Source organism: Eubalaena glacialis, chromosome 6 (genome assembly GCF_028564815.1).
Source record: "Eubalaena glacialis isolate mEubGla1 chromosome 6, mEubGla1.1.hap2.+ XY, whole genome shotgun sequence".
In the NCBI taxonomy this organism is placed as follows: Eukaryota; Metazoa; Chordata; class Mammalia; order Artiodactyla; family Balaenidae; genus Eubalaena; species Eubalaena glacialis.
In genome coordinates this window covers 69584004-69872361 of record NC_083721.1, presented here as the reverse complement: position 1 = coordinate 69872361, position 288358 = coordinate 69584004, and the positions used below count along the sequence as shown (strand labels likewise).

At 48.6% G+C, this 288358-nt stretch overlaps 2 protein-coding genes across 5 annotated transcripts in view; one reads left to right on the top strand and one right to left on the bottom strand.

Annotated features, from left to right (window-relative positions):
• The window catches only part of PDIA5 (protein disulfide isomerase family A member 5), a 91236-nt gene extending 4420 nt beyond the window's left edge, over window positions 1-86816 (bottom strand). Inside the window, exons 1-15 of the mRNA XM_061194258.1 lie at window positions 86656-86816; window positions 65691-65817; window positions 62706-62793; window positions 53109-53192; window positions 52806-52851; window positions 48795-48887; window positions 45749-45809; window positions 40805-40872; window positions 34153-34244; window positions 33988-34059; window positions 27484-27620; window positions 11502-11572; window positions 10808-10968; window positions 6856-6986; window positions 2669-2739 (exon numbers count right to left, since the gene is read on the bottom strand). Coding sequence (XP_061050241.1) covers window positions 2669-2739; window positions 6856-6986; window positions 10808-10968; window positions 11502-11572; window positions 27484-27620; window positions 33988-34059; window positions 34153-34244; window positions 40805-40872; window positions 45749-45809; window positions 48795-48887; window positions 52806-52851; window positions 53109-53192; window positions 62706-62793; window positions 65691-65817; window positions 86656-86703 — 1350 coding nt within the window. The 5' untranslated portion in view covers window positions 86704-86816. The remainder of the gene's footprint in view (window positions 1-2668; window positions 2740-6855; window positions 6987-10807; window positions 10969-11501; window positions 11573-27483; window positions 27621-33987; window positions 34060-34152; window positions 34245-40804; window positions 40873-45748; window positions 45810-48794; window positions 48888-52805; window positions 52852-53108; window positions 53193-62705; window positions 62794-65690; window positions 65818-86655) is intronic.
• A 54956-nt stretch (window positions 86817-141772) lies between these two features.
• Window positions 141773-260684, top strand: SEMA5B (semaphorin 5B). 4 transcript variants are annotated; one of them, XM_061194257.1, is made up of 23 exons: window positions 141804-141838; window positions 142196-142256; window positions 219450-219652; window positions 224812-224911; window positions 229940-229985; window positions 241540-241602; window positions 241970-242068; window positions 242516-242729; window positions 243396-243681; window positions 246035-246170; window positions 247345-247552; window positions 247662-247869; window positions 254639-254756; window positions 254906-255087; window positions 256198-256341; window positions 256542-256689; window positions 256827-257052; window positions 257240-257458; window positions 257922-258092; window positions 258195-258344; window positions 258664-258708; window positions 259151-259356; window positions 259594-260684. In XM_061194257.1, exons 3-23 carry the CDS (start codon window positions 219499-219501, stop codon window positions 259750-259752), a joined length of 3282 nt encoding a protein of 1093 aa, XP_061050240.1. In that variant the 5' UTR covers window positions 141804-141838; window positions 142196-142256; window positions 219450-219498; the 3' UTR covers window positions 259753-260684. The 4 variants fall into 4 exon arrangements, with proteins under 4 accessions (XP_061050238.1, XP_061050240.1, XP_061050237.1 ...); XM_061194255.1 differs by lacking the exon at window positions 219450-219652 and having other exon boundaries at window positions 141773-141838; XM_061194254.1 differs by lacking the exon at window positions 141804-141838 and having other exon boundaries at window positions 142203-142256; window positions 247662-247845.
• The last annotated feature ends 27674 nt before the right edge of the window (window positions 260685-288358 follow it).

Sequence of the window (288358 nt, the reverse complement as noted above, 5' to 3'; positions counted from 1 at the left end):
TGATGGAACTCGGGGGACCATACACAGCACACGCAACACGGCCAGAGCCTCATCAGCCAATCACAGAGGGGCTCCTGCTGCCCCAGAGCCCACTCCTGGGACAACCTTGCACCTGGCTGGGAGCTGTGTTGCACTGCTGTTCCCTCAGCCCCTACCCACAGGCTGGGACACCTTGAGGTACAGGGAGAGACAGGCCCCACTTTGCCAGCCCGGTGATCCCCTGACCCCCACCTGCACCCACCAGCCTTCCACCTGAGACCCTTGTCCTCCATGGCCACGTCCAGAATGCTTCTGTTCCAACACTAACAGTGTGCAGCCCTTTCTCCCCGCCAGCATGTCAACTGCTAAAGTCCCCAGTAACCTCCTGGGAGGGGGAGGCTCCCCAGTTAAAATATGAGCTGCCTCATGCGGCTTTATTGATTCAGTAAAATAAATCTCTGCAGGAGCTAATATTGACTTTGGCTATGAAAATGGAAGTGAACAACCAACTGCATATTGATTGGGGAAGGAACAGGGACCAGCTTCTGGGTGGAAAAAAAAAATGCAGTTCTGGCTCAGAGGTGGCAGCACGGGGTGTCAGGAAGAATCAGGAGTCAGGAGACCCAGTTCTGGCTGTCAATGACCCACTGCGCATCCCTGGGCAAGAGACGCAGCTCCTCTCTGGGCCTTGATCTTCTTGAGGAGAAGGAGAGGGCTGGACAGGCCAGTGGTCCCCAAATACCAGCCTGTGGCCAGCAGAAGCGCCAGCTCTTAAAAATCACACATTCCTGGAACCATCCCCCAGAGGCTCTGAGCTGATAGCTCTAGGATAGCACCCAGCCATCATGGCACCAGTACCCCAGACCAGAGACAGGATGCTTCCCTGGTATTACTGAGAGCCACCTCTAGGAACCCCAGGCCTGCCTGCTGCCTGGGACAGAGAAGTTAAGTGTGTTCCTGAAAATGAGTGAGAGTGATGCCTGGCTTGGAATAAAGGAAGTTGGAAGGAGGGACAGAGGGAATAACAGGGGGAATGACTACAGGAAAAGGTCAGCAACATTACTGGCCCAAGTTAAGACAATTAAGCAAAGGCATATCAGTATCTCAGAGAAGGAGGGGGTCACCATGGAAACGGGACCCCTGTGCATCAGCAGAGGGGACAGGGAAGAGGAGGAATGGCCCTCAGCTGCCTACCGCGGGCACGGCCAGCCTGGCCTCGTTGGGACTGATGCAATCCCTTCACAGACCCTGGAGCGCGGAGACCTGAGCATCTGGGGGGGCAGGGAGCCCCCACACCTGTCACTCTCCTTTGTGTCCAGAGCACCAAGTGTTCTGGGTAAAGAATGACGGGAGTTGATATGGAGAGACTGCCAGTCTAGTCCTGGCCCCGGGGAGTAAAGGCCTCCCCACACCAACCAACACCCAGCCCCGCAGGGACGAGCAGCCTGGGCTGTGCCGGAGCTCCCAGACTGGGAGCAGCCACTCTGCTCAGGCCCCGGGTGGCAGAATCGGGTGGAGTGGTGAGGGAGACAGAAGACAGGAAGTCCCTTCTTGCCGTGCCCCTCTCAATGCAGGCCAAGTGGCAGGGAGAGGAGAAAAATTTTTCTGGTCCTTGTATTCCCTCCTGATGGTGAAGGGTGCCTCAAGGGCACAGGCAGGACTTGTGGGTGACAACGGGACTCCCCGAGTTCAGGGAAGGGGCTTGGAGTCTAAGTCTTCACATACGTGCCTGTGGCCCATCCTGGCTTCCTCTGACTCGCTGTCCCTGTGCAGCTCTCACCATCCCATCTCCACCACCGTAGGGCTGATGCAAGGTGATCTCAGCATCTGTATCCCACCTGCCCTGGCTGCACCTGACAATTCCACCCGGGAAAATAAGGTAGCAGGCAGAGATGCATCGGACTCTGGCCTTGGGTGTGCGTGAGCGCATTTTGGGGGCCTTTCAGGGGACAGGTTCCTATGATGGAGCCCCAGGCTGGGGAGAGCCTTTGAGACCTCTAGACCAACACCCTGACTTTAGAAGAAGGGAACTCGAGGCCTGGAGAGTCTTCCAGCTCACGTAGTTTAGCAGCAGCCCAGATGCACCAGTCTGAGTTCCGGGGTCTTCTCCCTGCCATACACTCCCTCAGCCTTGGAGTCTGCCCTGGCTGCTGGAGCTGCCTGGGGGAATGTGCCTGGGGCCCCCTCCCCGCTCTCTAATCCAATCTGCAGCTCTAGCTTGTTAATTTTATGCTTCATCAGTCAGCAGCTGCAGGAGCCTTTCACTTAGGCAGGATGAGGCTCTGCACACATGGCCGTGCTCTCCTCCACCTTGGCCGCCTCCAGTTGACTTTTGTTGGATTTTTTTTATTTGTACTTTTAATTATACAAGTAATGCATGACTACAAATCCTACTGTAAAAAGATTTGAACACTAAAGAAGAATAAACAAAATGACCCCTTTACCACCCCGTCCTCCAAGGAAGGGCTGTAACAGTTCAGTGTATCCCTTTTAGTTGATTTTGCAGCATAAATGCAGCCTCTCTATCCTCCCTTGTGAAAAGGATGTCCTGGTTGACAGGAATCCCCGGGTCTCAGCAGAACCTGTCTGGGGAGGGAGGGCACCTGAACAGAAGGGAGGAAGGTGTGGGCACTGGTGGCAGGGGGAAGCTGGAGGCGGGACGAGGGGTGAAGAGGAAGGGGGTCCTTACCTTTCGGTCATCTTTGAAGGCATCAGCAGCGGCAGTAAAGTGTGGAATGACCTTCTTACAGTGCGGGCACCCTGCGTGAGAGGGGAGGAGAGAGTTACACACGTGAGGGAGGCTGCAGAGCCAGGGGCCCTGCCGGGAACCTCCAGAGAAGCCTTTCCAGGAGTTTCTCTCCACCCAACAGACTTTGGGGTTCATCTGATTCCCACCCCCTGCACACCCCACTGTCAGGGTTCACGTATCAACCCCACCACTCAGACCCTCCACTGTGCGTCTGCCTTCGGCAAGAGGGCTCTGTAGGAGGCCTGTGCCAGCGTCAGGTCCACTCCTGCCCAGGACCTCCCACCCCACACTCTCCCATCACACACCCACCCACGAGGCTGGGGGTCGGGGAGACGGACACTGTGGTCTTTCTCTGCAAGCTCCTTCCACACAGGGCTGCCCTCAGGGTCCAGAAGAGCCTGATCCAGGGTGCAGCGGGAGCTTTGGGCTTAGAAAGGAGGACGCATGCTCGGGATTCTCTGAGCCTGTCACAAGGTCCCTTCTCTCGCCCCAGTGACAGTAGCAAATCTCTCCACTTCATGACTAAGAAAGTGGGGCTGGGGAAGTAGGGGGCTGGGAGCAGCCCCTCTGCCTGACCCCGGCAGCTCATGCTTTGCCGCTGATTCCCACATTCCCAGCAGCCCTCACCCCAGACTGAGCAGCCAAACCAGGCTCCCGGTCCTCATGCTGTCCTTCCTCCCTGCTCCACAATCCACCCGAACCCCAGATCCAGGAAAGGGAGACTCAAGGTCAGGCTAAGAGGAGGATAAGCTGCCGGGAGTCCCTGCCGCTTCTCAGGGCCTGGGTTCCCAACCCAGGGACGAGGACCCGTAGTTTTGGAGGTCCTGGATGGGACAGAGGTGTATGTGGTGCCCTGAGCCCCTCCAGCTCCAATGACAGGTCTCAGGCCCGGGGCTGGGACCTGTGTAGGGCCACTGTCTCCTCCTGTTTCAGCAAGTCCGGGGCAGCATCCACTGAGCAGAAAGCCCAGGAAGCTGCAGGCCACTCTGTCCCAGACCCGCTTTCCTGGTCCTTCCCTCAGTGTTCGCCAATTAAAACCCAAGCCCACCCCTCCCAACCACTCTCCACACACTGAATGCAACTGCCAAGAGAACAGAACTGCTTTGAGGGAAGGGGTTCCCTGACTGTGGTAATTAATTCTGATCAAAACACAGGTGGGAGAGGCCAGATGCCCCATGGGCAGACCTGACTCCAGCCAGCTTCCTGACAAACAGCTGGGCCAGGCCTCCTGGCCCTCCCACGGCCTTGGGGAAACCCAGGCGGGGAACTGAGACAGCTTGGCTCATCTGCTCTTTCCCTTTTTAAAGTAAGATAATAATGACTGGCATTTCAAAGGGCTTTGTGAATCCAAATTAAGGCTGAGCTACATCTGAATTTAGCACTTGAGCCGGTTCCTGAGATGGGTGGGACCACCCATATGGCCTGGCTGGCAGAGTGGCCAGCTGGCCCCAGAGCAGCGTGGATGGTGATGGGGAGGCGGCTTAAGGGGATTTTCCCAGCATCCATCACAGGAGCAGAGAAGAGAGCTAGGCTGGTTACGTGTTACACCAGAACTGAGATAAAGTACCTAGCAGAGCCAAACTCATGGCAGGTGCTAATGGCAATTACAAAAACACTGTACTGATTTGACCAAACAGAGGGAAGAATGGCTCAAATTCATGAAAACATCATACTACAAAGGAATGATGGTATATAGCTTTCAAAACGTGTAAAGAGCACAGCGTGCTGGTTGAGAGCGCGTCAAAGCGTGCCCTGTGGCACCCAGAGGTCCCCTGTGAGCGGCACATGGACACCCATTAAGACATCAGGCTGGCCGGAAATAAGCTACTCCCTTCCCCCAAATCTGGTGTCACTCCTCATTTCTCCTTTCTAACCTCTCTGCTTACTGAAAGTATAAAGGTCACTGTCAGCCTAGTGCAAATTCCTGCTGCCATCAATTTAAAGCATCTAGGTCTCAGATTAATGGCCTTCTGGTACATCTCATTTTCTCATTATCCAAAAGAAAGAGCATGGCAGATGAATAACTAGAGGGGAGGCTGTTTTAGAAAGGGCATGAAGATGTTTCCCAGACGTGTCAGTTAGGCCAGAAGAGGCATGATTTTTTAATTTGGGCTCTTTAGAAAGGTACCACCTCTGTGTAACTGGAAACGAAAGCAGCCTCCCAGAGTGGGGAAAGAGGAACAAAGACCAAGGACAGGACAGAAAATTCCAATTCTAGAGACTCAGCCAAGCTGGCCTAAGCAGGGCAGTCACCATGACCAGACCATTCAGAGCAATGTGGGGGGCCTGGAACAGAAGAGAACAATAAAACAGCAGGAGGAAGAGCTATGTAGAAACTGGGCAGGTAGGAAGTGGGGGGAGAGGAGAAATGGGGGTTGGTGTTTGCTTTTTAACTTTATACCCACCTTTATCTGGTGTGCGACCTTTCTGTAGTATTTAGGTTCTTTATATATAAGTATATGTTCTATACTACATAAATTATAAATAAGGATATATTATTTTTATCATTGAAAACATTTTAAAGATGTTTTTTGTCTTTAGCTAGTTCCCGCTTTCCCCGCCTCTGTCCACTGATGAACACACACGTCTCAGGAGCCTGGAGCAGAGCTCAGGACAGGAAAGTGCAGCAGGGGAGATGGGAGACTCCAGGCCCCAAGCCCTCTGCCAACAGCTGAGTTGCTCAGTGACGGGGCCCCGTGCGGACTGTGTTTAGTTATTTTTGTCAGGGCAGTCTGTGAGGCCCTTGAAGCCGGCAGGGACCAGGCCTCCTTCCCTTGTATCCTGGGTCCCTGACAACATCCAGCACACAGCGGATACTTGAGGCAGGTCGTTAGCACCCCAGCAGGGTAGGCGTCCCCTGAGGTCTGGGGGGAAGCGGGGAGCATTTCTAGGGAAAGTATTTAGTCTGGACGTTCTCAAATCCACCCAGCGGCTGGTCAAGGACTCCTACTTCTCTGGCCAGGTTCCCCTCGGCTGCCGGGAAAGCAATCACCCTCTGAATCGGGCCTGTGACTAAAAGAGAGCACCAGCCCAGGCTGCAGGAGGGGCTCTTGTCACTGACTTGCTGCCATGCCTTGGGCAAGTCAGGCATCCCCTGAGTCTCAGTCCTGCACCCCCAACTCTGCCCAGAAGGAAGACAGCTTCTTAAAATCCACTCAGTCTTCCAGGCTTACTCTAAGGACAGAGGAGGACAGCAAGAAGCTCTCTAAGGAACCAACAGAGCACAAGGCCCACTTGCGGAAGAAAAGGCAAAAACAGAGGGAAGTGTCAGCTGCCTGAGGGCGGGCTCTGAGGCTGGGCCAGGAGGCGACCCGCCCAGACAGTGAGAACTGAGGAGAGACTTTACAGATTATTGACACTGGAGAGGTAGGGGCAGGAGGTCAGGACTCGACTGAGCTGCCTGCTTCTCTGAGGAGCCCAGCTTTATTATCCCCATTCCATTACGCTAAGCTGTAACCTGGGGGAGAGAGAGGGCAACAGAAGAGTGAGAAATTCCAGAGCCTTTCCTTTATGCATCAATGAACAACTTTAAAATGGGAATACACAAAATTTGAGATCACAAACACCAACAGGAGCAGACGTGTCATTCCCTCAACTTGGGCTTTGATTAAAGTGGGGATCACGGTGAGGAGCTCTGAGTGACTATGGCTGTACTTTTACCACAGTTTCAAATCCATGGCTTCACAGTCACTTGGGAAGGTCAGGGAAAGGAGGCTGGGCTGGGAGTGCTCAGCAAGATGAGGGAAGCAGACGCCTAACCGGGCTGGCTGAATTCCCAGCTGCTAAGTTCCAGGGTTCAAAGGTGAAGTCAGTGCCTGCAGGGATGGAGGGAACAGAGAGGAGGGAGGAAGCGGCTGGGTGGGAGTTTCCAGGGAGTTGAGGAGACTTAATAATTACAAGGCAGGCCCCTGGCACAGACAGAAGCAGAGGGCTTTAGGACTGATGTGAGGACAGAACCTGACAGAGCTGGACCTGGATTTTGAAGGACCTCAGCCTGGAATGAAACCTCCTCACAGCAGACAGCCCAGAGTCAGCCTGCAGCTGCCCTGGTCCCTGGGGGGAATCTTCTCAGTTCAGTCAGGCCCACCCCTCTCCCTCGCCCCTCAGCGAGTGCCCCAGCTACTTACAAGGGGCGTAGAACATGACCAAGGTGTGCTTCTTCCTCTTCAGGGTCTCCCGGAAGTTGTCCCCAGCCAGATGCACCACGCCGGTCTGCTGCTCTTCCCAGGCGGGCTCCGGGGGTGGAGGGGACTCGGGGCTGCAAGAACCGGGGGTGGAGGGGAGACAGTCATTAGGAGAAGCTCATGTACAGGCAAGCCCTTCCACCGCCCCCAACCACTCAGGGGAGCACGTGAGAAAAAAAATCACTTTGCATCCTTTCTACAACTGAATTTAAAACCTCAGTTTAAACATGAAGAAGTGTGAACCATCCGCAAACATTCCCTCTAAGGAGCCTATTAAGAAGCCATTTTGTGAAGGTGTGGAAGACCTGAGTCGCTTTTAGGACCTCTCCAGTCGTCTCCTTGCCATGGGGAGAAGCCCCTGCACCTGGGCTCCCTTCCCCTCCCTCCTGCCTCTTCTGGGACCCTGAAGCACCCTCCATTATCTTCTGCTCCTGAGCCTTTGTTCTGGTGGAGAGAGCATGCGCCACGGAGCAATGTGGGTCTGGGTTCAAATCCAGATTACTGATCACCTGTGTGACCTTAGGTAAGTTACCAAACCCCTCTGAGCTTCCATGTTCTTTTCTGCTAAATGAGTACAATTGAGACCTACTTCCTGGGCTCCTTATGAAGAGCAGAGACAGTGTATGTAAAGCACCTAGTCGGTCAAACAACTAACAGTTGCTAAGAGCCTATTATGCTCTCATAAATGACAGGCATTCGAGAAGGGTTTATAATTTTTCAGTCTCTTTCTGTTCACTGGTTCCCTCCACTCTGCCTCACAAAAGTATAGATCTCCAGGGTCTTTTAAAGCCTTTGCTGCCCTTGTCCCCCTCCCTACAACCACACTTCTCTCTCCCTTCTCTGAGAAGTGTCTCTGGGGAGCGGTCCGGACCCCGTGCTGCCACACGCACCCCCTGCACTCCCTCCTTCATGCCGGCACCACCTGGCTTCTGACCACCAGGCCTCAGGCCTTGTACCCAGCGAGGGCAGCACGAGCGCAGCACCAGGCACCCCACGGCCACTCTCACCTTTCGGAAGCCCTCCTACCAGAGACCCCTTCCCTACCTTCCCGACAGCCTTCTCTCTTCTTCTGGTTCTATCTCCGTGCCCCTGCAATTCTCATAAGATCTCATCCATCTGCGTGGCTTCCATAATCCCCTAGGCTGAGGATGACTCGAGTCCTGGCCTCTCACCCAAGCCCCCTATTTCCAGGTGTTTTTCAGGTATTTCCACCTGGAGGTCCCACTGTCACCCCAATCCCAACAAGACTTAGAACTCTTCCCTCTCCTCCACACTTCCCAAAACAGCTTTCTTCCCCAACTTCTTCGTTTTGGTTAATGGCACCCCTGCTCTCTTGACCGAGACCGGCCCCTCCCACCCTTCCTGTCTTCCCCACTTCTTTGCCCTCCAGGTGCCCTGTCAAACACCCTGGACTCTTCGGCTGACACCAACCTTCTGCTCTGCCCTGTCCCTGCATCCTGCCTCCCCGGGCTGGCCTGCTGGCGGGCACATCTCAGTCACCCAAGCGCGGCCACCTGTGCACAAGCCTGGAAGTGCCATCAGCCTCCCCCGACACTGTCCGCTTGCCCTCCTGCTGGCGACCTCAACCCTTCATCTTAGAGCATCTGCTGTTTATGCTCTGCCTGGAGGATTCCTTCCGAGCTCCCCAAAGAACCACTATTTGTCCCTAGGCAAGGCCCTTCACCTCTCTGAACCTAAGTTTCTTCACCAAGGAAATAGGAATAAAAACTCTGGCCTCAGTAGGATCTGAGTATGAAATGGGGCAACAGCTCTCAAAGCACGCTGCAAAGGCTGGGAAGGTTCTAGCACTTAGGTGGTGGTGCTGTCAGTTACAGCGCCGCATGAGAGCTGGAATCAGTAATAAACACAGCTTCCTCTCTTTGAGTATTTCCACACACCATGCACTGTGCTAAAGCACAATAATCCAATTTAATTCTCTGGACAAGTCTATGGGAAAAGTATTGTCTCCACTTCACAGATGGGAAACCGGGGCTTAGCAGGGTCAAGTAAATGGCTTGCGGTCACGATCTGAGTGCAGGGCTCTTAGACGCCGAAGTCCATGCTCTTACCCTAGTGCTTTTCAGGTGCTCAGCAGTGGTGACTATGGACAGGACAGACAGAGACCCTCCACGCTCGCTATTTGTGCCCAGGCTTCTGGAGCGGGGATTAGCAATGATTAATGCTCTGGTTCCCCCAGCTCTCTAACCACAGTGCACGCACCAGGGACCTCACCTGAGGCCCCACCCCGCTCAGTCCTTCCCAGTAAACCAGCACTGGCACCAGAGCGAGGCCAGAGAGGTGGGTGTGAAGAGCAACCTGCCTCCTGCACCAAAGGCCCGGAGGAGAGAGCACCTCGTCCCTCTTGGAGATGAACCACTGCTCCGTTCTGGTCCCTAAGACAAGGCCTGGCTACTCTTAGAACCTACCCCCAGTGATCAGCAGGAAGCTGAGACCTGGACCTGGCCAGCCCACTCACCTCTTGCCAGGGCTTCTCCTGAACCTGGTGGTTCATCCCATTCCATAAGCTGGCGTTTCTCAAAGCCCCATGGCTGAGGGTTTCATTCACACCTCCTGAATCAAAGCTTCAGGGACAGCAGCCCTAGCATCTGCACTTTGAGAAGCACCTCAACACCTGTAACGCTTACGTCCACCCAGGTTTGAGGACCGATGTCCTAACAAAGTGACTCCTTCTGGATGCTGCTATTCTGCACAGTTCCCGCGTCACTTTGTGACCCTAAAGTCTTGGTTCTCACGTGGACATCATTAGGCCATGTACCAGGGGCCTCTGCGAAGGCTGGAGTATGTCTCTTCTTTTACTTCATGTTCCCCCCCAGTGCTGAAATAAGGCAGTATTCTCAAATATTCAAGTTATGTGTGGATGTGCGTGTGCGTCTGTGTGTGTGTGTGTGTGTGTGTGTGTGTGTGTGTGTGTGTGTCTCGGGGGAGGGGTGTGGACAGGAGAAAGCACCTGTGTGGTGGCCCAGGAGGGGGAAATGCTAAGAACTGCGGGTTCCACGGTCCTTGGATGAGCAATGGCAAGGCTCCTCGTGTTCTCTGGACTTGCAGGCTGTCGTGGGCTGAACTGTGTCCCCTGCCCCAAATTCACATGTTGAAGTCCTAATGCCAACTACCCTAGAATGTGACTGTATTTGGAGATAGGGTCTTTAGAGAGGTAATTAAGTTAAAATTAGGTCATTAGGGAAGACCCTAACCCAACCTCACTGGTGTCCTTTTAAGAAAAGGAGATTAGGACACAGACACTGAGGGAAGACCGTGTGAAAACACAGGGAGAAGATGGACATGGAGAGGCCTCAGAGAAAGCAACCCTCCTGACATCTTATCTTGGACTTCTGGTCTCCAGAATTGTGAAAAAAATAAACTTCTGCTGTTAAGCCACCGGCTCTGTGTTCCCTGTTGTGGCAGCCCTAGCAAACTAATACCCAGGCTGAGGGAGCTCTTCAAACCTTTATTTTCAACCCCAAACCACCACAGGCTGCACCGTGGACACTACTGAAGGCCCAGACTTGGGCCCCTGTGAGTCCAGCTCTGGATGTGAAGAGCTGTGTGTTTCCTTCGTTCACTCAAAGGGAATGGAATAAAACGTAGACGATGAAACCTGGGGCCAGGACACTGGGGAAGGAGGCCTAAAAACAGAAATACACGGTTTACTGGAGCTGATGAAACTGCACCCAGAAAGGCTACTCGTGACCTGCTGGATGAGTACACGTGATCAACACACCAGAGGTGGCGTCAGGATTGGGAAGTCATAGCTGTCTTGGCTCTCAGGCCCTGAGCCAAGGTCAGCGGCTCCTAAGGTTTACTTCATCTCCTCAAGGCCCTCTCCAGTGGCCGACAGCCAGGGACCAAGATGTGCTATGAAGACCATCAGACTTACTTTTGTATCCACTCAATAAAGCTCTTCTTTGTTCTGAGCGCGGGCACTGCATACTTCTCTCCATTCTTAAAATACTTGAGTGTAGGAAACTCGGAGATGTGGAATCTTTCTGCCAGGGCCTTGTTGACGGTGGCATCAACAGCTGCAAGGACACCAGAGCTCTGGGACGGGGGAGAGGCCAACCATGCACGACAGCCTCAGATGCGGTGCTGGCAGAAGAGGAGCCCAGACGCCAGCCCCCAACCCACCAAGGGCCTGCTGAAACCTCACAGGGCGGGAACTTCATACATCCTGGGAACAACTGGACACGGGCATGTCCATCATTCTCATTTGTGGGCTGAGATGAAGCCTTTTAATCTCCCCCACCAACCAGGCTGTGTAGACTGTGGCTGTTCCCAATCGGCAGGCTCCCACAGGAAAGAGGGAGAAACTTGGGGCTTCACCCCAGAGCCATGACCTGGCAGAGGTCACCTGGAAGGGGTATGGGAATGTGACCCTAATCTCTCTGCACCCCTCCATCCCTGGTAGGGGCCCCACCTGTCTAAGACACATCTACTCGGGGACACAGAAGTCCCGCAGGCCTCCAGGGACCAGGAGAGCTGCTACAGAGCTTGCAGGGGAAAGTCACTGTAATGATTCCTATCACTGACTCTTTAGGAGAGAGCGGTGGAGGAGTTAAGGAAAGGAAGCTTACGTCTGCTTCTCCGTGGAGGACTTCTGCTGCATTCTCAAACTCTGGTTTCATTTTCTTACAGTGTCCACACCCTGCAGGAAGATATCAAGAGAAACCATGTCCATGGCACAGAGGCTCCAGGGATGTCCCCTGCCTCCAGAAGAGAGCTGGGTCCTAGTCCCAGATACCAGGGGTACCCAGGAGAAAAGAAGAACAGCACCAGCTCAGAGAAAAGAAATCTTTTGCCTGATCCACTGGGGGTGGGGGGGTGGGAGGGGCACAAGAGGCAAAAATGAAATAATTACATCAACAATACTGGTGATATGCATATAGGTCCTGTGTGCCAGGCATGGCTCTAAGTGCTTTATACCCTCACGACAGCCCTACAAGGTATGAACTACATTATCTCCATTTTACAGATGAGAAAACCGAGGCACTGAGAGGGTGGATGACTGCCCAAGGCTACATACACAGCCACAGGTCACACAGCTGGGCTGAAAACCCAAGCAATCTGGTTGGAGGCCACAGCCACTGGCAGCGTGTGCTTCCCGGCACCATGCTACTGTCACCACTATAATCTTCTCCAGGGCAGAAGGGATTCGGGGCCTTGAACTGGGAATAAGAATTCGCATAAGCAAGAGTATGGGAAAACATCAAGTTCCAATTGTCCCAATAAGGGAAGAGGTATGATATGACAGGCACAGTGATCTGACTTGTCATTCCCAAATATATGGTATTTTCTTGGGATAAAGACTGCTTTGCCCTCCTCTCCTGACAACACTTGAATGCAGTAATATGTTATGAATAATGACATTTGATACATTAAAAAGGAAGCAAGCACTTTGTGTCGGTGATGACAGGACATTTGTAAATTGCTTTCATTTTAGTAGAAAGAGTACTCTCTGGCATCTACGCTGAAGGGGCTGTGAGGCGAGTAGGACCAGACTGGCTCAGGCTGGAGATGACTCTAAAGGGAAACCTGGCTGGGAGTGGGGGGTAGGGGGGCACAGACAAGGCTAAATGGATGGCGGACATGTGACTTGGCCTTCTCATGGGGTGTGCTACCGCTTGGGAGCTTAGAGCATCACAATTCTACTACTGATTATTGGGAAAAAGAAAGACAAGAAAGGAAGACACGTGGAGACCAAGCAACATGCTACTAAAAAACCAACAGTGCAATGAAGAAATCAAAGAGGATATCAGAAAATAACTCGAGACAAATGACAATGGAAACACAACTTTCCAAAATCTATGGGATACAGCTAAGAGGTAGGTTTATAGTGATACAGGTCTTCTTCAAGAAATAAGAAAAATCTCAAATAAACAACCTAATCTACCATCTAAAGGAGTTAGAAAAAGAACAAGCAAACCCCAAGATCAGCAGAATGAAGGAAATAATACAGATCAGGGAGGAAATAAATAAAACAGAGACCAAGAAAACAATACAAAAGATCAATGAAACCAAGAGCTGGTTTTTTGCAAAGATAAACAGAATTGATAAACCTTTAGCCAGGCTCATCAAGGAAAAAAGAGGACCCAAATAAATGAAAGAGGAGAAATAACAACCGATATCAGAGATACAAAAAATCATAAGAGAATACTACAGTCATATACCAACAAATTGGACAACCTAGAAGAAATGGACAAATTTCTAGAAACATACAACCTTCCAAGACTGAATCAGGAAGAAATAGGCAATCTGAACAGACTGATCACTAGTAGTGAAGTTGAATTTGTAATAGAATCATATACCATGATCAAGTGGGATTTATTCCAGGGATGCAAGGATGGTTCATTATCTGCAAATCAATCAACATGATATAACACATTAACAGAAGGAAGGATAAAAATCACATGATCATCTCAATAGATGTAGAAAAAGCATTTGACAAAATTCAACATACATTCATGACAAAAACTCTCATCAAAGTTGGTACAGAGGGAACACAGCTCAACATAATAAAGGTCAGTCACGACAAACTCACAGCTAACATCATATTCAATGGTGAAATGCTGAAAGCCTTTCTTCTATAAATTTATTTATTTATTTATTTATTTTTGGCTGTGTTGGGTCTTTGTTGCTGTGCGCGGGCTTTCTCTAGTTGCGGTGAGCAGGGGCTACACTTCATTGCGGTGCACGGGCTTCTCACTGTCGTGGCTTCTCTTGTTGCAGAGCACAGGCTCTAGGCACGCAGGCTTCAGTAGCTGTGTCACGTGGGCTCAGTAGTTGTGGCTTGAGGGCTCTAGAGCTCAGGCTCAGTAGTTGTGGCACACGGGCTTAGCTGCTCCGCGGTATGTGGCATCTTCCTGGGCCAAGGCTTGAACCCGTGTCCCCTGCCTTGGCAGGTGGATTCTTAACTACTGCACCACCAGGGAAGCCCTGAAAGCCTTTCTTCTAAAATCAGGAACAAGACAAGGATGCCCACTCTTGCCCTTTTCATTCAACATAGTATTGAAAGTCCTAGCCACAGCAATCAGACATGAAAAAGAAATAAAAGGCATTGCATCCAAATTGGAAAGGAAATAAAATTGTCACTATTTTCAGATGACATGATACTATATATAGAAAACACTAACACCTCCACCAAAAAACTATTAGAACTAATAAATGAATTCAGTAAAGTTGCAGGATAGAAGCTTAATATACAGAAATCTGTTGTTTTCTTTACACTAATAATGAACTCTTAGAAAAAGAAAGCAAGAAAACAATCCTGTTTAAAAACTGCATCAAAAAGGAAAAAATACCTAGGAATAAACTTAACAAAGGAGGTGAAAGACCTATATTCTGAAAACTATAAAACAATGATAAAGGAAACTGAAGATGATACAGAGAAATGGAAAGATAACCTGTGCTCGTGGACTGGAAGAATTAATATTGTTAAAATGTCCACACTGGGACTTCCCTGGTGGCGCAGAGGTTAAGAATCTGCCTGCCAATGCAGGGGGCACGGGTTCGAGCCCTGGTCCGGGAAGATCCCACATGCCATGGAGCAACTAAACCCGTGCGCCACAACTACTGAGCCTACACTCTAGAGCCCGTGAGCCACAACTACTGAGCCTGCGTGCCACAACTACTAAAACCTGTGCGCCTAGAGCCCATGCTCCACAACAAAAGAAGCCACCGCAATGAGAAGCCCTCCTCACCGCAATGAAGAGTAGCCCCCACTTGCCGCAACTAGAGAAGGCCTGTGCACAACAACGAAGACCCAATGCAGCCAAAGATTAAAAAAAAAAAAAAAAAGTCCACACTACCCAAAGCAATCTATACAGATTTAATACAATCCCTATTCAAAATACCCATGACACTTTTCACAGAGCTAGAATAAATAATCATAAAATTTATACGGAACCACAAAAGACCCTGAATTGCCAAAGTAATCTTGAGAAAAAGAACAAAGCAGCTGGAGGTATCACTCTCTCTGACTTCAGACTATACTACAAAGCTACAGTAATCAAAACAGTATGGTATTGGCACAAAAACAGACACAATGGATCAATGGAACAGAATAGAGATCCCAGAAATAAACCCACACACTTATGGTCAATTAATCTATGACAAAGGAGGCAAAATATACAAAGAAGGAAAGATAGTCTCTTCAAGCAGTGGTGCAGGGAAAACTGAACAGCTAAATGTAAAAGAATGAAATTAAAATTACATTTTCTCACACCATATATGAAAATAAACTCAAAACAGATTCAAGATCTAAATGTAGAACCTGAAACTGTAAAACTCCTAGACGCGAACACAAGCAGAACACTGACAAATTGTAGCAAAATTTGTTTGGATCTGTCTCCTAAGGCAAAAGTAACAAAAGCAAAAATAATCAAATGGGACCTAAGTAAACTTAAAAGCTTTTGTACGGTAAAGGAAACCACTGACAAAATGAAAAGAAATCCTACTGAATAGGAGAAACTATTTGCAAATGATATGACTGGTAAGGGGTTAATATCCAAAATACATAAACAGTTCATACAACTCAATATCAAAAAAACCCCAAAAAGGGCTTCCCTGGTGGCGCAGTGGTTGAGAATCTGCCTGCCAATGCAGGGAACACGGGTTCGAGCCCTGGTCTGGGAAGACCCCACATGCCGTGGAGCAACTGGGCCCGTGAGCCACAGCTACTGAGCCTGCGCGTCTGGAGCTTGTGCTCCACAACGAGAGGCCGCAATAGTGAGAGGCCCGCGCACCGCGATGAAGAGTGGCCCCCGCTTGCCACAACTAGAGAGAGCCCTCGCACAGAAACGAAGACCCAACACAGCCATAAATAAATAAATTAATTAATTAAAAAAAAAAAAAAAAAACCCCAAAAAAACAAAAACAAAAAACCCAAAAAAAACCCCTAACAAAAAAACAACCTGATTAAAAAATGGGCAAAAGACCTGAACAGACATTTTCCCAAAGACATCGCTAATCATCAGAGAAATGCAAATCAAAACCACAATGAGTTATCACCTCACACCTTTCAGAATGGCTCTCATCAAAGTCTACAAATAAAAAATGTTGACAAGGATGTGGAGAAAAGGGAAACCTGGTACACTGTTGGTGGGAACGTAAATTGGTGCAGCCACTATGGAAAACAGTATGGAGGTTCCTCAAAAAACTAAAATAGAATTACCATAGGACCCAGAAATTCCACTCCTGGGTATATATTTGAAAGAAACAAAAACACTAATTTGAAAGGATACATACACCCCAATGTTCATAGAAGCATTATTTACAACTGCCAAGACACAGAAACAACCTAAGTGTCCATGAACAGATGAATGGATAAAGAAGATAGATACATATATACAATGCTATATTACCCCATCATAAAAAATAATAAAATTCTGCCATTTGTAACAATGTGGATGGACCTAGAGGGTATTAAGCTTAGTGAAATAAGTCAGACAGAGACAGACAAATACTCTATGTTATCACTTACATGTGGAATCTAAAAGAATAAAACAAGCAAATGTATATAACAAAACAGTAACAGACTCACAGATATAGAGCACAAACTGGTGGTTACCAGTGGAGAGAGCGAAGCGGGAAGGAGCAAGACAGGGGTATGGGATGAAGAGATACAAACTACTATGTATATAATAAATAAGCAAAAAGGATACAGCACAGGGAAATATAGCCATTGTTTTGTAATAGCTTTAAATGGAGTACAATCTATAAAAATATTGAATCACTATGTTGTATACCTGAAACTAATATAATATTGTAAATCAACTATACTTTAATTAAAAAAAAAAGAATCTGGACCAAAAAGAGAAAGAAACAAAGGAAGGAAGACAGACACACACCCTCCAGGAGCCAGTATTATCAGAGAAGACCTCCCACACCCTCCAGGAGCCACTGAGCCATGTAAACAGTTTTCCTGCCTCCATCTGAGCACTTGGCTGGGACAAAAGTTCCTCTCTCCTCCAAGGTCATTCCTGCAGAGCTCAGCTCCACATGGCACTGAGACACAAACAGGTCCGTTCCATTCCTGCCTGTTCCAACTTCCTTAGTCCATTCTCAACTTGTTCCTCCCAGGGACAGGGGGCCCCACAGTGGCTACCCTAACTGCCCCCCTCAACACACACACACACGCTGATAACAGAAAACCCAGGCCAGTGTTGTCAAGCCCTCCTCTGGACAGAGTGCTCTGGGGGAGCCATGAGATGACTCGGTGGAGGAAACTCACTGATGGAATCCAGCCCAGGGAGTGGCTACAATTCTCAGCCATACCAACATGTTGGTCCTTCTCAAATGGGCCCAAGCAAGGGGGAGGGACACCTGTGGGCTCATGGTCTGACTAGAGCCCACTTGGGACCCCCAAGAACCATACAGGTATCAAAGACATCATGATATTAAAATGTAAGAACATTATTTTCCAGAAATGAACACTTAGTGTTATCACAACCCATTTGCACTTTCTAAACAACTGAGTTACAAAAGCATTTTTTGTTTTGTTTTGGTAAATTGTTTGTTTGGAACTGAAAATGTGATTTCCCCACAGAACCAACCTTATACACAGATTCTATGCAGAGTCTCGAGAGTGACCACAAAAGCCCATTTAACAGGATGTACCTGAAGCATGTAGAGCACGCAGTGCTATTTCTATTTCACTGAGCCGTGCCCCAGATGGAAAGCACACAGACCACGGTCCAGCTCGGGACTCCCAGCGGGCCTCTCTCCCTGCAGGCAGCAGCCGCCCACAACAGCCAAAGGGAGAGCATCCTCCTCAGCTCGGGGCAGACTCTGGGCTTTTCTGGGTCACTGACATTGTTGAGAATTTAAGCTTCTCTCCCACTTCTCCCGTATTGATGCATATATGTTCCACACTTATGAATAACTTCAGAGGGCTCCGAATGCCCTGACCGGCTCATAGACCCCTGGTTAAGAGGCCAAGGCAACGAAGGGCTGACTGCGAGGCAGTCACTTTCCCGGCGGGGGGCCGTAGAAGAACAACAAGCTGTCCCCACAGGTGTCCAGGCTCAGGTATCCTTCCACGAAGGTCCGCATGCCTGGAGTAAATCGGATATCCTAAGGAGGATTCTACTGACTTAACATGACATATATTAAGACTTAAACTTTTTTTTTTTTTTTGATTTTCACTAAAATAAAAAGAATAAATCACTCTTTGGGGCTTACAGTCAGGAGGCTCTACAACTCTCAAAGGAACCCCCCAAGGCCTGCCTCCAGGCTGACCGCTCCCTGCACCCTGCCCCGAGGTGACCTCCCCATTCTCCCGCTCCCAGGCTGACCTCCCCTGACAGGGGCAGAGGGAGCTCACCCTGCATGAAGAGACACGGAGAAAAGGAAGCTCAGAGGCTCTCCTGCTGATGGAGGGTCTGTCACCCAAGAGTTCGGTCTCCCCTGGAGAGTGGGAAGTGAGCGGCCTGAGTGAGAGCCACTCAGCCCAGCAGAGCACAAGGGAGGACGCCCGGGCAGGCCTCAGGAGACCCGGGCTTCAGGCTCCAAGTGGTCTCCATGGCAGGCAGAAGGGGCAGGAAGGGGATGCTCCCCTGACCACCCTCTCCTCTACCAGGTTATGATTGGTGCTGTCAGGCCAGTGCTAGCAGGCCCCACGGTCAAGGTGGGTGGTGGGACTGGGTGGGAGCGGGGGGAAAGAAGACAAAAAAAGACAAAGCCACTCATAGAAAACGACTGTTTCTTTCCAAAATGTCCCAGTCAATGAGGAAGGACCCCTGAAGATGAGAGAGTTCACCTTCATACCTTTGCCAGGCTCAGCCCTTTGATGCCACTGCCCGCTGGGGAAGCAAATAGACTCCACATCGCCTGCCAGCTTCTATCAGTGGCGGGCCGGAGATGGACTCTTAAGACAGAGAATTGGCTCACTGGGAAGAACAGCTGTGATCGACCCACGATGTCTGCACTGGACACAGGAGGGGTGGCTGGAGGACATGCCAGGAAGCGCCAGATTCTTTGGCTTGTACTCACAGCTCTCTTCTGAACCTCTGGCCCCATCTCCCAGGACTCTGCCAAGTAATAAAAGCACTCGCTCTCTGCACTGGCCTTCCACACACTATCTCAGCAGCCCCACGAGACCCAGGGCAGGGATCATCAGAAATGACGGCTCTGGGAGATAGTGATAAACTGGGGATCCCAGGGCCACTGTTAAACAAGATGGGATTAGAAGGTGGATCTTCTGGCTGGAGCTGTGACTTTTCCCTGAAGTTCTGTCCCCCAGCACCCAGCTCACTTCATCACAGCCCCTGCCCTGATGGATGAGACCTCTCCATGCGGAGTGTCCACCTGGGCTCTGGCCCCTACTTTGAGTCTCCAGTTCACTCCAGCCCCACCGAACCACCTATTTCTCTTCTACTCACAAAAGACATCTTATTCATATCCTCCTATGGCATTTCATTTTGTAGTGCCCTGAGACTATTATATTGCTGTCTCTTGGTATTTCGGGGCGGCCAGGGCATCTCTTCAAATCATAAATCATATCAAATTCCCTTGGTCAAAACTTTCCAATGGCTCCCATCACAAGTGGGTCGAAATCCAAACTCCTTCTCACAGCCACAAGTCCCACACCATCGGACTTTCCTACCCTCCAACCTCAACTCAGGCCATCTCCCTCCTGTCCTCTACTCTGCAGCCTGTGGCCTCTTTCTGCTTTCCTATCTCACCAAGCTCATTTCTACCCCCATGGCTCTTATTGGGCTGTTTGCCTGGAACACGATCTTCCCTCAGGTCTCTGTGTGGCTGATCACTTCACATCATGCAGGCTTTAGTTCAAATTTCACTTCTTCAGAGAAATTCCCTGACCACCTGACCACCTAACCCCAAGAAGCCTCAACCCATCACACTCACTTCCAACAGCCTGCTTTTTTTCTTGACTGTACTCAAAACAGCTGGAGTAATCTGCTTACTTGAAACTTCCAATCCCCCAAGTGGATGTAAGCTCTCTATAGGCTTGGATGTCCGTCTCACTCACCACCTCATCCCTGGTACTGAGGATGGCATCCCATACACTTTGTGAATGAATGAACCTCATGGCTGTGTTGTTCAGGTTATACCTGTGCACACAAGGTTTAACTGAACTAAATCCTTTTGGGGCAAAAGTCACACCAAATAGTTGCTAGTTTAACTAAACACCTCTACTTAGTAAAACTAGCAGCCAAGCCAGTTACTATGTGCATACCCTCCTCTCCACACCACCATTTATACACTTCCCCTGCTCCTTACTAGGTCTGGAAAACATCTTTGGAAATCTCCAACATCTCTGGATGTTGTTCTGAAGTTACCCATATATTCCCAAGAGTTCTCTTGATAGCGTTACGGTTTTCACTACTAACATCAATTCCCTCTGCTCCCTAGACAAGATACTAAGGCTAAGCAATAAACCTCTGTAAACAGAGTTTATGACGAGGAGACCAGCCAGGCCCCAAGGAGGAGAGAGGTCTGGCGGAGCAAGCGTCTCCCTCGCTGGCACCCGCCTGTCCTGGGGAACTGTGGGTCACGAGCAGTGACTGCCTTGACCCCAGCCTCCGGGCCTGGCCTTCAGGCTGTCCTGGCAGTGTGGGCTGCAGGAGAGCCAGAGGAGGACAGTCAGAAGCAGGAGCAGGACTCCAGCCCACTGCGTTTTACTGTCCTGATTGTGATTTGATGGGCCATTAAGTTTTACTGCCAAACTTCCCTGTTGGGTTTTTATCAGCTGTGTAAGTGCACTTACACTGACTTTCATGACCTGGCAAAGAGGCTGCCCGTCAGTTCCTTGACCACACTCTTTTCTGGCTGTGGGAATGTTGGCCTCCCGTCAATCCCAAACCTTCAGATTCCTCTGGATTCCGTTAACTTCAGTTACACCTATGATTTTATTGCAGGCCAGCTATGGAGACTCTCCTGGCTCCTGGAACCAGAATTTTCCAGGAGACCAGATTACTCTGGAAAGCTCCCTAGTACCTGGTCCTCAAGAGGAGCCTGGATTTTCCTACCCACATTCCTGCTGCCTTGCCTGGACCTTGGCTTGGGCGTGCCAGGGAGGTGGGGCTCCTACAGATGCTAGCAGAAACAATGATGCTGTAACATTGTGATGGGCCCCCCAGAAACCTCTGGGCTCTTTCGAGGCTTCCCGTTGTATACGCACCAAAGCGGACTTGTAGACACTCAGACACTCTGGGGCAGACACACACTGATGAATGCCTCATCTACCACGCAGCCCTCTTCTTGCACAAAGAGAAAGTTGGGATTTTTTTTCTTCCTTTACGTTAGTGTAAAATGTAGATAACAAGCTTTAAAATTTTTTCTTCCAGGCTTCTATCCTAAGGAAATAATCTGACATGTGGACAAATATTTATGCATGAAAATGCTCTCTGCGGCCTGACTTATAGTGGGGAAATACAGTAAACAACTCAAACCTTCAACATTATGGTGCTGGTTAGGTAATTTATGGTGCCATTATATAATGGAATATTATGTGACCACAAAAAGTATGTACAAATAAGCATTTTTAATAACATAAGAAAATACTTACAAGATAATGTTAAGAAAAATGTAAAGGAAAAAGCATGGAAAAAAGAACTTAACGAATAAAATGAAATCCCTTCCTCCCACGTGGCACAACAAACAAATGAAAAATCCAGATGAATTAAACAAAATGAGAAAAACAAAAATATTATCACAAAATGCAGGGCACTATTTTTATATCCCGGATGTCAGGATGGGAAAAGGCAGCCTCGCAGAGGGCTTGGTGATGAGGCTGTGGCCTCTAGAACTTGGGTTTTAATCCTGGCTCTACCTTTTTGGCTATGTGACCTTTCGCAACCTTCTCAACCTCTTGGTGCCTCCCTTTCCTAACCTGTAAAATGGGGATAATCACGATATCCACTTCACAGGATTTGCTGTGAAGATTAAACGAGTTAATATATGGAAAGTGCTTCCAACAATGCCTGATCCACAGCAAGTGCTCAATAAACATTCTAGCTTTTATTTGACTACAAAAATGTAGTGCTCTTTTTTTTTTTTAAGTTTTTTTTTTTTTTGATGTGGTCCATTTTTAAAGTCTTTATTGAATTTGTTACAATATTGTTTCGGTTTTATGTTTTTGGTTTTTTGGCCACGAGGCACACGGGATCTTAGCTCCCCGACCAGGGCTCGAACCCGCACACCCCTGCATTGGAAGGTGAAGTCTCAACCACTGGACCGCCAGGGAAGTCCCGAAAATGTAATGCTTTTGTACACTGAAAGGCAGCATAAAGAAAGTTAAAGTAAGCAACAGACTAAAGGAGAACACCTGAACACAGAAAACAGATAAAGATTAATATCCATAAGTATGGAGCTCTAGGTCAAGAAGAAAAAGACAACCCAGTAGAAAAATGGGCAAAGGGAATGAACAGTTGGTTCACAGAAGAAACATGGAAGGCTGATTACCACATGAAAAGATGCTCACCTCCCCTGGAAGCCAGGGAGCTGTGGATAACTTGCCCCTTTGCCCTTTTTAGCAAGAATGTAGACAGCTGATACAGGAATGTTGTTAATATTGTTCTTAAATTATTTGTGTAATTAAAAATTAAAAGTGGTAGCACAAAGGTGTTTTACAGCAAGATGGTTACACAAATCTACACGTGTTAGGAAAACAAATCAATTTAACTTTATGGTAATTTAAAAAAATAAAAGTTAAAAACGAGGGAAAGGGCTTCCCTGGTGGCGCAGTGGTTGAGAATCTGCCTGTCAATGTAGGTGACACGGGTTCGAGCCCTGGTCTGGGAAGATCCCACATGCCGTGGAGCAACTAGGCCCGTGAGCCACAACTACTGAGCCTGTGCGTCTGGAGCCTGTGCTCTGCAACAAGAGAGGCCGCGACAGTGAGAGGCCCGCACACCGCAATGAAGAGTGGCCCCCACTTGCCGCACCTAGAGAAAGCCCTCGCACAGAAACAAAGACCCAACACACCCAAAAATAAATAAATAAATAAATAAATTTATAAAAAAACAAACAAACAAAAAAAGGGAAAAATAAAAGAAAATGCAACTAGAAAGAATGATGACAAAAAATGGAAAGTGGTTCCTACCTATGGGATTCTAGGTAGTTTTTTTCCTTAATCATTTATATTTCTCTGTACCGTCTACATTTTCTACAGAGATCACATATTACTTGGGAATAAGACATAAATGAAGTAAGAAGCAGAAATTCTGGAGTGTGACAGGGACCTGCTGCCGAATCCAGAGAGGCAGCCCAGCCCTGGAAGGCAGGCCAGGCCCTGCGGCCTCCAGCACACACCTGCTGCTGGGAGTTATGGCAAAGGAAACATCTCATCCCAGGCGGCCCATTGCCAAGGAAAGGGGCAGAGCTGTGGACGGGCCGCCGTAGGCCTGGGGAAGGGGCAGCAGGGGTGCCCTGGTGCCCCAGCAGCTTCTTCTTAGGCCCCTGTCTGCCCCGTCAGCACCTGCATGGGAGAGACAGGCTGCTTCCTCAGGGTCCCCCTTCCTGGGAGCCCCACTTTGTCCCTTCTACCTCCCCATGTGAGTGACACTCACTCAGGGGGGGTCATTACAGCATCATGTCCTTCCCCGGCCTAACGCAGGGCTGCAGGTACACGGAGAGGGAGGAGCAGGTAGACATTACTGCAGCAAAACGGACAGTGACAAGAGAAGACGAGTAACAACGTACAGTGACTCTTCTCGTTCAGAACGCTACGGAAAGAAACAAAAGCCACCATGGGGCGGTGGCCGCTGGTGTCCTGCTGCCTCGCCCTCTTCGGACACCGCTTAGTGCTCTGTGGGATCAGGGGGCCAGGCCTGGTGCTGCGGCCTCCCCCATCCACTCAGGGCCCCGTGCCGAGGGCCAGATGGACGGCAGAGGGGCCCGGGCTCTGCCCTCGCACCGCATGGTGCTCACGCCCCTGGAGGAGGCCACTGCTCGCATCACACTGTCCTTCCCAGGAGGCCCAGGATCCCGGGCAGTGGGCTCTGGAGGGCACACCTGCTTGCGCATCTCGGCTCCCCCTGCTCGCTTGGTGTGAGCGGGGCGGGGACTGGAGCTCACGTACGTGGAGGGCCCCGCACTGTGCTGGGGGGCTGAGCTTATTGGTTCAATGACAACTCACGCGTCAGGAGTACAGGCTGCAGAAGAATCTGTGTGGGGTTTCTAAGGGACTCCAGCTGGGAGGGGAAGGGAGGAAAGGCTGAGGTGGGAATTCAAGTAGCAGGAAAGCTGGAAGAGAGGGTAAAGAAGCAGGGGGCCAATGGAGATGTTTACTAATATGCAGCAACCAGCTGCCCAGGTGCCCTTCCTGCCAAGAACCGAGGAGTGCGGCTCCTCCGAAGGCACCCAAAGACGGTTCCAGGCAAGTGGGACCCGGAAAGAAACGAACACTGAGCACTTCCTGTGTACAGAAATCACACTGCAAAGAGAGACCATGGCTCTTTCTGGGAGTATCAGGAATGATGTTAATCCTCTTCTCTGTATTTTCCCTTTATAAAACATACACCCACTCCTTTTTAATTATCAAAAAGTCATCAAGATAAATTCAGCTTTTTAGTTTGAGCTCCACTATTTCAATCTGTGGGGATCTTTTAAAATCTTAATACAATTGTTCGATATTTTAACTAGCTTCCTTTTTCCAACTCTAACCCTTGCAGATTTGAAAGTTTGCCTTGTTTTTTACAGTTTCAACAAAACTGCTTATAAAAAAACAATTACCACCCTCTAGACAGAACCAGGCCACACTCACAGTCACAGAGCACCAAGGGGAGGTCCCCTCATGGTGGCCTCATCCTGCCCGGTTCTCCCTACTGCACTTAGGAAAACAACAACTCATTTTTGATAAAAGAAAGACACACTAATTCATCAACTTAGCAATCCTATCCCAAGAAACAAACCACACACATGTGGCAATCCTTAGTAGAATCTATGGTCTTCTATGTTGATAGACCCCAACTTGTTTCCCTAGGTCTCCAAAATGGTCTGTTTCTTAACCACTCCCTATTTGGTCTGGGATCGGCACCTTTAACACTGTAATTTCTGGAATTCACATTTTATTCGCTTGGGAAACATGAGCCAGCACTGCCAGTCTCTGGCCTCCTGACATGTGTCCTTTTCTCTAGGTCCCTCAAACACCACAAAAGTGGTTTCCTGATCAGTGTGGGTTCTCGGGAGCACTCCGGCACGAGATGCCCAGCTAGGCAGCTAAGAGGGCCCTGTTGTCAGTTCACCCCTCCTGGGCTCAGATTCATCTCTAAACCATGTACAGTCCATCCCTTCTAAAGCCCACGCTCCTGGATAAAGGAGGAGGACTGTGTAGAGAGATTAGTTAATGCAGAGCCACTCCCATCGGATGGGAACTTAAACAGGCAGTTCTTCAGGGAGCTTCACCTCGGGCTTTTGCCCGGATCCCCTCTCACTCTGCCAGTCCAGCAGAAATACATACATACACACACACACACACACACACACACACACACACACACACACACAAAGCCGGGGGGCTGACAGACACCTCATCAGAGAATGCAGGGTCCCTAACAGGCAGACATCCACCAACAGAAGCCTCAGATATTTCCATTTGCTAAATTTGAATCGGAACCCTCTCAACAAGGGTAGTGTACTCATTAACAATGACTAATGGGGAAAACAAAAGCTGCCATCTGGTTTCTAGTTCTCATTCTCTAATTTAGCTCTCAACAACCTCATTTGTTCGTTTTCTCATTCATTAAGCCCTTACTCTATACCCATAGGTGACTTGGATTGGGGGAGTGATGATCATTCTGGTTCAGAGAGCGAGGAGGGTGCATTATAAGGGGAGGGGGCAGGGAAAAATTTATAGCCAGGCTCTGGGGCCCAGACCCTGCAAGCATCAGGTACTACAATGGATTGCTTACAACCTAAGAGTACAAGAAGAACACAGACAAAAATTTTTCCAGTTTGCAACCAGGGTTCTATAAAGAAAGGGCTTAATAAACAATTATTAAACAATTCCAATCTATCAGGTACATGTTGTTAGGATTCATCAAAGGGGATACGTACTCTTCATGCTGTGATGCATAAACCACAAAGCACTGCTCAAACCACTCTGCGCTCTTCCAGGAGCCAGACGGCTCTCTCGACACAGACTGGAAGTACTGACACACAGCAGGGAAGTTCCCAGGGGGGAACTGAAAACAGTGAGCTGGTATCTCCTTCTACTGCTGGGACAGGGACGCAGGCAGGGTGAGTTCAGCTCTGGATGCAGGATGACTCCCTGCAAGACTTGCTTCCATCAGCAACTCTGAGACTGGCCGGGAGAGCACACCTCAGCAGGGAGAGCACTGCAGTGCTGCCCGGCGGGCATTCATCAGGTACCTTCAACCACAGGGATGCCCTCACAGAGCCCTTGCAGGGCTGGGCGTGATGTGCTCCTAAGGCCCTCTCTGTCATTGCCCCTAATTAGGAGACCCTTTGAAACTTCGTGTTTTGGGGGTTTTTTAAGGTTTTTTGGGGGCATTTTTATAGAAATTCAGAAGAAGAAAGGCCAAAAATAATTTTCCTTTGGATTCTCTTAAGAATTTGGCACTTATAAGAAAGGAGGACTTGGGGAAATCCCCAGTAGTGGTCTGTATATGAACAATTCCTGATTAACCAAACCCATGTGATACTACAGGGGAAGCGGAAGACGGGAAGGCCAGGGCTCAGCAGTACAGGGCTCACAGAGCAGTGCCATTTCTCCGTGCAATAGTCTCCTTGTCTGTAAAGTGGGGCTAATCATATTCGCTTTGCAGCACTGTGGGTAAGATAAAAGGAGATGACCCTGCGGGCAGCCACTTTGCCACCGTAAGGCAATACACAATGAATAGCGTGAGGACCTCTATGACAAAGATGATTAATAAAGTATTCTCTCACTAAAGATGCCTCTGTAGACTGGGTAATTATGACACTGATCCATGAAGTAGTTCTTTTTGCTTTTTTTCCCTCTTACCCACCATCACTGGGCCCAAGAGCTGGCAAGAAGCTATGAGAGAGGAGCACCCCACACACATGCACTCTGTCCCAGGGTGCTGGGGACCCACCTTCTTCACCCATCAGGATGGGCCCACCTTCCCCAGGAGCTGCTCCCTGGAACTCTGTGCCCAGAGGCTGTCATCCCCTTGCTCACCTTTCCAGAAGCAGCCTTCTCCCTCTCAGAAACGAATTACAATCAATTTTTCATTCTCCAAGGGAACGGGGAGGACACTGGCCTAGAAAACTCCTGAGCTACAGGGCTTTTCAGCCAATACTGCAAACACATTTTACAGCATTCACATGTTTTCCTTCCTTGATCCACAAAGGCTGCTTCAGGCTGTGATGGACGCCAGCTGAAGCAGAAAGAAGCTGTTCTAGATGCTGCGGGGTCTGAGGCTCCAGCCCTGGCCTCACTGTGCCCTTTCAACTACTGGGCAAGATTCGGGCCCTCTTGGGGCCTCAGTTTCCCCACCTGTAAGCTGAGGGATGACTGCTGTCCTAGGTAATATCTAAAGGCTCAGAGCGGCGCCCGCCCTGCAGCGCCCAAGGGAGAGAGGCTGTGGCAGAGAGGAGCAAGGTTCCACTCACATGGGGCGTGGAACAGGACGAGCACAGAGGAGTGTTCCTTCACAAACTGGTCAAAGTCTTCATCGGTCAGGTGATAAACGGAGCCGCCCTCATCTGCCCAGGGAGTCTCGGGGACCTGGGGCTGTGGCGGCTGTGGACTGGAAGACCAAAAACAGGCAGAGCTCAGAGCACGCGCCGGGGCCCGCGCAGCCCTTACCCCCAGCGGCTCGCACGGCCTGCTTCAGGGGCGCACCGCCGCCCCCCGGAGGAGCGGAGCAGGACTCCTCGGCCCTGCCCACCTCCGCCGTACCCTCAGAGCCCAGAGGTGCTCAGCGGATAGCCTGTGGCAAACAGTGGCTTCAGCTGCAGCTCTCTGGGCAGATCAAGAAACCTCACTTCCTCCCTAGAATCGGGGGTGCTCGTTAGTATCTCAAGCTCTTTCAAACGTTCAGCCAACTGGCAAGAATAAACAGCAAGGGCAAAGAGTGACCTTTGGCAAAGTTAACTGTTGTGTTGCATGGTGCCCACAGGGCGGGGAGCGGGGAGAGGGAGTTAGAGGGGAGGGGTGGTGGTGAGGAGGAAAGGCAGAGGCCAGGTGTCTGAGAAAGACCAAATACCCGGGAAGGGCTGGGGGGCCGGGAGGCGGGTGCAGGGCGTTCACTGACCAGCGTGGGAGGAGGGTTGTAATGAGGAAGAGTGGGGCCCAGGGGAACAAGGCACCCTAACTATGACAGCATCCAGGCTACATCATGAACCCTTCCTAGAGACTGGAACAAAGTTATCTGGTTCTCCAGAGGCAGAATGCTGGAGCAGAAAGGGGCAGGCTCAGAGGTCAGTCCAAATCTGTGCTCTGCCACCACGAGCTGCAAAACCTCAGGCTGATGCTTAACCTCCCTGAAGCCTGCCTCCACCTGGGACAGCCATGTGCTGACCTCTATGTCACCAGCTGTTGTGACGCGGGAGGCTCACAGCTGGCCTCTCTTGCTCCAAAGTTGAGGATAAGGCTGCTAGTGACACAAACTCCCTGATGCTTTATGAACACCTTTGCCAGAGCACCTTAATCGCTACTTTGAAAAAACGCTTTAGGATGACAAATGTGAAAAGACAACCATTGTTTCCTGCCTTTGAGAGCTTACAGTAGAAAAAGAGTGTAAAGTTCCAGCAGCCAGGGCTGAGAATTCATGAGACCAATGTTGCCCATGCAATGGAATCTGCAGCCCTCCCATGCAGCTGACACAGTGGAACCTGCCAGCCCCACCCCACGGCAGAGCCTGGGTCTGACGGCACCTTCAGGAGCCCTCTCTGGTGCTTTGGATGAGGCCCCACTGGTGGCTTCAGCCACCCTGGTCTGAAGCGATGGGAAGTGGCAGGGAGAGGGCAAACCACTCTGAGCCTGTGCACATCCAATGTCAGGTAGCTCTGATGGCAAAATCAAGCTTTAGAATGAGTCACCAGCCAGACAACGGTCCCAGACCAACACCAAGAAACCTAGGTTCCAAAACCTGGGCTCAAAACACCAATCCCTGAAAACATCACCAATTCCACTTCAGGGAATCTATCTTTCCAATACACCTGGACACATGCAAAATTACGTACATTCCAAAGTATTCATTGTAGATGATTTGTCATAGCAAAGACTAGAAGAACCCAGTGTCCCTTGGCAGGTAAACTGCAGTCCTTCTGCACGATGGAGGGCTGAGCGTGGTAAAGGAGGACAAAGAAGCTCCCCTACACTCTGATGTGGGTAGACTGCTGGGATATACACAACAGGCCATAATGTGCTAACTTCTGCATAAAATAGAGAGAAATAAAAAATACTTATTCATGTTTGAGTGTTATCTGCATAAGGACTAATTAAAGTTGTTACCTCTAGGGGGTAGGAGGGAGAATAGGATGGAGGAACCAGATAAAAGGAAAACTTCAATGTATAATTTTTAAGTATCTTTTTAAAAATTATTTTAATTATGTGAAAGGAATCTATTCTAAAATTAAAATAATTTTTAAAAATCCAGCAAGACTATACACACAGAATGGAGAAGCCGTGCCTCAGCAGCAGTACAAGCATATGAAAGTGCTTGAGAAATTTCTAGTTAAACATGGAGGACACACTCCAAAACCACTAAAATAACAGTACAAGAGTTTAAAAAAAAAAAGTATGAACCCACAGGAGCAAAAAGAACGGGGAAGAAGACAACAGCAAAGAGAGAAAAAGAGGTCAGTGCAAATTTAGAAGCTAGAAAACCGACTTAGCAAAAAACTTCTGCCTTTCTTAGAGGGTGGAAACTTGAGGTGCTGGGTGCTCAGAGGGGGCAGGGGCCCAAGAACCACCTTAATATGCAAAGGCTCCGAAGGGCCAGGAGGACCCCCTTAAAGCAGGGCTGTGGCCTGGGGCTGAATGGGGGGCCCTCAGATCCTGTCTGTCTCCCCAGCAGCCAGGTGGATGCCCCTCTCCCACTCAGTGGAAGCAAGCAGGAAGTTTGCTTTCTGGAGAGGCCTGCAGAGCTGGGCACAGCAGTAAGAGGGCACTATGACTGAACTATGCTTTTTACTGTCTCTCTCCTTAAAGAATGGGGCTGCCTCTAGATTATCTCTCTACCTCCTACGCCTAACACAAAGCAGATACCCAATAAACTCTTTTTGAATCAACAAGGGAATGAGAGAAGAATAGTTGAAGGAGCTGGAGGTGTCTAACCAGGAGAAGAGGAGACATGGGGAACACAATAGTTGTCTTCAAACATTTCAGACTGCACTGGGAAGAGAAACTAAGATTTATTTTCTGTGGCTCCATAAAGGAGAACCAACACCAAGTGGAAGCTCCAGAGAAAGAAACTTTAGCTCAACAGAACTAAGTATGTTCTATCTACAACAGATAAGAGAGAAAGAGCCGGACTGGGAGTCAGAAGACCTGGCTTTGAGTCCTGTTTCCTCCACCTTCCAGTTCTAGGGGCTTAGGCAACCAGCCTGACTTAAAACATCTACAAGGCAGTATATCTGTAGGCCCTTCTTCATCTGCCTTGCAGGTACATCTAGACAGATAATGGACGTGAATGTATGAAATACTACCCAAATGTTCCTAGATATCATTCATAACCTCAATAAGAATCATTCAAACATGAGTGGACACCCTCAAAATGAGTCGAGGCCCTGTCCTCTGAGGTGTTTAAGCGGGATGGAGTAACTACATCTGTCCTAGAGGTAACACAACACTGAAAGGGAATTGCTGGGGGCAGATTCACTGACTTTCACACTCCCTTCCAATCCTGCAACTCTGACTTCCCAGGTTCTCCAGGACTGGGAAGTTCACACAAAGCACATCCTTGCCTGAGGCAGGTGCACATGCCATTGATAAGAAGATGCAACTCAAAACATGACAAGTCAAGAAGGCTTTGTGTTTGTTTTCAGTCCACTTCTGGTTAGTATAAAAATACACAGGCAGAAATGGGTAGCTAGGTCAAAATGGACTTCTGCACCCTCTACCTGCCAAGCCCAACTGAGTAGCAGGAAATCTGCAGAGTGGAATGAGAAACGCAGCTGCCAGAAGCACCAGAGGGCACACTGCCAGGATCATCGCATCTACCCCAGAGCCCTGGGGCACTCCGACACCAGGGATGCCCTGCCTGGCCCACTCGCCAGTCACATGTCAGAGGGCAGGATTTGGCTCTTCTCTCCTGGGCTTCTGAAAGTCATCTAGAGCAGCGGGCCCTAACCTTTCTGGCACCAGGGAGTGGTTTTGTGGAAGACAATTTTTCCACGATGGGGGTGGGGTGGGGGGGGATGGTTCAGGTGGTAATGTGAGCGAGGGTTCAGGCGGTAACACAAGCGATGGAGAGCCGCAGATGAAGCTTCGCTCGCTGGCCCGCCACTCACCTCCTGCTGTGCGGCCCGGTTCCTAACAGGCCGCGGACCACTACCGATCCACGCCCCGGGGGTTGGGGACCCCTGATCTAGAGAATTAGCAAGGCTGGATCCACCCTCATCCTTCTACATTTGGTGACCATAAGCCATGAGCAGCCAATGGAGAGGCCCAAGGAAGAAGTGCAGGGCAGCAGGAAAGGTAGGATCACTGCTACCCACCCACCAGGATTTGGTGGAAACCTGGTGAAGACTTAAAACACGTGGCACCAGGAAAACACACACACACACACACACACGCACACGCACACACAGCTGGGTATATGTTGGGGGGAATCTAGAAGGAAATTTGCCAAATATCACCACACATTATCTTTGGGTAGTGGAGTAAGGGGGCCACTTTTCCCCTTGTTTAACTAAATATTTAAGTTTTTCAATAATGATATAGCTCACTGAATAGCCTTAAAATCAGAAAAGACTTTAAAAAAAATTAAGCGAGCTGGCAGCACAGTGACATTGCTAGATCTTGCTGAGGCATGAGATGAGGCAGCTCACTGGGGGTCCTTGAGGAAGTCGCCTCCCTGTCCCCGGCTGTGCTGGGGGAGTGGGCTATGGTCATGCCTTTGGAGGAGCTGCCCCCATGTGTGCACTTCCAGCACAGGGACCACAGGTGGTTGGGCAGCTCCGGAGGTGTTGCCCAGGGGGACGCGGATGCTGTCTTCCCTTCCCCGGAGTTAACCCACCAACCTCAGCCGCCTGGAGACTGGAGACCCAGGGTGAACCAAAAGCTGCTAACAAGGTCTCTGGCCCATGGGGGTGAGGAGAGGGAGGAAGGCGGAGGTGGGAAGTGGGGAGGGCCAGCCCAGGACAGGGATCAGGAGGCAGCCCTGGGGGTAGGAGTGGGGCCTGGGACAGAGTCTGGTGGAGGAGCTGCGGTGGGGCTGGGTGGGGTGGGGGACGGAGTGGCGGAGTCCAGCGGGGAGATAATGCCCCATCTCAGAAAAGCCACTGACGTGCTCCCCTGGTCCAGGGCTAGCAAGCAATTCTGAACACTTTCTAAAAAAAATAATAAACCTTATCCTTCAAGAAGATAAGAGTGTATTTTGAAGCCAGAAAACGTTAGAGAAGGGGGAGGGAAGCAGATTTTATGCTCTGGTGACAAATGAGACTGCCATTTGTTGAAACCTTCTCCCAAAGCAAAGCGAGATATGTCTGGCTGGAGGAGAGGACATGCTTATTATCAAGTGAAAAATGAAAACAGGGGTGCGAAGGCCCAGGTTAAGACAATGAGTACAGGATAATGGGGAGCTGCCTTCCTGGGCAGGGGCTGGAAATGAGGTAATAGATGGAGACAGAGATGTGAAAATGTTTCCAAGAAATAAAGGACACCATGCAAACACGGTTCTGCCATGGTGTTTTATCTCCTGGGCCCCCGGGAACCCACGGAACAGAAGATTGAGAGTTTCAACCTTTAGAATCAAACAGTTTGTTGTGGGTTTGGGGGTATTTTTTTTTTTGGTACAAAATTTATCTTCCTTTCCCATTCTGAAAATACACACTTTCAACCTCATTGCTTTGGATAACTAATTCTTTAACCCTCTGCCTCTGCGGTAACGATGTCAATAAATATCCACCGTGCTGGCAGCTGGGGAAAGGGCAGAGGCTCCGGCCAGAACTCGGGGGAGTTGCTGCCGGGGGCCAACACTAGCCCTTCTGTTTGTCAGCTGCAGGAGCTTGGACGAGCTGCTTCATCACTCTGCTTAGTCACCTCATTCATGAAATAAGGGTAATAATAATATCTTCCTTATGGGGCTGTCCTGAGGATTCCATGAGACATAAAGTGCTAAGAACAGGGTCAGCCACAAAGTGGAGCTCCCAAAATGCTCCAAAATGCTGTTCTTATTCTAAGCGCTGTGCACAAATAACCACACACCGGCACTGACTGGCAAGTGCCAGGCTGGTGACAGGCAGAGCCCAGAGCAGGTGAGTGTTCCGGGGTGGGCTTCAGGAGAGCTCCGGCCACGGAGAAGGTGTTGGGGAGACAGATTCCCCATCCAACACACCAATCAGGGTCCAAGCGTCACGCAAAAGTCACACACCTAGCATGGGGGGCGGGGGACTCCAGGTGCACGGGTGGTTTGGGTTATAAGGATCTAATCACGTTATAAACAGGACCACAGGTTGCTATGAAGCAGCTCCGCGGGGCTGCATGGTGAAGGGCAAAGCAGTCTGCAAATCTAAGGCATGAGGACACTTCTTAGCTTCATGGCACATAATACAAAGTGTTATGTTTGAAATGAGTGTTCGACTGACAACTCTATTTTCAGAGAGACTTGCAGTGGAACCTCTCTCAAACCTGCCGTCCTGGGTGAGAAATACTTCTAGCCATCAGGTAGACTAAGGGGAAAAAACCTATCTGAAATGCAGTCATCACGGCCAGTCACACGAAATCCTCCCGACTCGCACATTCTGCACACACAGATCCCCACCCTCACCTAGATGCAGCCCACAGACAGTTGCGTGGGCAGCACAAAATCGTCGTTTCTTTCCTCATTCTCTTCCCAACCACCAGCCGGAGCCCTGTGACCAGGGAGACCCTGGGGCCCGGCAGATGCCCCTCCCCCTCTGGGCACCCTTCCCCACCCCCCCCAACCCAGGCAAACGCCAACTTACTTCTTCAGCCACTCCACGATGTCCTCAGCTGTGGACCCATAGCTGTCGTACTGGAACAGAAACCGTCCTTTCCTGTGAAACATGGGGAGACACCGTGGGCTCAGCCAGGGAGGCAAATGCCGTCATGGAGGGGAGCGAGTGTCAGCAGAGAAGCAGGGGACTTACTCGAAATAGCAGATGGTGGGGTAGCCGCGCACGCTGTATTCCTCCTTGATGTTTTCAAATTCCGAGGAGTAGACGTTCATCCCGGCCAGCACCTGGGAGCAAAGGGAGAACAGACCTGTCCACTCTCCGCCCGCAGACGCCCTCACCTTGTCCATGCCTGCCCAGCTGTCCCACCAGAAACAGATGATGGGGACGAAGCCTCACAGTCTGACGCACAGCCCAGGGCAGCGGGGGAGCAAGGCTACCCAAGCCAGCTGGGAACGATGCCCGAGTGCTCTGGAAGAAGCAGTCATCTGGGCCCAAGGGCTGCCCCCCATACCGGCATTCCCTCCTGCCTGCCCTGTGGGAAAAACCATCCCAGAGCAAAACAAAGTTCTGAGGGTTGAAGAAGAAACCTGGCCTTGTAACCAAGGTCAACCAGGTCCTAGAGTTGGTTCACTGCCACCCAAGTACGTATTATGCCTTTTCTCTGCCCATGTCAACTAAGGTTGTACTCTTCTCCCAAGTTATGGAATCACCACTCAGCCACTCTACCACTCTAAGGCATCCTTGGACACCTTCCTGGATACCTCAGTCTGTCCGCCCCGGCTTCATGTGCAACATTCTCAGATCTCACAGTTAATGTGGCCAAAGAGGTTGCATGGTTCTCATGACCATCTGCCTGCCTAACTCTCCTCCCTCCAAACCCTGTTAGGCCTCCTGTGGGAGACCATCACCTACAGCATCGTTTGACCATCATCTCTGAAGTCTGAACATGTTCTGGTTGCAGGGGTCCACATATCCAACACCCCTGAATGGGGAAGGGAAACTGTAGTAGCTGTGTTACTGATGACAAGCCTATGTACTAAGAACAACCCAGAATGAGTCCCCTAGAACTCCTTTCCCGAAGCAGGAACTTTTTTCTATATGGCAGGATCAGGTGCCCGGAAAAAGGACTTTGAATCTGTTCTCACGACAGAACACAGTGTGCCCAGATGCAAGAAGGCTGTTCCACAACGCCAGGTGGCATAGAGGGGCGGGGACAGGAAGTTCAAAAAAGCCAGCAGCAGTTACAGAAGCAGAAAGAAGAAACCAGGAAGCGGAATTTTGCTGAATAATACGTGAGGAGGCACAGGGAGAGAAAACGGGAAAGAGCAGTCTCAGTGGACAGTGAACTTGATTCAGAAGACTGTTTCCACTTGGCAGTCATGTGACCTTGGACAAGTCACTCACCCTCCCTGAGGTTCCCTGTTTGGAAGGTGTGGGTGAGGAGACTATCACAGGGCTCTTAAGAGAACTGAATGGGATGACCCAAGTCAGAGGCTTTAGCACAAAACTGGTGCTCAAGTTCTTTATTTCCTACCAAATCCTGGGTGATGGGAGCCACCTGTGCCTCTGGCACCTCCATCCCTAGAGGCGTTTAAACATATCTTATGAACCATTTTAAGTACCTAGCACAGTGCCTGGCATACAGCAGACACACAATAAATGCTTGCTAAATCTGTTTTTTTTTTCTCCCACCCCTTTGTGGGATGCTACAAGGAATACAGGGAAAATAAACCTGAGACAGAACTTACTAGAAGCCCTGGAACACTCTAAAAGCCCGTCTGCTCATCTCCCCAGACTGATTCAGCAGCCTGTTCCAGTAATAATTGTCTACTTTAGAGTTCTTTTTTAATGTCTAATTGATCTCCCCAGTGTCAGTGCACATTCACCACAAGGTTAATCTTCCACATCCTCCTCTTTCATTACACCACTTCCCGGTGCAAAACCTTTCAATTCCACTGAATGCAGGCTAAAGTCTAACTCCACACTCAAAGACCATATGGTCCCTATCTCGTTTTTTAATTCTTCTTCCCTACAAAACCCTTAATTGTGCACCTGCTAGGGTCTAGGTTTATAATTCTCCCAGGAATGAGACAGTCTGAGATTTCTACACAGGGAGGAAGTTGGACTGTTTGCCGTCTGGGGCTCCTTGCCGATGGGAATATACCACAGTGGCTAGGAGCCTGGGCTCAGGGGTTAGGATGCTGGGTCTAAATCCTAACTCCTCTCTCAGTAGATGTTTTCCTTGAGCAAGTCACAGTTGCCTCTGTGTCTCAGTCTCCTCATCTGCAGCCCCCTCCTCTGGTTGCTGTGAAGACTAAATGAGATGGTACAAGTAAAGTATCTACAACGCTCAAAATCTGTTAGCCGTCTTCACTAATACCACTAAGAAGCTCTGCAGATCTGCTCACACTCCCAGAACCCATGCTGTATTCTCCTGGCCCTGACTTCGAGTATTCTACCCCCTCTGCTCAGGTTGCCCACTCCCCCTCTCTCGGCTACCAGCAAAGACTCATCCATCTTTTAAGGCAAATCAAATCCCACTCCCCTAGGTGGCCTTTCTAAACCACCTTTGCTTGTGATGAACTCTTAATTCTCTGAGTTTCTGTAGCACTTCTGACTACTTTGGGGTCATTTATTAGTTAATGAGATAACTGTTTTTTTGAACAACTACTTACAAACACTTTTTGGAGTTTGTGAATCCAAATGAGGCAAAACTGGTCTCAACCTAAGGAGAAGTTAGGGCCACCGTGCCTGACACCGAGCCATGTGTGCTTGGGGCCAGTCGGCTGACACAACATGATCTTCCTCATGTCCAGCCCATGTTGTGACAGGAACCATCAAGGAAACTCCACAAAGCAGGAGCGTGTGAGCTAGTGGTCAAGGAGGGTAAGATTTCCACAGACATTCCAGGAAGAGAAAATGGAGACAAGACAAAACAAGATGTGGCTCAAGAACTGAGACCATGTTGGTTTAACTGTAGGACACACAGAAGGGAGTAGGGAGAGAAGGCTGGGCGAGTTCACTGAGGTCGCTGTGGACCAGGCTTTAATGTCTAAGAAACCAGGACTTTATTCAGGAGGTGCCGGAGAGCTATCGGGGGTTGTAAGGGGAAAGTCACAGGTCAGGGAGACAAGTCAGCAGTCTTTGGCAACCACCCTGTATGGGCTAACCAGGGTCTGACCTGGGCTGGTGGGCAGGGAGAGGATGGAGGATGTGAGGGGGAGAGATGGATGACAATGGCCTGGCAAAAAGGCACACCAGCAGAGGAGCCTGCGGTGCTCGGGAGGAGTCGTGAAGGAAAGCTGGCCACCTGCCAGATGGAAAGACACTGAATTTTATTTTAGACATCCTGCATCTGGGACCCAGGGAGAAGAATCCAGAACAAGATGGGAAGCAAGCAGTCTGACATGTGGTACTGGAGCTTAGAGACTCAGGCTCCATGGAGCTACATTTTGTTGAGCTATAGATGTAGATACAAATCACTGAGGGACAGTCCACAGGAGACAAGGAGAGTATAGTGCCAGGCCCTTGCTCCAATGTGTTAATAAGAAAGAAAGAAGGGTGGAAAGCAGACCCTTGGGAGCACCCCATTCGGCGAGTGGAAGGAACAGTAAGCACAGAGCAGTGGGAACCGGGTGGAGGTGTCAGTCATCTGTATCTGTGAAGTGTCTGCAGGTGGTAGAGCTGTCTCCACGCACCAGCCCATTCGCTCTTCCAACAGCCCAGTGAGGTGGGCAGGGTTGGTGTTACCATCCCCATTTTAAGGATGGGGGAAGTGGAGGCTCCAAGGCAACTTGCCCAAGATCTCGCAGTCGGTTAGTAACAGCCAGCACCACAGTCTGATCTGCACAAATCTGTCACCGAGACCGACACATTTCACCGTTTACACCCAGATGGCCCATCATGGCCAAGGTTAACAAAAGACTCAGTGTGAATGTCAATAACTGGCAAGGCTGGGAAGAGGAGACAGACGAGGATGGGCTCTGCTCTGAGACAGGGGAGCGGCTGCTGATGAGGATGTCAATTAGTAGGAGTAGATGGGACAGACGCCGATGACTCACCAGACATCAGTGACAGCAAAAAAGAGGGGCAGATCTGAGTCTGGAAAACGGCAAAGGCTGTGCATCCCTGACCCAGCCTCGTTTCCAACTTAATGACATCATTAGGTTGGACACCTCCCAAGAAATCTGTAGAGGAGGAAGGTTTCTAACCCCTGCCACAGACACGGCCAGCCAAAAAGGGCCCAAAGATGACAGAGATGAAGAGGAAACAGGAGGTGCTAACCCAGCTGGATTTCAGCAGTGCAGTGGGGGGAAAGCTTTTGATTTCAGGGGACCAGCAGCCCATCTCTGCCCCATGTGCAAGGACAAAAAGAAATCCACACCTCTGGCTGCCCCGTTCCTGGGAAGCTGTGGCTGTACCATGAGCCCTGGCCTCTAGAGGCCTCCTGAAGTAGGTGATGTCCCCGGTGGCTCGGACCCTTCCTCCTTTATGGAGCTGGGAAAGGGTGAGAACTTTTCAAAAGGTGCTTTCCTAAGAAACTAAGGGGAAGGCAGAACAAAACAAACCCCAAGTAAGAAAATGCAGAAGCAAAGTAATGGATGAGTTCACATAACACAGAGGTAACTAACACCTGGCCAAAGCTGGGCTTGATTGGCCAGCCTCACGGGGTACCTGAACAATCCCACTGACTTTTCTATAACATTGTCTAGGGAACTGGGAGGGTCACCTTTTTCTATTTCTTGACCTGGGCCCAAGCAGGAGAAGCAGGCACTGGCTTTTTTTGGGTTTTTTTCCCCCATTTTTGGAAGCAGGTACCCTTAACAAGTAATCTTCAGGGCTAACCTTGCAAGTGAGCCTAGTGTGAACCCAGGGCCAGAAAAGAACCCAGGGCCCTTGTCCCACAAACGTCCTTCCCACTTTGCCTCCGTCCTTAGGAACTGATGCTCTGAATTCCTTTCAAAAAGGAGAATATCGCTTTTAATGTAAATATAGAGCTTAAAATAAAATGTACCCAGTAAGCCACATGCTCATTCATTCATTCATCAGCATGTGTTGGGCACCTATTCTGAGCTTGGCCTGTGCTCTGTGCTGAAGAAATATTCAAGAACTCACATCTCAGTGAGAAAACCTAATTATAATTAGTATCAACTGGTGGACAAAGTGATCCAGAACAAAAGCAAAGATGAGCAGACATGACCATGCAAGGCAGGGACAGGCTCTGGGGAAGCACAGGAGGGGCCTGGAGGAATGCTGAGTTTGGCAGGTAGAGGCAGCATTGGCTGAGAATCTTCCAGAAAGTGCACGAGACTGGCACCAAGACCTCACCTGCTCTGATGGAGCTGGCCAGCTAATTTGTGATCTGATTGGGGCTGGAGTTCTTTACCCTCCACGGCACCACAGAGTTAGGAGGGTGAGCTGAACGGTTGTCTTAAGTGTATGCGGGTGCAGCAGAAAGAACTCTGTGGGTAATTAAGTCTCTTCTCCAGGCGAAATAATCTTAAAATATGGTATCTATTGAGGCCCCAAAATGTGAAGTGAAACTTCCCCAGAGTGATATATGTGTGCCCCAGGGCCAAACGTCTCCAGGCAAGTTGCTAAAAGTTTATTAGTGAGAAACAAGCAGGACGTTGGTGTCTCCCCAGAAATGAGGTCAAAAGAGAAAGCAGCTGGTTCTTTGCAACCCGATCCTGGGGCCAGCTAGCAGGGCTGTCACCGTGCTCAGGGGCTGCCATTTAAACTTTTTTTTAATTGACTCCGAACTAATCAGCAACTTAATTTGATCCATAAAGATCATGATGCAGTTTTAAGATCTCAGGACTCCCTTGGTGGGACTCTGGCCCGCCCCACTGAGATGGCACCTGATGACCTTTCATGAAAGGAATATGGATTTTGCCATGCTCTCAGAGGAGCTAGCAGTTATTTTTCTGTTGCCACCAAAACGAAAAAAAAAGAACAAACACCCAAAACTAACGGAACAAAAACCCCCAAACCTCTGTGGCTCGGGGTAAGTGCAAAAATGGACAGACCTATGGCACAGAAGAGACAAGCCTGGCAAAGCGAAGGACACACAGAGACGACCAGGCCCATCAGTGACTGATGCTCAGCCAGTCTGACCGCCCCGGCCTCCCCTCCTCCCTCACTGACCATCCTGGTTGCTCCTACTTCTCTGAAGGCCCGTTTCCTCAGTGGCTCCCCTTCCCCTCCTGTCTCCTAAAGGTGGGCATCCCTGAGACAACCCTGTCTCCTGTCCGCTCCCCGGCACACTCTCCTTCTGAGAACCCGTGGGCTCAGGTTTCCAGCTCCCCACCGCCTCTCCCCGCTGTGGTTCCAACGTTCTTTCTGCCCCACAGGAACCACAGAGCCCTGCAAGCCTGGCCAGGAGGCTGCCTCGTGGACCCTCTTGTGCTTTGGGCCCACTCTTGGTGTCACCGTGCCCCCTTTCTTTGCCACTGGGCTCCCCGGCATCGGGAGAGCCTCGGTCTGCTTTGGAGCCCAGCCCCCATCATTCTAGACCCCTGACGGTCTGCTGCTGGCCCCTGGCCTCTCGGCGACACCGAACGTGCTTTGCTGGTTTCCTGGCTATTTCATTACTGGTCTTTGACAGGCGCCAAATTCTCCTGGTCCCAGCAATTCTGGAGAGTTCTCAGCATCCACTGAGGACAGGTCTTTGAACTACACGCCTGGGGCAGCAGGGGCAGCAGTAATAGAGTAAGTCCTTCTCGTGATTTCAAAACCTGCCCTCTCCCCTCACCCTGCACCCGTCCTCCGCCATCTCCCAGGGAGAGAGGGAGAAGTAGGGAGCTGGCAGGCAGCCCCGCCTGGCCCATGGCGCCTCACTTACGAACTGGCCCCGCAGCTGGGTCGCAGCCTTCTGGAAATGCGGCATTATCCTCTTGCACACGCTGCACCCTAGTCACCGGCAGGAGAAAAACCAAACGATTACAATTGGCCCCATGCTCCGCCCTCTCTCCCCTCAGGCCAACCTCCACCAACAAGCATTTATCCCACCTCCAGAAGCCAGGACTGCCCCAGGCTCTGGGAGCACATGGGGACAGAGGCAGAGGCCCCAGCCCCCCAAGAGCTGACAAACTCGATGGCATGAACAGGACCCAGCCCAGCAGTCACTCAATAAATGTGGGACTGACAGGCAAATGTGACGCAGCTGGGGGAGGGCAAAGCACTGAATAATTTAGAGCTGAGGATGAGTTCAACGGGGATTCAGGGAGCCACAGCAGGTGCCAGGAAAGCACCCCCTTCGTGCGCAACTAAAAGCCTCCCCTCGCTGCCCAGCCAGGGGCTGCAGATGAACCTGAATCAAATGCTATTAGGAGGAAAAATGTGCAACCATACATACAATGGCTTTGGGGATTTTCTGCCTCTTTTCCTTCATTAACAGTGAATCACACCATGGCTAGAGGCAGCCGAGCGCTGGCCAGGATCAGACACTCAAGTTCTCATCTTCCCTCGACCTGCTGGATGGCCCCGACAGGTCACCTCTTTGGGCTGCTGCCCCTTCCGGCAAATGAGGGGTGTTGGACCAGATAGCCTCAGGCCCCTTCCAGCACTAACACTGGGGAACTCTGTGATGTCTTTGACTCAACCCTCTCTGGTCCACCACGGTCACACTCCTCTCCTGGGTGGTGAAACCCCCAAATTTGGGGGGCTCAGGGCCAAGACAGCCAGGCCCCAAACACCCACTACTACTTCAGAGAGACTCCGATTTAAACCCACCCCTTCCCTTCAACCAGAACAAGCCACACAAAGGCACTGACCCCACAGGACACGAGCCCCAGTTTCCTCAGACAGGAGGAATTCTGACACACAAGGCTGTTACTCTTTCTGACAGCCGCTCTGCTGCAAAACAGGCTCTGAGATGCTTCTGAAGGCCACAGATACCAAAGCTGCCTGGAACCCACGTCAGTCTGGATGCCATCTTGACAAGGCACAGTGGGGACAGGGCCACGCAGCGGCAGACTGACAAGCTCTAATCCACGTTTAGCTAATGCCTTGGCAGGCTGTGGGCAGAGTAACGCAGGTAGAGAGCTGCTCTCAGCCACTGGGCCAGATATAGATACTGTAGAACCGTGAGCAGGTCAAAACTCCCCGGAGACCACCTGAACCTCCCCAGCACCAAGTCTACTAGACAAGATGCAATGCAGGATATTTTGACATAAAACTCTAAAAATACCCACAGTCCCCTCCTTGACGTTCCTGCCTGGCAAACAGATGGACACACACACACACATCAGCGCATTACGCCTGGGCTTAAGTACATGCCGTTAGTTCAGGCTCAGACTCAAGGAGACACAGGAGCTGCTGTGAGGTCAGCCTGCAGCGCAATCCCATAGCATCTGCCCTCAGAAGACAAGAGGCACCTCTCCCCAGCAGCTGCCACCACAGCATGGTCCCCACAAGCACTGGAAGGGAGGAATGTGACACTTGTCAGGGGGCCTTGTTCCCTCTGTGGGGATTCGGAGAGGAGAATAGAAACAGAGACAGCAATGCCAACTCCCCGGGGTGCCCAAGCTCCACCAGGTGGATGCCACGCGGTAGGGATGGGAGGCCGCACGGCAGAGGCAGAGGAGGGAGCTCAGCTCTGGGGAGAATGAGACCCAGGTGTGCAACACCCCTTGACCACAGCTGCCTGTGTGACCCCGGGCTAGCAATGTAAGCGGTCTGAGCCTCAGCCTCCCCATCTGTAAGGTGGAGACAACACCTGCCCTGCAGGCTGAGGGCAGAGCCAACACCTGGGAGGGCGGGCAGAACTAAGCACCAGCAGGGGGGCCTCTACCAGCACAAGGCCTGAGAGCGTGCCTCCCCGTCCATGGTGGGGTGACACTTCCACCGGGAATGGGGATGTCACTCCACTCCCCAGGAGAGAGGATGAAGGGGGCACACATGAAGTCCTTCACCCCCCACTTTAGTCAGTGACTTGATGAGATGGAGGAAGTGGGACACTCACTGGGTCACATTCAGGAGTTCACTGCCTGTCCTCACAGGTGTGGCCTCTCTCCCCCAGCTCGGCCGGTCTACAGCCTGCAACAACATTATCCCCCGTGACTCCTAAACAAGTGTCAGTCAGCCAGCTGTCCCCATGGGTGGAGTACTGGGTGAAGAAGTTATTGAGGGGAAGAAGAGATGGAAGAGTAACAGGAAGCTCTGGGCCAAGCCAGTTGCCACTTGAGCTTTACGAAAAATAGAGCTCGTACTGTGATCCCTATTTGAGTTTATCTTTCAACTGATTCACTTGGGAGGAAGGGGAAGAGAGAAGACTAATGATCACTCTCAAACCCCAAAAGTTAGAGCACCAGCCCTTTTATTTTCTCATTAATTCAGTCAACAAACATTCACTGAATAATCAGTAGGTCCTCGGGACTCAGATTTGTCACAACTAAAGGCTTCCACTGACTTTAGGTTCCTTCATCCCAATCTTTGATCATTTAGGATCAAAGAATCCTAAAGGACTTCCCAGTTAGGGAATTGGTGTTTCCCAGGAATAAGCTGAATTATGAGGCCATGACTGCTTGGTTGGACTAGTAAAATAAAAGCACAAGCTTGTTTCATTAAAAACAACAGCAACAACACAATCTGGGGATACCTGGGACCCAGGAGGCCAGCCAATCTGATCCCTCACAAGTATAAACTTAACAGCTCCGAGTTTTCTCCCTCCCTCTCCACTACTCATTGTTCTATGACACCTACAAGGAACCTAGTTTCTTCTGTCCCAGCTTTCTATTCTACAAAGATAATAAGCCTGCTCGCAGCTCTGCCTGCTGTGATGAGGAGGATGGTCGCCCTTCCAGACAGCCTGGGGAGTCGGGGTGAGGCAGGGGGAATGGCACACACACTTCGGTGCACACTGCTAGTGAACCTCTCTCTGTGATTACCTACTGTCATTACGCTGAAACCTGCACGGTTATACCATGACCCTGCCTTGTGACACGTACTGTATACTGACATCTCTGTTTTAGTCTCATTTAACCAACGTGTTGAGACCTGAAGGGTTCTAAGATAAACGAAGGGAGGCCCGTCCTTAAGGGACTACGCAGGCAGGATAATTCCTGAAGCAATTCACAGCTGGGCAGGTAGTAAGATCCCTCCAAGGAGAAAAAAAAAAGGGGTGAAACCAACAAGTGAATATTAATAGAGAGACTGACCCAGGGTTAAAGAGCAGACCGCCTGGGCAGAGCCAGCTCTAATAGGAAGTGGGACTCCAGGGCCTCTTTCCATGGGCAGGCACACCCCTGGGGCAGGGAGGGGTGGGGGGAGGCTGGGTGGGGGTCACCCAGCAATCAACATGGGCTGGGGAGAGGCTGTTGTCATAGTGAACAAGCCACAGGCCCAAGTCAGGCAGAACCCACAGAAGGGCATCCAGCCTGGGGAGGCATGGTCAGCAGGGTTGAGATGGGAGGAACCTGTGCTGGGAGAACTTCTCAGGAAGGGGGATTGGAGGCAGGCTTTTAAGAGGAAACAGAACCCTGTGCCACAGCCTGTGGTACCCACTCGAGCCACAGACATGCCTGGGCACACCCACCTCCCATCACATACAACCCCCCTCGCTCCGGCCTTCAGTCCTTTGGCTTCCTGAAGGCACATGTAGCTCACAGAGATACAGCCCTAAGGCCACACACAGGCTCTAATCCGAGGTTTTTCAATCCATTGGGGGGGACCAGTTAGACTTCAGAGGTGGCCCAGATGGGGGAATATCTGTGGCTTTGAGGACATACTGTCAACTACTCTACTCCACAGTTGTAGCTTGAAAGCAGCCACAGACAACATGCAAATGAACAGAGGTGGCTGTGTTCCAACAAAAATTAATTTACAAAAAAGGCAGCCGGCCCACAGGCCATGATTTGCTGACCATTTATTAGAGGGTTACGAAGTAGTAGGAAAAACCAATTAATGTTTAAATAAAACAATGAAAAAGAAAATATCAACGTGCTCTACATCTGGTGGAGTGGATGGCAAGTAGTAAGGGTAAATATGGTTTAGTGAAACTTTTCAGCTTACTTATATACACTTTATATACCTATAGTACTGGGCTGCAATGTAAAATATGTTTAATACTACAAATACAGTCCAAAAGTTTGAAAGCCACTGCACTGATCCAACCCCTTCCTTCCCTTACAGAAATGGGAACTGAGGCACAGAGTGGTGAAGGACTTGACCAAGGTCACCCAGCCTGCTGGTGGCACAGCTGGAATTAGAACCCAGGTCTTCTGGCCGTCATCTCAATGATCCTTCTGCTGTTCCCACGACCTCTTGCCTCATATAGAGACTGAACCCCAAGAGTGGGCCCCTTTCTCCCTGGTCCTGATCCCTCGGCCCTCCCAGGTGGCTCTGCAGGAGCCAGAGTTGGACGTGCAGCCGCCCCGAGGCCGGCCAGGCTCCGGGTGGTCAGCAGCAGCAGCCAAGGAGAGCGAGCCAGGGCCGAGATACGGCTCCACCGGGCACACGGCTGCCAGCAAAGGGCTACAGGCCCGCAGGAGGCAGAGGGCGGGGAAGGCGGAGGGACCTGGAGCAGAGACCCATGTTGCTGCTGGGGGAAGAGGGCAGAAGGATGTGGAAGCCAGTGAGAGAAAAACTGATGTGGACCGCAGGAGAGGCGGAGCCAGACGAAAAGGCAAAGACAAAGGAAAAGAGGTGCAGGCGGAGACGGTGTGAGCACCGTGACCAGGCGTTCTAAGTGGAGGCCCGGGGCTAGTTCCCAGTCCCCCTCGCGCCCCCAGCGGCCCCACCCAGAGTCTGAATGTCTGACTTGAACCCAAAGGAGAAAGTCACTCACAGGAAGCATAAAACATCATCAAGATCGGCTTCTCTTCCTTCTTCAGGAGCCGTCGGAAGTCCTGAGGCACAGAGAACACTGCAGGTTACAGACAGCGCAGGAATGGAGACGACATTCCCGGGGAACCACGGTGGCGGGAGGAGTGCGGCGGGGGTTTGGAAATCCCATGGTCTGACTTGGGGGCTGGGGGTGCAGTGCAGAGTCCTGGCACGTCAGGGGCGGAAAGACCCTCAGAGACCATCTATTTTAGCCACCTCACATGTTACAGATGGGGAAACTGAGCGCCCGAGGGGACAAATGGCTTTCCAAAGGCCACCTGGTGGGATGAAGTAGTGGGAACCAGGTTACCAGTGTTACTTTCAGCCCCCACTGAACAATGAAGACTGCAAGGAGATAACTGGGTCCCGTGAGGCTGTCTCTTCTTATGCGATCTGTGAAGTGGCTCTGTTGTGGCGGTGCTTGTTTTCATGGAGGCCCAACTTGGCCAGGCGCGGATCTGCTCATCACATAACACGGGGTTAACCCACCACTATGAATCTCCCCCAGCCCAGCCCTACAGCCACCATCCAGGGCCCGAGGAGACCATGGTGCACACAGGAGCGTAAGGATGAGATGCGCCCCCATCCCCGGGAGGCTACAAGCTAAATGGATCATTTGTTCTAAGGGTTTTACAAATAAAAAACCCTTAGAACAGCGCCTGGCTCGTTATCAAACAATATATAACCATTTGTTAAATGAATATAATAAATGTAAAAAGACAAATGGTCACAACAGTGCTAATGGAGATACTTCAGTGTAAAGCAGGGTAGGAGACTTTTCTTCCAACCAGAGTCAATGATGTTTGGGAAAAAGCAAATCTGTCAAGGACTGCGGAGTAGCACCATGACAGAGCATATTTTGATTAAAATAAGCTCCTCTAACCAGTTTCCATGGAAGAAAATTAGAGGTTTTTCTCTCTTGAATAATAAGGGAAATAAGAGGAAATTTCAAAATGCAGCTTTCTGGCAGCAACAAGGCATTAGGTAAATAGATGATGGTACATCCCGCACAATGGAATACGACTGCATCATTAAACCTGATGAAGAGGAATATTCAATGTCACAATAAGATGTGCATGTTACATTAAGTAAGGGTGAAAAGCAAGTTACAAAACAGCATATAAAATGTGATGACACTTTTGTGAGTAACAAAATTTATGTGTGCATTAAGCAGAAAGCCTGGAAGGTTACAGAAAATACTGGCAGTGGGTATCTCTCAATGGGGAGGGATGGGATGATTTTTTTTTTTTTCTTTTATGCTTAAGCTGAATTTTCTAAATTTTCAACAATGAACATATCGTACTTATAATTTTTCAGTTAGATAAAAAAGATTACAAATATTTTGTGGGAATTTAAAACATTGCATAACAAATTCTGAAAATGTTTACTCTTATTTACATAACTAGCGGGTTAAGGCACTCATTTTAAGACAGAATTTGTAACGAAGAACTTTGACCCTGACTAGGGGTGGAGGATGCTTTGAAAATGATCTTCTGGAATCCCTGGAGCTAAAACCGGTAAAAGATCTGAGAAGAAAAGGTTTTTCTGAGCCTGTAGCAATTTGGTTTCATACCCTGAACAGTTACAATATCACATTACATTCATAGATGCTTAATTACCTTCAAATTAAGTGTGGAACTCTAAGCTTACAAATAGAAATCGGCAATTCAAACTTGAATTTGGAACTTGTTATTTTACGTGGGGATTCTATTAGCAGAAAAGCAGCAGCACACAGTATATCAAGAGGATTGCCTACAGGTGTGGAAAAATATTTCTGCTTAATATTTCTAGTTACAGAAGAGCAATTTCAGGAGTTTCAGGACATGAACATTTTGGGGGAGGCAGCAGGCAATCACTTTCCAGAGAGGCTGAAAACACGTATTATCACAAAAGCTACCCGGGAGAAACCATCAGTTTAGGCTGTTTGTCTTTTCTTGGCTATAGGCACAGGTGCCACCACCTCCTGACACCTGCCCCTCCTCCTTTCCCCCAACATGCCTATTAAAAAGGTTTCATCTTCAAGCTGAGGACACTGGCACTTTCTATCCCAGAAACGTTGATGCCCATCCCCTAAATTGAATCACCCCTCAATTGAAAGGCCCACTTGGTTAGCCCACGATGATCACACATGATCTCTCCTGCAGAAAGTATAAATGGCATCATTTTCTTCTGAGCTAACAAGCATCAGGAGTCAATAATTTTAAATGAAAAGGGGAGGCAGAGGAAGATAAAAGGCACATTTTATGTTATCAAGAGAAAAACGAACATTCTCCTTCCATCTACAAAAAAGCACTGCTTGTCTCACAGGCCATTTGAAATATGACAAAGAAGTTCTTGCCCATCCTAATGTAAAGGCACAGCCAAGCAAGCAAGGCACACATATGTGCACGATACAAACCCAGGTACACATGGATAAAGAGGCACATGCAGGTCAGGCGGGGCAGGCTTTGAAAGGAGGAGGGTCAGGGTTGTATGGAGACTGTACATCAGAACCACCTTTCTGACCCCAGCCCCTGACACCAGCCAAATCCAGAAACTGAAGTAAATAACTTGTTCAAAGTTAACACAGAATTGTGAAGACCTGACCCAAGTCTCTGGCAATCCAACCCAAACCTCACAGATTATTCTCAAAACAAAAACCAAAAACAAACAAAAAAACAAAACCCACTTTAAAATAAAACCCAAAAAACACAAAGGCAGTCCCAACAACCGAATAACCTAATGAGGAGAAAACATTTAAACAATATTCCTATAAGGAAAATCTAAACATGTTAAAATACATTATATAAGGCAGCGAAGAACAGGGGAAGGGCTCAGGCAGTCAGCCTGTAATCTCCTGTTGGTTCCGTCACAGAGCTGGGAAGGGGAACCAAATGTTAGGGCCCTGGTCCAGCTCCCTTGGAGGTCCCAAAATACTCCACTTCTCAGTTCCTTGGGCATCTCTCCTGGGAGACCCTGGTTAGTGGGGAAGCTTCCAGAGCCCATCAGAACTGATACGGAAAAATTACCTTTTCATTGTCAATGTGGACAACATCTTTGGCTCCAGGATCTTCTTCCCACAGTGGGGGCCCTTTTGGATCCTTCAGAAATGCCACTACGGACTGACGAAAAGAGAGAAGGGAAAACTCGTTTTAGCCAGGAAAAGAGGGAGGTGGGGGAAACAGGAACCTGCCCTATTCCCTACCTGGAGACCCAAGTGCCTGGAACGGGATGCATTGCGCCCTATGGGCAAACGACTGGGGTTGTGCCATACCATCACCCACTGACAGCTTACTAAGGGCCCTAAAAATGCACCCCACCAGGATTTTTCAGCCACATGACACCTAACTCTGGTCCACTGACCCCTACGATGCTTCTTCATGGACAATCGAAGAAATTTGAGACAATTAGTTGGCTTATTCAGAACAAAGGCACGTGCTTCTAATAAATCTCACCTCCTCCAGAAAGTCTCCCTGATCAATTTGAATAAAGGTCTTCAATCCTGTGCAAAGATACTTACACATCAGGCAGCCACTAAAACTGTCAATCGCATAAGCAAGTAATCACAGCTGCTTGTAACCGGCTTGGTATTTCATGATCTAAACTGGTTTGGGAGTGTGTTAAATCCTGATCATCCTCTGTGAGGCTCAGGTGGGAAGCCCCCAGGGCAGGGTGCTCATCGCTGTGGCCCCCTGGTTGCTGGATTTCTCTCCTTAAAGACCCCCTTCGACACGGACCAAGACCTTCAGGATAAAGGGCTTACTTAGCCTTTGTCATGTGGACAAGTGAGCAAATTCAAATCTCTGCTCCCCTCGGGCAGGACACACATGGAGCAGGAACAGGGGGCACATCCCTCTGCTCCCCTCCCCACCTGCCACAGTTCACTGATCCAGGACAGAAGCTGCATTCCCCTCCCTCTCAGACAGTCATGTGGGAAATGCTGCTCAAAGCCTGTGAGAGCCAGAAACGGGTAACAGAAACCAGCCGGGCCTCCATCCCTCCAGCCCTGGAAGGGAGCTGCTGGCCATCCATGTCAACAGATGAGCCCTCAGTGTCCCCCAGTTTGATGCAAGATTCTGTTACTTCTGCCCACTTTGACCAAGCTCCAGTGAGCAGATGAGGAACTGGGTGTGCTGGGGTGGAGGAGGGAGGGAGGTCTGCGGTGAGAAAGGAAACACCCCCGTAGTGAGCCTGTGCCTGCAGCCCACCCACCGGTCACACACAGAGGACCTGGGAGGCTTGTTATTTCTGGAAATTCCTATTTGGAAAGAGCACTATGGGAGAGTGGGAGACAGCCAGGACTTCGCAGAATTTCATTCAGGTAATGCTCTCTGTCTGTCCAAACAGAGCTGTGAAATGCCTGCTGGCAAGAGAAGTGGGCCATTTCCACCAGGCAAAGGCAGATCGGCCTTCTCTCAGTCCCTAGTGAGAGCTTCACTGTGACAATACCAGCCAAAGTGGAAGCAGCAGGGCCGTCCCGAAACCCATACTCACTCACAGCCACGAGCCATGTGAGAAAGATGCTTATAGGTGCCCACCCGCCTGCTGTTCCAGAAGATCCAGTGCCGGTGCTCTCAATTTGGGGTACACAGTGGACTTTAGGAGTCTGTGAAGCCCCAGACTCACAGGAAAACACTTCCTTCGATGTATGCATGTGCACTGTTTCTAGGGAGAAGGTCCATGGCTTTCAGGAGAGTCTCAGTGGGATTAGGAACCCAAAATAGGTAGGACCTACTGCTCTGGGAGGCTCCTGTCCCATCCCAGCACGAGCTAACAAGTTAAAGGGCTAGCACCACCACCCCTGCCTCAGCATCAAGGAAAAAAGACGAATGTGGATGGAAAAAGGAAAAAAAATCACTTCTTTTAATGTAATAATGGAAACATTCATACTACCAATCTTTTGCTTTTCAGGTGATTATTCTTCTTTAATTGAAGTTGAATAATTCCATCCACAGGTTCTTAGTCTCCAAATCAGTCTAACCAACAAGATCTTGGGTAGAAAGGTCTGCAGGGAGGAGCACCTGGGACACTGCCATCAGCTGTCCTATTCTGGGTGCTCTGAATCCCAGGGAAATTGCCCAACACCCTGCACCTTGGTCTGCATGGCTGGAAAACCACAACCACGGCCACAGGCCTTCGGAGAAGGTCACCCGAGGGCCCCCTGAATTTCGCCTTCCAGGCACCTCTGGTCCTCACCACTCATATACAGTAAGGATTTTGCTGGACAGTCGGCGGACAAGCAAAAGGCCGCTTATACAGGAAGGCCCCCTCTTTGAGTTCCCCACTCTTTACACTCTCATTTATCTGGCCTCTGGACTCTAGGGACCCCGGCCTAGTCCCTGTGACCTGGCCCCCGCAGAACCGTACAGGGTGACAGCAACAGCCAGACCATGAGCCTGAGCCTGTGCACCCACCCTGCTGGGGGTCTCCTTCATCCTTCTGGAGTTAGAGGCTCAGGAGAAACCCCGAAAGGAAAACTGATCCGTGACCAAGGAGGGCTTTGTTTGTGGCTGCTCCCTGTAAGAAGCAGGAGCCATCAGGCAGTCACGGGGAGCTCCGCCATCGCCCCCCACCCTGGAGAACTCCAGGGACTCTACTCCAGTCCTTGATGGCCCCATGAGCTTCGGGGACCCTGGGACCAAGGATGCCCTCTCTCTGCCCAAGACCCTGACCCCGTACAATGCTCAGCCCACTTCTCCAGCTTCTTGATGCTGAAATCACAGGAAGGACGGGAGCAAGCAGGTCCCACACACCTGGTCTTTGTAAGGAGGCAGACAGAGGCCAGAACTTGGCCTCCCTCACCCAGGCAAGTCCAGACCACCTGGGCTCCTCTCCTGCTACTGCAGTTCTGAGCAGCTGCCGGTCTCTGCTCCACGAGCCCAGGAGAGACTCCTCAGAGGGCCAGCTAAATATAAACTGAACACAACCTCCAAACACAACACGAGAAGCCCCCGGCCCCTCTCTCCTTCAGCACCTCCCCCACCCCACCCAGCGAAATCTGATTCCTGCGGAGCACGTGTTCCCTCCAAGGACTTCAGCTGACGGCTTAACACAGAATAAGAGGGGTTAAGTAACTCTAGTTGGGAGAATTTTCTCTAAGTGGCTAAATGGGTGTTAAGATGATGAGTAATCAGGCTGAGCCTGTGTAAGGTGAAAGCTGCAGCAACTTAAAAAAGAACAAGTGTTAGTGGATAAACAAGAAATGACCAGGGAGGTGGGGGGAGAGAGGCAGAGGGAGAGGGGCACAGCTGCACAGACAGATGGACAGACAGAAAAGAATGGAAGGAAACAGATGGAAAGAGAGAGACAATGAGAGAGGAGCCCAGGGTCTAACGCAGTCTGAGAGGCAGGAGAGTCAGAGAGGGTGGGTTCAGCATATGCTGGAACAGAAGAAACACATGGCCCCAGCCAGGGCAGCGGGATGCTGCCTGGACCAGAGGCAAAAGAAGACTGATTGGAGGAAGGGAATGCACATGTTGAAGGAGGAGAATCCAAGGGCAGTGGAAGGACTCAGGGCTGGGGGAGCTGCTACGTGATTAACAGGACAGCACCTGCAGGTCAGAGGATCTCCATTTTTATTTTCACTGATGCGTTTCCATCTCCTTCTGAATTGCATTTGTAGCAGGGAACGTCTCATTGACATGGGCATCTCATCTGCAATAAGCTGCATCAGCCCCAAAGGTGCTGCCTTGCCTGGGTCCTACAATGCTGTGCTCACCTGGGCACAGCTGGCCCCCTCCAGCCTGTGGGCGGCCCCTGTGGACACCACTGCAGAGGTGAGGGAGGGCTCTGAAGCCACAGCGAAGGGAGACTCAGGCCTTTGCAGGGGAGGGCATGATGTCATACGTCTCACTGGACAGCTGCTGATAGAGTCACAAACTGTCTACAGGTCGGTTATCCCCACTCGTTTAACAGTTACAAACTTTTCCAGGTATTCTGTTGATCCATGTTCTAGAGATGAGAATCCCTCAGGTCATTCGGGAGGGCATTTGTACACTCTGCCCTTCCTCTCCTGCTGAGAATGAGGGAGGGAAATTTACCTTAAATGTCACAGCTCGGTTATATTCAGTATGAAATGCACCATCCCTGTCAAATGAGGAGAAAAACGTGTTAACTTTAGGAATGGTTGTGAAGACACTTACCTTTGGTTTCCTGCAGCATCTTAATAAGATTCAGTTATTGAACACAGGTCAAGTTTTTTTTTTTTTTAAGAAATAATTGTAAACACAAAAAAAAACCATTCTGAAATAAAATTAATCTCACTAAAAATCGCAGTTTGCTGAGAATACCAATGAAAGCTTTCAGCATTTACTTGGAAATTGGAAATGCCCACATGTACTTACTGGTAATGGAATAATTCGACCTTTTTGTCCTTTGCGCTTAGGTCAACTTTCATCTTCTTGCACAATTTTCTACTCTCTGCGTCACTGAAAGACACAAATGTCAGGAAAAAGACACTTGTTACCTGAAGCCCTCACGAAGGTGCTAACAGAGTAAAATTTGCTGGTGGCCCAAGAATAAGGCAGGTAGCTTGGAATTCTCAGTAGCAAATGAGGCCCTCACTACGCATGGGTTCTCAGAGAACAGGAGGAAGTAGAGAAACCAACAGGATCTGGACTGATTTGGAAAGACAGGGGCAAGCAGATGGGGAGGACACATCACTACTTGTAAGGGGCAACGTGATGGATCCAGACAAAGGAAGTGCCCCAAAAGCTTAGAAGGCAGATGGCCTATTCTAAGAAGGAAAATAAGCTCACGATAGTGGTTCCCAGTCCTGGCTGCTCATTAGAATCACCTGGGGAAGTTTTTAAGCATACTGATTCCCTGACCCTCCCGCAGATCACGACTTCAGAAGCTCTACCTGCAGCCCCAGCAAGTTTTTGTGTTTAAACCTCGGATGTGTGCCATATGCCACCTGCTATATACCATCAAACCAGAGTAGGAGGGAAATGTTCTGTGATGTAGAAGGAGTTATGAAATCTGACCAGGTATTGACAAAAGCCGAAAAGAGAAAGGGGAAAGGTTTGGTGAAGTGCTAGTGTCTGCAATATCACACTCCTGCAACTCGTCTAATAAGAAGAGCCTGCCAGGCGCCATTCACCGTTTACCGAGTGCTCATGCATGACCTCCTCTAATCTTGGCTCCCTTTCCGTTAGACCATGGATCTCAAAATGTGGTCCCCAGAACAGCAGCATCACCACCACCCAGGAACCTGTCAGAAGTGCAAACTCTCAGCCCCATCCCAGACTTGCTGAGTCCAAACTCCCGGCGGGTCCTCGAGCGACTGTGTTTTAAGGAGCCTCCCAGGTGATTCTGACACCTGCCCTGCTCTTCCTCCTCTCCCCGACATCTCTGCCCCCTCCACGAGGTTCGGCTTCCCCTGTGCCCTACGCCGGTGCCCCCAGAGACCTCACCTGCTCTCACAGCCTCCCCACCACCTCACCACATTCAGCCAGGTCTGCACAACAGCCAGCCAGAGGCAGCCAGCTACCGTGCCCGCAGGGCCCTGCTCCTCACTGCAGGACCCTTCCCCACATCTCAATGGACTCAGCGAGGGCATCTCCACCCCACCCCCCCACCCCCACTGGTCCCCGGTGACTACACCGCATGAGAAACCTTGTTCTGCCAGGGATGACAGCCACCTGAGGGAAGTCCTGTCGGCTGCCACCTGTTTACCTGCCTCAGCACCTTCGACAGCCACCAGCTTCACACAGCGGAGCACCAGCCCCAGGGCAGATGGACTAATTACAGCATTCAGCTCAATCCTAAAAGCCACACTCATCGATGGACAAGCAAAACTATGGGACCTCATTTTAAGTGTAAATGTGCAATTTGCAGTTCAAGAAGCATGTCTTGCGGGACAGGTGTGTGGGTCGGAGAGGGAGAGTGTCAGTCACTCCCAGGGCCCCCCCAGCCCAGCCCAGCCCAGGCCCAGAGCCTTCCCTCCCTGCGTAGCCCTACCTGTGGTGGCCATCACCGCAGCCGCTGCAGCTTCCAGCCCCCCATCGGCACCCCCAGCAAACAGAGGACTAAAGAAACACACGAAGAACTTAGGAAGGAAAGGCTGTGGCCTCTCCCTCAGGCTGGAAAGGGCCTTCTGAGATAGGGAGTCCAGAGAGAAGGGATAAGCTGGGCTGCGGAGGGGACCCAGAAGGGCTGAGAGCGTGCATCAGGAGGCCCTATAAGGGCAGCCCACGCACCCAGTGGCTGAACTCTTACCCTAGAGCCCTGTGGGGTTGCCGGGCTCACCTCCACTGACGGTGGCGATTACAGTTTGGTCTGCCCTGTCCTGAGGGCACTCTGTGGAGAAGCCACACTGACAGGCAGAGGGTCTGTGTGTGACAACTGCGTCTGAGGCGCCATTTCCCTGCCCCAGGGGAGACAGGAGGGCTCGACTTGGATGTTTATAACTGTTCCCTTGGCACTTGCCCTGTCTGGCTTTGTTCTGCTGTGTGCAACTGTTTCTGTGACCACCCACCGTGCACCCAAATGTGACAACAAATAGTGACTGCAGCAGGAACCAGGTCCAGGTGCCCACGGCCCCCTCGCCCCATGCTGGCATCCAGCGGGGGCACCCAGACTGCAAGGCAGCCCCATGCCGGCTCTCTCCTCCGTTGAGCCTGGCTGGCAGCCTCTGCCTATGACTTTACAAAGCAGAGAGAGGAGCGATGGGGCCCATGATTGCAACCCCAATCCCTGCCGGCTGTGCAGGAACCCACTCCATGGAAAAGTCTCACTATCCCGGTGAGCCCAGGCCAGGCTTAGGAGCAACATTCCAAAGAGACTGGGTGAAGCTGGAGGGGCATGGAGGTTCCCCGAGAGCACATCCAGCCCAGCCCGCAGCCTATGGCCCCCACGGCTGTCCAGTGACCACAGCTCTGTCTCTGCCACAGGATTCCTTGTGGAAGACTCTGTGCAACCCTCTCCCCTCCTTAAGTTATAGGACACTCCCCAAGGATTCTCTCCTCTTCCCTGCCCCCTACACACACACACACACACACACACGCACACGCACACGCACACATTCTCAGAGGGGTAGGTGGGGAGCCAGCTTCCCGTCCTCTCTGAGCATCTCTGGCACAGACCCCAGAGCCTCAGCCCGCCTCATCCAGCACTGTCACACGTCCTTCCCCGCTGTCTCCACACCTGACCAGCATGTCCACTGTCACCCCCCATCAGAAAGGTTTGCTTCACCAAGCCGAGGGCTTTGTTTTGTTCACAGCTGGTTCCCCAGGGTTACAACAGCTGCCGGCACATAGCAGGCACTCTATAAATAGCCTGAGTGAGTGAGTGAATGATGCCGGCTGTCGCGCTGGGATGAGGCGCTCACTGCTGGCTCTCTGGGCTCTGCCTATTGAGCTCCAGGAAGCCTGCCAGGTGAAAATTCCTGACTGCGCTCTCAGATTGGCTCCCCTCCCTCCTACGATCCTGTCTCTCAGAGTGTGCGTATGTGTGTGTGTGTGTGTGTGTGTGTGTGTGTGTGTGTGCGCGCGCGCGCGCGCACTAATTGCACAGGACAATAAAAGTCATAAGAGTTCAGGAAGGGGAGAAATTACCCAAGCTCAGGGACTTAAAAGGATCTGGGTTGATAGATTATGCACAATTAATTGTGCTGCCGCCCTTCCCTAGCCAGTGACTGAGGCTCTGGGGGGAAAAGACAAAGGCAGTGAGCAGGAAAATGAGCTGCTCTGCCGGGGATGGAGAGGGAGGGGACAACCACAGAGAGTGGACTGGCCATGCAGAGGCCCTCGTCTACCACCCCCCTGACTGTCCTGCAGGAACCAGCCTTCTCTGCTGGGGAGGCTGGAGCCTCAACACCCTCTGCCCGTTTACTCACCCATGACCTGCTACATCCCCTCCTCCCCCGCCACCCTGGGCTCTCCTCTACAGAGAATGTGAAAGAAGGTCACCGAGGCCTTTTCACACTTCCCTCCCCATCCCTGGCCCAGACAGACACATACACATGGGCATTTTCATTTGACTTTGTTGTGGGTTGCTGGCCAGCAGTGCAGAGTGGCTGCAGGTACGTGGTGCTGTGTTTACTAGATCTGCACGTGCAGTGACAATCATTCAAGAGACTGGCAACTCACATTCCTGGGAGTCAGACCCAGGGATGAAAGGTGGGGGGTGAGAGTAGGAAGAAAGAGAAGAAATAAGGTGCTGGAGGCTCGGGAAGGGGAGGTACTCAACTTTGAGAAGTCGCAGCCTAAGTATCAAACCCTCCCTGGAGTCACTGTCAACTGGAGTGACTGATGGCTTCTAGAGTGGCTCTGCCGCTAGCCAGCCTGTGACCTCTGGCAGGGCCCTTGGTTTCCTGAGCTGCAAAATGTGGGAGTTGTCCATATGAGCTGGATGGAGCTTTCTATTCCCCTACAGGGTCGAGTATTACTAAAGCATCAAGGCAGGCTGCCTGTATCCTGACGGATGGACCAGGAGCCAGAAGCCAGGACAGATGGTAGAGACTCAAAAAGATCTGAACCTCCATCTTCTCTCCCCTAGCCCACTAACCAGATCCTCGCTTGGCCAGGCGACATTCCTTACATCCACACAAACCTTGGGCCACCTCCGGCAGCGGGTAAAAAGCAGACTACACTGAGGACCAGAGGCGAGGCCCCCAGCCTGTCTTGGACACTGTGTGCCTTGGCCAACTCAGCCTTCCTGGGGTCCCTTTCCCCATCAAAGAAGGAGTAAATCTCTTTCTTCCATCTGCTCGGGTCTAACACGGGATTCTGAGTGGATGGACCTGTGACCCCAGAGGGTGGGTAGCAGAGGAGAGTGGGGACATGCCCCCACTTCAGCGACATGAAGAAAATGCAAGATAAGGAGCGAGTGAGCAAAACAACACCGTCAGCATGCCTGCAAGGTGCCCCATGCAGAGGACAATGTGGAAGGAGGTAGCTGGAGGACAAAGGCAGGAGACAGAGAACAGCCTAGAACAGCTGGGCCTTCAACTTGCCCAGACCTGGGTGGCTGGTCACTAGCCCTGATGACGAAGGGACTCCCACAACAGGAGTCTGGCTGTCCTCCTTGGCGCCAGCCTCAAGAAGGCACATGATCAAGCATGAATTATGGAGCAGAGTTCATGAAAGCGATGGGATACGAGAAAGAGGAGCGTGCCTTCTCATCCTCCACCTGCCTCCCCGGCCCAGCAGTTCTAGGGGGGACACGTCACCCCCACGAGGGCACAGCAGTGTGCCACAAGGTGTCTGAAGCCACGACACAAAACATGGCGCCTCTTCTGGAAGCCTGCTTTATCCCATGGTAATTTCAACACGCTTACATGTAAAGGAGCAAATGCTAAGTTCGAATAATTTTTGGAAGAAAACATGGGCTTCAAAATACGTTATGCCTGCCCTGGCAGGCCCCACATCTTGGATCTGGGAAGCCAGCACTGCTCCAGGGGAAAGAAAGCAGATGGGAGAATGGGAGCAGGCGGTAAGGTAATGACCTTAAACCCTCAGGAAAAGAAGGCAGCAGGTGCCCCATCGGGCAGCCTCAGCCCCGTGAGAACCAGCCCCAGGAATTAGCACCCCGGTCACGGCTCCCGCCTGCTGGCTCCAGCTCCGCCGCCCAGAAAGCAGCCCTCCATGCCAAGGCCGAGCCCCGATGCCAGGCTGCAGGGCACGTGGGGAATACCAACTCCCTTACAGTCAACCCACTTAAGAGCTGGACAACTACCACCAGCCAACCCGAGCATGGCAGCTGAGATCTGAGCCAGGAGGTGGAGTGAGGGGAAAGGAGAGCTGACAAATCCCTGGACAGAAGCCAGAAACCCTACGGACACTTCAGAGCAACAGGTTACAGGGCCCGGGGCCCAACGGAGAGGGGTGTGTGTGCCTGCCGGCACGCAGGCAGGAGCAGGGAGGAAAGCGCCAGAAAAGCAAGAAAAAGAGAAGAAATGTCCACACACAGAGAGAGGAGGAAAAAGACCAAAAGAATGGGGGAGGCAGGGACCCGAGAAGGGAAGGAGCAACAGAAACTATCAAGGGAGAGGGAACAAAGGGGGAGAGAGGAGAGATGCTGAGAGCGAGGGACCGGAGAGACGTACGAGGCAGACACCCAGGGTGGGGAGAGACACAAAGACTGGAAGACTCACCCTCCCACACATTTACATGAATACACGGGCCTGTATATACATGCATACACACGAGCACGTATGTGTACACACGTATGAGCCTGGCAGCTTCCGGAACGCTCTGAACCAGGCTATGCAGGGATGAGAGCAACCTGGAAGATTCAACTCCATATTTCACACAAGGGCAAACTGAAACCCAGAGAGGGGCAGTGACTTGCCAAAGGTCCCACAGCTATTTGCTGTCAGAGCCTGGACGCAGAGCCAGGCCTCCTGACCTGCAGTCCTACAAGTTCCACAGCACCCCATAGTTCTTAAGGGCCAAAGCAAAACACCCTGTGCACTGGGGCTGACTCTCACACCCAAAAGTTTCTTCAGGGGCATGCTCACGATGACCAAGGGGTCCTCACCCAAGGAAAAGCTCTTGAAGACAAACACACCATTTCCCTCCCTCCAGCTTCTTGGAATGCCCTGACAATCTGGCCCAGATGAAAAACAACAAGAGTAGAATGGGATCTCACATTAAATTCTATTCTACAAAGATCTTCAACACGGACCCGGTAAGAAGGCAGAATATGTATTATTGTTCCATTTCACAGATGAGGAAACAGACTCAGGGTAACCGACCTGTCCAGGGTCATGGGGCGAGTAAGTAGTGGAGCTGACCCCTCAACCGGGGCCTGTGTCATTACTGCACACACCTCTACAGACACCTCACCCCGGAGCACTGTCTTCTCTCCCCCTAGGATGCCCTCTGCCCTCCTCACCTGCCTTTTAAGGGGGGAAAGCAGAGGGGCCATCACCCACCCCAAGCCCTGGCATCCCCATTCCCACCTCCGACCCTTCACTGGCAGGGCAGGAAGCAGAGGTGGGGAACCACGCACGGCAGGGCCTACTCGAGGGCAGCTGTGCTCTGGCTGCCCACCTGCTGTTCCCCTGCTCACTCTCCCGCACCGACCGGAGCACTTCTGCCCATCCCAGGGCGTCTCATTCAGACTCATAAATACAGACTGAGTGCGTTTAGGACAACAGCTGAGGGCTGTCATCAAAGGGCCCGGAGTGATCACGGTGGGTTCCCTTAATTTACAGGGCACATTCAGAAGTCTCAGAGCAGGAGTGGCTGAGCAGAAGTGCAGAACCAGCTCACATCCTTGGGGATCTCTTTGTGTAACGGCGATCCGTGAACTGCCACCCAGGGTGGCCTGCATGGACCAGAGCTCCGAGTTCTATCCCTTTGGCTGTTCTGGGAAGATTTAGCTGTATCCTGCCTCTGACTTCAAACTCGAACCCAGGTATTCCTGCTTCCAACATCATCCATTATAGCTCCATAATCCACCTACCTATCTAAATTTTTAAAAGCTATTTAATATTGCAGTTTATACTTCCTCTTAGAGGCATAAATTGAGTAGCAATTATGCGAACAGTCAATCCTTTTGTCTTAAGGTTACCTCTTTTAAGCTCTAAGGTGCCCGCCTAGATTTTCATTTTAGAACATCACAAGTCACAGGATTATTTCTCCCATTTGCACTTTTATTGATTCCAGACAGCATGTCTCCAAATGAGTCTTGAATTCTATTCTTCTTGGTCTGTCTTCACACACTAACCCCGGCCCCATAAAGTCCTGCCTGTCCAGGGAGCAGAACGGGACTACCATCTCCATACCCATCGGCCAGATGACCTGAGGGGCCCACACCACAGGGAGCTGCCTGCAGGGAAAGCCAGGGCACTTTAAAGACCTGCTACTCTGAGGTCTCTGCCCCAAATTTGAATTCGACCTCCTCTGTGAAGTTTCTCTCAACTTTTCCAGGCAGAACGCAGTGACTGTCATCACCTGGCTAGGTGTCTGCTTCCTCTCCTCCTTGCACACTGCGCTCCTCAAGGACACTGTTAGCCACGTGTGTACCTCAAAGCACAGAGTACGTGCTCGGGAATGTCTGCTGAACGGACCCAGGTGGATGGCGCAGCTAAACGAAGCTCTTCTGCCCACTTCTGCCACCTACAAGCCTGATGAGAACTCCCTGTGATGAGGCTCTGTCAGCTTGGCAGGACTGATGTCATCTTCGGGTATGGAGATTCCAAAGCACCCCGTCCCCTCTAATAGGCTTTAGCACTTTGCCAGTCACACAGATCACTCCTGGTAAAATATGGGAGACAGAGACACACCTGGAAGATAAGAACACTTCCAGACCAACTACAAACTAGAAGTAACCAACAGCTACGATCTCGCCAACTGTCTAGTAAGCCGTCTGTTCCATTTCGCTGGTGTTTGAATCAATTGGGAGGCGTGAGGCCAGACAGGCATGTGTGTGTGTGCATGCACGCGCGTGCACAGACACAAACACACACACACACTCACACACCCTACAGCAAACACCGACTGGCTAAGACTTCTCCTGGTCTCATTCAGTGCTTTGTCAAAATATGAATCTCCTTCAATTCTCTCCAACGATGGGCAGGACCAGCTTGAGGCCATCAACTTATAAAACAGTTGTGTCCCAGAAGTTCATTTGCAAAATAGCCACTTAGAACTCAGAATGAAGAGGAAGAAGATTGCACTGGAGTGGAGCCCATAAAAGCTCGCTGAACCCACAGGGTAGTAGCAGGGCTTGTGACTCGGGCAAGGACAGAGACAGTAAAGGTTACAAAGACCTTTATGGGCCATGCAGGAAAAGAACTGCCTCTTTTCCCAGGAGAACCCATCTCGTCCCCGTACTAACAAGACTGAAACACCGCCTATGCTCCTCTCCTCTCCTCTTCCCAAGCCCACACTCCCGATAAACCCCAAGTCCAGGTGAGGAGTGGCTGGACTCAGCGGCTCTGGAAACACCTCCTGTCCTTGGTCAAAAGGACATGTAAATGCTGGCATCCACCAAGTGCAGCGCAGTGCTCCACAAACGTGCAAAGAACAAACCTATTCTTCCCGACCTTTTCCGTATGTTTCACTGTCTATGTGTCTTTGCTCAGTTTTTGCCGATCTATGCCCAACTGGGAGCTAATTATGTGACAAAAGGTGTGTGTATAGAAACCCCAGCAGCAAAAGCACTGAACACAGGGAGATGTGGCAATTACTCCTAACGACTGAAAGGAAAGGGAAGCTGAGCACACCGTGGACTCAAAACTCCCAAACTCAAAAGGATCAGAGGAATTCGAGCAAAAGCCCCCTTCGCCACACTCAGCAGCAGCTCTCCCTCCTGTGGGCCGGCGCCTGATTCTGCCACCGCAACACCGACAAGGAAGTCTCCGGGAGGTGCAGGCGAGGCAGGAGGAGAAGGAGCTCACGGCATCATCATCAGGACACGTGAGGGTAGGGACGCAGGCCAGAGGAGACAGCCGGAAGGACTGGGCCACCTGTCCAGGACTGACACATCTAATGGAACCACCTTGGGAGCCAAGGCAACAGACAGGTCGTCAGCTGACTCCACCGCTTTTGCACCGTGGGCACTGGAGACCTCTATTAAGGGCCTGGGCTATAGGCAAAGCCCACAGTTCTTGCTGCAGACCCCCCCACCCAATAAGCAAGCCCCCCGAGTGGCCCTGAAAATCATCTTGCCTCTTTGGGCACCAAGGCCCCCTCTGCCACCCACTGAGAAGGCAAAATCAAGTGACACATGACAACAGAGTAAAAAGTAAAAGCACTACGGAAGAGGGAAGAAGAGGGGTGGCCAGAAAGACAGGAGCGGGAGCCACACCTGCCCCTCCTCCAGCCCACAGTGGTCCTGCAGCATTGCTGGGCCGGGGGGGTCCTTCTGCAGCCATCTCTCCATCACATCCCCTCTCCCAGAGTATCAATCAGGAACAATTCCCACCCCACCCACCAGAGCCCACGCCCAGCCCTCCAGCCACCATACCCCACGTCCCCAGGACATACCCACAGTCTACCCAGCAGATGGTGCCTTGTCCTTTCACTGCCTGGGCCACAGTAGACAATAACCTGAGATGACTTTCAGCTGCAGCCTCTGTGAAAAAACAAAAAATTAAACATCTGTACCCAAGTGCACCATGGCCTCCCCTGCCATCTTCCCTCAGGGGCAGGGAAAGACGGAGACCAGTCCTAGAGGTGAGGTCCTGAGCACCAGTTAGAACGCCATCCCTGTGGCAACGGTTCTGTAAGAACAGCCCAGCTCTTCTCAGAAAGCTCTGCTCCCGCCATCCTCACAGACGCAGAGCCCTAACCCTAACCCTAACCCTAACCCGCCTTCAAGCCACACCTCACGCCTCACTCTTCCAAGGATCTCTCGGCCGGATCCTCAACTTCCAGTAGAATCTCTGACTCATTACCTTTCTGGGACACATTTTGAAAATTCTATAACTGAACAATTACAATTCTATAACTAAGCAGGGACCGAGTCTGCTGATTCCACACTGGTCTGCCCTGGTGTCCAGCCTGGGAGCTGACAAGGGAGGGACCAGACCCTTCCTACACTTGTGCATCACACGCTCACCTAGGGACTCGGTACAATGTGGTGATTTAATGAGGTTTACATGTGACACTAGTCTCTGATGGACCGATACTAAATGTACCCAAGTCACTTTCACGGCCCTCTTCCCCAGCACTGCAGTACCTTGGGGGACAACTGCAGGACCGTGGACTACGCCTCGGGGCCGGGCAGATGAACACGAGAAAGAAAGAGGCTTTGGGCCAAGCCCCTGGAAACTAGGAGGGCGGGCGCTTAGAAACGGAGCCTCTGTGGCCGGGATTTCCACGCTGCCAGCCTGCAGCGGTCCACTGCTGGGTGGCTGTGGCCAGGCTGTCACCTTGCCCCGTCACCCCTGTGAGCTCCCTGGAAAGGGCCTCCACGCAGACACTATGGAGAGCGCAGGCTGCCTGCCGCCTTCCCCCAGCAGAAACCACACGAGACGTTCCAAAGCCAAGCAGAAATGATATGTGAACTATCTGCCTCCTCAGATCTCCTTTTCTAGTGTGGCTAACGGAAGCTGTTTGTGAACACAAAGCATGCTGAGCCTTTCATGCAGCGAACAGAAAGCATCCTGCAAGAGCCGTGCACGGAGCCACCCGCAGGAGGCCCTCCCAGGAACCCCCCCAGGCCCACAGGAGGAGGGGGCGCAGCCGAGGTGGGAAAGGCCGCCCCCCCACCCTTCCAACTGGGCTCTGGGAGGCAGGGGAGGGATGTAGAGCCATATGAAGCCCCTCCCAACCCTGCCTTTCAGCCGTGGAAGGGGAGGCACTGGTTGGAAGAGGCGGGGGTGTGGGGGGGAGAAGCCAGTTACCGGCGCTGCTCCCAAAGCCCCTGGAGGTCCCCAGTCTCAGGGGCAGGGCTGGGCAAGAGGCAGGGAGGCAAAATCACCCAGCCCGCGATCAGCGGTCCAAAGCCGGGAGGAGCCGGGCACACGGGCAGCACTGCGAGCTCCACAACCAAGAGGCAGAGACAGAGGCTGGGCGGGGGCCCAAGAGAAAACAAGAGTGCTCCCAGTCCTGCCTCCGGCCCCTGCAAGCCCTGGTCTGGACACCTCGCCTTCCCACTCTCTCCTTTCCGAATCCTTTCCTGGTGGCGAGCCTCCTGTCGCTGCAGACTCAGAACATTTCTCCGCGCGCTGCAGCAGAGGAAGCGAGGCGGAGGCAGCAGCGGGACCAGCTCTACCGCCCACTGGCTGGTAGACCTCAGATCAGGCAGCTATTCTCCCTGAGCTCCAGTTTCCTCCCTCAACTGGACATTACCCGCAACCTCACAGCAAAGCGGCAAATGACAGCGTGTCACACAAGTTCCTGTCAGAGTCCTCCTAAGAAGATGAGCTTACGTGAGAGGACCTACCCAGGGAAGGAACTGAGTGAGTCCCTGGAGGGCACTGACGACCCCCCAGCTCCGGGAGCACCCAAGGGGGCTGAGCCACGTTTGTCCAGGGCCCTAGACCCCAGGCCTCAGGAGCAACTCTGCTTTTCCCCTGCCTCGGTTTCCCCCTATTTTCGACAGGAAAGGAATGCTAGTCACACGCTGGGCTCCCAACAACAACCCCAGGGAGTGTGTGCCAGGCCCTCAGAAGGGCAAAGAGCAGCAGGTGCCCGGGTGCTTGGAGGAAGCAGGCTTCAGGAGGGACTCATGTCCAAAACATCCATCAGTCCCCCATGCCAATGGGAGTCGAGGAGGAGCTGCCAGGGAGAGCTGTGCCCGCAACCAGCCCAGCCACTGGCTACTGCTTCTTCAGGGCACCGAATACTTGGCATCCTTAGGAGCAGCGAAAACACTTAACTCTGCTGGAACAGCATCAACAGTCAGACGTTCAAAGTCGCGGCCAAGAGCTGAGCAAACCTCTCTCCATCCGTGATGCCCTCGCCAGCTTCAAGGTCAGAAGAGGCAAACCACTAGCCCCATCCCCACTGAAGCCACCCTGTCCTGAGCGCGGAGCCCACTCCAAACTCAGTCTCTTGTTCTGACCCCAGAGCGGGACAGACTGGAGCCAGGCAGGGCCAGGGATGGCAGCCTGGGTGCGTGGCCCCAAGCCTGGGACCAATTCAGCTGGTGACAGGTTGGCCCAGTCAATGAATCAACAGCTCTGGCGAAGCACGCCCTGGCAGGGCTGGCCGTGCTGTCCAGAGAGCCAGAGCATCCATGCCGGGTGGTCACTGTCCTCTGTCCTCCTTCACACACACGTCCTCTCCCTCCTGAGGTACTGAGGGACTCCAGAGGGCTTTTCCTAAGAAACACTGGTAAAAGGGAACTGAAACGCCCTCTTAGGGATCCAAAAGCAGCAGAACTAACACCCCTGCATCTTCTGACGGACCTTCCCTGAGCGGTTTTTAGTCCTGGGGTCTCTGCCTCCCACTTCTGTCCCCGCTCCTTCCTTTCCATCCCGCCACATCCCTGACGATGGCCCCAAGGCCAAGAGGGGCACTCACCAGATTTGGAGTAAAGCACCAGTACGTTATTCCGGGTCCTGAGAAGTTTTTTCAAGTCCTTGGGGTCAGAGATTCTCTCGATGAGTGAGGAGAACTTTGTAGAGGACAGCCACGTCGGCAGGACCACCTGGGGATCAAGGAGCCAAGGACCATGAGTCTCAGGTCCCAGCTGGGCCTGAGCAAGAAGGGGTGCCCCAGATGTGCTGCCTCTAGGCACAGTTGCCTTGGGAGGGATAAGGCTCACCGCTCCTTCTCTCAACTCTACACCTGCCTTTCGCCTCATCCCCTCTCCAAATCGCCCCCCTCCCACAGGGACTCTTCCGGACCACTCCCAGTCGCCAGCTCACCCTTCCTCTTTTTTATGAAGCCGTATGGACTGCACAGGTACATAAGCATGCTGCATGGACATTCTTGCCACCCTTTCAATCAAGACCTCTCTGGGAGGTCAATGTCTGTACCCTACACTGCACCCAAACACCACACACTGGAGCAATGTGAAAACTCCATCCCACCTAGCAGCACCAAAGCCCCAAATCCACAGAGAAGTACAATCACCTCTTAATGTGATCCCATTTAGGATGGGAATGCATGGGTGAGGGGTTTTCCACTTTCCCCACTTAGCCAATGATCTCAGGAGATCAGCCAACAAGAAACAAGCCAATTCTCCCAGAGAAAACCCTAAAAACCTTGGGCCGTAGAAGTACCAGGCACCTCCGCAGGCATGATGAGAGGTGGGCTGAAAGCAGGGGCAGGGAAGGGGAGGTTGTTAAATGTTTGAACAAAGAGCTGTCACACAGCAGATCCCCTCACCCAGCCCACACAGCCCCCTGCCTAGCCGGCAGAAAACACAGGGGTTACCACCTACAAAGACTGAATAAGAAAAGCTCTGCCAGGAGACACCAGGCAAAGGTGGGAGGGAGTATGGACAAACTGAACCTTGAGATCACCCATCTCCCCTAAGCCCCTACCCCCCAGCATCTCCCTTCCCTTTTCCAGAATGTTGCCAATCTGATCCCCCCAAGCAGGTTAGAGAATTTTTCTCTAGGTTAACTGAGGAGCATAAGAAAAACAACCAAAAGATAGTGATTTGGAGACTTTTCCAATGAAACAGCTGACTTCCCATTCAAATACCCACTGTGAGGCCCTCCCAGTAAACAAGTGCCCTCCACCCCCTCCCCACACTCAAGAGTCTGCAACCCACAGCCTACGTCTTGATCTTCATTACACACAGATAACCAAGATTCACCAGACGTCTGAGGGAAGCCCTCAACACAAAGACAGAGATGAGAACAAAACAATGGAAAGATGAAACTTAAAAAGAACAGAAGAAAACAACTAAAATTATTATTCTCAGAGAAATAAAATGGTGCATCCATAAGAACAGAATGCTATGAAAAAGGAATAGTCAAAGAGAATGATGAAAACCTCTTAGAAAGTAAAATCCTCACAGAAATAAAAAATTTCAATAGGGCTGAAGGTAGAACTGAAAAAACTCCTATGAAATAAAAAGATCAAGAAATAAAAGGCAGAAGAACAAGATAAGAAAAATAATAGGTATTCATTAAGTGCAAGAGCCAAATTAAAGGAACTAAAGAAAAAGAAGAAAACAGAGGAAAAGAAATTATCAAGGAAATAATTCAAGAAAATATCCCAGAACTGAAGGATGTGAGTTTCCAGGTGAGAGGGCCCAACATCACCAATAAAAAAAAGACTCTCACCAAGTACATCACTGAAAATTTTCAGAACACTGCTGACAAAGAGGAGATTCTGAAAGTTCCAAAGGGAAACAAAACAAAACAAAACAAAAAAACCACCACACACAAAAGATCAGGGGTCAGAACTGGCATAGGACATTTCATCAGCACACCAAAAGACAATGAAGCATTGCCTCCACAATTCCCAAGCAACATGATTTCCAACTGGAATTCTATAACCAGCCAAACTACCTGTCAATTGTGAGTAGAGATTGACTCAGACAGACTTAAGGTCTCAGATGTGAAAAATTTACCACCAAATTTCCCATTCTCAGGAAGCGACTGGAACTCATGCTCTACCAAAACAAGAAATAAATAAAAAATGAGAAAGACATGGAATCTAGGAAACAAAGGATCCAACAGAGGAGAGAGGCAAGAAGTACCATGTTGATGGTGAAGAGAAGTCCCAGAACAAATGTCCTGACCCCACGGAGCAACCAGCCCAGAATGGAACAAGGACAGAGGACAGAGGAACGTGGTCAATAAGAAGAGGCAACTACAGATTATCCGATATGCTTGATCTTATAGATCAGTTAAATAATCTGACGAAAGTCACACAGCTAATAAGAAGCAGGTCCAGCATCTGAACCCCAGTCTCTCTATTTGACCCCAGGCCCTCTCATGCCACTGCCTCTTTGTAGCCAGAAGTCTCGCATTGAGTCTGAGCTCTACCACTCAATAGCTAAGATGCCTGGGCAACATCACTCAACCTTTCAGACGCTTAGTTCTTCGCATCTGACGTGGAGAAAATGATACCTCCCTCATGGGACAGCTGTAAGGACGAAATGGGGTAACTTATCGAAAATGCTTTATAAATCATAAAGCACTCTAATAGGATCAGTTACCGTAACATATAATACAAATTTCCATCTCAGCAGAGTAGAAGATGGAAATGTGGCCATATTTTAGTGTTTCTAAATATAATCTGCCATTGGATCCAACTTTACCCTTCTCCCCAGGGTAAAACCATCAGGAGGAGTTGTCCAGGAATGATTTCTCCCTTATTCTGCCCCAGCAGGGCGGTGCACGATGCCTGAGGACCCCCTGCCCTCATGCGGCGACCTTGAGAGCTCACCAAAAAGTTCATTCCACCTTATTATCACGTTATTCCATTGCTCCCAGGGAGCTAATGCACTTCAGACTAAAAGGTCCATAGCACAGTGCACATGGTTAAAGAAAAAAATAAAAGAATCTGTTGGAAAAACATGTTGACACTGCTGTTTTAAATCCTCAAATAACCTGGCCAGTCAAGAAAAACAATTACCCTTGCCCAGTGCCTCAGGACTCTGACCCGAAGACCAGCTCTCCTGAGACTGGCCAGCACCTGCACTTCTGGACTGGGGAGCAGGAAAGGGGAGGGGAGGGCAGGCCCAGTGCCCACCTGCCTGGGTAGCACAGCAGGGTGCAGCTGGGCCAAGCGACAGCAAAGTGTCTACAGCAAAAACCACAAGATCACCAAGTTTCAAGGCTTATCCACAGCTTCCTTCCTAGAAAGCCCTGAGAATCCCTCAGGTCTTCTAACCAACAGCCACTCTCAGAGTAAACAAACCACTTTTCAGCCAGCCACCAAAGCCTCTGAGCCAGTGTTTACCCTCACACAGCAGAGAACTTCAGCTCTGCCAGAAATACAATGATGCTGGGGCTTAAACTCACAGTCTGCGGCCGGCCTGGTTAAGAACCCTTTATGGAGGGTCCATCTCCTCCTCATCTCGTCCCATCCCTATTCCACCCCCTAGACTAGGAGCACCTGGCCCCTTGAAAGCCCTTAGGAGATGTGCGTCCAGCATACTAAACATGACAAACACACTGGCTGCCACACTCTTGAGCTTTGCAGAGGTACCCCGCTGGGAGCATGTTACAAGGTGAGTCCATGACAGCTCTCAGGAGACCCAGAGGGACCACGGAAACCAGACAGACCCAGGGCAGTCAGGGAGGGTCTGGGCTGGAGAGTGGTGGGAGAGGGCAGGTGGGGCCAGGCTGGGGTGGAGGGTGGGGTCTTGAAAGCCTGGCTCAAGAGCCCCATCTGGCCCCATCTCAGACTGGACAGTCATCAGAAGGCTGGAGGTGAAGGGACCTGCTGGGTGGCTGCCCAAGTAGAGAGAAATGGGTCACTCCAAGAGCCTCAAGGGAAAAACAACAGAACTCAATGACTACTCATATGTAAGCAAGGAAGGAAGAGAGTAGAGGCTAAAATGACCCAAGGATTCTGTGCTCAGAAATGGAACAAGAGCCAAAACTGGAAGAACTGGGAAGCAGCAGCAGAAGAAGAGGCTTCTGTCTTGTGTTGAGGAAGGTGATAATAAGCTTAGGTGCAGACATGTGGACAGGACGCCCCAATGCAGGTGTCCTCCAGGCTGGAGAGTGAGCCTCGAGGTCAATGAAGTCTCAGGGGTCGGGGTCCAGAGGGAGAAGTCAGGAAACCCCTCAGCTGAGGAGGAGGAGGAAGGACCAGGAGAAAGGTGGGAAGAAGGTAGGAGGTACCACAGACCTGGTACCTGGTCAACACAGACCAGGGAGGAGACACACAGGAAATCAGGTGTGATTCGCAGGCAAAGGTCAGGGCCAAGTCCCCAGGGATGTTCCGAGAGCATTCTGGTGATGGGAGGGCGGCCGGAAGCCAGGCTGCAGAGAGAAGCACACCCCACGCAGGGGGGAGCACAGGCGGCCGCAGGGTCGGGAGAAGGATGGGCTGTCTCCACCTAAGATGGGGAGCTGCATGGACATTTGTGGGCACTGGAGAGGCAGGATTTGCAGGGAGAGGATCTGAAAATTTGGGAACAAGAGGAAAATAGGATAGGTAGATCCAGGGGGAACCAGGGGGAACCAGGGGACTTCGGTGTGCAAAGAGCTAAGATGCTCAGTGTAAGATCTCTGAGAGAGGAGGGGGAAAGGCCCTTGTGTCTGGCCTTAGACAGACCCTCACCTCAGCAAGCAACCACAGGGGCAAAGGGAGCGTGGCCCTTTCCTCCCTCCCCTAACCCCAAGGGGACTCTCCTCCAGCCACTTAACATTCTCCTTTCTCCTCCACTTCAGTCGATTTTAACCTTTCCAGTGTGCACGCTCCTTCCTTTCCTTAAGATACAGCTCCAGTAAGCCTTGGGTCTCCTTGCCAAGAGCCTTCCTGCAGACTTCATAAGGCACAACCCACAAACCTTGATAACAACAATAACTAAGGCAACTATAACAACGTTAATGATGCATAAACTCTCTGCTTTGTCAAGCCCTCAGGGGGGATAGGGCAATGTTTGAGAAGGAAGCCAGCCACCTTCCGAGCCAGCCATGGAACTGTTCCTGGGTTCCGCAGGCTCTTTACATTCTAAGTCTTTCCCTTTGGAGGTAGAGAGAAAAAAAATCCCCTTTGTTCCCTATGCAAACTCCTTCTGACTTTCCCCCGATAATTGTTTTCTTTCTGCCCCAGCCTTAACAGTATTTACATCAGGGCTGAGCTACCCCATGGGCTGGGCTGAGATCCATAAAACCTTTGCCTGGGTGCAGGGCAGAACACTGCCAGGAAGGACGGCTCCCTTCCTCCACTGCTGGGGAATACAGGCCCCCAAAGCCAGGTCCTGCTTGCATCAGAGTCAGTGCCCCCCCCCCGTCAAAGTACCAGTCCCCCCAGCCTCCAACCCCTGTCATAGTACTACACCTGCCTCAGAACACGGGGCCCCTCCATCAGAGAAGCAGCCCCCTCCACCCCGAGCCCCTTCCCCCATCAGAGTGCAAGGCGCTCTGCAGAGACCACTCAGGGTGCCTGGCACGGAAGTCCTCACCTCCACCCTCCACCACGGCTGCAGGCAATGAGGTCGAGGACACTGGCTTCTCCCCCTCACCTTCCAGACTCCCTGCAGTGCTCTCCTAACAGGCGTCTGCCTGGTTCAGGGCCCGCCAGACAACGGCCCTCCAGCCTGGAGGCTCACGCTCCTCTCCTCCCTTCGTGGTTTCCCACCCCTCAGACACCACAGAAAGAGCACTGCTTCTGGAGTCAGACAGACCTGGGGTCAAAGCCAGGCACTATCACTTAGAGCTAAATGATCTCAGATGTTACGAGTGTCATTTCCCTGCCTATAAAGTGGAGAAGATAATACTGATATCTGCCTTGCGGGGTTGGCTGAGGATTAAAGGAGGGGGAAAAAAGTACATAGAGAACCTAACATAATGCTTGGCACACAGTACACAATCATGGTAATTATCTGTATTAGTACCCTTAGTGAGACAAATCACAGAGCAAGGGCAACAGAAGAACCGGCACCACCTTTTCCTCTCCAGGGCCCTGCCGGCAATCAGGCAAAACAGCACATCCAGGCAGGAAGAAATGTGCACGTACACACATCCAGCATCAAAACCTCGAATGATCACCCATCTGCACAGCAACCAACAGGCCACACAGCACATGGAGGACGGGCCTTCCAGGTTTTGTGCCCATCTGCCCCTCACAATAACCTGATGAGTGGGCACTAGCCTCATCCTACAGATGAGGAAACTGAGGCTCAGACAGGTTAGCTTACTTACCAAGGTCACACACAGTAGGTCAAGTCGCAGAGCTCGGGCCTCCCAGGTCCTGGCCAGAGGTGTTTGCTTCCCTCCACCCCACAAGCTCCCTGGACTCACAGCGACCCAAGTGGACCACCTTCCCAGAAGTACCTCCTTCCCAGGAGCACCTCCTTCCCCAGCCAGGCCCATCAAAGCAGCCAGGAAAAGCCCAAATCTTCCAGAATCCCCTGGCAAGGAAAGTCCCAGCAGGGATTTACACTAACCCTCTGCTTCCCGCAAGCCTAGAGCACGCTGCTGTCAACCACCCTTCTCGGGACCCTGGGGCAGTCAGCCCAGATCTGCCATTAACCAGAGGTGTGTACAGGGGTCCGGGCTCCCTTCTGCCTCGCTGTCCCTCTAACACACCACACTCACAAGCTCCTCTCTTCACTTAACCTCACCCACCATCACCACCAGCCTAGACATAAAGAGTCATACAATTCTGGAAAATAACAGGGAGAACAGTCCTTGCCACATTACACCCTCAGCTTTAAAAAGCTCCAGATCTCTGGGGCACATGCCAGCACCCTCACATTCTCTATAGCCCGGGAGGCTGTCTGTCATTATAGATTCACTATTCAATGCAGATCATGAAGCCAGAGGTATTCTATTACGTAAAAGCAACTTGCTAAAGGAATAAGAGTTGAAGACAGAAGGTTAACATTAAGGAAAAAGGGTGGAGGTGGGACTTGACCTTTTTTGCTCTGCCACCTGAAAAAAGATACCCTTCTTATGTTGGGAGCTGTGAAGAAACTGGTTTAATTTAGTGTAGCCCACATTTTGCTCAAAATAGTTTTGAAATGTCAGAATCTAAGTCTAGACTCTTAGGAAGCTGGTGGTAAAGGGATCCGGGAATAAGGTTAAAAACAGACGACCTGAACCCAAGGTCAGAGAACTCCAGCTGGCTGAGTATTTGAGAGCTAGAGGTTTGGTAGAAAGAGTCAGAGACCCAAGTTTTGTGCTAGCTTTGATATTTACTGACTATGTGACCTTGGACAAGCCATGTCTCCTTCTCTGCTCCTTTCTCTGTAAAACGAAGGGGTTGAAAGTGATTTCCAAAGTCCCTTCCAATTGTGATATTCTGCAAACCTAGCTTCATGACCAGTACCAGAGAAGTACGGTGAGGTAATTACACCTCATGAAGGAACTGCTGAGTTGCCCTGGGCATGTGGCCACCCACATTAAAAGTCAAACCTCTCAGTCTTCCTTGCAGCAAGTGCCCCTGGCATGTAAACAGAAGTGTTACGTGGCAACTTTCAGGAACTGTCCCTCATAGACACCTGGTATGAGTCTTCTTAGCCTCTTCCTCCTTCCTGCTTGCTAGAATTTGGAAAGATGGCTGGAACTCAAGCAGCCACCTTGAGACAATGAGGTAGAAGGACTTGCTAAAAATGTGGAGTTATCAAGGTAGAAGGTACCTGGGACCCTGATACCACAGAGGGATATACTGGCCCTAGAACACCCCTTTCCAGCTTCTATGTGAGTGAAATAAACAGTCGCTTTAAGGCACCATCATTCTCGGTTTTCTGGCACACATGCAAATAGATCTTGTGTGCCTATTGAAACAAAAGCTTTAACTAGAAAGAAATACTAACATCTGCTCCAGTTGGGATATTTCAAATCATTGAATCATGCATTATACTTTAGATAAACTGTTACAAGGAAGGAGACAGAGAGACTATCAAGGATCTGATTTACTGTGTTCCTCCTAATTACCCGAGTTGCACTATGCCTGTTCCTAACAGTATCTTGGTCACCTGGTGACAGCTACCCACAAATGAAAGGAAAATTAGCTAGTAACTCTCCAGTTTCCCCACAACCTCAGCCCTTTATTAGTAAGGGGACCACTGCAGGCCACCAGAAGGCCAGGACATTCCTTGTAGTTCACAGGCTTGAGCTGGGCTGGTTGGTTTCCCAGACACAAGACTCTTCTCAACATTCCTCACATGCCATCTCCAGCCTCCAGGTAGCCCTCCAGAGCCAAGGCCTCAAAATCTCCTGAGGCTGCACGGTACAGAGGAGCCTGGAAGGCTGTGGAAACTAAACATGTTAATACATAGAAATCCGTGTCCTACCATTTCATTTTGGATGGCTCCAGTCATTAGAAAGTCAAATTCCTCCCCCTCCCAAGCCATTCTGCCAGCCTATCACACTCTGAAGACAGCAAACACATTCCCTCTTAGGATCCTGTAGGTGAAATTCCCCGATTCCTCATGTGCCCCCAAGCCCCTCACTGTCCTGAATGATCTGCCCTAGACACCGCCACGTTCCTGGTTCCCAGAGTGACCGACCCCAAGGCTGGGAGCACGGTGGCAGAGCCTGAAGAGGGTAACGTGCCATATTACACTATAATTTACTTTTGGAAATAAATACCTATGCTTTCATAATTCAAAATACAGGAAATTAATCTCAACACAAATCTTGATTTTTGGATCATGGTTTTTTTAAAAAAACTGAGAAACACCATTAGTGAATCTCTTAAAATATGGCACCCAACTGTCATACAGTGCTGGCAAAAGCCTAAACCAGTACAATTCTTTTGGAAAGCTATTTGGCAAAATTAATCAAGTATCTTAAAAGTATTTACACTCCTCGACTTGGTAACTCCACTTTTGGGAATGTGTCCCGAGGAAATTAGCAGAGATTCTGACAAATACATGACTTGCTCGGTCCTACTCATGAGTCAAAAATTGTAAACAACCTAAATATTCAACAGCGGGGGAATGGTTACTTAGAGTAAACCACTCAACAGAATAAAACGTGCATTTAAACGATGTTTTCAAAGATTGTGCAATGAAAAGATACTTTTTTAATGTTAAGTTTTTAAAAATAGAATTCAAAATGTACATGGTATGATTACAACTATACACAAAATTATGCTCAGAAAATGACTGGAAGAAAAAATGCACCAAAGTAAGGCTTCGTCCTTGTGCGTATTTTTCTAACTTACCATAATAGGCATGTCCAATAGAAATACTTAAAGAAAAAAATTTACCATCATTTGACTACCGTCATGGAAATAATTAACAATCTCAAAGTATTTCCCCACCACAAGAAAATATAACTTTACAGTTGGGAAACCTGGCAGAAACCTCCTCAACTAAGGGACCAACAATAACACCACCAGTAATGGGTCAAATCAACTTATGTCTCCTGATACAATGCACTGAAGGGAAACATCATCCAAATCCAAACTGAGGGACATTCTTCAAAAATGTCAAGGTCCCGAAAGACAAAGACTGAGAAACTGGCCCAGATTAAAGGAGACTAAAGAGATATGACAATTAAATTCAACATGTGATTCTGGATTAAGTCCCGAGCCAAGTGCTACATTCCTGACTTTGATCATTGTACTCTGGTTATGTAAGAGAATGCAAACACTGAAGTGTTTATGGGGCAAAGGAGAGTCATGTCTGTAAACTTTATATATGCAGAGGGAGAATATGATAAAACAAATGTGATAAAATGTTAATATTTGTGGAATCTGGCCGAAGGGCAGATGGAAATCTTTTATATTCTTCTTGCAGCTCTTCTCTAAGGCTATTTCAAACTTAGAGTTAGGGGGAAAACACCTAACATAAGACAGAAAAAAAAGAGATGCCTAGAATACAACCAAATACTGCCCCCACCTCTTCCACAGGCTTCCTGAAATCCTCGGCCATCTATTCAGTGTCACTGGCACTTCCCCACGTAAGAGCAGTGTTTATCTGCCCTTCTTCACTTCCAGCTGGCTGACTGCTCACCCCTCTGCTCACCTGACATTGTGTAGTTTTTTAATAAGAACTATTATACAGAATCTGCGAAGAACTTTGCATGCAACACATACCTAGAATGGCTTTGATGAGTGGGGGTGGGGGGGACAAATGCTAATTTTTAAATATAGGTAATTTATGCCCCTTAAATGGGCAAATTTTAAGCATCTGTCACCGAGCACTACGGCTAAATACCCTCTTCACAAGGAGCTAAGGCCTAACCTCAAACCTAGTTTGCAGATTTCACCACTGATATTTCCCAATGTTCAAATAAATGTCCACCACCCAGCAGGCTTTGAAGTAAAAACGAGCACCGCCTGGATGGCAAGTGTGTGTGTGTGTGTGTGTGTGCGTGTGTGTGACAGAAAGACAGAAGCCTGGCCCTGGGATGTGGACCCCTGACTAGCTACAGCTGAGGAGCTAAATGTGCTTAAGAAAGAGAGAGAAGTAGGAAAGCGCTTGGCTGGCACAGAACCCAAGAGAGGGTTCTTTAATCCCTACATCAAGGGCCTAGGGATGCGGCCGTGATAATGATAAGAGCTGCAAGTACAGAGTGCTTGTTGCGTGACCAGGAGCCAGCTAAGCTGCTCATATGACTATCTAGTTCATTCTCTGGGCAAGTGAATTAAGTAGGTACTTTCATTATACCTATTCTATGGATAAGGAAGCCGAGACAAAGAACAGTTAGAAACTTGCTCAACGTCACTCGGCAAGTAGGTAAGAGAGCTGTGACTCAGACCCAAGATGAAGTGGAAAGACCAATTCCTAGAGCCACACACGTCTCACCGCTTGCTCCTATAAATGCACAGCCAGCTGCACGTCTTATATTTTGCTTCCTTTAAAAGCCACACCTTATACGTGGGCTACACAGTTTTCCCACCTGTTTCCACAGCACAAACGTGGCTGTCAACAAGGGACAGTTCAGAGGCAGGACAACTGATCTGAGAGCTTATGAAAACAGGTTTTCTTATCCTGAAATTGCAACTGCAGTGCATTTAACCAGGACTTAAGTCCTAAAGCTTTTAATGTTGTGGAAAACCTCTTCTAGAGCCAAGAGGGCTCTGGGTTGCTGCCAGCCTGGTGTGCCAGGCCTGTTAACGAGGAAGAGCTGGTGGAGGGAGCAGAGAATTAGGTATAGCAGGGACGAAGGAAGATCAGGTGAATTCCCACTCCGGAAACCCAACCCTGCCTCAAAGCTCCATTAATTGAAAAGAAAATAACAACTCAAGTGCTCATGACTCATGAGGTACATCTGTGCTTTGACATACATTATCTCATTCAATCCCCTAAAGCTGAGGGTCTAAACCGGCGTTTTCTACCCCTCTGGCCTTAACCCAAGAGCCAAGTCATAAAATCACTTTGGTGGGTTACCACCAGCATTTTTAAAAATAACATTAAAAAGGAAACATCCGTGCTTCCCTGGTGGCACAGTGGCTAAGAATGCAAGGGACGTGGGTTTGAGCCCTGGTCTGGGAAGATCCCACATGCCACGGAGCAACTAAGCCCATGTGCCACAACTACTGAAGACCGCATGCCCTAGAGCCCGTGCTCCGCAACAAGAGAAACCACCGCAGTGAGAAGCCCGCGCACCGCAACAAAGAGTAGCCCCTGCTCTCCGCAACTAGAGAAAGCCCGTGTGCAGCAATGAAGACCCAACGCGGCCAAAAATTAATTAATTAATTTTTAAAAATTAAAGAAAAAAGGAAACATCAGTCTGTACCATAAGCAGCAAGACTGTATTTGGTGAAAAATCTGCATCTGTTATGTTCATATAGACATATATGTACTTGGTTATAATGTAAAATGCAAAATTGTTCTTCCAGGAGTTGCAGTAAAAATGTTTGAAAAACTGCTATAAACAATCTGTGTGGGAGGTGGTACCATCCCCACTTTAGAGATGTGAAAACTGAGGTTCAAAGAACTTAAGGAATTCAACCTGGGTGAAGCCTAAAACGGCAGAGCCGGGACTCAGAGGTCTTCTGGGCACAGATTAGAAGCTCTTCTCTTTGCCCATCAATGTACACACTTCCCACTGGTATCCCTCGAGATCTCTCCACTCCCCAGAGCTCCACCCAGAACAAGACCCGAAAGGCCAGCAAGTCTGCTTTCCCTTCCAATCTAGCTACTGAGCACAACCAACGAGAAAGAGCTTCGATGACTGCCTGAGCCATCTTCTCTGCTACCTGCTTGTGCACGCTTCCCTAAACGCCTGCAGAGAAACGCAAAAACGGCACATGCTCCAGTCAAGTGACGCCTCACAGTGTCACTAGTGTATGTGGCTTGTAACATGGGCAGAAGTTGTGCCACACCCCTCGGCCCAAAGCTGCAACCTTGGCTGGCAAAATACTGTCCACCATGTAAAATTAATGTTAACTTGTAAATGCCTCTGGTTTGTAGTTGCACAATTGCAATAAGTATAAGCTTTTAGGAAATACAGATTTCTGGGCCTTCCCCTTGAAGAAAATCATCTCGTGGATCTGGAGAGCCCAGGAATCCATTTTTACACATACCTCCCTAAGGCGGTTAGATTCACAGCCAGGTTGGAAGGCCATCATTCCATCTTTTAAAAACCCCCTCCCTGGACCCCATACCACTCCCCTCTCCCTCACAGCCAGAATGTTCCATCTCCCTCCCCGCCTTCTACCCACTCCTCAGCATTGTCAGAGCTGTCCCCCCACCATCAAAGAGGCTCTTGGTGGAGGTTCAGCAATGACCTCCACACGGATAACCCAATGGGCACCTCCATTTCTCATTTTGGTCAACCTCTTGAACCCAGGCAGAACGCGCTTGGTCTCCCTTCTACCTCTCCAGCCACCCTTCTTATCTTCTTTGTAAATCCACCTCCACCATCCTGCAAATGCGGGAGTTCCTCAGGGCTCACTCAGTCCATCTTCTCTTCCTGCCCCACACCCTTCCCTAGGGTCCCCCCCCAGAGCAGCACCCCTAAATTAACATCCCCAGCCCAGACCTCCTTTCTGAGCGACACACCCTCACATCCTGCTCACTCAGCGGCTCTTAAACCGGGGTCAAGTATAATTCTCAAATGTTAAAAACCCAATTCTCATACAAACAAAGACTGAGCATATTTCAAAGGGTTATTAACTCATTAATAAGGGACCCACTAAAATGACAAAGCTTGGTCAAAAGAGGATATAAGAAAAAAAGGTTAATTAAAAGATTTTAAAAAGAGGTTATAGGGAATTCCCTGGCGGTCCAGTGGTTAAGACTCCACGCTTCCACTGCCGGGGGCCTGGGTTCAACCCCTAGTCGGGGAACTAAGATCCCGCAAGCCGCGCAGCACAGCCAAAAAAAAAAAAAAGTAGTAGTTATAAGAAACTTACAAGTGGTCAATGAAAAAAAGGTATGATATGATTGCTAAATGAGATACCAAGCCGGTTAATGTCCTGAAGGATCTCTCTTCTCTACCAAACAGAAATCATTCGCATCCTTTCTAACTTTACAGAGTATGGGTCCTAAGGAATAATAAACAAAGTGACATTCCCTAAAGTACTGGATGCCGCTGAGGTGGGCTTCCTAGACAATGCTCCAGTGTGACATTAGAAAGTCACTAGATCATCTTTTATTTCCAAGTTTGGTGATAATTTTTCTTACACTGGGGTCTATGAATTTGGATGGGGAAATATCACATCTTTATTTTCACTAATTTCACTGAAATTTAGCCTTCCCTTTATTATCAATGTAGGTAACTAATTACAGTAGCACTGACAGTGTCTGTTACTTTGTGACTTTGCCACCAACAGAAATCACATTTTCTCATCACAAGAGGATTGCTGCAGATATCTTGAAACACCGTCTGTTTATCACTACTTAAAATTACAAAAATTATCAAACTTGCCACTAGATCGTCTTATATGACACATTAAAAAAAAATACATACTATTTTGTCACAATTTATTATATTTTAATAACTATATTTCAATATCACTGGTTTCTTTTGTAATCCTATGCATTCTGTTTTATACATTTAAAAACATTTTTCGAAGAAAGGGTCCATAAGTCTTCAGAGAGGCCTTTCCTGACTCCCTGCAGTAGGGTAGGGACCCCTGTTACACATTCTCTTACCACCTTATCTTCCTCCTTCCAGCACTTACTACCTGAATTAAATAATAAATTAGTGGCTCTCTCACTAGGCAATGGGAGGAAGGGATGGTGTCCATCTTATTTATATTTTGTCCCCAATGCCTTGGCATAGTATGTCTGGCTAATAAAATACTCTCAAGAAGTATCCGTTAAAAACAAAAAAAAAGGGGCTTCCCTGGTGGCACAGTGGTTAAGAATCCGCCTGCCAATGCAGGGGACACGGGTTGGAGCCCTGGCCTGGGAAGATCCCACATGCAGTGGAGCAACTAAGCCCGTGCACCACAGCTACTGAGCCTGTGCTCTAGAGCCCGTGAGCCACAACTACTGAGCCCACGTGCCACAACTACTGAAGCCAGTGCGCCTAGAACCCACGCTCCGCGATAAGAGAAGCCAGTGCAATGAGAAGCCTGCGCGCCGCAAGGAAGAGTAGCCCCCGCTCGCCGCAACTAGAGAAAGCCCGCACACAGCAACGAGGACCCAACGCAGCCAAAAATAAACTAATTAATTAATTAATTAAAAACAAACAAAAAACCAACAAAAAAGAAAGATCTGTGGAATAAATGAACATCTGTGACATGTGTAACATGCAGATGGTGGTCCATGTTTCTTTGAAACGAGGAGCATGTCCAACACTCTGCCCAGGACCAAGAGGGTCAGACCCCTTGATGACAACAAACCTGCTTGTTCCTCGGGAGCCTGCCCTACTTGGCCCTATAACAGAGCTTTCCAGCCAAGCCCACATCTTGGCTCAGAAGCTAGATCACCCTAATGTTTTAAGCCCCAGTGTAAGGCCCTCGACCTAGATCTCCATTAGTACCTTCCACGGCAAGGATTAAAGGATCTGCTCACGAATTAAAGACATCTGCTCAAGCCAAGGGGTTAGAGGAATGGTGGGTTCTTTGGGGCGATGGATTCTCTACCTCTGCCCCAGCCAGCTGTGAGGAGTGGGGAACTCTGAAGCGGGGCACAGGCTTACCATCAGGCCATCTGGGAACAGAGCGCACACCCACCTGGGGGCTCAGTATGACCTCGGGGGATAAAGAGACGCAAAAAGGCTATTCTAACGCCATACTCCTTCTGAGTGTTTAACCCCGACTCCCCCCCACTGCATGACTGCAAAGCTAATTATTTAGAAGTGGTCATAAACTGGTGTGTGGAAAGAGGCCCTGCTGGACGTAGCTGATCAGAGGGGACAGGTATCTAGAGCCATGCAGGAGGGTGATGAGAAGGGCAGGAAGGATGGTCAGTGAGGGCCTGGCTATGGCCCCTACTCAGGCCATCAGGGAGCTAAAGAGCAAGGTTCACGGACTCCCCAGGTAAATGGCTGGTGCTGCGATTTCAGAAAATAGCACCTGCCAAGGAGGCTGCTCAAACATTCAGGCGACCCACTCATCTGTCTGTGTCCTCCCCTTCCAGGCCATGACCATCAATGGTCTCTCTCTTCCTGCTCTGTCCACCTACTCACCCCTCTTTCGGGGTAACAGTACTCAACCAGCTTACCTCACCCAGCTCATGTGGGACTCAAAACTACACAGATGTGAAATATGTGGAAATGCTTTGCAAACTCTAAAGCCCTCTACAAATGTACCAGGTGTCTTCTAATTCTCGTTGCCAGGTCGAATGGGTAGCCAGAGGCCTGGGTCAGGGTCGCAGGATGGGCCAGGCAGGAGCAACAGAGCAGCCCAGTGAGCACAGGGCTCCTTCCCTCTCCCACTGAGACCTAGGACACCAGGTGTGGGGGAAAAGGAAGCGGGGGGCAAGTAAACCATGGAAGTCTGGCAACGTAGGAGAACTTAGGCTCTCCTACACCCCATGCACACTCTCTGGTCCACTGTCACTTAGCCTCCAAAACCTACCACAATCACCAAGGGAGACACAAGAGCCCCATAGAACAAAACCACAAAGCTGGGGCGTATCTTCCAGGGAGGCGGTGTGGTTGGTATCTCCATTCTCAAGAGAGGATCCACTTTCAGAAGAAAGGGGAAACACAGAGCACTTAAATCCTCAGTTCCTCTGTCCGCATGCACGCGTGCCCGCGCGCACACACACACACACCCCATCAGAGGCTCTGCAGCGGCCCAGTGCAGAGGGCCAAGGAGCCATCAGGAGCTCGGCTCCAGGGAACTGTGACGGGGAGAGTCCTGGCTGCACGGGCCCCCCAGCCATGTCTCGCAGCCTCCACTCACACCCGCTCTGGCCCTTCACTGGCTTCCGGGCGCCCCTTCTCCAATGATCTGAGGTGACTGCTGTGGCTCCTATTTATTGGGCACGTCCACGTGCCACACAGAGTGCTGGGTGCTTCCTGTATTATTTCTGATCCTTTCAACTTTGCCAGATGGATATCATTACCACCACTGACAACAAGAAAATAGGCAGGGCCCAAGGTCACATAGCTCCTGAGTGTCTAGCTGGCTAAAAGCCCATGCTCTTTCTATAACATCACACTGGACTACATCTTGTAGATAACAAAGAAGAAAGTAAGAGGAAGAAAGTGTTGTTTTGGGAAAATTAATCCAGTCTCTCCCGCTCCAACCCAACCCTCCACTGTGGCGTAACTGCTCTTGTTATTAAAAGGGCCGCTTTCATCATGTCTCTCCATTGCCTAAAGAATCAAGTCCCAAAAGCTTTGTCAGGCATTTAAGATTCTTTCCAATTCACTTTTCCAGTCTCGTTTCCCCAACCCCACACTCAAATCCTCCCTTCCATCCAGCCCGGCCCATCACTCCTCATTGCCCACGTTTCTGTCTTGGATTCCCTGCCTGCAACACTAATTCCTTCAACCAAACACAGACTGGGGGTGACTGCATGCCAGGTCTGGGCGAGCTGCTGGGACAGGGAGTATCCCCACTGTCACAGAGCTCAGAGTCTGCCTTCCTTGTGAGGCATGAGCTGCGGCCCTTCTCTGGTCCCTTGGTGCCCCAAAGCGTGACCCTGGTCCGAATCCACAGCACTGTGTTTGCCACTCCTACGGCACTCAGCCATTCCAACTCGTGTGCCAGTTCTGTTTTAAAACTTCCTCATAATGTGTTTATTTCTGTGGGAAAAGTGCACTCCAGGTTCCAAGCAGCATTATCAATGGCAATTAGGCTCTCAGACCAGCCCACAAAAGCCTATTAAATATATAGAGGTGTAGAACCTAAATACGTGTACATTAAAAGCTCTGCAGGAGAGACCAGGGCAAACGTCTGCTGCTTCCTGCACCCCTACCCACTGTGCCATCAAGTTCTGAGCTCCACGCCACCCTCTGGGGCAGAGGCCTGAGCAGTGGCTTGGGAGGAGGGAAGCAGGTGGGAGCTGGCACGACAGAGATGGAGGGGGAAGAACGCTGATGTGTAATTCAGGGGCCTGGCTCCCATCCCCACTCTGTCTTTACAAACTAGGTGGCCTCAAGTGGGTGAGTCCCTTCCCTCTCAAAACCTCACTTTTCTCTTTTAAAATCAGGGAGCTGAGTTAGGTCAGTAGTTCTCAGACTTCTGAAGCTCACAGATTGGCAGGATATATTTTTAAACATGTATTTAAAGTATATGTTTAAAATATGTTTAAAAATATATAGTGTGTATTACATATATATATTTTAAAATAAATTTTATCAATTAAAGGCTTTTTAAGAAAAATCACAATATACTATCACTGCTTTCATTTTTTTCAAAAGGACACTATAAGCCACTCCTCCACCCCCCCACATGCACTCCCTCAATATGGACACCGTGTCAGAGAAATGAAGTTTTTAAACCAGAAATATTTGGAATCGTGAAAAAAAAAAAGCCATTCACCATTGTTATTTTTCCAATTTGTCTGTGAACCAGTGGAAACTTCATCACAGCCCAGCTCCAGGCCTCAGCCTGACGTTGGAACCCTTGAGCTGGGTGAGGCTGAGTCCTCTCCAGCTCTGACATTACTCCATTCTGAGCGAGCTCTGGATGGAGACTATACAACAATCAGCATGGATGGCCCTGGGGAAGGGTCAGCTGCAGGAAGGAGCTGAGTGGGACAGCAGGAAGGGGCAGTCGGCTGCAGGGGTAGGGACAGGACAGCTTGGCCTCCCCAGCCGCAGGCCCAGGGCAGAGACACCCAGCCTGGAAGGGCTGGAACTAACCTGTCCCAAGTGTTGACTGCCACTCTTTCCACCCCAGAGTGTGGAAGGCTGGGAGTCCCCAAAGAAACTTTTTTAAAAGTTCCTTTACTAACTTTTCTGATCAAAAACTAATGCACATTCATACAGAAAACTTGGGAAGTACCAAAAAAGCATAAGCAAAGAAGTAAGCAAAAGTCACCCACAACTCCACCTTCCAGAACAATCACTGTTAACATTTTGATGCACTGCTAATCCCTCAAACACTTCTGTAGCTATCTTCAGCCACCCTGGGATTCGGTTTTGTATCCAGCTTTTCCCCTAATTATCACACTCAAATACTTTTCCATGTCCTTAGATATTCTTCATAAGCATCATAACATATTTTGATAATAAACCCAGCATTCTAGTAAATACAAATATTCTTTATAAACATTACTTTCCATGGTATGGATAGGGCCAGAAATCATTTAAACATGCTGCTATTGTTAAGCATTTAAGCCACTTCCATATTTTTGCTACTGTAAAAAACGTGGTGGGTGTACACCCCTGTCCATGAATCTCTGTAGACCCCTTTACACTTCTCTGTATCTCTTGGGTCACAGCCCAGGGCTCTGCGCGTATCTGCCCCCAGTAAATACTGAGTGGACAAAGAAACCCAATCCACTCCAAGGAGCTGCGGAACCCTTATCAGATGGACATAGAGTTTATATTTACAGAGGCCCACCCTGGTGTCCACCCGCCACTCATCACTGACCCTACACCTCAGCCTCACACCTTCTAAGTCAATCTTGGGCTTGGGGAAAGGAGAAAATGTCAATTCCTTGTTGAGGCCTCCCAGGTTCTAGGGCTCTCAGCAAACCCACCCACTCTCCACACCTCCAGGTGGAGGGCATCAGCAGACCTCAGTTGCCTTAGAGGACTCCCACACCCCCTCCTGACGGCTCAACACACCCCTCAGGAAAGTCATGGCTGACCTCCCTCTAAATTAATATATGGCTCCCCTTCAGGGGTGCTCCCAGAACTTCGAGTATCAGCACTCACTGTTCTGTCTTTATCTGCTCACAGGACTGACTCCCCTGCCCGACGCAGGGCAACACCAGAGGGCAGGAACAATGTGTGTTTTGCTCCCTGCCCAAAATCCAACCCAGTGCCAGCCAAACAATGGGGTTGATAAATAAATGTTTGCTGAATGAAACTTCTTTCTTGTCTGAGTCTCAAGCCTTTTATTTTCACAGGAGGGAGAGGAAAGGGGAAGAAGAGAGGAAAGTAGGACCTCCTAAAACAGCCCAAGTGCAAAGACCTGATAGGGGGTGGCACTGGAGATGGCCCCCTCTGCACAATCCAGCAGTCCTGCCTGGCCTAGAAACCAGCCCAGACCAACCGGCAGCAGGAACAGAATACAAACAGATCAAACATACCTAGATTTGGGAAAGTGACACTGCCCCACTCCAGCCTCATTTCTCTCCAAGAGAATGGTCAGATCTAGAGGGGCAAGGACCTTCCTTTCCCACCCATTTTCGTACAACTAGAAAATACAGGGCCACTCCTCACTGGTGATCCCAGAAGGGCAGGGCATTGAGAGATGGAAGTATTTAAAGCAACTCAAGCCACACTCCATTTTTTCTCCTCACGTTTCGTCCAGCATCCTTGCCACACCCAAAAGAAAAAAACTGGAAAATCTGGGTTGGAGAGAGTGCCAGCAGCAGGAGGTTCCCTTCAGGAACTTCAGGAAAAAAAGGAGCCAAGATTGTCCTAAAATAAGGCAGACCAGAAGTTATATAGAGGTGTGGAAGGAGGCCATATTATCCTATCACACACCCACAGCACCACCAAGGCCAAACCCGGGGCCCTGGGTGCTGTGGACACACCCATTCCAACCTCTCTCAGGGATGCCCTGCGGCATTCCTCCCCCCACCCCACAAGGGTAGCAAACTCCTCCGGAGAGCCTGCACTCCCATCACCCTGGCCCACCCCTTCTCCACTCCTGTACGGTTTTGCAGTTTAGAGCTACCTCCTCTGATTTCTCATCCGACCCTCCTGGCAACCTTGTTAGAGTGGTATTTAAAGCGTCCCAATTTCATGGATGAGAAGATTAAGTCAGGTACATTAAATGATAGGCCACATCACAAGCCAGAAAGTGGCTGAGGTTCCAGCCAGCCTCAGTTGGGTGAAGGAGCTGAACTCCCCCGCGGTGACCCCACCCGGCCCCGCCAAGCCTGGCCGGCGGGCGGGGATCCACGTGGTCACTGGAGGTTCGCGACTGCTCAGAGCCGAAACCAAGAACTAGGTGGCTGGCTCTAAAACAAGGTTTCCGGCAGTGCTGGTGGCAAGCACCCCCTTCTTTCCCCGTACTCACACAGGTGCAGGGCCCGGAGTCGGGGGTGCAGCACCCCCGCAAGCCGCCGGCGTCCGGCCCTAGCTCGCGGCCGCCCCCTGACCTGCGCCCCTGCAAAGTTGTGTCCGCGGCGCAAACCCCCACCCCCGCGAGGGATCGCCCAGCGTCCCCGGGGTCCCCCACCCCGGGCTCCTTTCGACCTTTGAGCCCCGGAGCACTCCGCTGGGAGGGCACAGCGACCGCCCCGCTGCCTCCCCCGCAGCCACCGGGTGCCCGCCTGCTCGGCACGCACGCCCCCACCCAGGCGCCCGGAGGCATCTATCTCCCCGCACATCCCGGGAGGGCCGGGAGCAGGGAACTCGGACCCTCGCCGGGCGCACGTGCCGTCCTGGCCCGGACCCCAGCGCCACAGCCTCACCCAGACTGCCAGCAGCAGCAGCCGCCACGCCGGCACGACCCGCGCCATCCCCGCCGCAGCTGCCCACTGCCGGTTCTGGTCCCCACTCGGGCTCCCGCGACCGCAGCTCCGCCGGGGGCAGCCACCGCCGCCACTTCCCAGCCTCTCCCCGCCTCCGAGTTCCCGGTGCCACGTCTGCCAAAGCATGCGCACCGCGCTGGCAGACCCTGCCGGGGAGAAGTGCGTGCTGGGAGTTGTAGTTTGCAGCATGGCTGAGCAGGGGTCCGCGGGTGTGAACTTGGCCCCCAGGCCAGGTAGAAGCATGAGTGGAGTGCGACATGGTCAGGCTCAAAGAGTAAGGGAGGGGCTTCCCTGGTGGCGCAGTGGTTGAGAATCTGCCTGCTAATGCAGGGGACACGGGTTCGAGCCCTGGTCTGGGAAGATCCCACATGCCGCGGAGCAACTGGGCCCGTGAGCCACAACTGCTGAGCCTGCGCGTCTGGAGCCTGTGCCCCGCAACGGGAGGGGCCGCGATAGTGAGAGGCCCGCGCACCGCGATGAAGAGTGGCCCCCGCACCACGATGAAGAGTGGCCCCCGCTTGCCGCAACTAGAGAAAGCCCTCGCACGAAACGAAGACCCAACACAGCCAAAAATAAATAAATAAATAAAGTAGCTATTAATTAAAAAAAAAAAAAAAAAGAGTAAGGGAAAGCAGTTAATTTGGGGGGCTTGCTCTGTGCCTAGAACTTTAGAAACAAGATCTCCTTCAGCTCAGGTAAGTTTTATTTTCCCCACTTTGAGGATGAGGTGGCGGCCCAGAGAACTTAATATGACCCAGATCACACAGCCTGGAAATGGCAGAGTCCAGTGCTGCTTGTGGAGGATAGGAAAAGCCGTCGTCCCTGCCTCCCTCCTACTGTTTCTTTTTTTCATTCAGAAAACTTTATTGAGCTGTTGGAAAACAGTTTGACTTTTCCTCAAAAAGTTGAACAGAGATTACCTTATAACCCAACAATTCCATTCCTGGGCATGTACCCAAAAGACTTGAAAACAGGTATTCAAACAAATACTTGTACACAAATGTTCATAGCAGCATTATTCACAATAGCCAAGAGGTAGAAACAACCCAAGTGTCTATTGAGGGATAAATGGATAAACAAAATGTGATATATTCATACAGTGGGATATTATTCAGTCATTAAAAGGAATGAACTACTGATATATGCAACAATGTGGATGAAACTCAAAAATATTATGCTAAGAACGGAGCCAGACACAAAAGTATGAATATTGTATGATTACATTTATATGAACCATCCAGAAATAGGCAAATTCATAGCGACAGAAAGCAGATTAGTGATTGCCTAGGGCTGGGGGGAGGAGAAATTGGGGAGTGACTGCTCAGTGGGTACAAGATCTCCTTGGGAATGATGAAAATATTTTGGAAAAAGACAGAAACGATGATTGCACAACATTGTGAATGTACTAAGTGCCACTGAATTGTACACTTTAAAATGGTTACTTTTATGTTATGTGAATTTTATCTCAATAAAAAAATTTTAAAAGAAAAAAAACCTTTATTGAATCCATTCCTTGTGCTAAAACATTCATGTGTGGAATCAGTTATTCATTCAAGAATTTTTATTAAATACCTACTACATCCTGAGGCTCAAGATATATAGTAGTGAGATGGACAAGGAAGTGCACAGTCTAGGATTGATAGGTTATAGCTGAAAGATCTTTGCTCACTGTCTGGAGGTTCCAAGCTCAAAACCTAGAAGTCATTCTTGATTCATCCTCACTTCTCAACAGGCCCATCCAACCCATCACCACATCCTGTCAGTTCTACCTCCAAAATATAACTCTTCTGCCACCTCCCAAGTCTAAGTCACTGACATGTCTCACCCACGCAAGGGCAAGACTGCTCCTTCCATTTGCCTGCTCCTTCCTCCTTGTACCCCCTACAATGCAGTTGTTAATGTCAGTGGGATTTTGTTAGCCATTTCCTTGAAACCCTCCAATGGTTTCCCATTGCCCATAAAATGAAATCCAAGCACTTCCCCATGACCTGTGAGCCATGCATGGTCTGGGCCTGGCCTCTAGATTTCACCTCCTGCCTCTCCCCTATGTTGTCCACTTGGCTCCAGTTACACAAACCATCATTTCCTGCTCATCCCCCACCATCAGCTGTTCCTACTTCAGGGCTAGTACTTTTCCTATTCTCTCTGCCTTAACACTTTCCCTGGTCCTTGGTCTGACTGCCACCTTCTAATCCCTTCAGGGCTCTCCTACATGTACATCCTCAGAAAGGCCCTTGGAGCAACCCATCTAAAGGATCTCCACCCCCAAGCTCCTTATCCTCTAGCTCAGGTTCTGCTGATTCCTTGCCAGCACTTGCCACAATCTGCCACTACTCATTTAGTTGGTGTGTTCATGGTCTCTTGCTACAAGTGGAACGTAGGTTCATGTCTCTCTTGTTAGCCACCTAACTGCAGAGCCTAGCATAGGACCTGAGCCTCAGGTGGTTCTCAGAGTTCTTTTTGATAAATAACTGATTGAATGAAGTGATGTGTTGGAGAGTTTCAGAAATTCGTGAATCAGGCGGGAGACAGGGCTTCCTCTGCATGCTCTGCATCCTCAAGCTCATGATCTGCATATGGGAAAGTGGGCCTTTCAGCTCCTCCTCTCTGTTGTTTTTTGGTGACGCTGCACCAGGCCAGGAATGGAACCCCGGCCCTCGGCAGTGAAAGCGTAGAGTCCCAACCATTGGACCGCCAGGGAATTCCTGGTCTCTGTTTCTCATCTATAAAATGAAGCGGCTGGTGAGGATATAGAGCACCTGTACTCCCATACATTGATGATGGGAGTGTAAATTGGTTTGTCTACTTTGGACAACAGTATATGGATAAAATATGTACCAAAATGTTCATAGCAGCTTTATTTATAGTAGGGCTGAATTGTGCCTACTCCCCCACAAGTTCATATACTGATGTCCTAACCCCCAGTACCTTAGAATGTGACTATATTTGGAGATAAGGCCTTAAGAAGTGATTAAGTTGAATGAAGCCACTGGGGTGAGCCCTAATCCAATATGACTGGTGTCCTTATAAAAAGAGGACATTAGGACACACAAAGAAAAGGAAAGACTGTGTGAAGACACAAAGAGAAGATGGCCAGCTACAAGTCAAGGAGAGAGGTCCTCAGAAGAAATCAACCCTGCTGATACCTTTGTCTTGGACTTCTAGCCTCCAGAATTGTGAGAAAGTAAATTTCTATTGTCTAAACCACTCCGTCTGTGGTACTTTGTGATGACAGCCCTAGCAAACTAATACAGTGGCTAAACTGAAAACAATCCAAATGTCCTTGAAAAAGTAGATAAGTAAATGATATCCTATTCTGCAACAAAAAAGAACAAACTACAGATATATACAAGAACATGGATGAATCTCAAAACCCTGATGTTGAACAAAAGTAGCCAGACACAAAAAAGCACATACTGTATGATTCCATTTATCTGAAGTTCAAGAACAGGTAAGCATAATCTATGGTGATAGAAGGAAAATAGGGGTTCCCATGGTGGGGGCGGGGAGGAGGAGAGATCAACTGGGAAAAAATATGAGCAAACCTCTGGGTGCTAGAAATGTTCTATATCTTGATTAAATGATGGTTACATGAGTCTACATGTATAAAAATTAATTTATTAATTGAGCTGAATTAGTTGAGCTGTATGCTAAGATTTGTACACTTTACTGTATGTAAATCATATCTTGATTTTTTAAAATTTCAAAAAATGAAGGGTAGAGTGAATCAGCTAATCTTCAGGATCCCTTGTAACTCTTGTATATATCTATCTCCTGAGTCCAAGACTGGCTAAAAGCTCCTGGGTCCAGAGGAGGGCTGAACTCTGCAGAAATTAACTGCCAAAAGGGAAAGAGTCCAGGAGAGGAAGGAAGGAAGGAAGCCATGCGTCTATGAGCCAGAGAACCAGAGGGCAGGGGACTGAGAGGGAAAAATAAAAATTGCCAAGAAAACAAGCCATTTCATCCTGAAATTGAAACTAGCTAAAATGAGATTTATGGCCCTTCTGGGAATGTTTAACAATTCTAAGCTTCACTCTCTTTGAAATATTAGGAGAATAGTACAGGGCAAGTGCTGTCCCTCCTCCATTACAGCCCTCAATGGGAACCATCCATTCTACAGCAGCAGCCCCACGGGGCCCGGCCAGAGAAACTTCTCGTCCTGTGGTTTATTGTGAATTGTGATGCCACCTTACATTTGTGTAGCCAGTTCCTCTCCATCATCTAAGCTGAGATGAGGACTAGCACAATGACCGTTTTCTGACATTCAAGCATGGAGGAGAATTGGCCAGAACAAAATGGAAGGAATGTTACGTCCAAACACAAAAGAATATATTCTGTATAATTCCACTTATATAAGCTACAAAAAGGGCAAAAGGTCTCTGTTTTGTTAGAAGTCAGGATCGTGGTTACCTTTGAGGGAAGGGTGTGGATACTCACAGGAAGGGGTCTCTTGTGGTGCTGGGGTTCTGCTCCTCCACCTGAGTACAGGGTACCTGGGTATGTTAACTCTGTAAAAATTCATCACACACATTCATGGGTTATGCTGTCCGTAACTTATATTTGAATAAGAAGTTCACAGGTTTATTTAAAAAAGAGGAGGAATGAGATGGAGAGAAAGAGAAGTCAGCTCTGAGTAGGGAAGGTGGAAGGAGAGGGGAATTCTAAAGAAGAGACAGCTGGGAAATCATTAGTAATCCCTACACCTGGGTGAGCAGCTAGTCCCACCAGAACACCCCGTGCTGCTCACAGCCTTTGCCTCTGCTCATCAAGTCTGCTGGCATGCCGCTACACCCGTACTCCTACTCGGCTGATACCCACCCAGCTTGGGCACCCCCTCCTCCAAAAGCTTCTTCTGATACTCATCATTTTCCCACCAACACCCCCAGCAGTCCAGGGCTAAGTGTCCCTTCTCTGTGCTCCCACACTTTCCTGTGTGGAATGTGGTCCTTAAGATCATGGACCATGACAAATTCATAGAGACAGAAAGTAAAACAGTGGTTTCCAGGGCTTGAGGGGACAGGGAAATGAGGAGTTTGTGTTTAATAGTTGTAGAATTTCAGTAGGATGATGAAAAAGTTCTGGAGATGGATAGTGGGGGTAGTTGCCCTACCATATGAATGTACTTAGTACCACTGAACTGTGGACTTCAAAATGTTTTAAGATGGAGGATAGTCTTCTCAACAAATGATGCTGGGAAAACCAGATATCCACACACAAAAGCTTGAAGTTGGACCCTTACCTCACACCATATACAAAAATTAACTCAAATCGGTCACAGACCTAAATGTAAGAGCCCAAACTATAAAACTCTTAGAAGAAAACATAGAGGGAAAGCTTCATGACATTGGATTTGGCAATGATTTCTTGGATATGAAACCAAAAGCACAGGCAACAAAAGTAAAAATAGATAAACTGCACTACATCAAAATTAAAAACTTCTACGCATCAAAGGACACAATTAACAGAGTGAAAAGGCAACCCACACAATAGGAGAAAATATTTGCAAATCATATATCCAATAAGAGGCACTGAAGAAAACCAAAACAGAGACCACCGTTTGAATATACTCAGAGACACAACACTCATAGTCACATAACCAAAACTTCAGACTGTCCTGATTTTCCCAAAAACAAAGCTTAAGCTTTCTTCATGTCAGTGTGATCTTATGGCTTCCTAGCCAATTAGTTACAAACAAACAAGCTAATGCAATGAAAAGGAACATGAGTTTCTAGGAACCAGTCAACAACAGAAAACAACGTATCCCTCATTCATGCTTTATAAACTGAGCCATAACTGCTGAAAGCAAGCTTCTAAAGTCTCCCTGTTCCTGATCAGTTTATTTCTCCCTCAATAAAATATTCATATCAAGTAAAGCTTTCTGCATTTTTTTGACAGGGGTAAATATCCAGAATATAAAAAGAACTCCTACATCTCAACAACAACAAAAACCAACCTGATTTAAAAATGGGCAAAGAACTTCGATACACATTTCTCCAAAGAAGATATGCAAATGGCCAACAAGCATATGAAAAGATGTTCAACATTACTAATCATCAGGGAAATGCAAGTCAAAACCACAATGAGCTACCGCCTCACACCTATTAGGGTGGCTACTATAAAAAAACAAACAAACCAACCCAGAAAAAATCAAGTGTTGGCAAGGATGTGGAGAAACTTGAACACTTACGCACTCTTGGTGGGAATGCAAAATGGTTCAGCAGCTGTGGAAAACAGTATGATGATTCCTCAAAAAATTAAAAATAAAACTACCACATGAACCAGCAATACCACTTCTGGGTATATACCGGAAAGAATTGAAAGTAGGGTCTCAAAGAGATATTTGTACGCTCATGTTCAGAGCAGCACAGTAGCCAAAGGTGGAAGCCACCCAAGTGTCCATCAACAGATGAATGGATAAATAAAATGCAGTATATACATACATTCAACCTTAAACAATAAAAGGAAATTCTGACATGTGCTACAATATAGATGAATCTTGAGAACATTATGATAAGTGAAATAAACCAGTCTCCAAGATGACAAATACTGTATGAGGCCTCTTATATGAGATACCTAGAGTAGTCAAATTCATGGAAACAGAAAGCAGAGTGATAGTTGCCAGGAGTCGGGCTGCAGGGTGGGGATGGAGAGTTGTTATTTAATGGATACAGAGTTTCAGTTTTAAAAGATGAAAAGAGTTGTAGAGATTGGTTGCACAACAATCAATCAATTGGTTGAAAATGTACCTAACACTCTAGAATGTATGTTTAAAAATAGTTAAGATGGTAAATTTTGTTATGTATATTTTACCACGATTTTTAAAATTTTTAAATTATAAAAAAGAAAATGTGAAAATTTCAAAATAAAGTAAAAAAAAGACTTCAGTTTAAAAAAAAAGGTGGTTAAAATGGTAAATTTTATGTTGTATATATTTTACCACACACACACACACACACACACACACAAAAGAATATAAGCTGTGACCTTAGAAAGGCATGGGTTTGAGTCCTGTCTCTGCCACTTACTAGCTGTGTGGCCTTAGAGAAGCCACATGATTTCAGATCCCCATTCTGTAAAATGGGGATAATAATAGTACTTTCCCCATTGGGCTATATTGAGGATTAAATGAGATTATATATGAAAAATATCTAGCTAGCATTTGTACTGGATAAATATGTCTCTCTTCTTTGATAGCCCTGTTCATAATATAATTTCCTCTAGTGTCTAGTTCCTCAACCACCCTAACCCCTGCATCTCAACACACACACACTAGATGTGAACTCTTTTTATTTTTTAATTAATTTTTACTGGAGTATAGTTGATTTACAATGTTGTGTTAGTTTCTGCTGCACAACAAAGTGAATCAGTTATACATATACATATATCCACTCTTTCTTTAGATTCTTTTCCCATATAGAGTACTGAGTAGAGTTTCCTGTGCTATACAGTAGGTCCTTATTAGTTATCTATTTTATATATAGTAGTGTGTATATGTCAATCCGAATCTCCCAGTTTATCCCCCCCCTTCCCCCTCTGGTAACCATAAGTTTGTTTTCTACATGTGACTCTATTTCTGTTCTGTAAATAAGTTCATTTGTACCATTTTTTTAGGTTCCTAGATATGAACTCTTAAGAACAAAGACTGCATCTGGTTTACCTTGTCTTTGTGTCCCCCAGTGGTCAGGCCAGTGCCCAGCACATAGTAGGAGCTCCTTAAATGTTTAAAATAAATTTTAACAAGAGGGCTTGACAAGGCAAAAGGGAAACCTTCTCAACATTAATATGGACAAACAGCAGAACAGGCCAAGTCATTTTAAGACCAAAAAAGAATCCTCAGAGACCTGGGTTAGAGTATGTCCTTCTAAAAACAGGGGTATAGGGCTTCCCTGGTGGCGCAGTGGTTAAGAATCCACCTGCCAATGCAGGTGACATGGGTTCGAGCCCTGGTCTGGGAAGATCCCACATGCCGCAGAGCAACTAAGCCCGTGCACCACAACTACTGAGCCTGCGCTCTAGAACCCGTGAGCCACAACTACTGAGTACACATGCCACAGCTACTGAAGCCCGCACGCCTAGAGCCCGTGCCCCGCAACAAGAGAAGCCACTGCAATGAGACGCCTGCGCACCGCAACCAAGGGTAGCCCCTGCTCACCGCAACTAGTGTAAGCCCACGTGCAGCAACGAAGACCCAACACAGCCAAAAATAAATAAATAAAATAAATTTATTAAAAATAAATAAATAAATAAAAATAAAAACAGGGGTATAGAATAGACAGCTTAAGGGTGTCTCTGTCAGCCCCTTGCTTCTACGGCAGGCCTGGAAAGAATGTGCTTGGTTATTGAATAATAATTAATAACTCATTATTGGGCATTGACTGAACATTCATCATAGACTCATTGCAGGGCCTCCCTCTGACATTTCATTAAGAAAACATCACGTTAAAAAGCCCAGTCCTCAACTCAGTAAGAGCACTTCCTGCTTGTCCTCTCCAGCATTGATCCTTAGCTCTTCCACCTGTCTCACACCCCCCTTTCCACCTGCCTGTCCTGGCTCCGGCTAGCAGGATGCTTAAACCTGAGGGCCCCCAAGCCAACCCCTTGGCCTTCACTTAGAACAGTCATCTTCCCCATGTGACTGCGTTCCCCCTAAACCCCCAGCACTCTACCTAGCCATGTCCCCCTGGCCTGGACCCCCGGGGTGAGACCATGGCGGCCTGAAGTTGTGCTTTTCACTTCTTTGTTCTGGTCAGGTCCCTAGAGGGCCATATCCCTGATGTCTCTGTATGTTTTTCACCTTCTCCTTTTTTTCTCAGGATTTAGCTCTCTAAATGGCTTCAACTACAGGGCCCCAGGCTCGAGCTCATTAAAAAAAAAAATTTGGCTTGCTAAAACTAACTCCAGAGTGGACCTTAGATGATACCATTTTCACCCTTAACAATTGTATTCACATTACTAACGACTTCAAGTTTGTATTTAAAGCCAAGTGTCAAAAGCCAGGATGTCCTCTCATCCTCTACCTTGTGGGCTCATCCTGCTGTTGATAGCCACACGTAAATGACTCAAAACCTAGTCCCACATGTGATGGGAAACCCAACACCTTCCTCCGCCAAATACCTCTGAAGAGTCCCTGGAACAATCCAGGATGGGATTCTGGGAAGTGTCAGGGATAAGAGCTCCAATATCTGGTTTCCACTGAAGCATTTGAATCTCACTGGCACTTTGGTTTCTCTCTACCCTGTGCTGACACGAACACGATGCAGCCCCCTTGCCTTTGATTCTCCAAGGCAAGGACAAACACAAGGATATAACAGAGTTTTATTGAAGGATTTATTGATTACAGAGGACAGTTACATCACCACGCAACTACTAGGCAACACCACAGATGGCAAATGACCTAAATGGAATAAATAATAAAAGCCCGCAGCACTCCATCCCAGGGAACTCCTCTCTGGCTAAGGCTTCTCCTCAGAGTCCCTGCCCACCCCACCCCCCCCCACCCCGTCCCACCAATCTGTTGCATCACCTGTTTTGGGTTTCTGGCACAGAGCTCCTGAAACTCTTGGAATTTCCTGAGTAGTGACAGGAGTGCATTTTGTTATTCCTAAAGAGCCTCTTTGGACTACACCTGAGTTTATGCTAATGAGTGACTCAGAGTGGAGCCCTTAGAAAGCGTCTGAATAGGACTTGTCCTAGAAAGACCAAACACCTGATTAGCTCCAGGGAGGGGTAGCGAGCTGGAGACTGAGATATAAAAACTCTTGAACAATAAGATTTCTGAATTGGCAAACACATTGATGTGCTGGGAGGTTGGTGTACCTGGAGAGGACATGGAAGTTCTGTGCCCTCCCCATAAATACCTTGCCCATTAGGCTGTGCCAGAGTGGTATCCTTTATAATAAGCTAGTAAATGTAAGTACAGTGTTTTCCTGCATTCTAGTGAATTAGCAAACCTGAGGGTGATTGTGGGAACCCCCAAATTTTTAGTCAGCCAGGCAGAAGTGTGGGTCTCCTGGGGACTCCATTTTTGGTTGGCATCTGAAATGGGTGCAGTCTTATGGGACTGAGCCCTTAACCTATGGGGTTTATGCTAACTCTGAGAGTTGGTGTCAGAATTGAATTATTGGACCCCCATTAGAGAATCAGACAGGAGTCTTTCTGTGATGGGCATTGCTCTTATGGGGTGTGTGTGTTTGGGGGATCTGCAACTATGTAGGTCTTGGTGAGAGTCAGGTCCTGCATCATATTACAGAAGCCCCAAAGGCCGTATTTCAGGCAGGGTGTGGGCTCTGTGATCCAAATCAGCCAATCAGCTGCTTAAGCCAGTGACTTTGTCTTTGGAGCAAGTGCTACAAAAAAGCAGGGAATATTTATAAGAGGAGGACCCATGCTTGGGCAGCAGGTCCCACAGTATGGTGTGACCTTGGCTGGGGTCCTGGATATCCAGCTTCCAGCCTGTTTTTCAAGTCTAATCCTCCAACTGTCCTATAATGGTTTTCATTTAAAAATACATCCACAAATTTTTGGATACTCCGCTCTTCAAGAGCTGGGACTTAATTCCCCTTCCCCTGAGGATGGGCTAGACTTAGTGACTCTCCTCTCATGAATAGAATATGGTAGAAGTGACAATGTGTGACATGCAAGACTAGGTCATGAAAGGCATCGCAGCTTCCTCCTTACACTCTTGCTTGGATCCCTCACTCTGGGGGAGGCCAGCTCCAATACCATAAGGGCATTCAGGCAGTCTCCTGGAAAAGCCCATATATAAGGGAAAAAAGCTTCCTACCAATAGCCAATGAAGTACTGAGTTTTCCTGCCAACATCCAAGCAAGTGAGCCATCTTGAAAGCAGCTCCCCAGCCCCAGTCAAACTTCAGCTAACGGAAGCTCCACCTGAGCTGCTCCCAAATGCCTGACCCATAGAAACTAGGAGATAATAAATGTGCATTGTTTTTGGGGGGGATAATTTGTTATGGAGCATAAATAGCTATTATACTTCCAGATTCTGTGAGCCACCAAAAAGCCTTCCAGTAATTTATTTTTCTACATAAATTAGCCAGTTTCTGTTGTTTACAACCAAGAGCCATGACTGGAACCACTTCTTCACATCTTCGCCCTCAACCCCAATCCACAGCCCCAGCCTCTCACCCTCCCCCTTTATCAGGCAGGGTAGTTCAGATTTGGGTTTCTCATGATCTCACCAGCCTACCCAGGTTATTTCCTGGAGCTTTCACCTTCCTCATTCAAGCAGGCTGTCCAAACATCTTCCTAGCTGCAAAATCAGCCTCACCACTCCCTGAGAAGGCAAATGCAGCTGCAGACTGCAGTGGCACTAAATTACTTCCAGCCCACCTCTCCTGCAAGCCTTGCCATCTGCCTTCTCCCCTCATCACCTACTCCCTGCTCCCTTACAGGTTTCCTGTGATCTCGTCCTCCTTTCTGGAAACCATCTCCTTCCTCAGTTTCCTCAACTTTGCCCATGCTGTGTTTCTGCCCTACCTCCTGACTGCTCTTTCTCTGTTTTTCATTCTCTCACTTCCTGAGTAAGGAGTCTGCTGCCTTTTCTTCCTCTGTGCTCTCCTTCAGCTGCCTTGGCATCTCTGGCGGCTCCAGCCCCAGCTGAGAGTGACCCACCCCCAGTCTCTGCTTCTACAGCCGGCTCCTCTCCTGAACCTAATTATTATTTCTGTCACTGGCACCTCAGCTCAATGTCAATGTTTGAGAGCCACTCATCTTCTCTCCTGACTGCCCTCCTTCTATTAATGGTACCATCCTTCCTTCTGGAAACCAGGCTTAAACTCCCATCCTCTTTGACAGGTCCTTCTCCTTTACTGCCCCATCCCCTCAGAGGCTGAGTCCACCACATCCCTTCCCTTGGTATTCCCCACATCTCTCTCCAGTCACTCAGGCTCTACTCACCTCTCAGACTGGCCTCTGCGGGCACCTCTCTATTATTATCTCTGCTTCCCATCCATGTTCCCCAAAAGGAATTGTTCCTACATACAGCCTCCAGAGCAATATTCCTAAGGAACAGTCCTTATGCTATCTATCATTTCACTTAGAAACCTTCTATTATATTCAACAGTATTAAGTACCAGCTGCATGTGAATTATTTATGATTCTTTGCGTACAACCTACTGAAACCAACACGTGTCGGTTTAAACTGAAAATGGGAGCTGATGACATGGCTACGGGGAGATCTCATAGAACCCACAGGCAGGAATACAGCCAAGCCTCAGACCTGAAAAACTCTTAAGACTCCATGGTGCTCTCTCTCCATCCCCACTCTGCCTTTCTCAGCATCTGCTCCTCCATCTCCCCTGCAGCCCCCAGCTCTCCCTGGTACTCAGCCCCTTGCAGAAGATGCCTGCCTCACAGGAGCCGAGGTTTCTTTTTATCGCCACCACTCAAGAGACCCCTCCCCAGTGGAAATGGAGTCTTTCAGTCCCGGTTTCCAGTTTGCCGGTGTGCCAGTCAGGAATCGTCTGCTTGCAAATAATGGACACCCAACACAACTAGCTTGGGCAAAAGTGTAATTTATGGGCTCTGATAAACAAACCTTGGAAAGGGCAGGCTGGGGCAAGACCTTCTGGACAGAAGGTTACAGGGACTGAATGTCATTTATCTCTCCATTTCCCGTGTCTGCCTGTGAGTGTTCTTTGCTTAAGGTAGACCCGCTCCTTCCACATGTTAAAGGACACTAACGACACCTGATTAGTCTTGCCACCTGAGAGGGTTGGCTCTTCTCCACAAATTCTAATTTAAGAAAAATTCTTAGAGTGGGCTCTAACTGATCCAGCTTGGGGCACGTCTCCATCCGTGGGTTAGGTGGGAGGGGCACTAGATAAGGGTAGAGGAGAAAGCATAGACTCTGGAATAAGACTGCCTGGGCTTAAATCCTGGCTCTGTTACATATTAGCTGTGTGACTCCTGGCACTTAACCTCTCTGTGCCTCAGTTTCTTTGTTTGTAGAATAAGGATAACAATAGGACCCATCTCATAGATTGTTATTAAGATTAAATTTAGAGTGGTTAGAATAGTGCCTACCGCAAAGTAAGGCTCTGTGTCAGCAGTAATGATGATGATGATGATGATGATGATGACAACCACAGCAAGGGAGGGTGAGCGGAGATTCACTCTTCTTGAACCATATGCTTGAGACAGGAGGAGAAGTTCAACCAAAAGACTGTATGTTAGTTTTCTAGGGCTGCCTTAACGAAGTCCTGCAGACTGGGTGACTTAGAACAGAAGTTCATTGTCTCGGCTCTGGAGTGTAGAAGTCTGAAGTCAAGATGTGGGCAGGGTGGCTTCTTCTGTGGGCTGCAAGGGAGAATCTGTTCCAGGCTTCCCTCCTCACTTTTGGTAGCCTTAGGCATTCCTTGGCTTGTAGATTCAGGTTCTCCTGTGTCTTCACATCTTTCCTTTGTATGTATCTGTTTCTGTGTCTTGATTTCCTCTTCTTATAAGGACACCAGTGGTTTTTTTTTTTTAATTTCCCTTTATTTATTTATTTATTTTATTGGCCACGCGGCATGTGGGATCTTAGGTCCCCGACCAGGGATTGAACCCGCACCCCCTGCACTGGAAGCGTGCAGTCTTAACCACTGGACCACCAGCGAAGTCCCAGGACACCAGTGTTTTAGATTAGGGCCCACACCAATGACCTCATCTTAATCATCTGCATAGACTCTATTTTCAAATAAGGTCACATTCACAGGTACTGGGGATTGGGTCTTCAACGTTACTTTTTAGTAGGGGCGGGGTGGGAACACACAATTCAACTCCCAACAGATTTGGGGCAGTACTGGGGCAGACCGACAGTAAATGTCCTCTCCATTTCTAAGTCCTAGGACCAAACATTCTGATCAGCCCAGCTTGGGTCATTTGCTCATCTCTGGTCCTATCAACAGCTGCTGGAGGGGGCAGTGGGGACAAGGAGTCACACTGCCCAAAATAACTGCTGGGGACAGTGGGCATGCCTCAGAGAAAGGGCTGGGATGTTGGCTCACCTGCTGGACAAACATCTCAGACACTGTCCACTCCAACATGCAGAGTACCAGTCGCTGGGAGGTTCCTGGAGATGAGCAAGCAGATGTTTACACTAGAGCAAGGGAGAAGGTCCCCTATGAAAGCACTAGTGGCAGGTACCACAGAATTAGTGCTCTAGTGGAAGCGGAGGCAAAGCATCATGAGAGTGTGAGAGAGGACTGACAAGTCCCCCATTGGAAGTAGGGTGGAGGGCGCCAGAAGGAGCCCCACTGGAGGAGTGACAGCTGAGCGATTCTTCGGAGAGGAGAACTGGGATAAGTAAAGAAAATTTAGGGGTGAGAGAGGAATAAGGAATCAGAGAATAGTGGGGAAATAACCTACTGTGTCTGGGTAGTCAAGTGAAAAATGAGAAGTGATAGCAAACATTTACCGAGTAGTAATTGGGAGCCCGACACTGTTTTATGCATTCCACGTGCATAATCTCTGCTATCTTCACCATGATCTCGGTACACTACCATCACTCTTGTTTTACAGATAAGGTTCAGTGATTTGCCCAAGTCACATAGCCAGGAGATGGTAGAACCCGGGGTCTTATGCCTCATCTCCTATGAAAGATTAGATTGGAAAGTTGGTTAGGCACAGAACATGGCCGGTTTTGCCAAGGAATCTGGAGTTTATTCTGGAGGAAACAAGAAGCTAATGAGGAACTGTAGGCAGAGGAGGACCTGACTGGACCTTTATTTCAGGATGACAGCTCGGTGGCAGTGTGGAGGATGCTGAGAAGCAGGGAGAGGTTCCAGAAAAGCCAACACCTGCCATCCCCCACCCCACGGGGGAGAAGAATTAACCAGTCATCCTTCTGTATAAGACAGCACCAGGAGCACCAGGGACTGTTTGCTGGCTCATTCGTTTTAATTTAATTTTTATTGAAGCATAACTTACATACAAAAAAGTACACAACTCGTAAGTGTGGCTTGATTGATTTTTCATCAGATGAACACACCCCTTAGGTTCATTCTTCACATAATGATCTTGCATCCTTCCCTATCAAAGCCACCTCTGAAACCATCACTCTAACTACCCCATCCTGCAGTAGGAAATCTCCTACTGCTTAACTATGATTCAACACGTTCTCTGAGAATTGTGCTGCTCTTGGAAAGTGGTATGGGCAGTGGCGGAGCTGGAGGACTCTGTCACCCTGTCCAGCTGGGCCTGGCTCCCCTTACGCTTGGTGTGGCTTCAGGCAAGTTCCCTTACCTCTGTTGGGCTCAGAGTCTTCATCTGTAAAATGGAGTCAATAATGGTTAGCTTCTTTCATAATTTATAGAATTTCTATAATTTATAAAAATTTATAAAATTGATACAACATAACATTATTATATATAATACATCTAATTTATACAATGTATAAAATTAATAAATTGATTAATAAAATGGAGTAAGTATTGGCCATCACCATCTTTGTTGGTGTCCATTCCATTTTACTTTGATATACATTTTTAGAGGAGTTTTATTATTTTTTATATTTATTTATATTTTATTTATTTATTTTTTTGGCTGCCTTGGGTCTTCGTTGCTGCATGCGGGCTTTCTCTAGTTGCGGTGAGCAGGGGCTACTCTTTGTTTTGGTGCGCGGGCTTCTCATTGTGGTGGCTTCTCTTGTTGCAGAGCACAGGCTCTAGGGCACGCGGGCTTCCATAGTTGTGGCATGAGGGCTCAGTAGTTGTGGCTCGTGGGCTCTAGAGCACAGGCTCAGTAGTTGTGGCGCACGGGCTTAGTTGCTCCACGGCATGTGGGATCTTCCTGAACCAGAGCTCGAACCCGTGTCCCCTACATTGGCAGGCGGATTCTTAACCACTGTGCCACCAGGGAAGTCCCTATAGAGGAGTTTTATACAACCAGCTGGCAAGGTGCCGCAGAGGACACAGAGGTTAGGAAGATGCATCTCTCCCACCTCCCCAAGCACTCCAGATATAGTGGGGAGAGGTGAAGAAGGTACAGTGTGGAAGCCAGGTACACAGATGATCCTTAGAAGATTCTCTCTTAGGTGTGGTGTTTTATGGGACTCTGATGGAATTTGTGACCTATTTTCTCTGTCTCTCTGTCTCTCTGTCTCTCTCCCCTGCTCTGAAGGGCTCTACCCCTGGCCTAAGGGAATCCAGGCCCAGACTCAGGTGGTGCTTGGATGGGGTTGGGATGGAAGCCGGGTCGTGGCTCCCTGAAGTGCTACCAGTAAGCTTCATGGTTCGTGTTGCATTTTCAGTCCTCAATGATTGTATTTCCTCCTTTCCCCACGCGCACTTCCAGCCAGTTCACCTTCAGACTGCCTCTCTCCTCTGTTCAGCCCACACCCTTGGAAGTAGAGGAGCTGTAACAGTAAAACCTCCAGGGAAGAGCCCTGCTTGCCTCTTAGGCCTCATCTCTGCCATTGGCCTCCTGGAAGGTGAGCTCCCCAGCTCTTCTTGACTTCCCGTCTCCTCTGGGAGATGGGTCCTCAGGCACACTTAGATCCCTACTCTGGGCTTCACTACGTTTAGGGTGGGAGCAGGAAAAGCCATGGCCAGTGGAAATTAGTGGTTTCTGGGACCTCAGAATCCTGCTCCTCTGGGATTTATTTCTGAAGTATGGAAATGTAAAAAGGATGCTGGGGGGTCAGAGGCTGGAAGTCCAGAGCTCTGGACATCAGTCCACTTCTTAACAGGCCCTGATGCTTTTGCTATTTCTTTACTTCTTTGAGCTTTAGTTTCCTTGTCTATAAAATGGGAATAATACTGACCCAACTCATCTCAAAAGCGTTAGTGGGGGGAGGGGCAAGATGGCGGAAGAGTAAGACGCGGAGATCACCTTCCTCCCCACAGATACATGAGAAATACATCTACACGTGGAACTGCTCCTACAGAACACCCACTGAACGCTGGCAGAAGACGTCAGACCTCCCAAAAGGCAAGAAAATCCCCACGTACTTGGGTAGGGCAAAAGAAAAAAGAAATAACAGAGACAAAAGAATAGGGACGGGACCTGCACCAGTGGGAGGGAGCTGTGAAGGAGGAAAGGTTTCCACACACTAGGAAGCCCCTTCGTGGGCAGAGACTGCGGGTAGCAGAGGGGGGAAGCTTCAGAGCCACGGAGGAGAGCGCAGCCACAGTGGTGCGGAGGGCAAAGCGGAGATTCCCGCACAGAGGAGCGGTGCCGACCAGCACTCACCAGCCCGAGAGGCTTGTCTGCTCAGCCGCCGGGGCGGGCGGGGCCTGGGAGCTGGGGCTCGGGCTTCGGTGCTAGCCGGGAGGGAGTCCGGGAAAAAGACTGCAGCTGCCAAAGAGGCAAGAGAATTTTTCTTGCCTCTTTGTTTCGCGGCGCGCAAGGAGAGGGGATTCAGAGCGCCGCCTAAACGAGCTCCAGAGACGGGCGCGAGCCGCGGCTATCAGCGCGGATCCCACAGCAACAGGGACGCAGAGGGAAAAACGGAGAGATTCCCGCACAGAGGCTCGGCGCCGAGCAGCACTCACCAGCCCGAGAGGCTTGTCTGCTCACCCGCCGGGGCGGGCGGGGGCTGGGAGCTGAGGCGCGGGCTTCGGTCGGATCCCGGGGAGAGGACTGGGGTTGGCTGCGTGAACACAGCCTGAAGGGGCTGGCGCACCACAACTAGCCGGGAGGGTGCACGAGAAAAAGTCTGCAGCTGCCGAAGAGGCAGGAGATTTTTTCTTGCCTCTTTGTTTCGCGGCGTGCAAGGAGAGGGGATTCAGAGCGCCACTTAAACGAACTCCAGAGACGGGCGCGAGCCGCGGCTATCAGCGCGGACCCCAGAGACGGGCATGAGACGCTAAGGCTGCTGCTGCCGCCACCAAACAGCCTGTGGGCGAGCACAGGTCATTCTCCACACCGCCCCTCCCAGGAGCCTGTGCAGCCCGCCACGGCCAGGCTCCCGTAATCCGGGGACAACTTCCCCGGGAGAGCGCACGGCGCGCCTCAGGCTGCTGCAACGTCACGCCGGCTTCTGCCGCTGCAGGCTCGCCCCGCCTCCTCCGTACCGCTCCCTCCCCCCGGCCTGACTGAGCCAGAGCCCCCGAAGCAGCTGCTCCTTTAACCCCGTTCTGTCTGGGCGGGGAACAGACGCCCTCAGGGGACCTACATGCAGAGGCGGGTCCAAACCCAAAGCTGAACCCCGGGAGCTGTACGAACAAAGAAGAGAAAGGGAAATCTCTCCCAGCAGCCTCAGAAGCAGCGGATTAAAGCTCCACAAACAACTTGATGTGCCTGCATCTGTTGAATACCTGAATAGACAACGAATCATCCCAAATTTAGGAGATGGACTTTGGGAGCAGGATATATTAACTTTTCCCCTTTTCCTTTTTTTTGTGAGTGTAGATGTGTATGCTTCTGGGTGAGATTTTGTCTGTATAGCTTTGCTCTCACCGTTAGTCCTAGGGTTAGGTCCGTCCGTTTTTTTTTTTTTTTTGGCTTAAAAATTTTTTTTTTCCCTAATAAATGTTTTCTTAATAATTTTTTCCTTATTTTCTATTTTTAAAAAAAAATTTTTAATAAGTTTTTTCATATTTTTTATTTTAAAAAATTAAAAAATTTTTTTTCTTAATAAATTTTTTCTAAATAATTTTTTTCTTATTTTTAGTATAAAAAATTAATAAATCTATTTTTAAAAATTAAAAAAAAATTTTTTTCTTAATAAATTTTCTCTTAATAATTTTTTTTCTTATTTTTTATTATAATTGCTTTATTTTATTTTATTTTATCCTCTTTTTTTCTTTCTTTCCATTTTTTCTCCCTTTTATTCTGAGCCGTGTGGATGAAAGGCTCTTGGTGCTCCAGCCAGGCATCAGGGCTGTGCCTCTGAGGTGGGAGAGCCAACTTCAGGACACTGGTCCACAAGAGACCTCCCAGCTCCACGTAATACCAAACGGCGAAAATCTCTCACAGATCTCCATCTCAACATCAAGACCCAGCTTCACTCAACGACCAGCAAGCTACAGTGCTGGACACCCTATGCCAAACAACTAGCAAGAGAGGAACACAGCCCCATCCATTAACAGAGAGGCTGCCTAAAATCATAATAAGGCCACAGACACCCCAAAACACACCACCAGACGTGGACGAACCCACCAGAAAGACAACATCCAGCCTCATCCACCAGAACACAGGCACTAGTTCCCTCCACCAGGAAACCTACACAACCCACTGAACCAACCTTAGCCACTGGGGACAGATACCAAAAACAACGGGAACTACGAACCTGCAGCCTGTGAAAAGGAGACCCCAAACACAGTAAGATAAGCAAAATGAGAAGACAGAAAAACACACAGCAGATGAAGGAGCAGGGTCAAAACACACCAGACCTAACAAATGAAGAGGAAATAAGTAGTCTACCTGAAAAAGAATTCAGAATAATGATAGTAAGGATGATCCAAAGTCTTGGAAATAGAATAGACAAAATGCAAGAAACATTTAACAAGGACGTAGAAGAACTAAAGAGGAACCAAGAAACGATGACAAGCACAATAAATGAAATTAAAAATACTCTAGATGGGATCAATAGCAGAATAACTGAGGCAGAAGAACGGATAAGTGACCTGGAAGATAAAATGGTGGAAATAACTACTGCAGACCAGAATAAAGAAAAAAGAATGAAAAGAACTGAGGACAGTCTCAGAGACCTCTGGGACAACATTAAACGCACCAACATTCGAATTATAGGGGTCCCAGAAGAAGAAGAGAAAAAGAAAGGGACTGAGAAAATATTTGAAGAGATTATAGTTGAAAACTTCCCTAATATGGGAAAGGAAATAGTTAATCAAGTCCTGGAAGCACAGAGAGTCCCATACAGGATAAATCCAAGGAGAAACACACCAAGACACATATTAATCAAACTATCAAAAATTAAATATAAAGAAAACATATTAAAAGCAGCAAGGGAAAAACAACAGATAACACACAAGGGCATCCCCATAAGGTTAACAGCTGATCTTTCAGCAGAAACGCTGCAAGCCAGAAGGGAGTGGCAGGATATACTTAAAGTGATGAAGGAGAAAAACCTACAACCAAGATTACTCTACCCGGCAAGGATCTCATTCAGATTTGATGGAGAAATTAAAACCTTTACAGACAAGCAAAAGCTGAGAGAGTTCAGCACCACCAAACCAGCTTTACAACAAATGCTAAAGGAACTTCTCTAGGCAAGAAACACAAGAGAAGGAAAACACCTACAATAACAAACCCAAAACATTTAAGAAAATGGGAATAGGAACATACATATCGATAATTACCTTAAATGTAAATGGATTAAATGCTCCCACCAAAAGACACAGACTGGCTGAATGGATACAAAAACAAGACCCATATATATGCTGTCTACAAGAGACCCACTTCAGACCTAGAGACACATACAGACTGAAAGTGAGGGGATGGAAAAAGATATTCCATGCAAATGGAAATCAAAAGAAAGCTGGAGTAGCAATTCTCATATCAGACAAAATAGACTTTAAAATAAAGACAATTACAAGAGACAAAGACGGACACTATATAATGATCAAGGGATCGATCCAAGAGGAAGGTATAACAATTGTAAATATTTATGCACCCAACATAGGAGCACCTCAATACATAAGGCAAATACTAACAGCCATAAAAGGGGAAATCGACAGTAACACAATCATAGTAGGGGACTTTAACACCCCACTTTCACCAATGGACAGATCATCCAAAATGAAAATAAATAAGGAAACACAAGCTTTAAATGATACATTAAACAAGATGGACTTAATTGATATTTATAGGACATTCCACCCAAAAACAACAGAATACACATTTTTCTCAAGTGCTCATGGAACATTCTCCAGGATAGATCATATCTTGGGTCACAAATCAAGCCTTGGTAAATTTAAGAAAATTGAAATCGTATCAAGTATCTTTTCCGACCACAACGCTATGAGACTAGATATCAATTACAGGAAAAGATCTGTAAAAAATACAAACACATGGAGGCTACACAATACACTACTTAATAACGAAGTGATCACTGAAGAAATCAAAGGGGAAATCAAAAAATACCTAGAAACAAATGACAATGGAGACACGACGATCCAAAACCTATGGGATGCAGCAAAAGCAGTTCTAAGAGGGAAGTTTATAGCAATACAAGCCTACATCAAGAAACAGGAAACATCTCGAATAAACAACCTAACCTTGCACCTAAAGCAATTAGAGAAAGAAGAACAAAAAAACCCCAAAGCTAGCAGAAGGAAAGAAATCATAAAGATCAGATCAGAAATAAATGAAAAAGAAATGAAGGAAACAATAGCAAAAATCAATGAAACTAAAAGCTGGTTCTTTGAGAAGATAAACAAAATTGATAAACCATTAGCCAGACTCATCAAGAGAAAAAAGGAGAAGACTCAAGTTAATAGAATTAGAAATGAAAAAGGAGAAGTAACCACTGACACTGCAGAAATACAAACGATCATAAGAGATTACTACAAGCAACTCTATGCTAATAAAATGGACAACCTGGAAGAAATGGACAGATTCTTAGAAATGCACAACCTGCCGAGACTGAACCAGGAAGAAATAGAAAATATGAACAGACCAATCACAAGCACTGAAATTGAAACTGTGATTAAAAATCTTCCAACACACAAAAGCCCAGGACCAGATGGCTTCACAGGAGAATTCTATCAAACATTTAGAGAAGAGCTAACACCTATCCTTCTCAAACTCTTCCAAAATATTGCAGAGGGAGGAACACTCCCCAACTCATTCTACGAGGCCACCATCACCCTGATACCAAAACCAGGCAAAGATGTCACAAAGAAAGAAAACTACAGGCCAATATCACTGATGAACATAGATGCAAAAATCCTCAACAAAATACTAGCAAACAGAATCCAACAGCACATTAAAAGGATCATACACCATGATCAAGTGGGGTTTATTCCAGGAATGCAAGGATTCTTCAATATACGCAAATCAATCAACGTGATACATCATATTAACAAATTGAAGGAGAAAAACCATATGATCATCTCAATAGATGCAGAGAAAGCTTTCGACAAAATTCAACACCCATTTATGATAAAAGTCCTGCAGAAAGTAGGCATAGAGGGAACTTTCCTCAACATAATAAAGGCCGTATATGACAAACCCACAGCCAACATTGTCCTCAATGGTGAAAAACTGAAACCATTTCCACTAAGATCAGGAACAAGACAAGGTTGCCCACTCTCACCACTATTATTCAACATAGTTTTGGAAGTGTTAGCCACAGCAATCAGAGACGAAAAAGAAATAAAAGGAATCCAAATCGGAAAAGAAGAAGTAAAGCTGTCACTGTTTGCAGATGACATGATACCATACATAGAGAATCCAAAAGATGCTACCAGAAAACTACTAGAGCTAATCCATGAATTTGGTAAAGTAGCAGGATACAAAATTAATGCACAGAAATCTCTTGCATTCCTGTATACTAATGATGAAAAATCTGAAAGTGAAATTAAGAAAACACTCCCGTTTACCATTGCAACAAAAAGAATAAAATACCTAGGAATAAACCTACCTAAGGAGACAAAAGACCTGTATGCAGAAAATTATAGGACACTGATGAAAGAAATTAAAGATGATACAAATAGATGGAGAGATATACCATGTTCTTGGATTGGAAGAATCAACATTGTGAAAATGACTCTGCTACCCAAAGCAATCTACAGATTCAATGCAATCCCTATCAAACTGCCACTGGCATTTTTCACAGAACTAGAACAAAAAATTTCACAATTTGTATGGAAACACAAAAGACCCCGAATAGCCAAAGCAATCTTGAGAACGAAAAATGGAGCTGGAGGAATCAGGCTCCCTGACTTCAGACTATATTACAAAGCTACAGTAATCAAGACAGTTTGGTACTGGCACAAAAACAGAAATATAGATCAATGGAACAGGATAGAAAGCCCAGAGATAAGCCCACGCACATATGGTCACCTTATCTTTGATAAAGGAGGCAAGCATATACAGTGGAGAAAAGACAGCCTCTTCAATAAGTGGTGCTGGGAAAATTGGACAAGTACATGTAAAAGTATGAAATTAGAACACTCCCTAACACCATACACAAAAATAAACTCAAAATGGATTAAAGACCTAAGTGTAAGGCCAGACACTATCAAACTCTTAGAGGAAAACATAGGCAGAACACTCTATGACATAAGTCACAGCAAGATCCTTTTTGACCCAGGTCCTAGAGAAATGGAAATAAAAACACAAATAAACAAATGGGACCTAATGAAACTTAAAAGCTTTTGCACAGCAAAGGAAACCATAAATAAGACCAAAAGACAACCCTCAGAATGGGAGAAAATATTTGCAAATGAAGCAACGGACAAAGGATTAATCTCCAAGATTTACAAACAGCTCATGCAGCTCAATAACAAAAAAACAAACAACCCAATCCAAAAATGGGCAGAAGACCTAAATAGACATTTCTCCAAAGAAGAGATACAGATTGCCAACAGACACATGAAAGAATGCTCAACATCATTAATCATTAGAGAAATGCAAATCAAAACTACAATGAGGTATCATCTCACACCGGTCAGAATGGCCATCATCAAAAAATCTAGAAACAATAAATGCTGGAGAGGGTGTGGAGAAAAGGGAACACTCTTGCACTGTTGGTGGGAATGTAAATTGATACAGCCACTATGGAGAACAGTATGGAGGTTCCTTAAAAAACTAAAAATAGAACTACCATACAACCCAGCAATCCCACTACTGGGCATATACCCTGAGAAAACCATAATTCAGAAAGAGTCATGTACCAAAATATTCATTGCAGCTCTGTTTACAATAGCCAGGACATGGAAGCAACCTAGGTGTCCATCATCGGATGAATGGATAAAGAAGATGTGGCACATATATACAATGGAATATTACTCAGCCATAAAAAGAAATGAAATGGAGGTGTTTGTAATGAGGTGGATGGAGTTAGAGTCTGTCATACAGAGTGAAGTAAGTCAGAAAGAGAAAAACAAATACAGTATGCTAACACATATATATGGAATCTAAGGGAAAAAAAAAAAAAAAAAAAGAGGTCATGAAGAACCTAGTGGCAAGATGGGAATAAAGACACAGACCTACTAGAGAATGGACTTGAGGATATGGGGAGGGGGAGGGGTGAGATGTGACAGGGTGAGAGAGTGTCATGGACATATATACACTACCAAATGTAAAATAGATAACTAGTGGGAAGCAGCCGCATAGCACAGGGAGATCAGCTCGGTGCTTTGTGACCACCTAGAGGGGTGGGATAGGGAGGGTGGGAGGGAGGGAGATGCAAGAGGGAAGACATATGGCAACATATGTATATGTGTAACTGATTCACTTTGTTGTAAAGCAGAAGCTAGCACACCATTGTAAAGCAATTATACTTCAATAAAGATGTTTAAAAAAAAAAAAAAAAGCGTTAGTGGTAGCACTTTTAAAAGTGTAGTTTGCTATGAGGAATGTATGAGATTATTATTCTTTACTATTGTCTCTCTTTCTTGCCACTTTGCTATTTGAAAACCTTGTAATATTTTTAAAAAATAAAATTAAAAGTGATACATGCTTGAAGCACACAATCCAAGCAGCAGAGAAGGGCCTAAGGTGAACAGTTCAATTCCCCTTCATTCTCCCTCTCCCAATGCCCCAATCCCATCCTCCTAAGACCACCACTCCTGTTCATTTCTTATCTATCTTAGACACCTTCTGTGCTCATGCAAGTGAATATGCATGCAATAGGTTCTTTTTATCTCCAAATCAGAACATATTGTACATCTCTTCTGTACCTGGCTTTTTTCCTTTAGTATTTTGAAGATCTTTGCATTTAGCACAAATCTACTCTTTAATGGCTGTGTGATACTCCACGCTGTGAATGTACTATGACATAGACATTCGAGATTCCCATCCATTTAAGACCCTTCAGGCTGGCAGATTGGAGACTCTACAATTGTCCCTAACATTGTGTTCTTCTGAGTTCCCTCCTCACTGGAATTCCTGGGCCTCCAAAGTCAGGGCTTGTGGGAGCTGAATGCAGCCAGGCACATCCGCCCTCAGGATGGGAGGAGCAGTGGCGTGGGTTGAGGTCTCCCTAGGGCACAGGAAGCAGAGAAGGAAGTAGGTCTGGGGACATCACTCAGGGTCATTGCCTCTGTTGACCTCCTCAGCCTCCCTGCCTGTCTCTGGGTCTATGCGGGGAAGCTCACTCTCCTATTAGAATCACCTAGGGAACTTTACAATCTCAGAGCTGGACCACACCCCAGGTCAATTAAACCAAAATCTCTGCAATCTGGCCCAGGACATCCATTATGATAATTATTTCAAGTGATTCTACTGTGCAGTCACAAAAACTACAGCCCAGAAGCCTGGAGATAAAAATGGCATGACAAAGCTGAGGGCCTTTACTTTCTTCCTCTTGCTTCAACCCTATGAGAGAGGTAGGATTATCCCACAGCAAACAACCTAGAATGCATTTACCCAGCATGCATGCATGATGCATACAGGAAGTGGTTCTTATTCATTTCTTGCTAAGTATTTATTTGGTCACTGTTTTGACTCATTCAAAATCATTTATGTAAACTGGTAAGAATCTTTTAGCAGGCAATTTGGTAATATGTATCAAGAGCCATAAAACTGTTCAAAATCATTGGCCTACTTATTCCACTTTCGGAATCCATCCTAGAGAAGTAACATAATTATGGGGGAAAGGCTATATGCATAAGATGTTCATTGCAGCATTATTTATATTAATGGAAAACTGGAGAAACCTAAATGTCCAATGATACAGGTATGGGTAAGTAAACTGTGGTACAACTATTTGCTAGAATATTAAGTAATCGTTAAAATTATTGCTGTGAAGACAAAGCAATAATATGGAAACTGCTTGTGCCATAATGTTAAATGAAAACAGAGGATACAAGTGTGTGGATACACTTTGATCACAACTGCATGCAGAGAAAACTGAATGTAAAGGAAAAAATTATAAAGGAAAAGAACAAAATGCTAACATAGATTGTGTTAGGATAACTTCCTTACTTTCGAAGTTTTTACATTGCTACTTAGATGGAAACAAATTGTAAGAAAATTCTGCCTTGTGTATTTGTTCATGTCTGTCTGAGACTAGGGGCATCCTAATGTTCGGGTCTTCACCTACCATGCTGAGGCCAAAATCTAGTGCTTCAGGCTTCACCCTGCGCTTCACCCAACACAAAAGCCTGATAATAGTGGATAAGAAGTCAGAAGATCTGGTTTTTAGCCCCTGCCCCAGTTTCACAGTTTGATCTTGAGCAAATCATTCCTCCTTTCTGAACCTCAGTTCCTTCATCCGGGAAACAACAGATTCAACTAGAAGGATGCTCAGAACCTTCTCTGTTCCTTATTTCCACATTCAGAGTCGCTCCCCTTCCCTGCCCCACATTGAAATCCTGAAAAACATAACTGAATAAATGTAAGGCAAACCACACACCTCGCTTCAATATTTGGTAGTTTCTCTCCACATCACTCACATATAGTCACATATATGACTTGTAAATGTAAGTGCCTCTGGAATATGCAGGAGAGTGCATGGAGCCAAACAGGAAGCCCTGTTCCACCCCCCACCTGCCAACCCCGAATTTTCATCTTCATAAAGTGATTTTTCTCAACAGGCAGAGGACGGGGAGCCATAAATCAGTGACAACACAGCTCACTGGGGCTGCGCAGCCCTCTGCTCGAGAGAGATGTCTCTCTTATATGATGCGGAGGCACCAGCCTAGGGCTACAGAATAACAGGGAGAAAGGTCTGGAGTTGTTAAAAGCAGAATCATTCTGAGGGGAAGAGAAATTGAAATCCCAGGATTTAAAGAGAGCAATAAAGGTGATGATGGGAAATGTGAGGCCCAGGGATACAGAGTGAGGCTTGACTCATCTGGTAGGAAGGAATATGCTGCTGGGATTAGTACATTTTCCACATGACTGAAGTTTAACTGTCCAAGTGCCCGGGACTTGACCCTTAACCCCATTAGAATGCTTCTCAATCTTCTTAAGTGTCTGTATGGAACATCATTTAGACTTTTTCTAATAACACAAGGGAATGGGACCAGGAGTTATATATTTGGGGGGTGATTATTTGTGAATGCCTGTATTCCCCACTGGACTGTCTAGGACATGCCTGGCCCAGAGCAGGCACTCAAGATATATTTGTTGAATGAGAGAGAACCCTTGCTGTATAATACACTGTATTATGAAGAACTCTGTTGGTCATAAGTATCAGAAAAGGACTCATGCTAAGCTAGGCAAAAATGGAGATAGTCAGAGGGATTTATGGGGTGTCTAACTGGAGTCTGAGCTCTAGGCATCACTGGGACTAGGCTGGAGTCCTGGGGGCTGGGGGGTACCCAAGGAAAGTTCCTTCTTCTCTTATCTTTGGGCTCCTCCTTTCATATTCTCTCTCATTGTTGACCATCTTTTTCTGCTCTGCAGAACAGCGCTACTTTCATCTTCCAGTTTATAGGTCCTCAGTTTCAGAAAGAGACTAGCCCTTCTTTTCGGTTGTTTCAGTTCCTAAACTTCCAGGGATAGGACTCCATTTGGCCCAGTTTGGTTGGTGTGTATCTCAGAACAATAGGATGACCACCCTGGAAACTTTATAGGTGGAGTTGGAGGGATCCCCAGATAAAGGAGTATGGATTCACGAAACAGTAGGCACTGACAACATTCACATTATCTCTATTAATCTTTACAATAACCTTTAAGGTGGGTGAGCCTGTTATCTGCACTTTTAAAAAAAAATAAATTTATTTATTTTTACTTTTGTTTATTTTTGGCTGCGTTGGGTCTCCGTTGCTGTGTGTGGGCTTTCTCTAGTTGCAGCAAGCGGGAGCTACTTTTTCTTGTGGTACGCAGGCCTCTCATTGCGGTGGCTTCTCTTGTTGCGGAGCATGGGCTCTAGGCACATGGGCTTCAGTAGTTGTGGCTCGCGGGCTCTAGAGAGCAGCCTCAGTAGTTGTGGCGCATGGGCTTAGTTGCTCTGTGGCATGTGGGATCTTCCCGGACCAGGGCTCGAACCTGTGTCCCCTGCATTGGCAGGCGGATTCTTAACCACTGTGCCACCAGGGGAAGCCCTATCTGCACTTTTCAAGTGAAAAAACTAAGGTTGAAAAAAGATACAGAATTTGCCCAAGGTCACACAACTAGGTAAAGGTGGAGGAGACTGGAGGCAGGGTGGTAGGAGCTAGGTGCCTTCAAAGCCTGGGCGTCTCTCCATGCCTTGCAGTCTCTGATCAGCCACCCAAACTGTGGCCATCACCCTGCCCTGCGGTAACTGTGGCAGACAGGATGACCCATAGGGGTGAATGATCACTGACCCCAGGAAATGCCCTGTAAATTGCTCTCTTGGGAAAGCCCCAAAGTCAGCTTGGTTTTTGGCTATTTGTTTCTCTCTCATAAAGCTAGGTGAAGGTTGTATCCTGCCTGCTCTTGGGGGCAATGTACTGCAAGTTGCCTTTCTGCAAAATTAATTAGCGAATCAAAGGTCAGAGCTGCCTTCTCCCCAGTGATTGCTCTGGCCTCCAGAATAGCTTTTTCCTCTTCACTGTGACCATCCATGTCTTTTAACCCTTCAGCAGCCGTGGAAACCTTATCAGTTATTTCTGCATCTCTACCATCGTGAACTAGATTTGGACCCACCGTGCCTTCATGTGTAGGAGGTTAGTGTTTGGATGTGAAGGAAGATTATCGTTCACCATTGCCAAGAAATTGTGCAGAAGTGTTTGGACACAAATTTATTCAAGACATCACTATTATCATCCTCTTCTTCATCGGATGTCACTTTTCTCCAAATATGCCATTGGTCACAATTTCCTCAAGTTCTTTTTTTTTTTTTAAGTACTGCTAAAGTACTTTTTTTTAATATACTTTTTTTGCTAAAGTACCTTTATTTATTTATTTTTGGTTGCGTTGGGTCTTCATTGCTGCACGTGGGCTTTCTCTAGTTGTGAGCGGGGGCTACTCTTCATTGTGGTGCGCGGGCTTCTCATTGCGGCAGCTTCTCTTGTTGCGGAGCACAGGCTCTAGGCGCACGGGCTTCAGTAGTTGTGGCACGCAGCCTCAGTAGTTGCGGCTCGCGGGGTCTAGAGCACAGGCTCAGTAGTTGTGGTGCACGGGCTTAGTTGCTCCACAGCATGTGGGATCTTCCCGGACCAGGGATTGAACCATGTCCCCTGCATTGGCAGGCGGATTCTTAACCGCTGCACTACCAGGGAAGCCCTCCTCAAGTTCTTTTTAATGTTTGACTTTCAACAGACTCTTAGGCACAAGCAATATGAAAGCCATATCTTTAATAGTGTCACAAGGCTGAAGAAATCCTCTGTAGTGTCTACTTGTTAGAGCAGCTTGCTCATGACATTTGTTTTGTAATAATACTTCATATTCAGAATATTCCCCTGGTCCATAGGTTAGATCAGGGAAGTAACATGGAGGGGGTGATGGAGAGGGCAGGAAGCTGGTAAAAATATCATCAGACAATAACCTCAGAGAGCATTTTATAATTATCTAGTAATAAGATAGCTTTGCTTACCTACAGAGCTCTGTGGCTCTCAAGTAATCTTTCATATAAGGTTCAGAAGGATGTTAGTACTGTTTAAAAAAAAAAAGAAACAGGTCCAAAATGGAGGCATCTGTGCTAAGCCCATGTCACCAGATCAGGACAATACCTAATCTAATCGCAGTTTCAACCTTTTCCAGGAATGTAATCTTAACTGCTCAGCCTGGAATTTCCCTGTCAGCACCAGTGAGGCAATGCACCTAATAGATCCTTTTGTCCCCCAAAGAAAGGTGACATTGCCTGAAATAATTCTTTTTTTTTTCTTTGTGACTTCCTTGTCCCACCCCCTCTCTGCCTTTAAAATCTTTTCCTTTTCTGTAGCTCTTTGGAGCTCCTTTTTGTTGCTAGATGGGTTGCTGCCTGATTCATGAATCACTGAATAAAGACAATTAGATTTTTAAAATTTACTCCGTTGAATTTTGTTTTTTAACAAAAATTTGGTGGCAGCAAGGTGAACATCTGACGGTGTTCAGAGATACTGAGAAACACAGGTGTGATACCCTCAAACCTCTTTTTGAGGTCCCTGTCTTTCTTGACATTTCTGAGAGCCAGGGGTAAGTTCCTCTCGGTTCCAAGCTCCACTGTCTTTGCACTGAGCTCCTGATCTAACTAACTGGTTTTCCTTTGTAGAGCAGGTCAGCTTGAGCTGCTAGACAGTTCTACCTGGAGCTCAGACCCTACCCTTTATTTCAGACCACAGTTCCCAGGTTTTTGAGTAGAAACCCCAGCCCTCAATTCTGACCCAAGATCCACATAAGAACTGTTAATGACAGTGCACAGCTCCCCATTTATGCGGCGCTCCTAGTCTGCAGTTCCCATTTGTTGAAATCCGCTGGTTCAGTCCTTTCCCCAGTCCAAGGTTCCAAGGGAGGGATTGGTAGTGGTACCCACAGGTCTTTTTCTTGACCAGGATGTAGTAACATCTCTCGGTTACTGCCAATATATTAAGGTGCACATGTTTGTTTGTCGTTTTATGTAGATAAAGGCTAATTGCTAATGGGAATCTCAGAAGTCAAAGAGGCTGCAAAAATTCATGGGCACAGGTCAAACATTTAAGAGCTGTTAGAGCACTTGCCACCTTACCCAAAGACTCCTGTGTTAGGATAAGTGGTCATGGAACAGGTTAGATTGACGCTAAGTCACCTGCCAATCTCAAGAAAATGTCCATGCAAGAAGTACACTGTAAAACACAGCATAATCCCCAACCCCTCAGCACACTGCTCTTAGGTATTAGTTTGGCTCAAGAGACCCAATGGCTTAGCTTAAATAAATAAATAAATAAATAAATTTAAGAAATGGAATCTTTAAATCCAAAGAGCTAAGTGAGCCACCTTTCAGCACACCTTATTTTATGTCTAAGAGCTGCAGTCCTGGAAGCTATAAATAACTACAGAAAATGGCTAAAATCTTACTAAAGACAACCTAGAATCTTGTGTCCTGAGAACTTGGTTTGGTAACCATCAGGTTGGGGGCCCCAAAATATGGCTGGCAGAAATGTGGGCTGTGGGGACTTTCCTGGTAGCGCACTGGATAAGACTCTGTGCTCCCAATGCAGGGGGCCTGGGTTCGATCCCTGGTCAGGGAACTAGATCCCACATGCATGCCGCAACTAAGAGTTTGCACGCCACAACTAAGGAGCCCACATGCTGCAACTAAGACCCAGTGCAACGAAATAAATAAATATTTTTTTAAAAAAAGAAATGTGGGCTGGACCCCATTTGCAGCTAGATATGGCTGACAGAAATGTGGGTTGACCTTCATTTGTGGCTAAGGGTCTTACCAAATTGCTGCCAGCCCTCAGGGGAATTACAACCTAGAACAACAGTGACTATTATGAGGAATGTTCCAAGTAGGTAAGATCATTTAAGAAGTACATTTTAAAGCAAGGGCCTGCAAATCAAACTAACAGAATGGGATACATGTTTTAATTTGTATACAGAAGGCTCCAAAAGGCTTCAAAATTCCAAAATAGCTTCATTGAAGATTTGTTGCAAAAGGCTAATAAAAAATTAAAGATACAAGAGGTACCTAAAATAAAAGACTATAAGATTGTTGCAACTCCTACTGCTCCCCTCTATCATCCTTTACTTGAGTATTCGGTCTAGCAATCTCTGCCTGGATTGTCTTTCCTCTCTGAAGAGACTACAAGACCATAAACAAAAGTCAGCCAAGTTAATGGTCTTACAGACATCCTCATATCTTCCTTTAAAGGAGGGCCCTTGTATAGGCCTCTCCCAGAGCTCACAAGACTCTGAGGGATTTTGCTAATAAATTACTATGATATTCCCTTTAAACAGCCAAGGGGAAACTAAAATTAAAATTAATAAAAAACCTTTCCAAATTCTGGTAAACATCAGAGTTGCACACTCCACTTAAACCCCACTCAGAATGTGTAGATGGGATCCTGCAAGAACTGGCAAAACTGGCTGAGGATAAGAATTCTTAGCAGAGTCAGCTCTCCTGAAACACTGTCTGTAGTACCCGATAAAGAGAAAAATAAAATCTCTTTTGCACCCTCTTTGGGGACCCCTCTTTAATCCAAGGGATTATTCAATACTGCCAGAAATATTTACTGTTTATCCTGGTTGAAAACTGACAAGATTATACTTAAAAGGATTTTTAAGTAGCTCTGCAGTCAGAAATTAGCCAGATATTGGAAGCTGATATTGAGTCTGATAAGATTATTTTTTTAAGGCCTCCTCCACTAAGATAAAATGAAACTATGTACCTGTAAGGAAACAAAAAAATTTCAAAGCCCTTGTAAAAGGATTTATGATGTCCTTTAAGTTACAACCTAATTCCTTGAGGAATTAAAAGCAACTGTCGTTACCTTACAAATCTTTACAAAAATAGAAATGCAGCTCTAGAAGCAATTCAAAGTTCATTTTTACCAGTCCCCAAACCTCCCCTATTTATCCTTTTTTTAATATAAATTTACTTATTTATTTTTGGCTGCGTTGGGTCTCCGTTGCAGCGCGCAGGCTACTCTTTGTTGCAGGGCGCGGGCTTCTCATTGCAGTGGCTTCTTTTGTTGTGGAGCATGGGCTCTAGGCGCACAGGCTTCAGTAGTTGTGGCTCGCGGGCTCTAGAGTGCAGGCTCAGTAGCTGTGGCGCATGGGCTTAGTTGCTCTGTGGCATGTGAGATCTTCCCAGACCAGGGCTCAAACCCATGTCCCTTGCATTGGCAGGCGGATTCTTAACCACTGTGCCACCAGGGAAGTCCTGAGCAAGTATTTTAAAACTTTTGATATTTTTGACAAACTTCCTAGAATCAAATTCCAGGTGAAATCTTTTTGACCTTGAACTAACTTTGGGATTTTCCAGAGGGCCCCAGAACATCTCAAAAGATTTGTTCTCTCCTTATAGGAAAGGAGATGTTAAACTTACTTGATAATTTGAATTCAGCTTATTTGATATGTAAAATTACATGGGAAGCATTGCCAAATAAGATGTAATACTAAGCCTTCTTTATGTTGTATTTGTATAGGTATATGCTATGAGTGTTCCAGACATTGTGTAAAATTCCAAAAGTCTGATATGACCTGGTATGATGTTATCAACATAATTCCAGTTATCATTTTAAAGTGTTGTGTGTCACAGAAACAACAAATTTCCTCATCAATTCCATTATAATTAACTCTCATCAGATCTTTAACAATGGGCATTTTAAAAAAATCTTTTGTCAATTACAGACATTTATTGTTTTACTCTGATGCCTTTACAAAAGCATTCCTACAAATCCAAATCGGAAAAGAAGAAGTAAAGCTGTCACTGTTTGCAGATGACATGATACTATACATAGAGAATCCAAAAGATGCTACCAGAAAACTACTAGAGCTAATCAATGAATTTGGTAAAGTAGCAGGATACAAAATTAATGCACAGAAATCTCTTGCATTCCTGTATACTAATGATGAAAAATCTGAAAGTGAAATTAAGAAAACACTCCCGTTTACCATTGCAACAAAAAGAATAAAATATCTAGGAATAAACCTACCTAGGGAGACAAAAGACCTGTATGCAGAAAATTATAGGACACTGATGAAAGAAATTAAAGATGATACAAATAGATGGAGAGATATACCATGTTCTTGGATTGGAAGAATCAACATTGTGAAAATGACTCTGCTACCCAAAGCAATCTACAGATTCAATGCAATCCCTATCAAACTGCCACTGGCATTTTTCACAGAACTAGAACAAAAAATTTCACAATTTGTATGGAAACACAAAAGACCCCGAATAGCCAAAGCAATCTTGAGAACGAAAAATGGAGCTGGAGGAATCAGGCTCCCTGACTTCAGACTATATTACAAAGCTACAGTAATCAAGACAGTTTGGTACTGGCACAAAAACAGAAATATAGATCAATGGAACAGGATAGAAAGCCCAGAGATAAGCCCACGCACATATGGTCACCTTATCTTTGATAAAGGAGGCAAGCATATACAGTGGAGAAAAGACAGCCTCTTCAATAAGTGGTGCTGGGAAAATTGGACAGGTACATGTAAAAGTATGAAATTAGAACACTCCCTGACACCATACACAAAAATAAACTCAAAATGGATTAAAGACCTAAGTGTAAGGCCAGACACTATCAAACTCTTAGAGGAAAACATAGGCAGAACACTCTATGACATAAATCACAGCAAGATCCTTTTTGACCCAGGTCCTAGAGAAATGGAAATAAAAACACAAATAAACAAATGGGACCTAATGAAACTTAAAAGCTTTTGCACAGCAAAGGAAACCATAAGCAAGACCAAAAGACAACCCTCAGAATGGGAGAAAATATTTGCAAATGAAGCAACGGACAAAGGATTAATCTCCAAGATTTACAAGCAGCTCATGCAGCTCAATAACAAAAAAACGAACAACCCAATCCAAAAATGGGCAGAAGACCTAAATAGACATTTCTCCAAAGAAGATATACAGATTGCCAACAGACACATGAAAGAATGCTCAACATCATTAATCGTTAGAGAAATGCAAATCAAAACTACAATGAGGTATCATCTCACACCGGTCAGAATGGCCATCATCAAAAAATCTAGAAACAATAAATGCTGGAGAGGGTGTGGAGAAAAGGGAACACTCTTGCACTGTTGGTGGGAATGTAAATTGATACAGCCACTATGGAGAACAGTATGGAGGTTCCTTAAAAAACTAAAAATAGAACTACCATACAACCCAGCAATCCCACTACTGGGCATATACCCTGAGAAAACCATAATTCAGAAAGAGTCATGCACCAAAATATTCATTGCAGCTCTGTTTACAATAGCCAGGACATGGAAGCAACCTAGGTGTCCATCATCGGATGAATGGATAAAGAAGATGTGGCACATATATACAATGGAATATTACTCAGCCATAAAAAGAAATGAAATGGAGGTATTTGTAATGAGGTGGATGGAGTTAGAGTCTGTCATACAGAGTGAAGTAAGTCAGAAAGAGAAAAAGAAATACAGTATGCTAACACATATATATGGAATCTAAGGAAAAAAAAAAAGGTCATGAAGAACCTAGTGGCAAGATGGGAATAAAGACACAGACCTACTAGAGAATGGACTTGAGGATATGGGGAGGGGGAGGGGTGAGATGTGACAGGGTGAGAGAGTGTCATGGACATATATACACTACCAAATGTAAAATAGATAGCTAGTGGGAAGCAGCCGTATAGCACAGGGAGATCAGCTCGGTGCTTTGTGACCACCTAGAGGGGTGGGATAGGGAGGGTGGGAGGGAGGGAGATGCAAGAGGGAAGAGATATGGGAACATATGTATATGTATAACTGATTCACTTTGTTATAAAGCAGAAGCTAACACACCATTGTAAAGCAATTATACTTCAATAAAGATGTTTAAAAAAATAAATAAATAATGGTACCTATCACGTATTAGAATTCTAAAAAAAAAAAAAAAAAAAAAAAGCATTCCTACAAAAGTACTTCATCTTCATGGAAATTTAAGGAAAGGACTTCTGACAAGTACCAGTTTATGATAAATTTAAGATCATAAAACATAGCTGGGTAAAAATTTCCAGAACTAATGACAAAAATGGATTCAAGCAGAACAAGAATTAATAACATGGACTGAATAAACTGAGGAGGATTATCATAATTTTTAATGACTTTTTGTTTGAAACATTGCTGATTCTTTTACGTTTTATTTTTCCAGATTTAACAAAACCTTTTTCTCTTTTCTCTTAAAGCTTAGCAACAATTTGATAAGATATACCTCTGTGAACAATGATGAAACATTTACTATTTTCCCCTACCTGATCTTGCCAAAGTTTGCAAACTCTTACATATTTTTTTCATGGCAACACAGTCATTTGCATAAGTTCAATAAAAATCTATTCTCCTTGTAATAGAACACAATTTGAAACATTGGCTATATTACCAAGGCTTTGACTGGATGGTGATATTTGACAGAGACATGCATAGACTCAGATATGGTCAATTCAGCTTTAAGGAATTAAAGTTGACTTTTTGGAGCCAATAAAGCCTCTTGGAAAACCAACCTGGTACCTTGCTTACAAGATTCCAGCAAAGCCATCTTAAAAATAACCTATATGGTCAATCAATATTCTTGCTGTATTTATGTAAATAATCAAGCCAAATTTAATGCATACAAATTGTTTTATTATTATTGTCCTTGGAAAAAAGAAATGGGGATAATTGTAGAGAGAAAAATTGTGTTTGCATCTTTGTCTATATTATATTCTAGTCCTGCTAATTGTCTTTGAGGTTTTGTTATATATCTATAAATTGGACTGGATTCTGAAATCTAGTTTCCTCAAATATCAGGCTATGACTCTCCAAACTAATGATTCCAGTTTTCTCCCACCCTTCTGATTTGTAATCAGTAAAAACAAAGACTGCCCTTGAATTTTCTTGGAAGGGACTAAGCCAAATTATCCTCACTACTCAGATGGCAGCTAGACTTCAGGGACTTGAACCTTGGATGTACATCTCACAGCTGAAGAAGGCTCCCCTGTCATCTGGTCCTGCACAAATGTTAAGAGACATCCATATCAAATCAACTAGGAAGAGAAATAGTCGTGGTAGACTGCTTCCTCCCAAGATGCCAGATCAAGACTTCATACCTAAACTAAACATGAAATCATTTTTTCTTCTCTTTCTTTCCTTTACTCTGGTATTGGCCTGGAAAGATAATGCCATCATCTATATCTAAAGGGATATGGGTCAGTTAGGTTTTTCCTAACCTGAAATAAAAAGTTGCTCTAAATTCTATAGGTTACCCCCCTTAGCAATAATAATAATAGTAATAAGGGGGGTAACCTATGGAATTTAGAACAACTTTTTATTTCAGGTTAGGAAAAACCTAACTGACCTTTGGTTTGAATAGGCAAATGCAACAGTCTCTGCAAATGAATCTATTAACAGTGCCACCTTAGTGAAAGTGGTTTGTACCCTGACAGGATTTATCCTTGTCTGTGGTGGTTATCATTCTCCTTGGGTCTATGAATGCCTCGATGGCTGGTGCATAACCAGGCAACACCTCTTAGGTTATCTAATTATGCCTCTGTTTACACAGAGACACCTCATTGGTCAACTCCCCTGAATTTACATCATCAAATTAGAAAGGACCTACTAGGAGGCTTCTATAATTCAGAATTCGCTTCCTCTGACAGGTCCCTACTTCCCTGTTTAGGAATGACTACACATGACGCTATGATCGGAAACACTCCTTAATTCTTAAAGATATTGCAGAATCCACTGTTAAAGCAATAGCTGCCTCCCCACCACCCCAAATCCTTAGACTCTGTGGCCAAGCTGTTCCTGATAATAGAATAGCCCTTGATTATCTTTGAGCTGAGCAAGGAGGTATCTGTGCTGTGGCCACCACCACCTGCTGTACCTGGGTTAACTCTTCTGGGGAAGTTAAGGCTCAGTTACATAAGATCACTGACCAAGCCACTTGGCTTTAAAAGGTGACTCCTTCAATGGGGACTTTCTTTGACTTATTTGATTTTGATTGGTTTGGGTGTTGGGGATCTTGTCTCCAAAGAACACTCTAAACATTGGTTATTATCCTGCTTATAATAAATAATCATAGGACTCTTTCTGGTGCCTTGTATTCTCTCAAAGGCTTTAAATGCATGTTTGCAACCACTGACCACCCAGGAAACGATCTCCTTAAGACTAGAACATTAGAAAAGAAGCCAAGATAATGACTGACTTAAGGATTGTAAACCCGGAGCCATGACCTATGAATGTCACAGAGATTAAGCAAAGACGTCATGACCTATAGATAACACACAAAGGATCAACAAAAGCTGTGAGTAGTAGCTGGGAGTGATGCCAGTAGCTTAAAGTTTGTTCACATCTCTCAGTTAAGCTGAGAGTTTGATCGCAAAGGGGGAATTGTTAAAAAAAAAAAAAAAGAAAGAAAGAAAGAAGGAAAGAAAGAAAGAAAGAAAGAAAGAAAGAAAGAAAGAAAGAAAGAAAGAAAGAAAGAAAGAAAGAAAGAAAGAAAGAAAGAAAGAAAAGAAAAAGAAAGAAAGAAAGAAACAACAGGCCCCAAAATGGAATCACTTGTGCTAAGCTCATGCCGCCAAACCAAAGCTTAATACCTAACCTAACTTCAGTCCCTACTTTCCCCGGGAATGTAATCTTAACCCGTCAGTCTGAAATTTCCCGGTCAGCACCAGTGAGTGAGGTACTCTGCCTAATAGATCCTTTTGTACCCCCAAGGAAGGTCACCTTGCCCGAAATAATCCTTTTTTCATTTATGACTTCCTCATCCCATCCCCTCTCTGATGTTAAAAACTTTTCCTTTTCTGTAACTCTTCGGAGCTTTCTATTTGCTAGATGGGATGCTGCCTGCTTCATGAATCATTGAATAAAGCCAATTAGAAAAAATTTACTTAGTTGAATTTAGTTTTTTAACAGTACCAGTTAGGAAAAATATCTTTGAGAACAACTGTTGCCATATATTTGAAAGATCCAGTCTGTGACATTTTTAAAAGAGATTGCAAACTCCCCAAGGTAATAGGCTTTCAAATAACAGAAAACAACTCAAAATGATTGAAACAATAAAGAGATTTAACAAGAAGGCTAGAGGTAAGGCAGTTTTAGGGTTGGTCAGTTAATTAGCTTAAATTATCAATGATCCAACTTCTATCTTTCCTTTTTGCCATCTAAGTATACTAGCTAGCTTTCCTCATGGTCACAAGATAGCTGCACTCTCTCCAGGCATCACATCCTCACATATCACCATTTAGAGGCAGAAAAGGGGAAATCTCTTTCTTGTGCCTCTGTTTAAGATTAAGAAACTTCTCTTGGAATATTCTCCTCAGCAAATGGATACTAATATCTCACTGGACAGAAATTCAGTCACATGTCCTTTACAAAGCCAATCACTAACAAAATAAATAGAATCATTTTGAATGACTAAGGCTGCTTTTTGGATTGGGGTTGGGGTGACCTATCCCTAAAATACATGACTGCCTGATATCTAAACTGAAGTGGGGGTGGGGGGATGGCTATTGGGCAGGGCACCAACAGTGTCTGCTACAGGGCTCAATACACGTTTCTTGATTTTAATCTATTTTATTCTCTTAAACCCCAGGACATTTGATTCACTGACATGTACTGGGAGGGAGATCATTAAGCCTCACACAATAAATTGGTTTCAGAAACACTATAAAACTGCTCAAGAGAGACAGTATTCAGAAAAGTGTTCCTTGAAAAAGCCACAAAATTGGTCTATAGCTTCAGGACAGTGGTTACTTTTCACTAACGTGGTATAACCTTCTAATTCTGTGTCTCATTTTGAAATGCTAAAGCAGCCTCTCAAAAAATACATGACTCCATCAACCACACTTGCTCATCCAAATCCATTTGCTGTTTCAGTTAGCTCTGGGCCAGAGACAGGATGACTATATGATACATAAAATAAAAAGTTTATCCATATCTACCTGTGTGCCTGGCTATCTACCTACCTGCCTACCTGCCACCTTTTAAACTCTCCACATTCCACAAAAGCTGAGATATGCTCTGTGACATTTTCATTAAAGGAACTTGGGAATCCTTCATAGGATGACACTTGTCACATCGCCAGCTCTGTTCTGGCACATGTGGTTTCCCTCCAGTTTGACACTTAGGATTTTTCCATTGCAAGCAGCAGAAACTGGCAATGGCTAATTTATGTGGAAAGGAATTTATTTGACAGACATGGGGAAGCTCAAAGAGTCAAGGGAAGTTCCAGAGATCTGGGTAGAGGAACTAATCACAGCTGCTGGGATGAATTAACTCCAGCATGCCAGTTCTGTCCTCAAGGTCCAAGAGTCTGGAGAGAAAGTCCAATTGGCTTAGCTTGGATACATGCCCTTCTCTTAGCCAGAGGGAGTGGGCACCTTGATTAACATGTCTACCAAAACTGCAGCAAGGGAGCAGAGTCATTCCCTACAGGGAAATCAGGGTGCTGCTACCAGAGGGAGCTGGATAATGAGCAGGCCAATGCAGCCATCCACAGCACCACCTGAGCACTGCCGGAAAACAATGCACAATCAGTAAACAGGACTCACTGGATGTAATGAGAAAACAATTTTTTTTCCTGCTTTGCATGTCTCATTAAACCTGCTTAGTAGAGGAAATCTATTCCCCGTGTCTGAATGTACAAACTCTACTCACTTTTAAATAATAAAACAGCCTCTGATCACTTTAAGATGTAAACACAACCTTAAAGTCAATAATGGAATGTTAATTCTATTAGCACTTTCATCTTCATTCAAAGGTAAGACTTCCCCCCATTCCCCCAGCTGGGATCAGTTGCAAGCAAGCTGCCTGCCTTTGGCAATGAGAGTGGTCAGCCTATTTTCTCTTCTCACTACCGGCTACTTCTCACCCCTTCGTGGTCGCAGCAGAGGAAGAAGGAGTGGGAAGGAGGAAAAGAAAGTTTTTCTTTAACGGGTACTGTCATAAGATGGCTCTGTGCTCTCATAGCACAGCACGTATTTAAAGCTGACTCTCTTGTGGGCACTTCCATGTACTCTTTGAGACTTCCCTGCTGGGTCTCTTTGCAACTCTCCTGCTCTCAGCCTCCCAAGCAGTCAACCCCCCTCTCTTGCCCTCTAGGTTCGTGGGAGCAGGTGCCAGTCTCCCGTGCTCCCCTCCTCCAACTGTAGGGGCCCCATATTTAGTTTTCTGAGTGGTCCTGAGGCAGGAGACAGATGGGCCCCTGGCTGAACAGCTGGAGTTTGTCCCCTGTGGACAGATACTCCAAGATGAAGACGAGGAGGGGCTGAGCTCTGCCCATATAAGAGATAAAAGGCCACATAGTCCTCATTCTCGAAGTCAAGGAGACCTTCCTGACTACACATGTGCAGAAAGGCTCCTTGGAGGTCAGAAAGGGAGTGATGTGAACCTACCCATAGGCCTCTTCGCTAGAATCCATCTTGGCTAAGAGATGCGCGTGCACACACGAGAGGACCCTGAGATAAACTAAATATGAACTCAGAACCAGGCAAAGCAAGATGATTGGCCAAAAGAAACCCAGAAAAAATGCCCCATATAATAGTGATTCAAACTACCACGAGGGCAAGACTCTCTCTCTGAGCTCACCCGTGTGTCTATCCACACGTATACTTTTCCTCCAAATAAACACTTTACTTGTTTCATTACTTTCCACCTCTCTGTGGAAATTCATTTCTACACAGCTGATGGGCCAGGGCCTTGTCACTGGCCACTGGTCTGGTGGTTAGGATTCAGCGCTCTCACTGCCACGACCTGACTTCAGTCTCTGGCCGGGAACTAAAATCCTGCTTTAAGCTGCTGCAGGCCGAGGCCCCCTGAGATCAGTCCTGTGGTATGCTCCTTCACCAGGCTTGAGTTGAGGAATAGGCACTGGCATCCTACCCTTGATGATGTGTGTGTGTGCATGTGTGTGTGTGTGTGTGTGTGTGTGATTCTCAGCACAGTACTCTCCCAAGAAATCCTCTTAATCTCTCCTCCCCAGTCGCCATCCCCCAATTTCTTTTATATCTTCATAGAATGTGAAGAGTTCAAGAACTGCAAATAATTTTTTTTAAAAATCTTTGCCAACAGGTGATGATGGTATCTTGCCTTCATTTGCATTTCTTTAATTATTAGTGAGAGTACCATTTTTCTTATTCCCTATGACACATCAAATAATAGAAATAATTAACACGGAGCTCTTCCCATGCACCAGCTACATCACTTATGCTAACTCAGTTAATCCTCACATGGACCCTATGCAGTAGGTGCTATTATTATCCCCATTTGGCAGATGAGGTCCAGAACGATGGGTTAACTTGCCCAAGGTCACACAGCCAGTGGGTCTGGCTCTGGAGTGCTTCTGCCTGGCTTTCCCCCTTTTCCCTGCTCTGTTTGTTCTGCTCTGGATCCTGACCTTTTTATTCTCCTTTCCCTCCTTGTCCCTCTTCTTCCAGTCATTTTTCTAGGGAGCATTTTGACCTTTCCAGCTGTTGTCAACCCATTCAGTTCCGTTCAACACACATAGAACGAACACTTAGCACATGCCGAACGCTGTCTTAGGGACTGAGAGGCAAATACAACCCAGCATGACCAGAAGTAGTCATCTAATAAGGGAATCACGTGGTGTGTATGTGCAGCTCATCTTGGTTTCCAAGCACCTTCACCACTCTCTCTCCACAGTTCTTGGTCTCAAAGAGGTTAAATGACTTGCCCAAGTTCATACAACTCAGAAGTGATGGAAGAGAGAAGAAAATATAAAGGCTTCTGGCATACAAATCAACCAATTTCTGTGTGAGCTCTGTAGACCTTTTCTACTTTTACGGTTGTCATTGTCATTCCATGTCTGGGGACTATTTTTCATTAGAAATAGCTTTCATCTCCATGTGGGGGTTATTCCTGAAGCTTACATCTCCTGGAAGGATGCTCTCTGGTTAATTGATGTATTACTATAGCAACAGTGCCAATAAAAACCAGAATAGCAGGTACGAATTTCACATCCACAGACTAGGGTGTGCAAACATGTAACTACATTTTCTTATAACTCAAGTTCATTTCTGACCTCAGGCCCCTATTCTGCTCGATGCAAGAAATGTATTCTAGTCACTTTCAAGTAAATTCAATAAGACTCAGTATTTCTTAGCCATTTTTTATTTAATACTTAGTTAATTTAACATGATTTTTCCTTTCCATTTGGGGATGGTGTTGAGTTCCTGGAGGAAGATGGGATCCTGCAAATGCTCCCCCGGCAGTGGGGTTGTGAGGTGGAAGTCAGTGTCTGCATCTTCTACAGGCCTCAGAGTTGGGTTGGCTAGGGTAATGTTTAGTTCTTCTCTGAGTAGAGACTGCACAGTGCAGGTGCTGGGGCCCCCTGAGTTGTGGTCACATCCCCATCAGATTTGCTTTGGGGACAGTCCAGACCACATCCCTTTGATGCATGTCCCCTCAGCCTACAGAGACACCACTTCCAGGGCTGAGGCTTGGTCTGGTGCTCTTTCTCAGCTAACTTGTCCCACTCATAGGACCTAGACGTGCCCTCTCATGCCATTCCCAAGGTCTAGAAAATACAGGAGCCTTTCTCTTCCTTTGCCTTGGGCCAGAATGAGATGGAGGAAAAAGAGGAGAAGAAAAGAACAGTCGTTAACATCTCAAATATTCTGTCACATCTGTACAAGCTGCCTCCTTCAAAGCACTACTATTTTTCATTTCCAGGTTCAAATCTACCAATATATCTCTTCTAATCAGGTTTCTACTTCTTTGAGTGATTAAAGAAACACCAATCACTTCCCCCTCACCCAGAAACTCCCACAGATGTACCTCTTTAGTTTCCACCCCAAACACACAAACCCGTGCACGTTGATCCACTGACAACCATCTCTGCCCTCCGCAGCCACTGGTTCCTGCCCCTGAGACCTGTCACTCTGCTCATATGGACAGTTGCAGCCTCCACCCATCTTCACTTTTCACTGTCCATTCTTTTATCACAGGTACCCGAGCAGCTGGTTGATATATTGATTTTTCTAGTCTTTCTTTTTCTTATATGTGTTTGTTTTCTAACTTTTTTTACCTGCCTTCAATCCTCTTTGGAAATAGATGAGGTTTAAAGTAAAATTGTAATAAATAAAATCCTCGTAGCCCTTTTAATGTTCAGTGAGTAGAACAACCCACATTATGCCAGATGTGGTTATACCATAATCTTCCTGACTCCAAATTGCTTTCATTTTGAATCAGTTTCTTTATGTGAAGGCTTTGATATTTTCCCTCCTTCTGAGCCAGTGATCCTAGTTAGGCAAAAGAAAGAAAAGACAAAATGGTGTTGAGTAATCTATGATATCACAGGCTCTATGCTGGACACGTTTAGCTACATTGTCTCATTGCATGCATCCTAGATTTATAGGATCCTAGCTGGAGCCTAAGCCATGTTTACCCTATCATTCAGACAAACCCATCCGGAAGCTTCTGGGAGAATGAGACGGACAAGGATGCAAGGACTGGTTTGAGCCTCCTGGGAAAAAAATAATCTTCTAAGTCTGAAGAAAGAATCCACTGGAAGAGAGAAATCTGTCCACTATTCATTCAACAAACATTTATCAAGCTCCTGCAATGTATCCAACACTGTGCTAGGCACCAGGGATACATCTGTGAAAAACCCAAAGGCAATGAACCAGTTTTAGGGGTGAGGGCCAGCTCTCAGGGCAACAGCAAGTGTGCCACTCAGACCGTCCTCTGTCCCTCACCTCGGTCCTAAGGCATGATGGCTGCAGTACAAAGCAAACACCAAACGTTGCTTCAGTTCCATGTTCAAAAAACAATAGAAAAGAACAGTGAGAGGAAAACCAAGACCCGTGGTTTCTGCACCGTGGGAGCCCATGCCTTCTACACAAACACCAGAACGCCTGACTTGGAGACATTGTTGGACACCAGAAGGGCACTCAAATGGGACATCAGGAGAGGTGGGGGACATTACCCAAACAACTGAAGCGAGGAGGAGGGATGAAGCAAGGGCAGCTGACAGAACTTGGGTCTAGGACTCGACTGTAGGACTCGACTGAGATCCATGCTGGGGCTTGTAAGGATTAACTGGGAGGAATTTGGGGAAAGCTAAATTCCCACAGAACTAATGGACGTGGAGCTCGAGAAATACAGCTTATGACTTCTGCCAAGTCTCTACTTCTACACCTGGGCTAGTGTGGCCTGGAGAGGAGTTGCTCCACAGCAGCTCCAACAAGTTAAGACACTTGTTCAAGGTTACTGATTTAGGAATGGTCTTTCTGCAAAGTCCTTCCCAGACCTAGTCCCCCACATGGTTAGTGGAAAACCTCAGGATTCCCATCTCTGCTCTGCTGTTAATGCATTCATTATAGGATATTGGAAGAGTTAACTTACTTCCCTGAGCGGGAGTTTATCATCTTTTAAAAGAAGGGCTTGGACTAGAAAAGCTACAACATTCTGTGATTTTGTTTTTTTTATAAATTTATTTATTTATTTATTTTTTGGCTGCGTTGGGTCTTTGTTGCTGCGCACTGGCTTTCTCTAGTTGCGGTGAGCGGGGGCTACTCTTCACCGCGGTGCGAGGGCTTGTCATTGCAGTGGCTTCTCTTGTTGTGGAACACGGGCTGCACGCATGCGGGCTCAGTAGTTGTGGCTCGCGGGCTCTAGAGCGCAGGCTCAGTAGTTGTGGCACACAGGCTTAGTTTCTCCGCGGCATGTGGGATCTTCCCGGACCAGGGCTCGAAGCCATGTCCCTTGCATTGGCAGGTGGATTCTTAACGACTGTGCCACCAGGGAAGTCCCTATTCTGTGATTTTTGGACTAGTTTCAGCCCCTCAGCACTGGTTCTGGGTACCCTTGACAATCTAACCCAGCCTTGCATATCCAGACAAAGCCCTCTCATTTCCTAACACGGCCCATTTACTCCAGCCAAGCCCGTTTTTTTTTTTTTTTTACTGTCCCTGAACACAGCACGCTCATATTCATTCCTGACCCTCTGCCAAATCCCTCCCTAGCGGCACTAAGAAAATTGGAATGAATGCACATGCTGGTCAGACCATGATCTCTCCAGTCCGTTGTTGGAAAGGACACGCCCACTGCCTTCTCTGAGGCCGACCTTCAAGGTGGGTATATATCAGCTCCCCTGGGCATCCATTTACACTTCTGACATCAATTTGTCCAGACCTTCTGTGGATTCATTTATATTTCCTTCATGTACTACATCTTGGCATAATGTGTTTCGTGAGTTTATTCCCCATTTCTTTTATTTGTTCTAAGTGTTCCTCACTCATCTCCCCCTCCAGCAAGTGTTTGGGTTGAATGAGTCCTTGTTCACCTTCTCCTGGTTATTGATGAGTTTACTGCTTTGCATCGTGTCCTTTTCCAGGCTGGAGAATCCTAACCTCTATGGCCTGTCTTCCCTCAGCAGCCCTTGATTGTTCTGTCTCCGTTCCTTCTTCACTGTCAGTCAGAACAGTCCTTCAGAGGTTCAGGGATTAGAACTCGCCACAAATCAAGGAGGGGAGGATGTACGGTGTTTAGAGAAATGCAAGGTCATGGGCTCAGTTATTTTCAGTCTCTCCCCACCCCTTGCTGATGCCTGGTATGTATTTTCTTGGCCTCTGGAGCAAAGCGGTACTTCAAACTCATGCACTGGAAGTTAAAAATGCCTCCAAAGATACAGGCCCTTTCCTGGTTTTTGACAGAGACGTTAGGCACAGAGTTTGGATTTGTTTATTTTTAAGCATATCTGCACATGCCACGTTAAACCCATCTGCTCCTTTTCTGCCAATTTAAACAAACTCAGTTGATAACAATGATAATTAACATTTAGTGAGCTCTTAAAAGGCCCCAGGCACTGTGCTAAGTGTGCAGTGTCTTTCTTAATCCTCTCTGCAACCCTCTGAGGTTGGGGCTATTATTACCCAGTTTTGAAGACAAGAATATTAAGAAACAGGGAGATTAAGTCACTTGATCATCACACAGCTGGCAGATGGCAGACCCTAGACTCAAGCCCAGGGAGGCTGAGATTTTCAACCTTACTGTTGTTCTCTGCAGTTAACCCTGGCTGTCGATTAGAATCACCTGGGAGCTTGGGAAAAACACCAGTTCCCCAGACCCCACCCCAGGGCAGCTAAATATGATGTTCTGGGGGCTGGGGTCCAGATACAGATAGCTTTCAAAGCTCCCCCAGGCAAGTCTATTATCCACCCAGGATTGAGGACCACAGCTCTGATGCCTCCTACTGTCAAAGCCTGTCAGTTTATTTCTACTGTAACCAGAATACATTTGGTCATCTGCAACGTGGAGGCTTGTCAGGGGACTTTCCCCTCCAGAACATTTCGAAAGATGTTAAATCTGATCAGTCTTGAAGTAGATCCTTTTGTTGTGGTGGTGGTAAAGTATACATAAAAGAACATTTCGCATGTTAACTATTTTTAATATTACTTTTTAATATATAAAATGGATCTTTCTACATATATTGGTTTTTTTTCTTTTTTCTTTGTGGTGAAATACACATACATAACATTTTCCATCTTCACGATCTTTCTAAGTGTACAGTGGCATTGATTACATTCACATTGTGTGCAGCCATCACCACCACCCAACTCCAGAACTTTGCATCATTCCAAACTGAAACTCTATACGTATTAAACACTAACTCCCCATTTCCTCATCACCCTAGTCCCTGACAACTACCATTCTCCTCCCTATCTCTATGAATTTGACTATTCCAGGCACCTCATGTAAGTGGAATCATACAGTATTTGTCCTTTTGTGTCTGATTTATTTCACTTCACATAATGTCTTCCAGGTTCATCCATATTGTAGCATATGTCGGAATTTCCTTCCTTTTTAAGGTTGAATAATATTCCACTGTATGTCTACACCACATTTTGTTTACCCACTCCTTGCACAGATTCTTTAGGAGGGAGTTTTAAATCTGCACCATCTAGAGAAGCCAAAATTTGCTCCTACCTTTCTTATTCTGTATCTAAACCATTTGTTAATCTTGATAAAAGAGACATCATTCCCTCCTTTAGCCCCATGGTGACTTAACCTTTTAAAAAAGCATTCCTTGAAGAAATTTGTCAAAAGATTTAAAAAGTCTAGGTAGATTATAGCTGTTTCTCCCTTATCTACTTTTTTACTTTCACAAAGAACTCCACTGTGAGTCTCTTCCTTCCCCCGTGCCTTTCCACACCTACATTTTCTGTGTGCTCCAGGGCAATTCCCACCTCCTGCAAGAAACCTTCCTGGACCCAGCTCCAGTGGGCTCTCTCTTTCCCCAGAATTTTCTGGTGTTTATTGCCTGAAGCAACCAATCTGGCATTTACCTGATATTTACTTCTTATATGCACCTCACATTCCTAATATGATGATCATCCCTTAAGCATCACTCGTCCTCTGTGTCCTCTCCAGCCTCAGTGCAGAACAGAGCAAATAACAGAGGTGGGAAAATTAGTATTTAATTGAAATGAAGGATCATACTGCCTCTTCCTGAGAATCGGTGGTGCTTCTCACCTAACATCTGAGATCTGAGCTGCCTGCAGCATCACCAGGAGGTGTTAAGGACACATCCTAACCCCCTTCATTTCCCAGACTTGGGGCAGAGCCAACGCTAAGCCCTATTGACAGGGGCAAAGTTCTCTTCATCATGTCTTCCCTTATTATTCACTTGGCTCACAGCCCCAACTTCTCTGGGCATCCATATCCCTGCTCTTATTTTTTTTTTTTTAACTTCTCTCCATCTCAGTCCCCTATTCTGTATTCTAATCCCTTAGATTCCTACCTAAGGGTTTTCATTATTTTTGTCATGTCTGCCCTAATCAAGGTCTCAGGGAGTTGCAGGGACTGTTGTAATGGTCTCTTACTGGCCTCCCTCACTCAGGTCCACCCACTGTCTCCCATCTCACCATGTCAGGCTCCTGCTCCAAACCTCAAATAATTCTCTTTGCCTGGCCTGTAGGATTTTTTTTTTTTTGGCTGCGCTAGGTCTTAGCTGCGGCACGCGGGATCTTCATTGCAGCATGCGGGATCTTCAGTTGCAACATGCATGCGGGATCTAGATCCCCGGCCAGGGATCGAACCCGGGCCCCCTGTATTGGGAGCGCAGAGTTTTACCCACTGGACCACCAGGGAAGTCCCTGGCCTGTAGGATTAAATCCAAACCCCTTCCATGGCATTCAAGGCCTCCCTAATCTGGTTCTGCTCACAGTTCAGCATCATCTCCCACTATCCCTCCATGTGTTCAATCAGTAATAAAGTATTGAATGACTGCTCTCCACGGGCCAGGATTCTGCATGCGTTGTATGGTGCCAGCACAGTGGTGTGCTCGGTAGGTAATTTGGAGGGAATTACTGTTTACCGCCCATTCCTGCTAAGGGGTTGTTTGTTAATTTATGGGTCAGCTTAAGGCATTATGCCAACCTATTTTTTCCCCACCATGGATTTCACAGGCCGTGGAACACCAGAGGAGAGACATTTTGGCCAGAGTAAAGGAGTCCTTTTGGACCTCAACCATGTTAGTGGTTTTCTACCCCAACTCAGGCAGCAGGTTCTCCTTCAGATGCCTCCCTACATCCTGTCTAGAGGCCTGGCCCTGCTGGGGTCCTCTAAGTGCCAGGCTTGGGCCTCTTCTTGGTTACAACCTGGGATTCTCTTCTTGACAAGATTCAGATCCCCTTCTGGGGACATTGGTGTAGGTTTTCTTGGCCAACACCCATCCTTTCTGATCTATCTGGGACTTCTGTGACTTCACCATGGTCCTCGGAGAGAATCACAGATACAGATCTCTTGTTTCAAATGTCTTCAAGAAGGGTGGCCACACCTTGTGTTCTTCCTTGAGTCCAAATGTCCGGAGAGTGACCCCCTGCCCCCTTGCCTGGGGTTGAGCACTTGATTTGGCCCTTTATCTGGAGCATCTACCAGGAAGCCTGGTGTCATCTGGGGGACCAGCCGTGCCTCTGTCCTTCCTTCTGATCTTCACACCACTCCCATACCTCACTTCCTCCTGACTCATCCTCAGCCCCAGTCTGACATGTTTGTCAGAAAAGCAGGAAAGAGGAAGGTGAAGAGTTGCTCTTGACAGCCTGCGGAGCCAGATGTGATCATCCCTGGGTGTCATCCCAAGGGCAAACTACAAAGTCAGCCTTCTCTCACCACACCCCTGACTTAGGAGACATGAAAATGTTGTATGTGTGCGTGTGTGTGCGCGTGTGTGTGCATGTACACACTGATCTTCATGCTGCCTGAGAGAATGTGTGAGAGTAAATATGTGAAGGCCTGGAAGGGAATTTATTTTCTCAGGAAATGAGAAGAAAAATTAGCACTATAACACAAGAAACAAAAATGACGCCAGAATGAATGTGCACATGTGGGGTTGGTGACCATTTAGAGGTTTGGGTTTTCAGAGCTCACGCTCCACTGTGCTGTGACTTGGAGAGCTGCTGTGTGGGTCAATAGACACATGTGGTGAACTGGGTGGAAAACAATTAGTATATGTTTTACTCTAATATGCATCTTCTATTGCAAGTTTTTAAGTGCAAATACAGATGTTAACTGATAATCAGTTGGAGAGAACACTGATATGGAGAAATCTAAGTTCAAATCTCGGCTCTGAAAACTGTAACATTGCGCCTCAGTTTCCTTATCTGTAAAATGGGGATAATAATAATGATTCACTCTTAAATCATTACTGTGCACTTGTTTTTACCTAGTACCATTCTGTGGGCTAGGATTACAGCAATGAACAAAGTGGGCAATGCCTCCGCTGTCGTGGAATTTATATTCTGGTTAGGGCAGATGGATAATAAATATGTACAATGTCAGGTGATGATAAAGGGTGACAGGGGTTTGTCATTTTTGAAAGGATAGTAATGCATTGCTAATGAACTGATATTTGAGCAGACTCTGAAGGAAGAGAGGGAACGACCATGTGGACATTGACAGAAGAGCTTTCCAGGCGGAGAGAACAGCAAGTGCGAAGGCCTGGATGTGGGAGCTTCGGGTGTTCCAGAAACAGTGGAGAGGCTGGGGAGGCTCACGAGAAGTGAAGGAGGGGAGAGCAGTAGGAGATGACATCAGAAAGGGCCTCGTGGGCTTGGAGACGATGTGGCTTTTCCTCTAGGGAGCTGGTGAGCCATGGAAGGATTTTTTTTGGCAGAGGAGGGCGAGGATCTGACTGCGGATGGCTACTGCGTGGAGAACAGACTGTAGGCACAAAGGTGGAAGCAGGCAGAGCAGACATCCAGGTGAGAGAAGAGAGTGGTTTGAATTGGGGTGCTAGAGGAGGAGGTGGTGAGAAGTAGCCAGATTCTGAAAATATTTCAATGGGACTTATCGACGGTTTACAGGTGAGTGTGGGATGAACTCAAGATTTTGGCCTTGAGGAATTCAAAGACTGGAGTTTTAATTTACTAGGTTGGAAGAGTCTGAGGGAGGAGCTGGTTTGGGGAAAGAAAATCAGAAGTTAAGTCCGAGATGCCTATTAGACGTTCACGTGGAGGAGGGCAGCAGGCAGTTGGTTCTCTGAATCTGGGTTTCAGGAGAAAGGTCAGAGCTGCTAATGGAAACTTAGATGTCATCAGCAGAGAGATGGTGTTTACAGCCCCGGGGCTGGACAAGACCATCCCAGGCGGCAGTGTGACTATCTCCTTCACATGGCGTGAAGGCCAAAAGCTATTGCATGGAAAAGACTTTTGTAAACTGTGACGTGCTAAACACGTGGAAAAGACTCAGTGCATCAACATAGTAAAGGACATAATTTAAAGAAGTGTCTGCAGGGAGAGTTAGAATCATAGAATGTTGTACCAAGAGGACCTTAGAAAGCAGCCAATCGACCCCTCTCATTTTAGCCACGAGGAACTGAGGTTGGAGAAGTTAAGAGGCTTGTGCAAGGACACCCAGCTCGTTAGTGGCCAGCAGCCGAGCTGGTCTCAGAACTGAGGAGTCCTGACTGCGGGTGCGGTGCTCTTTCCTCCAACAACGCACCTGTTCACATTTACTGCTTCAGCTCTCTCTGAATCTGTCAACCAGGGCCAAGTAATTCTTCCAAAACAGAAATCTAATTATATCGCCTTATGCTTTCATACATGCTATTCCCTCTGCCTGGAATACTCTGCTTCCTCCCGCTTCTCTGTCTGGCAAGTTCCTGCCCCATCTCCATTCCCAGCTAGAAGGGCCCTTTGCTGTGAAGACCTCCTTGCCCTGCTGGGTGGAGCTCGTTGTTGGCCTTCCACGTGCCCGCAGTGCTCTGGTCCTGCATTTGCTGTGACTAGAGCTGCCTCTCTGCTTGACTGTGAGGCTCTGGCTCTCTCCTCTTACGACCTCTCCAACGAGCACAGTGAGTGGCACTTAAGTGTTTGGGGAGGAAGGAAGGAAGGAAGGCCTCTTCTCTCACATCAGCTCAGGACAATGGCAAAGCTGTCATTTAGTGACACTTCAGTTCCTCTAACCTAAGTGTGCTTTTGGTTCACAAATTGACAACGACTTCTGGGTGGGAATTTTCCTTTTTCTTTTCCATCCCCAGGCACAATGAGCAGGTGATTCTGGGACCAAATAGAAAAGTATTTGGACATTATAAGTGATTGCTGCCTTCTTTTTTTCAATTCTCTCTCTCCTGTTGATATATGAGTGGCTGTGGCTTGTTTGCCTTTTGCTGCAAGGCCAGATTTGTGTTTGTGCCTGGGCTATGCACAGGTGGGTATACACACACACACACACACACACACTCACACACCTACATACACTCCTGGGAGAGGCTGCACTCTTGTTTTTCAGAGGCAGCTAGATATCCCAGAAAATGCCCTCAGGTGGGCCCCCAGGTTTGTCACCCTTGAGCATGAGAATTTGGACTTACTTCTTAATCTCTTGGTACCTTAGTTGAAGGTAAGTTTGGAATTTCTAGATCAAGAGTAAATTCCAAGAACTTCTTCCCACCCTCTATGTTTGCTGGTCTTTAGCATGTTTGTTTTTGGATAATTCTGTATTAATTACTGTACTTACATTCTGCTTAATTAACACTGTTCTGGTAGGTGAAGAATTGCTCCTAACAGAAGTAATTACTGTACAGGTTATTGCAGAGGTTTAAGGAAAGTGACAGAAGATGGTGGTGACACTGTGGTGATGGGGTCAACGCTCCAGGTTTTGTTCTTAGTAAACGATTCAGGGTTTGCCAAACTCTGGGGACGCCTGAAGCAGGTGATAAGCCAGGCTAGTAAAATAACTGTCCCTTCCTGAGGTTTGGACTTCTGAAGCTCTCTTGTATTGAGAGCTCTTGAGTAATCACTGTTAGTCAATAGAATACTGTAGGATGCAATTAGGTTTAATTAGCCTAGCATCCCAAGCATGTCTGCTCCTCTGTCTGTATCTCTTTGGGTGTCTCCCCTTCTTGGCTCCTGCTTCCCCTGAAAACGAAGCGTTCCTGGGCTGTGTCCCCAGGCTGGGGTCTCCCCTCTTCTCTTCCTGCACTGAGCCCTCTCCCACACTCATTCATAATGTGGACGGGGAGAGCCAGGAAGGGGCATGAAGTGATGGTGGAAAGAGAAGAAGGAAAAAACAATCAAAACATAGTGGAAAAAGAGAGGGAGGGTGAGAGAATATGGTGAAGGATGGAAAAGATTTTTATAGCCTTTCAAGAGAGAGCTGCTGCCGACAACCACTCAGAAGGCACTTTGTCTGCTGTCCCAACCAAACAAATGGGAAACTCTCCCGCTCATACCTTTTCTCTGCTATATATATAGAATATTTTCATATTTTTGTATTAATTAAAAGGTGTCTATATTTCATACACATTTTATTTTTGCAATAACAAAACAGTCCCCACGGTTCTGTAAGGAATGGGAATGGGGGAGTGCGGGGGGAGGGGGGCGGGCAACACTCACAGCAGTGGAAGGGTCCCAGACTGGGGATCAGGAGACCTGCTCCCACCCCAGCCCGCAACTCTGGGACAAATGCTTCCCCTCTGGATCTCATTGTCCTCATCTGTAAAATGATAGGTTTGGACTCGATGCCCTGCACTACCTCTTCCAACTTGATTTCTACCCCCTTATTAAATGGATGGTCTACCAGACTGGTATGCCCGACATACCCATTTCCTTCCTTTTTCCTTCTTGTCTGCATCTCTCTCCTCTTGTTCAGAGTGTCTTCCCTTTGCAAGTTCCTCTCCATTCTGCACATTATGAATCTCAGCATTCCTGTTGCCCTAGAAAGGCATTATTTCTGAGATTGTGCACTGTTTCCCTTTTTACAGCATCTCATAAACTCCTTTCTTGGATTCTTTCTTTTTTTTCTTTCCCATCATTCTGGCCAAACTACTTCTCTCCTTGGTTCAGAGGGGTGTGTGTGTGTGTGTGTGTGTGTGTGTGTGTGTGTGTGTGTAGGAGGGTGCTTCTCTAGGTTTCTTACCGTTTCCATTACTCTGTTTTATCTAGGATTTCCGTTATCCAGAATTTTGTTACATAAAATGATTCACTCTAATTCTTCAATTTCTGGCATAGTCTAGAAAGTCGTTTAATGTTTTCCTTCTTCCAACTTACCTATTTTTATTTCACAGTTCTCTTTAGCTGTCTCTTATAATCACACTTCTCCTGCTTTAATATTTCAGGTCCTTTGTCTGTATCCTTCATTCTTTCGTTTTCTTTTCTTGGGTCACCTTTTTAAAAAATGTTAAAATACCTTTCTTTGTTCAGCAGAGGGCTCTCTTCCCATCCCTCTTGCAGCCGGGCAGATAGGATTTGAAGCAGCTTTTGCCCCCTTGTCTTTCCCTCAGGTTTTCTAGCCATCAGAAATATTAGATACTTAAACTTGTAAACAATTCAGCCTTGTTCGGTGTGGTCGCGCTAAACCTTCCCTCCTCAGCTGAGAGCCCTCCACCGGCTCCCCCGCTCACTAATCTATTGGATGCCCTCCCAATGTTCCTGATGTTATTCACTGTAGCCCCTACTCCAATCGCTCAGTAGGGTAGGTTATCACCAACCCTGGTTTACAGCTGAAGAAACTGAGGCTTGGAGAGGTTCACTCAAGGTCGTGCAGCTTGTAAAGTTAACCCTTTTCCGGCCGATTCTGGTTTTCCAGTCCAGCCCAGCAGCCTCATCTCATTCCCTTCGACTGCAATTTATATCAGATTTCCCTTGTTTTGTACGCAATTCTTTCCCCCTTCAAATCCACAGGCAGGAAGATCGTCCCTAGCTGATAGGGCTGGGGAATTGGGGAGCCGAGGGGAAGGGAGAATTTCCTCAGGCCCCAGCGGTTGGGTGGGCAGGGTTCTGGTGCGCTGACGCCCCAACAGAAAGCCGGGTTCGAGACGGGGCTTGCCGAGGACGGTAAGGCAGGACGTGGCAAAAAGGCAGCCAGTGCTCGAGGGACCTGGGTCTCGCCGCTCGAACGGCGGCTGCGGGGCGGGACTTCTGTCCACCCTCCGTGTAAACACACTTGGCAAGCCAAGGGCGGGATTCGGACCGAGCCCGGGGACGCGGAGGTGCGGGGCGCCCCCTCGCGCTCCTCCGCGCGCCATGAGTTGGCGGGTGGCGCGCCAGCCGCTGCAGGTCCTCTCCGGCACCCTCCTCCTTTTCTCTCCCGCTCCCTTCCCTCTCTCCGCTCGCTCCCAACTCCTCCCCCACCTCTTCTCCCTCCCTCCTTCGGCCCCCTCATCTCCTCCTCCCCGCTCTCAGCCGCGCGCCTGGTCGGGAGCTAGTTGGAGCGCGAGGGCTGCCGCCTGAGCCCAGCTCCGCTGAGCCGGGCGGGTCGGCGGCGCGTCCGGCGGCTGCTGGCGGAACCCGAGGGTGGCGGGTGCGGGCCCGGGTCGCGGCTGCACTGGAGCGGCGAGTGAGGGTCTGGGGCCGTTCTTGCGCGGCCGCCCCATTCCCAGACCGGCCGCCAGCCCTCCTGGTTCGCCTTCGCAGCTCCCCGCCGCCGGGATCCGGGAGCCGCCCGGAACCGGGCACCTGCGCCCGCAGCGCGGAGGTGAGTCCCGGGAGCCCAGGACGCTTCCCCTGCGCGGGCTGGGCTGCAAGTTGCAAACTTCAGCAACTCGGGTGGGTAGAGGGGTAGGGGCCCGGGGCCGCTGGCAAGTTGGAACCAGGTGGCGGAGGCTGCGGGCAGAGAGGAGGGAGTCCCCGGGCTTCCACGCCGCCCTCTGCCACCTCAGCTTGGGCGCCCTCCGTGCTGCCGCGTTCCCGCCGTCAGCCGGCTCCGGGTCCGGGCTGCACGGAGCCCTGGCCCGGCCGCTGTCGGTGGCGTCTGGGCTGCACGCCGCGAAGGGGACCCAGGGCCGGGCCTGGAGGAGGGGACGGACGGTTGAAAGGCTGGGAGAGAGCCGGGCTGAGGCGCCGAGGGTGGCGCCGAGATGGAGGCTCCGAGAGGGCGGACGAGTAAACCCAGTGGAGGTAGAGCGCAGGCGGCGAGGCGCGTGGGAACGCGTGGCCCGCCCGGAGTGTGCAATCTCGCGCTCGGGGACGTCCCTGCTCCGCCGCCGCCTGCGGGGGTCCCCACCGGATTCTTCCCAGACCCCCTGCCCTGGCAGGGCCCTGCGGAGCCCAAACTCTGCCCCGCCAGGCCCCAGATGCAGCCGTCCCGAAGCCCGGCGCTCCCGCCTCGGCGGGCGGAGCGGGGCGCGGCGGCGGGAACGCGGGATGCGAACGGCGCTTTCCTGATTTATTTTTCTCATGGTAATTTGTCTTTGTGGTTGGGCTGCCCATTCACTTTCCGCTCACGTCTTGCGGGAGATCCAGCGAGGAGGGAGGGAGCGGGGGGCGCTCCGGCACAGGGAGAGATGGAGACAGGAGAGCGGATGGGGATCCGAGCCGAGAGGGAAGTGGGCGTAGGACCCGCAGAGGAGGAAGGCGAGGCTGAGGACACCCGGACGAGCGGAGCCGCGGGCGGGCGGCGGAGGGAGGACAGAGCCGGCCCCTTCTCCAGCGCAAAGTTTAAACAACCAGGAGGAGCCACCTGAAGCGCCCTCCTTGCCTCCTCCCCTTCCCTTGGTGCCCAGTCCTCGGGTTATTCCGCCTGCGCCGCCGCGCCGGGCTGCAGTGGGCCCCGAGTTGGGAGGAGGAAAGGTAACTGCCCTACTCTGCCCGCACCCCTGCGATCCTCTCCAGGTATTCCGCGGTGGTGATGAGAGCAGCCGGAGCGGGGAAGGGCTGCCCACCTTCGGGATACGCTCTTTCCCGGCCCCTTGACTGAGAGGAACTGGGATTGGGAGGTTGGAAGCTTGCCTGTGTCTAGACCCCACCACGATCCTACCTTCTCTGAGTCCAATCTCCTTCCACATTTCTCAGGCACCTCCACTCCCCCTCCCATCCCCACCACTTCGGCCTCATTCGGCGTCTCCCTCCAGGCCCTTCTGGCCCGCCTCTCTGTCCTCCCCGCCCCTACTTTCCCTCATCTTTTAGCCTGTTCTCTTCCATTCCTTTTCATTTATCGCACCGCCCCCCCCCCCCCCCGCCCCAGTTCTTCGTGACATTCAAAAGCGGGCTCTCACCTTTTCTGAACCAGGATAGATGACCTTGAGGAAGGGGAAGAGGGGAACTTGAGCCTGAGAACTGGACCTCACAACTAGGAAAGGGGGGGCAGATTAAGAAGCAGCTTGGAAAAACCCGCCAGTACCCTGCCCCAAATCTAGATTACCAACCGAGGAGGAAGGGGGATAAAATATCAAAGAGAGAGAGAGGGAGTTTGCCACTTGATCACTCTACAGACTACAGATCTAGAAATTACAGTTTTAAGTGATCTTATCTCTATGTGTGCATGTTATCCTGTACTTTGGGGATTGATTGGAACATCCCACAGCCTGGTCCTACCTGTCACCTGCTGGCCCCCTACTCACCCTGACTCTCAGGGCCCACTAGGATTCTACTGTGAGATGATGAGTTCCTTGAGGTCAGGGAGCCATCTTATCTTAATACAAATCTAGCACTTTACATTGATACAAGGTTCCAGACTCAGAGGCAGGACTGGAACTCAGGTCTCCTGCCCCTCCCCACCCAGCCCAGTGGGTATAAACCAGTTTTATTCTTTACAGAAAAAATCCAACCATGACTTTTTGCTTCCCCTGATGTAGTAAAGCCTTATGCAGGGATTGGATGAGAAAAAACTGGAAGCTCACATAGGATGTTCAGGAATCCCAAGGAATATCCAGAAAGCCCTGATCCCTGAGTGTGGGTCTGAAAAGGGGAAGGGGAGCCCCAGCAAGGGGGCAGAGGGCTAGCAGACATTTAGGGAGGATCAGCCTGGCAAGGCTGTAGAGTGGTGGATGGAGTGTGTACACTTGGGAAGAAGATGCTCTCGGGTCCAATTCTTTTGAACATTCATCATGATACTCCTGTTCTTAATCTTGGCCACCCTCCTCTGTCCCACAGGGAAAGCCAAGAAGATATCAATTCAGGTCAATACCATACAGTCAACGAATTCACTACTTTCATTGAGGATTGAGGTGGTAGAATGGAAACAGAAGGCAAAGGACAAGATCCCTGATTAGAAGTGCATGTCTCCTTGTTATATAGCCTTAAAGGACCCAGGGCTGAGCTTCAATGCCCCACCACCCACACCCCCAGCACCTAGATGTTCCCCATGGTCCTCAAGTGTTGGCTCTGTTACTGAGTGGATACAAGGTAAATAAGACCAACAGTGGGACTAAACTCACATGTTCACTATTTATCGAGCACCTATTATGTGCCAGGTACTAGGAGCTATGGATGCAACGGTAGATAAGTCATGTCTCTGATCTCCAGGATGGAGGTGAATCAGCGTGACTAGGAAAACACAATTACTAGCATTGCCTCCACTGCTGTGATAGAATTTATTGTGGGAATTTTTTTCCTGTGGGTTTGTTCAGGTGACCTGACAGCTAATGTGGAGTTGTCCAAAGGACTTGGGGTCTAGGGTTTGGGGGAGGGCTGAGAGGGCTAGTATTCCACCACCTTAGCTCTTCCCTCAGCACCAAGTCCCCTCTCCATGCCTCAGATTCCTCACTCATCAAGTGGGGCTGAACACCTACCTTGTACCTGTGGTGTGGACAGAGGCAAAGCCAGGTACCTGAAGATCTGAGGAAGAGAACTATTGGGAGGGAGTATTTGGTTATTTATACATCAGTGTGTGAACCCCAGTGAGTCTTGCGATCATCCTTTGCCTCATCCAGTCACCTTGATCACTACCGTGTCTTCGTCACCTGGTGACTCTGTGTGTGTTTGTGTGTGTGTGTGTGTGTGTGTGTTGGAAATAATGAATGAGTTTTCTTCACATTCAGATCTTTGCATTTGAGTTTAGCCATCACTAAGTTGGTCTTAAATTTATGACAAAACTTAACTAACTTGTCTTAAATGTATGACTAGAAGCCAAAGCAAGTGTCTTGACTAATGGAGTTTCATTGAGTTGACGGAACTGAGCTCTTCTTTTAGAGCTTATGTGGGCAACACGTGGATTTCACTGGCATACTGCTGTATTTTTGTGGACCTCCCTCTCTCTGACTTTTGGTTTGATGACATCTGCCTTAGCTGAGGAGATGGCTCTCTGATGGGTAGTCTGGAAGGGGATCTTTGCGTATGTCACTTTCTATCTCAGATGGAGGAATCTCCTCCAAGATTTTCTTTCTGAAAAAAATTCCCCTATAACCTGCTTAAATGCTAGAAAGTACCAGCTGGGAGCAGAGTTTTGAAAGGGAAGGGGGGTGCCAAACATTCTGTGGCTCTGCCATGTCTGCTTCCCTCCCTCTGCTTTAGTGAGCATGAGAGATGAAAACCAAACCTTGCAGAATGCACTCTTTAATCCTGACATTAGTCAGGGACTCACCAATGAGCAATGACTATACTTGGTACCTCCAGAGTGGGAAAAGGAAAAAAAGATGGCTTCCTATCCAATTTGCAGCTCGGAACAGTGGGGAAAGCAGGACGAGGGACCTGGGAGGGATGGTGACTGGGCATGGGAGAGTTTGACCTTGAGCACACTTCACAACAGTTGGGCTTCGCATCCTCCTCCACTCTGACTTGAAACAGGAGAACAAGGATTCCGTTAGGCTTTCCCTGAGCTTTAAAGGCAGTGCTGTGTGCTGAGTCCCACCGTGACACTTCCCTCATTGATCTGCGATTAATAAGGATGACTTAATCAGACTTGCACCTGGAACTCGTTTGAATTTGAAAGCCTTATCCGTATTATCAGAATGTCTTTGCATTTGAACCAAGAATGTCTCTGGCCTGCTCTGTGATAGGAAGGGCTGGTACTGGAGGATGGCTGGTGACCATCTGTTCTGCTAACCCCTGAGGATCAAATTAGAGGAGATAGGTTTAAATTCCCCAAGGAGGAAGCTGGGTTAGAAACAAGGGAGGCTTCTCCATCTTGATTGGAGATTACCGTCACTTCTTGATTTTCCAGGAGTGGTTCATTTCTTTTTTTGTGAATTATTTGTGGGGAATATTTAGTTTCAGGCCAGTTTCTAGTTACAGCCAGCCCCACTGTTGGAAACCCACCTGATTGCCAGTATCTTCAGAAAATTCATTGTCCTTTTAGCCTCCACCTGAGCCAAACATCATTAGGAAGGTAAATCCGCTATATATCAGGTATATGTGTGTATGTAAATATACTCATGTACATTCACATATAAACACAGATACAATGCATTGCAAAGCTATGTTACAGTTTGATCATCCAGTATTTTGAGTTACCTGTGGCTCTGTTCTGCCAGAATTGACAGGAGGCTGCCTCTAGGGAGGCAACTTCAGGGAAATGTCTGGTAGGGTAGCAATTTAGATCCATCCCTACTTGCCGTCCCCACTGGTCCACCTGAGCCAAAACTCCCTCCTTGCTGCCCTAGTCATTGCCCTGAAGGCCCCCCAAGGACCCCTGCTTTAAGGAGTACAAAAGAGCCTCAGTTGGCTCTTAATTATTCAGGGATAGGTGGATCCAGTGGGTAAAGCACCTGACCCAAGACTCTTATTTCCCTTCTTTTGGTGGCTTGTGTAACTTTATACCTGTAGTGAGAAGCTGGGGAGATCTTATCATTTAATACAAACTTTTGTTTCTAGCAGCCTCTTCCCTCTGCTCCTCTTCCCTCAAGGCACCTGAGGGAAACTAGGAGCGCTCCGAGAGGCCTCATCCACCCAAAGCAGACTGCCTTTAAGGTTCACACCTTGCTCTGTTGGCTGGGGTGTGTTTCTGCCCAAAAGCAGGAGAGAGGAAAATACAACTAGCTCTGGCTTCTGCAGAGTCAGATCCCTGTAGATTTCCCAGCATCTTGATTTTCTTCCCTCTCCCGTTTGTAGAGCCACCTGCACTTGATTTTATGGAGTCAGCTAGTAACCTGGGCCCCATCAAGAGTCTGAGTGAAGAGGAGTCTGAGCCAAGAGCAGTGTCCTTGTGGTAAAAGCTCCCAAACAGGTCAGCTCAAAGGAGCACTTCTGTGAATGTCCCCCAAGGCTGAGGGTCATTTTCCTGCATAGACCAGGTGCCTTGGGGCCGTCTGCTCCCTTTTAGCATCTCTCTAGCTTCCAGAGTGGGTCTCTCTTCACATGCTGGGCTCAGTCTAGAGAGCAAGGCTCAAGTGAACTCTGTATATGGATAACAGTAGCTTGGTCCCACTCAACTCTAATTCACTGGCTCCTTCAGAATCACCTGGAACACTTTGAAAAAAATATAGACGACCAGCCCGTAATTAAGTCAGAATCCCTGAGATTGGAGCGTGGGCATTGATTTTTTTTTGAGCTCCTAAAATGCAACCATGGTTGAGAGCCACTGACCTAAATCTTTCCTAGGTTCTACCTGGCCTCACGCCAGTGGCATGCAGATCCTCTTTGCCCTCAGCCCTTCACAACAGCCGGGTACCAGCTAGAGCTCCTGGCATTCAGATCATAGCTACTGTTTGTGTTTCTGTGTTCTGAATTTAATGACTTTTTATTATAAGCTGATTGTAGGAGCTTCCTTCTAGTGTAACTCCTTTGTGATCATTTTTTTCTTAAAAAGCATTTATAAAAGTAATGCATTCAGCATTTTTGGGTATTTCCTTCTAGATATGTAACAAAACTGTGATTGTACTGTGTTGTTTTGTAGCCAACTCTTTTCATTTAATCACATATTGTGATAATTTCCCCATGTCTTAAGTATTCTTCTCAAATGGGCTTTTCACTGGCTGCCCGGTATTTCATCTCATGGATGTGCCATAACTTATTTAACGAATCCTGTGTGGGTTGGACATCTAGATTGTAAACCACTTTTTACTGTTATAAATAATGCTGCAGTGAACATCCTTGTCTATAAATCTTTGTGCCTATTGATGATTATTTCCTCAGAGCAGATTTCTAGAAGTGGAATATTTATGCTTCTTTTTAACATGGACCATTTAGACAACTTTTGACTGACTTCCTAGAACAATAAAAAAAATTCATATTCAGAGCTGGAAAAACAAACTATTTTTACTGAACTTTTCTGAGGCATCAGCCTGGCTTCTTCACCCTTATCTGAGCTGAAGGTCAGAATCATTGACCTAGCCTTGTGCCTGGGCTCCACCTCCAGGTCATTTCCACAGATTGCTGCCTCACCATTCAGGTGAGCTCCAAGTCTCTCCTGCCCCTAACCCACAGCGTCTTTAGTTTCTTCTTAAACCTTCTTAGCCTTTTCTTCTTCACACCTCCAGCCCCGGAACTATCAGCACTCAGCACTGCCTTCAAGCTACTGTTCCATAACGGCTATTATTACTGAGCTATTATTATGTACCAGACAGTCTGCTCAACTTTGTATATGCTTTATCTCTATTAATCCTCATGTGCCTTATGTGCACATATTATTTTTGTCTCCACTTTCCACCTGAGGAAACAAAAACCTTGGGAGAGAAAACCATTTGCCCAAGGTCACACAGCTAATAAGTAGTAGAACTAGGATTTAAACCTAGACTGTCCGATTGCAGACCCTACAGACTTAACTGCTACATATACTTTTCTCCGTTCTTGGCTTATGGTGTCAACAAGTTGTTCACAAATGCTCCATCAGCATCCCGTGTACATATACTGTGACTTTCTCCAGAAGAAGAAGGGCAGTTCTCACATACAAATCGCAGAAGAGTGGGGTTGCTATTCATCAAGTCTCCCTTTTCCTTTTGACCTCCTTGATTCTGTCCTCACCCCTCTCTCCAAGTACCCCACTCCAGAAAACATTTCTTGTCTCCTCACCGACCAGTTGCCAATATCCCAGCGTGTCTTACAGCTGAGCAGATCCAAGTTATAACATACCCCTATTATAGCTTCCCCACCCATTTGGAAGAATTTGGATGCTACTTTCGCAGTATGGCTTATAAAGCTGTCAGGGAGGCAGGCATGCTATAGTAATGATAGGGGGAGAGGCAGCCTGACTTCTGTTGGATGTCAAGTACTGCTTAAAGTGGAGGATTGGATTCACTTTTGCATTCTTGCCTCTGTAAGCTTGTCATTGCCCAAAAGGTAGAGAAATAGAGCCAAAACTGTCCTTCTGATTTGATTCTGACCATGACCAAGAACTAGGTGGTGATGTGACAGTGCTTAGATGACAGACACCACATCAGTCTGGCGTTAATGATGGCCAAGGAAAGAAACGACATGCCCACAGACCTTCCCTAGTCTGTAAGAAATCTGATTTTGGGAAGTATGATCACATGATTAGGGATTCCAAAAGGGATGATGGTTTGTGACAGGTGAAATTCTGAAAAATGAAGCTTCACATTTTTATCCATGACTTGGGTGAAACTGGAGTAAGCGAGCTTATCACATTTGTTGATGACAAGGCTGTGATGGGCACCTCCTATAAAAGACAGAATAAATATTCAAAATGATCTTGACAGACTGGAATGCTGGGTTTAAACCAACAGGATGAAATTTAACAAGGGCAGATGGAAAGTTGCATTTAGATAGCAGAAATTAATTACTCAAGTTCATGATGGGGGGTGGTGGGGGCTGACTTGATTTGGCTGCAGATCCTGAGAAAAACATCTGAGGGGTTTAATTGTACGCAGGCTTCCTAGGAGCCGACAGGGTGATGGGATTGCTCAAAACAATACCATCTTAATTGGCACTAAGAGACGGGCAGGGTCCAAATTGGGTTCTCCCTGGTCATTATGTCCTCATTTCTGCACATGGATTTTAGAGGGGACCCTGGCCAACTCAGGCGTGATCAGTGGAGGGCATCCAGGGTCAGGAGGGGATTGGGAAACCCAGCCACAAAAGGCTTAGTGAAGGGAGCCCATCTGTTTAGAGAGGGTGAAAATCCTGGGGGTCATGGTGGCTGACTGCAGAATAATAGGACTTCCTGTAGAAGAGAACACAGTTCATCAGCCTGGAAGAACCAGAAGACTCCAGAGTGGAAAGTACAGGAAGCTGGATTTTTTCACAGTCTGCATCTTCCCAACCAGATGGGTTCTAGTGAAGCAGCACCAGCTGGCAGTCCTGCCTCGAACGCTGTTGGGGAACTCCTGGCCCAGAGACAGATGATCGACTGGCAGCACACCTCTGTCTCCTTGTGGCTCTGCGGCTGGAGGGTACCCACTTCCTTTCCTGAATACTGCAGAGCAGTGGTTCCCAATGTGAAGTCCCTGACCAGCAGCATCCGCAGCACCCGGACCCTGTTAGGGATGCAACAGTTCTGGGGCCAACCTACTAATGCGGCAACTCCCCGGTAGGGCCCAACAGCCTGCCCTTTAACAAGCCCTCCAGGCCGTTCTGATGCGTTCTGAAGTTTGGGACACTGCTTTAGACCACCCTGGGTGGTTCTTTCTGTCACTGGAGGCTTGTGGCACTACAGCCTGCAGTCCTCAGCTGGGGAAGCAATGTGGAACCTTGGAAGGAGTGTGGGCTTGGGGATGAGACAGACTAGGGTTCAAACCCAGCTTGACTGGTTTTGTGTTGTGGGTTTTACATAAGTTCCTTGTCCTCTCTGAGCCTCCTTTTTGTGCTGGAAAACGAGGGAGGGCTAGTTTAAAAAAGGATTAAAGGAAGTGGCATAGCTCATGTAGATGCTGGCTATTAGTGCCAGGTCATCTTCGGGAGGGTCTCATCAGCATCAGTTGCCTTTCCTACAGAAGTCCGTCTTCCCAATGAGCTTACCTCGAGCCCCTCAAAGAGAAGCCTGTGTGTGGGCTTCTCTGTATCCCCTCACAGCGCCCACCAGCATGGGTCTCCCTCAAGTGAGGGGTCAGTTAACTCTTGGGCTGCCAGTTCCCTCCCTCCTGGGCAATGGAGAGCCAGGGCCACTCTCCTTCCCACCCCTATCCAAGACCCCTATGCTTGAGAGCACGTGTGGTCCACCCAGTGGACCTGGGTGTTGCCAAACTTGATCTTATGAGGTCTGCTAGTCTAGACTCTCTGCCTTCAGCATGCAACTTTATCTACTAAAGCCATCAATGAAAGGTCTTGGGGCCAAAACATCTCATGGCAGCCTCTAACCTTAAGTAGGTAAGAAGCCTGAGTTGCTGGTGTCAGACAGGCAGGGAACGTGAGTGGGCCCTTCTTGGAGCTGGGAGATGCTGGGGTCACCTCTTCAAGTCCCTTTCCGGTGACCAGCTGGTGGAGTCTTCAGTTCCTCAAAGACAAAGCTCATCTCCCCACAGGGTGGCCTAGTTGATTTTTGGTTAACAAGTCTGATAGAAAGTTCTTCTATTTCTCTGCAGTCTGTGTCTCTCCCCATGGGCTCCATCTCTTCCACATGTGGCTATTCCAGGCAAACCCAGTCACTCCCACTGCACAGCTTTTCAAACACTGGAGACCAGTTGCCTTCTACCTCTCCCCTGCTTCCATTAGTTCTCCTCTGACTTGTCTCTTCATCTCTGGGCATGGGACACTGAACATCCTCTGACTTGTCTTAAGTTGAGGTCACCAGAACCAAGTCTGGTCCTCTGGGTGAGGCGTGGTCAGCACACCTTCATGGGTCGAGATACCGTACCTTCCGTTAAGGCAGCCTCATATCTGCCCTGGCTGGTTTTAGAAGCCACGTGGCCCTGCTGACTTTTATTAAACTTAACAGCCAGTCAATACCTCCAGGTTTCTATACCATAGTCTGTGACTCAGCCCCATCTCCCGATTTTGTCTTTGCACTTGCACTCATTAGCAACGGCTGCCATAACAAAGTACTAAAACTGGGTGGCTTAAGCAACAGAAGTGAATTGTCTCATAGTCCTGGAGACTGGAAGTCCGAGATCAAGGTGTTGGCAGTATTGGTTCCTTCTGAGGGCTGTGAGGGAGAATCTGTTCCATACCCCTCTCCTAGCTTCTGGTGGTTTCCTGGTAGTCTTTGGTATTCCTTGGTTTATAGAAGCATCATTCTAATCTCTGCCTTCATCTTCACATGGCCTTGTCCCTGTGTGCCTGTCCGTCTCAAAATTTCCCCTTTTGTAAGGACACCATTCTTACTGGATTAGGGGCCCACTCTACTCCAATATGACTGCATCTTAACTAATTGCATCTACAACAACCCTGTTTCCAAATAAGGCAACATGAGGTACTGGGGGTTGAACATATGAGGTTTTCTGGGTGGGTGGGGGGCATGGTTCAACCCATGAAAGCACTGTAGCTTTTTTGCTCTTATGTTTGGGACTCTACATTTCCCCCTAATTTATTTTACGTGGTCTGAATTCAGTCCACCTCTCCAGCTGATTAAGATGTTTTGAATTCTGACATCCAGTATATCTGCTGTTGCTCCCAGCTTCAAATGCTTTTTGTATATTGATCCAAGGACTTGATGAGATGTGGAATAGGGTGGGATAGGTCAGAGCCCTACAGCATGCACCTGGACCCTTCCCTCCACGAGGTCTTGAACCATTGGTAAGTACCCTTGAGTACTTACGATTGTGCAACCAGCTACATGTCCCACTGGTTCTGCCACCTTCTGCTTGCTTGCAACAATTTCACAGAGAGCTTGTCACATGTTTTCAAGATCAGCTACACAGGTGAACCCCGTTTCCCTCATCTACCACCTTGGTGGCCCTGTCAGTGGAGGAGCTGAGCTCTGCCTGACAGGACTTCTTTACTGAACACCCATTGTCTGCCCGTGGTCTCAGCTGCCTTTCCCCAGTGTCCACCACCCTGCCTTTATCATCTCTTCAGGAATTTTCTCAGGCGGCACCTGGACTTGCCCTCTCTGTGGTTTGCAAAAGCCACCTCAGACCCCTTTCTGGAAGTGAACCCCTCTAGTGCCTGCCAGGATCCTGGCAAGATTCCCGCAAGATCCACAGCTGCTCCGAGCCTCATTTGCATGTTCCCTGGGATGCGCGGCTCGGCCAAGTGGCCTGAACTCATTCGGAGCAGCTGGAGCTTTCACAGGCCTTTCACCAGCCTCAGGCTTGGGAACCTCCTGTGCCCGAGGCACCCTTCCGTGGAACCCCACACCCTGATGGTGAAGACGGAGAAGACATGAGCTGAAGACAGAAGTGCAGGGCCTGCCAGAGAAGTCCCCCAGTCTGGACACCACGTTAGTTCCCTTGCAGCGTTCTTCCCCCTTCCAGCTCCTCTTCCCCACATTGCTCTCATTCCTAAAGTCTCTCCTTCTCTTCTCTCTGTTGCTCTGTGACTCCGTGGGGGTAAGTGCATGGGTGAAGGTGAGGTGTGTGACCAAGGGGCTGACTGGCTGGGGGCAGGGGAAGGGTGCTAGGTGCCAGCTCTCCCATTCACTCGTAGGGTGACTCTGGGCAAAGTATTTCTCCTCTCTGAGGCTCAGTTTCCTCATCTGTGAAATGGCTATCATACCTACTTCAGAGTGCGGTTGTGGGGATTGAATTAAATGAGTTCCTTTTACTCAAGCAGGTCACCTGGTATAGTATCTGGGGCCTGAGAGTACCAAACAAACCGGTCCTTGTGCAGAGCGGACTGGCCAGCTGGAGCCTGATGTGGAGGGTGGGAGGGAGGTGGGGTCACAGCCTGGGCCCTGCACGTGGGGATGGGGGCCAGGATGCAGTGAGGCCGTTGGAATGGAGAAGAAGGAGTGAGCCTGAGAGAAATGGGGAAGGAAGAAGCCCCAGGACTGAGCAATTTGCAGAGAGGAGGGAGGGTCGTGAGGATTTCCTAGAGTTTACTGAGAGCTTACGTTGTGCCAGGCCATTTAAAATGCTCTGGTATGTATCTTAGCTCATGAAAGCCCTAAGAGTAGGTATGAATTTATCACCCCCGTTTACAGATGGAGTGGCTGAGACACGGCGATATTAGGTAACTAGTAAGTCAATCCCCAGGCTTCCAACCCAGGCAGGCTGCTGTCTCCCAGCTCGCACTCTCCTCCGTCTGATGCACATGCTTTTCTATTCCCCCTTTCCCTTCATCCATCATGATGACCCCATCCCCGGTTCCATCCTGCAGGATCCTCACAGCATCTCCTCCTCATGATTGGGGGGGTGGGGCTCAAGCCTCTGCCCCTTCTCTAAGGACGCTTCTCAGGGCACCTTGCATGAGGTTCTAACTCACATCCATGTCTGTTCTCCCCATTCCCACCATCAATCTGTAGAAGGAAGGATTTACGTTAGATACAGGGAAAGCCTCTCAAATATGAACTGCAGGAGAAGTTACAACCGCTGATTGAAGGCAACTGTGGCATGACTTAGCTGGAGGTCTTCAGGGCTGGGGTGGAGGGATGGAGGAGGGAGAGGATGCAGGGAGGTGGTGTGGCTGCTGTGTCCTGGACCTCTGAGACCCACGGCTCCAGGTGCAGGATGAGCGGCGGCGGGGTGCTCCTCCTGGCAAGATGGCTGCCCCTCCTCAGTAACCCATGGCTTTAATTACACTTCACAGCCTGGTCCTGCTGGGAGAGAGGGTTGCTCTGAGATTGTCCTACTGGGCTAAATGTCTGAAGCACTTTCCGCTTCAGAAACTCCTCTCCTTGAGAGGGCAGGGCCAGGGAGGCTCCGCCCAGGTCTGGGACCTGGGTGGGATAGGAACTGGGGGGACGGGCATGCCTGTGACTGTCCCCTGCTCTTTCCTGCCCTGGTCACCTGTCTGCGGAAACCTTCGTGACTGAATTAAGCCTTCTGCTGGCAGTCTGGTGCTGTGGCCTCATGCAGGGGCTCTGATAGAGGGAAAAGGAGAGGGGAGCAGAAAGGCACACAGGGGAGAAAGCACAGGTAGCCCTAGGGGTGGATAAATGCCTCCAGCCCCAGGGATTAATTCTGGGGGGATCTGCTTTGTGTTCTCAAATACAACTACCATGTGTGACGCCCCACCATGAGCCAGTCTCTCATTTCAGTACTCCTGGAGGCCTATAAGGGAGAGGTTAGCCCACAATTTACACACGAGGAAAAGACCTCAGAGAGGTTAAGAAGCTTACCTAATACCCCACAACTCATAGAGGTGAGGTAACCAGGCCACAGCGAACCCAAATCACGTGCTCTTTCCACCTGATCATGGCCTTCTCCCAGTAGCTTGGTACCTGCCTACCGACTCCTGTGGATGATGAGTGCCAGACAGAACCAGGGAAATGCGTTTGGTGGTAGAGGGGAGGTTGGAAACTAGGGGGTTCAAGCATTTGGGGTATGCAGTGTTTTTCTGCTAGAAGTTGTCCATAAGTGCTGTCACTGCTGGGAGGCCCAGGGCTCTGGGTTTCTCTGGGTCATTCTGTGTCCTGCGGAGGTGATGCTGAAGCTTTTATGGGAAGCCGTCGTACCCTTCCATAGCACGGCTGTGGTCTCTCTCCCCTCCTCCCCAGTGCTTTCTCTCTCTCTCTCTGTCCCTCCCTCCCTCCCTCCCTTCCTTCCCTCCCAGGCTGGCCCTCTCCTGTGACCTCCGTAGGGCAGCAGCCTGGATGTCTTCCTGAGCCCTCTAGTGACTGCTCCCTGGCCTGCACTTCTGTCAGAAGCCTGTGTCCTGGGTACTTTCTGAGACTCCAGGATGGAACTTTCGGTCACAGGCTGTGTGTGCATGTGTGTATTGGTGGTGGGGAAGGGTTCATTTCACAGAGGCCTGAGGCAGAGTCTGCCACGCTACGGAGGCCCCACCTCCCATGCCAGTGTGAATTCAGAGTCTCACTGTTCTTGCCCAAACTCCAGACTTCATCTCCTATCTTCCCATGTGCACAGGGCATCTGGGTAAATCAATGCCCAGGGTGAGCCCCAGATGTCCCACAGTCCCCCATGTTGGACCCATACAGCGCTGTGCTTGCTCACGTGTGGCAAGGAGGCTGGACTGGGGCAACCACATCTTGGATGTTCAGTGTGCCTGGCATTCTGCTCTCTAAACACATGTTCCCTGATCCCCAGAGGACCAGCCCAAGACTTGTTCCCTCATGTTATGGCTGGGGATACTGAGGCTCGTAGTTAAGTAACTGGCCCCAGGTCACACTCTATCTCACTGGCTCTCTCAGTTCCCTTGCAGCCCTGACAGATGAGGGCTTGCAGGAGGAAGGGGCTCAGCAGCTCAGTCAAGGGGCTTACCGCCCCCCTCACCCCACTTCTGTGCTTTCAACAATGGCCCTTGGGCCTGTCCACTTGAGGGGAGGCTCCCAGGATGGGTTGTCCATGTGAATGGTGCCCCTGCCCCCCATCTTCGAGGGAGTCCCCTCAGTGACAGCCCCATGGCTGCACAGCCCAGATGTTCAGCCCAAGTCACACCCCATATTTGTCTTAGAGGTTTGGAGTAGTGAGGCTGGTGAGGGGATTTGGAGAGGCTCGCATCTCAGAAGCTCTGATAGAAATCAAGCTCTACTCACCGCAGGTCTCAGATTATTTTATCTGTGTTAAGGAGACCCGTTTCATGGGTCTGTCACAACCTGGCACCCTTCATGAAGGTGTGAAGGTCGATGGGAGGGAGGCTGGGCTTTAGACTGCAGGGTGGCCTGCATGTGTGGATGGTCCATCCTTCGAGGCATCAGAGAGACCAACGTTTCTCCTGTTGGGCTTGCTCTGATAGGACTATGCCAGAATTCTTCCTGGTCCTAAATTTAAAACCTTGTTTACATTGTGAGTGGAGATGTTTGCAGTGAACTGGAGACTCACAGAGCTTAGAAGGACCTGGGATGGCATTTAGTGCAGGCAGCGGGAGCTGCAGCGGTTCTGGAGTTTCAGCCATGCCAGACTGTGAATTTGGCTTCATGGCCGAGCTGGTCCTCCTCATTGAGTGACAATGGACATTGATGGAAGATGGACTCCTCTGGGTGTGGGGAGGTCACAGTCATTCTCAAGATTTTGAAGAGACAGGCTTCTAGTATTCTCATTATCTGGTGATAATATTTACACTTCCAAGTGAGAGGTGAGAAACCAGGGATACCTGGCCTTGATCAGGTGGGGATGCTGAGAGGTGAGGAAATGGCAACATCTCTGTGTTACGATCCACCCCATGAGCGTGTCCATGTGCAACAGGGAAGAGCCTGGGTGGGAAAGAGAGAGCAGAGGCTGGCGGCGGTGCCCAAGATCTAGCTGGTCTGGGGCGTTGCCCGCTCGGTCCTCTGGGCTGTAACAGCTCTCACCGTAGTGGGACACAGGGACCTTCTTCAAGTTCACAGACTCGACCCCTTGACCTGCCCTGTCAGCCTCTCTAATTCTTCCTCGGACTGACTGACTGTCCAGTAAGGACAAATATTGACTTGAGCACCCTCCATGTACCAGGACTGTGCTGGATGCTGGAGAGATAGGGGTGTAGAACGCACAGCTCTTGCCTTCAGGGAGGTGACAGACCCTGGGGGAGGCAAGATGCTGGTTAGTCCCACGTAGCCTAGGAGCTCCCAGCATTGCCCACAGCTCTGCCTGCCATGCCTGCAGGGGCCATTCCCTAGGAACAGGCTGGGCTGCTCCCCAGTTCTTTATAGTCTCGGTGATTCATCTTCACCTGCTCTGGGCTAAATGATGATGATGATACTGACAAAACCCATTTTTTTTTTTTTAGACGATATTTTTTTTGTTTTATAATTTATTTTATTTATTAATTTTTGGCTGCGTTGGGTCTTTGTTGCGGTGTGCGGGCTCCTCATTTGCGGTGGCTTCTCTTGTTGTGGAGCACAGGCTCTAAGCACGCGGGCTTCAGCAGTTGCGGCTCGTGGGCTCAGTAGTCGTGGCTCACGGGCTCTAGAGCGCAGGCTCAGTAGTTGTGGCACACAGGCTTAGTTGCTCCGTGGCATGTGGGATCTTCCCAGACCAGGGCTCGAACCCGTGTCTCCTGCATTGGCAGGTGGATTCTTAACCACTGTGCCACCAGGGAAGCCCACAAAACCCATTTTTTAATGGAGTGCTTCACTGTTGTTGAAGAACATTCACATCCTTATTTTCTTCTCCCAGCAACTGTGACTTTTTTTTACTGAACTCCATGCCAGATGCTGTTCTACTTGCTTTTTGTACATTATCATATTTAATTCTTACACCAATAAAAATTCTGAATTTGGTACTGTTATACCCATTTTAGAGATGAAGAAATTCTCCAAAAAGAACATGTCCAAGGCCACACATCTACTAAGAGGCAGTTTCAAACCCTTGTGTCCAGTTCCAAGCTCTGTGCTGTGTCCCATCACACTGCACAGCACCTGCTATCAGTGTGGGTATCCAGGGAGACTCTGGCCACCATACCCTGGTCTTGAGCCCTGGAATTCTGGACTTGCTGAGTGCCCCCTGCCCCACATCCAGCAGAGCTAGCCACCTTGGGCACTTCCCTCATTCCTCCAGGGTAAGCTCTGACTTTCCTCTCCAGACCTGTTTGGGGTTGGGCTTGAAGATGCCCACCCAGAGTGCCCACCATCAGCGGCTGTGGCCTCTCCCTTCCCTGAACATTTGGGGCACTCAGCGGGGGTGCTGTCCCTTCCCATTCCTCCAGCATACTGGGGTGTTTTTAAAAAGGCAAGAATAGAACTCAGAAGGAGTTTCAGAAAGAGAGGGACAGGGTGCTCCAGGGCTCCAGGTCAGCAAAACTGCTTGGTCCTCTCCAGCCTTGAGGTCAAGGTTACGGGGAAAGGAGCCCAAGGCATTCCCTTCTCACTCTGGGTTGTCCTGGCACTGGCCGGGGTGGCCACTGGGGGAGGCTATTACTGCCCGAATACCTGCTGTGCCATGCTTTTGTGGGAAGGCACAAATTGGAGCTGGTAGCACTCCCCTGGGGCCCTGACCCCTATTTTCCTTCGTTGTGCCCATTTTGAAAGGGGAGTATGGTTTAACGGTTCTCCTCCCTGGCAGCACATTAGAATCACCTGGGGATACTTTTAAAACTCCTGAAGCCCAGACCCCACCACCAAAGAGCAGTTCCATCTGTCCAGGTGGGGCCTGGGAATCCATGTATTTTAGGACTCCCAAGGTGACTCTCGGGGACAGCAGGGAGAGAGCCCAGGGGCACCTCTCTGCCTTGACCTTCAGCACTTGGTGCTGCCTGTGTTGCTTCAGTCCCATGATGCCTCCCTGCTGTGAGCTCCACTCCCAGGGCAGGGAGAGAGCCCAGTTAGTCTTTGTGTCCTTTGCCCAACCCAGTGCCTGACACCCAGGCCTCAGTCAATGTGTGTTCAGTTGTTAATAAGGGAACTAAAGTCGGAAAACATCCTGGTTTCCCCCTCCTGTGATTTCTCTTTCAAAGCATGGATGCTGCATGTTCTCAGAAAAGGGTCCTTGATTTTCTGTTCCCAGTGTGGGGCGAGGAGCAGGGTCCTGACCCCCTGCAGGATTTCAAGGTCACTGGTGAGTCTCAGTGGCTGGAAATGGAGCAGGGGACATGGGCAGAGTCTTTGTGGGGCTGCATTCTCTCTTATTTTCTCTCTCTCTCTCACATATGATTATAAGTGTGAATGGAGGTGGTAGATCTCTAGATACAGGGGTGGGGTGGGGTGTGATGTATAAGGGTTGAGGGAACAAATTTTGGGCTCTGTGTTCATACCTCATCTGTTCACAGGACCCTGGTCCTGCAGAAGAAGCTTGGATAATTGGAACCTGCAGAGATAACATGGACCCTTCCCTTAGCCCACAGTCCCGCTCCTTACAGACATCCCCGCTGTGTGTTCTTCACCTTGGGGAAGTGAGGAAATGGGAAAGAAAGTCGGAGAGGTCTGTAAGCCTGCTCCGCACACTGGGAGCCCCTCCCAGAGAGAGGAGAACAGAGTGTGGGCGCGTTGATAGGCGTCAGGGTGAAAACTCCGTTTCATCTGGGGCTGAAATGCTGCACCTTGATTTCCTGCCAGCCACTCTGCCCATAGAGTGATTGCCCGGCCACCGGCCCACATCTCCTGCAGCCTCCTTGAAAACTGGGTGGCACTGATGCAGTGGGCAGCTGTGGGAAGCTCGGGTGTCCTCTGCCCTGAGGCTTGAGCCACATCAAAGTCACACCTGCGGTTGGGGGCAGAGAGCTTCCCCACAGGCTGTCCCCACCCGAAATCCTGGGCGGTGGCAGGCCGCCCACTCCAGCTGGAGGTCTCAGCCCGTACCACGGCTCCTGAAGCCAGGGCCCAGGGAGACCCCCGCCCAGTGGGTCTACATCCCACCTGCCGCTGCGATGGCCACGCCTCTCTCCCCCAGTCTCTAAACAGGCCCGATTAGGCCCTTCTCCAAAACCCTGCAACCAGGTTGGCTACTCTCTGCTTTTTCTCTCGTTTGCTGGGTTTTCAAATGTGTGGTCTCTGCCTGGGGCCTCTGTGTAACCTCCCTGCCCAGTTCCCACCATAGTCTCTTACACTCTGGTTGCCGCCGTCACTTTTCCCGAGTGGCTTTCTCTGCGGGCTTCTGGCGACTCAGTCCAGTGGCCAGTTCTCAGTGCTCGGCCCCTAGGATCCTCTACATTTCTCACACTCTGCCCTTCCCTGCCTTCCTCCTGACCATCCTGCCCGCCTCCTCCTCGCGCTCTGTTCTCCCTCAACCCTGTCCCCTCCCATTCTGATCCCACCCCCCCATCAGGGCCAGGACAAGCCCGCCTGATGCACGCGGCCCCTTCTCCTGGGCCCTGAGCAGTGGAGGGCCTCAAACAATCCTTTAACACAGGGGTCCCCAACCCCTGGGCCACGGACCGGTACCAGTCCGTGGCCTGTTAGGAACCGGGCCACACAGCAGGAGGTGAGCGGCGGGCCATCGAGCGAAGCTTCATCTGCGGCTCCCTGTCACTCACATTACCGCCTGAACCATCCCACCTCTGCCCCACGCCCCATCCATGGAAAAATTGTCTTCCACGCTACCGGTCCTCTGGTGCCAAAAAGGTTGGGGACCGCTGCTTTAACAGATACCTACTGTGTGCCTACGGGGGCTGAATACTCATCCAGTGCTTGGGAGGGGGAAGAACTGACAAGACCTGCCCCCATGGAGTTTATTTTCTAAGCAGGGGAGACAGAGGAAAAACAGTGAACAGAGTAGATTTTATAATGTGTGAGAAGCTAATAAACATGTGGTAGGTTGTTGTTTTACTATTAGCAGGACAGCAATTTGAATATATCCCCAAACAGAGAGAACAATACCCGAATTCCCACATATCCCTTACTTCGTTTCAACAGTCATCAATATTTTGCCCGTCTTGTTTCATCTATTCTCCCCCCAACTTTTGTTTATCCTGGCATATTTTTAAATAAATCCCAGACATCATGCAATTTTATCTATAGATACTTCAGTGTGCATCTCAACTGATTAAGATGTATTTACATTGTATATAAACACAGTGCTATTGTCAAGCCTAAGCAAACGAACAGTAATTCTTCTGGGACTGTTTAACTCTATTGCGTGGGGCAGTCTTGCCTCACCAGGTGTTGGAAGCCCCTTGAGGGCAAGGATCATGGTGATAAGAAAAAGCACCCAAAGCTTGGAGACAAGGCAAAAGGATGACCACGTGTCCTGGTGACCTCCTACTGCAGCCTAACAGGTCCCCGCAAAGGTTATTTAACTCTCTAGGGGGATGTACCTTTGCTTGACTTTCAATTTATTATTGATTAGGGGCCAGATTTTATGATGTTAGATGTTAACATATAGATTGATAACACAGATCTTTAACCAGTAGAAGAGATGCAAATGATTTCTGTCCAGTAGAGCAGATAACTGCAAAAGTTATGGTTTCTTGCCCTGTAGGACATTAGCCAGTTTTGTTTCTACTTCACAAACTCATTTCTGCATGCCTTTCTTACTAATTATATAAACCCCTGTTCTTCAAAATCTTTTTGGAGCTAGTGTACCATCCCTCATTAATGAATTAAGTTATGTAATGGGAGCATTTTGAAAACTATACTTTGACAGTAGCCTGTACATTTTCTTTATCTTTCCTTAGTCTAGTCCATTGCCTGGCACAGACTAGACGTTTGTGAAATTAGATCGATACTTGACTTGGTATCTTGTTATAAGGGGAAGAATCAAGGTTTTAAGTTGAGAAGTGCTTAGCAGATATCACGGAGCTCTGGAGTGAGGGTGAAGGGGCTCAAGGCTGGTGCCCCTGGAGAGTAAGGGGAGGGTCAGAGTCTGTGGATGTGGGACCATCCAGAGAGCACCTGTCTGCCCTCTGCTCCTGGGAGCAAAGCCCCGCTCCAGCCCTAACACTGAGTGGGAAGGAAGGAAGGGGCGAGAGCAAGACCTCTTTGTGTGTGTGTGTGTGTGTGGTGGGGATGTATGTGCCCAAGAGGGTATGCTGGCTTGCCAACGTGCCCCCATGCTCAGAGGGCAAGGGTAACATTGTGGGAGTGTTCTTTTATGTCTAAAAATTACCACCCTCTGATTCCTCATGCTTTTCTGGGTGGGGAGTTCTTCTTTATATCTCATCCCAATTATTCTATTACAGTTTAGGCTTGGGATGCAAAGGGAGGAATACCTGAAAATGCAGCTGGGACTGTAGTGGCAGGGCTCGTGTGTGGGGAAAAGCAGCTGCCCTTTTCATCTTCTGAGAGGCTGTGTTTCTGTCTGAGAACGGGGGTGGTGGTAGGGTTTGTGCATGGAACAGAGCTGATGGGTGGGAGGGTAGGATTGTTCTGTGGGTTCCCAGGACGGCTGCTCAGTGTGGAAGAACAAGTCCTTGCTTCAATTAAAAATACTCTGTTGCCATCCTGGCTCTCTCAGCCTCCTAAGTGCCTGTTCCTCCAGGAAACCAAAGCAACGAGGAGTTAGAGGAAGGCCTTGCCCTCCAAGGCCCTACTCCAAGCTTCCAAATCTCCCAGTCTCAGCATTCAGTGTGGCACCAGCCAGGACAAGCAAGCACCTTAGAGGGTTGTTAACAAAAAGGGATTTTCGGTTCAGTTTAAAGGTTGAATGTGTTCAATATTTTATTTAAACTGGCGCAGAAAAGCTTTAATAACATCCTTTTCTATTTGGAGCCAGAGTAATGTTTAAGAGTGACCTGTCTAATCAGGGGTGGAGGGGCATCGTTAGTCCCTGGAGACTGGAGGGTGGCAGGAAAGGGGGGCATTTCTTCTATCCCTGACTTTCTTCATTTTCCCATCCTCCTTTGTTTCCCCCTCCTCATTCAGTTTGTGTAGCACGCCCTGCCATTCCTCAGGAGACATTTGCCAGCACCAGACACTGGGGACACAAAGATGAATGGGACACTTTTCCCAGCTGGAGATGCTCCGAGCCCAGTGGACTGTGAACTGTGGATCCATGAAGTGGATCCTTCATGAGTGAACAGTGCGTTCTGATTGACAGAGCACATTCACATTTTGTTGTATGTTCAAAGCCTCACAAGAACTGGGGAGACTGAGCCGAGACAAGCCTTTTCCATCCCAGAAGAGGGAGCTGAGGCTCAGAGAGGTTGCAGGCCATCTCCAAGGTCACACAGACAGTGCTGGGTGGAGCCAGGGCTGGAAGAGCCTTTTGGGAAATGGTCAAGTGCATCACCTCTGGCCACACAGGGGCTGGTAACTGAGGGTCACAGGAGTTGAGGAGGTGGAGACAGAGTGTCAAAGAAGCTAAGGCCAGCTTACAGGAGGTGGTGACCTCTGTGGGGCAGGGCAGGCTCCTGGGACCAAGGTCTCCCTGGCTGGAGTGTTTCAAGTCAGGACATTGCTCTCTCCCTTGTCCGGAAGAAGGTGAGGAGCGTCAATTCCAGTGACCAAGGAGTCCTGAGTCTCTATTCTACCTCCCATCCTCCACCTTCAGCCAGTTGCAATGAGACAGTCTGGGGCAAGACATAACGTGAAGAACATCTAGGAGAGAGACAGGATGGAATGGGGAGTCAATCACAAAAAGAACGTGTGAAGTAGAAGCTGGCAGTGGTGTCGTTTAACAGGTGACAGAGAAAGTCCTTCCTGTCTGTCAAGCCATTATTGCCCCCTCCCCCACAGACCCTGATGCTGTCGTCTGGGGTAGGGGTAGAAGGCTCTGGGCAGGAAGAGGTTGAGTAGCGAGCAGTTGGGTCTGAGAGGCGGATTGGTTATGGTCTTGCTGGGCGGCACAGGACCTGTTCTTTGTTGCTGGGGAGGTGGCAGGCAGGATGGTGCTTGTCCCCGGCAGGGGGGAGAGCCCAGAGCTTCCGCTGTTTCCGGTGTTCCATGCTGGTCTTCCTGAAGACAGGCAAGTGTACAAGAGACGCCCTCTGAAAGGTCCAAGAGGCCTGGCTCTCGCATTCAGAGGGCTTTTCTTGCAGGACGTGGCTGGATTCTCAGAGAGGGAGTGAGAGGTTTGGTCTGACTGATCATCAGATCTTCTAGGGGAACGTTATGGAAAGAATTTGGGCCACGCCTGTGAGATTCTGATTTGATAGGTCTAGGTGGGGCTGGGAATCTGAATATTTGTTCTAGGAGAGCACCATCCTAACACAAATACCTGCTACGGTATTTGTTTGGCACTGGCAATCAGCCACTCAGTCCCGAGATGAGGGGCAGTCAATTTCCATCAGCGTGTAGGAGCCTGGGTGGGGGAGGCCAGCCGTGACACCTCGCTGCATGCGGTGTGTCATATTTGCAGTCTACACGCTCAATCTCTGCTCTTCAGAGAAGCTGGGGTGGGTCATTCCAAATTTCAGAGTTTTCTAGCGAGTGTAAGGTTTGTCCCTTTAAGCAACAACACTTAAAAATGGTCAGCCACTGGGTTTGCGATTCTCTATAAAATGTATTACCTGTGTCTCTGCCTTTTTAAACAAAGTCAGGCAAGCATAAATGTAACCTTTTCTTGATGTCCCAGGGGTATGTTAGGAACCTTAATTAATGTACTGGGCTATAATTCTGTGGGGCTTATGGGATGATTTGCTTATACAAAATGGCCCCCTGAGGTTTTGTGTTTTTGTGCCTGCTTTTTAGTTTTTCCAGCTGTGCTTCTTGCTGACTGATGTCCCGTTTTGCTAGACAAAATGTACCTGCCTAAAGCAAATTTCACTTTTAATTTGCATTCATTATAGAGGCTTGGAAAATGGAAAATGAAAACTAAAGTCCTTATAACCAAGTAGAGCACCTTGTGGTTAATTCGTGGTTAACCCTCCCTGAGTAGCAGCAATGAAATTTGGGATTGACCTCAGCCCAAGGAAGTGGCCTGATTGGTTTAAGGGGACGCTCTCTTCCCTTGTCAGTGGTTGAGTCATAAATGGAAATGACAAAATTTTGACTAATGGGATTTGAAGAGAGGTTCTCAGCTGATTTCTGGGAAAGTTCTTCCTCACTAGCAACAGAGCCCCACAAGAAGCCATTCTCCTCGTGGGTATAAATGAGAAGACACACAACTGATTGCTCGGCAGCTGAATGATAACTTCCAGAACTTTCTTTGGGAAAAAACCTACTGAGGATGGCAGAGAGGGATGTAGAATTACAGAGGCTAGCAGAGTGGAGAGATGGAGGGAACCGTGAACTGGATGGTTTCTTTGAACCTCTAAACTTCCTCTCATGAATTATTATATTTTCTTGGGTTTAAGCCCCTTTGAATTGAGTTGGGTTTTGGGATACTTGTAACTAAAAGCATACCAGGGGATAAATATCGAATATATGAAATCGCAGTGAGTGGGTTCTGGGTGAAGCCTGAAGGTTTTGGTACTCGTACTCTGTTACCCTGTTTCGGTTTCTCAGAAGTTTGGTTGTGATTTTGATGTAGGGCCTTATTTCTTCCTGAGAGTTTCCAGGTGGATAGTGACTGCTTCTCATTTACCTTTGTGTCCCCAGTACTTTTCACAGTGCCTTACTGGACATTCAAAAAATTGTTAAAATGACTAAAACTCAGCAGTCTGTGTGCATCGGCAGGTGCTTTCTCCTTCCTGTTGGCAAGTATACGTGCCTATCAGGTTTGTTGGGCTGTTAAAGACTGACCACACGCTCTCAACACAAGTCATTTTTTAGTAGTGCTTCCCCCAAGTTTACAAAACGCCACTTCATCCTTACCTCAGGAAATAAGTAGGGCCGGGGTCATCATCATTTTACAAATAAGAAAGCCAAAGGTCAGTGAATTTACATGAAGCTGAAGTTTATAATTAGTTCTTAGCGAATTTAATTTTGAGATGGCATCCAAAGCACTTTCTTTTGAAATAAGTGCTCAGAAAGGAAGCTCTCTTATAAGACTTCTAAATGGGTGTTCTGATGGTCACTAAGAGCCATAAGTAACATAACGATCAGAGCCTGGGGGGGTGGGGTCTCAGGATAGGACTGCCTTTACCTCCCACTGCTGCCCCAAGGTTTGTGATTTGCCATCAGGTCAAAGCTCTTCAGGATTCACAGCTTGAGCTTCCAATGGAGGAGCAGCAGGAATTTGCCTCTGTCCGCCTGGTCTTGCCAGTTTTGCATCTAAAAATGGAGTGTGAAACTTGGGTGTTCCTTGCCTGGGACCTGCCTCACGATGGTTATCCACATACAGGCGTTTGGGAGGTCTGCTTCCGAGAGAATGCGTTCCCCTCATAAATGTTTAAAAAAACACGCATATCAAAAATGTGAAGGACTCCTTCAGTATACAAAGCACTGGGTTCATAGAATAGTTAAATGCCCCCACCTGTGATGCCCGTCTGCCTGAACCCAGCGCAGAGCCCCAAGAATGATGCTGTCTAACTGCCCTTCCCTTCTCACTCCCCATTGCCCCATGGACCTAACCCACTTTTGTGCGTTTCGTTTTCTGCACTTGGATTTCTCCCACCAGGGCCTCGCTAACGACACCTGACACGCTGGGATGCACAGCCCGTTCCCTCTCCTCTGCCTTCTGTTACTGAGCTGATCTCTCCTTCACTTCCAAACATCAATAGAAATTATTGTGTAGAACACTTACTTTGATGTTGTTTTGAAAATGACATTGTGTGTATATCTCGTTTCCTGGAGGGCAAGGAGTATGTGTTACATTGTTCTTGTATGATGGACAGCATCTATCACAATATCTATTTACCTTATGGGGTAGAATTTCAGACTTTTCAAAGGAGTGTGTTACCCAATAAATACCTGAGGAATGTCATCACCTCTCAGTGTTCTGCTCTATGGATTATCTGTGCTCGCTCCTGCCTCTTAAGTACCTTTCCTGGCCACTCACTGTCAGGCTGAAGGCAGGAGTGTCAGGCCTGGGCTCCTAAGGGGATGAGTGGGTGGGAACTTAACTTATATTGTGTGAACACGTTCTCAGTACATTACAAATACATTCTGGATTTTTGGTCCTTGGGAGTTTTGCAGGAGAGAGAGGTGGGAAAAGAAGAGTTGGCTGCAGTGGTATATTGAATACTATGAGAGAAAGGGTTGAAGATTCCCCACACCGCCCTGACGCCACGTCTGATGAGGAGGTGGGGGGGGGGTCCCTACGAAACGGGACAGAGGGCTCTCCCAGCCCATTCAGGACCGCTGCAGCTCTTTGTGAGTTTTTTGCTGTCACCAGCCAGGGTTTTAAAGAAATGGTGATGGGGAGGAGGGCAGATACTTTCTTGTTTCTTCTCCAAAGTCTGTGGCTTGGTTCTCAGACTCATTTCTTTTGTTTCTCCATGATACTCCTACTGCTACCCAGGCCTCTGCAGAAAAAATCCCCCTCCGAAATTCTGAGAGCCATGGCCAGTCTTTGCCACCGTACGAGAGAATGCGGTGATGTTGAGGGCAGCTGAAGGCAGTGAGGTGAATCCCACACTCAGACTCACCTGGGCTCTTTCCCTTTCACACCTTGGGTGTCTGAGTTTATGGCTTCTTCTCACTCCTTTCCTTCTTGCTTCAACATCACCCTTCCTCACCCCTCCTGCAGCAGCCCAGTAGCCTAAGCTTTGAGGGGGTCTTGGATACAAAAATCCACCCTGTTTCTCCCAAGCGCTCCCTCCTGTGGTCCAGCCAGCTCCCTTCCCAGCGCAGTCCCTCGCAGAGCAAGCCTGTGGGATTCAGGGCATCTTCCCACGCCATCCTTGACTCCCACCCAGGTGGTGCTCCTGGGTCAGACCCACTGCCACACACACAGGTGACTTGGGAACCCTATTGTCATTTGGTGGCAGAGGCCAGGGATGCAGTGCACAGAGAAGGTGCATCCCTCAAAACATGCCATAAACCCCCCGTCGGGAAATTTTGTGCACCTCAGGCCACACGGCGAGCTTCTGATCTTTTCCTGAGGCAGGAGGCAGCATGGGGGAGTCGGAGAAGGTCCGAGTCCCTGCTCTGCCACTTACTGGCCCTGTGGCCAGTTTCCTAGCCTGTTTCCTCACTGTGACTTGGGGTAGTAACAGTGCCCCCACTTCACAGAGTTTAAAGAGGATTGGATTTGTTAACATACATGAGGACTCGGGACAGTGCCCGGTGCACACTGAGGGCTGTGGAGCCATTCGCCATTCCTGCCTGGGCCTCAGGTTGAAACCGTTGTCCTGGAAAATACTTATCTCATGACCACTGGGCCGGCGGCCACCGTGCCTGAGAACCTTGGCTCCAGGGTAGGCACTCCCCCGGTTCCCCGGCCTGAGCCTCCCTGGTGCCTGCGCCTCCTTCACGCTGCTCTCAGCCCAGCTCCTGCCCTTGCTCCATCAGACCCTTCTGGAGGGCTGCTCCCCTGCTCCTTTCATTAGCAGTCTACTTCGACCACACTTTCTCCTTTCCTCTCCAAGTTTCCATAGTTGTATATGTTTGTCGTTGTTTCTTTTTTAGAACCTCTTTTAGCCTGTGGTACTCAAAATGCAGATTCTTGGGTCCCACTCCAGAGATTCTGGGCCAGGATGTCCAGGTGGGGGCCAAGAATCTGCATTAACCTGATGCTGCTGGTCTCCACAGAGCCAGCCTCTAGCTCTCCTGATCCAGTTCATATGTCTGCTCCTCCCCAGGAAGGGGAGGGTCATTGCTGTCCTCACCCCCAGGAGGCACAGTGCCCATGTTACAGCTGATTATCATCTGGCTCGGGTACATATATCATTATTTTTTTAAGTCTACTTAAAATCCACGTTTATATTTTCTTCCAACTGGGGTCATACCTCAATCTAGAATTGCTCCTTTGGGAGAAGGATAGATGATGAAAGATGAAGGGTGACATTGCTTTCTTTTCAGAAAGTGCTGTAGTGGGAAGGAGGGTCTCTGGGCTGGAACTCAGTGACTTGGATTTCTAGCCTCAATTTCGTTACTAGCCTGCTGTGTGACCTTGGTTGAGTCAGTTAACCTCTCTGGACCTCACTCTCCTTATTTCTAACACGAGAGGGTTAAACAGGTTGGACTTGCCAAAGTTCTCTTCCAGCTCTAAACATCTCTAAGACTATGAACCTATTTAAATGTGCTGACAGCTTTAGAATGGCTAATTAATGAGTTTTCAGTGGGAACACAATTAGGTGATAATGAAGGCCTCAGGAGTAAATCTCTCCACTTCTTGTAACGAGCTGAGCAGATGAGAGTTGGAGTGTGTTTTCACCTATTGGAGCCCCTGGGAAGAGGTAGCATACACCCACAGGCTCCTACCTGGGCACTCAAGGAGGCCAGGAGTCAAGAACAAAGCCACTCATAGAGGAGGCTGGGCGGCAGTGTCCTAAAACAAAATGAGTCACCTTGCAGGGTAGGCTTGGTGCCCTGTGGATGGAGTGGAATATTGGCAGCTCTGCAGACCTGGGGAATCGTACTCCTGACTTAACATCTATTTCCAGAGCACGTTCACCTGCATGCTCTTGTTTAATCCTGTCATACCTGGTGAAATAGATAAGCCCGGAACTTTTCTCTCCCCCATTTAACAGATGAGAAATGGAGCCTCAGAGGAATGACTCGCTTGAGGTGAGGTCAAGGAACGATAGATGAGGACTCAGCCCATGCCTTTTGATTCCAAAGCCCATGTCCTTTCCGCTTTCCCCGGCTAGCCCCTCTGCTGGCTGCTCTGAGTGACCCTGAGGTGAAACAGGACTCAGTTCAGAGCACTCCAAGAGGGTTTGCAAAGCCACCCTGGCGCATGGCTTTGTGGGGCCGGGCCCTGGGAGAGGGAGAGATCAGGCAGCTGTGCCGTCAGGGATGGAGGGCCCCAGGAGGGCTCCTGTGAGGAGCCTTCCTGACAGACCATGGCCCTGCTTCTGACAGCTGGGCACAGCCAAGCTTGTCACTGTGCCCAGCATGGCGGCGCCCAGAAAGTGTGCGCTGACCGCTTAGGGTTGCATCTAAGGGGGGAATGCCCTAAAGCAGGAGTGTGAGGATGAGAAAGAGTGATCCATAGAGCCTGGGGGATCTCTGTCCCCAGGTGACAATGAGACCCAGCAAGGAGAGAAACAGGGCCTCCCGGCCTGGGAGTGAAAGCCGGGAGCAGATGAGCTTCTCAGAGACTCTGCCTGCTGGCAACTTTGGCTGCAAAGACACACGACCTTGACCTTTCCTTCTAAGTGAAATAGGGCACAAGCATTATGCAGAGGTGCAGCATCTTTGCTGCAGAGGAAGGGAGGGAGCACGCCAGCGAGCATTTGTCTGGGTTCTGCCCTAGAAATGCTCCAAGTAATAAATCAGGATGACTTAAGAAATCCATTACCTCTCTTGGCCTCCCACAGCTGCCCCTGTGCCCCGATGGAGATGGGGGAGAGGCCTGGGGACCCAGCCAAATAATGTGGCCTCAGTCTCCTCACCTGTAAACCAGGTGATGGGGTGAGGTGGTCTTGAGGTCCCCCTCTGCTCCGACCTCAGGTAGATCTGGAGGAGATCTTTTTGGGAGGCAGAGGAATGGTTGAGAAGAGATGCCAGAAAGAAAGGGGAGAAGAGAGGAGAATAGAGATAGAGAAGAGAGAAAATTGAGAGAGCAGAAGAGAAGCGAGGAGAAGAGAGCCATGATAAAGTGAGAAACGGAGCTTGGAGGTCTAGTCTCCACCCACTGCCAACGAGTCAGACCCTCTGAGCCTCGGCCTCCACCCCTGAAAAAGGGAGCTGGGGACACCCCCCCACCCCACGGGTGTGAAGGGTAAACAAGCGGGTTACAAGCCATAAAGGGCCACACAGAGTAATGTGCTGAATTCATAAGAAAAGCACGGAGAAGAAGCAGGGAAGGCAGCAGGGAAGTCTGGGGGTGGGGAGCCAGGGAACTCCTTTTCTGAACCTTCCCTCTCCTGGGGATGTGGGTAGAGGACAGAGGACAGTGTGGATAGAGGACAGTGGGTGGCAGTGGGAAAGAAATGACTGAAGATGGACCAAGGAAGAAATAAAACCCTCCCGCCGTGAGGCTGCTTGCGTTCCCTCCGGGAGACAGAATCCGGGGGCTGCCCGTGGCCGGCTGTGTCTGCATCTCTAGCTGAGGAGCCTTTGCCTTGGTGAGAACAGTGCAAGGGGGCTGGTGCAGGCGGACTGCCCCTCCTGCTTCCTTTCGGGAGGCTGGGGCAGGGAGAAGGCAGTCTCAGACTTCAAGTTCTCACAGACCTTCCCAATTTCTGTCAGACTTAAAACTCTTGTTAAGGGCTGAGGAGCTGGAGTGAGGGGGGGCGAGGGCAAAGCCCCTGGCAGAATCCTGGACAGGAGGGAAGGAGTCAGAGGGAAAAAGAAAAATCTGGATGGAGAACATTCTGGAAAACCAAGCCAAGACAGGACCCTCAACCCACATGGGCCCAGCTCCACACACGGCCCCTCCATCTGCTGCTCGTGCCTGGATCTCCAGCTTGGCATGAGGCGAGGCCAAGACGGAGGATGCACAGGGCCGGGGTCAGGGCAGCCAGCGCCCCTGGCAGGCTAGATTTATGATTTGGCTGAGCTGGGGAGAGAGGGAGCCTGCAACGATCCACGTTACGAAAAGCAGCCCAGTGTTTCCTCGAAGAGCCGCAGTGCCAAAGGCAGGGGCATCCATCTGGCCTTGCTGTGTGGTACATTTGTCACCCTGGAGCCCGGGCCTCGGCAGGCCTCCCTTCTGCCATCTGTAGCCGCAGCCTCTGCTACAGGGCCTGCAGGCCCAACAGGTGCTCTAAGTGGGGGGAAGTAGCTTGCTCCCTCCCCTGGGACCCTCTTGTGCTCTGCCCTCCAGCTGGTGCCCATCCATGCTGGTGTCTATTTAACTTCCCCTGAGGATAAAAAGCCTTGACGTTAGAGAGGAGAAAGGCCCTCAGAGACAGCTAGTACTATAGTTTCATGCTGTGCTCTGGGGAGCACTGGGGTTCCTCCCAGCTACCTTGAGAGCTGCTGAGAGAGGCTGAGCATCCAGGGTCCAGTTCCCTGCCCACCAGTGTACTTCTGCTTCTATCAGATCTAGTTGTAGATGTTCTGGATAGATTTCATTTGAAAAATGGGTTCTGCTGCTGAAAAAAAAGTTTGAAGACCACAGGTATGCTCTTCCACAAAGAGCAAGACACAGAGGGCCAGTAGCCCAGCCAGTTGTTGGCAGAATGGGGATTAGAACGCAAGCCTCCTTGCTGCCCCAGCCAGGATCTCTCCATGGTACTGGGCTGCCTCTTTTGAGGTTCTGGCCTGAGCATTCATGACCATCACCTCTTCTCTACCCCGCCAGTGCTCCCCCTTCCCCCTTGCTGTCCAGCAGAGCCAGGCCTACCTCTTAAGCTTGGGTGCCATGCCCTCTTAGCTTTTCCTCTGCCAGAGGGGGCTTCAGGATGTAAACTGTGTGCAGCCCAGGCAAGCCCGTTTCAGGGCAACCTGTGATTAAGCCTCTCCTGCCCCAGGGCTGACTCCAGGCCCAGATCCTTGGGCTGTGCCCTCCACCCCCCGCCCCCCATCATCTCCATGGGCATTGGTGGTTGTGGAGGATTTTCTGGTGGAGTGTGGCCATGACTTTACTTCCCTCTTGGTCTCTGGAGAAACTCGGCTCTCTTCTATTTAGGCCTCAGTTTGGCTTCTGATTGTTGGTGTGATCCAGCCACTCTGCAGTGGTGCCTGAATTCCATTTCAGAAAACCCCAGACTGACATTCTGGGGTTCTGAGCTCTGTCCACCCCCAAGGCTCTGTGCCCTCTTCTCCCCGATGATTCCTGCAGCCCCTGCTGGGGTCCTGTTCTCCAGCCCGGCTCGCCCGGTTTTGTGTTCTGCTTTCTCTGCTCGTTCCTCATTTGATCCCCACAGCCATCCTATGAAGTAGACATTAATATTCCCAGTTTTCATTTGAGGACACAGTCTCAGAGGTGTAGCAGTTTGCTCAAGATCACACAATTAATACGTTTTAAAGTCTTGGTTCTGCCTAAACCCTGAGCCTGGGCAGTTACCCACAGTGCTGCGCTGCCTAGGTGGTCACCTTGTGTGGTCAAGCTGATGACTTTTTGGTCTGGGGTGGCAGAGCTTGATGGTGATCTTTCTCCAAAACACTCATCCCTCTACCAGATCCTTCACCCTGGTTCCTGTCTTCCTCCTTCTCCTCCCATAGCTAGGACTTCCAGGAAGGTGGCTCAGAGGGGAGCAGGTAGGGGAGGCTTCTGGGCTGTCCACCTTCTGGAGAACGTGCCTTGGGACAGCACGGCAGGGAGGACAATGACCAAAATGGGGGCAGGAAAGGACCTGGACTGGAAAAAGCAGGGATCGTGCCGCCGACTCTTGTGAAATGCTGCTTCTTCCAAAGTTGTTACCCGAGAGTGTTCGGCAGAGGAAGCCGACTGCTGACAGCAGCAGCTGTGGAGGCGGCAGGAGCGAGGGGTGGCATTATCACCCTCGGGGTGGGAGGAAGGGATGGTGCCTCCTGCCTGTTCTGGAATCTGAGTCTCTCACCACCCATCCCCCCACCCCTTCCGTCTCAAAACCCAGGAGGAGAGAGAGGGACAGACACCCTGGGAAGATGCACATACCCGCCTCCTGCACACACACACACACTCTCTCTCTCTCCAGACCTCTCATGCTCCTCTCTCACTCGCATGCATGCATATACATACAGCCTCTCACACCCTCACACACACACAATCCTCTTACATTCCCCCTCTTGCTCACCCACACACACAAACTCTGGAAGGTCTCTCTGTCTCCCTAAGCCAGGCTTTAGCATTACACCACTGCTCTCTGGTCCAGCCAAAGTTGGAGTATTTCTGGAATGGGCAATCCATTCCATGAGGATATAGCATCCTAAAGCATCCTCAGGTGCCTTTGAGGAAACTGGGGAGAGGAAGCCAGCCTCCAGTGGGGTGACCGGGGCTTGGCCGGAGGACAGCCTGGGCGCTGCTGATTGGTGTGTCACAGCTGGGGCTGCGAGCTGTTTCCAGTGCTTTTGTCTGGTGCTGGGAGCGAGGCTTGGCAGTGCGAGAGACGGTCAGAGCCGTTCGGGTGGGCTGCTGCGCTGTGTCCTGCTTTCCCTGTGGCCGGATCAAGCCGCTGCAGCCGCCAGGCAGGACAGAGATGTTTTCTTGCTAACCTGAACGCAGCAGCCTGGGTTGATTTTACAGGGAAGTGCTTTCTCTCTGAACGCAGTAACAGCAGTCCTGGGCCCCTGGACTGAGAAACACTAGCGGGGACTCATCAGCCCAAGGAAGCCCCCAGCCCCTTTCTGAGACCTGGGAGCCGGGTGTGCCTGTGGCCCTAGTCCTGATCCCAGGCAGGGGCTGGGTCCTCAGGCTGGCACTGGGGCTGAGCTGTGGGAGAGCCCGCTGCTCCCCTGGGCTCTGCCGGACTGCTGGGCTGCCGGTGCTGGCTGCCCTAGGATTGCTTCTCCTGCCGCTGTCTGATTTCCCCATACCACGTCTGGGGCTCCGGGAGCCTGCGGCGGAGCTGCCAGTGGTGAGTACTTAGACAGATGTCCCTTTGCATGTTCACTGGTCGTGCCCACGTGAGCCAGAGTGGACCAGCTCTTTGGTTTTATTTTCAGAGACTAGACATTAATTTGCCCCACCCCATGCCGGCTGGGTGGGGTGGAAGATCTCGGGAGCAGGGCCAGGCTGGGGGAGGAGGTGGGGCATCAGGGAACTGGGACCGCAGGTGTTTTTCTCAGGAATAAGGGCACCCTGGAAGGAGAAGCTTCTCTCATGGCTCCCCTCTCCTGATTGGGAGATGTGCCTTAAAGCCTGTGGAGGGATGGCGGCCCCAACATGCCCGCTACTCACAGGTGTTTCCGGCTTTGGGGCCAACTGCACTCTTGCTGCCAAAGCCCTGCTGGTTTTCTTTCCCCACCATGTGGCTTGTCACCTCCTCCCACTCTGACATCACCATCCTGGAGCCACTGAAAAGGGCCCTTCAGTCCTTCTACTTGGACCCATGGGCTGCTGGGCTCCTGAGGGCCAGGTTGCTGCCAGCACTGCCAGGAAAGGGCACTGGAACAGTGGCAGGTCCCCACCTCGAATGTGCAAAATGAAACACGATGAGGCTGGGGAGACGCAGTCCGTGGGACGCAGGGACACTCTCATAGCTTTGTCCCCTGTGTCCCCATCTAAGCCATCCTCCTTAGCGGTTAGGGCTATGTTTTCAGTTTGGGCTCCTCTGGAAGTAAGGAGGGCTGTGAGGCTGCTGCGCGCCGAGTTGAAGTCATGCTTCCTGTATTCCCGTCGGGGCCCTTAACTCTCCCTTTGACTCACAGGGATGCCCATCTTTCTAGCATCCCAAACGTGTCTGTGATCATGTTTTCTGCTCCCTTGTGATTGTACAGTCTTTGCTTATATCTCCATAAGTTTCATACAATGAATATGTTTGAACATGATGACTTCTGAGTTCCCTTTGGGGAATATCTCCAACTTTCCAGAGGTTCGTGTAGGGGACAACTGTGCACCCCACTTTTCCAATATATCCTGATCCCTTGGAGCTTGCCAAAGTCCAAGGCAGGAATGGAGGACCGTGATTTTGACTCATTTGAGATTCTGATCTTATTATTCCGAAATCATGGCATGGGGGTGTGGGGAGCAGCAGGGTTTAGGGCAGGGTTTCTCAACAGCGGCACCACTGACATTTGGGGCTGGATAATTATTGGGGGGGGGCTGTCCTGTACCTTGTAGGATGTTTATCAGGATCCCTGGCCTCTACCTACCAGTAGCACCTTCATTTGCGACAACCAAAAATATCTTTAGATGGGGGCAAAATTACCTCGGTTGAGAATGTTAGTTCCCATTAATGCTGCTGCTGCTGCTGCCATCTCTCCTTTGGCCTCATGGGACTGGATCTCAGCATGGACAACTGAAGTGTACCCATCCTTGGCCTGGGAGTGCAGACACCTGAGCTCTGGGCTCCGTGCTCTCACTCATGTTCCCATCCAGTTTAGGCTGAGGATCAGGTCTAGTCCTCTCCAGCCTCCACCAACTTCCAGATCTTCCTGGTTCACATGTGGTGGTGAAGCTCAAGGGTGCTGGATTAGGCCTCCACCTGTGGAGGATGAGGTCTGGGAAGGAAAATCCCACTGCAGGGCACTGCTCTTCCCTCCTGACGTTTGCCCCCAAGGCCAGGACGGGTTCAGCACCCAAGGTGTGTGTGATACATGTGCACTTGCTTGCAGCTTTCTGGATCCCATACCAGGTGAATGAGATGAGCCTGGCCTTGGGGAGCATGCAGAGTGAGACAGACATCCTGTTATGCACCAGTAAAGAAACAAACCAATCAGGAGGATTCTGTACCTTGCTTGGATTAAGTCTCATCCTTTTAGGCAAAATATTGGGTTGGCCAAAAAAGTTCGTTCGGTTTTAAGTAAAAATAAATGACATTTTTTCTTTCTTTTTTTTTTTTTAAAGTACTTTATTTATTTATTTGTTTATATATGGCTGTGTTGGGTCTTCGTTTCTGTGCGAGGGCTTTCTCTAGTTGTGGCAAGCGGGGGCCACTCTTCATCGCGGTGCACGGGCCTCTCACTATCGCGGCCTCTCTTGTTGCGGAGCACAGGCTCCAGACGCGCAGGCTCAGTAATTGTGGCTCACGGGCCTAGTTGCTCCGCGGCATGTGGGATCCTCCCAGACCAGGGCTCGAACCCGTGTCCCCTGCATCCCCTGCATTGGCAGACAGATTCTCAACCACTGCGCCACCAGGGAAGCCCAACATTTGTTCATTTTCACCAAGAATTTTATTGAACAATGCATTCACTAACCGAATGAACTTTTTGGCCAATGCAATGAGGAGGCGCAAACAAGAGGAGAAGCAGCCTCTTGAGTTTATTATTTATCAGCATCTCTGTGGGGTGGTGGTGACTTTGCTCGTCACCAATGCAGGAGAGCTTCACAGAGAGACGTCTCAGGACCTGATATGTGTAGATAGGAGCCAGAGCGAGGAGAGAGAGAAAGACCCTCGGATCCCTTTGTCTGACAGTGAGTCTGGGGGGCAGGTGAAGAAGTTGGCTAAGGAGTGCCCTTCCTTTCTCCTTGAGTAGGCAGGGCCAGACCCCCTCCCCCATGCCTCCCTTCTACTTGGCAGAAACTTGTCTTCAGAGCTAGAAGTCAGGCTCCCCTGCCCCCCCCAGCACAGAGGAGGGACTTACAGGAAGCCTCATGTTGCAGAGAAATTATGGCCAAATTCTGATTTGTGGAATAGAGCGGAGAGGTGCTTCAGGTGGCACAAAGCAGCAAATCATCGCCTAATCAGCCTGCTGGGCTTTGAAATGCCTTCTGGGATCCATTTGCTGCAATTTTTATCTCCTAATGATGCTTGATTCCGGCGAGTCAATTTACAATCCCAAAACGAATGGCCTCTAAAGAGCAGGGATGGGGAGGTGGCTGCACAGTGCTTCCAGGATCTAGAGTCGCCCCAAGGAAGCCCCAGCATATTGTCTTTAGGCCCTGAGTCTCCATGGTCTCATCTAACTACGTAGAATCTGCTTCCCCCAGCAAATGTTTGGGAGCCTTTGCCCTTCCCCACTTTTCCTGGTTCCGTCTCCCTCAAGGGGCCAGTTTTCTCTGAAAAGCTGGAAGGGCATTCGAGAAGGGGAGAGAAATCTCATGATCTGGGCAGCTTTGGGGCAATAAACAGCTCTGTGATGTGCAGCTTTTGAACCTAGAGTGTTGTGATAATGCTCTGAGGTTTGCAGTTTCATGGTCCCTGGACAGAGCTGGGTCCCCACCTACTTACTATACGTCTATTCTGTTCTGGGCTGGCTGGTCATATAGAAGCACAGGGCCCACAGAGCCAGGCCTGGGTTTATATAAATTCCGGGACTGACATGAGACTCACCTAGCGTGGAACAGGGACAGAGAGGTCACTCAGTGGGCCAGAGGCCCTCGTGTGTTCCCACAGAGGGTGCAAGTCTGCGTACGTGAGACCAGGCACAGACCAGGAAGCCCGTGAGGGGCCTTGTTGGGCCGGTTCAAGGTCAGCTTACAGGGAGAAGCCAAGTGCAGCTCTGCACCAGGGGCCTTTCTCCCCACCACCTGAACCTGGGCAGCATCAGGCAGCAACGCTAACTCACAGCTGGCTGCCGGGAAACAGGGGGCTCTGAGCCTGGGAACCGGATGGGTGGGCAAGAGAACTTCTGATAGGGCTGGGGGTTCCCAGCCCAGGCCCCCAAGTAGGGGTATTGAGTTTGTCAGAACATGTGCTGGTCAGAAAAGATTTTTTCCCTAGTGGGGCAAGGAGAGAGAGGTGGAGAGGGCATTTGGAGAAGGGGACACCCCTGCCCATACTGTGCCAATTAGTAGCAGGCCACTCCCAGCCTGGGAGACTCGTGCTGAAAGTGTAAGCAGATGTTACTCCCGTCGAGGAGTATACTGAAGGCAGAGCCCACTTTTGCAGGAGCAGGAGGGCTGCATTCAGTTCTTTATCCAACTTTTATTGAGTTCTTGCGAGCCCTGCGCTAGACGACACCACCTCCGACTTTGAGGAGCTCCAGTCTAGGGGAGGCTGATTGAGACGTGGTGGCCCTCACACAGCTGTGGGAGCCCAGTCCGGGTCCAGATTAATTGGCTTTCTGGCTGTTCCCCCAGCAGAGCTTTCCAGGCCTCACCCCAAGGCTTTCAGGAGATAACTGAGATGTGGGGGGGTCAAGTCACAGCTGGAAGCAGCAGGGCTGCTCCCAAACTGCCAAGTCCTGGAGGGTCTCGTTAATCTCTGTCCCCCAGGGCTGGCAGGAGGCTCCCCAGTGCCCCGAGTCTCCGCTCTGGGTTGTTTCCACAGTCCGTTTGCTCCCTGCCTCTCCTCCTCCTCTGCAGTCTGCCTGTCCTTCTGTGGGACTGATCACTTCCTCCCAGTTGCTGATTTGGACCCTCCAGTGGGACCCAGGTGGCTGGTGTTTCTGTAGACCCTACCTGGACAGATGGGGGATGGAGAGAGGTGTGTTTGATTTATATACAACATGAAGGACGACTGTACTTGGCTCTACTATTAAAGCCCCGATGCCTGTTCCACGTATATAAAATGAGGGGGTGTTCTAGAACAGGGGAACCACAGTGTGGTCCTCGGACCAGCAGCAGCATCACCTGAGAACCTGTTAGAAATGCAGATCTTCAGGCCTCCCCCCAGACCACAAAAGCAAAAACTCCGGGGTTGGGGCCTGGCAACCTGTGTTTACCATGTCATCTGGGTGATGCCGATGCAGCTCAGGTTTGAGGACCACGGCTCTAGAATATCTCAGGGAGGCCCCCTTCCAACTGCAGCTTTATGGCTGAGCTCATCCTTACCTACCTTGCACTAACTAGTGACTTGCAAAAATGTAGTAGCCACATTCTGGAGCACGGCCGAGTTATCTTGAAGGCATTGTTAAATTCTCAAAATTACAAAAACAATACAAAATAAAAACAAATGCACTATGTATACCCTGGCTTTTTCCAGAAAGGGACTCAAGGTGGCTTCCACCCCATTCCCCGTAGGGAGGAGCCCACAGAGGTGGGCCAGCAATCTAGTGACCTGTACAGGGCATCACCACGGACCTGAGAATGAGCCGCCTCACAGAATGCCTGCTCTGATCGTCCCCACGTGCTCCCTCAGCAGCGTGAACGGGCCTGCCCTTTCAGAGCCTCTGGAGAGAGCAGGGCCCAGTGACTTTAACAACGCCTCTCCCCCCAGAGGAGCAGAATGCCCTAACATCTCGCTCCCGCTGCTGGCATTTAGCCCATCGCTGAGTTAATTCAAGCAATACTAATAACTGGTTTGCCAGTGAGAAGACCTCTTGCAGACCCCTAAATCCTGCTCGCTGGGGTGCTGATAACAGATTAAGAATCCTGTCTGGCCACCTGCAGTCATTCACAAAACAGCATGGCAAAGGCCCAGCGCTGGATTGGATTGTGTGATGACACCAAAAGAAACAGAACCTTCGTCCCTGCCCTCCGTGAACCAGCGGTCCAGAGGGGAACAGTGCCACCATCCTCAGTGCTTAATAAGGGCGTTCTCCCTTATTAAGAAAGCTTTATTAAGCAATGAGGTCCTCCCTTCCTCCTTTCTCCTGCTTTTCTCCCCTCTAGGCCTTTCCCCTCACCCAAACCCTCTCTCCTTCCTTGGTGCAGATGGTTGCATCAGTTTCCTGGAGGTCCTCAAATCTCTGCTCCAGCTCCATCGGGTCAGGTTCAGCATCCTGCCTTCCACTGGTTCTGTGAGTGGCCTGGCCCCAGCTGAGACCTTTCCCGGCCTTTCTCTGGTCTCCAAGGAGCCTGCAAGAAATGCAGCCTGAGAAAACAGCCTGCCTTCCCTTCCCCCACTGCTCTGTTCTCCTTGCCCACTCCCCCCAACTCCCCAAGGCTCTCCCAAGCCTGCTTGCTCCGTGCCCTCCCAAACTCATGTTTTATGCAGGAACATCCCCATTCTCATGGAAAGCACAGCAAAGTTTGGTAAAGAATTTCAAATCTCTTTTGAAGAGGGTGGAGTAAATGCAGGGTTATGGGGTTAACCTCAGCTGAGAGTTTTTTTCTTGGTTGAGTGGATGCCCCTTCGTGTGTGTGTGTGTGTGTGTGTGTGTGTGTGTGTGTGTGTGTACCTTGTTTCCCTTCTACCCACCATTTGCACTGCAGGACGGAGGGGGAGGGCCAACACACACAGACACACAGCTGGATCCATACGTGCGCACGTGTCTGAAGCCTGCCCCATCCTGCCCCTCCTGCCTTCTGCAGAGCACCAGGAGTGTCTTATCTTGGATTTAAACATTCTCAGAAATTTAGAGGCACGGGGAAAAGAGATTGATTTTTCAAATATTAGAAAGAAAATGAACGTAGGGTATAAAACTTTTTTCTTTTTGGTGATTTTCACAAGACCTGATGTCCCTTTGTTTCGAAACATCAAAATAGTTGTAAGTAATTGATTTTAAAAAAATGAAAGTAGCTTGTTGAGTATATCAAATTGTATGTTACAGTGTATTCTGCTAATAATTCCAAGTTTCTCCTTATAAAAGCGCCTGCTGTTTCAGAAGTCTAGCGTCTCTTCTCTTCAGACAGTTTTTAAGAAGTAGGCAGAACCTTGAACAGAAGAATCCATCTACAATACACTTAGAGTAAAACAAAGGACAGTATTATGTTTTCTGGACTTGGTGTTGGCGAGAAACAGAAAAGCACTTATTTTCAGAAGAGGAATTGTGGAAAGAAAGGAGAGGGAAATCTTTAAATCTCATTGAACACGATTTGCTCTGAAGAACTTTATCTAATCAGCCCCATTCTCTGAGCCATCACCTTGAGTCATTTTTGATTCTTCTAACACTTCATTTTTATCGTCTTTCCAGAGTCCTAAAAACTGAAGATTTGCCTAGATTGAGACAAGCTTCTCTCCTTTTTCACATGTTAATTTGTCTCTTGATTTGCACCCTGTTTCCCCAAATATGGTCTGTTTCTTTCATATGCAGGAGGAGACTTAGGGAACAGATTGGAGCCATACAATGGCATGGCCATCATGGCCGGGGGTGGGGGGGGGCGGGATTTGCTTGGGAGACCCCCCCAAGCTTCCTCTAGACCCAAACCCCAAAGACGCCTGCTGTCTGCAGCATTGAGCCTCTGGACCATGTTTTGTGTGTGTTTTAGTAGCTCTGTTAAACGCTGTGACGCTCTCACCCCTCCACACATCTGCCTCCGAATCCTGGACCCAATACTTTAACAACTTGAGTTGCTGAGGACAAAATTTTTCCCATACTTGACTGAAGTAATTTATTTTACTTTCCTCTGCACTTATAAGTGGAAATGTACTTGGATTCCTAGGAACAATTGATTTTTCTGTCGGTCATTTAGAAAGGAATGTCAAACAAGATGCATCATTATATGCAGATGAAAAGATTGATGTCACTTTAACATAAAATCTTATTGAATAATTTTTAGAAACAGTTTGGGAACGTACAAACACCCCATCCTAAACATGTTATTCATTCTGAAAAAGTTTCAGAATATAGAGATATATTTGAAATAATATATTTCAAAGAAGTCCTTGGGACCAAACAGAGGAGAAAATTATTCTTTTCCCTTATATGTGTTTTTAGGGCCTTCACGTTTTCAGTCTTGTCCCTGGGGAATCTCCTGTACTGAACAAATCTAGAATAAAATCTACCTTTCTCTTTTCTCCTATGTAGCTTCCCTTGTCATTATTCTCAAAGAAAAACATTTATGATGTGCCCAGAATTCCACCATGGCTTTTGGTTGGATCAGGGGAGCCCAAGAGCGTCAGAGAGAGAGAGAACAAAGCGATAAAGACATGGGTCCAAACTGAAGACTACAGATGGACATAAAGAGACATGGACAGATTGGCAGTCCCCAACTGACAAGTGACAAAGAAAGAGGACTTTAATGGCAAACCCAGACACCCTCCTAATGAGTCCGTCCCCTGGCCATAATGGGAGTTGTTAGGGGATGTCCAAGCACTTTGTCAGGCATCTCACTAACTGTGGGCATGGGGCAGTTGGGCAAGCAGACCCAAGGGGAGGGCCCACTCTGAGCCTTTGGGCCCATCTCTGCAGCTTTCGATACCTGGGGGTGGCCCTGTTTTGAAAGAACCTATGGGGGCCCCATGGGGGAGGCAGCCAATGAGAAGAGGGGGGCAAGTTATTGGAGAATTACGGGCAACCCCTCTATAGCAGAACACTGTAGGATGGTAAGGGTGGCTTCTATCAGCCTTGCCAGCTGTTAATTTATATCCCTCTTCACAGCAGGACCAGTTATGAGGCTGATGAATGAATGTCTCACTAAAGGCCAAACCAGAGGGTGACCTGCCCTTGTCTCTCTCTCCTCCTTCCTCTGTTCCCTTCATACACCATGTTCCCTACCACCCCTGTCTCCCCTTCACAGCAATGGTAATGGAGGGAATCACAGAAGCTAACATTTATTGAGCAGTTACTTGGTGCTGGGCTGAGATGATCTGACCCTGGCCAACCAGGTCCTGCCAGATTCTTAGGTTCTTTTTGGTAAACGTCAGTACCTGCAACCATCAGGGGTAGGTAAGGGCTATGGGCCTCCTCCCACCTCACTACAGGTTACCATGAAAGGCAGTCTCGGGCCAAATTGTCTCTCTGTATAGACCTTATTAGTAAGCCAGCAGAAAACAGTCGTGCAGCCTGTTCTGGAAGCTCAAGGCAGTCCCAGCCCTCTGCCCTTTTAAGTGGCCTAGCAGCACCTGGCCTGAAAGGTTCCCTTGAGACAAATGTCACAGGATTTGACTAACCATCTGGTGCAGGCATCCTGAACCTTGAAGGAGATGTTGAAGGAGGTGGGGTTGTTCACCCCAAAGAAGGGCTCAGGGGAGGGGACCCTGAATGATGACACAGCTGACAGGTTTTGACACTCTGATGATGTATTTTTTCCTTCTAATTTTAATTGAGATATTATAAAACGAATATAGAAAACCACAAAATAGATGTTTTAGTAATGGGTTATATTAAGGTTAGTGCCTTAGACCACCACCCAGGTCGAGAAAGAGAACTTTGGCAGCTGATCTAGAAGCTTCTCTGTGTTCTAATCTCAATCTCCCCCGAAAGGTAGCTTGACTTCCTGTGCATCTTTATGGTGTGCATTTGTTTCCATGACTGATTGATTGATTGATTGATTGATTTTATAACTTTATTTATTTATTTTTTGGCTACGTTGGGTCTTTGTTGCTGCGCGCGGGCTTTCTCTAGTTGCGCCGAGCGGGGGCCACTCTTCGTTGCGGTGCGTGGGCTTCTCATTGTGGTGGCTTCTCTTGTTGCAGAGCACGGGCTCTAGGCATGCGGGCTTCAGTAGTTGTGGCACACGGGCTCAGTAGTTGTGGCTTGCGGGCTCTAGAGCGCAGGCTCAGTAGTTGTGGCTCAGGGACTTCAGTAGTTGTGGCTCGCGGGTTCTAGAGTGCAGGCTCAGTAGTTGTGGCACACGGGCTTAGTTGCTCCGCAGCCTGTGGGATCTTCCCGGACCAGGGTTCGAACCCGTGTCCCCTGCATTGGCAGGCGGATTCTTAACCACTGCGCCACCAGGGAAGTCCCTCCGTGATGATTTATTATACAAAAGGAGTAGGGCCTCAGCTTTCTGAACCCAGAACAAACTATGATTCATGGAACCTGCAGCAGAAGAGATTTAAGTCAGGCTGCAGAAAGCATTTCTAGGATTCTCTACTAGACGCAGTTCTGACTGGAGGCAGGGAAATGAAGATGACCCCAGTCCTAGTGCTGCCTTCAAAGAATTAGGCTGGCGGGATGCCCCTGGCCTTCTCTGATCAGCAGGAGATTGAGGAGCCTCTGTGGTTGGGGGGATGGAGACAGGTGACCCCTAATCCTACAGTGCCCTGACTGGCCAGCCTTGGAGGTCACCCAGTGTCGGGGACCCCTCCTTCTGCCATCAGAGGCACACTCTTCTTCCTGAAGCCTCTAATCCTGCCTGAGCCGGTCAGAGAGAGTGACTCTCGAAAGAAAGAATGACCAGCTGGGAGACAGGCCTGGGCTGTGAGCCCACCCCATTCCCGGGTGACCAGGGCAGCTGAACAAACACACTCTGGCCCCGGGCCCAAGGGACACCAGGCAAGGTGCCTGGAGGAAATGGGGCAGTGGAATAAGAGGAAAGTGAATGGTGTCCCTGCTTTCCCTCCATTCAGTGTGTGGTTTCCATGGGACCTCCAGTGTGTTTACAGGCAGCAGACCTGCATGGGGGGAGCCCCTGGGCTGCAAGGCTGCAGGGACAAGAAAGGGAAGACTTGGGGGGGGGCGGTGGGCAGGGAGGGCTGGAGCACTTAAAAAACCAAATAAAAAGTTGGCTGTCGAATGCTTTTTGCCGACCATAGTCAATTCTTAATTATCCCCGTAATGGGAAGGAGCAGTGGCAGGAATGATTCAAAGCCACAAATAATCGCGAACCATTTAAGCTACATGATTTTTTAAAAGAGAGAGACGGAGATTTCCCTTCCTAATGATGTCTGGCTCAGGCTGATGTTAAATGAGGGAAGTATTAACGGTGAGCTCCCCAGGGATCAAAGCTAGAACTGGTCTTATTTAACATGTTTATAAATTATTTAGAGTTCACAGTTCCTGATTTTGTGAATCGGTGCCGGGAGGGTGCTATAAGTCCTTCCAGGAGCCAGTGGAAACCCTCTTCTGGGGGTTATATACTCATTGGAGGGAATTCCCAAAGTGGGAAATGAGGAGGAGCTTGGAGGTGTCAGGCTAACCAGGCCAGACTCATGGGAGGGGCACAGCTCAAGAGAGACCCCTGCCCCCCACAAGCCTGTGGCTAAAAGGAGTACAAGTCTCTATAGAGCCATGAATGGCTCCCAGCTTCTCCCTGAATTAAATGCATTCAAGGCCTTCCATAGCATGGTTCCAACCTCCTCTCCCATCACTCCAGCCCTGCTCCTGACATGAGGAACAACAGCCTGCAGGGCCTGGTGACTTGCCAGTCACATGGCTAAATGCAAAGCACTTGGCATCATACCCAGAATCCTGACTCAGAGTCTCTCCATCCCTGCATGTCACGCTGCATCTTGGCTGACTTGCAAAGTCACACCTCTCTTTCCTGCCTTTTCTGTATCTACTGTCAGAATTCTGTTGAGATCAAGTGCCACCTCCTCTGAGGAGCCTTCCCTGCTCCAGAAGTGCTCTCTGTCTCTGCTCAGAAACCCAGTGGCCGACATCAGGCTCTGCCTGTGTGACAGCCTAGGAGATCTTGTCTTCGTTCCCCAGAACTCCTTGCTTGGCCGCCTCTCCTCCATGCAGACCCCCAGCACACTGTCTTGCCCTTGGCATACGCTGTCCAGGGGTCAGTCAGGTGGAGAAGGATGGGCAGTGGGTAGGGATTAGAGTTGACTCTCACAGGCCGGGTGTACCCTCGGGGTCATGGTGACCCAGTTTTCCCACAGACCTTCCCCTGTTGGTTTCCACAAGAAGTGGTCCAGGGCAGGCCGGCTGCACAGGAGCTCGGGCTGGCATCAGGTCCTTCCCTTGCTGCACACGCAGCAGCCCTGTGAGGTGCCCCATCCCCTGGCCCAGCATCGCCTGCTGTGCCCTGCCCAATGGGAGTCTCCACAGTGTGACCAGATATTCAGGTGTCTCTACTGCACAAGGAGGTCTGAGATCTGCTCCTAAAGGGTGGGAGGGCAGCCCTCTGAGCTTCGTGGAGGTCTTGTGGAGGGGCGTGTGCAAGCATGCGGGCATTTACACGCCTGGACTTGCAAGAGCCAGGTGTGTGCACGTGCCCACATTTATGGGGCCACTCCTGAAACTGTGTCCATTCCTAATTCACCAGGCCCCCAAAATGCTACCTGGTGGCACGCCTTAAAAAATAATTTGGTGACACATGCTACAGCATGGATGAACCTTGAGGAAATTATGCTAAGTGAAATAAGCCAGTCACAAAAGGACAAATAATGAGTGATTCCACTTACACGAGGTACCCAGAGTAGCCAGATTCGTAGAGATGGAAAGTAGAATAGTAGTCACCAGGGGCCGGGGGGAGGGGGAACGGGGAGTTCGTGTTGAACGTGTATAGAGTTTCAGTTGGAGAAGATGAAAGTTCTGGAGATGGCTGGTGGTGATGGTAGCAGTGTGAATGTACTTAGTGACACTGTACACCTAAAAATGGTTTAAATAGTAAATTAATGTTATGTATATTTCACCACAATTTAAAAATTATAATAATCTGAGCCACTGCCCCTCCTCCAGGAGGAGCCTTGTTAGCCAGAAGGCTCCGTCTTGTCGGCCTCGGAGCTCACAGGGAAGGTGAGCGTGCACTCACCGCTGCCCTGCCAGCGTCCCCACCCAGGACAGGGAGACCTTCCGGGGCCCCTTGGATCCATGCCTCCATAACTCATCCTGAGACCGCAGGGGTTTGTGTCGTGAGTCAGAGGCTGGCTTAAGAACAAAACAGAAAGGAAATGATACTTTTTTGCTTGGGGGTTGGGGTGGGAGAGCTGATGGCAGAATCCACTAGAAAAGGTAGATGACATCAAAAACTTCCAACTGATGCAATGTCAGGTCAGCTGGTGCGTAGGGCCCAACAAAGGGTCACTTTCGCTTTACCCCTGTGTGTAAGGCCGCACATTAAGGGAAAATACATAAAGTCATGTCCACAAGTTGGGAGTTACCAATGCTGTGACATGGCCCAGCAGATCTCTGGAGCTGTTGGAAACCCTCCCCTAATGGCTCTTTCCCCGTGTGATGGTTTGGACAGAAAGACCAGCCAAACGGCCAGGGTTACTGTTGAGGGTGTTGGAAACAGCCTGGCATTTGGTTCTGACCTGGGCAAAATGGGACATGTAGTCCGTGTTCCTTCCTTAAGGGATCGTCTGTCTGAGGTGGGATTGAAAGTCTACCAGGACTCCAGCAGGAAGGAAGCGTGAGGTGGGGGCCATCCCGATTGTGAATCTCCTCTGCCTATTAAGGCTGTGGCTGAAGTGACATATGGACTTGATCTCCAAAGTCCCTGAAATCTGAATGAGGTGGCAGGCAGCCCTTGAAGCTGGCAAAAGGCAGCTTTAGCACAAATGAAAGTAAGTGCTATTTACACAGCAGGTAGTAAACTTATATGGAACTCATAACCCCCAGAGGTGGCATAAGCTAAACATAGGAGTAGACTCAGGGAGAGTGTGGAAATGTTCATGGATGACAAGCCACAATGGGTGTTCAGGGGATGCTGGGCGGTGGGCGGGCTTCTGTTTTCTCCTGGAGGCAGCCCGATGGAGAAAAGAGATGGAGGGCCCAGGCCTGCCCTTGGCTTCGGTTCTGATTTGTCTCACGCTCTCTGCTTGCTTTGTCTGTAGAGTGCTGGGCATCTCTGGTTGTCCCCTCTAGGTGACTCTGCCCTTCAGAGTCTTGAGGATTTTGACACCAGTCCCCACCCCACGCCCCGCCTCCCCCATCCCACTGATATTCTTGTTCTTTTCCCAGGCTGCAGAGTCCCCGTCCTTCAGCCTTTCTTTTCAAGATGTTCTTTGTATCCCACATCTCCCTCTGAACACCCATCCAGCCACTGTGCGATCACTTGCAGGGCTGGCTGAAGAAGGTCAGCAGGACCTGGTCAGGATGACGGGAGTGAAGGGAGCATGGTAGCCTTGTGATCACACTGATGTGGCTGAAACAGAGCAGCCCAGAGCTGCAGAACACAGTATCAGGGGGCAAGGGTCTGGAAGAAGGAATAGCCATCAGCCTCCTCTCCTGCCCTGTGCCCAGTTGAGCTAAACATGCACTTATGGAACACATACATTCTCTGCATCAGGCACATGCTCAGTGCTGAAGATGAATAAGTCCTCCAGCACGAAGCCCCGTCCTTCCTCTCTACCCCTGCAGAGCTTTACTCTGGGCCACCTGGCGGAGGCCTCCATCCTGCTAACCCTATGTTATGGGGAGACGCCAGGGCTGGGAAGTAAGCCTAATCAACCACTGAGTTTCTCTTTCTGCCTAACTCCCTCCACTCCCAGGCTGGTACCATTTAGCTCTTAAGGTTTTCAAGGACATAATTTTGACCCATGGTCAATGGGAGTCCATGAACAAACAAGCTATGTCATATAAGCTTCCGTCCTGGATCGATTTTCCTCTTTCTGCAGGAAAGGAAGAGTGCTAACTCGCTGGTGTCTGGGATGCTGTGGGTCCCCCGCAGCCCGTGCCTTGCCTCCCCCGCGGGCCTGTGAACGTTCAGCTGCTCCTTCCCCAGCTGAGTGAGCGGTTCTTTTCAGGGGCAACCGACTGCACACAGATTCCTGAGCCATGACCTCATCGGCCTGTGAGAGGCTGAGCACGTCCACCACCTCCACTCACGTGGGAGAGAGAGGGGCACTTCAGGGTCCGAGTGGGCTCAGGAGAGGTTCAGGGGTTTGCCTTTTGGGTTAGCGCCAGGGCTGGTGTAGGCACAAGTGTTGCCCTACGTCTGCCATGTCTGTCTGCAGACACTGCTGTGGATCCCCTTCAGGGGCAGCACTAGCTGACAGACTCCCCATCTGCCATCACTGCACCCGCACCAGAGCCCCCAGGACAGTCTTGCAGGGGTGGCCCAGCCCGGGCTTGGACGCGTTCCCGCCCACACTATCGCCTTCAGCATTCCTGTAGTTGGCCAGTATTTATTGAGTCCAACTGCAGTACTTCCCAAGGTGGGCCCATGGAGCTTTTGGATTGGAACCATCTGGAATGATGGTTAAAATGCTGCCTCCTGGGCACTGTGCCAGACCTAATGCATCAGAATCTCTGGGTGGAGCCTGGGGATCTGCATTTTAATGAGTTCCCCCAAGTGATACTTTTGTGCCCTAATGTTTGAGACTTGCTGACTATGATGGTTAATTTTGTGTCAACTTGACTGGGCCACAGTGCCCAGATATTTGGTCAGACATTATTCTGGATGTTTCCGTGAGGGTGTTTTTGGATGAAACTAAAACATCCAGTTTTAATTTAAAACTGTTAAATTGGTGGACTTTGAATAAAGCAGATTGCCCTCTATCACGTGAGTGGGCCTCATCCAATCAGTTGAAGGCCTGACTAGAACAAAGACTGACCTCCCCTCGAGCAAGAGGGAATTCTGCCAGGAGACGGCCTTCAGATTTGAACTGCAACATCTGCTTTTCCCTGAGCCTTTAGCCTGCCAGCCCACCCTGCAGATTTTGGACTTGCCAGCCTCTGTAATCACATAAGCCAATTCCTTAAAATCAATCAATCAACCTCTCTCTCTTCCTCCCTCTTTATAGATATAGATACAGATAGCCAGCTGTATAGATCCTACTACTCTGTTTGTCTAGAGAATCCTGGCTAATACACTGGTTTGCTGTATGCAAGGCTCTGGCTACCACAGTCACATGTGGGCAGATGACAGCTTAGAGCAGACCCCTGCCTGGCCCTGCCCACCAGCCCTGGCTCTGCAGTCACAGGCTCCAAGGCCCAGAGAGGCTGACTGGGCAGACCAGTAGGTGCCATTGCCTAGACCTGACTCTGCTCTGGGTGGAGGGTCCCAACCCTGCTGCCCTCCACAGGACAGGGTTTAGCTCCTGTTGCCGGACTTAGCAAGTAAAAATACAGGATGCCCAGTGAAATTTAAAATTCAGATAAACAATGAAACATATGTTAGCATAAGTATATCTCATGCAATATTTGGGACATACTTATACTAAAAAAAGTTCTTTGTCATTTATCTGAAATTCAAATTTCACGGGACATCCTGTATTTTATCTGACAACCCATGACAGCTCTTTCCAGCCTGGAGTCAGCAATTGTTTCCTGTTAATTACAAAGCCCTTTGCAAAGGGCTTTCTCAGGTGTGATCTCTTTCTATCCTTGCAACGATGGGGAGGCAGAGCAGGCATCATCCTGATCCATCATCATCTTCATCTCACAGTGGCAGCTGAGGCTAGGAGGCTGGCAGAGGTTGCCAGCCGAGGTCAGAGCAGCCCTGGATGCACAGTGGAAACACCTGGAGGGCTTTTAAATCACTTACATGTATTTGGATGATGTGTATGATGTCTCCAACTTTGAAATGTATCAAAAAATAAAATGGATGAATGCATGGGTAGAGGGATGATGGATAGATATGTGAGAAAGCAAATAGAGCAAAATGTTAATGATAGAATCTAGGTGGTGGGTATACAGGTGTTCACTGTACAATCTTTTAACTGCTTTATATGTTTGAAAATACTTATAAAAGTTTGGGAGGCAGACACCGTGGATACATAGGTCCCACCCCAGACCAATTAAATCAGGATCTCTGCAGGCAGCAGTATCTTTTCAAAGCTCCCCAGGTGATCTGATCTAACCCATCACTTCTCTCTGTGTACCAGCCACCACCTGTAGGGTGTGGGTACCCTACACCAATGGTTCCCCAACTGAGAGTTCATCAGAGTCTGGGTTACTGGGCCTCCTCCCCAGACTTTCTAATCCAGTAGGTCTAGGGTGGGGCATGAGAATTTGCATTTCTGACAAGTTTCCAGGGGATGCAGACGTTGCTGGTCCAGGGACCACACTTTTAGAAGCGCTGCCCTCGCATACACAGCCAAACACAAGGTGGGTAAGTGCTGAGAGTGGTATAAACCATGTGCTGCCTCTGTCAGCAGAGGAAGCCGTTCGTTAGCTGTGCCAGGGTCAGAATAGGCTTCACAGAAGAGTGTGTATTTGTGTGAGCCTCGAAGGATAGGAGGTTTTCATTGGAGGAGAAGGCATTCTGTGTGGAGGGAATCGTGGAAGCAAAGGCACAGGGGTGGGCAAGTGCATGAGGCATAGCTAGTTTGGGGATGGGCTGAGGAGGTGGGGATGGAGAGGAAATGGCCAGAGAGGAGCCAGGAAGGGTAGTTTGTGCCAGATGGAAGGAGCATTTGGTTTTGATCATGTAGGCAGTGGGGAGCTGGTGGAGGTTTATTAGCAGCAGAATAATGGGACCAAATCATCGCTGCTGACTGTTGTTCTGGCAGCTCTGTGTGGGATGGATTGGAGAGGAGAGATGAAAGATAGGGAGCATACTTGGGAGGCTATTGTGAGCGTCTGGAGTGAGCAACGTTGAGGGTCCACATAATCACAGCACTAATAATGATGATAAAGTAATGGCATACATTTATCGAGTGCTTTCTAGGTGCCAGCCAGTGCTGTGTGCTTTTGCAAACATTATCTTTTTAATCTTCACACTGCCCTGCGTGGTCTTACAGATGAGGAAACTGACTGGAGAGGTTAAGGAATGCCCAGGTTGGGATGTGAACGCAAGGCTGTGCGTTTTGTGTGAGCGCGCACACAAAGGCAGGGAGTGTGGCCTGGAGGAGGAGGCCAGCAGGTCCCTGCCTTGGTCCCCACCTCTTCGGGTAGGCATCAGTGTTCCCGGCACTTCCCCTGCCGGGCTGAGGCCTGAGCCAGGAGAGGAGCAGCTGGACGAGGGAGCATTCCCCACTTTCCTTCCCCACCAGCCAGCACAGGCTGCTTTCCTGGCAGGCAGGGCCTCAGCTGTGCCTCCCTCCACACCCCCTACCCCTGCCCCCTCCCAGCGCTCACTTTCTGTCCCTCCCCGTCCAGTGCTCTGCTCCCCACAGCTGCCTGCAGACCACACCTGCAGGCACTTGACTAAAGCTTCCAGGAGAAAAATGGCATTGCTTCCTGCTCCCTTCTATGTCCCTGCTGTCCTTGGGCCTGAGCAGAGGATACTTCCAGGCACCTCCCCCAAATTCCTACATTTCAGATGCTCCTCCAACTGGCCCCGACCATGGCCAGTCTATGCCCAGGCAGTTCCATTATGGAAAGGGAGATGGGGGTTTGGGAGGGGCAAGACCTGCAGGGTGAGTAATAAAGTCCTTACAGAAAAATGCCTGCAAATAGTAAGCCTGTGAGCTGTTATTCTTATTATAACTGGGCTCCATGAATGTGGAGCTTAAGGGGCTTTGGCACCAATGACCAGGTTTAAAGAGAGACATTCATTAAGCCCCAGAAGGGCTTTGTCAGAGCTTGACCATCTTTCTGTCTCTAAGAAGGGCTGCTTTCATCCCGGGCCAGAAAGAGCTCACTGTACTTCTCTTAAAGAACCCCCTCCTCTCCTCTCATCCCCTGGCCCAAGGCGAAAGCTCTGCTCTGCCCCTCACCAGGCTCCACGGCCTGTCCACCTAAAAGGTCCCCGAGCATATGCCCTCCCCCCCCACCCCCAAACTAGAAGGACCAGTCACCTGCTTCGTAGGTGCCAAGGGCTGAGGCAGCAGTGAGGCTCCGTTATTGCACCTGCAGGAGAAGCCTCATGGGAATGAAGCTGAACCTCAGGCCTCTGAGCGGGTGTGCGTGTGCACAGGTCAGCACATGCACACTTGCAGGTTGAGGGTGTGTTTGGGGCAGTGGTGGGGATGCAGCCTCAGGCCTGGTCTTTATTCAGACCCATCTTTCACGGGTCTGTGCAGGAGAGATGGGGCTCGGCTGGCAAGGTGGGGGAGTTCCCAGAAAGGCTTCTTGCTGGAGCTGGACAGTGGGGCTGCGGGGCCCTGGTCTCTGTGGCAGCCGCCCCGCCCCATCACTCAACCACCTGTGAGCCTTCTCCCTCCCTGGGCTGCAGCACGAGGCATGTGTGGGGAACAGATGGGGGATGGTGTGCCCGAGCCCTTTCTCCCAGCTTCCCTCAGCCCACGTTTCCTGCCGGGTGGATCTGGGCGCTGATGTAGCGTGCTCGGGGAATGGCAGTCGTCTCCCAGATGGCCCCTGACCTTATCCCGAGGAGGTGGGACACAATTATGTTTTGGAAGTTCAGGAATCTGAGCTGGCAGGACCCAGATCACCAGACACTGAGCCTGGTGATGAAAACTCTCAGGCTTCCAGTAGGACACCCTAGAGGGACCTGAGGAATCCTGGGATCACTCCCTGCCTCCTTGCCTCCATCCGCACACTGAACTCCAAGCTGTCTGCCCACCCTGGGAATCTGCAGCCCACCAAGTCTGCAGCATCACACAACTCCGGCACAGACTCTAGCCTCTTATCCCTTCACTGTTTTATTTGTTGCCCGAACACCATAATAAGAGCAATAACATAAACCAAAGGAAAAAAAGCTCCTTAACAGATGAACTGTTCAGTTTTCTTGTTCTCTTCTAGTCCGTGTCCTTATTCACCCCTCCCTCCCTCCCCCTCCACCACTCCCACTCCTTTTCATTCTTCCTCTCTACAAGAAGAAAGGGGCAGACGCCAGCACCTTCTATAGCCAGCCTTCTCTGCCCTCCTCACCTTGGGGTAGGGGAGGAGACACACCTGCAGCACAGAGGTTTGGGGTCCTGTCCTCAGCTGGCTGCATCTCAGAAGCTGAGCTGGACCAGCTCATGCACCCTGGACTTGGCAGCTCATTGGCTGGCTCTCTCAGGGGTCTGGAGGCCCAGGCCCGCTTGGCACCCCTGACTGGGAAGCCGGGGGTGGGAGGGGAGAGAAGGACAAAATGTAACCTGAGCACAGGCTGGAGTCAGGGAGGCCAGGGACCCAGACTGGAGTGAGTAGCATCGCTTCTTGTTCCTGCCCTAGTCTCAATGCTGCTCACTCCCCAAAGAGGGTTTTAAGAGTGGTTTTTCTGGGGACCTTGGGATTCAGTCCCTTCTAGCTCCCAGATTTCTGAAACAATGCATGTAGACACTCTGAATTACCTGTCAGTCATCGGTCGGTAGGGGCTCTCTTAATTTCAGGCTCCGAGCCCCAAGTTGCTCGAGCCCCAAGTTGCTCGAAGCCAGTGTGAGCCATCAGTGCTTGATGTGGGGAAAAGGCTGCTGCATCCAGGAGCTGGATGCAGTGGGGAGGGCAGATCTGGGTCAACTTCCCACTCTGAACATTTGGATCTGTGGCCCCTCTCAGGACCTCCAAATTCTTATCTGTTAAATGGAAGTGATGGCAACCTGCCTGCAGAATTTACAGGGGATCTGATGGGGTCATGGTTGTGAAGACCGGCAAGAGCCCATCAAGGGAAGGGAATGTGCGTGATGCCTAACACTCTCCTTTCTGCTGAGACATTTCAACTGCACCCAACCCAGCATCCCAACCACTCTCACTGACTCCTCTCTCCCCAGTGCTGGACCTATTTGCCCAAGAGCATCAGTGGGATCATCTGGAACTAGTGGATTAAACGAAGAGCTGAATAAAGTCAAACCATAGCACAAATAATGCCAAATAGTGTATAGTCCAAGAACAACTTTTCTTTGATTCAAGTTCTGGGGATGACTGGTCCAGGCTGAGTTTTGTGCACACAATGAGGGGATTGATCGGTATGCTGGATGGCATGGAAAAGGGCTGGCATGCAGCACACTGGGCAACGAACCCATATGTTACCATGTAGTTTAGAGTTGCATTGATTTGCACAAATCATACGTTAAGTCAGCGCACACACAATATTAATGCATGACTCCAACCAGGCTGTTACTGCTGGTTTTCTGGAAGTGATGGAGAACCAGTACTGTAGAAAAGTCCCACCAACTGCCATCCTAGCCTCTGTCACCATGGACAGCGGAGTAAAAAGGTTGAAGTTGCTGTAAGAAGAGGAAGGCAAGTTAGATAGTGGAAGAACTTTCTGCCTGGAAGGGGGAGGGACTCTTCTCAAACCCACGCAGACTGGGAAGTGACCCAGACAGGGCCTGACCCTCAATGAATTCATACGGTCAACAGGCGTTTGTTAAGCACTTACTGTACTCACCGTGCCACCACTTTCACAAGCTTTTCATCTTCACCGCAAGTCTATGAAGTAGTTGTTATTGGTGCTATTGTTGTCGTTGTCATTGTTATTATTATCCCTCTTTTAAAGAGAAGGGAGGCAACGGCCCGGCCTGGTGATTAAGAGCACAGTGCCGGGCACTGCTCCCGCTGGGGGCGACTGTTGACTAGTTCAGGGAGAGCCAGGCCTTTCCACTCAAGTCCACGCCCTTCTCACCCCACCCTATTTGCCTTCCCGAAAGCCTCAGGGAAGCTTCCTCCGCAGAGGCATGCCGCCCTCTTGCAGCACTGCGTGCACTTTCCCCATTGGGGCATTCAGGATGGGAGACTCTCATTCATTCATTTAACAGGCATAGGGGCTGGGGATCCAGAGGTGAACATGACATTATTCTTGTCAGCTCTTGGCAGACCTGTTAATATCTTTGCTTCTCAGCCCACACTGGATTTGGAAAACATTTCCAATCCATTGCTTGGAGCAGAATTATCACCTGCCACATCTTCTTTCTCAAGGCTGGCTGCTTTATGAGTGTCTAGACTTTCAGCCATGAGTGGGCACATTATCCAAAGTCCCTTTGGCTAAGAGCAAAGATTCCCTACCCTTTGTTCCACCATTCAGTCATTCTCTCATTCAACAAATAATTCAGTGTCAACTACACATCAGGTGATGTGTTAGAAGCTAGGGATATAGGCTGAGCAAAACAGACAAAGTTCCTTTCCTTAGGAGTCTACAGACATTAACCAGAGACTTCCCCCATCCTGCTCTGCTGTATTGCCAAGGACTAAGGTGCTTTGTTGAAGAGTGGCTTCCTCAGGCATGGCATTCCTAGGGCCATTGCTGCCCCAGAGTTGGCCCATCCTGTCTTCTGGGAATCATAGCCACTGGGCTGTGCCCAAGGAGCAGGTCTTGGTTGATCCTTCCCTTTAGAAGGAGGCAGAGGATGCCTATAGTGTCTTCTGCCTCTTGTTCCAGCCCTTCCTGTGAGAGTTGTCCCAGTGGACAGACTTAGAGGACCCCTAAAGAGGAGGCTATTCTGCTCCACCCCCAGAAAGAAGGCATGTTCTGAAGAGGGGACTTGTTTCTCTGTGGAGTTTGATGGCTTGGCAAAAGCATGGGCGCTGGAGTTAGGCTTATGTGGATTCTAGTCCCAGAACTGTCACTTACTAGCTGTGTGACTTGGGCAAGTCATGAACGTCTCTATGCCTTAGATCCTCAGCAGGGAAGTGGGGCAGTAACACTTCCCTTGCAGGAATGCGGCAGTGATTAAATAAGATATTGTTCAAGAACGCTTCTGAGGCATAGTTGACATTTCATAAAGATGTGCCCATCCTTCCTCAGTGTACATCTGACTTTCAACTTCTTAAGGACGTGGTTACCTCTTGAGTTCACACAGGAGGGATATTAAATATTAAAGGTAAGGAAGTGTAAGATTCCCCTGTTGTATAACTACTAAGCTAGAACAGTTATTCCCAAAGTGTGGTCCTGGACTCAGCATCACCTGGGAACTTGTTAGAAATGCAAATTCTTGGGCTCCACCTCAGAACTACCAAATCAGAAACTCTGGGGACGAGGCCCAGCAATCTACTTTAACAAGCCCCCCAGGAGATTCTGATGCATGCTAAAGTGTGAGAACCATGGGGCTAGAGATTGCAAACCGGTTGTCAGTGGGCCAAATGCTTTCACAGATGCGTTTTGTTGGGCTCCTGTCATTAGCTGGAGACGAGTAGCAGCTGCCCTGAGAAGTGGCCGTGCCCTTCTGAGGGGCTCCAGTCCTCATTTGGCCACGCCCTCCCGTGTTACCCCAGCTGGCCTCACTCACGTGGCTGCCCAGCCCCTATCGGCATCCAAGTTTGCGGCGGGGGCTCCAGGTCAGGGGACGGTGTGGGTCTGTCTTCCAGAGAGTTAGCAGCTCTGCTTCAGCTGATCCTGAACGTCAGCTGAGACACTGAGCTACCCAGCCCAGCAGGAAATAGGAACAGGGTAGATGATTTTCTAATTCCTAAAACCAGCAGTCAGGTCCTGCTGGTTTCACTTCAGGATTTGGTTTGAAGTGTTGTGAATTCCCAGCACATCACACACACCCACACTTAACTGTAGGTCCAAAAATACCCTCCACAGCCAAATAGAGATGATTTTTTACATTCCCTGTTACCTTGGATTATCTGCCTCGCTGCTCTCTGCCACCCCCGCTGTTGGCCCAGCTGATGAGCAGTGACTGGAAAGGGATGGCTAACGTGGAGGAGCAGAAGGGGCTGGTGGCACCAGGTCCTGCAGCAGTAAGCAGCTCAGGAGGGCACGGAGGACTTTGCTTACCCCACAAGTATAAATACGGGTGGGCTCCGGGAGGGCTGGGAGGACCCAGGGGCTGTGATGTCTGGGAGTGGAGCAAGATGGGAGTGCAGCTGGGAGCTCTCACTGCAGAGGCTGGAACAGAAAATCATGATCAATTGCCCTGACAGCAGCAGGCATTCCCAGCCAGGAGAGCTGAAGAAAATGGATCCAGAACTCAGCACGGGATGGGATGTAGGGAAGAAGCTCTGGGCAGTGGGAGAGGAGCTGAGCTGGGTGCAGCCTTGGGGACAGAGGTGAGGAGGAGGCCCGGGAAGCTTCCCAGCTCTGCACCTCCACAGCTGGACAGAGCACCAAGCCCCCCTCCTTCCTTCCTGGGGGAATTGTCTCTCCAGTAGCCCTGTAAGGAGATGGGAAGCAGGCGGGGTAAGAACATGGGCTTTAGCCTTGAATGGACCTGAGGCCAGATCCTGGCTGGGTCACTTATTATGTGACTCTGGGCAAGCAACCCAACCTCTCAGCTTTCTCACCTGTCAAAAGACAATAAACCCTATTTTTTTTTTTAACATCTTTATTGGAGTATAATTGCTTTACAATGGTGTGTTAGTTTCTGCTTTATAACAAAGTGAATCAGTTATACATATACATATGTCCCCATATCTCTTCCCTCTTGCATCTCCCTCCCTCCCACCCTCCCTATTCCACACCTCTAGGTGGTCACAAAGTACCGAGCTGATCTCCCTGTGCTATGTGGCTGCTTCCCACTAGCTATCTATTTTACGTTTGGTAGTGTATATATGTCCATGGCACTGTCTCACTTTGTCCCAGCTTACCCTTCACCCTCCCCATATCCTCAAGTCCATTCTCTAGTAGGTCTGCATCTTTATTCCCATCTTGCCCCTAGGTTCTTCATGACCTTTTTTTTTAGATTCCATATATATGTGTTTTTCTCTTTCTGACTTACTTCACACTGTATGACAGACTCTAGGTCCATCCACCTCACTACAAATAACTCAATTTCGTTTCTCTTTATGGCTGGGTAATATTCCATTGTATATATGTGCCGCATCTTCTTTATCCATTCATCTGTCGATGGACACAGGTTGCTTCCATGTCCTGGCTATTGTAAACAGAGCTGCAATGAACATTTTGGTACATGACTCTTTTTGAATTATGGTTTTCTCAGGGTATATGCCCAGTAGTGGGATTGCTGGGTCATATGGTAGTTCTATTTTTAGTTTTTTAAGGAACGTCCATACTGTTCTCCATAGTGGCTGTATCAATTTACATTCCCACCAACAGTGCAAGAGGGTTCCCTTTTCTCCACACCCTCTCCAGCACTTATTGTTTCTAGATTTTTTGATGATGGCCATTCTGACTGGTGTGAGATGATATCTCATTGTAGTTTTGATTTGCATTTCTCTAATGATTAATGATGTTGAGCATTCTTTCATGTGTCTGTTGGCAATCTGTATATCTTCTTTGGAGAAAGGTCTATTTAATAAAGCCTATTTTATAGGCATATGGTGAGGATCAAATAAGATAACATTTGTAAAACAATTAGCACACTGTCATAGAATAAAGAAAACAATAAAGCTTAGATATAATTATTAGAGAGCAGAAATCAGGTATTATCACCAGAAGACCTGGTATCTGGGATTTGGCAGGTTGGGGGTCATTGGTGAGGAAAATGGATTCAGATGTAAGTATTAATCAGTGAGCAGAAGACCATGGCATTATCTGTCCCCAAAGAGACAGAGAGTGTCCTCCACCAATTCTTGAGGCCCTTGGCATTTATTAGGGCCCTTGATAAGCGTTGGTTCCTGGTGCAGAAAAGACACAAGAATGTCCTGACACTGATGAGTGCCAGACACTGATGCGGTCAGTAAGAGGTATGGTTGATGCAAAGTGACCCCTCCCATCCCCAAATCCAGCTGCCCTGCGGTGGGCAGGAGCTGTCCTACCTGGAGCCTGGGGGAATGGACAGGATGACCTCAGAGGTCCTCACGAGGCATTACTAACCTCAGGAAGCTCCAAATTTACCTGATTTCCCTCTGCCCTCTCTTACAAAACTTGGTATTTCCAGTTGTGTTGGGGGGAGGTTGGGATGCAGACAGCCACCTTCCCCAGCTCCAAGCTAAGAGGCAGAGCACCTGAGCCCTTTCAACCCCACCCCACCGCACTGCAAGTCACCCCCAGGACCACCATCCCTTCTAACTCAGGTTCATTGCTTCTGGGGAGATTAGCCTTGAGAAAAGGGCCAAGGGAGGGGGATTAGCATCCGTGTATTTCTAAATCTGTCCAGCTGTGTAAACGGTTTAGAGCAGGATAAAGCAGACCATAATTATCACAATTATAATGAGAGGGGAGAACACGGATGGCAGACGTATAATCCAGATGAAAGTGTGAAGGGGAGTTACACTGTCTCCCAAGGCCCTTTCTATGCTAATCCTGTGTGAGTCTATGCAGCTAAACGTGCCTGGGGACCCATCCTGATAGTCTGGTGATATGGAGACCAGTTGATTTTTGGATTTACAGCTTTCCAGGAAAACGTCGTGGGGCCTTGGAGATCAGGAGAGCATGGGGCAATGAAGGGGCAGACGGCAGCTCTGCTCAAGGCTCCAGCCCTGGAGGAGGTTGAGGGCTGGTCCAGCCCACACTGTGCTTTACATACAGGGTGAAGGGGCAGAGCCCTGGGCCAAACAAGTGTGCAGTTTGGTCCTGACCCTGGTTCACTTCTTCCCCTACCTCCTTGTCAGCCTTGCTCTGAGAGGGCCTCCTAAGGGCTTGTCTTCGGGCAGATTCCCTAGAAGCAGAGCCTGAGTGAGATTCTCATGTAAGTGGTTGGCTAGGAGTGTGCTTGTGAAGCATCTGAGAGGGCGTGAGGGAAGCAGGACAGAGCAGAGGACAAAGCCAGGGGAAAATGCGCTATCGAGGAAGACTGCCTGATCCGACGGGGAGCCCTGAAGTGAGAGTTGCACCACAGAAGTTGCTACACTGAGACGGGGCTGGGCTTTTTTTTTTTTTTTTTAATTTATTTTATTTTTGGCTGTGTTGGGTCTTCGTTTCTGTGCGAGGGCTTTCTCTAGTTGCGGCAAGCGGGAGCCACTCTTCATCGCGGTGCGCGGGTCTCTCACTGTCGCGGCCTCTCTTGTCGCGGAGCACAGGCTCCAGACACGCAGGCTCAGTAGTTGTGGCTCACGGGCCTAGCTGCTCCGCGGCATGCGGGATACTCCCAGACCAGGGCTCGAACCCATGTCCCCTGCATTGGCAGGCAGACTCTCAACCACTGCGCCACCAGGGAAGCCCCCAGGGCTGGGCTTTTATACTCCTACATCAGTCAGTGATTGCCCACTGGTCTCCCAGGCTTGTCTCCATGAGGAGACCGTCCTAGGCTAAGGGCTGGCCTCTGGAGAAGTTTGCTAGGAGATGGGGAACGGGTATGCTGGCCCAGAAATGGGGGTCTGGCAGGGCACCAACAGCACCTGCTACAGAGCTCTTCCACTCCCACATTTGTCCTCTCCTCTTTCTCTCCATGAAACATCACATTAATTAAACTCAAGAATTTCCTCACAGGGACTTCCCTGGTGGCGCAGCGGTTAAGAATCCACCTGCCAATGCAGGGGACACGGATTTGAGCCCTGGTCCAGGAAGATCCCACATGCAGCAGAGCAACTAAGCCCGTGCGCCACAACTACTGAGCCTGCGCCCTAGAGCCCACGAGCCACAACTACTGAGCCCACGTGCCACAACTACTGAAGCCCGAGTACCTAGAGCCCGTTCTCTGCAACAAAGAGAAGCCACCGCAATGAGAAGCCCATGCACCGCAACAAAGAGTAGCCCCTGCTTGGCACAACTAGAGAAAGCCCACGTGCAGCAACGAAGACCCAACACAGCCAAAAATAAATTAAAAAAATAAATAAATTTATTTTAATAAAAGTGATTAATTGCTGGGATAATTCTTCCTTGACTAATCACATTTAAGTGCTTATTTTAATAAGCATTCTTAAAATGAATTTTCATGTTAATTGGATTCTCACGAGGGCACTAAGAACCCGTTTTGTTATTATTATTCCCATTATACAAACTGCTGCTAAGGTGGTTAAGTGTTTTACTTTATGGTGACTTAGCTAGTCAAAGTAGTCCATTTCTAATAGTAAAATTTCAGGTGTACTATAGATATCAGGGGGAACTCTTTTCTGAGCAACTCTTTAAATCATCAACGTCTTAGCACCCTTCCAAAGCATGAACCTCAAATGAAAATATTTATCAACTATCTTCTGTGTTCAAGACACTGGTATTTTGTGGGGGCTTTAAAAGGGTTGCAGCGTTTGCCTAAGAGGCTTTCAGTCTAATCAAGGAGCCAGATATGTAACAAATGGGGAGGTTTGATCTATCGCCAAATAAGACGGTAGGAGGGCATAGTAGGAACAGGGTATGGGGGAGCTTCTGAAGGGGAGAGGGATTTCAGGCTGGCTTTCGGAGAAGGATGGGTCTTGAATCAGTTAGATTCAAGCTAGCTGCTAGACAATCCCTTCCTGCCAGCTGGTTGTCACTGGGACACCTGTGCCAGGAAGTGGCACATCCATCCATTTATGTATTCATTCACAAACACATGTCAGCTGAGCTCCCACTACATGGCACGCTCTGTGCTTGGCTCTGGGGAGGCAGTGATGCGAGGGCTCCCCTCGGAGCTCACAGTCTAATGCAGACATGGCCCACACTGTTGTCAATTGTCCAGTCCCTCATCCCAGGTCCTGGGCAGTTCAGGCTGGCAAATGCTCTGAGCACCAGTGTCTGCTCTTGACTTCACTCAACTCTAATTAAACAAGGGGTCAGTTCGATATCTCCCTGGAAAGCAGAAGTTCTACAGGAGGGAGTGTATCACTTAGGAATGTTTTTGGCTGGAAGAAACAGAAAACACTGCTTAAAATAACTTTAGACATAAGGACTTATTTAATCACTTAACAAGAGGTTTGGAGGTGGCAGCAGCTGCTGCTCTTCGCTCACTGACTCAGGAGCAACAGGAGAGCCTTTTGTCCTCCTGGTCTGTCTCTCATAGTATCGAAATGGCTGCTATAGCTCAGGACATCACATTTTTCTGCATGGCAGGAAGGAAGGGGTTAGAGACAGCTGAGTCTATTCTCTTGTAAAGAAAGCAGCACTTTTCCAGAATCTGTAGTTGCCTGCTTAGTTCTCCTTGGCTAGAACTACGCACATGGCCACCCCTAACTGCAGGAGAGGTTGGGAAGCGTCTCACCTGGCACTGGGAATGTTGCCACTCTGTGCAACATGGGGTTCGTTACCGAGGACGATGGGGGAATGAATATCAGGGAGGCAACCAGCAGCGTTGCTGCAAGAGAGCTGTGGACTTCCTTGTGCAATCCTAGGCACTGAGCTTCTGCTCAAGAAACTTCTGGATGGGGCTTCCCTGGTGGCACAGTGGTTAAGAATCCACCTGCTAATGCAGGGGACACGGGTTCTAGCCCTGGTCCAGGAAGATCCCACATGCTGCAGAGCAACTAAGCCCGTGCACCGCAACTACTGAGCCTGCGCTCTAGAGCCCACATGCCACAACTACTGAAGCCCACACGCCTAGAGCCCACGCTCCGCAACAGGAGAAGCCACCACAATGAGAAGCCCACACACTGCAACGAAGAGTAGCCCCCGATCAATGCAACTAGAGAAAGCCCACACACAGCAACAAAGACCCAAAGCAGCCAAAAATAAATAAATAAATTTAAGAAAAGAAAGAAAGAAAGAAACTTCTGGATGAATCAGAGTGACTCCTGATAAAGCACAAACCTGCTTCCTCCCAGCCTGTCCTCTTCCTCTTTAGCACACGGGGACTATCACTTCCCTCCCCTCCCCTGCCCTGCCTCCAGCCAGGACCTCCCATCCCATTTCCCAAGTCTGCCCTCCTGGTTTCTGCTTCAGTTTCACCCACCAGGGAGTCCCTGGGAAAGGAAGATGGGAGGGAGGATGAAAGAGGAGGGAAGGTGTTAATTAAACACCAGATGTTTAACTTTGTTAATTAATGGCTCTGTCACCCTGAGTGGCATCAGCCTTCTCTTCTCTGTCTCTTTCACCCTCACCATTCTCCCCGCCTCTGGAGGGCCTGACCCTAAGGCTGAAAAGCCCAACATTGGTTCAGTGGGGCCTGAGATCAGCAGAGGGAAGATGGAGAAAATGGCCCAGGGAGACCTTGAGGAGGTGGTTCCCTTGGCCAGGAGGTAGTGAGGACATACTGGCACTGGGGACGGAGAGAAGGAAGAGTGGGAGAGAGACTGAAGGGGGAAGAGCCCTGAGGTCACAGACAGACAAGTTTTGTTTGGCACACATCGGGATTTCCGAAAATGCAAGTAATTGCTTGCATTTAAAAATAAAGGAATTTCACATAAATCCAGAAGCACAGACTTTCTTTACAAATGGGTGGATCTGGGCCCCTGTCCTCGGAAGGCAACAGTCTGGAGAAGAGGAGAGCTGAGTCCCAGCTGTCCTGTCCAGATGGGGATGGCCTGTCCCACCTCCCCTGCCCCTGTCCCTCCCCACCTCACCCCCCACCCCCACCCCGTGCACTTAGCTCATGTGTTGCCCGCCATCCCTGGGTTTGGGATCCAGTATTGAAGTACAAGTGCCAGGACTTGACAATGGGTTGGACATGGGAGATGAGGGAGAGGGGATCTGGGAATGCTGAGATGTGAGTCAGGATACCTGAGGGGTAGGGGGTGGGGCTGGGGGTGGTTCCATTGACAGAAATGGGGGATGTGGGAGGAACAGGTTAAGGGAAAAAGATGACAATTTCATTTCGGGCAGGCTGCAGTAGAAATGTCTGGGTGCCGCTGAGATGGAGATGGCCTTGTGGTCTGGAGTCCAGAAGAGTAGGGCTGGCGACCTGGGGAGGTGATGGAGCTGGGGTGGAAGTGGAAACCCTGGAGAGGAAGGAGCAGGGACCACCCAGAGCAGTCAGAGTGAGAGAAGAGGGGATTGAGAGTAGAACCTTGGAGAATCACAGATCTGGGAGAAAGAACTAGAAATGAGAGTTAGGGCCAAGTGAGAGGTTGCAGGGAACCTGGACAGTGTAATGACAGAAAAGTAGGTACAGGGTCCAAGATTTTTATGGCACTGTCATCTATATTATCCGCTCTGCAGCCCAAGGAGTGTTTCCAGCAGGCTCCATGGCCAAAGCCCTTGTTCCTGCTGGTGTTGCGTGTTTGCTGACTCCCCAAAGAGACAGGAAATCAGCCATTTACATCATGGCCGTTTTACCCCTTTCAGGCCATTTGGAGCCTTCTGTCTAATAACTTTAGAATGAAAGGCTTTGTCCCTAACTGAAAATTTCAGTATCATCCCAGAAATGGGGAAGCAGGTTGTGTGCACGTAGGAAGGATGTAGCTTTTGCTGCTGACACAGACACACAACTCCACTGCTCCAAAAAAATCTCACTAAGGAAAGGCAGAAGGCACCAGGCTCTGGAGTCAGAGAGCCTGACCTGTGGCCTTCCTTCCCTTACCTCTACCCTTGGGTCGTGCATGTGTGAAATGAGGGAAGGTTGCCTGAGGATTAAATGGAGGCTGGAGTCTGAGCCCGTCCCTCCCACCGGCTTCCCGCTCCCTCTGACACCACCAGCACAGAAGGCGGCAGATGTTACTGGTCTCACTTCATTTCCATAGATTTACAAGCATCCCTTTATGTGTTACTGAAAAATTGGGTGTAAATCCTATTTTAAGAACACAGTGGAACTCATTACTTGAAGAATGCTTTAGAAAATCCTTTTGGGAAGTGAATAATAATCACCCTTTGGTAAAACTTTGGTGCCAATGTTCATGAATTTCTTTGTCTGGAGTGCAGTTCACCTGTAAGGTCTTTCCCGCGGTCTCCCTTTCCATTTTGTGACCTCCTTCTTTCCCACGGGACACACTGCTCCCCTTCCCTGTGCCGTCATCTCCCATCTCTGGTCCTCTCTCCCCACCCCCTCAGGCTCTGGGCTCCCTGACCGTCCCCTCAGCAGTAGCCTCTTTCTTCCTCCCCAAGACTGTGGCCGTGACTTGATGGTGATCTTTTACCTGCTACTGCTCTTCCTTCTTTAGAAATTCAGGCACAGATGAGTCTCCAGATGCCAGAAATGTTTGCTGCGTGTGAATGACTGGGTGGGAGTACGTATGGTGGGTGTAGTAGGCAGAATAATGGCCCACCCAAGACATCCCTGTCCTTATCCCTGGAACCTGTGAATGTGTTACCTTATGTAGCAAAAGGGCTTTGCAGCTGCGATTCAGTTAAGCACCTTGAGATGGGAGAGCATCCTGGACTATCCAGGTTGTCCCATTGTGATCACAAGGGTCCTTAAAAGTAGAGGAGCTTTCCGAGCTGTGATAGAGGGCCATGTAACTACCAAAGAAGGGTTAGAGAGAGGCAGTTTTGCTGGCTCTGACGATGGAATGTGGGCGGCCTCTAGAAGCTGGAAAAAGCAAGGAAATGGATTCTCCCCTAGAGCCTCCAGAAAGGAATGCAGCTCTGCCTACACCGTGATTTCAGTCCAGTGAGACCCGTGGCAGACTTCTAACCTACAGACTGGAAGAGAATAAATGTGTGTTCTTTGAAGCCACCAGGTCCATGGTAATTGGTTACAGCAGCAACAGGAAACGAAGACAGCGGCCAGCACACGGTTCGCCTGGACGTCAGGCCTCACACCTAACCTATCTCTTTTGCCTTGTTCACTGGATATCCAGGGACTCACCCCAAATTGCCCCCTGTGGTTTCAGCTAGTCCTGGGTCTGCATCTAACTCCTGTTGCCCAAGCCTCAGCCTGGGCTGCATGATGCCCCAGCCAGGTAGCCAAGGTGCGATGGACAATAGGGGGCTCACTTCACTCACTGATAAGTAGCGCACACCCTGGTGGGGAGTGAGGGTCTGGCAGTGGGCGCCACACTGCGGGGAGAGTGGGAGAAGACCTGATCCTCTGGGGTGGGGCTGGGGGGTCAGCCGCACACCCCCTGGGATCTCCTGGTCCTCCTCAATCCCGTGGATTTTAGGAGCTCTTTTTTAAAAAATTGTGGTAGCATACACACAACATAAAACTTACCATCTTAACCATTTCTGTGTACAGTTCAGTAGTATTATGAACATTTGCATTGTTGTGCAACCATCACCATCACCCATCTGTAGAACTCTTTTCATACTGCAAACTGAAGCCCTGTACCCAGTAAATAGCAGCTCTCCATTCGCCTCTCTCCCCAGCCCCTGGCAACCACCATTCTACTTTCTGTCTCTGTGAATCTGACTACCCTTCATATGAGTAGAATCATACAATATTTGTCCTTTTGTGTCTGGCTTATTTCATTCACCATAATGTCTTCAAGGTTTGTCATGTTGTAGCGTGTATAAAAGTTTCTTCCTTCATAAGGCTGAATAATATTCCATTGTATGTTTATACCACATTTTGTTTTTTCATTCATCTTTTGATAGACACTTGGGTTGCTTCCCCTTTTGGCTATTGAGAATAATGCTGTTATGAACATGGGTGTACAAATATCTTTTCGAGTCCCTGCTTTCAATTTTTGGGGGTATATACAGGCATAGCTTGGAGATGTTGTGGGTTCAGTTCCAGATCACAGGAATAAAGTGAATATTGCAATAAAGCAAGTCACATGAATTTTTTGGTTTCCCAGTGGGCATGAGTTATGTTTACACTATACTGTAGTCTATTGTGTTCAACAGCATTATGTCTAAAAAATTGTACATACCTTAATTTAAAATACTTTATTGCTAAAAAATGCCAAAACAGGAAGTTCCCTGGTGATCCAGTGGTTAGGACTCAGCACTTTCACTGCCGGGGCCCGGGTTCAATCCCTGGTGGGAAACTAACAGCCCCACAAGCCGCACAACCGAAAAAAAAAAAAAAAAAGCCAAAACAATGACAATAGTAACATCAAAGGGCACTGATCACAGATCACCATAACAAATATAATAATAATGCAAAAGTTTGAAATATTGCAAGAATTACCAACACGTGACAGAAAGCAGAGGAAATGAAGTGAGCAAACGCTGTTGGAAAATGGCACCGATAGATTCGTTCAAGGTGGGGTTGCCACAAACCTTCAATTTGTTAAAACAAACAAACAAACAAGCAAAAACAAAACAGTATCTACTAGGCACAATAAAGCAAAGCACAATACAATGAGGTATGCCTGTACCCAGAAGTGAAATTGCTGGATCACATGGTAATTCTATTTATATTTTTTTGAGGCACTGCCATACTGTTTTCCATAGCAGCCGCACCATTTTACAGTCCCACCAACCTACTTTAACCATTTTAAAGTCAGTGGGATTAGGAACATTCACACTGTGGGTAACCATCAGCACCACGCCTTTCTGTAGGGGTTCTTTGGATTGTAGAACTGCCTCTCCAGGTGTTGAGAACCATGCTCTGGTGAGTGAATAGAAATGGACCCTCCCCACAAAGGTTTCTTTTGGGCAAGTGGATCTGTCATTGAAACCCCAAGGAAGCCCAGGCCTTTAGCTGGATTCGTGGGCTGTTTTTGAGCTGTAGGCATGTTTTCAAATGCAGTTTTCATTTTATACAGCAACTGAATATCTGATAGCAAAATATTTCCATGGAGAGAGCTTGCCCACGGGGAGGAGAAAAAGGAGGCTGCTCTAATGAATAGATAAGCTTGATTTGTGTTTGGCAACATCCTTAGCATTTAATTCCAGCAATTAAAGTAGGCAAGTCTCCTTTGTTTCCTTCTCCTTGCCAAAACAATTAAATATTACAGAATGTTTGGAAAACAGAAAAAAATTCCTACTCATGGACATACCACCTTAGGGTGAGCACCGCCACCACCATTCACAGTATTTGTCCGACAAGGTATGAACCAAATATGCTGCTCACCTTATTTCATTTAAGCTGCGCTGCAACCGTGAGGCAGGGTCCTGGTCCCAATCCATGGTGTGTCCCTGAACGCCAGGTTCTCTCCTCCTGTGTCTGGTCCGCCCGCCTCCACCCACATGCCGTCCCCTACAGAGTTGCCCTCACGAGGTTCACACTTGCTTGTTGTGCAAAGTGATGTAAATATTCCCTTTCTATTCTTGTTTTCAGTCCTGACCTCGTGTTGACATACTCTGTTCATAGGAGCAAGTCCAGACTGATGATAAATGCAGAATGGCTGTGGACTGCACTTTTAAGCTTTCCCCATCTGCAAATGTTTGCTGGAGCAGCCTGAGCTCCGGCAAGAAGCCCTCCAGGCCTGGACTCTGCTCACAAGGCTTTGTCAATAATGCCATTTTCCTGTGTGGTGCACTGAGACTGTGCAAGGGGCAGGCTCTGGAGCTTGGCTGTCTGGGTTTGGGTCTGACTTCTACCTGTTTGACCTTATGTGAGTTACTTAGCTGGTCTGTGCCTCAGTTTCCCCATCCATGAAATGGGGATGAGAATAGTACCTGCTCCATAGGATTATTGTGTGAATTAAATGGCATAATATAAAGAGCATAGAGCACTGCCTGATACATAATAACATGGTCTTTGTTGTTATTATTTAGTCTTGGTTTTCCCACCAGCTCCCTGCCCAGTCTCAAGCTTCACTTTCCTCATCTATAAAACACAGGGTTGAACCAAATGATCTTTAAGAGCCCTTCCTATTAAACTTTCTGTGATCACACTTTTCCTTTTATCTTCCCCATAGGTTTACTTGCAGTTAGGGGGATGCCGGTGGGGCTGCAGGAAGCATGCCAAACACTGATGGGACAAATGCATGACTTGGAGTTTGCTAGGAATAGACAGAGGAGAGGAGACGCCAGCCTAGCCTGGCCCAGCCCGGAGAGCAGAGTGCAAAGACAGGGAATGAACTTGCCCCTGGGAAAGGGGGTAGCGGTGGGGGTGGCATCCCATACCCTCACCCTCAGGTTCCAGAGCTGAAAAGTGCTGGGAAGTCTTTCGAGCCTCTGCCCCTCCCCCACCTGGTCCCAGCCTTCTCTGGGGCCCCCATCGACCAGATGGTCTAAATGGGAAGAAAAGAGAGAAATCCGTATCCAATCTGCTCTATTCAGAGCAATGGGAAGGAATCTGCATCTCAATTTTATCTTTGTGCTGAGCTTGGCTAAGCTTTGCCCCCCAAGTGGTGAGTGATGGGTGGGTGGGAAGATGGCATTCCTGGTCCTGGGCAGGGGGAGAGGGAGGGAGGAGCGCCCCCTCCCCACACCTTCCCCTCCCCACCAGACCGCAGGCAGATTGCATTCTTTCCTGCCCTTGGTTCCCCCTATTTCCTCTTCTTTTCTTTTCCTTCTCTTTTTCTCCTTTCCCAGGCAGGCAGCCAAGTGGAGACTTTGAATCAAAGCAAGGAGGGAGGGGCCCGGGAAGGAGGACCAGCTGAGCCCCCTTCCCTGAGGGTCCCCAAGGGCTCGAGGGCTGAGCTGAGGTGGGGACAGAAAGGAGCATCTCACTCTCTCCCACTCACCCTGGCCCCTGGCTGTCCAGTCTAGGCTGGAGCCCAGGGCTGCCAAGCAACTGTCAGTGCCCTGGGTGTGGGGCTCTGGACCCTGCCCTGACCGTCCAACCTCTGGAATGTCTTTCTCCAGAGCCGCTCAGGACCTGGAAAAACTGGCCTCCACAGCCAAACTCACAGGAGACTGATTTGCAGCAGGAAGTCGGCTTAATCGCAGGAAAGCACTCTCCCTGGTCTGGAAGCCGACTCAGGAAACCAAATGAAACTCCAAAGGCTGCTTAGAGAGTGTACGCAGCCAGGCAGCCAGGGCTCGGCAGGTGCCAGGAGGGCTGGAACCAGTCCTCCTCGTGGGAGGGCGGTGTGTGGAGTGGCCCAGAAGTGGGCTTCTGCAGCACACAGCCCGGGGTTCAAATCCCCACTCTGTTATCAACTGGTGCTGGGAGCTTGGGCACGCTGCTCAGTTTTGCTCACCTCTGTTTCCTCTCATCAGCTGAGAATGGTGATCTCTTGGCAGCTCTCAGCTTTCTTGCCAAACTGCTGTGAGATCTTGCAGGGAAAGAGTTTAGCACAGTGCCTGGCACAATCTCAACAGGCAGCAGCCACGTTTATTCGAGGTCATAGGTTGTCTTTTCCTTTCTCATTATACCTTTTTTTATCAGTCAAATGAAAAGAGATCCCTGGCTGCTCTGGAGACAACCCCCTTGCAGCAGTAATTTGAGGGGTCTCCACTGCTGCCTTGGTTCAGCTCTGTGACCCATGCCCCTCCTACCTGGTCCTCCAGGCCCTCCCGGCTGCTATGCAGGGCCACCCACTGCAGTTGGGCTGTTTGTGTTCTCCACTGGGTGCCAGTGGGGGCTGAGATCCAGCTGTGCTCTGAGTGCACCTAAGTCCACTCCTCAGAGTTGTCCTGCAGACAGGTGGCCTGCTCTAACCCGTCCCACCCGCTGCCCGCTGCCACCTAACTTTCCAAAGCACAGATCCAGCCACATCCTTCCCCTGCCCCAAACCATCGACATGTCCTCCTTTTCAGCAGAAGAAAACCTCCTGATGCTTCAGGTTCGTGCTAAAGTCTCCATGATTTGGCCTTGGTCTTCCTTTCCAGACTCATCTCCTGCTGCCCATTTCTCCAGCCTCGCTAGTTTATGCGAGGATGGACAAGGGCCAAGTCTCTGCCTGTGCCCTTACCATTCTGACAGTCTGGAATGAGCTTTGCCCTGATGGCTGGGCGAGCTCCTCTTCTTTCCTCAAGGCCCTATTTGAGTTCTACCTTCTACATGAGGATCTAGACCTCCATCCCACTGGCATCCTCTCACTTCCCTTTCCCAGGGCACCTTGGAATCTGCTTCCTGCTCATCCTCTCCTCATGCTTCAATCTCTTGTGGGACCATAACCTGCAGGAGAACTGGGACACCCCTTCGTTCATTCTTATACTGAATGGAATGACAGATGACCCGATGGTCCTCAGTGCGGCCTTTCAGCGTCTCCTGCCAGAGGCAGGTGTGGGCAGTGGGCTCTGGCAAGCAGGGAGGGCCCGGTTGTGCAGGGAACGTGCTGGGAGGCCAGCGTGGGCTCTGTGGGGCTCGGCTCACACACACACACACACTCTCTCCACCCCTGTCTCCCTCATCCTTCTCCCCAGAGAGCCAGACAGGAGCAAAGGTCCCTCTAGGACTGCGGGCCTTCCAACAGCCCCAGACCTGGCCCTCTGCCCTTCTTTCTCTCTCCTTCACTCTCTGTCAGCAATTTCATCCCCTCCCACGGTTGCAGCTAATCCTCCTCCCACTATCTGAGCTGGGAAAATGAGCCCTGGACAAGTCCCATAGAAGACGAGGAGTCTCAAGGGGCGGTCCGCGTGGGTGTGCATTCTCTCTCTCTCTCTCTTTCACACACACACACACACACACACACATTCACACGGCTCCAGGCACCATTACGGTGACCCCATATTGAGGACCACGGGGAATTGGGGCAGCAGCGAGAGAGAAGGCAACAGAAGCTCTGGCCAAGGCTTTGGGAAAATGCTTTCCTTGTCACTGAGGGTTTCCCAAAATAGCAAGTCAGCTCGTGCTGCTCTCCCTCCCCCTCTCCTAGAGCACCCCGCCCCGGTGCCAGAGACAAGCGCTTGGAGACAGGGCGAAGCACAGGCTTTCAGTGACCCCTTACCATCCAGACCCCAGGCCCAGGTCACTGTCTCTGCCTGGTGACTTCTCGTGCCATGGGAGACTGTCTCTGCTCCTCTAGTGAACCATAAGCTCCTTGAAGGTAGGGGCCAAACTTTTATCCTGTGACGTTCCACCTCCCTCACATCCTTTATCTATATAGGAACCTGCACATAGTAGGTATTCAGCAAAGGCTCAGTAAAGTATTGTATTAACAAATGCATGGGTGAACCTGGGAAGACATTTAGGTGACTAGTTGAATGTTTTATGTACGTGAAACTTTCATACAAATGGATTTCATAAAAGACCTACTCTGTGCTAGACTTAGTTCTGGGAGCGTGACAAGCATTCTATCCAAGGCAAGGATATATTAGCCGTATTTTACAGGTGACAAAACTAAGATTTGCACTCAGGTCCGGCAGCCTCCCAAGCTCCAGACTTTCCGTGGTACTCTACAAGCCTCAAGAAGGTGGGATGACCTCTGCTATGCACTGCCAGTGGAGAAATTCTGTGATTATTTTCATGTCAGACTAGACAAACATATTAGAAACAGACATTTCTGTTTGTCTTAGGCGTGTTGGTTGTAGGTATGAGAAACCAAACTGTGTGGAATAGGAATCGTGCTTGGCTAATGATATCTGAGGCCTGAAAAAAAGGGCTTAAATTAGGAGTGAATTATTCAATAATAATAACAATGATAATAATAGCCAACCCTTATACAGCGTCTACTTTGTGGCAGGTGCTGATCTAAGCCTATTAGACAAAATAACTCATTCAGTGTTTGCAGCAACTCTGTGAGGGAGGTATTATTATTCTCCCTATTTTACAAACAAGGAACAGACACAGAAGTGTGATGGTCAAACATGAGAAAGACGCCTGGCGGTAGGCAGAGCAGAGATGATTCTGTCATCAACAGCCCAGGTTCCACCTGTCTTTCTGCACCACGATCCTTATCATGTGGCTAGAGGTCACCTAAAGATGCAAGGCTGTCCTATCTGCAGGCCAGGCGGGAAAGGAGCCTTCTCAGATACGTCCCCGCAGGCCCCAAGCGACTTCCTTGCTCGTCTCACTGGCCACTGGTCTGAAGGCCAGGACAGGCCCTGAGCAGGGCAAGCTGCCCCCACCTCACCCCCAGTGATGCACAGGCGCCTTTAGGAAGAAGGAGGGCAAGAATGGACACCCAAGAGGCAATAGTGTGTAGGCGACTCCTGGTCTGACTCCAACAGGCTTAGGCAAAAACAGGGACTTTGATTACAAGGATCTGGGAGCGGGTGGCTCACGGAAGTAGAACGTAGCCAGACCTCAGGAAAGGGCTAGAACTGGGAACTGGAAGGCTGGCAGCGTCCCAGGGAGACTGCTCTCTCCTGCCACTGGTCTCTGACTTCTGCTCCTCTCCTCAGCCCACAGGACAGGTGGAAGGCAGCGTCCCCATGGGGCCATTAGTGTTCCAGTTTCCTCTAAAAAGACTGACTTGACCCTGGGGTTGGGGGTGGGAAGCATACACCCAAATGGCCAGGGAGAGCATCTGATTGGTCTGTTTTGACCACATGACTTCCCTGGGTGCAGGCAGCTATGGTGGGGGGGGGGTGGATAAGGTGTGTAAGGCTGCTGAGGGTCCACCCCTTTAACGTGTGGATGGGGGGAGATCATTTCCAAAGATGGGGAATTCTTGGGAGTTGGGAAGTCAGGCCCCACCCCAAGTATCTAGAAAGGGTTCAAGAAGTCAGACCCTGTAACCCTCTCAGTGACGTGCAGGTTAACTGCCTCCTTTTTTCACTATGGCAGCCCCTGCTCTGCTGGCATCTGCAGGCCCTGGTTCACGGAGCCCTGGCCATCTGCACCCCATGCTCCGGCCCCATCCCTTGCCACCCTGTTCCTTCTGTCCCTCCTCTGTACCCCTCTTAGGGTCTCCTGGCTTCCTTGCCAAGGGCAGAGGAGGTCCTTGAAGGTGGTGGTCAAAGAGGCTGGGCACGGCCCCTGTGGCATTGCTGAAGTCAGCACCTCGGCCACCCCGCATCCTCAGGATTAGAACCCCCCCCCCCGGAACAAAGACTCTTCCTGTCTGCTCCCTAATCAGGGTCTGCCTGTCTCTGGGCGACTCTGGTCTGCGTGCCGCTTGCATGTCCATCGACTGCTCGGGCTCTCTCTGCCTCTGTTCTCCTCCCTCACCTGAGCAGAGGAGATCGCAATCCAGGCTCTGCCCTCACTCCTTCCCGCCCTCATTCCTGTGCCGTGTACCCTTCCCTTCTCCTCAAGCAGCAGATGTGCTGTGCTGGGGCCAGGTGGACAGAGTGATATTAATCTAGCAATTACTGATTCAGGAGGGACTTGGAGGACATATTTACGTGAAAACCATAATGTGAGCAGAACTTCTGCTGCGGAAATTAGGTATTTTTAGGCCTGGGGTCTGGGGGAGAGGAAGGGGCCTAGGATGTGCTCCTAATTCAGGCTGGGGGGACTCAGAATCTGGCCACGCAGAGGGCCAGGCCTGGGGACTCTGGGGGTGGCAGGGAGGCCTGGGAAAGAAGCATAGGGCAGGGGGAGGGTTGGGAATAATGGGGGGAGGGCAGTTGCCTTACCACCTTCGATGTCCTCAGAGGCCAAAGGAAGAAACACCCCAGCTAAGGTCTAAAAAGAGTATACTTGCATATGCATTGAACATTGACAATTAGAGGTTAATATCAGTCAGGGTCCCCACAGGAAACAGATGGCACATGCAAATTGGGAAATGTGAGGGCAGTTTAATAAAGGAACTGTTGACAGTGGTGTGGGAAGGGTTTGGGGAACCATATGGGAAGGCTCACTGTGCAATATCCTGGGGCTGATAACCAGGGGCAGTACACCCCCAGGCCTGAAGGGAGGACGTGGGGAGCGATTGTGGAAACCTGGAGGCCGAGAACAAGCTCTGACCTTCTGTGGAGGGATGCAGCGGCCCACTCTGCTGCCTCCTTCCTCCCTCCCTCCCTCCCCCTCCCCATCTTCTGCCAGTGCCCCCCATTGACCAGAGGGAAGGAGGCCCCCATGCAGTCCAGACACAGAACAGGGAGGGGGAGGGAGAGTGGAGGAAAGAATAGAAGGCATCCATCGCAAGGGCGCAAGGGAATTTCCCCAGTCCTCCCCGCTCCTCTTCCTTCAGGGCACCAGAATAGCTCTAATTGATGTTCACTCTCTGCCGGGCACTGTTCTAGGCCTTTAAAAGGTAGGGAGGGAGACGCAAGAGGGAGGAGATATGGGGATATATGTATATGTATAGCTGATTCACTTTGTTATACAGCAGAAACTAACACACCATTGTAAAGCAATTGTACTCCAATAAAGATGTTAAAAAAAAAAAAAAAGGTAGTACACTCCAGTATCCATGGGGGATTGGTTCCAGAAACAGCGCCCTCATACCAAAACCCTCAGATGCTCAACTACCTTATATAAAATGGTGTAGTATTTGCATATAACCCATGCACATCCTCCCATATACTTTAAATCATCTCTATATTACATATAATACCTAACGCAATGCAAATGCTGTGTAAATAGTTGTAAATGCTATGTAAATAGCTGCTGGGAGCATGGCAAGTTCAAGTTTTGCTTTTTGGAACTTTCTGGAATTTTTTTTCCCCAAATATTTTCAATCCATGGTTAGTTAGAGGCAGAACCCGCTGATACAGCCACCTGTAACTCCTTTAACTTTTACAACTGCTGAGGGAGTTGATATTGTTATGCTCACTCCCAATTCGGGGAAACTAAGGCAGGGAGAGGTTAAGTATTTTTTCCTAGAGTCGCACAACTGGTGAGGAGAAGGCTGGGATTTGAACTCAGGTTGACTGGCTCCAGAGGGTTGGCTTTGCCCGTTGATTCCTCACTCCCCCAAGGCCAGGAATCAGCGTCAAGGAAAGGAGATGATGGGCACCCAGGACAGGACAGCAGTGCCAAGCCCTTTGCAGCAGGAAGGACCCAGCTTAGCGCTGAGGAATAAGTTCCAGTGAGCAAGTGTGTGAAACATCGCTCCAGGGAGTAAGTTTGAGCCAAACCTCCCTCCCAGAGGGTCTCTGCTCAGAGAGATGGCCAGGCTCTACTGGGGAGGGACAGAGAATTGATCCTGAGAATGAAGGAATGAAAGAGGTGCTCTGGGGACTAATGACCCGTGGGGTGCAGGATGGGGTAGGGTAAGGGTGCATGGACGGTGTGGTCACTGGGGTACTTCTGGAAGCCTTGCAGCAATGCAGTGATAGGTTTTAATACCATTTCACACACAGGTGAGGGAACTTAAGAAGAAAATCATCCTGCTGTAGCTTTCCAGACCTGGAGTAAGTAGTGGCAGTAGGGAGGGAAGAGAGAGGAGGCGTTAGGAGCAAAAAAGAGCACGAAGGAAACCCAGGGGCCTCTAGGGCTTGGGGAGGCTCATCACAATCACCTTTGGGACCACTTACCTGCTAGCCCCAGGACTCCGCCCCCAGTGGAAGTGATTCTGATTTGCTCCTATCCCAACGGGGAAATCCCTGATCTAGTTCAACCTTTCCCTTCACAAATAATGAAAGTGACATCAAAGAGGTCACTCAGTGGGTTAAGGACATGTGAGGGATGTGGGATCAACAGGGCTTGGTGACACATTGGATGGGCCGGGGAAGGAAAGAGGGGGGAACTGATTCAGAGGGTCTGGGTCAGGCTCCAGAGGAACCGTTGGGCAGCTCCATATTAGAAGTTTCAGGGAACCAACACTAATTTTTAAAAGGTTTTTAAAATTTTTATTGAATAGGTATTATTAAACAAATTTAATATTCAAAAATGAAAACAATATAAAAAGGTATATATTGAGAAGACTGGATCACCATTTTGCTACTTTTAAGTAACCTTTTTTTAAAGAATTAGTTTTGGTTTATTTTTCCACTGTATCGTAATGCTAATACAGCAAATATAAATATATATTCTTATTTCTACCCTCTTTTTAAAAAAATTTATTTATTATTTATTTATTTTTATTTTTGGCTGCGTTGGGTCTTTGTTGCTGCGCACGGGCGTTTCTCTAGTTGCGGTGAGCTGGGGCTTCTCTTATTGCGGAGCACAGGCTCTAGGCACGTGGGCTCAGCAGTTGTGGCTCATGGGCTCTAGACCACAGGCTCAGTAGTTGTGGCCTACAGGCTTAGTTGCTCTGCGGCATGTGGGATCTTCCCGGACCAGGGCTCGAACCCGTGTCCCCTGCATTGGCAGGCGGATTCTTAACCACTGCGCCACCAGGGAAGTCCTCTACCCTCTTTTTTACACAGAAGGTGCTATTACACTGTTTTGCACCTTTCTTTTTTCACTTAATATACCTGGAGATTCCTCCATAGCAAAATCTGGAGCAAACCCCCATTCTTTTCTGGAGCTGCATCATATTCCCTTCCAAAGACATACCGTGGCTTGTTTAAGCAGTCTCCAGTTGCTGGATATTTGGTTGTTTCCTGTCTTTTGTTATTTCAAAAAATACCACAAGGAATAATCTTGTGCATAAGTCACTTTGCCTGTGTGCAGGTGCCCTTATTGTCTATTTTTGTTTCTTAACTGTGGTGAAGGAGCAGGTTTTACCTTTCAATTTACACTCTGTGGCGGATGGATACTTATGTAAAATTCAATAAAAGCGAATTCCTTGAAGAGTGAATTGAAAAAAAAATCTAGGCAAAATACAAGTCCACATATTTTGTTATTACATCCAATAGACATAAAAATTGCTCTGTCAAATTACTCTAAAGATTTTAAAAACCACTCTCCAAATTCATTTATCTTATCTCAGACTGGTCACAGCTTGTGGATCGGGCTACCGCTTTACTCCCAGGAATTAGGTCAAAGGGTAAATGCCTCTGTTGTTTTGCCAGATGTTGCCAAATCCCTCCCCATCGGGTTGTACAATTTTGCCCACCCGCCAGCAGTATATGAGAGCGCCCCTTTTTCCACTGCCTCACCAAGAGCTGTCATCTCACTTGGATATGTGCTAAACTGACAGCTGAACAGCGATATCTCAGTCCAAGTTTTCATTTGTGTTGCTCTTATTATGTGTGAGAATAGCGTCATTCATATTTTTAAGTCCTGTTTGTATTTATATTCTTTGCCATTTTTCTACTGGATTGTTGGTCTGTCTCCTCTTAATTCTCAGGAATTCTTTGTATATTAGGAATATTAGCCCCTTGTCTCTGACATGAACTGCAAATCTTTTTCCCTTTCTTGTCATTTGCCTTTTGATTTTGCTTGATGTTTGTTCTGGGGAGAGAGGAAGCATGCAGAAGTTTGTGGGTTTTATGTAGTTAAATTTGTCAGTCTTTTCTTTAATAGCTTCTGGATTTGGAGTCATGGTTCTCCACTCCAAGGTTATAAAGAATTCTGCCCACATTTTCTTCTAGTATTTTTCTGGTTTTATCCTTAACATTTAAATCTTTCATCCAGTGGAATTTTTCCTAGTTGGTGTGAGTTATGGATCTAAATTTATCTTTTTACAAATGACTACCCACTTGTCCTAACTCCATTTATTAAAATCCCTAAGATACCACCTTTATCATTAAAATAAATTTTAAACCATTTGGGATCATAATAGAAAAAGCTCTATAATTTGTCAGTTTTTGTCCAGAATACCATTACAAGAGAAATTAGCTTTCAAGATATGATCTATAACTTTACATTACTAGAGCAGAGCAAACTCTTAAGTATTGTAAAAAAAATTAAATTTATTTAAACAAACAAAAAAACAGATCCCGTGGGGCTACCGACAGGCACGGAGGAGATCGGGAGAGGTGGGCCCTGCCGAGGGAGCGTGTGGTGAGAGCGAGTGTTTGCATTGCAGGTCTCCCCCCAGCCCGCCTCCAGGAGCTGGGAGCACAGAGGGGCCCACCATGGTGTTCCCGGGACCGCTGGCTATCACCCTGCTGCCGCCCAGCCTCACACTGCTGGTGGTGCGCCTCGCCAGCTCCCAGGATGTCGCCAGTAAGCCCAGCAGTGAGCAGCAGCTGTGCTCCCTGAGGGAGCACCCCATCGTGGCCTTTGCAGGTGAGAGCCACTTCCCTCTCGGTCCTTTTTTGCAATGACTGTGTCCTGAAGGACTTAGGTGGAACCTCCGCAGGGTCTCTTTGGCTGTTGGAAGTCATTTCCTGTAGGGTACGGGAGACTCTTCCTCTGGGGATAGATGTAAGAAGGATGGGCAGCCATGGGCTGGAGGGATCTGATTTTAGTCTCCAGACAATTTGTTCAGGCCCTTCATCCATTTTTCCCTGGGGGAGGAGGTGGTCTTTCTCTGGAATTCCTTTGCTGGAGAATGAGGTTATGGATGCCTGGGGTGCTGTAGCCAAGGGTTGGTTGGTCATCTTGTGCTTCCAGCTCTTCTGGAAGCACAAGCTCTATTTCTTGGCTACCCTGGGAAAGAATGAAGCTGACTCACTCATTAGGAAGTGCCTGGAGATCTCTGGAAAGGTTCCCTGTGCTCTAAGATGGCTGCAGGGATGCCCGTCTGTGGCGCCTTGGGAGCCCCCAGGGAAAGGGGCCTTGATGACAAATAACTCCTTCTGTCAAGGGAGGGCATGAGAGTGTCTTATCATAGTCTTTCCCAGACTGGAGTTTGTGAATGGCTGGACATATTCTGAGGGGTCCATAAGTTCTCAATAAGTTTCTAAAATTAGTATATACATTTGATGATAATCTAAAAACATAACAAAACACAAATTCTGGAGCATCCTGCACGTTCTCCCTCAACCTGTTAGCCAGTTTGGTGGTCACTGGGGGTGTTAGGACCACATCGACACTTCAGGATCCATCACCTACATGATGGAGCTCACACTGGGATCTGCAGATGTGGTCTCAGAGGTCCCCAGGTTCTTAAGTTTGATAAACACCCATCCTATTTCCTCTTCACAGTAATGCTGGCAGTGAGGCAGGGCAAGGGCTGTCACCTCTGTTTACAAATGGGGAGGGCTGAGGTGTAGACGGTTGGAGGGACTTGTCAGAGCCAGGTCTCCATATCCGCCTCCTGACTCCGTCCCGGGCTCTTCCCACTCCCCGCCGCAAAGGGACCAGGCGCTCCACTGTCAGATGCGCGGCAGCCCATCCTCTGCGATTCCACACAGCCAGCTGAGAGGGGCCAGATGGAAACCAGAGTGGAGAAATGAATCCATAAGACCGAGGCAGGCATGGGATTCGGGGGGTGGGGAAGGCAGTATGGATAGGAGTTGGGGCAGCGAGGTGGGGAGGCTGGAGGCATTTCAGATATGTGGGATTCCCAGCTGTGGGCTGCCTCCTGTCTCGGGGAGGAGGGTTTCCAGCTGTCTTCTCCGTGCTGTCTTGTTTGAGCTAGGATCTGAGCCTTCGAAGGCTTAAGTGGATTAAAGCAAATTAGTAATGTCCTTAAACCTACAAAACGCACGCACACCCTCCGACTTCTGATGGCTCCCGGAGGCTGTCACTGAAGGGAGGGACCAAGGAGCAGAATTCTGAGGGTGTCCTCCTCATGCGGGGGCCGCCTGTGGCAGCTCCTAATGAACCCTTTCTTCTCAGGGGCTTTGCTGGGGCACGGTTGGCCTGGCTGATCCTGGGGCCATGGACAATGGAAGGAGAGCAGGGAAATCCCTGTCACCCAGCCAGGCTGGTCTGTACTGGAACAAACTGGCTGGTGATGGGAGGAGGGTGGAGAGGTGGAAGATGTGTTCCTTGAAAGCCTGGCTTCCTTGACACCATTTCTGATCTTCAGCTGTAAATTACTTGAATGAAACTGACTTCCCACCCCGCCCCCTTTCAGAAGGAAGGAATGAGGCTCAGAGTGACATAGGCAGTTGACACAGAGTGACTAAGAAATCCCCTGAGTCCCAGGTGAGCAGAGATGGTCCGTCATAGACTGACAGCCCTGGAGACGGGAGTCATCTCTGTTTTTCCTCCTCAGGCCTCCTGGCCTCCCCAAAATTCACCCGTTCCCACTTTCTGATGGCTTTGGGTTTTCCTGTCTATTGGCCAAATTTCTCTTGGGCCCCTGACCCAATACCTGACTCCAGGCACGGAGCTGGACGTTGCGGGGCCTCAGAGGTGGAGAAGTTTCCTTTGAGTACTCATGTCCCTGTTGTTCCTTAAATGTCGCTCCTTTTGGTCCCCCAATGCAGTTAGTCCTGGATGAGGGCTGGTCCTCTTGTCTCCCCACATCCTTTAGTTCTGCTGGGCACAGACTAGGGACTCCATTCATGTTGGGTGACTATGTTCTGGGTGATGCCATGTTCCAGAGAAGCTGCCATAATCCAGCCCCGCACCAACCCCCAGCTTCCAGATGTTACATTTTACTTCTGACAGTTGAGTAGGCTTCTAACCCTGTAGCTGTGAGTTTCCCTCTCCCCTGACACCTGGCTGATCTGTGAATAACCCCTAAATACCCCAGAGGAGCTGCCAATTGCAGAATCTGACAGACGTTTTTCTGTTTTGTAAGGTTAAATTTTCTCCTATGGGTTTCTTTTAAGGGGATCCATGTGTGTTTCCCTCTGGCCTACACGTTATTCCTTTTGCCACAGCTTGGCCTTTCTAGGTGGAGTTAACACTGGCAGTGGTTAATCCACAAAGTGGGTAATTGAATTGACTATAATTAAAATCACAGGCACGTCATGGAGAATGTCATTTTTCTCTTAAAGTCACTGTCCAAACCGTTCACTGCACACGGAGCTCAGAACGTGCTCGGTGTTTTAACAACAGCCTTCCCTCTGGTCCTCTTTGCCTGTGTAATAAGAGGAATCTGGCTCCCTTCCCAAGACAGCTCCCCCAGGATCACCGCGCTGTGCCCGCTGCATCTCCCCCCTTGCCCATTCTCCCTTGCCCTTGTCAGTCACTTCGGGGTAAGGAAGAGGGACAGAAACTGGAAGGGACCGCCCCCGCTCCTCCACCCCCACCTCCCACTGTCATCCTGGCTCCTGCCCTGTTTCCTCTTCCTCTCCCTTCACCCCAAGAAAGGGCTGGAATGAAGGCTGAGCTGAGCCATCTCCAGATGGAGTTTCTCCTGGTGTGCTGCAGACCAGTCATGCCACGTCTTCCCCTGTTCAGCTGCCCACATCTGGAATACCCCTGTCAGAAGGGAAGAAGGGGATTAAAGTGCAAGCCGGTTGCTACTATTGGAGAGCACCCAGTATGCTGGGGAAGGACACCCCTCACACATACACACACACATACCCCACACGGAAAACAGATGAGCACATTCAGAGTGACAAAAACGTGCAATATGAATAGAACACGAAGGGTGGAGAGAATATGGAACAAAATAAGATCAGGATGGAGAGGTTATAATCCAGGAAGGCTTCCTGGAGAAGGAGGACCCTTGGCTTAGTCTCTAAGGTACCATGATATCCTATCAGGATTTCTGAGAGCGGCCCTGAGGTCAGCTTAAAAACCCGGCCTACCCGACTCCAGATCCACTCCTTATACTGTGATCACCCAAATGCCATGCAACTTCGTGATGGTTCTTGCCAACCTATAGTCACCTGTTGAGGGCAGAGGCAGACACAAAGGATTTGCTTCATTTTGCTGCAGTTTTTCTTTCTTCTTTTTTTTAATTGTGCATATCACAGTTTTCTGAAAAACATCCAACTCGCAAAACCTTCAGTTCTCCAGGGAGCGATTAAGTGTTTGCCTGCCATGCAGAAATGAAGGGCTGCTTTTACTCTGTAGTGGAGGGATAATGAGCACTGATTTATTTCCCTTGGATTACACACACACACACACACACACACACACACACTACTCTGAGCCTTCTGGGAGCCAGTTACTAATACACTGTGAGGAAGAAATCTCAGGGCCTCCTCACATTCCCCTCATCTTTACCCCATCGGCGTGAAAGTTCCTCTGCCCCACAGCTTTCTCTCTTTACTGGTCAGTTCCCTCACATCCATGAGGAAGGGGCTGAAGGAGAGCTATTAAGGGGCTGTGAGCCAAGATGGGGGAAGTGGTTCTCCATTTGGAGGGAAAGTCAGCTGGGCACTGTTCCCCAGGTGTACCCTCTCCAGACCACTGCCCCATCCATCCAGAGGGCTTTGAGGTCTCCTCTGCCCACCTGGTCCCCATGAAAGACTTTGGCCTTGGCTGGGAAGATCCTTCTTGGAGACAGAGATGGGCACTGCCCACCCACCCTCCATTTCTTCCACCTCTGTGGAGTCTTGTCTGAAAACCTGAGGTTTCTGGTACAAAAGGGAGTTGACGATTATTCCTACATTCATTCAAATACTTCCAGGTGCAGGTGCTGGGCGGAGGCTAGAGCTCCCAGAAGCAAGATTTTCCCTGTCCCCCAGGGCAAACTACCAGATTAGACACCCAGTGAGATAGGAGCTTTGATGGCAGTCAAGAAGAGGTCTATAGGAGCCCGTCACCTTGTGTGGGGGAGTCAGGGAAGGCTTCTTGGAGGAGGTGGGGTGGGGACGGGGACAAACAGGAACTGTTCCATTGAGGAAGACTAGAATTGCAAAGGTTTGCAGACTCCTGCAGGATAGATCTGGAGATGTGCACTGTGTTCTGGTTGAGTGTGGCTGGAGTGGAGGGTTTAAGGGGGAATGTATAAGCAGAAGCATCATTCTTTCAGTGGATCACTAGATCACTAATGTGCCAGGCATTCATTCTACTTGGGAGGACAGTGGGGCCAGAACCCAAAAGAGTTGGGACTTTTCCTGGAGGAAACTTTGAACTATTAAAGAGTTCTAAGCTAAAGAGTGACATCACCAGCTTTGCATTTTAGAGAGATCACTTTGTTGCCTTGTGGGAAATGGGCTGGAGGGGCAAGAGTGGAAGCCATGCCAGTTAGGTTGCTGTTGGCACCAGTCCAGGCAAGAGATGATGGTGTCTTGGCTGGGGGATAGGGTGCAGAGGGCAAGATGGATGGATTTCAGAGAACGGACAGGATTTGCCAGTGTGTTTGGTGTGGCTGGTGAGGGTCTCGGGGGGTCAAGGATGATTACAGGTGTCCCTTTGCGCAGTTAGGGGGTGGGTGGAGCCCTTTTCTGAGCTAGGGAACAAAGCAGGAGCAGTGACACCACCCCCACTCCCTGTCCCCCAGCCGGCTGCTCACAGAGGTGGGCAGGCAGAACCCAGGTCTCCGGGGTGCCCCTGCCTCACTGCAGCCCTTCCGTTCTTGGGTCCGATGCTGGTGCAGCTGGGAGCCCCTGGGCCAACAGTAACCGAATGGCTGCTTCTCCCTCCCCCAGATCTGAAGCCATGGGTCTCTAACTTCACCTACCCTGGAGCCCAAGATTTCTCCCAGCTCGCTCTGGATCCTTCCAGAAACCAGCTCATCGTGGGAGCCAGGTAATGAGGTACAGGAGGGTTGGGGCCAGGACTGGGGGATCAATTCTAAGCGAATTGAGTGGAGGGAATATTATTTGGGATGACCCTCTGTGGGCAGACCCTCACCCTGGGCTCCTGTTCCACCCTACCAGGCCCTCTCTGTGTCTGAATGTCTGTCCCCCAGAAAAGGAAGCAGTGGATGGGTGGGTGGGGGGAGGTGGGAAGGAAGTGACCTCCAGATCTCAGCAAGCCACATTCCTCAGTGTCTGGCAGTTATTAAGGGCAGGAATGCCCGCTGGCAACCTCCTAGCCCCTGTCCCTGCCATCCTGCCAGGACCTACCTAACTGGTGTCCTCCCTGGGAGCTCCATGCAGAGAAGGTGCCCAGGAGCCCCCTGCTGGCCGGCTGGCTGCCTGCACCTGGGACATGGGACACAGGCCATGTGCTTCTTTTATGAAGGACCTCACCTCCCTGTTGCCTGATGTCAGGTAGCCCCACTGCCCAGGTCTGGTATTCAAGGGGTAATACACTCTAGGGAGGACTTGTAGAGACTTTACAGAGTGGAGTAGGAGGAGAGAATCCTCACAAAATCATAGACCATCAGCTCTGGTAGGGAAGGGAGCTTAGAGATGGTCTGTTCCAGTGGGAACAGCAGCATCGGCAGCATTGGGAAACTCGTTAGAAATCAAATTCTTGGGCCCTACCCCAGACCTGATGAGTCAGAAACTCTGGAGGTGGGGCCCAGCAACCTGTGTTTTAACAAGCGCTCCAGGTAAGCCTGATGCACACTGGAGTTTCAGAGTCACTGGCCTAATCCAACTGTCCTCGATTTAAACATGAGGAAGCAGAGGCTGGAGTGGGGAAGGTGACCTTCCCAAGACCACGTAGCAAGATGACAACAGAGTCTGGGGACGAGAACCCAGGTCCCCTAACCTCAGGGCTAGAGTTTTTTCTGCCAACCCACGTTACCACCTCCAACTGCACTGGTGTTTTTCAGAAGCTCTCCGCCCCAGGGGTTCTGATTCAGCAGGTCTGGGGTGAGGGAGGATGGCCACTGGGTTGGACGCCTCCAGGCTCCACTGTGTAGCTGACCATCCTTGACTTCTGGGCTTTCCTGAGTGGCCCCACCCCTTCATTTGCCACGTGAAAAGGAGGCAAGTCGAGGACAGAGCTCTGGACCAGATGAGCTGCATTCTTGTCCTGGGTGGTCTTGACCTGTGAGCCTCAGTTTCCTCATCTGTAAAGTCCAGGTTATGTGATGCTGCCAACATCACAGGGCTATTAAGAAGCTGGGGCGGAATGCATTTTATTTTTTTAATTTTGAAATTAACTTAGTGATAAGTTTTTGCATCAGTGATATGTGTTATGGTATAACATTCAGAAGGTACAAAAGTGAAAAGCAGGGCCAGCCCGCTATACACCAAGCAGGACCCCTCACTGGAGGCATGCCCTGTGGTGAGTTTGCATGTCCTCTCCAAAGTAATCTCTACATATGCAAGTATACAAGAGTGTGGACCTTATTTTCCCAGCAAAGAGAATCATTGTTTTACTTTTTATGTTGAGATAATGGTAGATTTACATGCAGATGTAAGAAATAATACAGAGATCGCATCCTTATATCCTTCACCCCGTTCCCCCCCAACAGTGGTAACATCTTGCATAACCATAATACAACACTGCAGTCAGGACGCTGACATTAATGCCATCCTTCCACCTGATTCAGTGTCCACCAGCTTTACATATGTAGTTTTTAGAATCCTGATGCCTTTGAAATAAGTAAGACAGAGAAAGACGAACACCGAATGTTATCATTTATATGTGGAATCTAAAAAATAAAACAAATGAATTAATATAGCAAAACAGAAACAGACTCACAGATATAGAGAACAAACTAGTGGTTACCAGTGGGGAGAGGAAAGGAGGGGGGCGAGATAGGAGTAGGGGATTAAGAGAAACTACTGTGTATAGAAAAAATAGGCCACAAGAATAAACTGTACAGCACAGGGAAATAAAGCCAATATTTTATAATAACTTTAAATGGAGTATAAGCTCTAAAAATACTGAATCACTATGTTGTACACCTGAAACTACTGTAATATTGTAAATCAACTAGACAATAAATAAATAAATAAATAAATAAATAAATAAATAAATAAAATTTAAAAATCCTGGTGCCTTTGCTCTCTGAACCTTGTGGAAGCATTTTGAAAGCTGCCATTCATTCTGCACCTGCCATGTGCCAGGCACTATTTTATGTACCAAATGTGTAGTAAAACATCTAAAACGTGTAGTAAATCAGGCACGTAATAAGTCATGTCATCTTCACGGTAACCCCAGGCAGTAGGTTCTATGATTATCCCCATTGTGTGGACCAGGAAACTGAAACGCGGGAGGGTTGAGTCACCTGCCTGTGCTCACACTGCTCTTCCTGATCCTCCTCCTCCCCCACATGCGGGTGAGGGGAGGCATCCCTTTGCCTGGGTCCTTGAGCCTGGCTATGCCCACAGAGAACCGGGGGAAAACCTGGACCAGGTCCCTTGCACCCCTTACAGCAAATGAAGTGGGTCCTCAGCTTCTTTCTTCTCCCCCTTTCTCTTGGAGCTTCTTTCCTTCCTCCTTCTCCGTGACCCCCTGGGCCTCTGGAATTCAGGCTAGGGAAATTTTTTATTCGTTTATACCCCGCCTTGTTGCGTAAGGGGTTTAGGATGGGTCAAGCTTCAGAGATTTCTCTCTGTTCTTATCTCCCAGGGAAGCAGACTTCGATGTTGTGATGAATGATTTTTGTTGAGATAAAAATGAATAAAGTGATGCAATGTTTCCCCTAATTTTTTAAAGCTGTGAGCAGATGCCTGTGTTACCTGAGCAGACAGCTGGGGCAGAGCCTGAAGCTGGAGCCCGTCCGTCCCCAGGCTGGGAGGGTGGCGGCAGAGGAGGGGCCTGGGGACGGACCTCAGAGGCCTGGAGCCAAGGTCCCCTAGTGAGGCCCACCAGAACAGAAAAGCAGCCGAGTGGGTCCTGGACCCAGAGCCAGAGGTGTCTCCTTCAGGCCCCTGGATTCATTCAGCAGGGCCTCTCCCTCTCTTTCTGGCCCACTCTACAACCTTTCCCCTCATTTCTCAGCACAGCTAAGGTAGGCCAGATCTCTCTAAAGCAATCATTCCTGAAAACTTCAGGAACCAAGAGGAATGGCCGGAAGAAGATGTAAGAAGGAAAGAAAATTCTTAGGGAAAACCCAAACTTTACATCTGTTTGACATTAATAAAGCCTTTCAACATACGTCACACCATTCCTCTGTCTCCACGGCCCTATGAAATAAGAATGACAGGCATTAGTTTCTCCATTTTACAGATGCGGACACTGAGCCCCTCAGAAGGCCCCCAGCAAGTGGCTGAGCTGGAATTCTCCCTGCCTCTGCCACAGGGGCTACTCTGAACCTGCAATCACTTTCATGTGGCTCTCTGACCTGGGGGTCCTGCCACCCTCCGAGTCCACGCATAGTGCCTTGTGGCTCCAGAGTCCGTGCAAAGCAGTTTCAGCAGCGCCTGACACCATGAGCGCTCAGTAAGTGGGCGATAGTCATAGTAGTGATGCTATCATCATTATTATTATTCAAGGTGTTTTTGTTTTTTTTAAATTAAGACTTTATTTTTTTAGAGCAGTTTTAGGTTGGCAGCAAACTTGACAGGAAGGTACAGAGAGTTCCCACAGGCACCCCCACCCCACACAGGCCCAGTTTCCCTCACTACCAGTAGCCTCCACCGCAGGTGCATTTGTTACAACTGATGAACCTACACTGACACATCATCATCACCCAAAGCCCAGAGTTTACCTTAAGGTTCACTCTTGGTGGTGTACATTCTGTGGGTCTGGACAAATGTATAATATCATGTATTCATCATTAGGGTGTCATACCTCGTAGTTTCACTGCCCTAAAAATCCCCTGTGCTCTGCCTGTTCATCCCCGCCGCCACCCCACCCCCTGGCAACCGCTGATCATTTTAATGTCTCCATAGTTCTGCCTTTTCCAGAATATCATATAATGAAATCATACAGCGTATAACCTTTCCAAATTGGCTTTTTTCACTTAGTAGTATGTATTTAAGCTTCCCCTACGTCTTTCCATGGCTTGATAGCTCATTTCTTTTTAACACTGAATAATATTCCATTGTCTGGATGCACCACAGTTTATCCACGCAACTACTGAAGGACATTTTGGTTGCTTCCAAGTTCTGGCAATTATGAATAAAGCTGTTATAAACATCCGTGTGCAAGTTTTTGTGTGGATATGTTTCCTTATTTAAGGTTTTCGAGCAGCAGGCTGGTATGATGAAAGCAGTGTTTGAGGAGGATGAATCTGGCAGCCCCGTGCAGGTGGCGATGTGGAGGAGAGGAACCACGAGGTGGCAGAGGGGCAGTTTGGGCAAGAGGAGACAGGCTGGTCCAGGGAGGTGGCCGTGGAAAGGTCAGACCCAGAGTCACTGACCGCAGGAGGGACTGCAGGAGATGAGGAAGCAGACAGGACTCCAGGGGCCCAGGGCGTGGAGCCAGGACAGATGGCTGGCCTGTCTGAGGAGGGGAAGTGGGTCAGGGAGGTAGTCGAGGGAAGGAGGAAGATGACCTGCCTGGGTCCCCACAAGAGCTCCATGAGGCTTTATGTTGAACAGAAACAGGTTCCATGGTTGGGAAAGGGGTGTGGGAGGCTCTGCCCTGGGCCTGCTGGGATGGCGGGGAACAGAGACAGCGTGGGCTTTGGGGGCAGATGCGTCTGGGTTTCAATCCCACCTCCTGCACTTACTATCTCTATGATTTGGGCCATTTACCCAAACTGTTTCCTCATCTGTAAAATGGAGTTTTCTCTCTACTCCCGGCGTGGCAGTGCAGATTAAATGAGCAAATGGAGGTGAAGCTCTCCCTGGGGTCAGCCCACTGTCAGCCGTCTGCAGTCGGCACCCAGTCCTGGCACCCCATGAGGCAGGAGCCAGGAAGCTGTTCCTGGAGACCTATCTGCAGAACCAGCCTGACTTACCATCTCTGTTTCTGTTTTCACAGGAACTACCTCTTCAGACTCAGCCTTGCCAATGTCTCCCTCCTTCAGGTACATTTGCTTCCCTTCCCTGTAATTTCCCTGGTATTTGGGGGCTGGGGCCAGGGCAGCACAAGGAGCGAGATTCAGAATTCAACCCCCAGGGTTGAAATCAGGAGCCCTGTGTTCTTTTCACTGGCTGTGGACTCACACCGGCGGTCGGGGTAATGGCTGGGAAGATATTTGGAAGTGGGGGCGCGGCCACAGGAACATGGGGGCACACGCAGGGCTCCTGCGCTGTGAGGACAGGAGCTAGGTGCTCCTGTTTGCCTGGACTGAGGGGTCCCAGGACACAGGACTTTCACTAGAACCAGTACAGTACTGGGCAAACTGGAACGGCTGGTCATGCTAAGTCCAGCTGCTAAATCCACAGGAGGGTCTCTGGGTTTGGGCCTCGAGGGAAAGGGTGTCCCTGGTTCCTTTCTTAGCCTGGCCTGAGTGATCCCACTGTAGCTCAGCATTTTCACTGAGCTGCGATTGATTTGTTATCTGCTGCCAAGAAGGACTCCCCCAGCATAATTCCCTAAGTGCTTTGGGAGGCACTTTGATGGGACTCCTTGATCCAGAACATTTATCCCAGATTGAGAAACAGATGCCATATCATCTCTGCAGAGGCTGGACATTCTAGAGAAAGGAAGGCCATCTCTTTATCAATGAGGGGAGGGCCTCAGTTCCTGTGTCCAGGGGAGGCTTGCTGGTCTCCAGTGATCAAGTGTTCCTTGAGCACCTGCTGTGTATCAAAAGTGAGCTGGAGGAGGAGGGGCTATAAGACAAGCAGAGTCTCTGGCCTCTCTCACAGCACAACCAGGAAAAGATGATGAGGGATACACAAAACCTAATTAGAGAATGGTACAAGGAGTTAGTCAGGGCCTGGGCTATTTGGTATAGTGTTTCACTACGAAGGGCAGTTGGGGAAGGGGAGACCTCCTTGGTGAGCTAGTGTGACACTCTGGTCTAGTTTCTTCTAGCTGCACCTGGGTCTAGACCCCCAGGGGCCATTGCAGCTGGTTGCCACAGAGGATGTGCTCCACAGGGAGCAGAAAAGGTGTGACCATCCGAAAGGAGGAGCCAGGAAGAACTAGGGGAAATTGAAAAGAAATTCCATTTATCCATTTTTAATAAACATTAATAAACATTAACAAACATTTATGGAATACCTACTAAACGCTGGGTCCAATCCCAGGCATGGTACTAGGCATTTGAGATCCAAAGGTGAATCAGGCTCTGTCCCTTGCCTGAAGGAGCAAGCACACAAGAGATCATAAATGATTCCCTTTCCTGGATGGGACATGTTCCTGGGGCCTGGGCTGGAGCAAGGTGGAGTAAATTCCCAGAGGCAGCATCCCATGTCCTGCCAGCTTGCTCGGTCACAAGCAGCCCAGCCAGAGCCTAGTTTCCAAGTGACTTCCATGGGAAATGAAGCCAAGATGCCAAACCCTGCAGGTCAGGGCCTGGGGGCAGCCAGTGCAGAGATGGTCCAAAGTGGGTGGGAGGAAGTGGATCCAAGGGTCCTGCCTTGTGCTCAGGAGGCAGTTGGCTTTTTATTAAGTTCCCATGGTCTGCAAATGAAAGTCTTCTGGGAACAGTAGAGTGGCCAAAGTGGGGAAAGAGAGACAGATGCACAGAAATAATGGCAGTGCTGTGGGAAGCATGTAAGAAGGGGTGCATGCCAGGTGCCAGGTGCCCAGAGGCATGAGGAACCCCCAGGCTCCGCAGGGTCTGAAAAGTCTTCCCAGAGAGCTGCCCTTGGGCAGCAGTTTGAAGGATGGGGTTTGGCCAGGCAGCTAAGGAGGAGACAAGGTGTGAAACAGCATGGAGCACCGAGGGGGGCAGTGTGGCAGGATCATGGGGTGGGAGTGGGATAAAGGTAGGAGATGAGGCCCAGGAAGAGAGAGAGGCTACATCACAGAGGGTCTTCATGGCTGAGCAGAGGGGTCCATATTTTATTTTGAAGGCAAAGAGGTATAAGCCGAGAAGTGGCATGAACAGATTTGGTGTTCAGATCACCTAGCCCAATGCAGAGAATGGATTAGCAGAGGAACTGGTTAGGAGAAACGGCAATAATCCAGGTGATTGATGGGGAGAATTGAATTAAGGCAGCAGAGTGGGGATGGAGAGAAGAAAGGAAATGATCTGCAGGTGGCAGAATCATGCAGCGTCACAGCATCGCACGGCTCCACAGAGCACCAGGCACATTGTCTTCTGTGTGAAGGTGACCCCTAGAGTTGGGAAGGTGGCAGCCCTGGAGGGCTTAGTGAAGGCTTGGACTACAGTGGTGCCATCTAGGTTTCTGGCTTGCAGAGCTGGGTAGCATAAATCAGGATGGGACTGGAGCTAGCCTGACTCTAGACACTGGTTCTCCCTTGGTTGCCCACTAGAATCACCAGAGGAGCTTTAAAAAGCACTGATGCCTCAGAGGTTCTGTTCTAGGGTACAGCCGGGCACTGGGATTTTTAAAGGCTCCCAGGTGATTCCTTTGTGAAGCCAGATATAGGAACCACTGCTCTAGGATGTTAAGGCCTTTCTTGTAGATGCTGCCCAACTGGTTCGGCTTCCCCAGGTGTCCTTGACAGTTGACCTGCAGGTCCTGGGTCCCGTACCTTACCAGATGTTAGGACCCTCTGGCTTGATGCTGAGGCCTGGCGTTTGGTTCATTCTGCTCTGTGTGGATCTGGTCTCAGCCATGGGAAGGTACCTTCTGCCAGCCCTATCACTCATGATTGAGGCAGGGGCTGGGCCGCCGGGGCTTTTCTGAAGGCTTTTCTGCAGACCAGCCACAACTGCACCAGGAATTGGTTTTACCACCTTCCCAGGGTGTCTCTTAGGGCCTGACTCCAGGAGTTCAGATTGGATTCTTTGTAACAGAACTAAGGAGATAAATAAATACAATTCATGTTCACATCCCCACTTCCCCACCATAGGGGGAACCACCTAGCCACAAAGAGAAGGGAAGGAGAGAGAAGTTAGGGCGGGCTGTCCAGCATCCCCTCGACCAGGCAGGAGGCCGACCTCAGCCTCTGGTCTCCTGGTTTGTTCTCTGATGAGAAAGCCCTGCCTTTTGACCATGAAAGCTGGACTTCATTGAGCGCTCCTCCATTGCCCTGTCTGGGGCTTTGGGTTCCTGTTTATAAGCTTTCAGTCCACAGCATCTGCTATCACAATTGACTCACAGCAACTAAGTGCTAAAAATGAGCTGCACCTCTTTGCTGAAAAGAGGAGACAGGGTCAAGGCCTCCCCGTTCCCCAGCCCAGCTTCCTTTACTCTCCATCCTGCCTGGGGCACACACGCAGTAATAACTCTCCATTACAGCCAACTGATCCTCCCACGTGGCCCCAGGGTATGATTTAACCAAACGTAAACCTCAGTGCTTTATTGATAGTTTAAATAATTAACATCCCTTAAAGAAAAATCTAAATGCAAACAGTTTATGCAAACCAGTGTCCATTAAAAGGACTTCTAAGTACCTAACCCCTATTAAACAATTTGTGTAAACTACTCTTCCTTAAGGAAAATAGAAAAACCCAGCTTCCTTCTCAAGTCTCTAAGGAACAAAGGAGGAGAGATGCAGGTAGCGGCAGAGGGGGCAGAGTGCGTGCGTGCCTGCGTGTGTGTGCACACGCCCGTGCTTGCAGAAGGGAAGGGGAAACCAAATCAGCTCACCAGTGATTGTTATTTATCACTGTAACTTAATAAACTGGTTGTGGGAAAGAAAAGGTGGCGAGTGGTCGACAGTGTCAGGGGGCTGCTGAATAATAAGCTTACTTGGGTTTGTCAATCAGGAGCTCATGAGCCACCTGTGCCAGAGCAGTTCCAGAGGATGACGTGGCTGGAGGCCTAATTGCAATGGATTTATGATCTTGGGCTGCCACATGTCCTGCATGTGCGGACATGGGGACTGTTCTGCACATATGCATCAGGATGCACATGGGGCTTTGTTTGCGCCTGGGCAGATGGTGAGGCTGATCCTGAGCTCTTTTCTAGTTGTCTCCACATTGTCCAAACTAAGCTGGCAGCTCCATAGTTTTTTGAAATCTAAACTCTGATGAGTGGTGGACTTAATGCTCAGCTGTTTTAACGTTCAGCCATCGTCTCTGGTGTCCAGGGGAGTTGCTGAGTCTATAAGGAGATTATCCAGTTCCTGGCTGTCTCAACTGCTTTCCCCATACCAGAAAACCACGCAGTTTCTCTTTACTAGAGATTGCCATCCTGGAATTTCTGGGACAGTCCTAGTTTAAGGCATTCTGCATGGCCGATTGATCGTACACATCTTATCTCCACTCCTTCACAAAATTCACTAAAAGGACAGTGAGAAATTTTAGAAGGTACAGAACTGCAATGACAGAGAGAACAAAAGAGATGTCAGTAGAGAAGAGATTAAATGTATTCTGGGAAGGTGGAAAATGGATGGAGCAAATCATAACCAATTTAGTAGAGCAGAACAGTTTACAGAGAGAGATATGGCAGAGAAGCGTGATGACTCCCCAGAAGGCCTCAGAAATTGGGGTGTTGGATATTGTGGAATGTGAGGATGAGGTACAAGGCTAAAAGGGGGAAATTGTTGAAATTATCTAAATTGAGAGGTCAGAACCCAGATCTCCTGTCCCATCCCACACAGTAATCCCTTCCTCCATTTACCCCTCCCCCAATAAAGGGAGATTAAGACCCCTTTTGTTCATTAAAAAAAAATTTTATTGAAGTGTAGTTGATTTGCAAAGTTGTGCTAATTTCTTCTGTGCAGCAAAGTGACTCAGTTATACATATATATATACTTTTTCATATTCTTTTCCATTTTGTTTTGTCACAGGATATTGAATATAGTTCCCTGTGCTATACAGTAGGACCTTGTTGTTTATCCATCCTGTATATAATAGTTTGCCTCTGCTAATCCCAAACTCCCATTCCTTCCCTCACCTCCCCCCCCACCTTGGCAACCACAACTCTATTCTCTATGTCTGTGAGTCTTTCTGTATTGTAGATATGTTCATTTGTGCCATATTTTAGATTCCACATATAAGTGATATCATATGGTATTTGTCTTTCTCTTTCTGACTTACTTTGCTCATTATGCTAATCTCTAGGTTCATCCATGTTGCTGCAAATGGCATTATTTCATTCTTTTTGATGGCTGAGTAACGTTCCATTGTCTATATATACCACATCTTCTTTATTCATTCATCTGTTGATGGACATTTAGGTTGTTTCCATGTCTTGGCTATTGTAAATAGTGCTGCTGTGAACATAGGGGTGCATGTATCTTCTTGAATTATACTTTTGTCTGGGTATACGCCCAGGAGTGGAATTGCTGGATCATATGGCAACTCTAGTTTTAGTTTTTTGAGGAACCTCCATACGTTTTCCATAGCTGCTGCACCAGTTTACATTCCCACCAACAGTGTAAGAGTGTTCCCTGTTCTCCACACCCTCTCCAGCGTTTGTTATTTATAAACTTTTTAATGATGGCCATTCTGACAGGTGTGAGCTGGTACCTTGTTGTAGTTTTGATTTGCATTTCTCTAATAATTAGCAATGCTGAGCATCTTTTGATGTGCCTATTGGCCATCTGTATGTCTTCTTTGGAGAAATGTCTATTTAGGTCTTCTGCGCATTTTTCGATTGGGTTGTTTGGTTTTTGTTGTTGTTGAGTTGCATGAGCTGTTTGTATATTTTGGAAATTAAGCCCTCGTTGGTCGCATCATTTGCAAATATTTTCTCCCAGTCCGTAGGTTGTCTTTTCATTTTGTTTGTGGTTTCCTTTGCTGTGCAAAAGCTTGTAAGTTTGAGTAGGTCCCATTTGTTTATTTTTGTTTTTACTTCTATTGCCTTTGGAGACTGACCTAAGAAAACATCGGTACAGTTTATGTCAGAGAATGTTTTGCCTATGCTCTCTTCTAGGAGTTTTATGGTGTCATATCTTATGTTTAAGTCTTTAACCTGTTTTGAGTTTATTTTTGTGCATGGTGTTAAGGGTGTCTTCTAACTTCATTGATTTGCATGCAGCTGTCCAACTTCCCCAGCACGACTTGCTGAAGAGACTTTTTTCCCATTTTATATTCTTGCCTCCTTTGTCAAAGATTAATTGACCCTACGGTGTGGGGTTTTTTCTGGGCTCTCTATTCTGTTCCACTTATCCATCTGTCTGTTTTTGTGCCAATACCACGTTGTTTTGATTACTGTAGCTTTGTGGTATTGTCTGAAGTCTGGAGGGTTATGCCTCCTGCTTTAAGACCCTTTCTTTAAAGACCCAACTGGTGAGCTCCAAATTTGGAGACTCCAGGAAAGGTGAAATCACACTGATGGGGTACGGGGCTAGAACAATATTTCTTTTTCTCTCTTTGTGCAATTTATTTATTGAAGAAAACTGGTCATTTGTCCTATAGTGTTTCCCACAATCCTGACTTTGCTGATTGTAATCCAAATGGTACAATTTAATGTATTCCTCTGTTCCCTGTATCATCTGTGAATTGATTGTTAGATTTAAAGACTTTATTTAGTTTAGATTCTGGCAAGGTTACTTCAGAGGTGTTATTGTGTACTTTTTTAGGTGGTACATAGTGTCTGATTTTCTCTGTTTTTTTTTTAAATGTTAGCAGCCATTGATGATTGTTTCCCAGATCCATTAATTCTTTAGGTGTTACAGTATATTAGCCGGACTACTTCTACAAGAGAAACTTCTCCTCATCTCCTATTTGATTACCCAATGATACAGTCATATAGAAAAGGCAGGATAAATATTTGATACTCTGTCTTTATTCACCAGTTTTCAAATAATGAACTGGCTTGGAAGTATCTGTCAATGATGATCAGTTAATTTAATTTTATTATTATTATTATTATTATTATTATTATTATTATTATTATTATTATTACAGACTCATGGCTTTAAACATTGTGGGTGTTGCAACCCATTGCAGTTATCTCTCATGACTATCCCATCTTTTGCCAGTAGGGGGCCTCTTCAAATTGGCTCCTGGGCCTATGACACTATGACCCTAGTGGTCTTTGCTTCCTTACTATTTGGTGTGAGGAGATATTCTAGGCTCACCTTGTACATTTCCTGCCCCAGACCTAGAATTAGTCGTTTCTCCAAGAAACCTTGGCTCCTTTCAGTGGGAAATGGTTAGTGATTTATTTTTAAATATAAATAGCCAAAAATCACCAGACATTTGAGGAAAGCCTCTACAGTGAAACAGAAAGATCAAAACAAACAAGCAAACAGAATGAAGGAAGCTGTAAGAAACAGGGACAATGCAAGACATACAAGAAAACACTTCGTAAATTAATTTTAAAAACTAATTAGACTCTTCTGAGATATAAAAATATATTTTGTTTATAAAACATTAAATTAAAAATGAAAATTTAAAAAGTGATTGGGGAAATAAAGATTGAATGGAAGGATTAGAAGATAAAGTTGAAGAAAAATCTCTCAGAAATTAGAACAACGACAAAAAAAAGAAATGAAAAACAGGAGAGAAATAACAGAAAACTAGAGGATCAATGCACAAGGGCCAACAGTGGATTGGATTAATAAGAGTTACAAAAAAGAGAACAGAGAAAAAAATGAGGAAGAAATTATGGATGAAATAACATAAGAAAATTTGCCAAAATAGAGGATGAGTCTTCACATTGAAAGGGCTGACTGAGTTCCCAAAAGAGACCCGGCACTAAGGCACATCAGTGTGAATTTCAGGATACTGTTATCAAAGGTGATTCTAAAAGCTTCTAGCTTTTTTTTTCTAAAGAGAAAAAGAAAAAGAAAATGATCACTACAAAAGATTGGGAATAAGAATTACACAAGACTTCTCAGTAGCAACACTGGAATCTAGAAGACAATGGAGGAATAAATGCCTTTACAATTCTGAGTGAAAATTATTTTCAACTTAGAATTCTATACCAAAACGATCAATCAAGTATGAAGATAGAATGAATCAGACATGCAAGAATTTTAAAAAATTGATCTACCATGTTCCTTTTCATAGGAAGATACTGGAGATGTGTTCTACCAAAATAAGCAAGTAATTCAAGAAAGGGGAAACACAGGATTCAGCAAACAGGAGAGGAATGGAGGTAAGTCCCAGGTTAACAGCCAAACAGGAGACCTCAAGAGCAACCAGGTCATACTGGGGCAGGAGGCTGGAGGCTGGCAGGAGGAAGAGAATGGGAATTAATAGGTTATCTGAACCATTTGTGTGTACAGTTAGCAGATGATATTGAGAGGGACTGTTGGGCATTAGGGAAAAATCAGTGATAGGTATGTTGTAAAACAAGCCAATGAAGAAAATCAAGACAATTATTCAGTCCAGGAAAAACAAAAAGTTGGTCAAGAAAGGATACCTCATCAGAATAGGCATATTTCATTGATTCTCAGAGGCATATGTTTTCACATTTTACTGAGTCTGAAGTCAGGCCATGTCTTTCTGTCAAAGGCATCTTACAGTCACCATTGGCCAGACCACAGTCCTGATGGAGTTGTCTCTACCTGTGAAGGTGTGAACTTGGTCATTATTCCTGGTGTTCTCACCCAGCAACAGCCACCCATTGATATCTCAGCCCACAAACCATTTTAGGATCATATGAAGAGGGACTAGGAGTCCTGGTTTGTCAGAAAACCTTCTGTGGACATCTGCTGGTAAGATCAAGAAGGTGCCAGCATCCAACCTGCAGAATGGGGGCAATGACTTGGAAGAAAATTCTGGAAACCAGAGAGGAATACTCTTGAAGAATTGCTGCATCACTGGCTTCCTGGGTGGTTCAAAAAACGATAGTCTAAAACAAGCAAACAAACAAAACAACAGAAAATGAGCACTGATGACAATAGAAAAGTGATTCAGAAGAGATGAACTCTGAATTCAGAGAAGGTTTAAGAATATTTAATTAATTTTGCTTACATTTTTCTTTTTTGTGTGCACAAGATTAATATATGATTAAATATATATCTAAATAAGAGCACTTCCAATAAGCTTACTTTAAAAATTTAAGTAATAAAGGAGTTCGGCAGTATGTTTTCTTTCTTCATGGTTCCTATTACGTTAGATGGTGTCTTACATTCAGTGAAATCTGGGGTTCTAGTTGGTAGCAGTGGACAATTTTCACACATTCACAATAAAGTAAATACCGGTGTTGATTTTAAAGTATTAAACAATTATATTAAAATATTAAATAATTAATATTACATAATTATAATGGGAGGACAGGGAGAGGGGAAATGTATGTGTGCTTTGGGGTGGGGGAGAATGGGGATGGGTAAGTGGAAAAAAAATCTTCACCTCCGTAACAGGAAGTCAGAAGATGAAGTCTGAGATTGACACATATTTTTGAGAAATTGGATTTTTAAAAAACACATACAGAAAAATAGCTAAAGGAGTCTAAAGTAGTTTCCTTGGGAAATGGGGTTGGGGTGTGAGAAGAGCCGGTTGCTGAGGGCTTCTTAAATTACTTTTTCATACTATTTAATTTTTTCAACTCTGCGCATCATTATTTTGATAAAAATAATTTTTAAAATAAAAATAAATAAAATGACTCAAGCCTGTTCTGTGCTGTTATCATTATAAATATACATGTTCTTTTCAGGCCATATGTTCTAACTTTTGGTTCGAGAAATCTACTCACTGTGAGAGGCTGCAGGATGTAACAGAGAGAGCTTAGCTCTAGTGTCAGCTGTCTGGGTTTGCATCTTGGGTTTGTTGCTTACTAGCTTTGTGACCTTGGGAAAATTGCTCCACTTCTCTGAGCTTCATTTTCCTCACCTGTAAAATGAAGAGAGAGGTGTGTCAAGTGCCTGTCCTGGTGCTCAGCTCCATGTGACTGTCTAACACCTTTTGATTGTACACAGCTGTCCCCCATGAGCCCCCAACCCTCACAATGGGATTCCCACCCCCTTAGAAATAAGGCTGACCCCTTTAAAGTGCCCCGGTGCTCAGGGACCCCAAGGCCCCAGCAAGGCCCCTTTGTCCACACAGTCCCCCTGCAGCCACCCACTGTCCAGAGCTTTAGGCCTGGACATCTGCAGTATATGTGGGTCATTGCCCTTTTCTGCCCCCAGAGGCCCTGAGTTTCCTTGTTCATATCCCTCTTTCTTCTCACATCAGGCTCAGTCTTGGAGCTGATGTGGTGCTGAGTATGACAATGCCTCCATTGTTCCTGGCCAGAAGCCCATGGCTCTGTGGCCAGATGCCAGGGGTCATTTGCCCTTCTCCAAGGTCTGGGAGCAGAGACCTGAGCTCCAGGCCTGGCATGGCAGGATGAGCCCAGCCTGGTCATCGGTCTGATGGAGGCATGACCAAACTCACCACCCAGCTCCCGAATCCAGGGTCTGCAGAAGTCAGCCCTCCCACTGCCCCACCAGGCAGGCGCCCTGGGGCTGTGGGTGAGCTGCAGCCTGGACGGCAGAGAGCAGCCCAGCCGCTCTGGCTCCCAGCACCTCTTCCCCTCCCACATCCTGGGTCCTGGAGCTCGGCAGGCAGTGACTGCACGCCTAGAAGGAGCTTTGTTAGAAATTAAAAGCAGGTGGGCTGTTTTTCTTTCTTTCTTTTTCTTTTTTTTTTTTTTTTTTTGTTTGCCCGTTTGGATAGAGGAGCTGCTTGCTCAGGGCTCCCTCTCCCAGGACAGGTAGGCAGTTCATGTTTATACATGTGACCCAGAAGTATATAATGAGCCACACTCCAGGGCTGACACTGCCTGGACGTGAAGGGTATCACTCCTCCCTCCAGCCGCTCTTCAGTGACTGGGAGGGCTCTCAGAGAGTATAGGCAGAATAGATGAAGGGGAACGGGGTTTTCTGGGTGGGGACAGCCCTCTCCTAAAGCCCTGGGCACTGGAGAACATGCAATGTCCTCTGAGTCCCTGAGTGGAAGCTGTGTCCCCAAAACATGACCCCACGATAGAGCATGAGTGATACTACAGGGAAACAAGGAAGCAGCCTGTACAGAGGTGGGGCGAGGGTAGCAAGTAAGCCAGGGGAAGTCCTAGGTCCTTGAGGCAGTGGGATGAAGAGGAAAAAAACACATAGCCTTTGAACCAGGGATGTGGGTTCCAATCTCTGCTCTACCACATACCAGCGGCAAGTCATGCAGAACTTTGCAGGGTTGTAGTGGGCAGGTGAAATCAATCTCCTGTATCTAAGATTGGCCGATGTAGCCTTTCCTCCCTCCCTGCCTCCCATTCATTCGAGGGACATCTGGCACATACTGGAGGCACAATTCCGATCTCCCACTCAGGGCCTGGGGTGGGAATGAAGGTCCTTGGCCACTCAAAGTTCCTTGGCTAACCTGGGGAAGGAAGGGCTGGGGAGGTCCCAGGCCAGAGCCGCATGGGGACGATGTGGGATAAGGCGGTTTTTACTCCAGGCTTCCCCGACCCGAGGAGGTGTGGAGGGTTTTGGGCTGAGGGGGTGTCTCGGGGTAAGGAGTCTGGCAGCCCTGCCGGGTCCACGTGGATATTGTGCGAGGAACCTTACCCTGCAGGCCGTGGCTGGCCGTTTCCCAGCTCTCTGTCCTCTCCAGCTACGGCTGCTGCCTCCTCTGGCTGTGAGTGGCACAGCCGTGTGATGTCTGTGTGCTCCTCCCACAGGCCACAGAGTGGGCCTCCAACGAGGACACGCGCCGCTCCTGCCAAAGCAAAGGGAAGACCGAGGTACGTGGCCTTGGCAGCCAGGGGCCTGGCTTAGAGGCGGCGGGAGGCTTGTGGTTGTAGGGATGGAGGGGCACCGTGTGGGCACGAGGCCACCTGCATGAGAGGCCCAGCCTGGAGGAGCCAGGGGCTCCTGGTGCAGGTGGGGATGCAGCCTGAGCGTCTGAGTGGGCGGTGAGGCAGGGAGCCGGCCTGGGAGGGAGGTGCGCGGAGGGGAGACATCCACAGATGCAACCTCAGCTTCAGAGTGGTGGATCTGGAGCAGAGAAGAGTGCTTTCGAATATTTGCGGTGCAGCGGAGTGACGGAAAGACACCCAGCTCTGCAGCTGGAGAGCTTGTCCCTCTATCACTTCCCCTTTCTTGCTTCAGGAGGAGTGTCAGAACTACGTGCGAGTCCTGATTGTCACTGGCCGGAAAGTGTTCATGTGTGGGACCAATGCCTTCTCCCCAGTGTGCTCCAGCAGACAGGTGAGGGCTGTGCAGTGTCAGCCAAACAGAGGGGGGCACCAAGAGCTTCTCTCACTCAGGCACACAGCCTTGGAATGGGGCTGTCAGTTCAACACAAAAACCAAAACAAAAAGGATGCCCAGTTAGATTTGAATTTCAGGTAAAAAACAGACAGTATGTTAGTATCAGTATGTCCCAGGCAAGGTTTGGGGCATCCTTACACTAAAAAATTATTCGTTGTTCATCAAAATTCAACCTCACGTTGGAGGGCCCTGACTCTTGGCACACCTTCCCCTCCATGATGGCTGCTCCCTCAGAGGGACTGTGGGGTGGGCAGTGAGGAGGAGGGGGAGGGAAGCAGAGGCCCAGAGAGACCAGGGACCCAGGAGGAAACAAAACTCTGGGGTGGAAAGAACAGGCAGCCCCAGGGTCTCGGGGAAAAGCGCCCCATCTCCCCATTATCCCCAGGTGGGGAACCTCAGCCGGACCGTGGAGAAGATCAACGGTGTGGCCCGCTGCCCCTACGACCCGCGCCACAACTCCACAGCTGTCATCTCATCCCAGGGGGAGCTCTATGCAGCCACGGTCATCGACTTCTCAGGTCGGGACCCTGCCATCTACCGCAGCCTGGGCAGCAGGCCACCGCTTCGTACCGCCCAGTATAACTCCAAGTGGCTCAATGGTAAGGAGATCTAGCCCGGGGGGCTCCCCTGGTCCTAAGCCAGCCAGCCCACCCTGACCCCCATCAGTTTCCTTCCTGCCCAACCAGAGTGGGGCAGATGGCCGCCCAAGGACCACAGCATGTCGGAGAGGGACTGTGGATGAAATCACAGATGTCCTGAGGACCCAGAGCAGATAGAGGGCAGGCTACGAAGGGAGAGAAAGAGTTAGGAATTGATGAGGAAGAAAGGTTATGGGAAAGAAGAGATTGGAGGAGGGTGATTTGAGTTTCTTGCCCCTTGGAGTTTAATCCCTGCTTCTCCACTAATGAGCTGTGTGGCCTTGAGCAAGTACTTGACCTCCCTGTGCCACAATGGTCTCATCTGTAATATGGGGACGATCATAGTATATACCTCATAGCTTGTTAAGAGGATCAAACGGGTTAACCCATATAAAGTACTTATAACAGTGTCTGGTACACAGTGAGTGCTCAGTCATCCGTGTTAACTATTACTATAACTGCACTTTGCATTGGAGGTGGGAACAGGGTTAGAGCCCCCAGGTCACCAAGCTGGTGGGGGGTTGTCAGGATGCCCATCTGAGGAAATGGAAGTAGTCGAGTACTCCCAGCTCTGCCCCCTTCCTCCCTCCTGGCCTGACCCACCCCTTGTTCCTCTTCTGCCCCCAGAGCCAAACTTTGTAGCAGCCTATGATATCGGGCTGTTCGCGTACTTCTTGCTGCGGGAGAACGCGGTGGAGCATGACTGTGGGCGCACCGTGTACTCTCGGGTGGCCCGCGTGTGCAAGAACGACATGGGGGGCCGGTTCCTGCTGGAGGACACTTGGACCACGTTCATGAAGGCCCGGCTCAACTGCTCCCGCCCGGGCGAGGTCCCCTTCTACTACAACGAGTTGCAGAGTGCCTTCCACCTGCCGGAGCAGGACCTCATCTACGGGGTCTTCACCACCAATGTGTGAGTCCCTGCCCTCCCCCGCCCTCCCCCGCCCTCCCCTGGATGTCAGGAATGCGCTCTGACCTGCTTCGAAGCCTGATGGCTTCGGGCAAGTCCCTCTCTGAGCCCTTGTTTCTCTTTCTGTAAAATGGGGCTTGCTGTGCCTTCTGCACTGGATCCTCTGAGGATTTTGTGACTCGCTGCCTCTGGAGAGGCACTTGTTCTGGGTTGCTGTGACGGGCAGGCCTAGGCCAGATATGAAGAAAGTAAAAGGAGCTGGATTGTGGCTCCGGGAAGGAAGAACTTGCTGGTGATGAAAGTGAAATAGGCTGCCTTCGATGAGGGGATGGCAGCCCCAGGAGGGTCCAGCAGCTGCCCATCAGGGGGGCTCACAGGGGACTCTTTACCCTTCCAACCTCAGGACTCTATGATCCTACTAAATCTAACTATCAGAGTCTTCTGGCAATCCCAACTGCCCTGGAAAACACAGGCTGGGAATTAGAACCCCTTTTGTTTCCTAGGTGTGAGGAAGGGTAACCCCCATGGAGATCATGAGACCCTCCTTCCACCGCCTCTTCTGTGTAAAGGCTGACCCATTCAGGTGATTTTTTTATAGAGAATGCTGAATGGGCGTCAGAGACCAAGAAACACATTTGTTGTACAGGATGCTGTGCTGGGTTCTTTGTAAGGACAGAAACATGTGAAGCATAGAGTGGAGTTTGCTTACCTAGGGCCCCAGATAGCAGGCATTGGATGAGGGCCAGCTGAGCTACAGGAAGGAGAGTCTAAGGGGATGGACAGGGAGGAGAGTAAAGCAGGGAAGCTGGAGCAGAGAAGCCATCCAAGCCAGGGGACAGACATGCAGCACAGCCCACACAGGCCATGAGCTGACAGTGGGGACTTAGTGACCAGCCCGCTGTCAGCAGCAGCAGGTGGGCAGCCGTGAGCAAAGGGCAGGAGTCACTGGAGAGGCATCAAGGGAAAATAGCAGCATTAGTGTAGACTGCAAATTGTTTATGTATTGTGCACCTTCACCATGCCCCAGGTTCTTGTCATGGTGGCGGTCAGGGGGATGGGGGACACACCAGTGAGCAAGAGCAGACCTGACTCTGCCCACAAGGAGCTTACATTCTCGAGAATGGCCAGTTTTAACTGTAATAAATTCTACAGAGGGAAAGGGCAGTGTGCAGAGAAGCTGTGGTCAGTGTGGAGGGTTGATGATCAGGGAAGGCTTCCTGTAGGAAGTGACATCTACAGGATGACTGGGAATCATCCTGTAGCTAGGGGAGAGGAGCATTGCAGCCCGAGGGAACAACATGTACAAAGCTTGGGGTGGGAAAAAATGTTTGAGGAACTGAGAGGAGACCCGTGTGGCAGGAACCTGGCGGGTGAGGAGGCGAAAGACAGGAGAGTCAGCCGAGGGGTGGGCATGGGAGGATTATGCCCGGAAGGGCCTTGTAGACTGCTTTAAGGGTTTTGATCTTTATCCTAAGAGTAAGGAGACGTTATTGGAGGGTTTGAAGGAGGACAGGGTCTAGCTCAGATGTGCATTTTGTAACACTCACTCCGGCTGCTGTGTGGATAATGGACCCGAGGAGACCGGACAGGCTGCAGGGACAGTGCAGCATCCTGGAGGAGACAGTGGGGACTGCGACCAGGCAGAGGGGAACGAAATGCACACATTTGGGAGAGGGACTGAGCGCAGAGAACAGCCCTGGAAACACTTGGTGTAGTGGTATCCTCTCTCCAAACTGCCCACATCAGACTCATAGAAACGTCTGAATCCATGACTGAAAGGGATCTGAGAGGTCATCTGGCTGTGGGTGGTGGGCTGCAGCATAGATTACTGGTTTGGCAACGAAGTTGTTGTTGGTTTTTCTTTTTTTTTAATAAAATAAATAAAGCAGAATCGATTGGAATAAAAATATCAGAGTATAATGTATTTAGTAAGGGTACATATTGTTTCATGAAAATTCATTGCAAATGTGTATGTGTGCATGTATGTGTGTGTCCTACTGAGCTGTAATATAAAATATATTTCTTACAGTGGGCCAGGGACTAAAATGTTTGAAAACCATTGACTTTATTTGACCCTCCCACTGAATAAACGAAGGGGATGAGGAGGTAGCACAGAAGGATCCATCAGGGCTTCTCATCAGTGGGTCTTTCTTTCCCGGAGGCTTTCCACGGTGTGAAAACCATGTTTCCTCCTTCTGTGATACCCCTGTGGTGCGGAAGGCACCAGAGTCATCATAGGTGCCTAGTAAGCCTTGGAGCTGTGCCATGCTGTGATTTGACAGCTGGCCATGGGATTTAAGGGGAAGGTGCCGAGGCCTCCAGGGAAGGCAGCATGCCTCCATCTCTTGCCTTTCAGAAACAGCATTGCCGCATCTGCTGTCTGCGCCTTCAACCTCAGTGCCATCTCTCAGGCTTTCAATGGCCCGTTTCGCTACCAGGAGAACCCCAGGGCTGCCTGGCTCCCCATCGCCAACCCCATCCCCAATTTCCAGGTACAGCTTCTCCTCCCCTTTCCCTCTCCTCACATACCACCCTCCCCCAGACTACCAGCCGCAAGCTGATTCCCAACTGCTTAGTGCAACCACCAAATGTGTCCCTGCTGATCTATGCCCATCTGTGGGGTCTGCGATGGTTCCCTAAGAGGGTGGTAACCTCAAGACTGTGGAGCAAGAAAGGGAGAGTGGGTGGGATGCAGAACAAGGGAGCCTGCTCTGAGCCATCTCTAAATGTGACCCCTCACCTGCAGAGAGGCAGGGAGGTGGGACCTCAGCTCTACTCAGTGTAGGGAACCAGGAGAGCAGTCACAAGCTATCTGGCCAGAATTCAGGGATTTTTAGCTGGAGTTTGCTTGCAGTCTACCCAGTATGGGTACTAATGCCTGGAGGATCTCTGAGTACCAGGAGTGGTCAGAGCCCAGCCATGGGTGGTGTAAGCATCCCCAGTGTGGAGAAGGGGAAGTAGCCATGGGACAGAGAAAACTGCAGATGGTTGATTTGCATATCCATCCAACTTCCTGACCAGGAGGCAGAATGGAGCAGGGAAAGACCTCAGGCTTTTCAGTAGTACAATCCTGACCCAGATCTAGCCCTCTCTGTGTGACCTTGGGCAAGTCACTCAACCTCCTTGAGCCTCTTTACCCTTATCTGGCACATGGGGATAATAACATCGACCTCATAGATACGCTGGAGGGTTGATATGCACCTGAGGTGGTCCATAGAATGTAGTAGGTGCTCAATAAATGGTAGTTGCCTTCCAGCTTTGGTTTAGAAGGCGTAAGAACCTTGAGCTGATAGGGACATGGGAGAAGGAAAGCAGGGCTTGGCCCAACATGGGGGAGGGGCACCTACAGCGACAGCATGAAATAACAGGACACTTGTTATCCACACTCATATGATCAGTTTCTAGATAATCCAGCCCCCCTTTCATCTTCCTTGTCCTCTTCTCCATCCCTGGTAGGTCCCTCATCCTCCGTCTTCCCAGCCCCATTTTCCCTTAGTTCCCAAAGATGAGGCATCTTCCTGGAAGAGGGTGCAGGGCACTTAGCGGGGGATTTTGGGGGGCGGGGAGCAGGGATTGGAGAATCAGAGTCTGGGTTGCGAGGAAGGAGAGATGCGGGATCGCGGCAGCCCGGCGGCTGGGCACGCCTGACCCGGTTCCCTGCCGCAGTGCGGCACCCTGCCCGAGGTGGGCCCCAACGAGAACCTGACGGAGCGAAGCCTGCAGGATGCACAGCGCCTGTTCCTGATGAGTGAGGCCGTGCAGCCGGTGACACCGGAGCCCTGTGTCACCCAGGACAGCGTGCGCTTCTCACACCTCGTGGTGGACCTTGTGCAGGCCAAGGATACACTCTACCACGTGCTCTACATCGGCACGGGTGAGGCCGCCCCGCCCCGCCGGCGCTCGGGGTGGGAGGAGGTTGAGCGGCAGGGCCTGGGCCGCGAGGTTCCGGGGCCTTTAAGGCCACCCTGATCTGGCCCCTCCAGAGTCCGGCACCATCCTGAAGGCGCTGTCCACGACGAGCCGCAGCCTCCGCGGCTGCTACCTGGAGGAGCTGCACGTGCTGCCCCCTGGGCGCCGGGAGCCGCTGCGCAGCCTGCGCATCCTGCACAGCGCCCGCGCGCTCTTCGTGGGGTTGAGCGACGGCGTGCTGCGGGTGCCGCTGGAGAGGTGCGCCGCCTACCGCAGCCAGGGGTAAGCGGGCGCCGCGGGAAGGCGGCCGGGCGGCCGGGCGGGCGGGCCTCCAGACGCAGATCCCTGCCGATCGCGCCGGGAGCTGGCGCTTAACACGTGGAGCTTCGGAGTCAGGTCGTCCTGGGGTGGCATCCTGGCGCAGTCGCCAGTTGTGTGCCTTTCGACAAGTCATTTAACCTCTCTGAACCTTGGTTTCCTCCTCATAAAATCTCTGCAGGGTTTTTGTGAAGGATAAGTGGGATAATCTGCCGAAACCACTTATCACTCACCTGGGGGATATATGTGCTGAGCAAACGGTGGTGACTGTCGTTATCCCTGTTGTCAAGCCCACAGTTAGGGCCTGGTGGCCATCTCTAGACCACTTGATTTACTCTCAGTCCCTTCAGTTCAGAGAATGGTCTTTATCTTTGAAACCACAGCACTTGCTATGCAGATGTGACGGCAGATAGGAGATGATGCTTTGAGTCAGCCCCAAATTTGCTTCTGTAACTTCCCCACTTAGAAGAGGCAGAAAGGCCTGGCATGGATGGGGTGGAGGTGAGGAAACATGTGGAGATGGGACGTTGGCTTCCCAACAGCTTCTGCAATCAGTTCTCCATACCTTAGCTTCAGGTGGATTCACAAATTTGGCAATAATGACATTGACGTTAAAGGGGGAAACAAAAGCCTATTCCAAAGCCAAATGCAAATGTATCTCAGATTCCTAAGCATGTGAGGCTACCCTGCGCTGCACCCGCTCATTTTGGAGATAATTCAAAAATTGCCTTTAGCTGGCATAGCCACAGCCATGTGGGCTCCTGTGGCCTTTGCAACACAGGGACCTCCTGGCTGTGCCCATCTGTCCCCAAGATTTGGGAGACAAATGGCATCCAGGCTGCCAAGCATTGTTTTCCAGCCCCGGTGGAGCATGCTGGGATCTGAGCAGAGGCCTGGAGGGCCAGGGAGGAGGCTAGAAGGTCATGGTGTGACAGCGGGGAGCCGGGGGGGGGAGGCGAGTGCAGTGGGCAGGTACCCAAGCTTCCCTCAGCCCCAGCACAGGGCTCCATCAGCAAAGCACCAAACATTTGCGAAGCCCTCCCATGCTCAGAGCACTTCACGGGGCTGTCGGTGTGAGAAGAGGGAGGCAAGATGAAATAGGTCTGGAACACTCTCATTTCCCTCAGGGCTCTAGATGTCTGACTGGGGAGAGAAACCTTGGCCTGAATCTGACATGTGGGGAGAGAATGGGGTATAATGGGAGGGACTTGCGTGGTGGAATTGGATATACCTGGGATTCCATCTCAGCGTCATCATCTGCCAGCTATATGATCTTGAGCAAGTTACTTACTTAACCTTTTGAGCTTTGGCTTTCTCCTGGGGAAAATAGGAGGAAATGTGATGAAGCAGATGGTATTTACTTTTGGCAGAGGAGTTGTAAGGATTGGGAATAATGCTCACAAAGTGCCTAGTCCAGCGAGTCATCATTGGTAGCTAGTGTCCTTATTCCTTTTTTATCTCCGCAAATGCATTTAGGGGCCCTGCAGTCTCCTGGGCTCTCTGGAGTCTCAGAATTTGTGACATTGGATACAGACAGCACTGCTTGGCAATGAATCATGGCATTTCCCTCTTATGTTCTTCTTTAACTGCTGTGTCATTATTAAACTTTTCACAGGTACCGTGTTCTTTAAGAGGTTGTAAATCCTTGAAGGCAAGCCCAATGTCCCAGTATTTTTTATACTCCACCAGGGGGCCATGCCCAGCCCCAGACACAAAGTGGCCTTCTACACATGACTGATCCTGCAGTTGATTGATTGCTTGGCCTGAGAGCAGGCTGGTGCAGGAGAGGAGTGGGGAATGGGACTGGAAAGTGGATTGAGGCCAGCTGAGAATGCCAAGGGAGGATTTTGACTTGAATCCTGTGACTGGGGGCACTGAAGTGGTCTTTGAACAGGGGAGTGGTGTGATGGGCAGTGTGAATAGGTGTCTTACAAAGATCAATCAGACAGTGGCGAGCAGCATTGTCTCGGGGCAGATGGTCGGCCAGCGTGAGCTGCTGTGGCTCTAGGCCAGATATGACGTGATGGGGTCTGCAGTGGAACAAGAGGAGGGACGATGCCAGACGTTTCCCCATTCACGTGGTGCTGCAGACAGGGGACAGGGAGTTCGCGAAACGTGGCCAGGTGGAACAGCAAGGTAGACAGAGGTCAGTTCGGGGTCTGATACTTTTGGTTTCCTGAGTTTGGGATAAGAGGCCTTGATTATGTACAGTGGAAACCCTGCCATAAAGCTATAGGTGGATCTAAAATGTGAGGTCTCATTACTGCACAGTTATAAAATGACCAGAGTAAGCCCGTGCTGCCAGCAAGCTGTGCGCTCCGGGAGTCTGGGAGCCAACTGCCCATCACACTGTATCAGAATTTATGCTGTTGTGAGGCAGTTTGTCACGGGGTTTTACTGTGTCCCACGAGAGACATTTCCTGCTTCTTTCCTCATTCCTTCCAAAGCTGGCAGGAAGCTGAGGGTGGGTAAGCAGAGGCCCCTTCAGGCCCCCTCCTCTGTCCAGAATCCAGGGGCTTGTCTCTAGCACCCTCCTTTCACTCAGGCAAACCTCAGCCCCATGGGGCACGACCAGGACCCTGGCCTGGCCAGAGAGGCCGGTGCTCGCAGGAGGAGGAGCAGAGGGAATGAATGGCTGGCTGGCTCTACAAAGCAGGTGTTTTATGTATGAAGAACTGCCCCCTTCCTCCTTCCAGCACGCCTTTCATGCTGCCCTGGAGGGAGGGGCCCCTCATTGCCAGCTTATCCCAACCTCCCTCCCTGGCAGGGGGTCTGGGCCCCGTTCCACTACCGTCTTAAGTAATGGCCACTTGCTCCCAAGCTCCACCCTGGACAGCTCCCATTGTGAGACTATTGCTACGCGGTGCTGGAATCCGCCTGCTTGCAAATTCCACCATCCATCTCTGTCCTGCTTTGGAGCCCATGAAATGAACCTGTTGCCTTTTGTAATGGCTGCTTGAGACACTGCAGTAAAAAAGACATGATGATATATTATTGGTCTGATGGCTGCTTTTATAAAAGGAACTCTAAACTGCCACCCACTCCTATAGTCAGAGACACACTTTAACTCTCCTCTGCTTGGAGCTTTAATTTTCTTAAGAACATTCTCTGCTCTGGAAGCTCTGGAGTGGCCTTTGGCCAAAAGCAGCAAATGTGGACAAGAAAATAGCTCAGGCGCTGGTGCCAGGGGAGTCTCGCAGGTCCCCTCAGGCGGCCAGGACTGGGGCAGGGCAGGGCAGGACAGGGCAGGCGTGTCCATGGAGAATCTGGTCTCCTCTTTCTTCTCTGGGAGAATTGAGAGCAGGAGAGGCTGAGGGTGAGGGATCCTGAGTGAGGGGCTGGGGCCAGCATCTACTCTGTGTTTTTCTTCACTCTTTTCTTATCCTGTCATGGATTGGAAAGACAAGGCACTTCATCTCTTGGCTTGAGAACCCTGACAAAAGTGGCCCTGGAACAGCAGGTCTAATGCTGTTCATTGCAATCACCTGAGGAGTGTTTCAAAGACTCTCGTGCCTGGGCTTACTCCAGTCCAGAAGGCCCGGAAATAGGAGGGTTTTTTGTTTTGTTTGCTTAAGCTTTTTAAAAGATCCCCAGGAGATTCTAATTTGTTGTCAAGACTGGGAACAACTGTTCTAGAACTGGTTAGGCCCTAGGTGAAAGAAGTAGCATGAGGCAAGTTGCATTCCTCCAGAATCTTCTGTTTTTATCTTGTGTAAATCAATTCAAATTATCTGCTCTCATCCATTCTCTCTACTGGCAGACATTTGTTTTTGATGGATAGAATCGTACATATGTATGTATGTATGTATTATTATTATTAATCACTCGTCATGGCTAGTTTTTTTTTAAACTATTTAATCTATGTTGCTTATAAAGTGCCATATCAGTGCTTCTAGAGTTTGATGCCCATTTCTGAGAACTGAGGGAAATACACTCAGGAGTGGGCTTTACTGAGTTCTGATTGGCTGAATCTGCTAGCAGCAAATTTGACCCAAATGTCAGCCAGTAAGCAGAACCTCAAAACCACAGGGTGCTGAGACTACTTTTGCACATGTATTGTATTCAGTCCTATGATGTCTAGTTTGATGTATTTGCTGGCGAAACACCCCTAAATCAAACCATTGATCCCAAATGAAAATATGAGCACCCGTACATTGTATAATTCACACAAATTGCCCTTGAGAGAATAAAGTGGAAACATAGTCTTGAGAAACAGATGAGTGTTCTGGATTCCCAGGTGGGCCAGGGTATGTTTACTGGGGTCCAGCGAGGCTGTCACTCACTGAAACCCCACGCATCGCCTCCTTTATCCGAGGTCATGGGTTGCTGGAGAAAGGGACAACACTGTCTTTGCCCTCCTCTGGCAACAAGGGGGAGCCCCACCCTCTTCTTTTTTTTTTTTTTAATTTATTTATTTAATTTATTTATTTTTGGCTGTGTTGGGTCTTCGTTGCTGCACGCAGGCTTTCTGTAGTTGCGGTGAGCGGGGGCTACTCTTCACTGCAGTGCGCAGGCTTCTCATTGCGGTGGCTTCTCTAGTTGCGGAGCACAGGCTGTACGCACGCGGGCTTCAGTAGCTGTGGAACATGGGCTCAGTAGTTGTGGCTCGCGGGCTCAATAGTTGTGGCTCACGGGCTTAGTTGCTCCGCGGCATGTGGGATCTTCCCGGACCAGGGCTCAAACCCGCGTCCCCTGCATTGGCAGGCAGACTTTCAACCACTGCGCCACCAGGGAAGCCCCACCCTCTTCTTTATAAGGTCTCTGTATAACCTCTTTTCTCTCTGGTCTGTTGAACTCACTGAAAATAAAGAACTCACCTGACAGGTGACTTTCCCTGAAGCTTCAAGAGAAAAGAAAGATTCTATCCTGGAGACACCAAAAGGAGCAGCCCCTTGACTCCTTTGTGTATCCCTTTAGCCCTGGGCAGCCTTGGCCCCTTTGGCCAAAGGAAAATCCCTTTGCAGACTCATGTCATCGCATGGGCTCCCCCACCCTCTTTGTCATCCAGCACCTCCTTAACCCCAAACCTCTTCTGCTTTCTAACCTCCAATTACTGCCTCACTCTCACTCTCAGTGCTCTCCTAGACCCTCTGCAGCAGGCCCACTGCTGTGGAGCAGCCAGGCCTGGCCAGAGAGGGTGGAAGTTGGTGAAAGGAGGCAGAAGGGACACAGCAAATCCCCTGAGGTTGGCAGTGGGCTCTCTGGGTGTTGGAGGGAACTTCCTTCAGGCTCCAGAATCTGATATTCTGTTTACTTAGCAATGGACAGCAAATCCTGATTCCACAATTCCCATATTGTTTTTCCCCTCCTTGGAGTCTTACCAGTAGAGATTTAACTTTTGTTGTTGTTGTTAAAAACTGTAGAGGATACAGTGACTAAGTCAGAAGTAAAAAGGGAAGAGAGGAGCCTAGGTTATGAGAAGTGGGGGCTTTGGCACATGCATCAGCGTGTGAACCGTTACCTCTCCTGGCTCTTTTGAGATAGACCTGCCTAGGAATAATGGGGACCTGGGATGTGACCCCTGGCTCATCCCAGCCTGAGCTCATTCTTATGATGCCAATGCATTGGACTCTGGGTCCTGCCACTGAGCAGCACAAGCATGTGGATGCCCAGGTGACCCTGGACTATGCCCAGGTGTCCCCTGACCCTGCACCTGTGTGCTGAGGCATGGGCTCACGTTCACTCAGTGTGTGAAGTAAGACACAGCCTCCAGCTGGGAGGCAGGAGCATGAGGGGAAGAGTATGGTGGGGGGGGGGTGTCTAGGTTCTAGCCCCAGCTCTGCCATGTACAGTTTGCGTGATCTTGAGGAAACGCCTGTTCCCTTCTCTGTGACTGTTTCCTTCTTTGTACAATGAAAAGGTTGTTTTATGGATCCCAGTGATTCTCAGTCTGGCTCCCATTAGAATCACCCTCAAGCTTTTAAATCCCCAGCCCACCCACCCAGAAATTCTTGTCTGGGGTGGGCCCAGGTATCAATATTTTTAAAAAAGATCCTTTAGGGACTTCCCTGGTGGTCCAGTGATTAAGACTCTGCGCTCCCAATGCAGGGGACCTGGGTTCGATCCCTGGACAGGGAACTAGATCCCACATGCCACAACTAAGAGCCCGCATTGCACAACAGAGATCTCTCACGCAGTAACAAAGATCCCGCAGGCCGCAACTAAGACCCGGCGCAGCCAAATAAATAAATAACTACTATTTTTTTTTAATGAAGGAAATTTTTTTAAAAAAGCTCCTTTAGTGATTCTAACGTGCAGCCAGGGTTGAGAACCACTGGGCCAGATCATCTGTAAGGTCCTTTCCATCACTATAATCAGAGTGTCTAGCAGGGAGGAACTACCTCTTTGGATTTCTGTTCACCGCATCTTCACCTGTGGCCCTAGATGAGGACTGTGGGGCACCCAGACTCAGGGAAGGCAGTAATCTCTTGGCTAAGTGTGTGGGTTCTGGAGCACCATAGTGTGAGTCCATGGTCGGCTCTGGGTTTCCTCCATGTAACATGAAGATAATAACAGTACCTTCCCCACTGAGTTGTTGTATTGAGTTAATTCATGCTTCTAAAGTGCTTAAAACGATGCCTGGCACACAGTAAGTACTCAATGAACTTCGTTATTGTTGTGGAGGACAACTGAATGAAAGAAGTGCCCAGAGGAGAGTGTCCAGGTGTATTCTTGGGATGCAGGTGATGGTGGGAGTCCAGTGGGCTTGAGTCTCTGGACCTCTGTCCGGCAGGGCATGCCTGGGGGCACGGGACCCGTACTGCGGCTGGGACGGGAAGCAGCAACGTTGCAGCACGCTCGAGGACAGCTCCAACATGAGCCTCTGGACCCAGAACATCACAGCATGTCCTGTGAGAACCCTTTTGCACCCCCCAGCAGGGACCTCTTCCCCCGAATTCAGGCCATGACTCTCCATCAGTGTCCCCACAGCCCTGGGACCTTGTACCTTCCCTGCCCCTGCCTTGTGTGACAGGGTCCTGCTCCTGGTGTGTGTCTGCAGGTGCGAAATGTGACTCGGGATGGGGGCTTCGGCCCATGGTCACCATGGCAACCGTGTGAGCACTTAGATGGGGACAACTCAGGTTCTTGCCTGTGTCGGGCCCGGGCCTGTGACTCCCCCCGACCCCGCTGTGGGGGCTGTGACTGCCTGGGGCCAGCCATCCACGTTGCCAACTGCTCCAGGTATGTGAGGACGCAGGGCTTGCCGGCGGTGGCCTTGGAATGGGGGAGGGGGGATGGAAGGAACGGGGCATCCCCAGCCAGCTGTTTGCACTAAGGGACAGAAAACACTTCAGGGCTGTGCAGGGCACTGGACAGGTGGCTGATGTCTGAGGCAGGAAACATGAGCCCTGGGAGAGTTTCCACTCCAGTGGGAGAGAAGTGTCTGCCTTGTGGTGCTCTTAATACCAAGAGGCATGGGAGTTATCCCTAGCCAGATCATATCCTCAATAAGCCTTGCAGTCCCAAACAGGAGGGACAGCATGGGATGGTGGTAGCTACCTAACCACTCTGAGCTTCTCTAAATGAGCGTTACAGTGCCCACCCTGAAGGTTGTTGGGAGGGTTAAATGAGATCATATTATATATAGAGAGAGAGAGAGAGAGAGAGAGAGAGCTTGCACACTGCCTACTGCCTGAGGACTCCCTAAAGTGGTTAAAATAAATAACCCATAATTCTTGACACTCTTAAAATAATTTTATATACACTACATTTATTAATTTAACCATCACAACAACCTCATGGGGTAGGAATACAATCATTATCCTTACCTTAAAGATAAGAGTATGATGAGGCACAGAAGTTTTCGGTAACTTGCCCAGCCTTAAACAGCCAGTAAGTGGTAGAGCCAAAATTTGAAAATTAGGGGCAAAGGAGACAAGAGTGGGTGGTGTCTTGAGGTTGGAGCAAAGCATGTGCAGTAGTAGAATGGGGGAGAGAGCATGGGTTTGAATACCAGGGTCTGCCAACCAACAAGGCTGAAACAAAGGTTGCAGATGGCAAAGGCCTTCTCTAGAGAATATGTCCTTTTCCCCTGCGAGTAGAGGCCATGTGGGTATACCTTTGTGCTCTAACCCTAAGCACAGCCTGATATATGGAAGAAGGCTCTCAATGCATGTTCGAGGAGTGAACAAATGAATGAATAAGTCATTCCTGAGAAGGCCTGGTTAGGAACTATCTCCTGTCAATGGCACTTCCTGACAACAATACAAAATCCATCTATGCAGATGTGATTAGATCTGAGAAGCTAGAGCTCAGAGGGTCATTTGTCTCTATCCCCTCCGGCCCCACCAGGAACGGGGCGTGGACACCGTGGTCATCGTGGGCCTTATGCAGCACCTCCTGTGGGATTGGATTCCAGGTCCGCCAGCGAAGTTGCAGCAACCCTGCTCCGCGCCATGGGGGCCGCATCTGCGTGGGCAAGAGCAGGGAGGAACGGTGAGCTAGGGCGTGGCTATTGGTTTCTGCGACAAGCCAGCCTCGAGGTCCCCGACTTCCTGGGCCCCCTAGAAGGTGGCCTGGATTCTCCAGCTGGTCCAGTGGATCCTCGTTTTCCCAGTCTCGCAATCCCAGTGACCTCTCATAGGGAAAGGGGTGCCCGTTCCCTAGAGTAACGACTCCTCCCCCTCTCCCGTCAGGTTCTGTAACGAAAACACGCCTTGCCCGGTGCCCATCTTCTGGGCATCCTGGGGCTCCTGGAGCAAGTGCAGCAGCCACTGTGGGAGCGGTGTGCAATCGCGGCGTCGGGCCTGTGAGAACGGCAACTCCTGCCCGGGCTGCGGCGTGGTGAGGGCCGGGCCGGGGGCGGGCGCGGGATGCCCGGACCTCGAGCCAAGGGGAGGGCAGAGACGGGGCGGGGGGCGGAGCGCGGGGCAGGCCTGGGGCTGCGAGGCTGTGCAACAGCACCAGCCCTCACCCCGAAGGAGTTCAAGACTTGCAACCCTGAAGGCTGCCCCGAAGTGCGGCGCAACACGCCGTGGACGCCCTGGCTACCGGTGAACGTGACCCAGGGCGGGGCGCGGCAGGAGCAGCGCTTCCGCTTCACGTGCCGCGCGCCGCTGGCTGACCCCCACGGGCTGCAGTTTGGCCGGAGGAGGACGGAGACCCGAACCTGCCCCGCGGACGGCTCTGGAGCCTGCGACACGGACGGTACAGCCCTGCGCCTCCCCACCTGCCACCCTCCCTCCCAGGCCCAGAGCGATGGGGCGGGGCCGGGAGTGAGAGCTGGGGGAGGAGGGGGCGGGGAGGGGACGTGCGGTTTGGAAGAAGGCGGGAGGCCTTTGGGCTGCCGTGGGAGCCCTCTGTGGCTGAGGCCAGCCCCCCTGTATGCCCCCAGCCTTGGTGGAGGAGCTCCTGCGCAGCGGGGGCAGCTCCCTGCACACGGCGCGCGGGGGCTGGGCCGCCTGGGGCCCGTGGTCCTCCTGCTCCCGGGACTGTGAGCTGGGCTTCCGCGTCCGCAAGAGAACGTGCACCAACCCGGAGCCCCGCAACGGCGGCCTGCCGTGCGTGGGTGACGCTGCCGAGTACCAGGACTGCAACCCCCAAGCTTGTCCAGGTGACCCTCCACTAAGGAATCTGGCCCAGGGAACCCCCATCGGGGAGACTCCCAGGCCTACCCAGGCTACAACTAACTCCTGCTTGGAGACCTCTCCTCCCTGCCAACTCTGTACAGGGGCCCCAGAGCAATTTTCTGCCCTGAACATGGACACGGCAGCTACTCCCAGGGACCAGGGCATTTCCTCACCCTCCGTGTCACTGTTTTGTCTCCTTTAATGGGTTAGCTAGACAAGGAGCTTGATTTGAGACGGAGTTGGTTTTTGGTGTCCCCTCTGCAGCCTGCATTTCCCCTGCCACCCCTGAGGGGAGGGGGACTCCCTAACAGTGGACTGTAGCGCTGGGGCGGGGCGGATGTTGAGAGCAGTGTGGCCCTGAGAGGCCTAGCCTGGGATGGGGTAGAAGACCGTCTTGGGCCATGCCTGCACCTGCAGCCCCTCTTCACCCACCCCATCCCCTTGCAGTGCGGGGTGCCTGGTCCTGCTGGACCTCTTGGTCCCCATGCTCAGCCTCCTGCGGTGGCGGCCACTATCAACGCACCCGTTCCTGCACCAGCCCCGCTCCCTCCCCGGGCGAGGACATCTGTCTCGGGCTGCACACAGAGGAGGCGCTGTGTGCCACACAGGCCTGCCCAGGTACTCAGTGCATCTGGCAGGGACTGGGGAGCAATGCGGAGCCTGCCCATCCCCACTAAGGGGGTCTGCGTGGTTAACCTCATCCCAGCCCACACCCCACAGACGGCTGGTCGCCGTGGTCTGAGTGGAGTGCATGCACGGAGGATGGAGTCCAAAGCCGTGGCCGGCACTGTGAGGAGCTGGTCCCCGGGCCCAGCAATTGTGCTGGAAACAGCAGCCAGAGCCGCCCCTGCCCCTACAGGGAGATTCCCGGTAGGTCTTCGAGCCAGCGCCTTCACACCAACCCTTCCTGCCCTGAGCCCCCAGCTTCCTTCCCCTTCTGAAGTATCCTGGGGGTGCAGGATGAAATGCCAGGGTGGGAGGTTCACACACTTCGGGCCTTTGCCCTTCCTCACTTAATGGATGGGCCCACCTTTGGGGCCTGGGGGGAGACCAAGGGAAATGAAGGTCCCCAGGTGCAGTCCCACAGGTCAGCGCTGACCCAGGGGTCCTCCAAGACACACACCGCCCTGGAGGGACCCACGTCCTCTCCTCCCTGCCTCTTACACCCATTCTGCTTGTCTTCCTGCAGTGATCCTGCCTGCCTCCAGTGTGGACGAGGCCACTGGCTGTGGAGGTAAAAGGAACCTGCCCCACCTCATGATGCTGCCCTTCGATCCACGCCCCCCCCTCCCCAAGGAGGAGACCCACCTACTCCGAAACCTGGAGTCTCTCCACTTCTCGCTCCAGACCCACAAACCTTGTTGAGGTCCCGCACTGCTTTAGACCACGTGTAGGGGAGTCTGGGCAATTCCATCCATGCCCTTCAGCTAAGAAGTGGTGGTCAAGTCTGTATTCAAGAAGAGTCACCCAACTCCACACCACTGGCTGCCTCCTCTGACCCAAGCCACAGGTGGTCCTGTGAGACAGGCCCCTGGTGACAGGCCACGCAGCCTTCCTGTTTCTCATGACTCTGGCTTCAAAGCCCTTCCCTTTGTGTCTCAGAGCCTCCTATTGGGAGGCAGTTGGGGGTCTTCACAGTGGCCCTCTCCTTACCTCTAGTCTCTTCCCTCTCCCAGGATTCAGTCTCATCCACCTGGTGGCCACAGGCATCTCCTGCTTCCTGGGCTCTGGGCTGCTGACCTTGGCGGTGTACCTGTCCTGCCAGCACTGCCGGCATCAGTCCCAGGAGTCCACGCTCGTCCATCCCGCCACCCCCAACCACCTGCATTACAAGGGTGGGGGTGCCCCCAAGAATGAGAAGTACACACCCATGGAATTCAAGGTGGGAGTCCTCTCGGAGAAGCAGAGGGCAGGGTGAAGGGTGTAGTGGTCCTGGCCCTAAGCTGGACATAACTAGGCTGGGCACTCGGGAGAGAGCAGTGGTGTTGTGAACAGAACACTGTGTCAGCAGCCAGAACGTTCTCTCATTGACTGGCTCCTGATTTCCTTGCTCTGGCCTGTCCTCTTTCCCCGTCTCTCCCTTTACCCCTTCCTCTCTTGTTCTTTCCTTCTCCCACAGACCCTGAATAAGAATAACCTGATCCCCGATGACAGAGCCAACTTCTACCCATTGCAGCAGACCAATGTGTACACAACCACCTACTACCCGAGTCCACTGAACAAACACAGCTTCCGGCCTGAGGCCTCACCTGGACAACGGTGCTTCCCCAACAGCTGATACCACTGTCCTGGGGACTTGGGCTCCTTGCCTTCCTAAGGCACAGAGCAGGTGGAAGTGGGACGGTGGAGCCGGTTTGGTTTTCTCCCTCTGCACTAGGCCAAGAACTTGCTGCCTTGCCTTGTGGGGTCCCATCTGGCTTCAAAGAGCTCTGGCTGGCGGTGACCATGGGGGAGAGGGCTGGCTTCAGGCTGGCACATGGCTGCAGTTCCAGCTCAGCCCAGGTCTCTCATGGCCCCCTTGGAACCCACCATCATGCTGATCTCCCCTGCCATGTCTGGGCTGTGGACCTACTAGGCGTGTGAGGGAATTGGAGAGTGGAGATGGCAGAAGGGCAGGCTTTTAGGTTTGGATTGGAAATGACGGCCCGTGTAGCTATCAGGGGCTGAGTCTGCCCCTCTTTGGCTGGCCCCAGGAAGGGCCTGGGCTACATCCTGATTGTCTCTGAAAGAAACTAGTCAAATGGCCCCAGTAGTTCTGGATTCTCTGCCCAGGGCTGGGTCATTGTGGTGCTGCCCCAGTGTGACATGGGGACCAAGGCTGGCCCAGGTTGTCCACCTTTGCCTAGCAGTCTGTGCTTTGCCCAGCGACATCCCTCTGGTCAGAGGCAGTGAGGACTGGGGACTGGAGACTGATCTTTGCTGAGAAGTCCTTTAATCTGGGCTGGCACATTCCTCAGCCTTTCCCTCAGAGTGCACGAAAGGTGACCTAGGAGGAAGGGAGGCGGGAGTCCAGTCTCCGTGCTGCTCTGGAGACTGCTTTCCAGTTGCTGCTCAACAGAGCTGTTGGCTGAGACCTGCTTGGGAGTCTCTGCTGGCCCCTCATCTGTTCAGGAACGCACACGTGTACACACACAATCACAATCTGCCACAGCAACAAAAAGGATGTTGGGCTGTGGTATTAATAATTAAAGATGATATCCAGTCTCCAAATGTGGCGTTGTCTTCGTGCATATATGTGTGGGCTCCTCTTGGCGTGGTATGGTCAATTAGAGCAATGCACTGGGGTGGCAGATGGTCTTCTCAGGGTGGGGGAGATGACCCCAGTAGAGTTTGACTTTAATAGAGGATAACTTTCCATTTGTGAGTAAATCTCCACATACACACGTTGCCCTAAACCCTTGTTGGAAAAGAGGCATAATCACAAATTCACAAGTAGGGACACAAGTACACCAAAGGCAATACAACAGGAGATTTCTGCCCATTGCCTTAGCAGCTCTAATCGGCAACACTTCCGCAGTGGAAATGTGTGAGTCCAGCAGGGGAGTATTGATGAAGGTTATTTAATGAGGTGCTTACATTGCTGTGTTTAATAGAACCAGAATTGACTGAGAAATGAGTAAATCTGTGAGGTGGGGGAAGCACTCTGTAGTTTTTGCTGGATTAAATCAAAATAGCCTCAAAGCCTCAGCCCACCAAATCAGTGCTACCATTTTGGATGAGACTGATGGACATGTTAAATTCAGAGAGCAATTTCCTGACTTAATTGGCTGGATCAGTTCTTACAGGATTTGCAGCAAAATCTATTTGTAGCTGAGGCTGTAAAGTGTGAGATCCCGGTGGTAGAGGAAGTAGAGGATCTTGGGGAGGGGAGGAGGAGGAAGAAAAGAGCGCTCCTGGACCTCGTGTCTTGGACTCCCTTGTGCTTACTGGGTCAACTGCAATAGCAGTGTCCTCAGGCCAAGGTAGAGCCCAGTCAGTGAGAGCTCAGGGGACATAATGACTATTTCTGCAGTTTGGGGATTCCTCACTGGGTTTCTATTCACCCCATGAATCCAGAGCCTGTAGGGGCGTGTGTTAGATCTTGGAGTTTTGTATTCCCTTGAACCTGGTAGAGCCAATGAAGTTCAAGAGTGTTCCAGGGCCCAGGGTGCCTGCTTCACAGGGGCCACTCATATATGTCAGGCACTGGTCAGGTCTGTAGCAAGCAGTCATGGAGAATTCCCGGGTCGTGCCCAGCCACTATTGACTGGAATGGCATCAGTGGAATGGAAACCCATGTGTGTCATGGCAAAATACACACCGCACGTGTGTGCATGCGCGCACACACACCCTGAATTCTCTGTTTATAAAAACTGTTGTGTTTTTGGAGGCATGACCATTCATAACTCAGGAAAGGATCCACACTGCGTGCAGATTAGCTTGCAGGGTTGGCAAAGGCTACTTCCTAACCAGTCGTGGCCCAGAGGTGAAGAAACCAGGAATGTGCTCCCTGACAAGGAGGGTGTGGTGCTCTCTGGCAGGTGTTGGAGGCCACATGGATGGCTGCATGATGTCAGGAAGCTGAAGTGTGAAAGATAAAGGGGCTTCATAGGCCCTGCTGGCTCAGCAAGAACCTTCAGCAAGAGGGAGGAAGATGCCGGATTGTTGCTCCAGGCCTTCTTGAGCCCTCTTGTCTTGAAATATCTGTGTGTGTGTGTGTGTGTGTGTGTGTGTGCACGCACGTGCGCGCGCACGCATTTTCTTATTAAAGTATTACGTGTTCATTGCAGAAAATTTAGAGAATTCAGGAAGCCAAAAAATACAATAACAGTTATATTGAAAAGCAAGGCAGAGACTTGGGGATTTTAAATGGTGGTGTCTCAACATCACTCCAAAAGCAAAGAGAACAAAAAAGCTCTGTCACTGTTTTCAATAAAACTAGGATGTATCTGTAATCCCAAGTCATAATACATGAAGACAAAGTAGATGAAAGAATAGCAATCATCTAAAAGAGTGTATGTGGGTCAAACCTGAGCACCCAAACAATTTCAGAAAGAATCAGAAATTGGAGGAACAAAGTATTGGGGAAGGTGGGGTTAAGGTAGGAGCCTAAAAAGAGAAGGGTTGGTTGAAAATCTGTGTGTAAGCTTCAGTTAGACCTCAAGTTGTCTTCACTCTTACAGCTAGGTCATCACTCGTCTCTCTCCACAGAGGATGCTAAGAACAATATGTTCCCTTGAGATACTGAACCAGAGAGGCCCTGAACGTGAGAATACCAGGCACAGAGGTGGGTGTGTTGTGAGGGGCTCTTTGGACAACTGGGGGTTAAAAAACAGACTATGATTATCAATGGAATTCAGCAGTTGCCTTTTCCAGCTAATCCAAGACTCTGGTACCCAGGTTTCTCCCCCTCCTCTTCTCTCAGGCAGAAGATTAGAAGAGGATTCTTTGAAGGAGCAAATCAAACCAAAGATGCTAAAAGAATAAGCCATCTGGTCATTTGTGTAGCAGGTCCTACAGTGAAATACACTCATTAGCAAGCAGTGCCCAAGTGCACAGAGCTTGCAGTCAGTTTCTAGTAGCTCACTCTTAAATAAGAAGGGGCAGGGAGTTCCCTGGCAGTCCAGCAGTTAAGACTCTGTGCTTCCACTGCAGGGGCCACAGGTTCCATCCCTGGTCAGGAAACTAAGATCCCACATGCTGCATGGTGTGGCAAAAAAAAAAAAAAAAAAAAGGGGGCAGAATAAGGATCACAGACATAAGAGAAAAAGCCCCAATGCAAAAGAAAGACCAAAACAAGTACACGAATACAGAGAAACCCAATGAAAACAGAGAAAACTCAATGAAAACAGAAGAAGATTTCAAAGAAAGACAATTCTTCAGAAATAAGTGAAGGTATTGCATTCAGGAAACAAGAACAAGGTGCAATAAAAAGGATAAATTAAAGCTCTTAGAAATTAAAAAGTATGACAGCAGAAAACAAAAACAGTAAAAGGGTTTAAAGATAATGGAAATTTCCCAGAAAGTTGAACAAAAATACAAAGAGATGGAAAATAGGAGAGAAAAGATAAGAGAATTAGAGAATCAATCCAGGAGTTCTAACAGCCAATAAAAAAAAATTCAGAGGAGGAACTTACCTAAGAAGGAATACAGGAAAATCTGACAGAAGCAAAGAACAAGGTCTCCAGATCAAAGGACCCACACAGTAACTAGCACCTTTATGAAAAAGATTTACCCTGAGACACATAAACATGACATTTTAAAATTTCAGCCTTGAAGAGAAGACTCCAATAACAGACAAAAAGATTAGGAATATGCATGGTATAAAACCTCTTACAAGATTGAAAGCTAGAATATAGCAGAAATTATCCTCAAAATTCTGAAGTAAAAATGTTTGGTTGTGAATTTTATACCCAGCCAAACTATTATCATATGAGAATAGAATAAAGACATTTTCAGACATGCAGGGTCTCAAAAAATATATCTCACACATGCTATTCTTTCACTAAAACAAGAGAGTAAACAAAGAACAAAAACATGGATCCAAGAAAAAGGGGATCTAACAGAGGAAGGGCATGAGGAGAGGTATCAGGCTGACAGCAGTGCAACAGGCCTGGAGAGCAACAGTCCAGATTAACCTAGGAGGAGAGCACGCACCCAGAGGGACCCAGGGAAGACTGACTGAAACAGGTAGATTATCTGGCTACCTGTTTATTGGTTTCCATACCAACCTTGGTATGGAAAATTATATGAAATTTTATAAAACCGTTGGAGCGTGGGGAAAGACTTAAATTTGGATTCAAAGAAAAATAAGACAAAAACAAACAAACAAAAAAACCCCACCCTTTCGTTATTATTGCGTGATTTATTTAAACTTTTTCTTTCTTTTTTTTTTTTAACTTTTTCTTTCTTAATATAACACAGGAACAGAAAAATCACACAAAAGTGTAGCTTAATGAATAAAGAGCAAACACCTTTGCAATGACCACCCAGGTGAAAAAATAGAACTTTGACAAACACTCTGAATCCCTATCTGAATCCCTATCTTCTGTCCCATCTTCTGTCCCACAACCACCTCTCCACCCTCCAAAAATGAGATAATGATTAACACTAAGAAAAGCAAAAGAACATACAGGAAAGGAAAGTTTGCAACGATGATATTTGTATAATCATAATAATTAAAACACTGTATATGGACTTAAGCATTACTTCCCATACAGATATATTACAACTTTTTATCATGGGAGAGACAACACCAGAGGGACAGGCCTTTGAGCTTTTGGTGCCAACTGAATGTTGGGGTGAAAAGTGGGAAAGAAAGGAATAAAAACTTTTTTTAAATGATATATTTCCTGATTATAACTATGGTACATATTAATTAAAGAAATTTTGGAAAATAAAACCCAAAAAGTTATAAAAAGAAAATACAGGACTTCCCTGCTGGCGCAGCAGTTAGGAATCCCCATGCCAATGCAGGGGATTATGGGTTCGAGCCCTGGGCCAGGAAGATCCCACATGCCCTGGAGCAACTAAGCCCGTGCACCACAACTACGGAACCTGCGCTCTAGAGCCTGTGAGCCACAACTACTGAGCCCACAAGCCACAACTACTGAAGCCCGCATGCCTAGAGCCTGTGCTCCACAACAAGAGAAGCCACCGCAATGAGAAGCCTGCGTACTGCAACAAAGAGTAGCCCCCGATCGCCACAACTAGAGAAAGCCTGCGTGCAGCAACGAAGACCCAACGCAGCCAAAAATATAATTAATTAATTAAAAAGAATACAAATGCCCTAAAATCCAACCAGGAGACGGCCATCATTCTTTTAGTGTGTTCTCTTCCAGGCATTTTTATATGGCTTTGTAAAATGCAAAATTAAGACATACTATGTATGTGGTTTTTATTCTGATTTTAACACCATATTCTATCACTATTTCCCCATATTGTTAAAAATTCTTCTGTGAGCCATAGGACCTCTTTCAGCTGCTGTCCAAGAGTGGGGCAGGGCTGGGAGAAGGGCCTTGTTTGCAGAGCTCCACAGGTAACAACATTCCCACCCCCACCCCTTCAATGAGAGAAAGTTCAATTTTTATGTATTTCATTGTTTATACCACTGAGGAAGATTTAGTTTGAAAAAGATTGAATAATGGTTGACAAATCCTGACCTAAAACATCCATTATTTAAACCCTATTTCTATTACACAGATTTATCTCTTCTATTACATAATTTATTCTACTCTATTACATAAATGTATCAATCAGTCTGTTACATGAATTAATCATAATTTATTTAAACCACTATGATTTGTTTCAAATTTTTCTTTACCAAAGAATGCGATTATGGACCTTCTTATCCGTATCTCTATGTCCTTAAGATAAATTCCCAGAAGAGATTGCCCTTAACCTCTGTGGCCAAATCTCTTGCTGATGGGAGTACACGCCCACCAGCAGCACATTCTCATTGCATTATTTCTAATCCTAGTAGCTAACTCTGATAAGTGCTGTCACCTCCAAGCACCATACCAAGTGCTGGTCATTTATCTTATTCAGTTCTCACAACAATCCTAAGAGGAAAGTACTATTGCCATGCCCACTTTACAGATGAGGAAACTGAGGTTTAATAAATTTAAATAACTTGCCTAAAGTCACACAGCTAGTCAGTGACGGTTCAACCCAGGCAGTCCAACTGCTTGTTATCAACTTGATAATTTTTTAAAGCGTAATTGTTTAAGTTTTTAAAATATTTACTGAGTGACCATTTCCCTCCATATACATACTGGCCATTTGCATTTCTTCTTTTTAAGGAGGATATTTTGTACCTTTTCTCTTAGGTGGTCATCTTTTCCCTATTGCTTTGTAGAAGATATTAACCTTTGGTAAAAAGATATTAACCTTTGGTAAAAAAAAAAAAGATTTAAATATTTCCTTAATTGATCCTATGCCCGTTTTGATACATAGATATTTGAATATTTTACATAGAACTACTGGTTTGTTTGTTTTTTTTTTTAAAGGAAACTAGACTGATTTTGCTTGAATGAAACTGAAGTAATGAGTTTTCTCACTGTCACCACCATGAATCTCAGGGATGCAGGCTTTAGGGGACACGGTTCTCCCTTCTGCATATGCTGCATAGTGTCAGTTACTCTAAACAAAGACAGGATCCAGGCTGGGGAACTATTGGTTTGGGACTTGACTTAGGGGAGCATACAGCCTTATGCACTCCAGAGGAAGGGGTGCCTTAGAGGGAGAAAAAGAACAGAGTGTGTGTTGAGAGGTTCATTTCTCTGAGAGGAGGAAATAGAGCTGGGTCCCCTCTACCTGTCAGGGCAGGTGAGATTTAGATGAGAAATAAAAACTGGGCTCCTCTCTCTGGTGGCAGACACTGGCCATGTGGTGGACAGTTATTGGGACCCAGAGTACAGGGTCCTTGTCTCACAGCCCAGTCCTTGAGCAGGTCAAATATGACCCTCAAGCATCCAAGGTTAGGAGTCCATTAACAATGAAAGAGATCATCTCCCCACATGGTCAGGCATGTGGCCTTGACAGGAGGCAGTACACCTGGGTGAGGATCTGGGCTTCCCCGACTAGAGGCTGGATTCCAAGTCCTGGTTCCAAAGTCACACGGCACAATTCAAGCCTCTATATTCAAAGTTAAATTTTAGTTTGATTTAGCACCTATTGTCTGGAGAGAGAGGATATTGACTAAACTTGCTTTGACAGCTGGCAATGGACAAGCACTCTTCCTCCAGTATCCATTCTTTGTATTCATTGTGTGGGAGGATGGCTCAGTCTCTAGCTTTACTGCTCACCAGCTGTGTGACCTCAGCAAATCTCTTCCCTCTCTGGGTTTCAGTTTTCTGGCCTATGTCATGTCAGGGTTGGGCCCAGAGTCTCTACCAACTTCTATGATTCCTAGAGCTTTGGGAAAAATTCTTGCACATGGTGATTTTTCCTCTTTGATGCTAGCCAAGTGCTCCAGTGTTCCTCTGGCCCTGTCTCTGCCACCTCTAACTTGTCTCAGAGTCGGCTGTGCTACTCAGCGCTGGGTCATCTTCAAGGGAAACCAGGCACCCTGAACCCGCTGTCCTCACACAGGAACCTGGGGAAATGTCTTCCTCAGAGTCTCCCATTCTTGATTCCTGGGCCCCAAGTTCCCCTTCCTTGAGGCGGATAGAGGTGGACAGTGGATACACATGCATACAATGTGTATTTGTGTGTCACCAGTTTGGCTTTGACCTTGCTATTCAGCCCAAAATCTGTGAATTGGCCTTCAGCCTCAGCTTTTGGAAGTTCAACTGTAACAGGGGCGGAGTGCAACCCCGTTAGAGTGAGACCTTAGCGTAGTAGTTAGAGGTCCAGCTCCGCCCGCAGTCAGCCTCGCAGGGCTCTCGCGGCAGAGAGTGCGGTGAGAGGCGGATCCCGGCCTTCTCCCTGGGGCCTTCCAGGGCCCTTGGCCTAGGGGCCAGTGGGTGAGCTGGGGGACCCGGGGACAGGCTGAGGGCTGTGTCCCGCAGAGCTCCAGAGCCCTCGCCACGGCCGACCACTGGCCGGGCCCAGGACCCAGCTCTGCGACCTAATGGGGCCGCAGTCCATGGAGGCCTCAGCAACTGGAGTATATGGACACTGCCATTAAGGTAACAGCTTCAACCAGCTTCAGTCTCTCCATTCAAGTTTCAAAAATTGATACAGCTGAGACCCGTTGTCTACCCCTAGGAGGCGGCCAGAGGTCAGGGTTAGGCTGCAAGGACGTCGCACGTCGTTGCTTCAGGTCCGCCTCTGTGGTGGGCTGTTCTCAAAGAAGGGCGACTGTGAGCTGGGAATTCGCCTGATTGGTATTCGCCACAACATGTACTCCTGATCCTACACAAATGAGTCTCTCCAGTGTAAATGAAAAGCCTGAGGGCCGGCTGGGTCCTGGGTGCCTGGCGTCCTCAGTGGTGACGGCTGGGCAGGGTCTGGGGACCTGGCCCTGAGGGCGCCACCAGCTGAGATCTGCCTCATGGGCCGGGCCTGGGCACTGGCGGGTGGACCCAGCCTGGGTGCTGGATGAATGCTCCCGGGCAGGGTAGCCGGCCCCCGCAGGGACCCCCTCCTCTTAGCCAGGACCTGGACCTCGGAGGGTGAAGGTTGAGCCTTGGGACCTTGCCCTTTCTCGTCAGAACAGACAATAACTTGTTTTGGTGGAGGTTTACAGGAACGTTGTGACCTGACCTCAAAAACAAAGGACTGACACCAAGAAGTTTGCAACAACTAACCACGCCCCTCCCTCAACTTTCCTATAAAAGGGCTTTGCTGAAAGCTTTTGTGGAGTTCTGGGTTTTTAAGGCATGAGTCACCCACCTCCTTGCATGGCCCTGCCATAAACCTTTGTCTGCTCCAAACTCCAACATTTTGGTGTTGTTTGCCCTCACTGTGCATCAGGCACACAGACTTGCGTTCAGTAACATAAATAGCTGAATGTGTACTTCATCATTTAGAGCACCCTTGAGCTTGTACCTGAGCTACAGCCATGGTTACATAGGTTACTGGTATTTCAATCAGCTCATCAACTCTGGTGACATGCACAGGGCACGCCATTTAGATTTATTGTTAATAGATAACACTCACTATAAATGTCTAGATGAATCTTGAAGTGAAAATCTCTTTATGCTTCATAGGTTAAAATTCGATTAGTCAGTTGAACTATATATGCATATTTAGTACTGTAAGAGTAAAATGCCCCAATAATAAACAATGATTGTGAAAGCTGCTAATTTTAGATGTTTTGTTTTGAGATGTGTTCAAACACAATTAAGCCCTTTAAAATAGCAAATAAATAGGGAACAAGACTCAGAGTTAAAAAGAATATTGAGAGAGAACGTTAGCTAGATAACTTTAGGAAAACATTACAGTCTTTGTGAGCTAATAAATGTTAATTTAAAATAATACAGGGCAGGGACTTCCCTGGTGGTCCAGTGGTTAAGAACCCACCTTCCAATGCACAGGACGCGGGTTCGAGCCCTGGTTGGGGAACTAAGATCCCATGTGCTGCGGGGCAACTAAGCCCGCACCCTGCAACTACTGAGCCTGAGAGCCACTGCAACTAGAGAAGCCCACGCACCGCAACGAAGAGCCCGTGAGCCCCAAGGAAGACCCAGCACAGCCAAAAATTTAAAAAAAAAAAAAAATACAGGGCAGAATAATAGAGATTTGATTAAATCATAATTCTAATATTTGCCAACTGGCTTGGTGTCTATCATTCATTATGTTAAACAAAATAACCTTTAACCATTATGTTTAATTTTGGTATTTAATTCCATTTAGGTTATGAGTCTCTCAAGAATAAATTCTATTTGGGAATTCACATCTTATGAAAATGGATTTCTAGAAAAGAATGTCAGTTTTTCTACTTCAACATTTCGTAGGCAGAAAAAATTACCAAATCATCTATAATTTCCATGATAAATCACCTTTAATCTAGACATAATAAAGAACATAAAAGGAATGGAGAAAAGAAAAAAGTCCAGGAAAATGTAATATCCAAAAAAATGTCTGGCTTCTCTACTGTTCTCAGTGAAGTGAGCATCTACTTAGCACCACAAAACTGCAGCTGACTACGCCAAGCAATTACTTTTCCTGTACTGTAACGTCAAGTTTAAAATTTAAATATGTAATATTAATTATTTGATTTAATTAATATTAATATAATTTTAATAGCAAAATTATAAGAATATTTACATTCTTTGGGATGAGATTTCAGATTAATTCCTGAACCCCAGATGTTTTGTTTTGAGATGGTGATATCTGGCTTTGGCCTCAGTTTTAACCAAATATTGATCTTAGCATTTGCCCCAGTGTGCATTCCAGGCAACATACAAGGCCATCGGCACACACTGCTCACCACCAGCCTATCCATTTGCCCATCTTCCTTCAGAGTGTTTTGTGGCTGTCTTCTTTTCCTAACAATTAAACCACCATTTATTTAACCCAACCCCTAATGATAGACTTTGAGGGTATTTTCAGTCTTTTGTTACAAAGTGTTACAAAGACTATCCTTGTATATGTACAACTATAATGGCAGAATGAATTCCTAAAAACAGAATTACTCCATGAGTATACACATTTAAAATTTGATAGATTATCCAACTTACTGCACCTCACTTAACACCTTCTGGTTTTATCTGTCTCTCTATTTTAGAGGTAGTTCTCCAGTTTTAGTGGTTGGGCTCAATCTGGGGAAAAGAGAACCAATCAAGGTGATTTCATTGTGCCTCCATCTCCAAGGCACTCTCTTCCTTCCTCCCCACCATGGTCCTGGTCCCCCAGGTACCTGGTCAGACCCCTATGAGGGCCCCACCACACCTGTTCTTTTTTTGCCATCAAACCTTGTCTGCTCAATGTCATAGGTTTCCTGGGTCCCTGTTCTCTTAACTGGATAAGCAGAGTCCAGCTTCGGTGTGATTGGTTGACACTGCATTATAATTAAGGCTTTCAAGGCCTAACCTCAAAGAAGTAAATGAGGCTGGGACTTTTAGGAACTCTACCTGGCGGGTGAGACAGAGATTTTGGGCAGAGGGATCCCCGAAACCCTCTGCGTCAAAGCTGCCTGGGACACCATGACCCTCCTTTCTTCTACCCCTTTCCTTATTTCAGGCGCTGGGAAAAGGTCTGATGCTCCTGGAATTTCTCCGTGGCTCCCACCTGACCCTCCACTGGGCAAGGAGCAGGGTCCCTCCTGCTGCTTAGGGCATCTTTTCCAATTTAGAAAGTTCCTTTGTTCTCTTAATCTTCATTTTAATGTCTGTATAGGACCATGGTCCCTGGGCCATGATTTTTACTTGATTTGTGGGAGGGGCTTGGGACAAGTAAGCATGGGGAAGCCAAGATTTCCATCTCAACCACAGAGAAAGACACTCAAATGAATGAGTCCTGTCAAGTCCATTACTCCTGAATCTCTGAAACAGCCCCACACCCACACCAGCCTTCCTCCCATCAGACGAGCAACGTTAGGCTGGTCTTTACAGGAGGATGGCCACTGATTGGTTGCACCTGCCATAGGGTGGCCTGGCATGAAGGACTGTGCCTAAAGCCCAGAGGGAAATCGGCTAAACCAATCAGATTGGCTTCTGTGGGATTTGGGCTGGAGAATGAAAAGATTGGCCGGTAGCAATAGAAGAAAGGAGCAGACAGAGATGGGCAGGCGGAGGTGGGGTGGGGCGAGGATGGCTGCCCCTCCTCTTGGCTCCAGATGGCTGAGGTAACTAGGATTCTCATAACTGGAGGAGCGCACTCCCTGGTGGACCTCGTGGGTGTGGCTCGGAACTTTCTCTCCTGGCCCGTTGCTCTCTTCCACCTCCTGCCTTCTCCCAAGTACCCTGCTGAGGAGATTCTCCACCCACAGGGTGTAAGACTGACTTGATCTATGGCCTTTACCTTTAAATTCCCTTTTAGAGAAAAGAGGAGTTTGAGACGTTCGTGTCTGACGCCTGGGCCCCATCCAGGAACAGTCTATGTGCCGAGGTAAACGCACTTCCTGAGCGTGGCATCTCCCTGCTCCCAGGAGCACGCCCAGGACTGCAGTCAGCACCCGGCATCCACCGCTAGTTCTTTTATGTGAGGTAGAGCGGTGACTATTGGTAGTAGTAGTATTACCTTTTTTTTTTTTTAAACTACATACTTTCTGAAAGATTTTTGAGAAATTTAGTTACACCCTTACGATTTTTACGTTGATATCTAGAATTTTTCATCATAGCTTGAAGAGCTGCAAAGGATGTAATTTCTGGCATATTGCAAATACTGACATTTAAAAATAAAACTGTTCTTTTAAATGTAACTAATAGCATCTAACAAACAGAGAATTTTTTAAAAATATAGGAAGAGCTCTACTTTCACAACTGGAAAATTTACGTTGTTCCTTTTTCCCTTCGAATGTGTATATTATATGTTCCCACAGAATTTCATCCTAATGTAATATATTTTTAAGCTTGAAAGTCTTTTATTGTTTGCACTATCATACTTCTCTGCAACTAAAATATATATGCGAATTGAAATGTTAATTTAAAAAAATTTTTATAAGTTAAAAAATTATTTGGGATCAAGATATCATGATTATTATTAACATCAAACATAGAGATACTTGAATTTTGACAATTATTAAATGTAAAGTTATATTTTAGAGAGCAGCAGTTTAGAATAAATGTGATTTATCCCTAGAATGAGAAAGATTAACAGCAGAGAGACAGAGAGAGTGAGAGTATTAGGACTTAACAAAGCATGCATCAATGATTAGTGTCAAGTGTGTTGTTTACAGAAGAATCCACAATATACTCCTGGTAGAGTGTGGACATTGAAATCTATGGTAGGAATTTAAAACAATAGAGAAGCTGGCAGTTATAACAAGGAGGCTTATACCCAAGTAAAAGATGAGTATGGTTTTATGGTATTTGGTAATCTTTTGACAAAATTTAATAAAAACAATAAAACTTTTCTAAGAAAGAATAGGAGAAAATCTTCATGAGCTTGGGGTAGGCAAGGATTTTATATGACACCCAAAGCACAATCTAGAGAAGAAAATATTGATAAATCATACTTCATCAAAATAAAAAACTTCTCTTTGAAAAACCCTGTTAAAAGAGTTAAAATATAATTCATTGGGCTGGAAATTCCCTGGTGGTCCAGTGGTTAGGATGCCATGCTTTCACTGCCAAAGGCCCGGGTTCGATCCCTGGTCGAGAAACTAAGACCCACAGCTGTGCGGCGCAGCCAAATGATAAAAAAGGTAGGTAATCCACTGGTGAGGAGAAAATACTGGCAAATCCAGATATATGAAGAACTATCAAGATGCAGTAATAAGAAAACAGAGAACTCAACATAAATGGGCAAAAGGTTTGAAGAGACCCTTCACCAGGGAAGATTTATGAATGCCAGATAAACATGTGGAAAGATGCCATTTGCCATTAGAAAAACATGAATTAAAACCACAATGAGGTACCATAACACACTATTGAAATGGCTAAAACTGAAAACGCTGATCATATCAAGTGTGATGAAGATGTGGAACAAGTGGAACTCTCCTACGCGCGGGTAGAATGTAAAATGGAACAACCACTTTGGAAAATAGTTTGGCAGCTTCTTAAATAAACATACATTTACTATATAATCCAGTCATTCCACTCATAAGTATTTGCCCAAGAGAAAAGAAAGTGTACGTCCACACAAGAACTAAGACACAAATGTTCACAGCACTTTTACTTGTAAGGGCCCAAAATGGGACACAGTCTAAATATCCATCACCAGGTGAATGGTAAACAAATTGTGGTGTATTCATACAATGGATATACTCAGCAATAAGAAGGAGCAAAATACTGATGCATGGAGCAACATGAATGAGTATCAAAATAATTATGCCAATTATGCCGAGTGAAAGGAGCCAAACAAAAAGAAAGAATATCTACTGTATTGTTCCATTTATATACAATTCTAGAAAACGAAAACTCATCTATAATGGCAGAAGGCAGATCAGTGATTGCCGAGGGATGGGGTATGGTGACGGGGAGGTGGAGGGAGGGATGCTAAAGGGGTGATAAGTTCACTTATCTCGATGTTGGTTGTGGTTTCATGGGTATGTACATGTGTCACAAAGCTTATATTGTATACTTTAAATACCTGAGGCTAACTGCATGTCAATTCTACCTCAATAAAGTTGTTTAAAAGTGTGAATAAATACCTAAGAAAATATAAAATATTAGCTTAGCTCTTACAATGTTTCCTTTACTGAAGGTGTACTATTCAGGTGTCTGAAGTACATAGGGAAATCCCTTCCTACCCTGATTTGAAATGCTCTCGATTTTGCCCACACGGAGGGCTGGGTGAAAAAAAACACTCTCAAAGCTCTTCCTCCAGCTGAGAGTGGGGAAGAGGCAGAGAGGATGAGCTTCCAAAGCAGCGTGCTTCACTACAATCTTGAACATTCTAAGACAGATACAGTTAGATAAGGCTGCAGTCGTGACACGCACAGGTCACATGGGAGAAAATAGGGTCCTGACACCTTTACCGTCTCTCACTGTTGTTCAGCCTGCTTTGCTTTCTTGGAACTCTCCCTCCGGAGTTTGGTGATCTCTGACAGAAGTTGGGGGATGGAAAAGGTGAGGTTACTAAACAACAATTGTCATCCTTCCTGCTCTCCCGTTCTATACTACATCTGAATTCTATGCATCTCAACATGAGTCAAAGCACCCCACTTGAATGCCACATTGTCTGTAACAGAAATATGTGTAAGAAAGCGACAGATGTGAAGCCCTACCCTAGGTTCATGATAACTTGTCACAGGAGGTGTTGCGGACACATATATTTTTTTCTTCCATTTTTATTGAGATATGACTGACGTACAGCACATATAAATTTAAGGTGTACAGCATAATGACTGAATTATATCACGAAATAATTATTACAATAAGTTTAGTGACCATCCATCATCTCCTATGGATACAACATTAAAGAAATAGAAAAATTTTTTTTCTTGCAATGAGAACTCAGGATTTACTCTCTTAACTTTCCTATATGACATGCAGCCGTATTAATTATACTGACCATGTTGTACATCACATCCCTAGTACTGATTTATCTTATAACTGGAAGTTTGTACCTTTTGACCACCTTCATCCAGTTCCTCCTCCTCCCTGCCCCCCACCTCTGGTAGCCACAAATCTGATCTCTTTTTCTATGAGTTTGTTTGCTTTTGAAGCATAATTGACCTTCAACACCATGTTGTTCCTGATGCACAACATAGTGATTCGATCTTTCTACACATAACAAAATGATCACCCTGATAAGTCTAGTTACCATCTGTCACCATACAAAGATATTATTACATAGTTATTGACTATATATTCTCCACACTGTACACTTCATACCTGTGACATTTATTTTGTAATTGGAAGCTTTGTACCTCTTAGTCTCCCTCACCTATTTCTCTCCTCTGCTCACCCCTCCCCTCTGGCAAACACCTTTTTGTTCTCTCTCTGACTCTGTTTCTGTGTGGTATAATACCCTCTAGGTCCATCCATGTTGTTGCAAATGGCAAGATTTCATTCTTTTTTCATGGCTGAATAATATTCCGTTACAATATATATATGTTGGGCACGTGTATTTTTAATTATCCTTCCTCCTCCCCCCCTTTTCTGGCAGTGGGAAGGTTTTTACACCCCAGGACCTCCATAGTAGTGTTGCTAATTGTGAGAGATATACCTTTTATTTGTAAAGTGAGAAAAGGACAAATATGAAAGGGGAAGTGGGACAGCAGAACCCAGCCCTGACCTCGAGTCAGAAGCAGCTGTCTCAGATGGTTTGAGGAAAGGCAGTACTTGGTTTCCTTAAATCTATCATGCTGTGAACCTCTTGTACTCACGTGCCCTGGTCTGAAGGCCCCTGACACAGAGGGATTGTCACTAACCTGGTCCCTTACACTCTTTCTTTAATTAATAGAAATTGGTAAGGGGCCAGATGAGAATTCCATGCAAGGCTTTATTGGGGCTGAAGCTGCAGCACGAGGCAGCAAAAACAAGTAACAGGTGTCCTTGCTCCCTGGGAGAGGAGCTGCTTGGGTCCTTAATGGGGGTAACAACAAGGGTGGGTCTGTGGGCTGGGCAGGAAGCATAGCTTAGGTGGCCCGCCCACCCTCTTGGTGGTGCTGTGTGCAGGGATCATGCACAGGGTACCCTGCTTTTGCTCTTGGCACCTCAGAAATGGTAGTTAGTTTGTGGCCTTTTTGTATCTTGTTCATAATTGCCCCAGCTGCTGCATGAGTGCAGTTATTTTTAGTCCCTTATAGTTTCTTTGTCTTCCATTGCTCCAGGAGATGTTTGTCCAGGTGCAAGCACTCCGGTAAAGTGTCCCAGGTCCCAGCCTATCCATGACGATCCTGGACTTTTGACTTCTAGACCCACCATTTACCAGCTCTGTGATATGTGAGGTGGGAGCAGTGACACTTACCTTGCAGGACTGTTGTGAAGAGTAAAATGATTCTAGAACAGGGCCTTGTACAAAGCCTGGCAGTGCAAATACACTGCCCTTGGGAAAGCTCCTTCACTTGTGTGTTTGTGTGTGTGTGTGTGTGTGTGTGTGCGTGCGTGTGAGACACAGCTTTATCCAGGACCTACTGCCTCCTGGTGGGGGCCCAGAGCTCTGAAGCCACAGCCTGGGCTCAAATACAACCCCTGGCTCACCACCTATTTGACCTTGGGCAGTTTGTTCTTCTTATGCAAAATGGAGCTAATAATAGAACCTACTCTGGGTTTGCTGTGAGGGCTGAAGCTTGGAAAGTGCTTACCACAGTATCAGGCACTTAGCAAGCACCCAAAATTGTTACCATTGTTAGATGAGCTAAGCGTGGGGGTTAGGTTTGTCTCTGTAATCTGAGTCACTGGGATGTCAAAGTAAGTACGTGTGGACTGAAAAAAATGCACAACCTAAAAGTTGAGAATTATGGTTTATTTGGCGAAATTTCTGGAGACTTAACCTGGAAGACGGCCTCTCAGATAGCTCTGAGGGACTGCTCCAAAGAAGTAAGAGAGGAGCCAGGATATATAGTTTTGCAACAAAAACCAGACAGTCGGGGCTTCCCTGGTGGCGCAGTGGTTGAGAGTCTGCCTGCCAATGCGGGGGACACGGGTTCGAGCCCTGGTCTGGGAGGATCCCACATGCTGTGGCGCAACTAGGCCTGTGAGCCACAACTACTGAGCCTGCGTGTCTGGAGCCTGTGCTCCGCAATGCGAGAGGCCGCAACAGTGAGAGGCCCGCGCACCGCGATGAAGAGTGGCCCCCGCTCGCCGCAACTGGAGAAAGCCCTCGCACAGAAATGAAGACCCAACACAGCCAAAAATAAATAAATAAATAAATTTATAAAAAAACCAGACAGTCGGAACATCAAAGATTACCATTAATTAAAGAAAACCAGACATCTCAAGTTAATGAATTTTGCGCTTTTCTATGTATGAGAAGATGCAAGAGTCTGGGCTCATTGAAATCATTCCTTTGATATGCACCTTAACTATCTAGGGCCAGTATTCCGTTTTCCTCCATCCTGAATTCCCTCAAGGTGCACAGTCTGGGGCAGCTGCAGTGGCTGCTTGATACCCACAACGTCCTTTGTTTACTGATATGGCAGACAAATATGGAAATATGGAAAATATGGGCTTGAGCTTCATAAAAATTGTTTTGTTGACAAAATTCCAAAATACACCCTAGCTTCCTTTGGGGAACAAATGATACCAGTCCAGTAAATTATGCATGAAACAGCTCTGAAAGACACCACTTGTGAAAGAAAACAAAGTCTCCCATATAGGGCCTTTCCATCTCCATTTATCTGAACTTGAGAATTTCCTTCCTTCCCTCCATCCCTTCTGTACGATCAGGACACCCAAGATGGCTGTTCTCTTGCTCTCCAAACGTCCCCTGCTCGACCAACGCCTACTTCACCTACACCCTACTCACATGACTGACCTTCCTACATACTTGCCCCCTGGGCCCAGCTAATGGCTGCTCTAATCTTTAGATCAGAACATCTCCACCTGATAGCTTATCAAAGGGGCAGTGAGGGGGCATGGTCCTCTGCTGGTTTCCCAGGTAACCAATGAGCCCACCTGACATCAATTCCCCTTCAACTAGTAATCTCCCACTGCCCCGGGAAAAAAGCCTGCCCCCAGGTCCTGCCTGCTGTCTGCCACACACCGTGGGGTGTTGCTCCAGGACCTTGCTTCAGACATGTAAGCTCCCCCATCCATTAAACCACTAACATCTCTGTTGCTGACTCTGGGCTCTTTCTTTGGTCTTGAAGCTGGGCAAGTACAGCTTGGGTTTGTAGGCCTGCGGGGTGCAGCCCATCTTCCTGCATTGCCTCCTTTCTGCCTCTTACTTGCTGGAATTCAGAATTGATCAGGCTTTTAAAGATCATCGGGTCCAGTGTTTGTTTTTTTTTTAATTAATTGATTTATTGGCTGCGTTGGGTCTTTGTTGCTGCACACAGGCTTTTCCTAGTTGAGGCGAGCGGGGGCTACTCTTTGTTGCGGTGCACGGGCTTCTCATGGCGGTGGCTTCTTTTGTTGTGGAGCACGGGCTCTAGGCGCGCGGGCTTCAGTAGTTGTGGCTCACAGGCTCAGTAGCTGTGGTGCATGGGCTTAGTTGCTCCACTGCATGTGGGATCTTCCCGGACCAGGGCTCAAACCCATGTCCCCTGCATTGGCAGGCGGATTCTTAACCACTGTGCCACCAGGGAAGCCAGGTCCAGTGTTTTAATGGAAGAAAAAACTAATAGGTTGTATCAGGGCCCATGCCAAGGTGTGTGGTTTATGAGAAGTGAAGAACAGGAAGGAGGAGCGGCCAGTATGATTCGCCCTCCTGTCACCTCTCCTTGTTATTTTTTCCACCTGAGCAGAATCTCTTAAATTATGAATAACTCATTTGCTGGTGGAACCTAATGGAACTTGTGACACAATGAGAAATAGACTTTTGGTCTCTGCCCCCACTTTCTGGCACACAGGTCCCAAAACCCTTGGAATCTCTGAAGGACATGTCTTTTGTATGGTAATGATGGCTAGGGGCTGGGGGGTCTTGGATAGCCTCTGGATGGGGGCTGGTTGCCAGGGGAACCAACCAGGTGATTAGAGGGTTGGCACTTCAGCCCCAACCTCCAACCTCCTGGGAGGGTAGAGGGACTGGAGGTTGAGTTAATCACTAAGGGCTAATTATATAATCGATTGTGCCTGTAGTGATGCCTCCATAAACAACTCTAACTGAAGGGCTTTGAGGAGCCAAGCTTCTGGGTTGGTGAACAAATGGAGGTACTGGGAGGATGGCGTGCCTGGAGAGGTCATGGAAGTTCTATGCCCCTTCCCCCATACACTGGCCCATTCATCTCTTCCATTGGCTGTTCCTGAGTTGTATCCTTTTATAACAAAGTGGTAATCTAGTATACAAACTGTTTTCCTGAGCTCTGTGAGCTGTTCTAGCAAATTATCAACCTCAAGGAGGGCGTCATGGGAACCCCTCATTTTCTTTTTTTATTGAACTGTAGTTGATTTACAATATTGTGTTAGTTTCAGGTGTACAGCAAAGTGATTCAGTTTTATTTATATATGTATTATATATAATATTTTATATCTATATATATAATCTTTTTCAGATTATTTTCCATTATAGGTTATTACAAGATATTGAATATAGTTCCTTGTGCTATACAGGAAATCCTTGTTGTTTAGCTATTTTATAGATAGTGGTGTGTATCTGTCAATCCCAAACTCCTAATTTATCCCTGCCCCCCCTTCCCCTTTGGTAACCAGTTTGTTTTTTACGTCTGTGAGTTTGTTTCTGTTTTGTAAATAAGTTCATTGTATTATTTTTTAGATTCCACATATAAGTGTTATCATATAATATTTATCTTTCTCTGATTACTTCACTTAGGATGATAATCTTTAGGTCCATCCACGTTGCTGCAAATGGCAATATTTCATTCTTTTTTATGGCTCAATAATATTCCATTATGTATGTGCATGTGTACACACACACACACACACACACACACACACACCTCGCATCTTAAACCAATCATTTGTTGATGGACATTAAGGTTGTTTCCATGTCTTGGTTATTGTAAATAGTGCTGCTATGAACATTGGGGGGTAAGGATTTTTTCAAATAAGAGTTTTAATCTTTTCCAGATATATGCCCAGGAGTGGGATTGCTGAATCTTATGGTAACTCTATTTTTAGTTTTTTTTAAGGAAACTCCATACTGTTTTCCATAGTGGCTGCACTGATTTCTACCAACAGTGTAGGAGGGTTCCCATATCTCTACATCTTTTCCAGCATTTATCATTTGTAGACTTTTTGATGATGGCCATTCTGACCGGTGTGAGTTGATACCTCATGGTAGTTTTGATTTGCGTTTCTCTAATAATTAGTGATATTGAGCATCTTTTCATGTGCCTGTTGGCCATCTGTATGTCTTCTTTGGAGAAATGTCTATTTAGGTCTTCTGCCCATTTTTTGATTAGGGAACCGTGACTTATAGCCTTTCACTGGTCAGAAGCAGAGGTGACAACTTGGACTTGCAATTGGAGTCTAAAGAGGAGGGAGGAGAGGGGTACTCCTGTGGGACTGAGCCCTTAACCTGTGGGGTCTACCCTGTTCCAAGCAGTTAGTATCAGCGGTGAGTTCAACTGTTGGTGTCTGCTGAGAATTGGAGAATTGCTTGGTGTGGAGAAACCCACATATTTGGGGTCAGAAGTGAGTACTGAGTGTAGAGAAGAAACAGGTTTTTCCATTGAGGCTGGATAAATAATTAAATTAATATGGGGATACTTGTTAGGTGCTAAAAGTCTTCATACCTGAGCCAAGTAATTCTCCTTCTAGGTATCTTTTCTAAGAACATAATCAGAGAGTAGAAGGAGGATAAATATACAACAGTGCATTCCGCAGAAACAGCCTTAATGTCCAACAATAAAATTAAATACTTCAAATTATAAAAGTTTCCCTTGTCATGGGAAAATGTCCGTGATATGTTAAGGATATAAAACAAAAATACAGTTTTGATCTGTTCTATACTAAAAACATTTATAGCAAGATGTAAAGAAAGCATTATAGTTTTCTGTATTTCAAAAATGAAGACTTTGGAAACTTCAAGAAGAGAACAGGACTATTTGATAACTAGTCCAGGAAGGTTAAGAAAAACTTTCCTCCAAAAGGTTAACGGATGTTCATGATTCCAAGTTTTTCCAAGAACAGGCTCCCCACTACTTAACCTGGGATGTGCTTGCTTTGAAACTACAAAAATAAGTGCTTTCATGTTTTTGTGATGACTCTGGACCTACCTTCAGAGCTTTTGCTTTTTGTTCTTTTGTTTTAAATGCCACAAAGGCAAATCCCTTTGGATCGCCAGTAGACTTATAATGTGGTGTGCTTATATAAACATTGCCACGTTTCCCAAATACTGTCTCAATCCAGCTGTGATCAACATTTTTGGGAATTAACTTCTATGATAAATTAGAAACAGTTATTAACCCTTACATATTTAATACTATTGCCTTACTCAGAAGGTCAATACATTTTTAACTTGAATATTAATTTTTTTTTAAATGAAGACTTTGGGAGGGATGTAAGAGGGAAGAAAAGGAAGAAGGCCAATAACACTTATCAGGTGACCAAAATGTGCCAGGTCTGTTAGGTTCATCACTTTATCCCATCATCACAAAATGTATAAGTATCCCCCTCCTTTATTTTAGCTCTATTTTTTAATGGATGAGAACACAGGATCTCCAGAAGTGCTGAAAGAATTCCCAAGTCTCAGGGCTTGTCGGTGGAGGAGCAGGATTTGGCCCAGCCTGTCCTGCTCCCAAACTCATGTTTTTCTTCCCACCACATCTCGCTTCCCAAATGCTCAAGGAGCTTTGGCTCCACTCCTACTGCCATTTGCAGTTTGATTAAAAACAAAATGCAGACCACGTCATCACAAGTGCTTTCAATACACATTTATTGCAAAACCACAGCACAGTAACTATAATGTCAACATAACCATATTTCCAAACTGAGCAGGAAATCACCATTCTCATGTGCACTCTCCCAAGAAGCGGGGGCTGACACGGAGGCTCCGTACTGTGAGTAATGACTAGAAGCCCCATTCTGAACTAGGAGTTCTAAACCATTAAACATTTAATTACCACTTTGGCAAAGCAATGCACATTACCATTTCTAAAATGTAACAGCACAGAGATTTTAAATGCATCTTTATTTTTCAGAATCTTCAGTATTCACAATGTGTAAAATGAAGCAGAGTTTTAAATAAAATGCTATGCCAAAACACATTTCCTTAAAAAGACCCGATGGAAAGGAAGGAAAACCGCATATGAATAATATTTATCAGTGCTTACAGTTGACATTAACTATAGTTTGAAAAGAATAAAAATACTCAAGACTTCAACATTTCCTTACAAAAGTATACTTGGCCATAAAATAAAAATCTATAAAACCCCAAATATTACAAAAGTAAAATGCAAAGAAAAATCTTTTTATTAAAATGTAATATAATATTTACATGGTAAGAATTATTTAAAAATGCACAGAACACTCAGAAGTTGTGATGAGCGTCGGAGGGGAATTTATCACACACACTCATGTTTTGACAGTTGCATAGACCCACCAGGTCACAGAGCTGGGCCAGCAGATATGCACATCCCCTGGCGTCAAGGCTCAGCGTGGGCAGATTCTAAGCCCCCTCCCTGCACCTGTCTATTTTTGCACCATGTCTCCTGCTGGGAGGAGAATGTCTGCCCAGGTACATGTGGTGTCACAGGAGGAGGAGCACCTGCTGTCAGTGAGCCTGTATGTCACCTGGATCTTAGTGTTGCTATTTAAAAGTCAGGTTCTGGAGCTGGGAGGAATCTCAAGAGATCATCTGGTCTATCCTTAGTCCTCTGGGACGGTCCTGGACCGTTCTCTTATTTACCGCCCCAGAGGCAGGGAATCCGCTGCAGCCTGCTGGAGCACTCTTTCACTCTGGCAGTCAGAACTTCTTGTGCTCAACTGCAGCACTTTCAGCTAAAAACCATCCCCAGAGTGGACCGGATCCCAACAGGCAGGGACTCTGTTCTTCCGCAGACTGAAAAGGAGTCAGGGGCTTCAGTGTAGCCTGGGACTGGGAGGAGGGGAGAGGGAGGGCATGAATTTCAGTGAGACTCACCGCCAAGGGGAGGCCCAAGGCTGAGGGAAGGGCCACCTCCAGGAAACCCAGGGAATGGGGTTGCGAGAGGCTGTATGGCACACTAGGACCCCAGCGTGGATCACGGCGGCCATGGGACTATTGCGGGCTCCCGCGTCAGCAGCTGTCTCTGCTCTGCTTCTGCAGCCATCCTGCCTCTACTTCCTTCCACCTGATCCCCCGGCCTCTGCTTGCTTTCCTGCTCTGTCATGTGGTGCAGAGCCATGAAAGCCAGAGAACTATAAATGGAGTAAAATCAGACCAACACACTGTGGCTTGAGAACAGAGGGAGAACAAGAAAGCTCTTGGGCTTTCAGATAGTGATTTTGGTTGCAAGGACTTTCCGGTTTGCTTCTAGGAGTGTGACTGAGAGGGTGAAGGCAGATGGAAAAGTCTGAATGGAGTAAGACATGGTGACTTTACTTGGCTCTAAAATCCACTTGGACTACCCAAGATTTCTTTGCATCCAAGAATTGGTATGAAAAGAAATGACTCGGGCAGAGTGTATGAAATGCAATAGGGTACTGAAGGCATAAGAGGCGGCGGATGTCTAGATTCCCACTGCTTTCGTGGAGCAGAACGGGAACCTCCGCTCCGCCAGACAGGGCTTCCGCGAGGGCAGTTCCCAGATGGCTGGCTCCCCTTCTAGTGTCCCCACCTGCCCTGGGGTGTGAGGTCCCCGTCTCCAAGCAGAGACGGTCCCCATCTCCAAGCTCCACGACAGTTCCTCTGCCCTGATTTGCTGTCTCCCCATTTTTGGACCACCTCTCTCCTGCCTCCATTCTTTAAAAGCAAGAACTTCTAAGTGCAGAGCGGGGTGGCTCTGGAACAGGTGACAGGGTAGGTTGTAGAATCTCCATCCCTCGAGAGCTGAAAAAGCAGTTGGCCAGACACAGCGCAGGCAGGATGTGTTTGGAGGCGGGAGGCTGGGCCAGATGACTCTGAGAACAAGCCAGTTTTGGGGTTCTGTTTTCCAGAATCTGCTTCCACCACAACTCCCTGCCTCCAAACCTCCTTCTCCACTTTCACTCAGCAGACATATCAACAAACGCCTGTAGCCTGGCTTCTATCTCGCTAACTCCTTCAGTGGGGTCTCCATGCTTACATGGCCCCAGCTCCCTCTTGCTAGAAGGCTTTTCCCTCTGCCTAATCCCATGTCTGAACACTAGCAGATCTGAACTCTTTGGAAGCTTGTTAGCTTTCCCTAAAACTTTTCCACTTCTTTTCAAGCCATCAAAACAGATTTCTCTGCCTGACACTTCAAAAGCTGTCCAGACACATTTTTTACTCTATGAAGGTTACACGTAACTATAAAAACTGATTAGGGACAAGCATGGATTTCTAATGGCCCAAGAAAGCAGGATTTAGAGCGTATTTTTCCAAACAGAGTACGATCCCATAGACAGTCATAGAAATAAGCTACAAAGCTTCCAACAGCTTTTGGGGGTGTTGCTAGGTTTGAACTACAGTTGTTATGAATGGACTCATCAGAATATGAATCTCTCTGAGGGCCAGGATGCTGTCTTATTTGTTTCTGCATCTTCAGGGCCTAGCCCTGTGCTCAGCATGCAGCAGGAGCCCGAAATATACTGGTTGAATTATGAGATCCAGCTTCCTCCATCCCAGCTCTCCTCTCTTTTTAAAAAAATATGATCTGCCTCTCCCAGCATTTAATAGTGGTTAGGATGAAATCCCTGCCTGGCTTTATTTTAGAATGTTCTATTATATTCGAATTGTATTATAAAGTACTCAGAAGCAAAAAGATCACAGTCTGCTATAAGATAAATGAAGCAATTTTGTAAGAAAAAATTAAAGTTTAAAAAAACATGAAATAAATTTCAGGACCTAGATAACAAAGAATTTACTGGTAAAGAAATACTGATAAAAGAGTGAATAGGTAAGGGAATCAGTAGCTGGTTCATTAGAGTAGCCTTTCGCCCAATTAGATGGAAGGACAATTATAGGCAACAGAATGCAGCATGGAGTTGCCAGTGCCTGGGGATCTATATTAACCTTGAGTAAAAAAGACAACAAATGTGAAGGGGCTTCCGTGTTCTGAGATAAAAGAGGGTGAAATGTCAGGGCTAAGCTCTTAATCAATGTCTTTTTCCCTGAAAAGGACAAGGGTAACTGCGTTTCTATGGGACACGGAACAAGGATTCTGGGGCGCAGACTGAAAGGACAGTGGGGTCATGGAGGGGGACGGCTCCACTGGAGACATTTACATCATTTACTGATTTTCTCAGCAATAAGTTATTGATCAGGAAGAGCAGTGCAATGTGAATTAGTGAGTTCAGGGAAGGACTGAGAGGAAAAGGACCACCCCAGCACAGCCCTCCATTTTAGCAGGATTCCAGTGGGCAGCCCCATTCTGCCTATAGCAGGAGGGGTGGGATCAGGCACCTGCCCTGACTTCTTCTAGGCCGCTTCTCCGAGTCACAGACCTTCCTTGAGCTTATATGCATGTAAGTCAAGGAAGCGATTTTGTTTGGGACTTGTAGATGCAATCTAGTAGGATGGGGGCAGAATTTTCCTAATACTTAATTTTCATAAGCCTCCAAAAGATTTATTTCTGGTAAAGAGGGAAGTAAATTTGGAGGTGGGGACATTGGCAGTAAATAAACCCATCTGCAGAACTAAAACCTGCCCTTTTGAGCATCTTTGGGTTTCTGCAAAGGCTTAGAAGGCCAGGAGTGCAATAGCGATGCATCAAGTGTGGCTTAGATTTACTCACAGGTGGACACAGCTGAAGGGCTCCCATAGAGTCTCCTGCCCCCAAAGCAGCCCTTCTCTCTCTGATGGGCTGATGTCCCAAGTTCTATCACTAGAAACCCTTTCTTTTGGTGTTTAGACTTTGTTCTCTGTTAAAATTCAAATTCCTTTTAGAAAGGAAACGCACAAGGCCTTATGTGTATCTTGGTGTGTTTGTATTTAAGTCTTGTCTTCAGAGGAAGCTGGAGGTGCCAACAATCTTCCCAACTTCCTAAAGGAATAGTAACCCACTCCCCAGCCATGGGATGATGGGAAGGCTTGGGATTCCTCATGTGAAAATTGATTCAGTGCTCCCAGACAGATACAGGTTCTGCCTATGGTAGAAATTCCAATGGAACAGAATACCTTCCCTTGAAATCAGTTATGGTTAATGATGGTACAAGAAAAAAAATTTGGGTTCCTGCTATGCATAATTATTTGGGAAACTCTCATTATTCCTTTTTATTGCTAGTTCAGGAGAGTATTTGTTTTTTAAAAAATCTGTCTAAAATGTCCTGAAGGGTAGAAACATCTTTTGTTTTTCTGATTCTCCTTCACAGGCACACACTGTACACATGTAATTACTCTGTATGTAGAATGAATAAAAGCGTGAATGAAGGAATAGTGGATATGTCGATGGCCTGAGAGTTTCCATAACTGCCTGGCACCTATAATGCATGACTAAGGGGGCCTTCCTTGTAGAAGCTCCTTGCTTGTTTGAAAAGATAATGTGTAACTGGAAGGACCGGTGGAAAGGTATTGCACTTGTGTTGTTTTCTACTTTCTGTCTGGTCTGTGTGTGACCAAATAAGTGTATATCAGATGCTATAAAACTCTTCAGCAAAAAGGAACATCCACTTGACCCTTCTATTTTAGAGGAAGCCAGGGTCCAGAGAGAACAGGTGACTTTTCCAAAGCCCCAAGGTGCTCAGCAGCTGCCCTGGAGAAAGAGACTGAAACCCAGGCCTCCTGACCCTCAGGCTGGACTTTTGGTTCATTTCTCTGACAGCTTTTGTGCCCATGTTACAATTTCAGTGAAGCCTTGTTTCCTAACACCTGGGTACAGATCAGACATGACCTACTAAACGTCTGTTCTCACTCTATAAAAGATATATGCACAGCTCTACTGGCAGAATCTGGCCATTAGAGACGACATTGTTGCAGCGCAACTTACAATTCTTCGGTGCTGTAACTCTAGAAATATCCGTTCGGTGCTGTAACTCTAGAAATATCAGTTCAAGGATCAGCTTTACTATCTGATCCAACAGTTTGATTTCTACAGGTGCCAAGTCACTGCTGACTCACAATGAATCAAACCAAACCAAAGGATGGGTTTCTGGTTTGTCCTGATTCCAGTAAGCAAATGCAGTACTCTGACCTGGCTCCCAGGATGCTATCTCAACAGCAGATGACAGATTTTCTCGTATCACATTTGATAAATTTAATAAACGCTGCATTTCATATATAAGGTCCTTTGGGGAAATAAACAGTACCTATAGCTTATCTTCTAGCACAGGCAATGAAGAAGCCATTTCTTCTTGTTGCTGAACGTGTGTGTGGTGGAAGAGTCTGTGTGTTTACGTGTAGGGACTCACAGGAGGAGGGCTACTGCACAAACAGGTGCATGTACGTCAGTCATTTCCTAATATTTAAAAAGAATGGACCTGAATTTCTGAACTGGAAGAGACCTTAGGGAACATCTTTGTTCACTCCTTCATTTTAGAATTGTGGGTAAATGAGGAATGAAGGGACTTGCTCAGGGTCAAACAGCTGAAGACACCAGGCCTGGCCATGAGCTGGGCCCTGGGGCTCCTAGGCTAGGGCTCTTTTTCTGTCCTCCCTAGTCTAGTTCGTGAAGAAATTGGCCAGCTCTCTTCAATAATATGGGCAACTCAGACAATGTGGGTTTCACACAGCTTGCTTCCAAGCATAGTCAGAAATAAACAGGAAGATACAATCAGAAAGGGGAAAGCCTGATGGGAAAGATGGCAGGGAAGAAAGAAGTGACCAAACAAAGCTAAGTTCTTGTCCTACTACAGTTCATCAATTTTACTGGTAGCTTGAAAGTTAGAACAGCTAAGGAAGGTGACCAGGAAAATAGTTAAGGATTACCAGAATCTTCATTAGCTATTATTTTTTTAAAAAATGGGATGGCATAAGCTGTCTTCTCGACTTTCTGCTTTCTACAGTATGGTGTGCCTCTGCTGAGATGGACAGCCAAGAAAACCCTGTCAAGAAAATCCGTTTGGATTTTGGGGGTGGATTTTCTTCTCTCACGGGGCATGGACCTTAGTTGGCAGCATTAAAAACTGACTATATTTCCAATAAGAAAACCAATATTGCATATTGAAGTTCACCTTTAAACTTCAGAATATGATAGAGCTTGATGGCACATAACCAGGTCTGTAAAATGTCTCCATTAACCACTGCTA

Coding starts and splice junctions, on each gene's coding strand:
- SEMA5B (XM_061194257.1), top strand. CDS start 219,499: ATGGTGTTCCCGGGACCGCTGGCTATCACCCTGCTGCCGCCCAGCCTC. Junction 247,870..254,638: donor GCCGCCTACCGCAGCCAGGG/GTAAGCGGGCGC, acceptor TCTGTCCGGCAG/GGCATGCCTGGGGGCACGGG. Junction 258,093..258,194: donor TGCCACACAGGCCTGCCCAG/GTACTCAGTGCA, acceptor CACACCCCACAG/ACGGCTGGTCGCCGTGGTCT.